General features: G+C 43.9%; 1 protein-coding gene across 1 annotated transcript; it reads right to left on the bottom strand.

Annotated features, from left to right (window-relative positions):
- Positions 1 to 91,415: 91,415 nt before the first annotated feature.
- Positions 91,416 to 206,709, bottom strand: IGFBP3 (insulin like growth factor binding protein 3). Its single transcript, XM_069730371.1, has 5 exons — positions 206,520 to 206,709; positions 206,051 to 206,441; positions 121,248 to 121,465; positions 108,316 to 108,435; positions 91,416 to 92,688 (listed from the first exon to the last, which is right to left on the bottom strand). The coding sequence occupies exons 2-5, from the start codon at positions 206,388 to 206,390 to the stop codon at positions 92,563 to 92,565; spliced, it is 804 nt and encodes a 267-aa protein (XP_069586472.1). The 5' UTR covers positions 206,391 to 206,441; positions 206,520 to 206,709; the 3' UTR covers positions 91,416 to 92,562.
- Between the last annotated feature and the right edge of the window lie 81,649 nt (positions 206,710 to 288,358).

Raw genomic sequence — 288,358 nt, 5'->3', positions numbered from 1 at the left:
TTCAGCATGTGGCCAGTATTTTACCTCAGTATTTATAAGCCAAAACCATGAGTGGGAGAAAAATACAGAAGTGGTGACGTATTTCTAATATACTTTTCCTCTGATTGTTTTACTCCAAGTTTTAGCTTACAAATACTGAGGTAAAAATACTGATCAAATAATGTGTGAATGAGGCCTAAAGGAGAAAAGTGTGGTGCTGCAAAAGCAGTAGGCTCTGTACACGATACGCTTTAGTGCAATTGGTGCAATTTCTCTCCGGATCAACTGTTTCCAATTGCATATGGAAGAGGATTCCGAGGTGCTGCCGGAGGAGGTGACTATGAGGGCAGAGACATACTTCCATATTTCTCATGTGAGAATCACATTGCACTGCATGGACCGGCCAGCACCTCTCCTGACCTGAGCATGACAGCATGATGGATTACTATGCAGCTGTCAAGCTCGGGTCAGGAGAGCCGACAGCCAGTACGAGTTTTACGATGCGATTCTCGCACAGTGTACCTCTGCCCTAAAGGTGAAAAGCTGTGCTGCAGAAAAATGCTGTGTATAAAGGAGGAGCGTGAGGTGCAGGAGGAATAAGGTCCCTTAACGGCCGCCGTTAAAAGTCATATCAGCAGTCATTAAGGGGTTAATATTGTGTTACAAAAAACTTTTGCTTCAACAAAATGGCACCGGTTGTGTTCAGTGTACCAGTGCCAGAGCGTTGCTATGTTCAACAGCGACAATTTCTTTTTCTTGTGCAGGTTCCCACACTGGTCTTCGGAACATAGTGGGCTGGGCATGTACAGATTGAGAGCACTGTTTGCCGATAGATGCTATTGCGCAGGTGCCAGCACCATTTTGTTGAAGCAAAATTTGTTTTTTTTGAAGACCACAATATTAAATGAGCAGGTGCAGTATTTCAAATAGGAAGCACGTCACTGAAGGTTCAATGACCTGTCATTTAAGCCCAGAATGATCATAATGAGGCCAGGTAGCCAAAAAGATATCATACCGGCATGCCCCGGAGCATCAGCATCTCATTAACTTCAAACTTCAAACACAGATTAAAAAACGAAACATACGTAAGACGGATTTCCCCAACCCAGGTATCATTTTAATCGGTGTAACAGCGGCAACCTAACAATGCCTGTAGTTTACTTAGCATTGACATGTATGCAAAAATTGAGAGTGAACGTCTTTTGTATATCTAACTAAATCAAAAGAAGCTCAGAGCCGATGAATACATTCACCTTAGAGATGCTGTTGCAAATGATACCGATCCAAACGACTTGGGTAATACTTCCATCAACTTTCATTGGAAGCCCATGATACATGCATGAATACACGCAGTATGCAATTACTTACGTAAGAAAGTTTGGCTGTCCAGATCTTCTGATTACCTTTACGTGCAATCCCAATTGGGAGGAAATTAGAAAGCACCTGTTACCAGGCCAGAAAACTGTCCATCGCCATTACATCATTGTACAAGTTTTCAAAAGAAAACTTTCAAAAATGGTTCATCTGATTACAAAAGCACACATTTTTGGTAAGAAACAGTGTTGGATGTATTCAGTTGAATTGCAAAAAGGAAGCCTTCCTCGTGCCCTTATCTTGATCTGGCTGAAACAAAAAATACAGCCCACTGAAATTGACTATCATCAGTGCAGAATTGCCAGACCCTGAGTGACCCATTTCTGTTTGACACCATCACAAAGAACATGATCCATGGTCCTTGTGGGAACCTCAACAAAAATTCTCCCTTCATGGTTGATGGCAGGTGTTCAAAGAATTACCCACGAAATCTGGTCCAAGAAACACAAACTGGATAAGATGGATATCAAGTCTACTGAAGAAGAAACAAAGGGATAGTTGGTTCATAGCAAAGCTCAAAATGCGATGTGGTGCGGTAACCCATGTTACAGCCAGGGGGCACTGTGTGTGTCCTTCAGGATGCGCTTGGAGGCATAATTATGGTGATGAGAGTCCAGCAGGATTGTAAATGGCCAGTATGTGTTGCAGAGGTGCTCTGGGCTGTAAGCCTGAAATTATATGGTTATTCTGGGACTTATAGTTCCACAAGAGTTTGTTGTGTTTAATTATAATGGTGGGCTTATAGGGCTAGCTGGTGAGCTGGGCAGGACTGGCTAACGACACACACTCCCATCTAAGGGAGTGGTTACAACCATATAATGTGACTGAGGTCTGGTCACATGGTCAGAGTGTATGGACGGTCGGTATTGGAAGCTCCTGTGAGTGAAGTCTTCCTGGAAGCACCTGAGAGACCATGGAACTGGACGGTCGGTGTTGGAGTCTCCTGTGAGTAGAGATGTCCTGGAAGCACCTAGAAAGACTGTGGACCTTAATGCTCAGGGTGTTGGATTGTCCTGGGATGGACTGGAGTCCTGCAAGCCCTTGGTGAGAGTGTGAGTCCTGAATGCTCAGGGTGTTGGATTGTCCTGGGATGGACTGGAGTCCTGCAAGCACCTGGTAAGAGTGTGAGTCCTAGAATGGTCAGGGTGTTGGATTGTCCTCGGATGGACTGGAGTCCTGCAAGCACCTGGTAAAACCATGGACTGATGGCCTGTGTGTTGGAAGTGCCTGTGATTGGACTTCCTGGAAGCGCATGGAGAGGCTGCATCTACAGAGCCTGAGATGGTTTCTGTGTTGGGGAAGCTATAGTTCCTACTGTTGATCTGGACTATTTGAGGTGCCCTGGTCACAAGGATGGTGATCCCAGTGAGGCAGGTTTCCCCTGTGAACCAGCACTGGCAGAAGTCAGTGGGTGGAGCTGGAGCTCCTGAAAGGTAACTCCAGGTAACAAGGGGTTACGGGCAGACACGGATCTGCCATTGGAACAGACTGTCGATGGTTAATATGTTCAGTTGATGTGTATAATGAACTGCTTATGTTATGGTTTATGATGTCTAATAAACCGAGTAAGACTGTTTACGTGGACAAACCGTGCCTGAGTGCTTAAATCCCATGCCAAGCAAGTGTTCCCCAACCCACTCAGGTAGCGTTTCACCACAGCGGGTTGGATCATCACCCCAAGAAATAGAAATTGACAACAAGTGGGTGGTGTCTTGCAATCCTCTGCTCTCTAAAGTTTTCCAGGCCTACATCAACGTCGGCTCTTGAAAGATCTGAAAATAAAATACTATAAATACATGGGCAATCATTCAGTTAATTTGTGTTGCAAATCTAAAGTGTTGAATATATGATGTGAAATGCTTTTAAGTGCAGTATAATCATTATAATTTATTATAACTAAGCACAGTTAGTTACTAGGGTTGAGCGAAATGGATCGGACAAATTAAAAAATCGCCGACTTTCAGCAAAGTCGGGTTTCATTAAACCCGACCTGATCCTAGTGTGGGATCGGCCATGAGGTCGTCGATCTTCGCGCCAAAGTCGCGTTTGGTATGACGCTTTCAGTGCCATTTTTCAGCCAATGAAGGAGGACGCAGAGTGTGGGCAGTGTGATGACATAGGTTTCAGTCCCCACCATCTTAGAGAAGGGCATGACAGTGATTGGCTTGCTTTCTGCGGCGTCACAGGGGCTCTAAAGGGGCATGCACGCCGACTGCCATCTTACTTCTGCCGATCGTAGCATAGGGAGAGTGTCACGGGGCTACCGCGATAGAGAGGTTCCAGAGAACCGCAGCGCTCTGGGCCTCGTTCACACACAGTGAACAGAAGCTCTTCACCTGTATTCTGACCTGGCTGCTTTGTGCCAGCAGTGCAGGAGTTAACCGTATTGCTGAGTTGTTGAGAGCTGAGTCTCAGCTGAAGTGGATTTTGTAATCTGATCCTCTATATAGAACCAGTCCTGACTTCAGCTATTGTCAGTTATCAGTTCTACTGCCTGGCTTGGAGGTTGAAGGAGCTTAGCGTTGGAGGTTTATTTACAGAGATTCTCATTTAGTTCGTCGGTCCCTACAATATCTGGTACACTGGAGAGGGTACGGTCCTGAGGAGAGGACATGGGTACCTGCTGCCGATGTCTATGTGGTTAGGTTGGTTCTGGCATTTCATACAGCTCATCCTGAGAAACCTGGTCCTGAGGTTCCAGATGTCCATCGTAGAAGGGGGGTACTGTCAAGGGGCTACCACGACAGAGAGGTTCCAGAGAACCGCAGCACTCTGGGCCTTGTTCACACACAGTGATTGCTGAGTTGTTGAGATCTGGGTCTCTCAGCTGAAGTGAATTTTGTAATCTGATCCTCTATGTAGACCCAGTCCTGACTTCAGCTATTGTCAGTGATCGGTTCTACTGCATGGATTGGAGGTTGAAGGAGCTTAGTGTTGGAGATTTATTTACAGAGATTGGTGTCTGCTGTTTTGGTTGCATGTTAAACCTGTTTTCCTTCCTAGTTTATTCCTTCTCTGCGCCATTCATTACAGTTGTCCTCCACTGAACAAAGCTATGTCGCCTGTTTAGTCCTGTTACCAATTTTAAACTGCATTTAGCCTACTTTATTATTTGGGCCTATATCTGTGTTTCCTGTGTTGCCCATTGCCCAGCCACTGCTAGATGTGTCTGCTGGTACATTGACCCAGACCACTACATTCCCTTTGCACTCTACACAGCCTGAATCTGACCCTGCTGAAAGTCAGGTTCCCCTTCCCGCATACTATACCACCTTACACGGGGACAAAGAGGAAGGTGCAGATGAAAGTGCAGGTTCCTTCATCAGGTGGGGGGCATACTCGTTGGCAACAACACTGGCACAGGGCACCTCATAGTACGCAAAAGTGTCTCTGGCAGTGGGAGGCACCACCCGCCGTCAAACACACCGCCATACTATGAGGGGCCCTGTGCCAGTGCCAAGTGCCAACAAGTGGGTCCCCCCTGCTTGCTCAGGATCACAGCACTTGCAAAGTTGAAATACTTACCTCTCCCTGCTCCACCGCCGTGACGTATTCCGCGTTTCCTGGGCCCACAAAAATCTTGAGCCAGCCCTACCCCCCCACAACTTTAGCCAAATGACCCCCTGTTTTCAATGCCTAACTATTATTATAAAGTAAATTAAGATTGACAAGCTTAAGAAATAAGAATTGATGTTTTTGGCATTAAAATGGGCACTGTAGGTGTTTTCCTGTCCTCCACTCACTGCCGACTTTGATTCCCCATTGACTTGCATTGGGTTTCGTGTTTCGGTCGGCCCCCGACTTTTTGAAATTATCGGCCGATTTCATCCGACCCGACTTTTGACAAAGTCGGGATTCGCGAAACCCGACTCGATCCTAAAAAAGTAAAAGTCGCTCAACTCTATTAGTTACTATGCCTGGGCAACAACGGGCTCTTCAGCTAGTTTACTATAAAAATTAATTTGAGAGATAAAATGAAAGTATCAAGTTGTTGTCAAAACCAATGTATCTATGTGCCTCTTGCTTTCCACTAGAGTATTGAAACATATGGACTTGAGTGTTTATGCCTTTGTGGACAGTGAGTGCTATAAAATTACAGAGGGCTTTTCAATGGTCCAGACTCTATAGCAATGAATCATTAAGACTGAAGTTTTAAAGAGGGGCGTGAAGGAAGAAGGTGCTCCGTATTCATTAAGAATTTACCAGAAAACAGATATAGAGAGTGACATGCCAGGTCATGCCATTTAAGGAGACTTAAACACCTTATATACTCCTCTGAAAATCAAATGTGCAAAATGTCTCTTCAGAGAGGAACAGGACTTGAACTCTAGTGCCACCTATTGGAAGTAGCAACGATGATTTGAGTTATTGAGGCTTGTCAGCGCAAGGTATGAGATCCGATTTAGCTAAATTTTTCAGATTGGGTCACTTGGATTATGCAGCAGGACAGTGATCCACAACAAAAAAGCAAGTCCACCTCTGAATGGCTTAAGAAAAACAAAATTTAAAGAATTAGAAACAAGTGATATTCTTGTATTATACTCTATTTTCTAAAATTGATTTTTGTTATCGTTAGCTCACTGAAGATGATTGTATAAACATGCTTTTCAATAAAAAGAACATTGAAAGAAAGAAGAACAAAATTAAGATTTTGGAGTGGCCTAGTGAAAATCCTGACATTAATCCGATTGAGATGCTGTGGTATGACCTTGAAAATGCGGTTCATGCTTGGAAACCCTGTAATACAGTTGATTTCGCACAATTCTGTGAAGATGAGTGGGATAAAATTCTTTCTGAGTATTGTAAAAGACTCATTACCAGTTACCGCAAGCACTGTATTGCAGTTGTTGCTGCTAATGGTGGCCCCACCAGTTGTTAGGTTTAGGGGCAATCACTTTTTCACGCAGGGCCCTGTAGGTTTGGATTTAATTTTCCTTTAATAAAAAGATCTTCATTTGAAAACGACATTTTATGTTTACTTGTGTTATCTTTGTTTAATAATTAAATATATTTGATGATCTTAAAAATGTACAGTACAGATCAAAAGTTTGGACACACCTCATTTAAAGATTTTTCTGTATTTTTATGACTATGAAAATTGTACATTCACACTGAAGGCATCAAAACTATGAATTAACACATGTGGAATTATATACTTAACAAAAAAGTGTGGAACAACTGAAATTATGTCTTATATTCTAGGCTCTTCGAAGTAGCCACCTTTTGCTTTGATGACTGCTTTGCACACTCTGAGCATTTTCTTGATGAGCTTCAAGAGGTAGTCACCATGAATGGTTTTCAATTCACAGGTGTGCCCTGTCTGATTTAATAAGTGGGATTTTGTTAAATTATAAATGGGGTCAGGACCATCAGTTGTGTTGTGCAGAAGTCTGGTGGATACACAGCTGATAGTCCTACTGAATAGACTGTTAGCTACTTTTTTCTTGCCATAAAACAATTTCTAAGTTAAGAAAAACGAGTGGCCATCATTACTTTAAGAAATGAAGGTCAGTCAGTCTGAAAAATTGGAAAAACTTTGAAAGTGTCCCCAAGGGCAGTGGCAAAAACCATCAAGCTCTACAAAGAAACAGGCTCACATGAGGACTGCCCCAGAAAAGGAAGACCAAGAGTTACCTCTGCTTCTGAGGATAAGTTTATACGAGTCACCAGCCTCAGAAATCGCAGGTTAGCAGCAGCTTAGATTAGAGACCAGGCCAATGCCACACAGAATTCTAGCAGCATACACATCTCTACAACAACTGTTAAGAGGAGACTTTGTGCAGCAGGCCTTCATGTTAAAATAGCTGCTAGGAAACCACTGCTAAGGACAGGCAATAAGCAGAAGAGACTTGTTTGGGCTAAAGAACACAAGGAATGGACATTAGAATAGTGAAAATCTGTGCTTTGGTCTGATGAGTCCAAATTTGAGATCTTTGGTTCCAACCACCGTGTCTTTGTGCGACACAGAAAAGGTGAACGGATGGACTCTACATGCCTGGTTCCCACCGTGAAGCATGGAGGAGGAGGTGTGATGGTGTGGGGGTGCTTTGCTGGTGACACTGTTTGGGATTTATTCAACATTGAAGGCATATTGAACCAGCATGGCTACCACAGCATCTTCCACCTGGTTTGTGTTCAGTTGGACCATCATTTATTTTTTAACAGGACAATGACACAAACACACCTCCAGGCTGTGTAAGGGCTATTTGACCAAAAAGAAGAGTGATGGGGTGCTACGCCAGATGACCTGGCCTCCACAGTCCCCAGACCTGAACCCTGACCGCAGAGTGAAGGCAAAAGGACCAACAAGTGCCAAGCATCTCTGGCAATTCCTTTAAGATTGCTGGAAGACCATTCCCGGTGACTACCTCTTGAAGCTCATCAAGAGAATGCCAAGAGTGTGCAAAGCAGTCATCAATGCAAAAGGTGGCTACTTTGAAGAACCTAGAATGTAAGGCCAGTCTCACACGTCCAGATAATTTCAGTACCGGAGAAAACGGTCCCAGAGTTATCCGTGTCCGTGTGCTCACGTAGGCCATCCGTGTGCTGTCTGTGTGCGGGCCGTGTGTCCGTTTTTGTCATCTGTGTGCTCTCCGTGTGCTGTCCGTGTGCTCATGTATCATACACAAAGCTTTTCAGGTCCATATGAGGGGTTAAGGCCTAATTAAAGGCTTTGAACTTGCAAAGGTGTGATCCATTAGTGTAGATGTTTGAAATTAGTTCCTATAAATGTTTGCACAATTACATATCAGCTTTGGGGTGTGTATTAGGACTCCTTAGGTGTCACAAACATGTCTACTGACAATGAGGCATTGGTGTGGTTGGCATGGATTGTTTCACGTCGCTTTGGTGTTCGCAACCATATGCTTGAAGAGGAATCACAGCTGAAAAAGAGGCTATGGGTTCACCCTCTACTGTTGCTACGTGGGGCATATGGTCATTTTACAAAATTATATCATGAACTTCGCAGATACCCGGTGAAGTTTGTGGCTTTTTGTCGGCTTTCCATTCCCGGGTTGAAGTGCCGTAGAGCACGAAACGATCGTTGTCCGTGGCTGACTCTATCCCTCCCTGCTATCCGTTTGTTTATATGTCCTAATAAAGTGATATTCACCGCAACAGGGTAAGTGTGCACCTACTTTTTCTATTTTGCCATTGGATTCTGTATACATTTTTTCTGGCAGCAGCACCCCGTTGATTCAGGTATAAAGGATTCATACAGCCAGTATCACTTTCTGTGGTGCTAGACCGATAATATAATACGGTCATTGAGTTTGACCTTTGAGCTGTGCGGATGTGTGTTTTCTCTGCTATTGGACTTCATAAAGGCAACTGTTGTTTTGTATAATTTCTGCAGACAACAAGTACCAGCCTTGGGTTGCGAGCTTACATTTGATGTGGGTAACTGATACATGTGTGTCTCTAAAAATCTGTGCTACCCATTACAAATAACTAATACCTCATTCTAATGTGTTTACTGTGGTTGTCCTAAATATCCCATGTCTGAAAGTATGGATTTGGTCACATAACTGTGGACTACAAACAAATACCTAAGACCCTCACTCATTGAGTGTGTTTTTGAAGAAGATTGTGTGACCGTTAGATCATGTTGTTCAGACATACTGAAATATAACTGGACATTTACAAAGCTAGTTTGCCATGGTAAATAGATCAACGCAGTTGAGTCTGTAAGAGGGCGCAGCTTGAAAAACCTCACTGATAGTCACTGTAGCTGCGTGCACCACCACCGTCTCAGCCTTTACCATTATTTTGAATCCTTGACGGATTAATTACACCATCCTTTTTGGAAATTGTGTATTTGCAATATATGGATGAGTTAGTGTGACCTAATGCTGAACATGTTTTTTCTTTTTAAAAAAAATGTGTTCTACATTATGATTATGCTCATATCAATAAAGTAGTGTTCAAATTACATATACATCCCCAATTAAACAAGACATATTAACACTTGAACAATGTGTTTTATTTTTCTGCAAACACATTTAGTCAGCCAATTGTGTCTGACAAATCAAGCTAACTTTCAAAGAAAAAATTTAACAAAACAGAGTTATGTTCCTTATAAATCAACAGTCACCATGACTGGAGAATGATTCATCTGTGGTATTTTCTGCGCTGCCACGTTCGGGGCTGGTTGAGGGTGTGGGCATTTGTCCTGTAGGCACTGTGGGCTGGCATGTGGTTGTTTGAGGTGGTTCAGCGTGCAAAACTGATGCTGTTCCTGATGTAGATGGGGTATAAGGTTGCGTTTTGTCTGACCCATTCAAAAATGTTTGATCAACACTTTGTGGGTGAGGTAAAGTCGGTTGTGAATGACCAATCTGGCTCACATATGATTGGGAACCACTATAGGTCTCACCTCTTGCCATACGGTTTGGCGGAACAAATTGTGTGACCATAGGTGTCTGTTGCCTTGATGGCAGATTGTAGGGCTGTGGAATAGCAAAATGAGCACCACTACTATCACCCACAGACATGCTGGAGGACATTGATTCTGAATGTTGGCTGTAGGTGTGGCTTGGATCAGACCTTTGCCAATATTGCTGAGTTGTGGCACGGGCATGAGGCACAGAGGTAGGAGCAGAAATTTGCCCATATTGCTGGCTACTGCCACGGGCATGAGGCACAGAAGTATCATCAGACATTTGCCAATATTGCTGGCTACTGCCACGGAAATGAGGCACTGAGGTAGGATCGGACATTTGCTCGTATTGCTGGCTACTGCCACGGGAATGGGGCACTGAGGTAGGATCGAACATTTGACCATAATCATGGGTGTAGCAATGGGCATTAGGCAACCAAACAGGAGCAGACCTTTGGGGATAATGAGGTCTTACAGCAGGAGGTGGAAGCATGGACGAGGGTGCAGGCCTTTCCTGTGTTTGTTGTGTACCTACATTTTGTGCATTTGTTATATTAGCAGATGGCATCTGTATTTGATGCTGGGCAGCTCGCCATTGTTCAATGGGCCCTAGCACCTGGTTTGGTTCCTGCTCTCCTTGGCTTGCAGCAATGAGGGTCAAGATTGCAGCACGTACTCGTTCCTGCCATACATCAGAAACTTTGCCAAGGCAAGGAGACAGGGAGCGACAAAACCTATCTACAGAATTTCCTGGTGTCATGGAATTGAGTATGGATAAAACTCTAGCATCAATGAGCTCGGGCAGCATACGTGGATGTTAATGTCACCTAGTTCGCCTATCTCGGAGAGTGTGTGTTAGATACTGAGGTAGATTGGCTGTTGATGCTGCCTGTGGTGCTGGGGCTGCTGTTTGTGAAGTGCTTGGGGCTGCTGTTTGTGAAGTACTTGGGGCTGTTGTTTGTGTGCTTCCAGGACCAGCATCAGTGGAGGTTTCCGCAGCATCAGACACCTGCTCATCAGGCTGTGTTGTGGGTGTCGGTTCTGCTGGGGCTTCGGTCTCCGATGCCAAGGTACATGGCAGTGATCTGGCTGTTGTTGGCGATTCATCCAAGTCATCAAGGTTGTCATCAGTCCTAGTATCAAAGAACATTAACAGTTTAGGTCACATTGCTAAACAAATCCTAACTAACATTCCCCCCAAAAAATGTTTTGCTACAATTAATGATTATTTTTGATCGTGTTTGTATTTCGTAATTGAACATATAAATAGGATGATTATTGAAAGCACAAATGTACTCCGGAAAGATAACTATGGCTAAAATCTGTCCCAGAATTTTTTACCATGGTGAAGCTTTGTAAATGTGTTCAAATACAGTGTAGTTATTGCAATATAAAGAGTTTAGTAATCCAGCTCCCTGAAAAAGGGAAAATTAGGATGTATTAAAATCCAAGAAACTTTATTGAAACAAATCCAGAAAATAGTCGATACCAAAAGTTGTTTAAGCATAGGATCACATATCAGCCCTCGCTGTACACGTTTCAAACACAAACGTGTTCTTAGTCTTCAGCTGAGCTGATATCTGATCCTATGCCTAAACAACTATAGGTATCGACTATTTTATGGATTTGTTTCAATAAAGTTTCTTGGATTTTAATACATCCGAATTTTCCCTTTTTCAGGGAGCTGGATTACTGAACTCTTTGTGCTTCTACCACATCCTGGGTTGGACGTTTTCCCTGCTTGGATGTTTGTATCAATTGTGGATCCCTGTTGTATGATCTGAAAAAAATGATATATTTTTTGTAAGTTAGTTTAATATGTTTGGTCAATCATACACAGTCACACTTACTGATTTAGCTCCAGGATTGGGCGAAGAAAGGATAAGTTTCTGTAAGAAAACATATTGCCGCTTTTTCGAAGCACCTGCTGTGGAGGGTAGGGGATTAAATTCCCACCTAAATTGGTCCCTGGCTGAGCGCCATCGCCGTTAAACCAAATCAACTTTTGGAAAAGTAGAGACACAACAAGTCACATTCCCACAAATAACAACATATTCATGAAACAACACAATGTGTTCAGCTATGTTAGAGTTTAAAAGTATTATGCTTGTGATCATCATGCCTTGCTGTAAAATAATTTTATGAAAAATAAAATATATAAAAAACATTTCAGACTAATAATTGTGTGACCATTTTGCACCATGTTGTAATGTTTAAAATTAAGATTTAACTAGCATGAGTACTGTTATAAACGCTTGGCCAAAACATAGGCTGCATGACTGTGTCTGGGTCTAACAACACAAACATTAACACAAGTAGCATTGGCCATTAACCATATGTAAAGGCTTGCCTTGTGTGAATAATTGTGGATGATGGCATTAATTAAGTAGAAACATTTGATTTCAATCAGTCACACACACAAACTGTGGTGTGGCCAGCAAGACATGTTAAAATCAAACACTCCAATGATTTTTTTTTCTTTCTGTATTTTGTTTGAAAAAAACAGTCAGCACATGTTGATCCTTACATGTTTAACATTATATTTTCTCTTACATTTAAAGTTCTAAAAAAGGAAATGAGACTTTAAGGGCAATACTTTTTGTATATAGGCCAACGGTCAATTTACAAATATAAAACAAAAAAAGATTATAAAAAATTACTGCGGCGCTGAGTATACAGGTCTCGTATTGCTGCGAATTTAGACAATAACCACTTATTTGTCAAAAAATGTAATATAAAAAATATATATAAATTTGCGCACAACGAGATCAAAGATAAAGTGGACGTAAGTTTAATAGAACAATAAATACATGAACCTGTACACAAACAATCTACAAATATAAGCTTGCACTCTTCCCAGAATAAATTCCAACTATAGTAAAGACTCCTAAGCAAAAGATCAATAGTTTGTATGGTAATTATACAACACCGTAAGTTAAACCGAATTGATGTCAGCAGCACCTTATTTGTATATAAAAGGACTATAATCACGCTGTATCTGTCTGTAGCAATGTATAACAGCTAGAAAGAGGACGAGGATACTGAATGCCACGCACTTATTTAAAAGTAATAGCACAAAAGGAGTATTTCTATGAACTTTGTTTAGCTGAAAACTAATCCCCCACTGTGAGAATACAGCAAAAAAAAAAAAAATGTATATTATAAAAATGAAAAACTGGTGATAACAGTCATGATGCAAGAAGCGGCCCCGGCCGGTGGCAAAGCTTCACTAAAAAATGAGGGTAATGAGGCGTACTGCAATTGGATTAAACCGGGTCGGAAATCCGATGCATGTACGCCACTGGTTACCTTAAGCAGAACACTGATAGTGGATAGACGAGAGGTATTCCTTACACGTTGCTCCTGTTGATGTAGATGTCCAGCGTCCTGTGTTGTCTGGAGAGTCCCGGCTGCCCGTAGTAGTGGCTGCACGCGGTGATAGCGATCTCCTCACAGTGTGTGATCACAGAGCAGGACCTGCCGTGACATCACCAGTCACGTGATGCAGTGAAAGAAGTTCCAATAGAGTAAATGTGCAGATAGCAGAAAGGACCAATAGTATCCAACGCGTTTCGGAAAGAAGCGCTTTCCTTCATCAGGGATCCCTGAATGGTGATGTCACGGCAGGTCCTGCTCTGTGATCACACACTGTGAGGAGATCGCTATCACCGCGTGCAGCCACTACTACGGGCAGCCGGGACTCTCCAGACAACACAGGACGCTGGACATCTACATCAGCAGGAGCAACGTGGAAGGAATACCTCTCGTCTATCCACTATCAGTGTTCTGCTTAAGGTAACCAGTGGCGTACATGCATCGGATTTCCGACCCGGTTTAATCCAATTGCAGTACGCCTCATTACCCTCATTTTTTAGTGAAGCTTTGCCACCGGCCGGGGCCGCTTCTTGCATCATGACTGTTATCACCAGTTTTTCATTTTTATAATATACTTTTTTTTTTTTTTTGCTGTATTCCCACAGTGGGGGATTAGTTTTCAGCTAAACAAAGTTCATAGAAATACTCCTTTTGTGCTATTACTTTTAAATAAGTGCGTGGCATTCAGTATCCTCGTCCTCTTTCTAGCTGTTATACATTGTTACAGATACAGCGTGATTATAGTCCTTTTATATACAAATAAGGTGCTACTGACATCAATTCGGTTTAACTTACGGTGTTGTATAATTACCATACAAACTATTGATCTTTTGCTTAGGAGTCTTTACTATAGTTGGAATTTATTCTGGGAAGAGTGCAAGCTTATATTTGTAGATTGTTTGTGTACAGGTTCATGTATTTATTGTTCTATTAAACTTACGTCCACTTTATCTTTGATCTCGTTATGTGCGAATTTATATATATTTTTTATAAAACAAAAAAACCTTGTTAAGCATAAGAGAAAATAATGTTAGACATCTATGGAAATATTAATATCATATGTCCATATGTAGAGCACACCTCAAACAATTCATATCAAAACCAATTTCCCATAACACGGTATAATAGGAATAAAGAGGCTATGGCTAGAATCATAGAATAAAATAACATTTATTAATAAAGATTAAAATAAAACAGCAGAAAAATTCTTCCCTAAAAATACGCTGGGAACAACACACAGCTACAGTCCAAATAACATAATGTGGAATACACTAGTACAGCCGTATAAGTAAGGAGCAAGAGCACAATAGAAAAAACACAATGATATACCAATGTATTACTGGCAAAAAAGAGGATATACTGGGGAGAAAATAAGATTAAAAATAACCAAACTCTAAATGAGGATAAAGCAAAAAGTGCTACAAATATCCCCACAGAGAATCTAAATTAATCCCCGTACATTCCAATGCCCGCAATACATATGCGTAATTGTAATAAAGACAGAGTTTAAATTTAACCCAATTTGAACACCAAAGCGGGCTAAAAAGCCTCTCAACGTCATATGGAACAAAGAGCAAAATACTCCTATCATATAGTGCAAATAGGTATATCAAACCAGCACCTCTGAGTGCTAACAAAGAACCATATTACAGTCTCTATAAAAAGCTCCTAATAAGCTCCTGGTACTAGATAGTATATAGTATAAACTTACATGGACAAGTGGTCCTAAAAAGGTGCGTCCCACAGCGACCTCAACAGCGCCGTTTCGCCTGACTGGCTTCCTCAACAAGGGGGTGTAAGTTGCATAGTTACATAGTTACATAGTTATTAAGGTTGAAGGAAGACTATAAGTCCATGTAGTTCAACCCATAGCCTAACCTAACATGCCCTAACATGTTGATCCAGAGGAAGGCAAAAAAAACCCATGTGGCAAGAGTAAGCTCCACATTGGGGAAAAAAAATTCCTTCCCGACTCCACATACGGCAATCAGACTAGTTCCCTGGATCAACGCCCTATCAAGGAATCTAGTGTATATACCCTGTAACATTATACTTTTCCAGAAAGGTATCCAGTCCCCTCTTAAATTTAAGTAATGAATCACTCATTACAACAGAGAGTTCCATAGTCTCACTGCTCTTACAGTAAAGAATCCGAGTCTGTGATTATGCTTAAACCTTTTTTCCTCCAAACGCACAGGATGCCCCCTTGTCCTGGTTTCAGGTCTATGATTAAAAAGATCATCAGAAAGGTCTTTGTACTGTCCCCTCATATATTTACACATTAACATAAGATCACCCCTTAGTCTTCGTTTTTCCAAACTAAATAGCCCCAAGTGTAATAACCTATCTTGGTATTGCAGATCCTCCAGTCCTCTAATAACCTTGGTCGCTCTTCTCGCACCCGCTATAGTTCAGCTATGTCTTTCTTATACACCGGAGACCAGAACTGTGCACAGTATTCTAAGTGTGGTCGAATGTTGTGAATTCAGCTTTTGGGCTCCCTCCGGTGGTTGTAGAGGGTAATGCAGTTGTGACTGGACTGCAGGATTGGACAGCTGTATCTACTAATTGCAAAACTGACTGGGGTATATAGCCTTGCTGGACTCTTTAGTCCCTGCCAGTTGTCCATTGTTTTTGAAGGATTCACTTCCCTGCTGGTCTCTCCAGTTTGCTGTGCTTTTCTACAAAGATAAGTCCTGGCTTTGTTTTTGCTGTCCACCTGCTGTGGACCTTATAGTGTTGTGCATATTCATGTTTTTGTCTTGTTCAGCTTTGTCTGTGAAGGATTTTTTGCAGCTAAGCTGTGTCTCTGGAGATGCAGATATACCCCCCATGTCTTTAGTCAGATGTGGTGATTCGCATTTTCTGAGGTGGATATTTTCTAGTGTTTTTATACTGACTGCATAGTACTCTGTTCTATTCTTTCTTTTTAGCTAGTATGGCCTCCTATGCTAAAATCTGATTTCATTTCTGCGTATGTTATTTCCCTCTCCTCTCACCGTCAATATTTGTGGGGGGCTATCTATTCTTTGGGGATTTTCTCTGAGGCAAGATAGGTTTCCTGTTTCTGTCTTTAGGGGAAGTTAGATCTTAGGCTGTGCCGAGGGGTCTAGGGAGTGTCAGGTACCCCCCACGGCTATTTCTAGTTGCGCTGCTAGGTTCAGGGTTTGCGGTCAGTACAGGGATCACCTTCTCCAGAGTCCATCTCATGCTGCTCCTAGGCCACCAGATCATAACAGTACAACTTGCCAACAATGAGTTAATTGCATCTCAGAAGAAGGGAGAGAAGCTTTTGAGCCATTTTTTTTTCCTTAGCCTGTTCCTCCCTCTTTACCTCTGGGTGGCTGCGGAACCTAGTAATAACATGAGTGTTCAGGAGTTTAGTTTCTCGTGTGGATCAGCTTGCTGTTAGGGTACAGGGTATTTCAGAATATATTGTTCAGACTCCTGCCTTAGAACCTAAGATTCCCACTCCTGATTTATTCTTTGGTGACAGATCCAAATTTTTGAGTTTCAAAAATAACTGTAAACTGTTTTTTGCATTAAGACCCCGGTCTTCTGGTGATCCTATTCAGCAGGTTAAAATCATATCTCTGCTGCGTGGTGACCCACAGGATTGGGCATTTTCCCTGGAAACTGGCAATCCTGCTTTGCTTAATGTTGATTCGTTCTTTCAGGCATTGGGGATGTTGTATGATGAGCCTAATTCTGTGGATCAGGCTGAGAAAATCTTGTTGGCCCTGTGTCAGGGTCAAGAAGCGGCAGAATCGTATTGCCAGAAATTTAGAAAATGGTCTGTCCTGACTAAATGGAATGAGGATGCCTTGGCAGCAATTTTCAGAAAGGGTCTTTCTGAATCCGTTAAAGATGTTATGGTGGGGTTCCCCATGCCTACTGGTCTGAGTGATTCTATGTCTCTGGCCATTCAGATTGATCGGCGCTTGCGTGAGCGCAGAGTTGTGCACTCTATGGCGTTTTCCTCTGAGTGGAGCCCTGAGCCTATGCAGTGTGATAGGACTTTGTCTAGAGCTGAACGTCAAACATTCAGGCGTCAGAATAGGTTGTGTTTTTACTGCGGCGATTCTGCTCATGTTGTTTCTGATTGCCCTAAGCGTATAAAGAGAATCACTAGTTCTGTAACCATCAGTACTATACAACCTAAATTTCTGTTATCTGTGACTTTGATCTGCTCATTGTCATCATTTTCTGTCATGGCATTTGTGGATTCAGGCGCCGCTCTGAACTTAATGGACTTAGAATTTGCCAGACGTTGTGGTTTTCCCTTGCAGCCTTTGCAGAACCCTATTCCTTTGAAGGGCATTGATGCTACACCGTTGGCTAAAAATAAACCTCAGTTTTGGACACAGCTGACCATGCGCATGGCACCAGCCCATCAGGAAGATTGTCGTTTTCTGGTGTTGCATAATTTGCATGATGATATTGTGCTGGGTTTTCCATGGTTGCAGCTACATAATCCGTTGTTAGATTGGAAATCCATGTCTGTGACTAGTTGGGGTTGTCGCGGGGTTCATGATCAGGTTCCTTTGATGTCAATTTCCTCTTCCCCCTCTTCTGAAATTCCTGAGTTTTTGTGAGACTTCCAGGATGTATTCGATGAGCCCAAATCCAGTTCCCTTCCACCGCATAGGGACTGTGATTGTGCTATTGACTTGATTCCAGGTTGTAAATTCCCTAAGGGCCGACTTTTCAACCTGTCTGTGTCTGAACATACTGCCATGCGGAGCTATATTAAGGAGTCTTTGGAGAAAGGGCATATTCGGCCATCTTCTTCACCGTTGGGAGCGGGGTTCTTTTTTGTTGCCAAGAAGGATGGCTCCTTGAGACCCTGTATTGATTATCGCCTCTTGAATAAGATCACGGTCAAATTTCAATATCCTTTGCCTTTGCTTACTGATTTGTTTGCTAGGATTAAGGAGGCTAGCTGGTTTACTAAGATTGACCTTCGAGGGGCATATAATCTTATTCGTATTAAGCAGGGTGACGAATGGAAAACTGCATTTAATACGCCCGAAGGCCATTTTGAATACCTTGTGATGCCATTCGGACTCTCTAATGCCCCATCTGTGTTCCAATCCTTCATGCATGATATCTTTCGGAGTTATCTTGATAAATTCATGGTTGTATATTTGGATGATATTTTGATTTTTTCCAATGATTGGGAGTCTCATGTGAAACAGGTCAGGATGGTATTTCAGATCCTCCGTAATAATGCTTTATTTGTGAAGGGGTCTAAGTGCCTCTTTGGAGTGCAGAAGGTTTCTTTTTTGGGTTTCATTTTTTCTCCCTCATCTATAGAAATGGATCTGGTTAAGGTTCAGGCCATTCATGATTGGATTCAGCCCACATCTGTGAAGAGCCTTCAGAAATTCTTAGGCTTTGCTAATTTTTATCGTCATTTCATTGCCAACTTCTCCAGTGTGGTTAAACCTTTGACCGATTTGACCAAGAAAGGCGCTGATGTGACGAATTGGTCCTCTGCGGCTGTCTCTGCCTTTCAGGAGCTTAAACGCCGATTTACTTCTGCCCCTGTGTTGCGTCAGCCAGATATTTCTCTTCCATTTCAGGTTGAGGTTGACTGACGCGTCTGAGATTGGGGCAGGGGCCGTTTTGTCTCAGAGGAATTCTGATGGTTCCTTGATGAAACCATGTGCCTTCTTTTCTCGTAAATTTTCGCCTGCGGAACGCAATTATGATGTCGGCAATCGGGAGTTGTTGGCTATGAAGTGGGCATTTGAGGAGTGGCGACATTGGCTTGAGGGGGCCAAGCACCGTATTGTGGTCCTGACTGATCATAAGAATCTGAGTTACCTCGAGTCTGCCAAACGGCTGAATCCTAGACAGGCTCGATGGTCCCTGTTTTTCTCCCGTTTTGATTTTGTGGTCTCGTACATTCCTGGTACTAAGAATGTTAAGGCGGATGCCCTCTCTAGGAGTATTTTTTCCTGATTCCCCTGGGGTTCTTGAGCCGGTCAGCATTCTGAAGGAAGGGGTGATTCTTTCTGCCATCTCCCCTGATTTACGACGGGTTCTTCAGGAATTTCAGGCTAATAAACCTGACCGCTGTCCAGTGGGGAAACTGTTTGTTCCTGATAGATGGACTAGTAAAGTGATTTCTGAGGTTCATTGTTCTGTGTTGGCTGGCCATCCTGGGATTTTTGGTACCAGAGATTTGGTTGGTACGTCCTTTTGGTGGCCTTCTTTGTCGCGGGATGTGCGTTCTTTTGTGCAGTGCTGTGAGATTTGTGCGTGGGCTAAGCCTTACTGTTCCCACGCTAGTGGGTTGCTTTGGCCATTACCAGTCCCCGAGAGGCCCTGGACACATATTTCTATGGATTTTATTTCCAATCTTCCGGTTTCCCAAAGAATGTTGGTTATCTGGGTTGTCTGTGACCGATTTTCTAAGATGGTTCATTTGGTGCCTTTGCCTAAATTGCCTTCTTCTTCTGATTTGGTTCCATTGTTTTTTCAGCATGTGGTCCGTTTGCATGGTATTCCGGAGAATATTGTGTCCGACAGAGGTTCCCAGTTTGTTTCTAGGTTTTGGCGGGCTTTTTGTGCCAAGCTGGGCATTGATTTGTCTTTTTCTTCTGCATTTCATCCTCAGACAAATGGCCAGACTGAGCGAACTAATCAGACCTTGGAGACCTATTTGAGATGCTTTGTGTCTGCTGATCAGGATGATTGGGTGGCTTTTTTGCCATTGGCCGAGTTTGCCCTTAATAATCGGGCTAGTTCGGCTACTTTGGTTTCGCCTTTTTTTTGTAATTTTGGTTTTCATCCTCGTTTTTCTTCTGGGCAGGTTGAGCCTTCTGACCTTCCTGGTGTGGATTCTGTGGTCGACAGGTTGCAGCAGATTTGGGCTCATGTGGTGGACAACTTGGTGTTGTCTCAGGAGGAGGCTCAATGTTTTGCTAACCGTCGTCGGTGTGTTGGTTCCCGGCTTCGGGTTGGGGATCTGGTTTGGTTATCTTCCAGTCATGTTCCTATGAAGGTTTCTTCCCCTAAGTTTAAACCTCGATTTATTGGTCCTTATAGGATTTCTGGGATTATCAATCCGGTGTCCTTTCGCCTGGCACTTCCAGCCTCTTTTGCTATTCATAATGTCTTCCATAGATCTTTGTTGCGGAAATATGTGAAGTCAGTTGTTCCCTCTGTTGATCCTCCGGCCCCTCTGTTGGTCGATGGGGAGTTGGAATATGTGGTTCAGAACATTTTGGATTCTCGTTTTTCGAGGCGGAAGCTTCAGTACCTTGTCAAATGGAAGGGTTATGGCCAGGAGGATAATTCTTGGGTTTCTGCCTCTGATGTCCATGCCGCTGATTTGGTTCATACCTTTCATCGGGCTCATCCTGATCGGCCTGGGGGCTCTGGTGAGGGTTCGGTGACCCCTCCTCAAGGGGGGGTACTGTTGTGAATTCAGCTTTTGGGCTCCCTCCAGTGGTTGTAGAGGGTAATGCAGTTGTGACTGGACTGCAGGATTGGACAGGTGTATCTACTAATTGCAAAACTGACTGGGGTATATAGCCTTGCTGGACTCTTTAGTCCCTGCCAGTTGTCCATTGTTTTTGAAGGATTCACTTCCCTGCTGGTCTCTCCAGTTTGCTGTGCTTTTCTACAAAGATAAGTCCTGGCTTTGTTTTTGCTGTCCACCTGCTGTGGACCTTATAGTGTTGTGCATATTCATGTTTTTGTCTTGTTCAGCTTTGTCTGTGAAGGATTTTTTGCAGCTAAGCTGTGTCTCTGGAGATGCAGATATACCCCCCATGTCTTTAGTCAGATGTGGTGATTCGTATTTTCTGTGGTGGATATTTTCTAGTGTTTTTATACTGACCGCATAGTACTCTGTTCTATTCTTTCTTTTTAGCTAGTATGGCCTCCTATGCTAAAATCTGATTTCATTTCTGCGTATGTTATTTCCCTCTCCTCTCACCGTCAATATTTGTGGGGGGCTATCTATCCTTTGGGGATTTTCTCTGAGGCAAGATAGGTTTCCTGTTTCTGTCTTTAGGTGAAGTTAGATCTTAGGCTGTGCTGAGGGGTCTAGGGAGTGTCAGGTACCCCCCACGGCTATTTCTAGTTGCGCTGCTAGGTTCAGGGTTTGCGGTCAGTACAGGGACCACCTTCTCCAGAGTCCGTCTCATGCTGCTCCTAGGCCACCAGATCATAACAGTCGAACTAGTGATTTGTATAGAGGTAAAATTATGTTCTCCTCATGAGCATCTATGCCTCTTTTAATGCATCCCATTATTTTATTTGCCTTTGTAGCAGCTGCCTGACACTGGCCACTGAATATGAGTTTGTCATCCACTCATACACCCAGGTCTTTTTCATTGACGGTTTTGCCCAGAGTTTTAGAATTTAGCACATAATTATACATCTTATTACTTCTACCCAAGTACATGACCTTACATTTATCCCCATTAAAGCTCATTTGCCATTTATCAGCCCAAGCTTCTAGTTTACATAAATCATCCTGTAATATAAAATTGTCCTCCTCTGTATTGATTACCCTGCAGAGTCTGACAGTTAACTATCCTAACTCTATATAGGCGCAACACAGCTGAAAAGCGGCGTCTGTGTAATGAATCCAAACCGGCGCATGCGTTGATCATAGGACGTCACAAGAAGGGTCACTTCCGGTACGCCGCACTTGGAAAGAGAGCGTGAGATGCTTCGCTCTCCTATGTGCACGGCGCCTGAAGTCACCATGACAACGCCCGACCAGCGCATGCGCATAACACACACAGAGGCAAGGACTTTCTCCGAGCGCAACATGGAAAGGTAATGCCGAAATGAGAGAGAAGGAAGCCCATTATAATGGTCCTATAAAAACTAAAGAAGGAGAAACAAAATATAACTAATAATAATGTGAACTTAAGTGACTATAAATAATACATAAATACAAAAAGAAAATTATAAAATGTGCTAATATTACATGTATCATAAAATTAAAATATGCTAATGCCCTAAATAGTACATAGTAAGGAATACAATAATACTGCCCACAATAATGCCCACCATATATAATAATGATAATAAATAACACCTAATGTATATACATATATAAAATCTATTACAACAGTCACAACTATAAAGTTATGATCCAGTGACTCGATACCAATATATAAAAAAGGGGGGAAAGAATTTTTCCCTATATATGAGAATAAATAGTGAACAAAAATAGAATAAATATATTATCAAAGCCTAAAATACAATCGTACCAAATTACATATATTAATAAAGACAATTTCATTATTCTTGTATAAATTCTTCTCTCCTTCTGTCTTCTTTCTTCATCCATAGAAAAAGGCTTCCAAAACTACGAAAACCACCAACGGACCGGAAATCATACCAGGTAAGTAGCTGCCAATTATGTAAAGCGAATAACTATTATAAATAGATAAAATACAAAAATTAATATCCAAAAAATACACCAAGACACATACGAACAAAATAAAACCAAGGACTACAGGATATATACAAGAATGTACTACTAGGGAGAATATGTCCAAAAAATAAAAACATGTGGACCAGTAAAAATAGAACTCAAAAAAGGCTAATAAGGAGTAATCAAAAAAAATATGGCAGAAAAATCCAACCCTCCAAATAGACACATTTATAAAAATGAGCTAAAACCCTGAGTCTCATTAAGGCCATATGGGGCCAATGTATCGAGTAAATAAATCCATTTGCTCTCTTTTTGAGCAAGTATTTTACCCAAATTTCCTCCTCTATTTCCCAATGGTCTATAGCTTGGATTTTAATCCCTCTAGGGTCAGATTGATGGTGTAATTTGAAGTGCCTAGACAGGGTTTTCAACATACTCGAATCAGTAACGGTAACAGATTTTTCTATATCCCTGTGTTTTTATTTAATAATGAGATTTTTATTCAAAAGCAAGGTACTGCCATGGGGGCCACATGTACCCCGGATTATGCCAATTTATTCATGGGGTATTGGGAGCGTCAAATTTTCCAGGATGATGAATGGGACAGTCACGCTATACAAGGGTGGAGTCGTTACATAGACGACATCCTGTTTATATGGGAAGATTCGGTAGATAAATTGCCCATAGCCATGACAAAATTAAATCAATGTAATATCAAGTTGACGTATAATTTTGGTAAAAAAGTGGAATTTTTGGATTTGGACATCAGGGTACTGGAAGATGGTAGAATAGTCACAAATGTATTTAGGAAACCAACAGCGACTAATACATTATTACACGCTTCCTCTGCCCATCATAGGTCTACTATTAAAGGCATACCAACGGGGCAATTTCTCCGAATCAAAAGAATTTGCACCACTGTGGATGATTATGAGAATCAAGCATCAGATTTGGCCAGAAGAATCTCTGATAGGGGATATAGCAATCGTCAAATTAAAAAAGGCCTTAGAAAAGCTGCTAATGTCTCGAGAGATTAATTGAATGAAGTGAAGAAGGTGAAAAATAAAGTACGATTCATTACGAGATTTAATAAACAGTGGCCTGAAATATCTAGAATTATGCATAAACACTGGAGCATTTTACAATCTGACCCCATTCTGAAGACAATACTGCCGGACCGCCCTTTGATGGTTCCAAGAAGGTCCAGGAACCTCAAAGATCTTCTCGTTCATAGTCACTATTCAGCAACTAGTTCGAAATCAGGTACAGTTGGGGGTAATGGCTTTTTTCCATGTAACATGTGTAAAAGTAAGACATTCAATAATCATGATGGATCTAGGGTTTTTGAAATTAGAAAGAGGCTTACTTGTACGTCCAAAGGCGTTATCTATCACGCACATTGCCTGTGTGGCAAAGTTTATATTGGTTTGACCACACGAGAACTGCGAGTCAGGACAAGAGAGCATGTAAGGGATATCGAAAAATCTGTTACCGTTACTGATCCGAGTATGTTGAAAACCCTGTCTAGGCACTTCAAATTACACCATCAATCTGACCCTAGAGGGCTTAAAATCCAAGCTATAGACCATATTCAATTGGGAAATAGAGGAGGAAATTTGGGTAAAATACTTGCTCAAAAAGAGAGCAAATGGATTTATTTACTCGGTACATTGGCCCCATATGGCCTTAATGAGAGGTTTTCGTAGTTTTGGAAGCCTTTTTCTATGGATGAAGAAAGAAGACAGAAGGAGAGAAGAATTTATACAAGAATAATGAAATTGTCTTTATTAATATATGTAATTTGGTACTATTGTATTTTAGGCTTTGATAATATATTTATTCTATTTTTGTTCACTATTTATTCTCATATATAGGGAAAAATTATTTCCCCCCTTTTTTATATATTGGTATCGAGTCACTGGATCATAACTTTATAGTTGTGACTGTTGTAATAGATTTTATATATGTATATACATTAGGTGTTATTTATTATCATTATTATATATCGTGGTCATTATTGTGGGTAGTATTATTGTATTCCTTACTATGTACTATTTAGGGCATTAGCATATTTTAATTTTATGATACATGTAATATTAGCACATTTTATAATTTTCTTTTTGTATTTATGTATTATTTATAGTCACTTAAGTTCACATTATTATTAGTTATATTCTGTTTCTCCATCTTTAGTTTCTATAGGACCATTATAATGGGCTTCCTTCTCTCTCATTTCGGCATTACCTTTCCATGTTGCGCTCGGAGAAAGTCCTTGCCTCTGTGTGTGTTATGCGCATGCGCTGGTCGGGCGTTGTCATGGTGACTTCAGGCGCCGTGCACATAGGAGATTGAAGCGTTTCACGCTCTCTTTCCAAGTGCGGCGTACCGGAAGTGACCCTTCTTGTGACGTCCTATGATCAGCGCATGCGCCGGTTTGGATTCATTACACAGACGCCGCTCTTCAGCTGTGTTGCGCCTATATAGAGTTAGGATAGTTAACTGTTAGACACTTACGCCCCCTTGTTGAGGAGGCCAGTCAGGCGAAACGGCGCTGTCGGGGTCGCTCTGGCACGCACCTTTTTAGGACCACTTGTCCATGTAAGTTTATACTATCTACTATCTAGTACCAGGAGCTTATTAGGAGCTTTTTTATAGAGACTGTAATATGGTTCTTTGTTAGCACTCAGAGGTGCTGGTTTGATATACCTATTTGCACTATATGTTAGGAGTATTTTGCACTTTGTTCCATATGACGTTGAGAGGCTTTTTAGCCCGCTTTGGTGTTCAAATTGGGTTAAATTTAAACTCTGTCTTTATTACAATTACGCATATGTATTGCGGGCATTGGAATGTACGGAGATTAATTTAGATTCTCTGTGGGGATATTTGTAGCACTTTTTGCTTTATCCTCATTTAGAGTTTGGTTATTTTTAATCTTATTTTCTCCCCAGTATATCCTCTTTTTTGCCAGTAATACATTGGTATATCATTGTGTTTTTTCTATTGTGCTCTTGCTCCTTACTTATACGGCTGTACTAGTGTATTCCACATTATGTGATTTGGACTGTAGTGGCCTAGCTGTGTGTTGTTCCCAGCGTATTTTTAGGGAAGAATTTTTCTGCTGTTTTATTTTAATCTTTATTAATACATGTTATTTTATTCTATGATTCTAGCGATAGCCTCTTTATTCCTATTATACCGTGTTATGGGAAATTGGTTTTGATATCTATGGAGATATGCTTTAATACAGTTCACTTTGCAAAATTTCATGTAACACGTTTTGTAACAGCAGGGAATTGTGTGGCAAAAATGCAGGTTGGGGAAAATGCCAGACAACTAGGCCTTGAGTTACCTAGGTATTCTTTAGTATTTTCAAACATGAAAAAAAAAACACTTTTAAAAATCTAAAGATACACACAATACATAAAATGCTGACACAAACACACACTGCATTTTTGAGCAATTATAAACAATCATGGTTCATGAGAAAATAAGAAATCAAACACAGGGAACATACTGGAATGTACTAAGAATATTGTAAAGTGTATATGATAAGGTCCATGTAAATATAAATCTTAAGAACACATAAGCCGAATGGTTATGATGGTAAGACATGGACCCTAACATATATAATGCACAATATGAATTTTGGTCATATGTTTCTCAGAATTCCATGTTTAATAATACAGGGAACACCTATGGGGTAACTTACCAAACTTTGCCTGCTTTGCGGGTGAATATGTGGACCAACCACGTCTGGGGTACAGCTGCTCAGCTACAGCAAACCAACCACGTTCAATCGCCAACCTGTCATGGTATCCTTCACATTGTGTGTCCCATAGTTCAGGATGTTGCTCCACCAAAGTAATTAGCCGCTCTGTGTCCACACGAGGGGACATAATATTAGCCAGTCAGCAGAGTATGAAGATGCCAGCACTCTGATAAGTTGCCAACTTCACCTCAGAGCCTAAAATGTCTAGACTTATGTTTAGCTTTGGCCAAAGCAATGTCTAGACACCTGTCTGTTATTGATACACGGAAACACCTGACCACCTCAGGATAAGAAGTCACCAGAGAGTACCAAAGCACTGGGATCAATAATATGCCTTTATTAAATATATTGGCAATTTGTACATAAAATATATTAAAAGATGAAATAAAACAAAAAAAAGCAGGAACAATATTATATGGTACCCAGAAATCCCTAGAGGAAATAATATAAATAACTCCCCAAAGAGGGTGATAATGCCTTTACTCGCTGTGTCAGAGAGAATAATAAAAACCAAAAATAGGATATATAAAAATTAGCAAAAAAATATATAAAAAAAGATCTATAATAGACCAAAAAAGTGTATGTAAAAGAGTAAGTTATATGTGATCCATATATGGTAATTGTGTGGAATGAAATTTCAACAATAGACTAGTGAAAAAAACTAACACAGCAAGATAAAATTATGTGCATACTAAAAATATTATTATTTAAAAAAATGTGAAGACAGTGTATAGCCCTATAAAGGGATATGAATAAAGTGTCCGTTAACAACAATGATGCTAACACAATAAGACAGATATTTAAAATAGGAGAGTTATAGCAGCATACTACATTCAAAGTGTCCGGGTGCAAATAACCATAACCATAGAGGTAGTAATACTAACACAGCGAGATAGATGTTTTAAATAAGGGGGTTATATCAGCTTGCTGCATAAGCAGGTGCCCAAGTGCAACAGTCAATTGCGGGTTAATAACCATGCGGGCAAATCATTACCGCAGATAAGCTTTTTATAACTACCTGAAGGGGGAGACTGGGTCCGGGACCTGCGTGCGCCCGACGCGCGTTTCGGATACCTTTCCTTTGTCAGGGGGTGGTAAGTGGAGATCCCAGGGGGGTTTTTATAGGACTTTCACCGAGCGCTGCGGCCCGGATATGTGCGGCGCATGCGCAGTTCGGAGGTCGGCAAGTTCCGGTCTCCGCGTCACATGATCTGTCAGCACGGGAACGGAGTACCCGGCGTGACCTAGCAACCATGGACGCAGAGCGCCGGGACTCACAGACACGGACCGCGCATGCGCACCACCAGGGACACAGTGTGGGCGAAGCGGTCCCCAGCTGTAAGTCTAGTGGAAGAATATATTGTACTAGATAATAAGGGCAATGTCTGAATATTAACATAGGCTGGATAAGCATGAAGGGGAATATATAATAACGCAGCAAAGATGTATATAAATATGCTGCACCAAAGATACAGGTATATATAGCTATACTGGACCCAATGTACCAAGTTGGTAACATATAATATCCAAGTATATGTAAATGCTAGTCCAAGAAAAAAATTTTTTTTTTTAAAACATATACTCATACTCAGTTAGGCCCTGTGTACCATATATGAAATGCCATAAATGCACACATATAATTCTGTATCCCATCTGGGTAGTAGATGTTATAGCCAGATATATATATATATATATATATATATATATATATATATATATATATATATGCTGCACCATGGAAGTGGATATATACAAAACCATTGGGCTCAATATGCCATATTGGTGACAGATGTCAATAGCAATCATGGATTAATCGTATAAATATACCTGTCTTTCACCATGGGCATGCATACAGAACAAATAGAAAATAATATAAAATAGCAAATATATGACAAATTATATATATATAAATGATACACCAAAGTGAAATTATTCTTTTTTTCTTTTCTTCTTCTTTCATAGATTGTAGATTTCAGCAATGCACCACAATCTGCTGTCCAGCCATCCGATACAGAGGCGAGAACACTCCGCACAGAGTCCCAATCCATAAATGGTAAGTATATAAAACTACAATTATAAATATAAAGGAATAATGATTAGGGATCATAGAACCACAATATAAGAATAATAAAATATTAAAATAAGGATATAAAATTATTAGAGCTAAAAGAATAAAAAAGACCGAAATTAAAAGGTTACAGAGTACAAATTATAAAAAAGATACAAAACTGAGGTTTTCATTTGACCCTTTCGGTGATACCGTACCTAGGGTCCATACCCATTTCGTTTCTTTCCTAGCCAGAGCCATACTTATTTCACCCCCTCTCTCATTTGTTTGAATCATATCTATGCCAGTTACTTTCAACAGGGAGGCATCACATCCATGGTGTAGTTTAACCCCTTCATGACCCAGCCTATTTTGACCTTAAAGACCTTGCAGTTTTTTGCAATTCTGACCAGTGTCCCTTTATGAGGTAATAACTCAGGAACGCTTCAACGGATCCTAGCGGTTGAGATTGTTTTTTCGTGACATATTGGGCTTCATGTTAGTGGTAAATTTAGGTCAATAAATTCTGCGTTTATTTGTGATAAAAACGGAAATTTGGCGAAAATTTTGAAAATCTCGCAATTTTCACATTTTGAATTTTTATTCTGTTAAACCAGAGAGTTTTGTGACACAAAATAGTTAATAAATAACATTTCCCACATGTATACTTTACATCAGCACAATTTTGGAAACAAAATTTTTTTTTGCTAGGAAGTTATAAGGGTTAAAATTTGACCAGCGATTTCTCATTTTTACAACGAAATTTACAAAACCATTTTTTTAGGGACCACCTCACATTTGAAGTCAGTTTGAGGGGTCTATATGGCTGAAAATACCCAAACGTGACACCATTCTAAAAAATGCACCCATCAAGGTACTCAAAGCCACATTCAAGAAGTTTATTAACCCTTCAGGTACTTCACAGCAGCAGAAGCAACATGGAAGGAAAAAATGAACATTTAACTTTTTAGTCACAAAAATTATCTTTTAGCAACAATTTTTTTATTTTCCCAATGGTAAAAGGAGAAACTGAACCACGAAAGTTGTTGTCCAATTTGTCCTGAGTACACGGATACCCCATATGTTGGGGTAAACCACTGTTTGGGCGCACGGCAGGGCTTGGAAGGGAAGGAGCGCCATTTGACTTTTTGAATGAAAAATTGGCTCCACTCTTTAGCGGACACCATGTCACGTTTGGAGAGCCCCCGTGTGCCTAAAAATTGGAGCTCCCCCACAAGTGACCCCATTTTGGAAACTAGACGCCCCAAGGAACTTATCTAGATGCATCGTGAGCACTTTGAACCCCCAGGTGCTTCACAAATTGATCTGTAAAAATGAAAAAGTACTTTTTTTTCACAAAAATTCTTTTAGCCTCAATTTTTTCATTTTCACATGGGCAACAGGATAAAATGGATCTTAAAATTTGTTTAGCAATTTCTCCTGAGTACATCGACACCTCACATGTGGGGGTAAATTACTGTTTGGGCACATGGTAAGGCTTGGAAGGGAAGGAGCGCCATTTGACTTTTTGAATGAAAAATTATCTCCATCGTTAGCGGACACCATGTCGCGTTTGTAGAGCCCCTGTGTGCCTAAACATTGGAGCTCCCCCACAATTGACCCCATTTTGGAAACTAGACCCCCCCCAAGGAACTTATCTAGATGCCTAGTGAGCACTTTAAACCCTCAGGTGCTTCACAAATTGATCTGTAAAAATGAAAAAGTACTTTTTTTTCACAATAAAATTCTTTTCGCCTCAATTTTTTCATTTTCACATGGGCAATAGGATAAAATGGATCATAAAATTTGTTGGGCAATTTCTCCCAAGTACGCCGATACCTCATATTTGGGGGTAAACCACTGTTTGGGCAAACGGCAGGGCTCGGAAGGGAAGGCGCACCATTTGACTTTTTGAATGGAAAATTAGCTCCAATTGTTAGCGGACACCATGTCGCGTTTGGAGAGCCCCTGTGTGCCTAAACATTGGAGCTCCCCCACAAGTGACCCCATTTTGGAAACTAGACCCCCAAAGGAACTTATCTAGATGCATATTGAGCACTTTAAACCCCCAGGTGCTTCACAGAAGTTTATAACGCAGAGCCATGAAAATAAAAAATAATTTTTCTTTCCTCAAAAATGATTTTTTAGCCTGGAATTTCCTATTTTGCCAAGGGTAATAGGAGAAATTGGACCCCAAATGTTCTTGTCCAGTTTGTCCTGAGTACGCTGATACCCCATGTGTGGGGGTGAACCACTGTTTGGGCGCACGGCAGGGCTCGGAAGGGAAGGCACACCATTTGGCTTTTTAAATGGAAAATTAGCTCCAATCATTAGCGGACACCATGTCACGTTTGGAGAGCCCCTGTATGCCTAAACATTGGAGATCCCCCACAAATGACCCCATTTTGGAAACAAGACCCCGAAAGGAACTTATCTAGATGTGTGGTGAGGATTTTGAACCCCCAAGTGCTTCACAGAAGTTTATAACGCAGAGCCATGAAAATAAAAAATAAAAATTATTTTCTCAAATATGATCTTTTAGCCTGCAATTTTTTATTTTCCCAAGGGTAACAGGAGAAATTTCACCGCAAAAGTTGTTGTCCAGTTTCTCCTGAGTACGCTGATACCCCATATGTGGGGGTAAACCACTGTTTGGGCACACGCCGGGGCTCGGAAGTGAAGTAGTGACGTTTTGAAATGCAGACTTTGATGGAATGCTCTGCGGGTGTCACGTTGCGTTTGCAGAGCCCCTGATGTGGCTAAACAGTAGAAACCCCCCACAAGTGACCCCATTTTGGAAACTAGACCCCAAAAGGAACTTATCTAGATGTGTGGTGAGCACTTTGAACCCCCAAGTGCTTCACAGAAGTTTATAATGCAGAGCCGTGAAAATAATAAATACGTTTTCTTTCCTCAAATATAATTATTTAGCCCAGAATTTTTTATTTTCCCAAGGGTTACAGGAGAAATTGGACCCCAAAAGTTATTGTCCAGTTTCTCCTGAGTACGCTGATACCCCATGTGTGGGGGTAAACCACTGTTTGGGCACACGTCGGGGCTCAGAAGGGAAGTAGTTACTTTTGAAATGCAGACTTTGATGGAATGGTCTGCGGGCGTCACGTTGCGTTTGCAGATCCCCTGGTGTGCCTAAACAGTAGAAACCCCCCACAAGTGACCCCATTTTAGAAACTAGACCCACCAAGGAACTTATCTAGATATGTGGTGAGCACTTTGAACCCCCAAGTGCTTCACAGACGTTTACAACGCAGAGCCGTGAAAATAAAAAATAATTTTTCTTTCCTCAAAAATGATGTTTTAGCAAGCATTTTTTTATTTTCCCAAGGGTAACAGGAGAAATTGGACCCCAGTAATTGTTGCGCAGTTTATCCTGAGTATACTGGTACCCCATATGTGGGGGTAAACCGCTGTTTGGGCACACGTCGGGGCTCGGAAGTGAGGGAGCACCATTTGACTTTTTGAATACAAGATTGTCTGGAATCAATGGTGGCGCCATGTTGCGTTTGGAGACCCCTGATGTGCCTAAACAGTGGAAACCCCTCAATTCTACCTCCAACACTAACCCCAACACACCCCTAACCCTAATCCCAACTGTAGCCGTAACCCTAATCACAACCCTAACCACAACCCTAACCCAAAGGCTATGTGCCCACGTTGCGGATTCGTGTGAGATTTTTCAGCATCATTTTTGAAAAATCCGCGGGTAAAAGGCACTGCGTTTTACCTGCGGATTTTCCGCGGATTTCCAGCGTTTTTTGTGCGGATTTCACCTGCGGATTCCTATTGAGGAACAGGTGTAAAACGCTGCGGAATCCGCACAAAGAATTGACATGCTGCGGAAAATACAACGCAGCGTTTCCGTGCGGTATTTTCCGCACCATGGGCACAGCGGATTTGGTTTTCCATAGGTTTACATGGTACTGTAAACCTGATGGAACACTGCTGCGAATCCGCAGCGGCCAATCCGCACCGTGTGCACATAGCCCAATTCTAAAGGTATGTGCACACGCTGCGGAAAACGCTGGGGATCCGCAGCAGTTTCCCATGAGTTTACAGTTCAATGTAAACCTATGGGAAACAAAAATCGCTGTACACATGCTGCAGAAAAACTGCACGGAAACGCAGCGGTTTACATTCCGCAGCATGTCGCTTCTTTCTGCGGATTCCGCAGCGGTTTTACAACTGCTCCAATAGAAAATCGCAGTTGTAAAACCGCAGTGAAAGGCGCAGAAAAAACGCGGTAAATCCGCGATAAATCTGCAGCGGTTTAGCACTGCGCATTTATCAAATCCGCAGCGGAAAAATCCGCAGAGGACCAGAAAACGTGTGCACATACCGAAACCCTAACCCTAGCCCTACCCCTAACCCTACCCCTAACCCTACCCCTAACCCTACCCCTAACCCTACCCCTACCCCTAACCCTACCCCTAAGCCTACCCCTACCCCTAACCCTACCCCTAACCCTATTCTAACATTAGTGGAAAAAAAAAATTCTTTATTTTTTATTGTCCCTACCTATGGGGGTGACAAAGGGGGGGGGGGGTCATTTATTATTTTTTTATTTTGATCACTGAGATATAATCTATCTCAGTAATCAAAATGCACTTTGAACGAATCTGCCGGCCGGCAGATTCGGCGGGCGCACTGCGCATGCGCCCGCCATTTTGGAAGATGGCGGCGCCCAGGGAGAAGACGGACGGACCCCGGCAGGACCGGTAAGTATGATGGGGTGGGGGGGGAGCACGGGGGGGGGGATCGGAGCACGGGGGTGGTGGATCGGAACGCGGGAGGTGTGGAACGGAGCACTGGGGGGGTGGAACGGAGCATGGGGGGGTGGAACGGAGCACGGGGGGGTGGAACGGAGCACGGGGGGTGGATCGGAGTGCAGGGGGAGTGATTGGAGCACGGGGGTGAGCGGACAAGAGCACGGGGGGGAGCGGAGCACAGGACGGAGGGGAGCGGGGCAGTGTACCCGGCAGATCGGAGGGCTGGGGGGGCGATCGGTGGGGTGGGGTGGGGGCACATTAGTATTTCCAGCCATGGCCGATGATATTGCAGCATCGGCCATGGCTGGATTGTAATATTTCACCCGTTATAATGGGTGAAATATTACAAATCGCTCTGATTGGCAGTTTCACTTTCAACAGCCAATCAGAGCGATCGTAGCCACGGGGGGGGGGTGAAGCCACCCCCCTGGGCTAAACTACCACTCCCCCCTGTCCCTGCAGATCGGGTGAAATGGGAGTTAACCCTTTCACCCGGCCTGCAGGGACGCGATCTTTCCATGACGCCACATAGGCGTCATGGGTCGGATTGGCACCGACTTTCATGACGCCTACGTGGCGTCATGGGTCGGGAAGGGGTTAAAATGTTTAGGGATTGTCTTTAAGGAAGATATATCCTCCACTTCTTTGGCAGCTAGAATTCCCAAAACATGTTCCCTGGTGCGCACTTTGAGTTGCCTAGTTGTCATCCCTATATATACCAGGGAACATGGGCACGTGGCATGATAAATTACGGCTTTGGAGGTGCAAGTAATGGTCTGTTTGATTTTGTACACAGTAGTGCCATTATGGTTGCAAAAAGTATTGGTTCTTTTAATGTTAGTGCAGGCTATACATTGACCACATGGCTTGCATCCCGGTACAGCTTTTGTGTTTGTAAGGAAAGATTGGATTTCCGCGTTATATGAGTAATGACTTCTGACCAATTGATCCTTTAGATTTTTTGATCTGCGATAAGTGATACTGCATGTTTCACCAATATATTGCGTCAAAATAGGGTCAGCTTTTAAAATGGCCCACGATTTATTTATATACGTCCTCATTAGTTCAGTTTGGCCATGGTATTGTGTAATGTACCTCCCTACCTTGTTTGATTTATGGGGTTTCGTTCCGTACAAAGCTTGATGTCGAGTTGTGTGTTTAGCACGGTTATACCCCTTTTTCACTGACCGCTTACTATATCCCCTTTCCAAGAACCTTTCTTTAAGGTCCATGGCTTGGTTTTCAAAATCTACTTCATTTGTACAAATCCTCCGTAGATGTAAAAATTGTCCTATTGGGATCGAATTAATCATGGTGGGAGGGTGTGACGAAGAGGCGTGTAGTAGTGCGTTCACCGCTGTGGATTTGCGAAAAATGTTGGTGTATAAGCATCCACTCTCATCCCTGTGTATACCCACATCCAGAAACTCCATAAATTCCAAATCACACTTGTATGTTAGATGGATATTCAGCTGATTCTGATTTAAATGTTCCATAAAAATATGGAGTGAGTCCATAGTACCCTGCCAGACAAAGAATATGTCATCAATGAACCGCACCCAAATGGGGATGCGGTCCATTGATGACTCTAGTCCGGCATGAAAAAGGTCCCTCTCCCACAGCCCCAGGAACAAATTTGCATAAGATGGCGCAAAAGATGCGCCCATTGCTGTCCCCTGGAGCTGTAGGTAGAGGGACCCCTTAAAAAAGAAGAAATTTTTTGAAAGAGAAAATTCAAGCATTTGAACTATAAATTGTCTCATGGATGTGGGCATCGATGAGGAGTTCAAAAAGTATTCCGTGGCGCGAACACCGTCACTGTGGCGAATGTTAGTGTATAAACTCTCGACGTCACAAGACACTAGAAGTGTGTCCTTCCCAATGAATAGGCCATCGATTTTTTTCAAGAATTCGTTTGTATCTTTTATAAATAAGGGTAAGTTCTCGACCAGGGGTTGTAGTTTCGAATCAATGAATTTATTAATTTTCTCAAGGTAATTACCACATCCATATATGATGGGTCTGCCAGGTGGTATTTTTTTATTTTTATGTACCTTAGGTAATAAATAAAAGGTCGGCACAATTGGTTCAGGTGCTTGAAGGGCTACATATAACTCCTTAGAAATGACCTCTGTTTCAAGGGCATCTTTTAAAATCACCGAAAGTTCAGTCCTAAATTTCCCCAGGGGGTTGAATGTCATTTTTTTATAATAAGTGCCATCTCTCAACTGGCGAAATACCTCAGATTCATACATCTGTCTAGGCCAGATCACGATATTGCCCCCCTTGTCAGCCGGTTTAATCACCACATCATTTAATTGACCCATTAACCATGGATGTGATGCCTCCCTGTTGAAAGTAACTGGCATAGATATGATTCAAACAAATGAGAGAGGGGGAGAAATAAGTATGGCTCTGGCTAGGAAAGAAACGAAATGGATATGGACCCTAGGTACGGTATCACCGAAAGGGTCAAATGAAAACCTCAGTTTTGTATCTTTTTTATAATTTGTACTCTGTAACCTTTTAATTTCAGTCTTTTTTATTCTTTTAGCTCTAATAATTTTATATCCTTATTTTAATATTTTATTATTCTTATATTGTGGTTCTATGATCCCTAATCATTATTCCTTTATATTTATAATTGTAGTTTTATATACTTACCATTTATGGATTGGGACTCTGTGCGGAGTGTTCTCGCCTCTGTATCGGATGGCTGGACAGCAGATTGTGGTGCATTGCTGAAATCTACAATCTATGAAAGAAGAAGAAAAGAAAAAAAGAATAATTTCACTTTGGTGTATCATTTATATATATAATTTGTCATATATTTGCTATTTTATATTATTTTCTATTTGTTCTGTATGCATGCCCATGGTGAAAGACAGGTATATTTATACGATTAATCCATGATTGCTATTGACATCTGTCACCAATATGGCATATTGAGCCCAATGGTTTTGTATATATCCACTTCCATGGTGCAGTATATATATATATATATATATATATATATATATATATATATATATATATATATATATATATATATATATATATGGCTATAACATCTACTACCCAGATGGGATACAGAATTATATGTATGTGTAAGTATGTGTTTTAAAAAAAAAATTTTTTCTTGGACTAGCATTTATATACAATAGAAAAAAATAAACGGCAATAAGCCGCAGCCAGCTCACCAACCAGACCATAGATAATTGAGCACGGAGATTCATCCAGACCAAGATGCCAAGCAATTGCAGTATACGAAAACGTGGAAACTCCAGCTCCAATAAAATGGCAAAATTCTTTATTAGTCCAACTTCATTAAAAAGGACATCTTTACAAAGTAACAAGGACGCAGGTGGTTACATGAATATAGGCAACGCGTTTCGATCACACGGGATCTTATTCATGCCCATATAAAACCCACATTTAGTCTTGCTTATATAGACAATATGGACCTATCACATACTCAATTGAGATCACATGACAAATAGAAAGGTCCTACAGATCACAACTGCATGCATTCTATCACAAGACAAAACAGGTTACAATAGTAATACATACAATGAATACTTATATAAAATATCAACATAGATGATATAAAATGTCATTCCTTTTGTTCCAACCCAAAAAAAGAAAAAAAGAAACAAATATCTAGCCAATGTGGCAGAGTCACATGATGAGACAAAAGGTATTACAGACCACAACTGCATACATTTTACCGCACAAAGCAGGCAGGAAAAATTCACCGAAAATGCATGTAGAGAATACAGTAAGGAAGATATTAACAATAATGATATAAGATTTCATTCCTTTTATTTAAACCTGCAGGGGAACGGGTGTTTAAATTGTACATCCAAAAGGCTTCTCTGGTTAGTAGCCGCCTTTTTGTGTCACCCCCACGCCTATCTGAGTAAACTTTCTCGATGCCCTGAACTTTTAAAGTTGTAACATCTCCCCTATGTACTGTATTGAAATGTTTGGAAACCATGGATACATTCCTAGTGGTAATGTTAGAAATATTGGCATCCCTGATATGTTCTGTAATGCGCGTTTTTAGTTTGCGTGTTGTACAGCCTATATATGATAGTTGACAGGCTGTACATTCTACTTTATATACTACATTTTTTGTGTGACAATTAATGAAATTATTTATTTTATAATTCTTGTTTTTTTCTGAGTTAGTGAATATATTCCCAGTTAGAGAGTGTGCACACGTACTGCATGCTGTCGTGCCACATTTAAAAAAAACCCTTGTACTCTAACCATGTATTCATTTTAGGTCTAATTGTGATTGTATTCGGAGCAATAATATCCCCAATGGTTTGGGCTCTTCTAGCAACCACGTGTTAGGTCTCGAGTTCCCGCTTCTGCACAGGGGGAATCTCGAGCCATCTCCGCTGCGGTCTCCCATTCTTATCCAGCCGCAGTGGAGTCTGCTCAGCAGGGATGTCGGTCCCAGCGTCTTGCTCAGTCTCACGCTGTACAGAGAGTTACTGCTGCTTCTTCAGCTTCTGCCATTAAAGTCAGTGCTGGTCAGCAGCGAGCGGACTTCTCTGGGACTAAGTCCTTGTCTGCACACACTGAGCATGCCCAGGGCAAGATCTCCCGTTGGAGATCGAGGGTCATGTGCTCAGGCTCTGCAGCACATTCCATTGGTCCTCTTGGCAGGTCTTGGAAGGGCAAAGTTTCTGTGGCCACTTCCTGTGCTGCAACTATATAAACTGCGCATGACCGCACGGCCATGCGCTAGTGTACTATTGTCAATGTGTGTATGTTGTGAGTGCAAGTCGTCCTTGGATACCCCTACCCTATTGAATGTCTGTTCGCGGAAGGTGTATGGCTGCTATCTAGTGCCCGACTTAGCCTACAGCACAAATCACACATTACAGCGTCCAGTTGCTGTGATCGCCAGTACGGCGAAGTGCACTTCCTCTGTGCTTTCCTTACCCAAGCCTGGGTGGTTAGTGGCATTCGTCAGTGCGGCACCGCATGCACTCTTGTGCCTTAAAATCGTTATTTAGTTTCTTTACACACCCAGTTGCGGTGTTTTGCCAGCAAGGGTCTAATCGGACTTCAATCCTAGTTGGGGTTGAGTTCGCTGACTACTTGCTCGCGCTCTATGTGCGGTACCGCGGTCCTGTGACGCAACAGGATCGCTTCCTTCACGTTGGGTGAAGTTTAACCCACGTGTGTATTCTTATGAGTACCGCCATATAGTCCGTCGTTACTTGGCAGCAGGTTCCATCTCTGCACGGTGGACCCCGGGCTGCGAACGCACCATATTCTATCTGTCTTAATATTTGGTGCGTTCCGCTAGCCCTAACATTACACTAGCGCCAGGGTCTGGCTAGTAATGACGGACGAACAGCAATCCTTGCGGTATTTCCAGCAGCTGGAGGGTAGGTTGGCGGCTCTTGAGAGCGCAACCTCAGCTGTGGATGTTACCGCGGTTGCTGTACAGGCTGCTAGCGTGGCTGCAGCAACCCTGTCCATTGCCACCCCTGCTCCGACATTTTCTCGCCTCCCGCTGCCAGAGAAATTTTCTGGTGATAGCAAGTTTTGTAGGGGATTTGTGAGTCAGTGCTCTATTCACCTCGAGCTCCTGGCTGCACGTTTTCCCACAGAGCGGGCTAAGGTGGGATTTATAGTGTCTCTTTTGTCGGACAGGGCGTTGGAATGGGCTACGCCACTGTGGGAGCGTGGCGATCATGTGGTGCAGAGTGCTCCGCTGTTTCTGAGCACTCTGAAACAGGTCTTTTTAGGACCTCAAGTCACCCATGATACGGCGCTCCAACTGCTGGCATTAACTCAGGGTGAGTCCTTGGTCAGTCAATTCGCAGTCCAATTCCGCACTCTAGCTTCTGAGCTGGATTGGTCGGATAAAGCTCTTATCCCCATATTTTGGAGGGGCCTGGCTGACCACGTTAAGGACGCTCTGGCCACTAGGGAGATTCCTGCCACACTGGAGGAGTTAATATCTGTCTCCACTCGAGTTGACCTCCGTTTTAACGAGCGGAGGTTAGAGCGAGCCCAGTGTAGGCAGAGGTTTCGGCTGGCTCCTACCTTCGCCAAACCTCTGGAATCTCCGGTCCTGGTTCCTGAGTCACATGAGGCCAGGGAAGTGTCACAAGCGGGATCTAAGTCCCGGACCGCTTGTGCACTCAAGGTCTGTCATGTTTGCCAGCAGTCAGGACATCTAGCCACCAGATGCTCTCAGCGATCGAGGAAACGTCAGCGTTTAGTGGTAGTAGGTGGAGGTACACTAAACACGGCGACGTTTGCCTCTAAATTGTCCTTTAAGGGGACAATTACTATAGGCTCATTCTCCCACTCGGTAGAGCTTTGCGTGGATTCTGGGGCGGAGGGCAATTTTATGTCTTCTGCCTTCGCCCAACGTCACGCAATACCCCTGGTTATGCTAGCTCAACCAGTAACGGTACGAGTGGTGAATGGGTCGGCACTGCCCTCACAGATAACACACCAGACCATCCCTATTACTCCGTCCATGTCGCCATCTCATCAGGAGATTATATCTCTGCTTGTCATTCCTGAGGGAATTGATGAGGTCCTGTTGGGAATGCCTTGGCTACGGTACCACTCTCCTCATATCGAGTGGTCCTCTGGCAGAATCCTGGGATGGGGTGAATCTTGTGGGGGTAGGTGTCAGAGGGAGTGAGTTCAGGTTGCTACTACAGAGGTACCCGCAGTTCTTTCCTCTCTCCCCAAGCAGTATTGGTCTTATGCAGACATGTTCTCCAAAAAGGCGGCGGAGGTCCTTCCGCCCCATCGCCCCTATGACTGTCCTATTGATCTCTTGCCTGGTGCTGAGCCTCCCCGGGGTCGAGTCTATCCGCTATCTCTCCCGGAGACGGAGGCAATGTCACAGTACAGGAATTCAGTGTCACCTGCTGGGGCAGGGTTCTTCTTCGTGCAGAAGAAGAATGGAGAATTGCGTCCATGCATAGACTACAGGGGTCTTAACGCCATCACCGTTAAGAACAAGTATCCATTGCCCTTGATATCTGAGCTCTTCGATAGGCTTCGGGGAGCAAGGGTATTTACTAAACTAGATCTGCGGGGTGCTTACAATCTGATTCGCATCCGTGAGGGGGACGAATGGAAGACGGCTTTTAACACCAGGGATGGGCACTATGAATATCTGGTGATGCCCTTCGGGCTCTGTAATGCCCCAGCCGTTTTCCAAGACTTTGTGAACGATATCTTCCGGGATATGCTTTCCACCTCGGTCGTAGTCTATCTGGATGATATTCTCATCTACTCTTCAGATATTGACTCCCACCGGAGAGATGTTTGCAAAGTCTTCGACCTCCTACGGGCAAACTCCCTCTATGCCAAGTTGGAGAAGTGTATGTTTGAGCAGGAGTCCCTACCTTTCCTTGGTTACATCATCTCTGCCCAGGGATTGGCTATGGATCCTGCCAAACTACAGGCTGTGATGGACTGGCAGGAACCCCATTCTCTTAAAGCGGTGCAGTGCTTTATGGGGTTCATTAATTATTATCGCCAGTTCATTCCGCACTTCTCAACTTTGGTAGCTCCCTTGGTAGCCCTCACCAAGAAGGGGGCGAATCCCAAATTGTGGTCTGAGGAGGTCTCCAAGGCCTTTAACTCTATAAAGTCACACTTCGCTAGCACTCCCATCCTACATCGCCCCGATGTTGATAAGCCATTTATTATGGAGGTGGATGCCTCTTCTGTTGGTGCTGGAGCAGTCCTCTTCCAAAAGGATGCTCAAGGTCGGAAGCATCCTTGCTTCTTTTTCTCCAAGACCTTCTCACCAGCAGAGAGGAATTATTCCATCGGGGACAGGGAGTTGCTAGCCATGAAGTTGGCTTTCTCGGAGTGGAGACATCTCTTGGAGGGTGCACGTTTTCCCTTCCAAGTCTTCACAGACCATAAAAATTTGGTGTACCTGCAGACAGCCCAGCGGTTGAATTCTCGCCAGGCCAGATGGTCCTTATTCTTCTCCCGGGTTCATTTCACCCTTCATTTTCTTTCTGGGGAGAAGAACATTCGGGCCGATGCTCTCTCTCGCTCCGTTGTGTCATCTGCGGAGGAGGAGGAGGAGCCTCGGCTTATTGTCCCCACCGAGAGCTTGAGAACTGTGGCCCCGGATTCGCTAGAGTCTGTGCCCCCGGGCAAGACTTTTGTTCCATCCAATTTGCGACCGGAGGTTCTCTCTTGGGCACACTCGTCCAGGGTGGGTGGACATTTTGGTACCAAAAGGACATCTGAGTTACTGGCGAGGACGTACTGGTGGCCGCATATGGCTCGTGATGTCGCAGAGTATGTTCGGGCGTGTGTCTCTTGCGCCAAGAACAAAACACCTCGGCAACGGCCAGCTGGTTTGCTTTATCCTCTGCCGGTGGCGGACAGGCCCTGGGAGATGGTCGGGATGGACTTTGTGGTGGGCCTACCCAAGTCTCGTAACTGCACCATTATCTGGGTGATCACCGACCATTTTTCCAAAATGGTGCACTTGGTGCCCTGCCACGGCTACCCTCTGCATGGGCGTTGGCTGTATTGTTCGTCAAGCATATCTTTCGCCTACACGGTATGCCAGACAAAATTGTTAGTGACCGGGGCCCCAAGTTTGCTTCTCGATTCTGGAGAGAGCTTTGTCGTCTACTCAGTATTGAGTTGAATCTCTCTTCGGCATATCATCCCGAGACGAATGGGTTGGTAGAGAGGGCCAACCAGACCTTGGTCACATATTTACGACATTTTGTTTCTGCCAGGCAGGATGACTGGGCATCCTTGCTACCGTGGGCAGAGTTTGCACTTAACAATGCCGTAGCCGACTATACCGGTCAGACTCCTTTCCTCCTAAATTACGGCCTGCATCCGCGTGTTCCTGTGCCCATGCCTGTGTCTTCAGCTGACTCCAGGGTGGCAGACTGGGCTGTGGAGGCACGGGACATTTGGGACCGCACGCAGGATGCCATTCGGGCCTCCAAGGAGAGAATGAGGTCCTCCGCCGATGTTCATCGGCGTCCCGCTCTGACCTTTGCTCCTGGCGACTTGGTGTGGCTCTCCGCCCGTAACATCAGGCTGCGAGTTGAGTCCACTAAGTTTACTCCTCGCTACTTGGGTCCCTTCAAGGTTCTCGAACAAGTTAATCCTGTGGTCTACCGTTTGGCTCTTCCTCCACGCTTGGGTATCACCGACACCTTTCATGTGTCCCTCTTGAAACCCGTATACATGTCCCGGTTTTCCGAGTCATCTGCCGGGACATCGGGTTCGTCTACGGACGATTACGAGGTGAACGCTATTTTGGGGTGCAAGGTGGTACACGGCAAAAAGTTTTATCTGGTGGATTGGAAGGGTTATGGCCCAGAGGACAGGTCATGGGAGCCTGCTGAAAACATTCGGGCCCCACAGCTCATTGCTGCATTCAAGCGTAGCGAGGCCCAAGGAGGGGGGGGCCCTAGGAGGGGGGGTAATGTTAGGTCTCGAGTTCCCGCTTCTGCACAGGGGGAATCTCGAGCCATCTCCGCTGCAGTCTCCCATTCTTATCCAGCCGCAGTGGAGTCTGCTCAGCAGGGACGTCGGTCCCAGCGTCTTGCTCAGTCTCACGCTGTACAGAGAGTTACTGCTGTTTCTTCAGCTTCTGCCATTAAAGTCAGTGCTGGTCAGCAGCGAGCGGACTTCTCTGGGACTAAGTCCTTGTCTGCACACACTGAGCATGCCCAGGGCAAGATCTCCCGTTGGAGATCGAGGGTCATGTGCTCAGGCTCTGCAGCACATTCCATTGGTCCTCTTGGCAGGTCTTGGAAGGGCAAAGTTTCTGTGGCCACTTCCTGTGCTGCAACTATATAAACTGCGCATGACCGCACGGCCATGCGCTAGTGTACTATTGTCAATGTGTGTATGTTGTGAGTGCAAGTCGTCCTTGGATACCCCTACCCTATTGAATGTCTGTTCGCGGAAGGTGTATGGCTGCTATCTAGCGCCCGACTTAGCCTACAGCACAAATCACACATTACAGCATCCAGTTGCTGTGATCGCCAGTACGGCGAAGTGCACTTCCTCTGTGCTTTCCTTACCCAAGCCTGGGTGGTTAGTGGCGTTCGTCAGTGCGGCACCGCATGCACTCTTGTGCCTTAAAATCGTTATTTAGTTTCTTTACACACCCAGTTGCGGTGTTTTGCCAGCAAGGGTCTAATCGGACTTCAATCCTAGTTGGGGTTGAGTTCGCTGACTACTTGCTCGCGCTCTATGTGCGGTACCGCGGTCCTGTGACGCAACAGGATCGCTTCCTTCACATTGGGTGAAGTTTAACCCACATGTGTATTCTTATGAGTACCGCCATATAGTCCGTCGTTACTTGGCAGCAGGTTCCATCTCTGCACGGTGGACCCCGGGCTGCGAACGCACCATATTCTATCTGTCTTAATATTTGGTGCTTCCGCTAGCCCTAACACCACGTTAACCCCATCCTTTAAGATATCCATAAGAATATGATCCTCGTACATGATGGGTAATCTATTTTTAATAATATTCTTAATTTGTCCAAACTGGGAGCTATACTGAAGACACACATGGGGCTTATTATTATAATTATGTCTCGCAGAGCGGTTATTTTTATTCGATGTCAGTAAGTCATCTCTACATTTCTTGTTCACTATTTCTGTGGCCCTATTCAGCGACCAATATGGATATTTGCGGGCACTAAATTTTATCTTCAATTCCCCAAATTCTTTAAGTCTGTCTTCTTCCCTGCTGCAATTGCGTTTAGATCTAATGAATTCGCCAACCGGTATGGCTTTTATTGTATGGGCTGGATGACTGCTAGCAGCATGCAAGATGGTGTTCCCACTTACCGGTTTAATGTGCGTTTTGCTTGTAATGAATTCATTCTTTATACCAAAAAGATCAAGATTCAAAAAAGAAATACTGTGTGGATCCCAAACATGTGTAAACTTTATACCAAAATCATTAGTATTGATATACTCTACAAATCCCGGTATGGCAGACACATCGCCCCCCCAAATAATGAGGGTCTCATCGATGTATCTGCCATACCAGGAGATGCAATCAACGAATGGGTTATTGGCCGAATAGATATACTCTTGTTCCCATGAGGCCATGGTTAAATTTGCCAAAGATGGGGAATATTTAGCCCCCATTGGAACTCCTGATGTTTGTACATACAGTGGGGCAAAAAAGTATTTAGTCAGTCAGCAATAGTGCAAGTTCCACCACTTAAAAAGATGAGAGGCGTCTGTAATTTACATCATAGGTAGACCTCAACTATGGGAGACAAACTGAGAAAAAAAAAATCCAGAAAATCACATTGTCTGTTTTTTTAACAATTTATTTGCATATTATGGTGGAAAATAAGTATTTGGTCAGAAACAAAGAATCAAGATTTCTGGCTCTCACAGACCTGTAACTTCTTCTTTAAGAGTCTCCTCTTTCCTCCACTCATTACCTGTAGTAATGGCACCTGTTTAAACTTGTTATCAGTATAAAAAGACACCTGTGCACACCCTCAAACAGTCTGACTCCAAACTCCACTATGGTGAAGACCAAAGAGCTGTCAAAGGACACCAGAAACAAAATTGTAGCCCTGCACCAGGCTGGGAAGACTGAATCTGCAATAGCCAACCAGCTTGAAGTGAAGAAATCAACAGTGGGAGCAATAATTAGAAAATGGAAGACATACAAGACCACTGATAATCTCCCTCGATCTGGGGCTCCACGCAAAATCCCACCCCGTGGGGTCAGAATGATCACAAGAACGGTGAGCAAAAATCCCAGAACCACGCGGGGGGACCTAGTGAATGAACTGCAGAGAGCTGGAACCAATGTAACAAGGCCTACCATAAGTAACACACTACGCCACCATGGACTCAGATCCTGCAGTGCCAGACGTGTCCCACTGCTTAAGCCAGTACATGTCCGGGCCCGTCTGAAGTTTGCTAGAGAGCATTTGGATGATCCAGAGGAGTTTTGGGAGAATGTCCTATGGTCTGATGAAACCAAACTGGAACTGTTTGGTAGAAACACAACTTGTCGTGTTTGGAGGAAAAAGAATACTGAGTTGCATCCATCAAACACCATACCTACTGTAAAGCATGGTGGTGGAAACATCATGCTTTGGGGCTGTTTCTCTGCAAAGGGGCCAGGACGACTGATCCGGGTACATGAAAGAATGAATGGGGCCATGTATCGTGAGATTTTGAGTGCAAACCTCCTTCCATCAGCAAGGGCATTGAAGATGAAACGTGGCTGGGTCTTTCAACATGACAATGATCCAAAGCACACCGCCAGGGCAACGAAGGAGTGGCTTCGTAAGAAGCATTTCAAGGTCCTGGAGTGGCCTAGCCAGTCTCCAGATCTCAACCCTATAGAAAACCTTTGGAGGGAGTTGAAAGTCCGTGTTGCCAAGCGAAAAGCCAAAAACATCACTGCTCTAGAGGAGATCTGCATGGAGGAATGGGCCAACGTACCAACAACAGTGTGTGGCAACCTTGTGAAGACTTACAGAAAACGTTTGACCTCTGTCATTGCCAACAAAGGATATATTACAAAGTATTAAGATGAAATATTGTTTCTGACCAAATACTTATTTTCCACCATAATATGCAAATAAATTGTTAAAAAAACAGACAATGTGATTTTCTGGATTTTTTTTTCTCAGTTTGTCTCCCATAGTTGAGGTCTACCTATGATGTAAATTACAGACGCCTCTCATCTTTTTAAGTGGTGGAACTTGCACTATTGCTGACTGACTAAATACTTTTTTGCCCCACTGTATATCTCATCCCCAAATGTGAAAACATTGTGTTTCATAAGAAAAGATATAACCTGTAAACAAAAATCAATTAAATTCTGAGAATATTCTCCACATTCAGTAAGGTGAAATTGTAAGGCTCTTATTGCCACCTCATGTGGTATGCTTGTGTACAGAGAGACAACATCACAACTAAGCCATGTGTAACTTTGTTCCCATTTCTTGTTTTTAAAGATTTTCAATACTTCTCTTGAGTCCTTAATGTACCCTGGCATTCTCAATACCAAGGGCTGAAGCAAAGAGTCCACCCATTCGCATAAGTGTTCCAGACCCGATCCGATACCCGAGACTATGGGACGCATGGATGGAAAGCCATCCCTTTTGTGCACCTTAGGGAGGCCATACATAATAGGCAACCTTGGGTATTGCACATAAATGTAATCTGCTTGTTTTTTGTCTAACACTGCCAAATTTAAACCTTCCGCAATTAAATTAGCTGTTTGTTCATTAATTTTCTTAGTTGGATCTTCTTTTAATTTTTTATAGGTTACAGTGTCAGACAAAAGTTCAGTCATTTTTTCTTTATATTCAACTGCATCCATAATTACAATAAGTCCCCCTTTGTCACTTTTTTTCATATCGCTCACATTTTTCTGGACTTCCTCCAGCCTAATTTCCTCATTTTTAATAATTAATTTAATGAAATAAATTAAATTAATTTAATGAAATTAATTATTAAAACCCTGGAAGAATATAAGACACAGCTGCAGTATGATTTGTCAATTAAACAAATGCAGGATAATGTGTGTGCCCTTGAAGATGAGATCACAGATCGCAAAAGACGCAAATTTGAAAGAGATCTGAACGATTACTCAACTGACAGTGTCTATGAATGGGGGAAATGGGAAAATCTATATAAATCACCCAAGTCCATCTTAAAAAATAGCCGAGCACGCCAGAGATCAACCAATAGACCCCAGGTTTATTTTTCCTCCACTGAGCCTGACTCATCGGATACTAATGCAAGTACATCGGATTTGGCTACAACAAGTAACACGTATGAAAAAAGAAAGGGAAATTTCAAGGCATCAAAAAACGGAAAAGACGTGGTGGAAGGAAACACAAAAGAACATCCAGGAGTAACAACACGCTACAGGAAGAAGTACAGACAATAAAAGGAAAAAATAATGTATTGAATTTATCGTCACATGAATTTACTCAGGATCATCTGGATATACTGGCTTTGGGTCTTAATTTTGTTCCTGATGCTGACTTTAACCTTTTCATGACAATTTTGGACATCAATAAATTCATTAGGAATTTGACTATAAAAAAACACTTCTTTTCGGATCATGAAGTAGTGACGGAACATGTGGCAAATCTAAACATCAATGAATTTGAGAGTCTGGATTTTAGGGAACAAGTTGCACTAAATTGTTTACTGAAATTATCGAAAGAACAACAAGAGACATCGGTAGAGGGATCTGAAAATCTTTCAAGAACATTTAAGACAAAAAACCCCTATTTTTACCCGATACAATCAAAAGCTGAATGTATGGACAGATTTCAAGAATTAATTGAGAAGGATCTGAAAATCTTACAAGACTCTAGTCCTATGAGAACCCATCGAAATAACCTGTCACGTAAACAACGCAAAGCATTGCATGAGTTAAAAAATATGAAGGACATTATTATAAAAAAAGTGACAAAGGGGGACTTATTGTAATTATGGATGCAGTTGAATATAAAGAAAAAATGACTGAACTTTTGTCTGACACTGTAACCTATAAAAAATTAAAAGAAGATCCAGCTAAGAAAATTAATGAACAAACAGCTAATTTAATTGCGGAAGGTTTAAATTTGGCAGTGTTAGACAAAAAACAAGCAGATTACATTTATGTGCAATATCCAAGGTTGCCTATTATGTATGGCCTCCCTAAGGTGCACAAAAGGGATGGCTTTCCATCCATGCGTCCCATAGTCTCGGGTATCGGATCGGGTCTGGAACACTTATGCGAATGGGTGGACTCTTCGCTTTAGCCCTTGGTATTGAGAATGCCAGGGTACATTAAGGACTCAAGAGAAGTATTGAAAATCTTTAAAAACAAGAAATGGGAACAGAGTTACACATGGCTTAGTTGTGATGTTGTATCTCTGTACACAAGCATACCACATGAGGTGGCAATAAGAGCCTTACAATTTCACCTTACTGAATGTGGAGAATATTCTCAGAATTTAATTGATTTTTGTTTACAGGTTATATCTTTTCTTATGAAACACAATGTTTTCACATTTGGGGATGAGATATATGTACAAACATCAGGAGTTCCAATGGGGGCTAAATATTCCCCATCTTTGGCAAATTTAACCATGGCCTTATGGGAACAAGAGTATATTTATTCGGCCAATAACCCATTCGTTGATTGCATCTCCTGGTATGGCAGATACATCGATGACACCCTCATTATTTGGGGGGGCGATGTGTCTGCCATACCGGGATTTGTAGAGTATATCAATACTAATGATTTTGGTATAAAGTTTACACATGTTTGGGATCCACACAGTATTTCTTTTTTGGATCTTGATCTTTTTGGTATAAAGAATGAATTCATTGCAAGCAAAACGCACATTAAACCGGTAAGTGGGAACACCATCTTGCATGCTGCTAGCAGTCATCCAGCCCATACAATAAAAGCCATACCGGTTGGCGAATTCATTAGATCTAAACGCAATTGCAGCAGGGAAAAAGACAGACTTAACCCCTTTCTGCCATTGGACGTAATATTCCGACCATGTGGGGTGGGCCTTAATTCCCAAGGACGGAATATTACGTCCAGCGCGATCGGCCGCGCTCATGGGGGGAGCGCCGCCGATCGCGGCCGGGTGTCAGCTGCTTATCGCAGCTGACATCCGGCACTATGTGCCAGGAGCGGTCACGGACCGCCCCCGACACATTAACCCCCGGCACACCGTGATCAAAGATGATCGCGGTGTGCCGGCGGTGCAGGGAAGCATCGCGCAGGGAGGGGGCTCCCTGCGTGCTTCCCTGAGACCCCCGCAGCAACGCGATGTGATCGCGTTGCTCCGGGGGTCTCCTACCTCCCTCCCTGCAGTAAGTCCCGGATCCAAGATGGCCGTGGATCCGGGTCCTGCAGGGAGGGAGGTGGCTTACCAAGTGCCTGCTCAGAGCAGGCACTTGGTAACGCTGCAGCACTCTGAGACAGATCGGTGATCTGTCAGAGTGCTGTGCAAACTGGCAGATCACCGATCTGTATTGTCCCCACCTGGGACAAAGTAAAAAAGTTAAAAAAAAAATTTCCAAGTGTGTAAAAAAAAAAAAAAAAACCTAAATAATGAAAAAAAAAAAATTATTCCCATAAATACATTTCTTTATCTAAATTAAAAAAAAAAACAATAAAAGTACACATATTTAGTATCGCCGCGTCCGTAACGACCCGACCTATAAAACTGGCCCACTAGTTAACCCCTTCAGTAAACACCGTAAGAAAAAAAAAAAACGAGGCAAAAAACAACGCTTTATTATCATACCGCCAAACAAAAAGTGGAATAACACGCGATCAAAAAGACGGATATAAATAATCATGGTACCGCTGAAAGCGTCATCTTGTCCCGCAAAAAATGAGCTGCCATATAGCAACATCAGCAAAAAAATAAAAAAGTTATAGTCCTCAGAATAAAGCGATGCAAAAATAATTATTTTTTTCTATAAAATAGTTTTTATCGTATAAAAGCGCCAAAACATAAAAAAAATGATATAAATGAGGTGTCGCTGTAATCGTACTGACCCAAAGAATAAAACTGATTTATCAATTTTACCAAACGCGGAACGGTATAAACGCCTCCCCCAAAAGAAATTCATGAATAGCTGGTTTTTGGTCATTCTGCCTCACAAAAATCGGAATAAAAAGCGATCAAAAAATGTCACGTGCCCGAAAATGTTACCAATAAAAACGTCAACTCGTCCCGCAAAAAACAAGACCTCACATGACTCTGTGGACCAAAATATGGAAAAATTATAGCTCTCAAAATGTGGTAACGCAAAAAATATTTTTTGCAATAAAAAGCGTCTTTCAGTGTGTGACGGCTGTCAATCATAAAAATCCGCTAAAAAACCCGCTATAAAAGTAAATGGAAAAAAATGTATTTATTTCCATTTTCCCATTAGGGTTAGGGCTAGGGTTGGGGCTAGGGTTAGGGCTAGGGCTAGGGTTAGGGCTAGGGTTAGGGTTAGGGCTAGGGCTAGGGTTAAGGTTAGGGCTAGGGTTAGGGCTAGGGTTAAGGTTAGGGCTAGGGCTAGGGTTAGGGCTAGGGTTGGGACTAGGGTTAGGGTTAGGGTTAGGGTTGGGGCTAGGGTTAGAGATAGGGTTAGGGTTAAGGCTACAGTTAGGGTTGGGGTTTGGATTACATTTACGGTTGGGAATAGGGTTGGGATTAGGGTTAGGGGTGTGTCTGGGTTAGAGGTGTGGTTAGGGTTACCGTTGGGATCAGGGTTAGGGGTGTGTTTGGATTAGGGTTTCAGTTATAATTGGGGGGTTTCCACTGTTTAGGCACATCAGGGGGATCTCCAAACGCGACATGGCAACCAATCTCAATTCCATCCAATTCTGCATTGAAAAAGTAAAACAGTGCTCCTTCCCTTCCGAGCTCTCCCGTTTGCCCAAACAGGAGTTTACCCCAACATATGGGGTATCAGCGTACTCAGGACAAATTGGGCAACAACTTTTGGGGTCCAATTTCTCCTGTTACCCTTGGGAAAATACAAAACTGGGGGCTAAAAAATAATTTTTGTGGGAAAAAAAGAGATTTTTTATTTTCACGGCTCTGCGTTCTAAACTGTAGTGAAATACTTGGGGGCTCAAAGTTCTCACAACACATCTAGATAAGTTCCTTGGGGGGTCTAGTTTCCAATATGGGGTCACTTGTGGGGGGTTTCTACTGTTTAGGTACATTAGGGGCTCTGCAAACACAATGTGACGCCTGCAGACCATTTCATCTAAGTCTGTATTCCAAATGGCGCTCCTTCCCTTCCGAGCTCTCCCATGCGCCCAAACAATGGTTTACCCCCACATATGGGGTATCAGAGTACTCAGGACAAATTGTGCCACAACTTTTGTGGTCCAATTTCTTCTCTTACCATTGGGAAAATAAAAAATTGGGGGCGAAAAGATAATTTTTGTGAAAAAAAAATGATTTTTTATTTTTACGGTTCTGCATTATAAACTTCTGTGAAGCACTTGGTGGGTCAAAGTGCTCACCACACCTCTAGATAAGTTCCTTAGGGGGTCTACTTTCCAAAATGTTGTCACTTGTGGGGGGTTTCAATGTTTAGGCACATCAGTGGCTCTCCAAACGCAACATGGCGTCCCATCTCAATTCCTGTCAATTTTGCATTGAAAGGTCAAACGGCGCTCCTTCCCTTCCGAGCTCTCCCATGCGCCCAAACAATGGTTTACCCCCACATATGGGGTATCAGCATACTCAGGACAAATTGTACAACAACGTTTGCCGTCCATTTTCTCCTGTAACCCTTGGTAAAATAAAACAAATTGGAGCTGAATTAAATTTTTTGTGAAAAAAAGTTAAATGTTAATTTTTATTTAAACATTCCAAAAATTCCTGTGAAGCACCTGAAGGGTTAATAAACTTCTTGAATGTGGTTTTGAGAACCTTGAGGGGTGCAGTTTTTAGAATGGTGTCACACTTGGGTATTTTCTATCATATAGACCTCTCAAAATGACTTCAAATGAGATGTGGTCCCTAAAATAAAATGGTGTTGTAAAAATGAGAAATTGCTGGTCAACTTTTAACCCTTATAACTCCCTAACAAAAAAAAATTTGGGTTCCAAAATTGTGCTGATGTAAATTAGACATGTGGGAAATGTTACTTATTAACCCCTTTCTGACATCGGACGTACTATCCCGTCCATGTGGGGTGGGCCCCTATGACCATGGACGGGATAGTACGTCCAGCGCGATCGGCGGCGCTCACGGGGGAGCGCCGCCGATCGCGGCCGGGTGTCAGCTGCCTATCGCAGCTGACATCCGGCACTATGTGCCAGGAGCGGTCACGGACCGCCCCTGGCACATTAACCCCTGGCACACCGCGATCAAAGATGATCGCGATGTGCCGGCGGTGCAGGGAAGCACCGCGCAGGGAGGGGGCTCCCTGCGGGCTTCCCTGAGCCCCCCGCAGCAACGCGATGTGATCGCGTTGCTGAGAGGGTCTTACCTCCCTCCCTCCCTGCTCGAGCCCCGGATCCAAGATGGCCGCGGATCCGGGTCCTGCAGGGAGGGAGGTGGCTTCACAGAAGCCTGCTCAGAGCAGGCACTGTGAAGCAGCCTGCACTGATATCAGATCGGTGATCTGACAGAGTGCTGTGCAAACTGTCAGATCACCGATCTGTGATGTCCCCCCCTGGGACAAAGTAAAAAAGTTAAAAAAAAATTTTCAAATGTGTAAAAAAAAATTAAAAAAAATATTCCAAAATAATGAAAAAAAAAAAAATATTATTCCCATAAATACATTTCTTTATCTAAATAAAAAAAACAAAACAATAAAAGTACACATATTTAGTATCGCCGCGTCCGTAACGGCCCGACCTATAAAACTGGCCCACTAGTTAACCACTTCAGTAAACACCGTAAGAAAAAAAAAGAAAACAACGAGGCAAAAAACAACGCTTTATTATCATACCGCCGAACAAAAAGTGGAATAACACGCGATCAAAAAGACAGATATAAATAACCATGGTACCGCTGAAAACGTCATCTTGTCCCGCAAAAAACGAGCCGCCATACAGCATCATCAACAAAAAAATAAAAAAGTTATAGTCCTGAGAATAAAGCGATGCCAAAATAATTATTTTTTCTATAAAATAGTTTTTATCGTATAAAAGCGCCAAAACATAAAAAAATGATATAAATGAGGTGTCGCTGTAATCATACTGACCCGAAGAATAAAACTGCTTTATCAATTTTACCAAACGCGGAACGGTATAAACGCCTCCCCCAAAAGAAATTCATGAATAGCTGGTTTTTGGTCATTCTGCCTCACAAAAATCGGAATAAAAAGCGATCAAAAAGTGTCACGTGCCCGAAAATGTTACCAATAAAAACGTCAACTCGTCCCGCAAAAAACAAGACCTCACATGACTCTGTGGACCAAAATATAGAAAAATTATAGCTCTCAAAATGTGGTAACGCAAAAAATATTTTTTGCAATAAAAAGCGTCTTTCAGTGTGTGACGGCTGCCAATCATAAAAATCCGCTAAAAACACCGCTATAAAAGTAAATCAAACCCCCCTTCATCACCCCCTTAGTTAGGGAAAAATTAAAAAAATGTATTTATTTCCATTTTCCCATTAGGGCTAGGGTTAGAGTTAGGGCTAGGGTTAGGGCTAGGGTTAGGGTTAGGGCTAGGGTTAGGGCTAGGGTTAGGGTTAGGGCTAGGGTTAGGGTTAGGGCTAGGGTTAGGGTTAGGGCTAGGGTTAGGGTTAGGGCTAGGGTTAGGGCTAGGGTTAGGGCTAGGGTTAGGGCTAGGGTTAGGGCCAGGGTTAGGGCTAGGGTTAGGGCTAGGGCTAGGGTTAGGGTTAGGGCTAGGGTTAGGGCTAGGGTTAGGATTAGGGCTAGGGCTACAGTTTGGGTTGGGGCTAAAGTTACAGTTAGGGTTTAGATTACATTTACGGTTGGGAATAGGGTTGGGATTAGGGTTAGGGGTGTGTCTGGGTTAGAGGTGTGGTTAGGGTTACTGTTGGGATTAGGGTTAGGGATGTGTTTGGATTAGGGTTTCAGTTATAATTGTGGGGTTTCCACTGTTTAGGCACATCAGGGGCTCTCCAAACGCGACATGGCGTCCGATCTCAATTCCAGCCAATTCTGCGTTGAAAAAGTAAAACAGTGCTTCTTCCCTTCCGAGCTCTCCCGTGTGCCCAAACAGGGGTTTACCCCAACATATGGGGTATTAGCGTACTCAGGACAAATAGGACAACAACTTTTGGGGTCCAATTTCTCTTGTTACCCTTGGGAAAATACAAAACTCGGGGCTAAAACATATTTTTTGTGGGAAAAAAAGATTTTTTATTTTCACAGCTCTGCGTTATAAACTGTAGTGAAACACTTGGGGGTTCAAAGTTCTCACAACACATCTAGATTAGTTCCCTGGGGGGTCTAGTTTCCAATATGGGGTCACTTGTGGGGGGTTTCTACTGTTTAGGTACATTAGGGGTTCTGCAAACGCAATGTGACGTCTGCAGACCATTCCATCTAAGTCTGCATTCCAAATGGCGCTCCTTCCCTTCCGAGCTCTGCCATGCGCTCAAACGGTGGTTTCCCCCAACATATGGGGTATCAGCGTACTCAAGACAAATTGGACAACAACTTTTGGGGTCGAATTTCTCCTCTTACCCTCGGGAAAATACAAAACTGGGGGCTAAAAAATAATTTTGGGGGGAAAGATTTTTTTTTTTTATTTTCACGGCTCTGCGTTACAAACTGTAGTGAAACACTTGGGGGTTCAAAGCTATCACAACACATCTAGATGAGTTCCTTAGGGGGTCTAGTTTCCAAAATGGTGTCATTTGTGGGAGGTTTCTACTGTTTAGGTACATTAGGGGCTCTGCAAATGCAATGTGACACCTGCAGACCATTCCATCTAAGTCCTCATTCCAAATGGAGCTCCTTCCCTTCCGAGCCCTCCCATGCGCCCAAACAGTGGTTCCCCCCCACATATGGGGTATCAGCACACTCAGGACAAATTGGACAACAAATTGTGGGGTCGAATTTCTCCTGTTACCCTCGGGAAAATACAAAACTGGGGGCTAAAAAATAATTTTTGTGGGAAAAAATTTTTGTTTTATTTTTACGGCTCTGCATTATAAACTTCTGTGAAGCACTTGGTGGGTCAAAGTGCTCACCACACCTCTAGATAAGTTCCTTAGGGGGTCTACATTCCAAAATGGTGTCATTTGTGGGGGTTTCTACTGTTTAGGTATATTAGGGGCTCTGCAAACGCAATGTGACGCCTGCAGACCATTCCATCTAAGTCTGCATTCCAAATGGCGCTCCTTCCCTTCCGAGCCCTCCCATGCGCCCAAACGCTGGTTCCCCCCCACATATGGGGTATCAACGCACTCAGGACAAATTGGACAACAACTTTTGGGGTCCAATTTCTCCTTTTACCCTCGAGAAAATACAAAACTGGGGGCTAAAAAATAATTTTGAGGGGAAATTTTTTTTTTTATTTTCACGGCTCTGCGTTATAAACTGTAGTGAAATACTTGGGGGCTCAAAGTTCTCACAACACATCTAGATAAGTTCCTTGGGGGGTCTAGTTTCCAATATGGGGTCACTTGTGGGGGGTTTCTACTGTTTAGGTACATTAGGGGCTCTGCAAACACAATGTGACGCCTGCAGACCATTTCATCTAAGTCTGTATTCCAAATGGCGCTCCTTCCCTTCCGAGCTCTCCCATGCGCCCAAACAATGGTTTACCCCCACATATGGGGTATCAGAGTACTCAGGACAAATTGTGCCACAACTTTTGTGGTCCAATTTCTTCTCTTACCATTGGGAAAATAAAAAATTGGGGGCGAAAAGATAATTTTTGTGAAAAAAAAATGATTTTTTATTTTTACGGTTCTGCATTATAAACTTCTGTGAAGCACTTGGTGGGTCAAAGTGCTCACCACACCTCTAGATAAGTTCCTTAGGGGGTCTACTTTCCAAAATGTTGTCACTTGTGGGGGGTTTCAATGTTTAGGCACATCAGTGGCTCTCCAAACGCAACATGGCGTCCCATCTCAATTCCTGTCAATTTTGCATTGAAAGGTCAAACGGCGCTCCTTCCCTTCCGAGCTCTCCCATGCGCCCAAACAATGGTTTACCCCCACATATGGGGTATCAGCATACTCAGGACAAATTGTACAACAACGTTTGCCGTCCATTTTCTCCTGTAACCCTTGGTAAAATAAAACAAATTGGAGCTGAATTAAATTTTTTGTGAAAAAAAGTTAAATGTTAATTTTTATTTAAACATTCCAAAAATTCCTGTGAAGCACCTGAAGGGTTAATAAACTTCTTGAATGTGGTTTTGAGAACCTTGAGGGGTGCAGTTTTTAGAATGGTGTCACACTTGGGTATTTTCTATCATATAGACCTCTCAAAATGACTTCAAATGAGATGTGGTCCCTAAAATAAAATGGTGTTGTAAAAATGAGAAATTGCTGGTCAACTTTTAACCCTTATAACTCCCTAACAAAAAAAAATTTGGGTTCCAAAATTGTGCTGATGTAAATTAGACATGTGGGAAATGTTACTTATTAACCCCTTTCTGACATCGGACGTACTATCCCGTCCATGTGGGGTGGGCCCCTATGACCATGGACGGGATAGTACGTCCAGCGCGATCGGCGGCGCTCACGGGGGAGCGCCGCCGATCGCGGCCGGGTGTCAGCTGCCTATCGCAGCTGACATCCGGCACTATGTGCCAGGAGCGGTCACGGACCGCCCCTGGCACATTAACCCCTGGCACACCGCGATCAAAGATGATCGCGATGTGCCGGCGGTGCAGGGAAGCACCGCGCAGGGAGGGGGCTCCCTGCGGGCTTCCCTGAGCCCCCCGCAGCAACGCGATGTGATCGCGTTGCTGAGAGGGTCTTACCTCCCTCCCTCCCTGCTCGAGCCCTGGATCCAAGATGGCCGCGGATCCGGGTCCTGCAGGGAGGGAGGTGGCTTCACAGAAGCCTGCTCAGAGCAGGCACTGTGAAGCAGCCTGCACTGATATCAGATCGGTGATCTGACAGAGTGCTGTGCAAACTGTCAGATCACCGATCTGTGATGTCCCCCCCTGGGACAAAGTAAAAAAGTTAAAAAAAAATTTTCAAATGTGTAAAAAAAAATTAAAAAAAATATTCCAAAATAATGAAAAAAAAAAAAAATATTATTCCCATAAATACATTTCTTTATCTAAATAAAAAAAAACAAAACAATAAAAGTACACATATTTAGTATCGCCGCGTCCGTAACGGCCCGACCTATAAAACTGGCCCACTAGTTAACCACTTCAGTAAACACCGTAAGAAAAAAAAAGAAAAAAACGAGGCAAAAAACAACGCTTTATTATCATACCGCCGAACAAAAAGTGGAATAACACGCGATCAAAAAGACAGATATAAATAACCATGGTACCGCTGAAAACGTCATCTTGTCCCGCAAAAAACGAGCCGCCATACAGCATCATCAACAAAAAAATAAAAAAGTTATAGTCCTGAGAATAAAGCGATGCCAAAATAATTATTTTTTCTATAAAATAGTTTTTATCGTATAAAAGCGCCAAAACATAAAAAAATGATATAAATGAGGTGTCGCTGTAATCATACTGACCCGAAGAATAAAACTGCTTTATCAATTTTACCAAACGCGGAATGGTATAAACGCCTCCCCCAAAAGAAATTCATGAATAGCTGGTTTTTGGTCATTCTGCCTCACAAAAATCGGAATAAAAAGCGATCAAAAAGTGTCACGTGCACGAAAATGTTACCAATAAAAACGTCAACTCGTCCCGCAAAAAACAAGACCTCACATGACTCTGTGGACCAAAATATAGAAAAATTATAGCTCTCAAAATGTGGTAACGCAAAAAATATTTTTTGCAATAAAAAGCGTCTTTCAGTGTGTGACGGCTGCCAATCATAAAAATCCGCTAAAAAAACCGCTATAAAAGTAAATCAAACCCCCCTTCATCACCCCCTTAGTTAGGGAAAAATTAAAAAAATGTATTTATTTCCATTTTCCCATTAGGGCTAGGGTTAGAGTTAGGGCTAGGGTTAGGACTAGGGTTAGGGTTAGGGCTAGGGTTAGGGCTAGGGTTAGGGTTAGGGCTAGGGTTAGGGTTAGGGTTAGGGCTAGGGTTAGGGTTAGGGCTAGGGTTAGGGCTAGGGTTAGGGCTAGGGTTAGGGCTAGGGTTAGGGCCAGGGTTAGGGCTAGGGTTAGGGCTAGGGTTAGGGTTAGGGCTAGGGTTAGGGCTAGGGTTAGGATTAGGGCTAGGGCTACAGTTTGGGTTGGGGCTAAAGTTACAGTTAGGGTTTAGATTACATTTACGGTTGGGAATAGGGTTGGGATTAGGGTTAGGGGTGTGTCTGGGTTAGAGGTGTGGTTAGGGTTACTGTTGGGATTAGGGTTAGGGATGTGTTTGGATTAGGGTTTCAGTTATAATTGTGGGGTTTCCACTGTTTAGGCACATCAGGGGCTCTCCAAACGCGACATGGCGTCCGATCTCAATTCCAGCCAATTCTGCGTTGAAAAAGTAAAACAGTGCTTCTTCCCTTCCGAGCTCTCCCGTGTGCCCAAACAGGGGTTTACCCCAACATATGGGGTATTAGCGTACTCAGGACAAATAGGACAACAACTTTTGGGGTCCAATTTCTCTTGTTACCCTTGGGAAAATACAAAACTCGGGGCTAAAACATATTTTTTGTGGGAAAAAAAGATTTTTTATTTTCACAGCTCTGCGTTATAAACTGTAGTGAAACACTTGGGGGTTCAAAGTTCTCACAACACATCTAGATTAGTTCCCTGGGGGGTCTAGTTTCCAATATGGGGTCACTTGGGGGGGGTTTCTACTGTTTAGGTACATTAGGGGTTCTGCAAACGCAATGTGACGTCTGCAGACCATTCCATCTAAGTCTGCATTCCAAATGGCGCTCCTTCCCTTCCGAGCTCTGCCATGCGCTCAAACGGTGGTTTCCCCCAACATATGGGGTATCAGCGTACTCAAGACAAATTGGACAACAACTTTTGGGGTCGAATTTCTCCTCTTACCCTCGGGAAAATACAAAACTGGGGGCTAAAAAATAATTTTGGGGGGAAAGATTTTTTTTTTTTATTTTCACGGCTCTGCGTTACAAACTGTAGTGAAACACTTGGGGGTTCAAAGCTATCACAACACATCTAGATGAGTTCCTTAGGGGGTCTAGTTTCCAAAATGGTGTCATTTGTGGGAGGTTTCTACTGTTTAGGTACATTAGGGGCTCTGCAAATGCAATGTGACACCTGCAGACCATTCCATCTAAGTCCTCATTCCAAATGGAGCTCCTTCCCTTCCGAGCCCTCCCATGCGCCCAAACAGTGGTTCCCCCCCACATATGGGGTATCAGCACACTCAGGACAAATTGGACAACAAATTGTGGGGTCGAATTTCTCCTGTTACCCTCGGGAAAATACAAAACTGGGGGCTAAAAAATAATTTTTGTGGGAAAAAATTTTTGTTTTATTTTTACGGCTCTGCATTATAAACTTCTGTGAAGCACTTGGTGGGTCAAAGTGCTCACCACACCTCTAGATAAGTTCCTTAGGGGGTCTACATTCCAAAATGGTGTCATTTGTGGGGGGTTTCAATGTTTAGGCACATCAGTGGCTCTTCAAACGCAACATGGCGTTCTCGCTCAATTCCTGTCAATTTTGCTTTGAAAAGTCAAATGGCGCTCCTTCCCTTCCGAGCTCTCCCATCCGCCCAAACAGTGGTTTACCCCCACATATGGGGTATCAGCGTACTCAGGACAAATTGTACAACAACTTTTGGGGTCCAATTTCTTCTCTTACCCTTGGGAAAATAAAAAATTGGGGGCGAAAAGATAATTTTTGTGAAAAAAATATGATTTTTTATTTTTACGGTTCTACATTATAAACTTCTGTGAAGCACTTGGTGGGTCAAAGTGCTCACCACACCTCTAGATAAGTTCCTTAGGGGGTCTACTTTCCAAAATGGTGTCACTTGTGGGGGGTTTCAATGTTTAGGCACATCAGTTGCTCTTCAAACGCAACATGGCGTCCCATCTCAATTCCTGTCAATTTTGCATTGAAAAGTCAAACGGCGCTCCTTCCCTTCCGAGCTCTCCCATCCGCCCAAACAGTGGTTTACCCCCACATATGGGCTATCAGCGTACTCAGGACAAATTGTACAACAACTTTTGGGGTCCAATTTCTTCTCTTACCCTTGGCAAAATAAAAAATTGGGGGCGAAAATATAATTTTTGTGAAAAAATATGATTTTTTATTTCTACGGTTCTACATTATAAACTTCTGTGAAGCACTTGGTGGGTCAAAGTGCTCACCACACCTCTAGATAAGTTCCTTAGGGGGTCTACTTTCCAAAATGGTGTCACTTGTGGGGGGTTTCAATGTTTAGCCACATCAGGGGCTCTCCAAACGAAACATGGCGTCCCATCTCAATTCCAGTCAATTTTGCATTGAAAAGTCAAATGGCACTCCTTCGCTTCCGAGCTCTGCCATGCGCCCAAACAGTGGTTTACCCCCACATGTGGGGTATTGGCATACTCAGGACAAATTGTACAACAATGTTTGGGGTCCATTTTCTCCTGTTACCCTTGGTAAAATAAAACAAATTGGAGCTGAAGTAAATTTTTTGTGAAAAAAAGTTAAATGTTCATTTTTATTTAAACATTCAAAAAATTCCTGTGAAGCACCAGAAGGGTTAATAAACTTCTTGAATATGGTTTTGAGCACCTTGAGGGGTGTAGTTTTTAGAATGGTGTCACACTTGGGTATTTTCTATCATATAGACCCCTCAAAATGACTTCAAATGAGATGTGGTCCCTAAAATAAAATGGTGTTGTAGAAATGAGAAATTGCTGGTCAACTTTTAACCCTTATAACTCCCTAACAAAAAAAAATTTTGGTTCCAAAATTGTGCTGATGTAAAGTAGACATGTGGGAAATGTTACTTATTAAGTATTTTGTGTGACATATCTCTGTGATTTAATTGCATAAAAATTCAAAGTTGGAAAATTGCGAAATTTTCATAATTTTCGCCAAATTTCTGTTTTTTTCACAAATAAACGCAGGTACTATCAAAGAATTTTTACCATTGTCATGAAGTACAATATGTCACGAGAAAACAATGTCAGAATCACCAGGATCCATTGAAGCGTTCCAGAGTTATAACCTCATAAAGGGACAGTGGTCAGAATTGTAAAAATTGGCCCGGTCATTAACGTGCAAACCACCCTTGGGGGTAAAGGGGTTAAGTATTTTGTGTGACATATCTCTGTGATTTAATTGCATAAAAATTAAAAGCTGGAAAATTGCGAAATTTTCAAAATTTTCGCCAAATTTCCGTTTTTTTCACAAATAAACGCAGGTAATATCAAAGAAATTTTACCACTATCATGAAGTACAATATGTCACGAGACAACAATGTCAGAATCACCGGGATCCGTTGAAGCGTTCCAGAGTTATAACCTCATAAAAGGACAGTGGTCAGAATTGTAAAAATTGGCCCGGTCCATAACGTGCAAACCACCCTTGGGGGTAAAGGGGTTAAAGAATTTGGGGAATTGAAGAAAAAATTTAGTGCCCGCAAATATCCATATTGGTCGCTGAATAGGGCCACAGAAATAGTGAACAAGAAATGTAGAGATGACTTACTGACATCGAATAAAAATAACCGCTCTGCGAGACATAATTATAATAATAAGCCCCATGTGTGTCTTCAGTATAGCTCCCAGTTTGGACAAATTAAGAATATTATTAAAAATAGATTACCCATCATGTACGAGGATCATATTCTTATGGATATCTTAAAGGATGGGGTTAACGTGGTTGCTAGAAAAGCCCAAACCATTGGGGATATTATTGCTCCGAATACAATCACAATTAGACCTAAAATGAATACATGGTTAGAGTACAAGGGTTTTTTTAAAATGTGGCACGACAGCATGCAGTACGTGTGCACACTCTCTAACTGGGAATATATTCACTAACTCAGAAAAAAACAAGAATTATAAAATAAATAATTTCATTAATTGTCACACAAAAAATGTAGTATATAAAGTAGAATGTACAGCCTGTCAACTATCATATATAGGCTGTACAACACGCAAACTAAAAACGCGCATTACAGAACATATCAGGGATGCCAATATTTCTAACTTTACCACTAGGAATGTATCCATGGTTTCCAAACATTTCAATACAGTACATAGGGGAGATGTTACAACTTTAAAAGTTCAGGGCATCGAGAAAGTTTACTCACATAGGTGTGGGGGTGACACAAAAAGGCGGCTACTAACCAGAGAAGCCTTTTGGATGTACAATTTAAACACCCGTTCCCCTGCAGGTTTAAATAAAAGGAATGAAATCTTATATCATTATTGTTAATATCTTCCTTACTGTATTCTCTACATGCATTTTCGGTGAATTTTTCCTGCCTGCTTTGTGCGGTAAAATGTATGCAGTTGTGGTCTGTAATACCTTTTGTCTCATCATGTGACTCTGCCACATTGGCTAGATATTTGTTTCTTTTTTTCTTTTTTTGGGTTGGAACAAAAGGAATGACATTTATATCATCTATGTTGATATTTCATATAAGTATTCATTGTATGTATTACTATTGTAACCTTCTGTTTTGTCTTGTGATAGAATGCATGCAGTTGTGATCTGCAGGACCTTTCTATTTGTCATGTGATCTCAATTGAGTATGTGATAAGTCCATATTGTCTATATAAGCAAGACTGAATGTGGGTTTTATATGGGCATGAATAAGATCCCGTGTGATCGAAACGCGTTGCCTATATTCATGTAACCACCTGCGTCCTTGTTACTTTGTAAGGATGTCCTTTTTAATGAAGTTGGACTAATAAAGAATTTTGCCATTTTATTGGAGCTGGAGTTTCCACGTTTTCGTATACTGCAAGCATTTATATATACTTGGATATTATATGTTACCACCTTGGTACATTGGGTCCAGTATATATACCTGTATCTTTGGTGCAGCATATTTATATACATCTTTGCTGCGTTATTATATATTCCCCTTCATGCTTATCCAGCCTATGTTAATATTCAGACATTGCCCTTATTATCTAGTACAATATATTCTTCCAGCGCTCCACTAGACTTACAGCTGGGGACCGCTTCGCCCACACTGTGTCCCTGGTGGTGCGCATGCGCGGTCCGTGTCTGTGAGTCCCGGCGCTCTGCGTCCATGGTTGCTAGGTCACGCCGGGTACTCCGTTCCCGTGCTGACAGATCATGTGACGCGGAGACCGGAACTTGCCGACCTCCGAACTGCGCATGCGCCGCACATATCCGGGCCGCAGCGCTCGGTGAAAGTCCTATAAAACCCCCCCTGGGATCTCCACTTACCACCCCCTGACGAAGGAAAGGTATCCGAAACGCGCGTCGGGCGCACGCAGGTACCGGACCCAGTCTCCCCCTTCAGGTAGTTATAAAAAGCTTATCTGCGGTAATGATTTGCCCGCATGGTTATTAACCCGCAATTGACTGTTGCACTTGGGCACCTGCTTATGCAGCAAGCTGATATAACCCCCTTATTTAAAACATCTATCTCGCTGTGTTAGTATTACTACCTCTATGGTTATGGTTATTTGCACCCGGACACTTTGAATGTAGTATGCTGCTATAACTCTCCTATTTTAAATATCTGTCTTATTGTGTTAGCATCATTGTTGTTAACGGACACTTTATTCATATCCCTTTATAGGGCTATACACTGTCTTCACATTTTTTTAAATAATAATATTTTTAGTATGCACATAATTTTATCTTGCTGTGTTAGTTTTTTCACTAGTCTATTGTTGAAATTTCATTCCACACAATTACCATATATGGATCACATATAACTTACTCTTTTACATACACTTTTTTGGCCTATTATAGATCTTTTTTTATATATTTTTTTGCTAATTTTTATATATCCTATTTTTTGTTTTTCTTATTCTCTCTGACACAGCGAGTAAAGGCATTATCACCCTCTTTGGGGAGTTATTTATATTATTTCCTCTAGGGATTTCTGGGTACCATATAATATTGTTCCTGCGTTTTTTTGTTTTATTTCATCTTTTAATATATTTTATGTACTAATTGCCAATATATTTAATAAAGGCATATTATTGATCCCAGTGCTTTGGTACTCTCTGGTGACTTCTTATCTTGTGGTGGTCAGGTGTTTCGGTCTTCTCTTTTCAGTGGTCATTCACTGAAGCTCTCACAGTGCACCCTAACCCCACGAGACATATTCTATACGAATTGGATTCCTGTATAAGTTAGAATTGTGGTTACAATAGGGGTTCACTGTGTTTTCTTTTAATTATATATTGCTGTGTTATTGATACAATTGCTTCAAATGTTAACCCTAAAATTTTGAAAACGCGCATGGACGGCACACGGACGTCATCCGTGTGCGGTATGTGTTTACACGCACCGATTGACTTTAATGGGTCTGTGTGATCCGTGTGCTACCACGAACACTGACATGTCTCCGTGTTTGGCACACGGACACAAAGTCCGCAAAAAATCAATGACATCTACACAGACGCATTGATTTTTATGTGTCTACGTGTGTCAGTGTCTCCGGTACGTGAGGAAACTGTCACCTCATGTACCAGAGCCACCGACGTGCGAAACCGGCCTAAGACATAATTTCAGTTGTTTCACGCTTTTTTTAAGTAGTTTTGATGCCTTCAGTGTGAATATACAATTTTCATAGTCATGAAAATACAGAAAAATCTTTAACCCCTTTACCCCCAAGGGTGGTTTGCACGTTAATGACCGGGCCAATTTTTACAATTCTGACCACTGACCCTTTATGAGGTTATAACTCTGGAACGCTTCAACGGATCCCAGTGAATCTGACATTGTTTTCTCGTGACATATTGTACTTCATGACAATGGTAAAAATTCTTTGATAGTACCTGCGTTTATTTGTGAAAAAAACGGAAATTTGGCGAAAATTATGAAAATTTCGCAATTTTCCAACTTTGAATTTTTATGCAATTAAATCACAGAGATATGTCACACAAAATACTTAATAAGTAACATTTCCCACATGTCTACTTTACATCAGCACAATTTTGGAACCAAAATTTTTTTTTGTTAGGGAGTTATAAGGGTGAAAAGTTGACCAGCAATTTCTCATTTCTACAACACCATTTTTTTTTAGGGACCACATCTCATTTGAAGTCATTTTGAGGGGTCTATATGATAGAAAATACCCAAGTGTGACACCATTCTAAAAACTACACCCCTCAAGGTGCTTAAAACCACATTCAAGAAGTTTATTAACCCTTCTGGTGCTTCACAGGAATTTTTTGAATGTTTAAATAAAAATGAACATTTAACTTTTTTTCACAAAAAATTTAATTCAGCTCCAATTTGTTTTATTTTACCAAGGGTAACAGGAGAAAATGGACCGCAATCATTGTTGTACAATTTGTCCTGAGTACGCCAATACCCCACATGTGGGGGTAAACCACTGTTTGGGCGCATGGCACAGCTCGGAAGCGAAGGAGCGCCATTTGACTTTTCAATGCAAAATTGACTGGAATTGAGATGGGACGCCATGTTTCGTTTGGAGAGCCCCTGATGTGCCTAAACATTGAAACCCCCCACAAGTGACACCATTTTGGAAAGTAGACCCCCTAAGGAACTTATCTAGAGGTGTGGTGAGCTCTTTCACCCACCAAGTGCTTCACAGAAGTTTATAATGTAGAACCGTAAAAATAAAAAATCATATTTTTTCACAAAAATTATATTTTCGCCCCCAATTTTTTATTTTTCCAAGGGTAAGAGAAGAAATTGGACCCCAATAGTTGTTGTACAATTTGTCCTAAGTAAGCTGATATCCCATATGTGGGGGTAAACCACTGTTTGGGCGGATGGGAGAGCTCGGAAGGGAAGGAGCGCCGTTTGACTTTTCAATGCAAAATTGACAGGAATTGAGATGGGATGCCATGTTGCGTTTGGAAAGCCACTGATGTGCCTAAACATTGAAACCCCCCACAAGTGACACCATTTTGGAAAGTAGACCCCCTAAGGAACTTATCTAGATGTGTGGTGAGCGCTTTGACCCACCAAGGGCTTCACAGAGGTTTATAATGGAGAGCCGTAAAAATAAAACAAAAATTTTTTCCCACAAAAATTATTTTTTAGCCCCCAGTTTTGTATTTTCCCGAGGGTAACAGGAGAAATTGGACCCAAAAATGTGTTGTCCAATTTGTCCTGAGTGCGCTGATACCCCATATGTGGGCGGAAACCACTGTTTGGGCGCATGGGAGGGCTCGGAAGGGAAGGAGTGCCATTAGAATGCAGACTTAGATGGAATGGTCTGCAGGCGTCACATTGCGTTTGCAGAGCCCCTAATGTACCTAAACAGTAGAAACCCCCCACAAGTGACCCCATATTGGAAACTAGACCCCCCCGGGAACTTATCTAGATGTGTTGTGAGAACTTTGAACCCCAAGTGTTTCACTACAGTTTATAACGCAGAGCCGTAAAAATAAAAAATCTTTTTTTTCCCACAAAAATTATTTTTTAGCCCCCAGTTTTGTATTTTCCCAAGGGTAACAGGAGAAATTGGACCCCAACAGTTGTTGTCCTATTTGTCCTGAGTACGCTGATACCCCATATGTTGGGGTAAACCCCTGTTTGGGCACACGGGTGAGCTCGGAAGGAAAGAAGCACTGTTTTACTTTTTCAACGCAGAATTGGCTGGAATTGAGATCGGACGCCATGTCGCTTTTGGAGAGCCCCTGATGTGCCTAAACAGTGGAAACCCCCCAATTATAACTGAAACCCTAATCCAAACACTCCCCTAACCCTAATTCCAACGGTAACCCTAACCACACCTCTAACCCTGACACACCCCTAACCCTAATCCCAACCCTATTCCCAACTGTAAATGTAATCTAAACCCTAACTGTAACTTTAGCCCCAACCCTAACTGTAGCCCTAACCCTAGCCCTAACCCTAGCCCTAACCCTAGCCCGAACCCTAGCCCCAACCCTAACCCTAGCCCTAGCCCTAACCCTAGCCCTAACCCTAGCCCTAACCCTAGCCCTAACCCTAGCCCTAGCCCTAACCCTAACCCTAGCCCTAACCCTAGCCCTAACCCTAGCCCTAGCCCTAGCCCTAACCCTAACCCTAGCCCTAACCCTAGCCCTAACCCTAACCCTAGCCCTAACCCTAGCCCTAACCCTAGCCCTAATGGGAAAATGGAAATAAATACATTTTTTTATTTTTCCCTAACTAAGGGGGTGATGAAGGGGGGTTTGATTTACTTTTATAGCGGGTTTTTTAGCGGATTTTTATGATTGGCAGCCGTCACACACTGAAAGACGCTTTTTATTGCAAAAAATATTTTTTGCGTTACCACATTTTGAGAGCTATAATTTTTCCATATTTTGGTCCACACAGTCATGTGAGGTCTTGTTTTTTGCGCGACGAGTTGACGTTTTTATTGGTAACATTTTCGGGCACGTGACATTTTTTGATCGCTTTTTATTCCGATTTTTGTGAGACAGAATGACCAAAAACCAGCTATTCATGAATTTCTTTTGGGGGAGGCGTTTATACCGTTCCGCGTTTGGTAAAATTGATAAAGCAGTTTTATTCTTCGGGTCAGTACGATTACAGCGACATCTCATTTATATCATTTTTTTATGTTTTGGCGCTTTTATACGATAAAAACTATTTTATAGAAAAAATAATTATTTTGGCATCGCTTTATTCTCAGGACTATAACTTTTTCATTTTTTTGCTGATGATGCTGTATGGTGGCTCGTTTTTTGCGGGACAAGATGACGCTTTCAGCGGTACCATGGTTATTTATATCTGTCTTTTTGATCACGTGTTATTCCACTTTTTGTTCGGCGGTATGATAATAAAGCGTCGTTTTTTGCCTCGTTTTTTTTTTTTTTTTCTTACGGTGTTTACTGAAGGGGTTAACTAGTGTGCCAGTTTTATAGGGCGAGTCGATACGGATGCGGCGATACTAAATATGTGTACTTTTATTGTTTTTTTTTTTTTTTTATTTAGATGAAGAAATGTATTTATGGGAATATTTTTTTTTTTTTTTCATTATTTAGGAATATTTTTTTTTTATTTTTTTTAAACATTTGGAAATTTTTTTTTTTACTTTTTTACTTTGTCCCAGGGGGGGACATCACAGATCAGTGATCTGACAGTTTGCACAGCACTCTGTCAGATCACTGATCTGACATGCAGCGCTGCAGCCTTCACAGTGCCTGCTCTAAGCAGGCTCTGTGAAGCCACCTCCCTCCCTGCAGGACCCGGATCCGCGGCCATCTTGGATCCGGGACCTGGAGCAGGGAGGGAGGGCGGCAAGACCCTCGCAGCAACGCGATTACATCGCGTTGCTGCGGGGGTCTCAGGGAAGCCCGCAGGGAGCCCCCTCCCTGCGCGGTGCTTCCCTGCACCGCCGGCACATCGCGATCATCTTTGATCGCGGTGTGCCGGGGGTTAATGTGCCGGGGGCGGTCCGTGACCGCTCCTGGCACATAGTGCCGGATGTCAGCTGCGATAGGCAGCTGACACCCGGCCGCGATCGGCGCCGCTCCCCCCGTGAGCGCTGCCGATCGCATATGACGTACTATTGCGTCCTTGGGAAGTAGGGCCCACCCCCCATGGACGCAATAGTACGTCTGATGGCAGAAAGGGGTTAAATGAGGTGTGTCCAAACTTTTGGTCTGTACTGTAAGTGTGACAAACATGCAAAAGAATAGTACATCAGGAAGGGGGCAAACATTTTTTCACACCATTGTATTTGACAGAGCAGTACAGAGCTCTTTCTTTTTATTAATATATATATATATATTTTTTTTATAAAAACCAGGAATTGGGAATAGAGGAGGGAAAATATAACAGTGAAGAATAGGGAGAGGGAATGGAATTAAACAGAATAGAGGCTGTTATTTTTGCAAAAGGAGGATCTACTAAATATTAATGTCACTTTTCTGGTGGGGTGCCCATACTTATGCACCTGACAAATTTAGTTTGAATGCAGATTGCACATTTTCTGTTAGTACAATAAACCTCATTTCAAGGCAGAAACATTACTGTGTCCAACAGTTATTAGATATATGAAACTGAAATAGCTGTTGCAAAAAAAACAATTTTATAAAACATTAAGCTTAATATTAATAGGGGTGCCCAAACTTTTTCATATAACTGTATATGAATGATAATGAATTTAACCTGAGGGTCAACTATTTCCATGTCCAGGGAAAAGAGAGCTCTTTGTGGTGTAAGCACAAAATTATCAGTGAGTGAATTAATATAATTAGAAACTTTTGACCATAGAAGTTTTACCTTCGGGCAACTCCATAAAAGATGATATAAATTACCTTGGTGGCCACATTTCCTACAGCAAGTAGGTGAATAATCCGGAATTATTTGTGCTAATCTAATTGGGGTATAATACCACCTAGTAATTACCTTAAAGTAGGACTCATGTAAAGCTAACGAAATGGTGGATTTGTAAGTGGTATTAATAGCATTGTCCCAGCTCTCAGCCTGAAAGGATTTATTGAGGTCAGATTCCCACCTCTTCAAGTAAACATTTTTGAAACCAACACCATCTTTATTGAAAATTCTATAGATGTTGTTTATGCGCCATATATTTTTATTTTTAATATTGCACAGTAGTAAAACGAAAATATCTAGGTTAAGAGGTTTGCTACCTAGTAGTTTCTGAACACTTTTTAAAATTATATAAGGTATTAATTCAGAAGTTGTAGATTACATTTTATTTTTAACTCACTAAAAGTGAGGAATTTAATTCCCTCATATATATTACCAATCTTTTTAATTTCTGACTTACTCCAGTAATCGGATAGTAAAAAATTATAAATCGTGGATAATAGTTGAATAGGAAACTTCAAGATTTGTTTGGTTCTGTTAAAGTTTTTCCTTGAAGGTTTGAGCAATAACCTCCAAACCTGAATAACAGCTCTAAAAATAGGATGAGAGGATTCCCTCTGCTGTCTGTGAAATAAAGGTACCTTCAGACATAACGATTTCGTGAATGATATCGTTGCAACGTCACGCTTTTTGTGACGTAGCAACGATCCCACTAACGATCTCGTTATATGTGACAGCGACCAATGATCAGGCCCCTGCTGGGAGATCGTTGGTCATTGGGGAATGATCAGGACCTTTTTTTGGTCGCTGATCACCCGTTGTCATCGCTGGATCGGCGTGTGTGACGCCGATCCAGCGATGTGTTCACTTGTAACCAGATTAAATATCGGGTTACTAAGCGCAGGGCCGCGCTTAGTAACCCGATATTTACCCTGGTTACTATTGTAAAAGTAAAAAAAAAAAACAGTACATACTCACATTCCGATGTCTGTCACGTCCCCTGCCGTCAGCTTCCCTGCACTGACTGTCAGCGCCAGCCGTAAAGCAGAGCATTGTGGTGACGTCACCGCTGTGCTCTGCTTTACGACCGGCGCTGACACAGTCAGTGCGGGAAGCTGACGGCGGGGGACGTGACAGACATCGGAATGTGAGCATGTAGTGTTTTTTTTTTTACTTTTACAATGGTAACCAGGGTAAATATCGGGTTACTAAGCGCGGCCCTGCACTTAGTAACCCGATGTTTACCCTGGTTACCCGGGTGCTGCAGGGGGACTTCAGCATCGTTGAAGACAGTTTCAATGATGCCGAAGTCTTTCCCCTGATCGTTGGTCGCTGGAGAGAGCTGTCTGTGTGACAGCTCCCCAGAGACCACACAACGACTTACCAACGATCACGGCCAGGTCGTGTCACTGGTCGTGATCGTTGGTAAGTCGTTTAGTGTAACGGTACCTTAAGAAGCTGAAAAAGATGTGTTGAATAGACTGGGGGATTTTCATTTCATTTTCAATTTGAAACCATGCTGGATAAGATCTGCCTTCAAACCAATACCAAGTTTGTTTAACTAATGAGGCTAAATAATAAGTATAGAAATTTGGTAACCCAGCCCCAACATTGCCTTTATGTTTACATAGGATATCTAGGGAGATCCTAGCCTTTTTCCTGCCCCATAAAAATGAATGTACCAAGTTTTGGAATTTATAAATTGATTGATATGAAAAGGTAAGAGGGAGGGTCTTCAAAAGATACAAAACCTTGGGCAAAACAAAAGTTTTAATGGTCATTATTCTCCCAAATTAGGACAGTTCAGAATGAGCAAAATGTGTAATGTCACTAGTGATCGATTTTAGAGTTAACTTTAATTATATTTTGTAGCTTATTAGAAATAGTTATTCCTAAATATTGTATTTCATAATTACCCCTAGCGAAGTTTGTCTGTTCTGTTAACTTCCTTATATCAGAGTCCTTCATAATGAAGGTAAAATATTTTGATTTCTGGGGATTAATCTTAAAGTAAGATATGTCAGCAAAAGCCTCAAGTTCCAAAGATAAAGCTTTAATCGAGGTTATAGGGTCCAGAAGCGTGAAAAATAAGTCGTTGGCAAATAACCCTATTTTAAAATGACTTCAGGTTTACTCCCAAAATATCCATATTTGATCTTATTTTTTCTGCAAGAGGCTCTATTGCGAGGACGAACAACAGAGGGGACAGAGGACACCCCTGTCTCGTACCATTGGAGATGGTAAATAGGTCAGACGAAAAATTATTAGAGTATATCCTGGCACTGGGTGCCGAGTATAGAGCAAATACAGTAGACACGAATCTGGAATCAAAGCCAAACTTTCAAGAGTTGCTTTCAGGTAAGACCAGTTTAGCCAATCAAAGGCTTTCTCAGCATCCAGTGCCAGAAAAACGGCTTGTGAGTTCGTACTGTTGATATTATTCATTAAGTTGATTACTCTTCTGGTCCCGTCCGAGGCCTGGTGACCCTCAGTGAACCCAATCTGATAGTCTACTAGTAAACGTGGGAGGATAGATTTTAACCTGTCAGCTAATATTTTAGAATATATTTTAGAGTCACTATTGATTAACCCCTTCATGACCTTGGGATTTTCCATTTTTCTGTGTTTGTTTTTCGCTCCCCTCCTTCCCAGAGCCATAACTTTTTTTTTTTTTCCGTCAATTTGGCCATGTGAGGGCTTATTTTTTGCGGGACGAGTTGTACTTTTGAACATCATCATTGGCTTTACCATGTCGTGTACTAGAAAACGGGAAAAAAATTCCAAGTGCGGTGAAATTGCAAAAAAAGTGCAATCCTACACTTGTGTTTTGCTTGGATTTTTTGCTAGGTTCACTAAATACTAAAACTGAGCTGCCATTATGATTCTCCAGATCATTACGAGTTCATAGACACCTAACATGTCTAGGTTATTTTTTATCTAAGTGGTGAAAAAAAATTCCAAACTTTGCACAAAAAAAATTGCGCCATTTTCCGATACTCGTAGCGTCTTCATTTTTCATGATCTGGGGTCGGGTGAAGGTTTATTTTTTGCGTACCGAGCTGGTGTTTTTATTGATAGCATTTTAGTGCAGATACGTTCTTTTGATCGCCCATTATTGCATTTTAATTCAATGTCGCGGCGACCAAAAAAACGTAATTCTGACGTTTAGAATTTAGCAATCAGGTTAATCCTTTTTTTTATTGATAGATCGGGCGATTCTGAACGCAGCGATACCAAATATATGTAGGTTCGATTTTTTTTTTTAATTGATTTATTTTGAAAGGAGGGTGATTTAAACTTTTATATATTTTTTATTTTTTTCACTTTTTTTTTTTTACTTTTTTTTTTTTACTTTTGCCATGCTTCAATAGCCTCCATGGGAAGCTAGAAGCAGGCACAACGCGATCGCCTCTGCTACATAGCAGCGTTCTGATGTTCGCTGCTAATGTATCAGAAATGCGAGTGTGCTGTGAGCGCCGAACACAGGGTGGCGCTCACAGCTACCGGCGATCAGTAACCATAGAGGTCTCAAGGACCTCTATGGTTACTATTCAGAAGCATCGCCGACCTCCGATCATGTGACGGGGGTTGGTGATGCGATCATTTCCGGCCGCCCGGCCGGAAGCGGTGGTTAAATTCCGCTGTCTGCGTTTGACAGCGGCATTTAACTAGTTAATATGCGCGTGCAGATCGCAATTCTGCCCACACCTATTACGGGCACATGTCAGCTGTTCAAAACAGCTGACATGTCCTGGCTTTGATGCGGGCTCACCGCCGGAGCCCGCATCAAAGCGGGGCTTCGGACCTCGGACGTACTATCCCGTCCGAGGTCAGAAAGGGGTTAAAGAAATTGGGCGATAATTCTGAATCCTTTCAGGATCCCCCCACTCTTAGGAATCATTATAATTACTGCTTCCTGCATTTCCTTAGGGAAGGAACCTTGGGCGGAGGCTAGATTAAAAATGGGGACTAAATGAGGGGCTAAAATTTTTGAGAAGGATTTATAATAATCATTAGAAAAGCCATCTGGGCCAGGAGTTTTGGGGGATTTTAGTTTATTGATAATATCGATAATTTATTTTTCTTTAAATGGGCAGTTGATGGACTCCAAATCAGAATGCGTAATCTTAGGTAAGCTAATACTAGATAGAAAAGAGTTCATAGAATCTGGATCAATGCAAGGGGAATTTGGATCATTTTTTAGGTTATACAGACTATTAAAAAAATCAGCAAATGATTTAACGATATCTTTTGGGTGAATCAAAACCTTACCCAAGGGAGCAATAATTTTAGTAATTCTATTGTTAATACGATCCTTTTTTATTTTTGTTAGCATGTACCTGTTAGGTTTATTCAAGGAGTTATACACCTTGAACTTTGAAGCTTTTATGACAGAGTCATATTCTTGTAGAAGTTCAGATTTTAGTTTTTGCCTTAACTCTAGAATTTCTTTTTGTATACTTGGGGTGGGAACTTGCAAATTATTTTGCTGTGATTCTTTAAAGTGTATTTGGTTCTGCAAATCTATTTTTTCCCTGTTTTTCTTTTTATACCTAGCTGCCAACTGAATAAGTCCGCCTCTTAGGACGGCCTTGTGAGCATTCCATAATGTGAAAGGGTCTATATTATTAGTTGCATTTTCTTTGAAGTAATTGGATAGAAGAGATTCTATTTCTTGTTTATATTCAGGTATCTTGAATAGGGTTGGGTTACACTTCCATAAATATCTGTTGCCAAGGGAAGGACCTAGTAAAAATTCCACTAAAGGTACCTTCACACATAACGATTTCGTTAACGATATCGTTGCAACGTCACGCTTTTTGTGACGTAGCAACGATCCCGCTAACGATCTCCTTATGTGTGACAGCGACCAACGATCTGGCCCCTGCTGGGAGATCGTTGGTCGTTGGGGAATGATCAGGACCTTTTTTTGGTCGCTGATCACCCACTGTCATCGCTGGATCGGCGTGTGTGACGCCGATCCAGCAATGTGTTCACTTGTAACCAGGGTAAATATCGGGTTACTAAGCACAGGGCCGCGCTTAGTAACCCGATATTTACCCTGGTTACCATTGTAAAAGTTAAAAAAGAAAAACAGTACATACTCACATTCCGATGTCTGTCACGTCCCCCAGCGTCAGCTTCCCTAGACTGACTGTCAGCGCCGGCTGTAAAGCAGAGCACAGCTCTGTGGTCCTGTTCATAGCCAAGTTTTAGAGCTTAAATATTCTTTGTGACCAGTTGTAAATACTAGATAATAGTAGAGAAAATGACTGAGGGTCCAGTATATAAGTTTTTGTTCAGATAAATAAGCGGTAAATATCCTGTCGCCAGCCTTTGTAAAGCCAAGGTTTACCTCAGCTGAGGCAAATGAATAAAATTTCTTGAATTAAAGTCTTATAATTACGTCCAATATGACCAGCCGTATTCAGGAGTGGGTCAAAACACTGGTTATTAATAAAATATCATCCTCTTGGATATTTAGGAGTCGCTTGTTGATGTCTTATTCAGGAGCTCCGAACTCTTGCCTCCTACATTGCAGAGCTCAAGCCATGCCCCCCAGTACAGGGCTCTTTCTAATCTTTTTACACCTAGGGCTACAACGGGGATAAGGGGGAATCCTGTATATCTAGATCAGGGGTCTCAAACAGTGATGGGTGAACCCATGCATGTTTGGGTCCTGTAGGTTCAGCCGAACATTTAAAAAGAAGTTTAGTTTGGGTACCAGAACCGTGCCCGAACCCAGACCGCTTTCACATGAATTGGGAGCCCAAACATCTGTTGTTTGCCACTCTGTTATCTGTACAACAGCATGGCAAACACGGGCTCTGGTCAGATGGCTGCTACTCCCACGCTGTCAGATGACCGCCTGAGCCAGCAGCTGTGACCGGCGGTAAAAAGTTTAACTGCAGTCACATGCAGAAAAGCCACGGAGACACCATAGGAAAACCACCTCGGGGTGAGGTGACCTCAGGGAGAGGTGAGAAACACGTGATGGTGTCTCCGCGGTGTTGGATGTTTTGATCTCCCCGAGGTCATTCATCCTTATGTTTATAATCCTTTTACTAGGCACTGCTCCTAATAGCCAGTTTCCTACTCCACACTGATGAGGGGCACATACCCCGAAACAGCTGTCTGTGAATGGATACCATGTTTTGGCATAGGTGGTTTTCCTTTTTGGATGCTGCCCTTCCCGTGGTTGTTCCTTCCCGGTGAAAGACCTGGCTATTTATTGCTTTCATTGAGAAACACGTGATGGTGTCTCCGTGGCTTTTTTACATGCATTTGCATATTTCCCATAAGGGATGGGAGCAGTGTTTTGGATCACTGCGCTGAGAAACACATGATGGTGTCTCCGCGGTGCTGGATGTTTTGATCTCCCTGAGGTCATTCATCCTTATGTTTATAACTGCAGTCACAGGCATCAGCTGATTAGAGAGTACTATTCCAATCATTCCTGCAGTCACTGAAAACAGCGAGAGCAAGTGGGCTGATGTGGGTATTCATCAGCCGATGCATCTGCTATATATAATTAAAAAAAGAAAATTACTTGGGGTCTCTTCTATTTTTGATAACCAAGTAAAACTGACAGCTTTGTGATGCAACCCTCAGCTGCTAGCTTTATCATGGCTTATTATTAGGAATAATTGGGTCCTACAATGTTTTTTTTTTAATTATTTAAATTAATAATTTAAAAAAGTGGTGTGGGATATTGGCCCCCTCAGCCTGCAGCCATCCCAGAAAAGTCGTATCTATGAGATGTGACAATTCTGGCGCTTTGCCTGGCTCTTCTCACTTGCCCTGGTAAGGTGGCAAATGGGTTAATGGTTCTGGGGTTGATGTCAGCTGTTTTATCGCAGCTGACATCAAGTCCACAGGTTCATAATGGAAGGAATCTAACCTCATAGCTAGATTGTAAAAAAGCAGACACAACCAGGGTAAGTCATTTAGTTCAAATAAAAATAAAAAAGAACAGTTCTACTCACCTTACGCCTAATCCACCAATGCCCATGTCACATGTAAGAAAAAAAGAAAAATATTAGACAACCATTTCGCTCACCTTTCCCATGTAAAGATAATCCATTTCAGTAGTAACGGAATCTAGATTGTGAACCTCAATGGGGACAGTGACAATAAAGTCTATAAAACACTGTGGAATTGATGGCACTATAAAGTGAGTAAAATAAATTAAATAATATACTGATCCCCTTCTTGTCCCATCCTGGTCCCGTTGTTATAGTAATTCCCCATCCTGGTCTTCATCTTTACACTTGTGCAGGAAAATAAAAACTTTAAATGTAAAAGATGTGTTGTGAATTAATTTCTTAAGTTCACACAATGGGGGAGATAATCAGAAACTTTCTAGTAGGAAAACTGGTTAAGTTGCCCATAGCAGCCAATCAAAGCTGTGTTTTCACTTCTCAAACTTCTCTGGTAAAACAAAATCTGCAAAATATTTTTTTTGCTGGCACTGTAGTAATGTCCTATCTTGGTCGTCTTCTTATAGTAATGCCCCATCCTGGTACTCATCTTATAGTAATGTCTCGTTCTCACCTCCTTCTTATGGTAATATCCTATCCTCGTCCCCTTCTTATAGTAATGCTCCATCCTGGTCCACTTCTTATAGTAATGATGTACTATCCTGTTCCCCTTCTTATAGTGATGCCTCTTCCTAGTTCTCATCTTATAGTAATGTCTCATTCTGACCCCATTTTTATAGTAATGTCCCATTCTGACCCCCTTCTTATAGTAATGTCCAATACTAGTCCCCTTCTTATAGTAAAGCCCCATCATGGTCCCCTTCTTATAGTAATGCCCCATCCTGGTCCTTATCTTATAATAATGTCCTATACTGGTACCCTTCTTATAGTAATATCCAATCCTTGTCCCCTTCATACAGAAATGCCACATTCTGGTCCCCTTCTTATAGTAATATACCATTCTGTTCCCCTTCTTATAGTAATACCCCATCCTGGTACCCGTCTTATAGTAATTTCTAATCCTAGTTCCATTTTTATAGAAATATCCCATCCTGGTCCCCTTCTTAATGTAACAGCTCATCCTGGTCTCCTTATAGTAATGTCCCATCCTGGTACTAGTAAAGCCTCATCCTGGTCCCTTTTTTATAGTAATTTCCCTCCTTTTCCCCTTCTCATAGTAATGCCCCTTCCTTGTTCTCCTCTTAAGGCTCATTCCCACTTGCGATGAAATTGCATGAATGCAATCTGATTAAAAACCAGATTGCATTTGGGCCAATGTTATTCTATCATTGTGTGTCCATCTGTGCTTTTCTCCAGTTTGGATCGGATCACAATAAGACTGGAAAAAACTTGCAGCATGCTGTGATTGTAATCAGAAATCGGATCGCATCCAGCAATAGAAGTCGTTGGGTGCGAGAAAAAAATCACACAGCACTTGGACCATGTGAGTGCAATCCGATTTTTACACACTGATCTTGTAAAATAACACTGACAGGTTAGAATAGAATAGATATATACAGTACAGACCAAAAGTTTGGACACACCTTCTCATTTAAAGATTTTTCTATATTTTCATGACTATGAAAATTGTACATTCACACTGAAGGCATCAAAACTATGAATCAACACATGTGGAATTATATACTTAACAAAAAAGTGTGAAACAACTGAAAATATGTCTTATATTCTAGGTTCTTCAAAGTAGCCACCCTTGCTTTGATGACTGCTTTGCACACTCTTGGCATTCTCTTGATGAGCTTCAAGAGGTAGTCACCGGGAATGGTCTTCCAACAATCTTGAAGGAGTTCCCAGAGATGCTTAGCACTTGTTGGCCCTTTTGCCTTCACTCTGCGGTCCAGCTCACCCTAAACCATCTCGATTGGGTTCAGGTTTGGTGACTGTGGAGGCCAGGTCATATATAGATGTCAGTGACACACACACACCTATATATATATACACTGCTCAAAAAAATAAAGGGAGCACTAAAATCCCACATCCTAGATATCATTGAATGAAATGTTCCAGTTGTAAATCTTTATTACATAGTGGAATGTGTTGAGAACAATATAACCTAAAAGTTGTCAACGTAAATCACAACTAATATCCCATGGAGGTCTGGAGTTGGAATGATGCTCAAAATCAAAGTGGAAAATTAAGTTACAGGCTGATCCGACTTCAGTGGAAATGCCTCAAGACAAGGAAATGATGCTCAGTAGTGTGTGTGGCCTGCACATGCCTGCATGACCTTCCTACAATGCCTGGGCATGCTCCTGATGAGGCGGTGAATGGTCTCCTGAGGGATCTCCTCCCAGACCTAGACTAAAACATCCGCCAACTGCTGGACAGTCTGTGGTGCAACGTGACGTTGGTGGATGGTGGGAGACATGATGTCCCAGATGTGTTCAATCGGATTCAGGTCTGGGGAATGGGCGGGCCAGTCCATAGCTTCAATGCCAATGTGGCACCCCAGGAGTTTGGGTACCACAGTAGTGCTGCCTTCCTCTCAGGAAGGGTAGTGCTATGTCTGGAGACGAGAGGGATCCCTTTGGCAGGCTATCCCACACACAACACATTCTAAATCCAGGCCAGGAGAGGGAGCTCAAAACCCTGTTTTAGGGGAGCTTCCCTGAGATATATAGATCCAGGTCCGGAGGAGGAGTCAAGTCAGTCTGAGAGTGAATGTAAAGAAGCTGCGGAGACACCATCACGTGTTTCTCGACGCAAGCAGTGAATAGCCAGGCCTTTTCCCAGGAAGGAACAACCACGGGAAGGGCAGCATCTTGTGAAGGAAAGCCACCTATGCCAAGCATGGAATCCATCCACAGACAGCTGTTTCGGGGTTTTTGCCCCTCATCAGTGTGGAGTAGGAATCTGGCTATTAGGAGCAGTGCCTAGTAAAAAGGCTATAAAGGCACAGATGATTGGCCTCGGGGAGACCAAAACATCCAACACCGCGGAGACACCATCACGTGTTTCTCAACGCAGTGATTCCAGAACACTGCCCCCATCCCTTATGGGAAATATGCAGATGCATGTAAAGAAGCTGCGGAGACACCATCACGTGTTTCTCGACGCAAGCAGTGAATAGCCAGGCCTTTCCCCGGGAAGGAACAACCACGGGAAGGGCAGCATCCTGTGAAGGAAAGCCACCTATGCCAAGCATGGTATCCATCCACAGACAGCTGTTTCGGGGTTTTTGCCCCTCATCAGTGTGGAGTAGGAATCTGGCTATTAGGAGCAGTGCCTAGTAAAAAGGCTATAAAGGCACAGATGATTGGCCTCGGGGAGACCAAAACATCCAACACCGCGGAGACACCATCACGTGTTTCTCAACACAGTGATTCCAGAACACTGCCCCCATCCCTTATGGGAAATATGCAGATGCATGTAAAGAAGCTGCGGAGACACCATCACGTGTTTCTCGACGCAAGCAGTGAATAGCCAGGCCTTTCCCCGGGAAGGAACAACCACGGGAAGGGCAGCATCCTGTGAAGGAAAGCCACCTATGCCAAGCATGGTATCCATCCACAGACAGCTGTTTCAGGGTTTTTGCCCCTCATCAGTGTGGAGTAGGAATCTGGCTATTAGGAGCAGTGCCTAGTAAAAAGGCTATAAAGGCACAGATGATTGGCCTCGGGGAGACCAAAACATCCAACACCGCGGAGACACCATCACGTGTTTCTCAACGCAGTGATTCCAGAACACTGCCCCCATCCCTTATGGGAAATATGCAGATGCATGTAAAGAAGCTGCGGAGACACCATCACGTGTTTCTCGACGCAAGCAGTGAATAGCCAGGCCTTTCCCCGGGAAGGAACAACCACGGGAAGGGCAGCATCCTGTGAAGGAAAGCCACCTATGCCAAGCATGGTATCCATCCACAGACAGCTGTTTCGGGGTTTTTGCCCCTCATCAGTGTGGAGTAGGAATCTGGCTATTAGGAGCAGTGCCTAGTAAAAAGGCTATAAAGGCACAGATGATGGGCCTCGGAGAGACCAAAACATCCAACACCGCGGAGACACCATCACGTGTTTCTCAACGCAGTGATTCCAGAACACTGCCCCCATCCCTTATGGGAAATATGCAGATGCATGTAAAGAAGCTGCGGAGACACCATCACGTGTTTCTCGACGCAAGCAGTGAATAGCCAGGCCTTTCCCCGGGAAGGAACAACCACGGGAAGGGCAGCATCTTGTGAAGGAAAGCCACCTATGCCAAGCATGGTATCCATCCACAGACAGCTGTTTCGGGGTTTTTGCCCCTCATCAGTGTGGAGTAGGAATCTGGCTATTAGGAGCAGTGCCTAGTAAAAAGGCTATAAAGGCACAGATGATTGGCCTCGGGGAGACCAAAACATCCAACACCGCGGAGACACCATCACGTGTTTCTCAACGCAGTGATTCCAGAACACTGCCCCCATCCCTTATGGGAAATATGCAGATGCATGTAAAGAAGCTGCTGAGACACCATCACGTGTTTCTCGACGCAAGCAGTGAATAGCCAGGCCTTTCCCCGGGAAGGAACAACCACGGGAAGGGCAGCATCCTGTGAAGGAAAGCCACCTATGCCAAGCATGGTATCCATCCACAGACAGCTGTTTCGGGGATTTTGCCCCTCATCAGTGTGGAGTAGGAATCTGGCTATTAGGAGCAGTGCCTAGTAAAAAGGCTCTGCAGCTTCTTTACATGCATCTGCATATTTCCCATAAGGGATGGGGGCAGTGTTCTGGAATCACTGCGTTGAGAAACACGTGATGGTGTCTCCGCGGTGTTGGATGTTTTGGTCTCCCCGAGGCCAATCATCTGTGCCTTTATAGCCTTTTTACTAGGCACTGCTCCTAATAGCCAGATTCCTACTCCACACTGATGAGGGGCAAAAACCCCGAAACAGCTGTCTGTGGATGGATACCATGCTTGGCATAGGTGGCTTTCCTTCACAGTATGCTGCCCTTCCCGTGGTTGTTCCTTCCCAGGGAAAGGCCTGGCTATTCACTGCTTGTGTCGAGAAACACGTGATGGTGTCTCCGCAGCTTCTTTACATGCATCTGCATATTTCCCATAAGGGATGGGGGCAGTGTTCTGGAATCACTGTGTTGAGAAACACGTGATGGTGTCTCCGCGGTGTTGGATGTTTTGGTCTCCCCGAGGCCAATCATCTGTGCCTTTATAGCCTTTTTACTAGGCACTGCTCCTAATAGCCAGATTCCTACTCCACACTGATGAGGGGCAAAAACCCCGAAACAGCTGTCTGTGGATGGATACCATGCTTGGCATAGGTGGCTTTCCTTCACAGGATGCTGCCCCTCCCGTGGTTGTTCCTTCCCGGGGAAAGGCCTGGCTATTCACTGCTTGCGTCGAGAAACACGTTATGGTGTCTCCGCAGCTTCTTTACATGCATCTGCATATTTCCCATAAGGGATGGGGGCAGTGTTCTGGAATCACTGCGTTGAGAAACACGTGATGGTGTCTCCGCGGTGTTGGATGTTTTGGTCTCCCCGAGGCCAATCATCTGTGCCTTTATAGCCTTTTTACTAGGCACTGCTCCTAATAGCCAGATTCCTACTCCACACTGATGAGGGGCAAAAACCCCGAAACAGCTGTCTGTGGATGGATACCATGCTTGGCATAGGTGGCGTTCCTTCACAGGATGCTTTCCTTCCCGGGGAAAGGCCTGGCTATTCACTGCTTGCGTTGAGAAACACGTGATGGTGTCTCCGCAGCTTCTTTACATGCATCTGCATATTTCCCATAAGGGATGGGGGCAGTGTTCTGGAATCACTTCGTTGAGAAACACGTGATGGTGTCTCCCCGAGGCCAATCAGCTGTGCCTTTATAGTCTGAGAGTGAAGTGATAAAGGGAAGGAGCAGAGGAGAGATTGAGGGCTTAAGGAGGCTACGATTGGGCCTCCTAGGAGCCAGAGCGTGGAAACCGGGCACCGGGAGCCTGAGGTTGTGGATAACTGCATGGTCTACAGCAGAACCAGAGGACATAGGACTATACGTAAACTGCCCGTACAATACCTGAAGTAGAGCAGCAGTTAGAGCCTGGAGTCACCCTGTCAGAGACCCCCCAGGAGAACAGCTCAAGCTGCCTACCGTGCAGGTACTGTCCCAGGACAGGAGAGAAAGGAGTACCTTGCCAGAAAACTACAGGGAACAATGGGCCAGAAAAGCAGCGCATAGTAGAAGGCTCCCAACCTGACCTACCAAGGGGATTTCCATTTGTTTCCGGGCTGCCTGGACTCCTTCTGTACCTGTTGCCGGTACCCTGGACTGTGGCCTGCTACCACCAGTAAACCAGGTAAAGACTGCAACCGTGTCTTGTTATTTACAAGCAACACATCATCCCTGCCATACTCCTTGGGAGCCCTGGGGCCTCGCTTCACCTGTCGAAAGCATCAACATCTTGCTGCCACAACATCACCTCAGAGGACCCCTTTAAGCAGCATCGGTCCCTACTGACCGAGAACCACAGGTGGCATCACAAAAATAGACTTTCACAATTCCATTAAAAGACCTTTCCCCTTTAATTGAGTCCCAGGGCCACAGACCGGGTCGCAGCCACCGTGATATCCCCTTTAAGTGCGGCCAGACCCGGTACCGAGTATCCCCATTACTCTGGTGGGCGACTCGACCTTGGCGTCATGAGCAGGACTTTGTGCCCTGGCATCACCAGGTACTGTGTGCCAGAGACTGAAACGGTTTGTTTGTGGGCCGCCATTGCCGCGCCGAGTTAAGCGCAAGAGGAAGAAAGAGACGTACCTTTGTGGGTGGAGCCGGCCAAAAAGAGTGCGAAGAAGGAAATGGGTGCCGCACTGCCAGAGGAACGCTGCAAGTGAGGACGCCGTGCAGCACAGCCGGAAGTGAAGTGGACGGAAGACCGGGAAAAACTCCCGACTGCACGCAGAGGAACTGCTGCAGAACGTGCACCCGAGGAACCGCTGCAGACTCCGGAGGAGAGATGCCGGCCCCTACAAGGTTAGCAATGGGGAAAAGCCATGTCTGACTCGGGAGGATTGGCGGTGGTCCCAGCCGCAGGCCCCATGGTACCCCAGGCCCTGCAGCAGATGTAGCCGCAGGCCCTATACTGCCACCAGGTCCAGCAGGGCCCACAGCTCCTACAAGCCGTTCGGACCCCGCCGCAGCTACAGCACCCATAATGCCGCTGTCCATGCCCTATATACCTGGAGCGGCCTGGCTTCCACAATATTCCGGGGAGTCCCATACCCTCAGTGACTTTAAGGAAAGGCCCTGCAGCCTATTTGAAGTATATCCCCTAACAGAGCATCAAAAAGTTAGTATTCTAACTGGCCAACTAATTGGCGCGGTCCTAAGTGAAGTAAAATCCTGGCCATATGTAGAAAAAGGGACTGTGAAGCAGATATTTGCCAGACTTAAAACCACCTTTGACACCCGCACTGCTGCAGAAATCAAAATGAAGTTTTTCGGGTGCAAGCAAAGAACACAGGATAGCATACAGGACTATGCCCTTTATCTGCAAGAGGCACTGTGGGCCATCAACAGGTTGACCCTAACAGCGTACAGGACAGGGATAAGCTCTTAAAGGAACAGTTCATTGAGGGACTCCTGTCCAGCACCCACAGGACACAGCTGCGAATCTTGGCCTTGCAAAAACCTGACCTGAACTTTGCATAATTTAAGGACAGCTGCACAGTGTCCCCTAGGCTTCCATGCCATCAGATCCCTGTTGAGGCCGACGCGCAAATCCTGGATGATGATCCTTCCACAGGACTACGCCTCTAGGTGCAGCAACTGACTAAAGGTGTAGCTGCACTAGCCCAGACCGTGCAGTCCCTGCAGGAATCCCCAAAGGAGAAGATCAAGCTGGCTTCCAGGCCGGAGAATGTCCCCTGGCGAAAACAGAAGAGGATCCCACCGACCAGAAGAAGAGACGACGACCGATATCATTAGGACGGACGACCCATCTGCTGCCACTGTAACCAGGCGGAGCACATCGCAAGGTACTGGCATTTAAATGAGCGACCCCTTTGGCAAAGAGCCAGCCCCCAGGAGTAGGATGACCAGGCCCACAAAACTGGCTAGCCAAATACGTCGGAGGACAACCGGTGATTGATGTCATCCTGATGAACTGGACGCTGAATCTCAGGTGACGACTATGCCTTACATTCTCTATAAAGGTTATTGGGCTGATATAGACATTACCCGTGGCCCAGATAGTGATAGTGATCGGCCTTTGCTACAGGTGGGGTACAAGGAGGTCACCATTAAAGTGGGGCGGGTAGAATTGAAGGCCCAAGGACTGGTGATTGTTGATATTGACAGACGTAAATGTAACCCCATGATGACCATTGGTACTAATGTCTTTGAAAATTGTCTTGCCGAGGTTGTTGTCTTGTTACAACAGGTGACCGAGACTGCTGGTTCCAGTGAGCAATGTGTCCTGCAAAAAGAAATCAGAGCCCTGATGCAGAGACAACAGGTAGAATTGTCTGGTGGAAAGATTGGTCGTGTCACAGTGAGCAATAGTTCATTCCCAACAAATGATCTCTTACTAAGCAACTGAGCTCCAAAGTGATTTTCTTTATTACTGAGCCTGACAATCTTCCAGATCTGCGGTTATACAAAGCTACAATATCTGTATAATTCCGGTATTTTTGCATTCCCTTCTCTGGCAGAGACACCGATGCTCTCACTGCCACAAAACTGCACCTCCAGCTCCGCCTCCTGCCTTATCTCCGGCGCCTCTACTCTCCGTTTCCCTCCCCCAGCAGAGGCATTTTTCTGCAGCTGTCTGGGTCTGCGCACTGCTAGTAGATTCCCGAGCACAGTGCTTAGGGCACGCGTGTGCGGTCCCGGCTTCTTAAAGTGAGCGCTGTCCTAAAGTGTCATCAGCCAATGACAGGCAAGCACTTATTATATAGGGCACCTCCATCAGATGGGAGGTGCCTGTGCAATGTTGTCAGTGTGTTCTTAACATCATTATCAGTTCTCTGTTCCCAGCATTTGCATTCTTAAATACCAGTCTATCAGCCTTGCCCGCCAGCCTGTCTAGCAGTAATTCCCACCAGCTTGCCAATCCACTGACCCAGCCTACACCTGGAAGTTCATATTTTCTCATCAGCTGCTCTCCTCTGCATCTGTGGTACTCATCGTAATACTCTGCCTGCCTGCATCTATTGGACATTCCCTTGGGTCGCCCCAGTTACCCGATCCTAGGGAGTCAGCTGCCATCTTTCCAAGGTCAGTCCTGAAGTAGCAAATGTACCACTTCCCTTGCTTCTCCTCGTATCTCGGTGTCATACGCTGCTGCGTATCTGTGGTCAGATTGGTTGAAACTCCAAGTCATGCCCCTCCAGGTCTTTCTTGGGCTCTGGCACAGTGGTTCCACCACCCAGCTCATTTAAATCAGTATCGCTGAAAGAAAGAATAAGACTCCCTCCCTTTGATGTGTGCTCCGATGCTGAGCCCACATCTTTCTGTTTTGAACAGCTGACATGTGCCTCTAACAGCCAGTCGCGATCCACCCCCATCTGTTAACCTGTTAAATGCCGCTGTCAATCTCTGGCATTAACTCGTTCTTCTAGCAAACACACCGGAAATTCCACCCATTGGTGACCCCATAAAGCAATTGTGGGTCACTGATGGGTTGGCATGACTGTGATATGCTATCTGGGTATCATTTTTGTGTATATTTCCATTTCACTTGTTTTCATGGTATTCTCTTGTAGGATGAGTTGTTTGCTAATTGATGAATGGCTGTTGCTGCCATCTGATATCAGCCCCACAGTATTGTTTGCTAATATGCTAATGACATGTAGACCTAGCTTGTTGAAACAATGAGCCCCTGTGACCTTCCCCCTCCTGACCTGTGAATGAGGAGAGGGACTTGTAAATATCAGGGAGGGGAGACACAGATCAGTCCTGTGTGGAATGATGATGTGTACACAGCATCTCAGAGAGAAAGAAGAGTATATGGACTATGCTATCCTCTGTCTGCTGGATTGTTGGACTTTTATCCTGTTACTGAACTGCATTCGTGTTCTGGACTATTTTATCCTCTGTGTGGTGGATCGTATGTGGACATTTTGTATTTTTGCCTAAATACAGGTCATGGAATTGTTTACTATACTCTAGCTCTGTTGATTATGTGGTACCGGAGAAGGACCCCATGACAATAACAACCAGAGGTCTCTAGCAGATCTCTATGGTTGTCATAGCCAGATTGCCATGAGCGCCACCCGGTGGTCATCGCTCATAGCAAGTGAGCATTTCTGTGATCATAACCTGTATGTAGCAGAGCCGATTAGACAACTGCAGTTTCTAGTCTCCCATGAATGCTACTGAAGCATGCAAAAAGTATAAAAAAGTTTTTACAAATATTAAAAGAAATTAAAAAAATATAAAAAGTTCAAATTACCCCCCATTTTGCCCCATTCAAAATAATAAAAAAAAATCAAACCCACACATATTTGGTATCGCCACGTTCAGAATAGCCCGGCCTATCAATATAAAAAAAAAAATTTTTTTGGTTACCGCTACATTGCAATAAAATGCAATAACGGGTTATCATAAGATCATATCTACACCAAAATGGTATCAATAAAAATGGCAGCTCGGCGTTCAATAAAATAAGCCCTCATCCAGCCCCAAATCACAAAAATTGAAGATGCTACAGGTCTCAGAAAATGGCGCTTTTTTTTTTTTTTAACCAAAGTTTGGATTTTTTTCACCATTTAAATAAAAAAGAACCTAGACATGTTTGGTGTCTATGATAAGTCAGTTTTATTGGCCAGGGGGTTAAGAGTTTTATTGCCTTGATTAAAGGACTTATAATTAGTGTTTATTGGAAGGCAGGAATTGACTTCTTTCCACGGAGGTTTAAATACTACACTAAAACCCCAGTGTCACAAATCACGGCTTCCACTCTTCTTCAAAATAGGTGCACAAGAAGAATGTGCCCAGTATTTAAATGTAAAATTACTTGTGAATAAAGTAATAAACCTGACACATCCGAAATGGCTTGAATTAGGTATGGAAATAAAAGATATTAAAATCAAACACCTATCGCCAGCAATATAAGTGACAAATGACTGCTGTATCAGAGATCACGGAGCTCCAATTCCTTACAAAAAAGTTGCATAAAAAAGAGATGTGCCAGGGATCAGAGAGAATAGGAAAATAAGTTAAGTAATAATTCACTTACAACAGATCTCAACTTCAGAGCTTGGAATTAGTTACAAATAAGCATTAGACCACGGTCACACTATCAGTATTTGGTCAGTATTTTACATCAGTATTTGTAAGCCAAAACCAGGAGTAGGTGAAAAATGCAGAAGTGGTGACGTGTTTCTATTAGGCTGACATCACACTAGCAGTATTTGGTCAGTATTTTACATCAGTATTTGTAAACCAAAACCAGGAATTGAACAAATAGAGGAAAAGTATAAGGCCGGCGTCACACTGGCGTATTGCATCCGATGCGAGATCATTGGATCCTTTCTCCATCTCCTCCATTACTGGGGTCCGCTTATAATGCACATCACTCGGATGATATCCGAGTGGTGTGCGCTGTCTCACTCGCACCCATAGGCTTATATGGGTGTGAGTGAGCCGAGAGTTTTCCTCGGTCCGAGACAATCACAGCATGCTGCAATTGTCTCGGACCGAGGAAAACGGCCGACAAAAAGTCGGCTGGTGGGAGCTGCCCCATAGCTTAACATTGGTCCGAGTGCAATGCTATTTTTATCGCATTGCACTCGGCCGTTTAAAACGCCAGTGTGACGCCGGCCTTATAGAAACATATGCACCACTTCTGCATTTATCACCCACTCCAGGTTTTGGCTTACAAATACTGATGTAAAATACTGACCAAATACTGCTAGTGTGACGGCAGCCTTATACTTTTCCTCTGACTGTTCCTCTCCTGGTTTTAGATTACAAATGCTGATGTAAAATTCTGACCAAATACTGAACGTGTGAACGTGGCCTTAACCATGCAATCACGTATCTGTAAAAGCGGGATTTCCTCCTAGCTGATGACATCACTCAGAGGAAATTCCCGATCTGTGTTGCTGCTCTGAACATAATAAAAATTAAATGATTCTCTTGGTTAAAGGATAAGTCTTTATTTAAAGCAACGCTTCTTTCTTTGAGTGCCTGTAGTTGAGTATCCTAGTAAAGAGCTCCTCAGTTTGTGTCCGAAAGGGTAATACATTCAGATGAACACAGGGGTGTTCCCTTGACAATGGTGTTGTTTTCTTATGAAGCAAATGGCATGCGAGGAAAGAGCTTTATGACAAGTGTGGGAACCAAACTAAAGTCACTACGCTCAGATGGAGTTAAAATATATCCTGCAGGATAACAGCCAGGATCAAGGAGGCTTCTGCTAATATAATTGACATCAGAGGAACTCCTTCAGTAGCTGTGTCACATAAAGATTTTCCAGTCTTTCATAAACATTTTACAGCTGAGCTTTTCTGATTATATCTCTAATATCAATTTTAATGATCCAGATGTCAAAATGATCTAATAAAGATCCTGTGTCCTGGTGTTACTTTCAAAACAATGATGCAGAGGTTACTGATACCTAACAGGTAACTCGTCATTGGATACAGGAGCCATTAGCCAGTAAATTTCCCGATACTTAGCGTTAATCTCCCACCAGCTTGTTTGGGATAAAACTTCTTTGAGAAGTCACCTACCATAACAAATTAGGCATCAATCTACTCCAGGAGAGTTCCTTCACCTTCTAGTGTAGAAATGATTAGGGAAATCCTTCTTTAAGTAGAGATGTACAGTACAGACCAAAAGTTTGGACACACCTTCTCATATAAAGATTTTTCTGTATTTTCATGACTATGAAAATTGTAAATTCACACTGAAGGCATCAAAATTATGAATTAACACATGTGGAATTATATACTTAACAAAAAAGTGTGAAACAACTAAAAATATGTCTTATATTCTAGGCTCTTCAAAGAAGCCACCTTTTGCTTTGATGACTGCCTTGCACACTCTTGGCATTCTCTTGATGAGCTTCAAGAGGTAGTCACCGGGAATGGTCTTCCAACAATCTTGAAGGAGTTCCCAGAGATGCTTAGTGCTTGTTGGACCTTTTGCCTTCACTCTGCGGTCCAGCTCACCCCAAACCATCTTGATTGGGTTCAGGTCTGGTGACTGTGGAGGCCAGGTCATCTGGCGTTCGCACCCCATCACTCTCCTTCTTGGTCAAATAGCCCTTACACAGCCTGGAGGTGTGTTTGGGGTCATTGTCCTGTTGAAAAATAAATGATGGTCCAACTAAACGCAAACCGGATGGAATAGCATGCCGCAAGATGCTGTGATAGCCATGCTGGTTCAGTATGCCTTCAATTTTTAATAAATCCACAACAGTATCACCAGCAAAGCACCCCCACACCATCACACCTCCTCCTCCATGCTTCACGGTGGGAACCAGGCATGTAGAGTCCATCCGTTCACCTTTTCTGCGTCTCACAAAGACACGGTGGTTGGAACCAAAGATCTCAAATTTGGACTCGTCAGACCAAAGCACAGATTTCCACTGGTCTCATGTCTATTCCTTGTGTTCTTTAGCCCAAACAAGTCTCTTCTGCTTGTTGCCTGTCCTTAGCAGTGGTTTCCTAGCAGCTATTTTACCATGAAGGTCTTCTGAATAAAGTCTCCAACAGTTGTTGTAGAGATGTGTCTGCTGCTAAAACTTTGTGGCATTGACCTGGTCTCTAATCTGAGCTGCTGCTAACCTGCGATTTCTGAGGCTGGTGACTCGGATAACCTTATCCTCAGAAGCAGAGGTGACTCTTGGTCTTCCTTTCCTGGGGCGGTCCTCATGTAAGCCAGTTTCTTTGTAGCGCTTGATGGTTTTTGCAACTGCACTTGGGGACACTCAAAGTTTTCCCAATTTTTCGGGCTGACTGACCTTCATTTCTTAAAGTAATGATGGCCACTCTTTTTCTTTACTTAGCTGCTTTTTTCTTGCCATAATACAAATTCTAACAGTCTATTCAGCAGGACTATCAGCTGTGTATTCACCAGACTTCTACTCAACACAACTAATGGTCCCAACCCCATTTATAATGCAAGAAATCTCACATATAAAACCTGACAGGGCACACCTGTGAAGTGAAAACCATTTCCGGTGACTACCTCTTGAAGCTCATCAAGAGAATGCCAAGTGTGTGCAAAGCAGTCATCAGAGCAAAAGGTGGCTACTTTGAAGAACCTAGAATATAAGACATATTTTCAGTTGTTTCACACTTTTTTGCTAAGTATATAATTCCACATGTGTTAATTCATAGTTTTGATGCCTTCAGTGCGAATGTACAATTTTCATAGTCATAAATATACAGAAAAATCTTTAAATGAGAAGGTGTGTCCAAACTTTTGGTCTGTACTGTATGTCAATATGAAAGATGTAGCTCTGGAGCACTGACCTTTGCTACGCACTCCATCAGCATCCAGGACATGCAACACAGAAATTAAGATCGTGAGAAACAAAAGTTTCTTATTTTCACTTGTACTATTGATTTATGAAACAAAAACTAAAATGACATTTACTCTTTAAAGTTGGAAAGTTGGAGGGGGGTTGGAACACTGCAGTTATTGAATGTTCAGAAGAAACTTGGCTCCCAAAAATTAAAAAAAAAAAGGGGTGTTCATTTATTATGCATCCAGACAATAAATTGTTGAACGTTTTCGGTCCACCACTGGACCTTCATCAGAATATTCTGGTTCAGTATTGTGGGTTTATTCTCCTCATACACTGGAGTTTCAGAGGAAGACTAATGGTGCCTGGTGGTCGGAGTCCAATGTACATATAAACTGCGCATCTGTGGCATGCGGCAGGTCGTCGCTGAGGGTATGCGCGGTCTGCTGGTTAAGTGATCCAGCGCTGCTGCAGTGTGCAAGCTCAGTTGCTGTGGGTATGCGCACACCCACAGCGACTGAGCTCGCACACTGCAGCAGCGCTGGATCACTTAACCAGCACACAGCGCATACCCTCAGCGATGACGCCACAGATGCACCTCCAGGCACCATTAGTCTTCCTCTGAAACACCAGTGTATGAGGAGAATAAACCCACACTACTGAACCAGAATGTTCTGATGAAGGTCCAGTGGTGTACCGAAAACGTTTAACAATTTATTTTCTGGATGCATAATAAATGGACACCTTGTTTTCAATTTTTGAGTGCCAAGTTTCCTCTGAACATTTGATACAGTGGGCTGGATACCCTACTTGAGCACCTGCAGCTGACTAGTACAGAGTGCCGTGTTTCTTCATATGATATCTGCAGTTATTGAGCCAGAGGGTTGGCAACTTTTTTTTTTTTTTTACAACTCAGCACTCGAAGACTGGCTCTGTAACTTTACGTTGTCTGCTACTTTGTGGCAACACAGCTGTAGTTACTAGTCAATTCCAACAACTAGTTTTCAATAATTCAGTTTATACTTGCGTAAATATTTCGGATGGATGATATTTCACAAATCGACTTGTATTTAATTGCAACAACACCATCCTTGAATTTAGTGAGCGCTTTAGAACAGCCCATTCTTTCACAAATGTTAGTAAAGGCAGACTACATAACCATGTGCTTTGATTTTATACACCTGTGGCAATGGGCCTGAATGAAAAGCATAAATTCAGTGATTGTGAGGTGCCTCAATACTTATATATATATGTAGTGTATACAAGGACTATTGCATGGTACACAGTGACATTGCAGAGCCCTGTGTCCAAATAAAGTTGCAGCAAACCCTCAAATCTTTGTTCACTCTTTCTGTATAGGGTTTTGTTCAATCCCATTTTACTGTAAATGAGTTACGCATTTTCAGTGCACATTGAGCATTACTCATAGTCAAAATATTATTTCAAGTAATATTTATATAGCGTTGCATCAGTTTAAGTTCACGATGACTATAAATAAAGAGGCTTAGTGGATCAATAAAGTATAATTTATGTTTAAATAAAGTTTATATAAAAATATATTAAATACAGACTAACAATATTCATAATATATTTAGAAAGAAAATAGCAAATCCTCAAAAGGGAAAAAAAAATACCCGTGCAGATAAATTTCACAAAAAGATCTGCTGAAAAGAGTGAACAAAAAAAAAACAAACAAGAAAAAAAACACAACAACTTAATCAAGGAGATGTAATGATTGCTTGAGCTGTTGCAAAACTGAATTGGTCACAGGGGTCTTTTCTCTAAATCCAATGTGAAGTGCTTTGCCCCACCTCCAAGGTCACTTTTTTAGGTTCAATAGTGCAGAATACATAGAAATTCAGAGATAAAGCTGCAAGATTATCAGTGGCAGGTTTCAGCTGTGATGTCCACAATATAGTAAAATATTCAACCTTGATGTTAAGTTTAGATTGCAGCTCCAGTTCAAGTAATATTTTGCGATGTTCTTCTATTCCTTCCAATAGCTTTTTTTTTTATTCAGTCCTTTTAGCCAACAATGGACCCATCGGTTAAACTCATTTGCTTTCCAGGTTAAAGCAGTTGGTGTCTCCCTTGTTATTCACATCATATCCTGGAAGAGGTTGTCCATATTTATCCACACACCAGCAATTTCCTCTTTTTCTGCCTTTTGATGGACGACACTGCAATACAAAATAAATACATAAAATAAGTTAAAACTTTGATTCTTATAAATGAATATTAAAAAAGAAAAAAGTTATCAAACTTCAACTTGAATGGTCTTTTTATATTGTTGTCCTCCCCTGTCTATTTTCCTATTATGTTAGATGGGAAAGTGTTTTGCATGTGGAATTTTTAAAGGCATTTTCTACCCACAACCTCAATTTCAAACCTCTTATATTTTTTCTGAGTTTGATTCAGAAGGTGGTACTGGAACTCACACACCTAAGCTAAATTTAAAGGGGTAGTATTCCCATGTTATTAAAACACTTTAATAAGTTTGATAGCATGAAAATAAATTTGAAATGGACTTGTTTTTTCTATCTGCTGTCATTCTCCTGCAATTATAGCTTTTATCTTACTAGTGTACAGCCGGTTTTCACGGAGTTTGGCAATTAATGCCTTACCAGACCCTTTTCAAAAGTACACAGGAGTTACATTCAATGGTGTAACTAAAGTTCAATGAGCCTCCATGCAAAATTTGGACATGGGCCACAACCTGCATGTTTGTCAGATAGTCATGGTCAAAACTGTTGGCATCCATGAAGATGTTCAAGAAAAGTATTGCAATTACTCATGTTTAATTCCTTTGTGTGCATTTGAACAATCACAAAAACGTGGAAAATTGGACATAAAATTTTACACTAAACCCTAAAAATGGGCTGGACAAAATTGTTAATCACCCTCAACTTAATATCTGGTTGCACAACCTTTGGAACAACTGCAATCAATTGCTTCCTAAAACAAATCAACAAGCTTCTTACATTTATCAACTGGAGTTTTGGACCACTCTTCCTTTACAAACTGCTCCAGGTCTCTCATATTTGAAGGTTGCATTTTCCCCAGGTATTCAATGAGATTTAGATCCAGACTCATTCCTGACCACTTCAGAACTATTCAGTGCTTTGTTTCCATCCGTTTCTGGGTGCTTCTTGCTTGGGGTCATTGTCCTGCTGGAAGACCCATTACCTGGGACACAAACCCAGCTTTCTAACACTGGGTACTACATTGCAACCAAAAATCCTTTGGTAATCTTCAGATTTCATGAAGCCTTGCACACAGTCAAGGCACCTAGTGCCAGAGGCAGCAAAAGCACCCCAAAACATCTTAGTACTTACAGTTAAATATAGTGGAAGTTCAGTGTTCTTCTCTTTGTAGGCCTCATTCTGTTTTCGGTAAACAGTAGAATGATGGGCTTTATTGTGCTTTATCAAAAAGCTCTATCTTGACGTTATCTGCCCACAAAATGCTTTTCTAGAAGGAATTTGGCTTACTCACATACATTTTAGCAAACTACAATCTAGCTTTTTATGTCTGTGTCGGCAGTGGGGTCCTTCTGGGTCTCTTCCCATAGTGTTTAATTTAATTCAAATGTTGACTTTTTGCGCTGACCGTGTTGCACCCTGATCTGGTAAGACAGCTTGCATTTCTTTGAAACGTGATTGGGGCTGCTTATTTACCATCCACACTATCCTGCGTTGAAACCCATCAATTTTTCTCTGCCGTACATATCCAAGGAGATTAGCTACATTACCATCTACTATATACTACTTCCGTCTGTCTGTCTGTCATGGATATTCATTGGTCGCGGCTTCTGTCTGTCATGGAAATACAAGTCGGTGATTGGTCGTGGCAAAACGCCCACGACCATTAAGGCACGGATGATTGACCTCGTGGAGACCAAAACATCCAACACCGCGGAGACACCATCACGACCATTGCCACGACCAATCAACGACGGGCACAGTCCGGCGGCAACATGGCCGCTCCTTCCTCCCCGCAGTCAGTGCCTGTTCCATACTCCCCTCCAGTCAGCGCTCACACAGGGTTATGGCAGCACTAATGGACCACGTTATGCCGCGGTGTAACGCACTCCATTAACGCCGCTATTAACCTTGTGTGACCAACTTTTTTACTATTGATTCTGCCTATGCAGCATCAATAGTAAAAGATCTAATGTTAAAAATAATAAAAAAAATAAAAAAGCATCATATACTCACCTTCCGGCGCCTTTCCCGCTCCTCGTGTCGCTCCTGTGACCGGTACATGCATTGCAATCTCGCGAGATGATGACGCAGCGGTCTCGAGAGACCGCTACGTCATCATCTTGCGAGACTGCAATGCACTCTTGAGACCGGAGCGCACGAGGAGCGTCGGTAAACGCTTCCTGGACCAAGGGGCCAACAGAAGGGGAGTATATACCTATTTTTTATTTTAATTCTTTTTTTTTAACAGGGATATGTGTTGTGAATTCTGCTCTTGGGCTCCCTCCGGTGGTTATGAGTGGTAGTGCTGCGGTAGTTGGATCGCAGCATTTATCAGGTGTATCCATTTTTTGCAATCTGGGCTGGGCTATTTAAGTCCTGCTTTATCCTTTAGTCAGTGCCAGTTGTCCATTGTTTTTGGAGGATTCACATCCATTCCTGGTCTCTCCTGGTCTGCTGTTCATTTCTTCAAAGATAAGTTCTGGCCTTGTTTTTGCTGTCCACCTGCTGTGGACCATATAGTTCTGTGCATTTTCATGTTTTGTTTTGTCCAGCTTTGTCTGTGAAGGATTTTTGCAGCCAAGCTGTGTCTCTGGAGATGCAGATATACCCCCCCATGTCTTTAGTCAGATGTGGTGATTTGTATTTTCTGTGGTGGACATTTTCTAGTGTTTTTATACTGACCGCATAGTACTCCGTTCTATTCTTTCTTTTTAGCTAGTATGGCCTCCTATGCTAAATTCTGATTTCATGTCTGCGTATGTTATTTCCCTCTCCTCTCACAGTCAATATTTGTGGGGGGCTATCTATCCTTTGGGGATTTTCTCTGAGGCAAGATAGGTTTCCTGTTTCTGTCTTTAGGGGAAGTTAGTTCTTAGGCTGTGTCGAGGGGTCTAGGGAGTGTTAGGTACCCCCCACGGCTACTTCTAGTTGCGCTGCTAGGTTCAGGGTTTGCGGTCAGTACAGGGACCACCTTCTCCAGAGTCCGTCTCAGGCTGCTCCTAGGCCACCAGATCATAACAGTACAACTGGCCAACAATGAGTTAAATGCATCTCAGAAGAAGGGAAGGAAGCTCTTGAGCCTTTTTTTTTCTCCAGTCTATTTTGTGTTCTCTTTCCTCTTAATCTCTGGGTGGCTACGGAGCCTAGTAATAACATGAATGTTCAGGAGTTAGTTTCTCGGGAGGATCAGCTTGCTGCTAGGGTACAGGGTATTTCAGATTTTATTATTCAGACTCCTGCCTTAGAACCCAAGATTCCCACTCCTGATTTGTTTTTTGGTGACAGATCCAAATTTTTGAGTTTCAAAAATAATTGTAAACTGTTTTTTGCATTGAGACCCCGTTCTTCTGCTGATCCCATTCAGCAGGTTAAAATCATCATATCCTTGCTGCGTGGTGACCCACAGGATTGGGCATTTTCCCTGGAATCTGGCAATCCTGCTTTGCTTAATGTTGATTCTTTCTTTCAAGCATTGGGGTTATTGTATGATGAGCCTAATTCTGTGGATCAAGCAGAGAAGATCTTGTTGGCCCTGGGTCAGGGTCAAGAAGCGGCAGAATCGTATTGCCAGAAATTTAGAAAATGGTCTGTACTGACTAAATGGAATGAGGATGCCTTGGCGGCAATTTTCAGAAAGGGTCTTTCTGAATCCATTAAAGATGTTATGGTGGGGTTCCCCACGCCTGCTGGTCTGAGTGATTCTAGGTCTCTGGCCATTCAGATTGATCGGCGCTTGCGCGAGCGCAGAGTTGTGCACACTGTGGCGTTGTCCTCTGAGAGGAGCCCTGAGCCTATGCAGTGTGATAGGATTTTGTCTAGAGCTGAACGACAAGGATTTCGGCGTCAGAATAGGTTGTGTTTTTACTGCGGCGATTCTGCTCATGTTATTTCTGATTGCCCTAAGCGTACTAAGAGAATCGCTAGTTCTGTTACCATCAGTACTGTACAACCAAAATTTCTGTTATCTGTGACCTTGATCTGCTCAATATCGTCGTTTTCTGTCATGGCATTTGTGGATTCAGGCGCCGCTCTGAATTTGATAGACTTGGAATTTGCCAGACGTTGTGGTTTCCCCTTGCAGCCTATTCCTTTAAGGGGGATTGATGCTACACCGTTGGCTAAAAATAAACCTCAGTTTTGGACACAGCTGACCATGCGCATGGCACCAGCCCATCAGGAAGATTGTCGTTTTCTTGTGTTGCATAACTTGCATGATGATAATTTGCTGGGTTTTCCATGTTTACAGCTACATAATCCGGTGTTAGATTGGAAATCCATGTCTGTGACTAGTTGGGGTTGTCAGGGGGTTCATGATCACGTTCCTTTGATGTCAATTTCCTCTTCCCCCTCTTCTGAAATTCCTGAGTTTTTGTCAGATTTCCAGGATGTATTCGATGAGCCTAAATCTAGTTCCCTTCCACCAAATAGGGACTATGATTGTGCTATTGACTTGATTCCAGGTTGTAAGTTCCCTAAGGGTCGACTTTTCAACCTGTCTGTGCCAGAACATGCCGCCATGCGGAGCTATATTAAGGAGTCTTTGGAGAAGGGGCATATTCGGCCATCTTCTTCACCATTGGGAGCAGGTTTTTTTTTGTTGCCAAGAAGGATGGCTCCTTGAGACCGTGTATTGATTATCGCCTCTTGAATAAGATCACGGTCAAATTTCAATACCCTTTGCCTTTGCTTACTGATTTGTTTGCTAGGATTAAGGGGGCTAGCTGGTTTACTAAGATTGACCTTCGAGGGGTATATAATCTTATTCGTATTAAACAGGGTGACGAATGGAAAACTGCATTTAATACGCCTGAAGGCCATTTTGAATACCTAGTGATGCCATTCGGACTCTCTAATGCCCCATCTGTGTTCCAGTCCTTCATGCATGATATCTTTCGGAGTTATCTTGATAAATTCATGGTTGTATATTTGGATGATATTTTGATTTTTTCCGATGATTGGGAGTCTCATGTGAAACAGGTCAGGATGGTATTTCAGATCCTCCGTGATAATGCTTTATTTGTGAAGGGGTCGAAGTGCCTCTTTGGAGTGCAGAAGGTTTCTTTTTTGGGCTTCATTTTTTCTCCCTCATCTATAGAAATGGATCCGGTTAAGGTTCAGGCCATTCATGATTGGATTCAGCCCACATCTGTGAAGAGCCTTCAGAAATTCTTGGGCTTTGCTAATTTTTATTGTCGTTTCATTGCCAACTTCTCCAGTGTGGTTAAACCTCTGACCGATTTGACGAAGAAAGGCGCTGATGTGATGAATTGGTCCTCTGCGGCTGTTTCTGCCTTTCAAGAGCTTAAACGCCAATTTACTTCTGCCCCTGTGTTGCGTCAGCCGGATGTTTCTCTTCCATTTCAGGTTGAGGTTGACGCGTCTGAGATTGGGGCAGGGGCTGTTTTGTCTCAGAGGAATTCTGATGGTTCCTTGATGAAACCGTGTGCCTTCTTTTCTCGGAAGATTTCGCCTGCGGAACGCAATTATGATGTCGGCAATCGGGAGTTGTTGGCTATGAAGTGGGCATTTGAGGAGTGGCGTCATTGGCTTGAGGGGGCCAAGCACCGTATTGTGGTCCTGACCGATCATAAGAATCTGATTTACCTCGAGTCTGCCAAACGGCTGAATCCTAGACAGGCTCGATGGTCCCTGTTTTTCTCCCGTTTTGATTTTGTGGTCTCATACATTCCTGGTACTAAGAATGTTAAGGCGGATGCCCTCTCTAGGAGTTTTTTTCCTGATTCCCCTGGGGTTCTTGAGCCGGTCGGCATTTTGAAGGAAGGTGTTATTCTTTCTGCCATCTCCCCTGATTTACGACGGGTTCTTCAGGAATTTCAGGCTAATAAACCTGACTGCTGTCCACTGGGGAAACTGTTTGTTCCTGATAGATGGACTAGTAAAGTGAATTCTGAGGTTCATTGTTCTGTGTTGGCTGGCCATCCTGGGATTTTTGGTACCAGAGATTTGGTTGGTAGGTCCTTTTGGTGGCCTTCTTTGTCGCGGGATGTGCGTTCTTTTGTGCAGTCCTGTGGGATTCGTGCGCGGGCTAAGCCTTGCTGTCCCCGCGCTAGTGGGTTGCTTCTGCCTTTGCCGGTCCCTGAGAGACCTTGGACGCATATTTCTATGGATTTTATTTCAGAGCTTCCGATTTCCCAGAGGATGTCTGTTATCTGGGTGGTTTGTGACCGGTTTTCTAAGATGGTTCATTTGGTACCTTTGCCTAAATTGCCTTCCTCTTCTGATTTGGTTCCGTTGTTTTGTCAGCATGTGGTTCATTTGCATGGCATTCCGGAGAATATTGTGTCTGATAGAGGTTCCCAGTTTGTTTCTAGGTTTTGGCGGGCCTTTTGAGCTAAGCTGGGCATTGATTTGTCTTTTTCTTCCGCATTTCATCCTCAGACAAATGGCCAAACCGAGCAAACTAATCAGACTTTGGAAACCTATTTGAGATGCTTTGTGTCTGCTGATCAGGATGATTGGGTGGCTTTCTTACCATTGGCTGAGTTTGCCCTTAATAATCGGGCTAGTTCTGCTACCTTGTTTTCGCCTTTTTTTGTAATTTTGGTTTTCATCCTCGTTTTTCTTCAGGGCAGGTTGAGCATTCTGATTGTCCTGGTGTGGATTCGGTGGTTGACAGGCTGCAGCAGATTTGGGCTCATGTGGTGGACAATTTGGTGTAGTCTCAGGAGGAGACTCAGCGTTTTGCTAACCGTCGTCGGTGTGTTGGTTCCCGGCTTCGGGTTGGGGATTTGGTCTGGTTGTCTTCCCGTCATGTTCCTATGAAGGTTTCTTCCCCTAAGTTCAAGCCTCGGTTTATTGGTCCTTATAAGATTTCTGAGATTATCAATCCAGTGTCTTTTCGTTTGGCCCTTCCAGCCTCTTTTTCCATACATAATGTTTTCCATAGATCTTTGTTGCGGAAGTATGTGGTGGCCGTTGTTCCCTCTGTTGATCCTCCGGCTCCGGTGTTGATTGATGGGGAGTTGGAGTATGTGGTTGAGAAGATTTTGGATTCTCGTTTTTCGAGGCGGAAGCTTCAGTATCTGGTCAAATGGAAGGGTTATGGCCAGGAGGATAATTCTTAGGTTGTTGCCTCCGATGTTCATGCTGACGATTTGGTTCGTGCCTTTCATTTGGCTCATCCTGATTGGCTCTGGTGAGGGTTTGGTGACCCCTCCTCAAGGGGGGGTACTGTTGTGAATTCTGCTCTTGGGCTCCCTCCGGTGGTTATGAGTGGTAGTGCTGCGGTAGTTGGATCGCAGCATTTATCAGGTGTATCCATTTTTTGCAATCTGGGCTGGGCTATTTAAGTCCTGCTTTATCCTTTAGTCAGTGCCAGTTGTCCATTGTTTTTGGAGGATTCACATCCATTCCTGGTCTCTCCTGGTCTGCTGTTCATTTCTTCAAAGATAAGTTCTGGCCTTGTTTTTGCTGTCCACCTGCTGTAGACCATATAGTTCTGTGCATTTTCATGTTTTGTTTTGTCCAGCTTTGTCTGTGAAGGATTTTTTGCAGCCAAGCTGTGTCTCTGGAGATGCAGATATACCCCCCCATGTCTTTAGTCAGATGTGGTGATTTGTATTTTCTGTGGTGGATATTTTCTAGTGTTTTTATACTGACCGCATAGTACTCCGTTCTATTCTTTCTTTTTAGCTAGTATGGCCTCCTATGCTAAATTCTGATTTCATGTCTGCGTATGTTATTTCCCTCTCCTCTCACAGTCAATATTTGTGGGGGGCTATCTATCCTTTGGGGATTTTCTCTGAGGCAAGATAGGTTTCCTGTTTCTGTCTTTAGGGGAAGTTAGTTCTTAGGCTGTGTCGAGGGGTCTAGGGAGTGTTAGGTACCCCCCACGGCTACTTCTAGTTGCGCTGCTAGGTTCAGGGTTTGCGGTCAGTACAGGGACCACCTTCTCCAGAGTCCGTCTCATGCTGCTCCTAGGCCACCAGATCATAACAGTACAACTGGCCAACAATGAGTTAAATGCATCTCAGAAGAAGGGAAGGCCCACATTGCTATATACTATGTGGGCTGGGCAATATGCTACACGGGCTGGACAATGTACTACGCGGGCTGGACAATGTACTACGCGGGCTGTGCAATATACTACGTGACTGGGCAATATACTACGTGGCTGGGCAATATACTATGTGGCTGGGCAATATAGTATGTGACTGGGCAATACAGTACAGAAAAAAGTCAAAACCGCACCCTTTTTTTTGCAAATAAAGGTCTCAGCGGACACAGGGGCGCACATCCAGAGCCAGGGAGCCCATCCCGGACAACGTACCAAGACTTCAAATAAAAAAGACAGCGCCACAATGGAAGGTGAAAAAATAAAAACTCACATTTATTCTGCCTTCTGTAGCGACGTTTCAGTCAACAGAAAAATAGACAAATATTGTTATTTGTGGTATGTCCTGATGAAGGTGTCACCTGAACCCTGAAACGCGTAGAATAAACCACGTTGAAACCTCTACAATTTTTGGAATTCTTCTTGCGGCAGAGCGGGGATAATGCTTTTTTCCTACCTAAGTGTGTGTTTCAATCAGGTCCTGCACTGACCTGTGGATCTGCAGCAGCCGCCATTAATATATGTCCTTCCTTCAATCTCACCAGGTGATTAGTTCTCTATGTGGGCAACTTTGTGTAATGTTTGATAAGACCCTATTTGTGCTTTTATGTCTCCCTCTTTTCTTTGACATGACTAAGGAGATGTAATATCACAAAATAAGTCAGATCTTTTTATATCATTCATTAAATAAATCAGATCCATTTTAAAAGGACAGAGATTATAGACAGAGTGTCAGCCTATTTCACAGTGGACTTAGTGCCTTTGCTCCAGGAACCAAGCACCAGACGATCAATACCTGCAGGTGTGGTGAGCTGTAACTTTTTTTTCGCACCCTTTAAAGCAGGGGTCCCCAACTCCAGTCCTCAAGGCCCACCAACATGTCATGTTTTCAGGATTTCCTTAGTCTTGCCCAGGTAATAATTGCATCACCTGTGCAATGCAAAGGAAATCCTGAAAACATGACCTGTTGGTGGGCCTTGAGGACTGGAGTTGGGGACCCCTGCTTTAAAGTTACAATGTTTTAGTACAGGTATACTACTGTAATTGTAAAATATGGATACTAGTGGATGCATACCAGATAGTTAAAATAGGAATGATTTCATGGTTCATGATTTATTGCCAACATTTTTTGTCAAGAGGAAAATAGCACATATTGTCCATGCTAAGTAAACTTATACCCAAGTTAGATGCCAAGCATGCAGCCAAAAAGGTCAGCATGTCACCAGGATTTAAAATGCAATGTCTGTTTAGTGCCAAAGAAAAAGAAAAATATTTAGCGCTTTTTTTGTAAGTAAATAAATGTTAAATTTAACTGTCTCAGTCACAAATTTCGCCTCAGGTATGGACAGTGCAATGGATCTTACTAAATAAATGCTACAGCGTTTCCACAACAAATAAGGCATGCTGCAGAAGTGAAAATCCACGGTATGCCTAGAATGCTTTGCCTGCAGTTAATTGGGTTTGCCAACACAGTATTCACTTACATTGTGCGGCAACAAATACGCAACGGGTGAACTCAGTCTAATAAGATTTGAAAAATGAAAAAAAAAACCCTGTAAAAACAACCCCTCACATGACTCAGCAGAAAAATAGCTCTCTTTTTTTTCTTTGACGAAAAAAAATATAAATACATTTTGACTAGCCATACTTTCAGGGTTAAAGTAGTAAAACCTTAAGAAAAAAAAGATATATAATGATAAAGATGGATGTGTTATATCTTTACCACACGCTAAGTGGCATAAAGGAAAATCAAAAATTTAAGGGAACCTGTCACCTGAATTTGGCGGGACCGGTTTTTGGTCATATGGGCGGGGTTTTCGGGGGTTTGATTCACCCTTTCCTTACCCGATGGCTGCATGCTGGCCGCAATATTGGATTGAAGTTCATTCTATGTCCTCCGTAGTACACGCCTGCGTAAGGCAAGATTGCCTTGGACTGAGCAGTCAGAGAGAAGGGAGGGAACTGTGATATGTCAGATTTTGACCGCACTTGGACTGTAGTGAGAAAAAAAAAATTGTGTTGTATTTCTCAGATGAAGAGAAAGCTGTCATGTGCACCATCTCTAAGAATCAGTTCTACCGTGGACTACACCGAGTCCAAGGCCCTGATTGATGAATGCGTTTTCACCAGAATTGTGGCGTGGAATAACAGGAAAAATCCTGTGATCTTTGGTATTTTAACCCCTGTCCTGGCTAATGTTGCAAAAATAGGCAGGTTGGGGCATAGCCAATCCTGCCTGTTTAACCCCTTAACGTCAAATGACAGATATATCCGACATTGGACGCCTCCCTCTGTTTGGGGTGGGCTCCATTGGTGAGCCTGCACCTTTTCCGGCCCATGAGAGCTGATCTGATCAGCTGTCACGTGCCTCTAACAGCCGCGGGTGGAATCGCAATCCACACACGGCTGTTAACATGTTAAATGCCGCTGTCAAACTCTGACAGCAGCATTTAACATGCACGGGCAGGAAGCGCGTCATTAACCCCGCTCATCGGCGCATGTGTCACATGACCACGAGTCACCGATGGGTTGTCGAGTCACCCCTGTGGTTGTCATTGTCAGATCACTATGAGTGCGGCCCAGCGGTCGATGCTCATATGTGACCCGTAGAAGCACAAGCACAGCGCGAAACGGCCATCGTTTGCTCCTGTTCACAAGAGCTCCTTTCCTCACTCCCCTGGCCATGAAGTTTTTATGAAGATGAAATAAAGTTGGGAATTTTAGACCGGTGAGTGCCTTCCTTTTTTCTTGCATGTACCAGTGGAATCGTCTGTTTTTTCTTTTGAAGAGCACCCGGTTTCTTTATGTGTGGCTGATAGCCTATTGGCTGTTGGGTGACACCTGGCTCAAGGATTGGAGTAGCCTCAGCTTTGTTCAGACAGTGCCGTTTTTGTTGCTTTGTGCCTGTGGAATACATATATATATATATAAATATATACCGTATATACTCGAGTATAAGCCGACCCCCCTAATTTTGCACAAAAAAAATTGGGAAAACTTATTGACTCGAGTATAAGCCTATGGTGGAAATCCAGCATTTACCGGTGAATTTCAAAAATAAAAATAGATCATTTTTGCCCCATAGCTGTGCCATATAGTGCTCTGCATGTTCATTATTGCCCCATAGCTGTGCCCCACATAGTGCTCTGCACCATTCATGATTGTCCCTATAGCTGTGCCCCATACAGTGCTCTGCACCGTTCATTGTTCCCTATAGCTGTGCCCCATATAGTGCTCTGCACCGTTCATCATTTCCCTATAGCTGTGCCCCATATAGTGCTCTGCACCGTTCATTGTTCCCTATAGCTGTGCCCCATACAGTGCTCTGCACCGTTCATTGTTCCCTATAGCTGTGCCCCATATAGTGCTCTGCACCGTTCATTGTTCCCTATAGCTGTGCCCCATATAGTGCTCTGCACCGTTCATTGTTCCCTATAGCTGTGCCCCATATAGTGCTCTGCACCGTTCATTGTTCCCTATAGCTGTGCCCCATATAGTGCTCTGCACCGTTCATTGTTCTCTATAGCTGTGCCCCATATAGTGCTCTGCACCATTCATTATTTCCCTATAGCTCTGCCATATAGTGCTCTGCACCGTTCATAGTTCCCTATATAAAGCTGTGCCATTGCCGCTGCTGCTGCAGTAAAAAAAAAAAAAAAAAAAGCCATACTCACCTCTCTTGATTGCAGCTCCCAGCGTCTCGTTCCGGTGTCCGATCCCGGCGTCTCTCTGCGCTGACTGATCAGGCAGAGGGCGCCGCGCACACTATATGCGTCATCGCGCCCTCTGACCTGAACAGTCAGAGCGCAGACGCCGGGAAGATGGAGGCGCCGGGAAGATGGAGCAGCGCCCGGCGGCTGGAACGCGGACAGGTGAATATTACATACTTACCTGGTCCCGACGTCCGGCTCCCCCTGCCTGTCACAGCTGTCTTCGGTGCCGCAGCTTCTTTCTCTAATCAGCGGTCACCGGCAGCGCTGATTAGAGAAATGAATAGGCGGCTCCACCCCTATGGGAGGTGGAGCCGCCTATTCATTTCTGTAATGAGCGGTCCCACGTGACCGCTGAAGAGGGGAAGAAGCTGCAGCACAGAAGACCGTGGGACGGCAGGGACAGCGCCAGGATCGCTGGGACTAGGTAAGTATGCCTCAGCGCCCTCACCCCCTCACCCGCCGACCCTGCCACCCACCTTGACTCGAGTATAAGCCGAGAGGGGCACTTTCAGCCCCAAAATTTGGGCTGAAAATCTCGGCTTATACTCGAGTATATACGGTATATATATCTATCACCGTGTCTGCGAATTGAGATATTAATTTGGCTTTTATCCTAAGTCATATTGCACGACTCGTTAAAGGGTTGATTGTGACTTGTAGGATCGCTACTTCCAACAGGTGGCGCTATAGAGTTTAAGTCCTCTTTTTCTCAGAAGAGGCAATTTGCATATTATATTTCCCAGAGGAGCATTGCATGGCGAATAAGCCTCCTTACCTTGACAAGCCAGAGATGGAATGTCACTCTCCATAAGGACAAATGATACCACTTAGACCCCAGTCCAGAGCCTCTCGCCTAGCCAAATTAGTTCTTATGCTTCGCACTGACGAGGGCCAACAGCCCGAAACACAGTGTCTGCGAATTGAGATATTGATTTGGCTTTTATCCTAAGGCCGGCTTCACACTCAGCGTATGAAAATACGGTCCGTATATTACAGCCGTAATACGCTGAAATGTCCCGAAAATAGTGGTCCGTAGCTCCTCCGTAGGCAGGGTGTGTCAGCGTTTTTTGCGCATGGCATCCTCCGTATGTAATCCGTATGGCATCCGTACTGCGTGGTTTTCTCGCAGGCTTGCAAAACCAACATACCGCTATAGAAATGATCCATGTGTCCCAAAAAGAAAAGAATATATATATACTGTCTATATATATATATATATATATATATATATATATATATATATATATATATATATACATATATATATATATATATGTCATTAGACACATATATGTATATATATTAATATTTTTTCCAGCGCTATACAGCTTGAAAGCCGGTAATTCAATTACCGGCTTTTTCTTTCTCCTTCCTAAAACCCGACATGATTTGAGACATGGTTTACATACAGTAAACCATGTCTTCTCTCCATTTTTTTTGCAGATTCCACACTACTAATGTCAGTAGTGTGTATCTCCCAGGCTTTCTAGGCAAGTTCCCACGATCTATGAACATCCAGGAGAGGGCGCCTCACCGCAAATGAAGCTAAATATAGCTCATTGATCTATATTTAGACTCATTCCCCGGGGTTTTGCAGCGAGGAGCAGCCTGCATTAGCAAAGCTCCTTGCTGCAAAATGTTTTAACCCCTTCAGAAGGATTTACATCGTTGGACGTTACAGATCTGCGGAGGGTAAGTATATTGTTGGTTTATTATGTTTTTTCTTTCACAGAACGAGGGTCTTCAGTGACTGGATTGGGCGTAGAATAAAATACTCCAACAACCATTGTTTTTATTTCATTAAAATAATTTTAAATAATGTGTTTGTGTTTTATTTAACCCTTTCATTCAATTGGATTAATAATGGATAGGTGTCATAATTGACGCCTCTCCATTATTAATTAGGCTTAATGTCACCTTACAATAGCAAGGTGGCATTAAACCTTCATTACCCCATATCCCACCGCTACACGGGAATGGGAAGAGAGTGGCCAAGTGCCAGAATAGGCGCATCTTCCAGATGTGCCTGTTCTGGGGTGGCTGGGGGCAGATATTTTTAGCCAGGGGGGGGGCAATAACCGTGGACCCTCTCCAGGCTATTAATATCTGCCCTCAGTCACTGGCTTTACTACTCTGGCGGAGAAAATTGCGCGGGAGCCCACGCCAATTTTTTCCGCCATTTAACCCTTTATTTTAAGAGCTAGAACGGCCAAATTTTGCAGATACACACTACTGACATTAGTAGTGTGGAATCTGCAAAAAAAATGGAGAGAAGACATGGTTTACTGTATGTAAACCATGTCTCAAATCATGTCGGGTTTTAGGAAGGAGAAAGAAAAAGCCGGTAATTGAATTACCGGCTTTCAAGCTGTATAGCGCTGGAATAAATATTAATATATATACATATATGTGTCTCACTGACATATATATATATATATATATATATATATATACCTATTCTATGTGTACACATTTATTCTACCTATTCTACTGGAAGCTGTCAGTGTGATTTTACTGTACACCGCACTGAATTACCGGCTTTTCTCTCTAACAGCGCTGCGTATTTCTCGCAAGTCACACTGCTTGTCCGTGTGAAATCCGTATTTTTCACGCTTCCATAGACTTTCATTGGCGTATTTCTTGCGCAGTACGGTGACAAACGCAGCATGCTGCGATTTTGTACGGCCGTAGAAAGCCGTATAATACTGATCAGTAAAATACGGCAGATAGGAGCAGGGGCATAGAGAATAATTGTGCCGTATTTTTTGCGAGTTTTACGGACGTAGTTTCTGCGCTCTTACGTCCGTAAAACTCGCAAGTGTGAAGCCGGCCTAAGTCATATTGCACGACTCGTTAAAGGGTTGATTGTGACTTGCAGGATCGCTACTTCCAACAGGTGGCGCTATAGAGTTTAAGTCCTCTTTCTCTCAGAAGAGGCAATTTGCATATAGATATATATGTTTATATGTGCCTCACATATATATATACCTATTCTATGTGTATATATCTATTCTATTCTAACCTGTCAGTGTGATTTTACTGTACACCACGCTTAATTACCAGCTTTTCAAAGAACACCGATGCGTAAAAGTCGGACAGCACTTGCATGGTGCGAGTGCTGTGCGATTTTTTTTTTTCGCACCCATTGACATGCATTGGCAAGTCTCGTCCGAGACTCGCAGCAAATCGCAGCATGCTGCGATTTTTTTCTCAGTCCGATTTCGGCTGAGAAAAAATAAAATCGCAAATGAGATGTCACCTATTGACTAACATTGGTCCGAGTGCAATCCGATTTTTTTATCGGATTGCACTCGTCCGTTTTGCTTGCAAGTGAGCCCTAACACTCTGATGCAAGTCTGATCAGACTGAGCATAGTGTGATCCGATTCTGTTGGATGAGAAGATTTAGGCTATGTGCACACGTCAGGATTTTCTGCAGAATTTTCCTGAACAAAACTGGACTTTTTCTGCAGGAAACCCGCATGCATGTGCACAAAAATTAAAAATTAAAAATGATGGGATGCTAATGTATTCGTTTTTTAAGCTTTTTTTTCCAAGGAAACCGGACGAAAAAACGCAAAAACTCCTGAACGTGTGCACATAGCTTTAGAGGAAAAGAAGCCCTGTGCAAACTCCCAGATTAACATTGGTCCTAAGCGTAAAGTTTTGTCAGATCGCACTCGGACTTGCGCTTGTCTCTGCCTCTCCCCTTAGCTCCACCATGAGTGATGAGGTATGGTGAGGCTATGCTTTATATAACAATCAGAATTCCAAAATATAAAAAGATCAGATTTGTCATTTCTCTTCTGTAACTTACTTGTTTTTTCTTGTAAAATCCTTTCTTATCACAGTTTGGAATATGAAATCCTCTAGGGCTCAAAATGTTCATTATCTTTAAGTGATTTAAAATGCTTTCCATTTCTCTTCGACATGGACCCTGTGAACACAACAATTTGGAGTATTCATTAATAAAATGGCTGTAACCATGGCTCAGTCGTACAAAAATTGGTAAACCCCAGAGAGCAGACGTGCCTAGAAAAGTTTTAGGGAGAGCTTTTTTTTTTAATTAAATGTTTTATTAATTACATCTCATTACTTGACTTACAAATAAAACAAACATACAAGCAGGCTTTTGGAGTGTTCTAACTAGTAATAGCAACCTGACCACCACTGAGTCACAATAAGGGTATGTGCACATGTTGCGGAATGTTGTGCGGATTTTTCCACACTGATTTTGGTAAATCCGCAGGAATTCCGCTCTGCGGATTTACCGTGGCTTTTGTGCGGATTCCACCTGCAGTTTTAGGCTAGGTTCACATTGTGTTAGGTCAATCCGTTTAGCGCATAGCGCTAGCGGATTGCGCTAACGCAAAGCCTTTATAGGGGTCGCGTTTGTAGTTCCCGCTAGCGCAGATCACTGATCTGCGCTAGCGAGGAACGGACCTCGGACGCACCTCGGACGCTGCAAGTGTCCGAGGTCCATCACAAAATAACGGCACATCGCTAGCGCGTGCCGAAAATGGCATGCGCTAGCGATGCGCTACAGAGAAAAATCACATTGCTGTCAATGGGTGCGCTAACGGACCCGTTGCACGGCGTTAATTGCGACAATTTCGCCGTGCAACGCAGTCCGTTAGCATTAACCCATTAACGCAATGTGAACCTAGCCTTACACCTGCGGATTCCTATTGAGGAGCAGGTGTAAACCTCTGCGGAATCCGCACAAAGAATTGACATGCTGCGGAATAAACAATACTGTGTTTCCGCGTGGTCTTTTCCGCAGCAAGTGTACTTCGGATTTTGTTTTCCATAAGTTTACATGGTACTGTAAACTCATGGAAAACAGCTGCGAATCTGCAGCGGCCAATTCCCCGAGGATCCGCAGCAAAATCCGCAACGTGTGCACATACCCTAAGTCAGCTTCTTGATGACAGACAACCATTGCTAGTGTTTCATGCTTACTTCTCACAATGATCCAGACGTTACAACATGTAATCTATTTTGATAAAGAACTGTGAGAGTAAAACAATGTATTGCTAAACTATTATACCTGAATAAATTGTTCATACATAAAAACTAGTGTTCTACTCTATTACAATAGTCATACTTTTTCCCCTCTCCAGTCTATCCTTAATGCAGCAGTCAGGGTCGCCCATCTGGCTAATCATTACTCGAACGCGTCCGCTTTTCGCCAGTCGTTACACTGGCTGCCCATTCATTACAGGATACAATTAAAAGTACTTGTTCTCATGCACAAAGCTCTCCACAGTGTGGCACCCCCTTACATCTCCTCCCTCATTTTTGTCTATCAGCCTAACAGACGACTGTGCTCTGCAAATGACTTTCGACTAACCTCTGCACTAATCCGCACCTCCCACTCCCGACTCCAAGACTTCTCCCGTGCTGCGCCAATCCTCTGGAATGCTCTACCCCAAGATATTAGGACCATCCACAATTTGCATAGTTTTAGGCGCTCACTCAAAACACATTTGTTCAGAGCAGCCTACCACGTTCACTAATCAAAGTCATTGTATGTTTGTGTGTGTAGCCCATTCACTATCTCCATCTATCCTCCACCCCTGAAGATGGCTGGACCATCACTGTAAATACACACCTGTACTTTGTATGTCCCCCACATTCTTGTGCATGCATGTATATGTGTATGCATGTGTGTGTGTATGCATGTATATGTATATGATTCTGTGTATTCACTTACTTTGTTGGTGTTAGACAGTTCAAGCACTGGATCTTGTTCTAGCATTGGTATCTTAGCTCTATATGTGCGTGGCAAGCGTTTACAATTGCAATGCTCCCCTCGGTGCAGCACTGTGCATCGCGCATGCGCCAGTGCTTTCTCCTGCGCTTGCGTAGCAGGGATTATACCGGCCAGCCATGGATTGCTGGCGCACGCTATGCTCGTAACTTTGCGCATGTGCAGTGGTCATTTAACATAACTTTATTGTACAACCTGGATTTTGGCACTCACAAGATGGCCGCGGCCGCATTGTGCCCCATGTGCGCGGTCCCTGGAGTTTCTTCATTGAGGTGAACACCCTTTACTATTATGAGAGACATGTGTATACATAGTTGTGAAGGACGCTCAACACACCATACTATTCTTTTCCCTGAGGAAGCCGCAATTTGAGCGGCGATACGCGTGGGAACCTATCCCACATCTTGTCTCCCCACTTCACATGACTTCATGCAGCAATTCTTTGGACTGTGGGTATGAGGGGGTTTTGGGTTAAGGTTGGGTTCTTACATTTTTCAGTTCCCCATCTCCCTGCCCCTCTCCACAGCACTAACAACAATATTTTTTTCATTTTTTGCCATGTGTCTGATGCCTTTAATTGTTAAATACTACTGCGCTAAAATTATGCACCTTACTGTTGGGTTTGTATGGCAATGTGATATTGATATTATCATGCATATTGCATAATGGGGCCCTGAGGATTTGCATTATTTGTATCTTGCAGTAATACCATTTTAACATCCTTGTGGTGGTGACACATGTTTTGTGGGTTGTCATTACCCCTATACTAGGGCATGACATATGTATAGGACTATTTGCATATTTGCAATTTTTAAGTGTTTTTAATTGCTGTGTGTATTTTTTTCTTCACTTGTATAACTTTTTTTGAGGTTTGCCAATAAAATACAAATTTTGATACTGTTATATGTGGAGGTGTTCCGATAAATGTGGGCATGATCTTTGTCTTGCTGCTTGTGTTGTATCTCCCCCACCTCATTGTAGATTGTAAGCTCTCACGAGCAGGGTCGTCTTATTTCGCTTTAATTATTGTATTGTTAACGTTGTTACTTATGACTGTTGTGTTTGAAACTGTTAAACTGTAAAGCGCTGCGGAATATGTTGGAGCTATATAAATAAAAATTATTATTAATATTTATTATTAACTTTTCCCTATATAATACATAACAATGCATTGTATTTATATCTATCCAAAATTAAAGCTAATTATGACAATAAAACTACTATACCTACAAGGACAAGGAATAATTTTGCCATGGTATAAAATACAGTTACCGTAATTAAAGGTTCATTCATTTATCAGTTTTTCATGTAAGAGAGCCCTCTGTTTTATTTCACGAATAGTACTTGTACCTCGGATGGTCTATGGGGCTGTTCACATGTTAGATTCTATTCTCAAACTAGGTTGTCGGTTCAAAAATCGATATTGATCCAAGTGTTTAATCAAGATCAGCAATGCAAGGCTATGGGTCAATGGAAAAAAATCTGACAGCATTTGGATGCCATCTGTGTGCTGTCTTGAATTTCCACTGACTAGGAACATTTTTCTTTCTCAGCGAAAAAAAAAAAAACTGATGAGAATTTAACCAAACTGCTGAAAAAAAATCACTGATTAAACTTGGTCTGCCTACCTCGCAGGTTAACAAATACTAACTCTGAACAAGGCCCAAGGCTGTGCTGCAACGCAAGATGGGGGCAGAGTTTAACGCCATCGCTAAGCTCAGGACAGTCGGTGTATGCATGCTTTTATTAAGACAATCACCACAGCTTTACCATTTCTACAGCCTTTAGTTTTTACTGTACTTCTGCTGTAGCATTACCCATCAGCTATACCATTCATTAGTTGCAGCTGAAACTATATTCCTTGTTGGTTTTGTATAGTTTACCTCATATCTTGAATTGCATCATATATTATAATTAGCCAGGCAATGTTTTCCGATTATTACTTCCGTGTCTATATACACTTGTTATGACATTTCGTAGGTCATTATTTCTGTGCTCATATTACATGCACTGACATTCTTAGCCGGCCATTGCTTCCGTTCCCGTAGCATAGGCATTTGCGATACTACATTCTATTTGATGTCCTGTTCTCTGCTGATTCCCTCAATTTTTTTTATTCTATGTGGAATTTTCGTTTTAGATTCTGGTATAATTTTATATGAATCAATAAGGCATTTATTTTATGTGATAACCAAGTCATTTATCACTCATTGTCCTTATAATTTTATTATAGAGCAATGTTTCCCAAACTCTGGTCCTCACAGACCGCTAGGAGGTCATGTCTTCTGGATTCCACAAGTATTGCACACGTGATGGAATGTTTATCACAAAATCAGAACTTGTCACAGGATCTCTCACCTGTGCAATACTAAGGAAATCCTGAGGGCATGATCTATTGGGGACTGTGAGGACTGGGGTTTGGTAACACTGATAGAGCATGCAGCCTATTCTGAAGGCCGGAGTCACACTAGACCGTAATACAGACGAGTGCAATGCGATAATCGCCAATGCAAGTCTATGGGTGCGAGAAAAAAACGGATTTTACACACGGACTATCAGTGTGACTTGCGAGAAATACGCACCGGTGTTCTATAGAAAAGCCGGCAATTCATTGCGGCGTACAGTAAAATCACACTGACAGGTTAGAATAGAACAGATAAAATTTCTACACACAGTAAACCATTTCATATCCCTTATTTTTTACATATTCCTCATACTAATGTTAGAAGTGTCTGTGTGCTAAATTTGGGGTCTCTAGCTGTTAAAATAAAGGGTTAAATCACAGAAAAAACTGGTGTGGGGTCCCGTGCAATTTTCTCCGCCAGAGTGGGAAAGCCAGTGACTGAGGGCAGATATTAATAGCCTAGAGAGGGACCATGGTTATTGTCCCCCTTCCCCCAGGCTAGAAACATCTGCCCCAGCCACCCCAGAAAAGGCGCCCTGTAGTGGTGGGATATGGGGTAATAAAGGGTTAAGGTCACCTTGCTATTGTAAGGTGACATTCAGCCAGGTTAATAATGGAGAGGTGTCAATAAGACGCCTATCCATTATTAATCCTATGTTCTTAACCCCTTCATGACCCAGCCTATTTTGACCTTAATGACCAGGCCGTTTTTTGTAATTCTGACCAGTGTCCCTTTATGAGGTAATAACTCAGGAACGCTTCAACGAATCCTAGCGGTTCTGAGATAGTTTTTTCGTGACATATTGGGCTTCACGCTAGTGGTAAATTTAGGTCGATAATTTTTGTGTTTATTTGTGAAAAAAATGGAAATTTGGCTAAAATTTCTCATTTTTACAGCAAAATTTACAAAACCATTTTTTTTAGGGACCACCTCACATTTGAAGTCAGTTTGAGGGGTCTATATGGCTGAAAATACCCAAAAGTGACACCATTCTAAAAAATGCACCCCTCAAGGTGCTCAAAACCACATTCAAGAAGTTTATTAACCCTTCAGGTGCTTCACAGCAGCAGAAGCAACATGGAAGGAAAAAATGAATATTTAACTTTTTAGTCACAAAAATGATGTTTTAGCAACAATTTTTTTATTTTCCCAAGGGTAAAAAGAGAAACTGGACACCGAAAGTTATTGTAAAATTTGTCCTGAGTACACCGATACCCCATATGTGGAGGGGAACCACTGTTTGGGCGCACGACAAGGCTTGGAAGGGAAGGAGCGCCATTTGACTTTTTCAATTAAAAATTGGCTCCAATCTTTAGCGGACACCATGTCGCATTTGGAGAGCCCCTGTGTGCCTAAACATTGGAGCTCCCCCCAAAAAAGTACTTTTTTTTCACAAAAAATTTCTTTTAGCCTCAATTTTTTCATTTTCACATGGGTATCAGGATGAAATGGATCTCAAAATGTGTTGGGCAATTTCTCCTGAGTACACCGATACCTCATATGTGGTCACAAACCACTGTTTGTGCACACGGCAAGGCTCGGAAGGGAAGGAGCGCCATTTGACTTTTGAATGAAAAATTAGCTCCAATCATTAGCGGACACCATGTCGCGTTTGGAGAGCCCCTGTGTGCCTAAACATTGGAGCTTCCCCACATGTGACCCCATTTTGGAAACTAGACCCCCCCAAGGAACTTATCTAGATGCATTGTGAGCACTTCGAACCCCCAGGTGCTTCACAAATTGATCCGTAAAAATGAAAAAGTACTTTTTTTTCACAAAAAATTTCTTTTAGCCTCAATTTTTTCATTTTCACATGGGTAACAGGATAAAATGGATCCTAAAATGTGTTAGGCAATTTCTCCTGAGTACACTGATACCTCACATGTGGGGGTAAACCACTGTTTTGGCACACAGTAGGGCTCAGAAGGGAAGGAGCGCCATTTGACTTTTTGAATGAAAAATTAGCTCAAATCGTTTGCTGATACCGGGGGCTCTCCAAACGCAACATGATGTGCCTAAACAGTAGAAACTCCCCACAAGTGACCACTCTTTGGAAACTAGACCCCCCAAGGAACTTATCTAGATATGTGGTGAGCACTTTGAACCCCCAAGTGCTTCACAGAAGTTTACAACACACAGCCATGAAAATAAAAAATCATGTTTCTTTTCTCAAAAATGTTTTAGCAAGCAATTTTTTATTTTCTCAAGGGTAACAGGAGAAATTGGACCCCAATAGTTGTTGCCGAGTTTGTCCTGAGTAGACTGATACACAATATGTGGGGGTAAACCACTGTTTGGGCACACGTCGTGGCTCGGAAGGGAAGTAGTGACTTTTGAAATGCAGACTTGATGGAATGGTTTGCGGGCGTCATGTTGCATTTGCAGAGCCCCTGATGTGCCTAAACAGTAGAAACCCCCCACAAGTGACCACATTTTGGAAACTAGACCCCCGAGGGAACTTATCTAGTTATGTGGTGAGCACTTTGAACCCCCAAGTGCTTCACAGAAGTTTACAACGCAGAGCCGTGAAAATAAAAAATCATTTTTCTTTCCTCAAAAATTGTTTTAGCAAGCAATTTTTTATTTTCACAAGTGTAACAGGAGAAATTGGCACCCATAATTGCTGCCCAATTTGTCCTGAGTATGCTGGTACCCCATGTGTGGGGGTAAACCACTGTTTGGGTGCACGTCGGGGCTCGGAAGGGAGGGAGCACCATTTGACTTTTTGAATGCAAGATTGACTGGAATCAATGGTGGCGCCATGTTGCGTTTGGAGACCCCTGATGTGCCTAAACAGTGGAAACCCCTCAATTCTAACTCCAACACTAACCCCAACACACTCCTAACCCTAATCCCAACTGTAGCCATAACCCTAATCACAACCCTAACCCCAACACACCCCTAACCACAACCCTAACCCCAACACACCCCTAACCCTAATCCCAACCCTAACCACAGCCTAATCTTAACACTATTTCCAACTCTAGCCCTAATTCCAACCCTAAAGGTACCGTCACACTAGACGATATCGCTAGCGATCCGTGACGTTGCAGCGTCCTCGCTAGCGATATCGTCCAGTGTGACAGGCAGCAGCGATCAGGCCCTTGCTGTGCTGTCGCTGGTCGGGGAAGAAAGTCCAGAACTTTATTTGGTCGCTGGACTTCCCCGTAGACATCGCTGAATCGGCGTGTGTGACACCGATTCAGCGATGTCTTCACTGGTAACCAGGGTAAACATCGGGTAACTAAGCGCAGGGCCGCACTTAGTAACCCGATGTTTACCCTGGTTACCATCCTAAAAGTAAAAAAAACAAACAGTACATACTTACCTACAGCTGTCTGTCCCCGGCGCTGTGCTCTGCTCTCCTCCTGTTCTGACTGTGAGCGTCGGTCAGCCAGGAAGCAGAGCGGTGACGTCACCGCTCTGCTTTCCGGCCGCTGTGCTCACACAGACAGTACAGGAGGAGTGCAGAGCACAGCGCTGGAGGACAGACGGCTGTAGGTAAGTATGTACTGTTTGTTTTTTTTACTTTTAGGATGGTAACCAGGGTAAACATCGGGTTACTAAGCGCGGCCCTGCGCTTAGTTACCCGATGTTTACCCTGGTTACCGGCATCGTTGGTCGCTGGAGAGCGGTCTGTGTGACAGCTCTCCAGCGACCAAACAGCGACGCTGCAGCGATCCGGATCGTTGTCGGTATCGCTGCAGCGTCGCTTAGTGTGACGGTACCTTTACCCTAAGGCTATGTGCCCACGTTGCGGATTCGTGTGAGATTTTTCCGCACCATTTTTGAAAAATCCGCAGGTAAAAGGCACTGCATTTTACCTGCGGATTTACCGGGGATTTCCAGTGTTTTTTGTGCGGATTTCACCTGTGGATTCCTATTGAGGAACAGGTGTAAAACGCTGCGGAACCCGCACAAAGAATTGACATGCTGCGGAAAATACATCACACGTTTCCGCACGGTATTTTCCGCACCATGGGCACAGCGGATTTGGTTTTCCATAGGTTTACATGGTACTGTAAACCTGATGGAAAACTGCTACGAATCCAAAGGCCAGGTTCACATTGCGCTAGCAGCAGCTCGTTCAGCACATACGCTAATGGGCTGCTGCTAGCGCAAGTGCCGACGTTTGCATCGCGCTAGTGCAGATAGAGCATCTGCTAGCTCTATCTGCGCTAGCAGTGACGGACCCGGAAACGCTGCAGCCCGCGTCTCCGGGTCCGTCACTCAATGACGGCACATCCCTAGCGTACGCCCATGGTGGGCGTGCGCTAGTGATGCGTCCGACATTGCTGCCAATGGCGGCCGTAACGGACTACGTTACACCGCGTTTATGCCGTGGTGTAACGTAGTCCGTATAACGGACTGCTTAGACGCAGTGTGAACTAACCCTAACCCTAGTGGGGCAAAGAAAAAAAAAAAATTTTATTTATTTTATTTTTGTCCCTACCTATGGGGGTGATAAAGGGGGGGTTTATTTATTATTTTTTTATTTTGATCGCTGTGATAGAACCTATTACAGCGATCAAAATGTACTTGTAACGAATCTGCCAACTGGCAGATTCCTCGGGCGCACTGCTGCATATGCCCCCCCATTTTCCAAGATGGCAGCGCCCATGCAGCAGCCGGATGGACACCGGGAGGCACACGGGAGGTCGGTAAGTATGATGGGGGGGATCGGACAGCGGGGGGGAGACCGGACAGCGGGGGGAGCAGACAGGAGGACGGAGGGGAGCGGGGGACACTATTTGACCGGACGGAGGACCGGAGGGGAGGTGATCGGTGGGGGGGGGGGCACATCACGATCTCCAGCCATGGCTGATGCTATTGCAGCATCGGCCATGGCTGGATTGTAATATTTCACCAATTTTCATTGGTGAAATATTACTATCGCTCTGATTGAAAGTGAAAGTGAAACGTCACTTTCAACAGCCAATCAGAGCGATCGTAGCCACGGGGGGGTGAAGCCACCCCCCCCCTGGGCTAAAGTACAACTCCTCCTGTCCCTGCAGGCTGGGTGAAATTACAGTTAACCCTTTCACCCGGCCTGCAGGAGCCCAATCTGGCCATGACGCATATGCTGCGTCACAGGTCGGAATGGCACAGGTTTTCATGACGCATACGCTGCGTCAAAGGTTGGGAAGGGGTTAAAGGGTTAAAAAAACACACACATTAGGAAAACAGTATTTTAATGAAATAAAGACACATGGTGTTGTAAGGGTATGTTTCCACGTTCAGGAAACGCTGTGTAGAGCGGTAGCATCAAACACGCAGCGTCCAGATGTTACAGCATAGTGGAGGGGATTTCATGAAATCCCGTCTCCACTATGCATTAAAAGACGCATGCGACGTACCCGCGGAAACGGACATGCGGCACGTCTTTTAAGAATGCAGCATGTCCTAACAATGCTGAAACAACACAAGAACAACGCAGGTGACCTGCCAGTGACCTCAGGTGCAGATTTGGCCAGGATTTTACCTGCGTAAAATCCTGACCAAATCCTGATGCAATCCTGAAAGTGGACACATACCCTTATAGTTTATTAAATGCTCAATCCAATTTAGGACCCTTGTCACCTGAAACAAAGTTAAAATAAAAAAACAACAATATCCCATACCTTTCCGGCGTTACAGTCATGTCCCACGATGTAAATCCATCAGAAGGGGATAAATAATTTTACAAGCAAAAGGCTGCTAATGCAGCTGTGCTCCTGCCTGTAAAACTGGGGAATGAATGGAAAGCAGGGGAATGTAGCTACCTAGACTTGCGGTGCTGTGCCCCCCGCTGGGGCGATAGACTCTGCGAGTTTCTTGCATTGCACTCGCAAGTGTGACCCCGGCCTTACACTCACTTCTATTAACTATATTTAACCCCTTAACAGAAAAACCCAGACATCTGTCACGGGTCGCATACAGGGGTCAGAAAATGAGTAAGCTAGATAGTGGGCAGATGCAGACTGTCTTTCACAGCCTGCATCAGTCTTTAACAGCAATGACTGAAGCTTGCTACAATCTCTGCTATTTAGTCACTTAAATGGCTTGGATGCCAATTTACCATGTTAAGCAGTTTACTATAATAGCTGAGGGCCTACTGAAGACCCCTATAGCTGCTGTAGTTATCTTCCTGTGAAGCACAGCTTTGGGCTAGATGTCAAAGGAGAATGTCAATTGCACTTTATGATGAAATAATGTGGTACTGCAATATATAGTATGAGTAATCTAACAATTCAAGTTTCAAGTCCCTTGAGGGGACTTAAAAAAAATTGAAGTAAAATTTAAATATATTGTATAAAAAAAATTGATATTATGTCTATGCAAGTCCGATCAAACTAAAACATGTAAATATACGATACATACCAAAACTAAAATTGAAACAACAGAACTGTAATTTTCTTTTAACCAACTAATACCTAAAGGAAATTTGTCAGAGCAATATGATGTAGGGGTACAGATCAAGAATGTAGCATTGTATCATTTACATTACTGAGTGGTGCAGTTTGAGTAAAAACAGATTTATCTGCTGCAGATCTGGCAGTGCTCTGAATACTAAGCTCTGTATACTAAGCTCTGTATAGCCCCACCCACACCACTCAATGGCTGCTTTATGCCTAAGAATAGGATTCACAGAAAGCAGCCAATCGGTGAATGGGATGTGATTGGACTAGCTGGCAGCAAACCAAGTACTCCTCTAATGACAATCTTGTGCTGAGAAAATGGTTTTATAAAAACTACACTAAGCATCACAGTATGGCTGGTTTCACACTAGCGTACGGGAGGGCTGCGGATGGCAGCGTACTTCCTCCCTTAAACCCCGCCTATGCTCCACCAACTACTCCTTACGTGCTGCGTTGCTCTGCGTACATATCTTTAACATTGGGTACGCAGTCCATGCGAATGTGTGCAGATGCCTCCGCATGTGCTATTTTGACGCTGCACCGACTGCAACAAAATGCAACATGTTGCGTTTGGAGCAGTTTAACGCAACGTCAAACCAGCGCATGTGGAGGCATCCGCATATATTTGCATGGCCTGCGTACCAATGTTAAAGATAGGGTACGCAGGGCAACGCAGGATGCAAGGAGTAGTAGGCGGAGAATAGGCGGGGTTTCAGGGAGGACGTACGCTGCCATCCGCAGCCCTCCCGTAAGCTAGTGTGAAACCAGCCTAATGCTGGTTTCACATTTGCGGTTGTGTCTGCAGCGTTTCTGACGCATACATCCACATGCGTCTTGATTTCCTATGTTTAAGGCTGCCGTCACACTATCAGTATTTGGTCAGTATTTTACATCAGTATTTGTAAGCCAAAACCAGGAGTGGAACAATTAGAGGAAAAGTATAATAGAAACATATGCACCACTTCTGTATTTATCACCTACTCCTGGTTTTGGCTTACAAATACTGATGTAAAATACTGACCAAATACTGCCAGTGTGACGGCAGCCTAACAATGTAGACGCAGGTGCATGTGTTTACTTATGTATACATATTTTCGGGGTGTGCGGCTGGGCGCGGCTGACGCACCATGTTAGAATTTTTTTGGCTTCAAATTTCCGCCGCCATACGCATGCGGACGCTTGCGGAAGGAGTGCATCAAAACAACGCAATACAGTCTATGGGAATTAAAAAGAAAGATATGCGGCACTCACCCCAATCTGGCAGTGTAAATCGTGATTTTATTGAAGAAACTGTAAGGAAAAGTCCGTCAGGACATCAGGTACAATAGAGGGTGCGGTATTGGAGTAAGGACGACGGCCGTTTCGCACTCGCAGGTGCTTCGACGGGTCCAGCTGCATATTGTACCTGATGTCCTGACGGACTTTTCCTTACAGTTTCTTCAATAAAATCACGATTTACACTGCCAGATTGGGGTGAGTGCCGCATATCTTTCTTTTTAGTTGCCTTGGACTGCTTGTTTCCTCTCATTATGCTGAGCACCGGAATCCATAGGCATTCGTGATTACCTGCTTTCATTTTGTCCGCCAACAGTCCTGCTTGTCAAATCCAGTATTCACTCTAGTGCCGTCCCCTTTGTTCCTTTGGTTTATGTCAGTCTATGGGAATACATAGGAACGCAAGGACATGTGTTTGCACAAGGGTCTATATACAGAAATCCAATGGGCGTGGCTTGTGTCAAGGAAATTCTCCTTGAATTTTTTTTTATAACAAACGCATGCGCATAAACAGCGCGAACGCATGCAAAAACGCATGCAACAGTGGCTTTTCTTATCCGTCAAGCGCAAGATGATGCGGATAAAAAAAGCAGCGTTGTCATGCCTTTTGCCATGCAGTTGCGTACAAAACACTGGGTACTCAACCGCAAATGTGAACCTAGTCTAAGTGATACATTGTTGGCATCAGGGTCTCTGCCCCAATATGGTGCATTCAGATAAGGTAGCAAAATCTGGTGACAGATTCCCTTAAAATATCATGAAATTTCTAATTATGTTGTACAATTTCCTACATAAATGTGACTAGTATTATAACACAACAGAATATTACCACCTCTTGTGAAATTGATCTAAGTGTCCTGTTCCAAAAGTCAGAAGAACACAGAAAACATATACTTACGTATTCCATATCCTGCTTGGATTCTGAAAAGTAATTTAAGGTGTCTGTGCTTTGTGGATCATAGTCTACTTTATATCGCTGAGTATTTTTGGCTTGCTCCTTCCTGATGATTTCTATTTTGGTCTGAGGATTACTATACAACATTCTCTGTGTGTTAGATGGTGCTTGAGTGTCGCTGCTGTCAGGAAGCATGTCCTCATCAGATCTGCTGAAATTGCCTATCAATAAAAAAATAAAACATATATAATAAATGATACAATGTACGTTACTCAGTATGTTTGAGTACAATTTAGTTACAGTCTGCATGAATCTTAAAAAAATATATATTTCAGCACTACCTTGACCGCAGACTTTTCACCAGTGCATGGGATATTTAAGGACACTTGAAATAACAATACCAGCAGAATATTATTTACAAGATGGTGGCCCGATTCTAACGCATCAGGTATTCTAGAATATGTATTTATGTATGTATATAGCAGCCACATAGTATATAGCACAGGCCACGTAGTAAATGGAGCCATGTAGTAAATAGCAGACAAATACTACGTGGCCTGTGCTATATATACTATGTGGCTGCTATATACATACATATTGTAAAATACCTGATGCGTTAATACAGGCCACGCAATATATAACAGTGGCCACGCAGTATATAACCCAGCCACGTACTATATAACACAGCCCATGCAGTATATAGCAGCCACGCAGTATATAACACAGGCGACGTAGTATATAAAATTGGCCACGTAATATATAGCACAGCCCACGCAGTATATAGCAGCCACGTAGTATATAACACTGCCCACGCAGTATATAGCAGCCATGTAGTATATAACACAGCCCACGCAGTATACAGCGGCCACGTAGTATATAACACTGCCCACGCAGTATATAACACTGCCCATGTAGTATATAACACAGCCCATGCAGTATATTGCCCATCCACGTAGTATATAGCAGCCACGTAGTATATAACACAGCCCACGCAGTATATAGCAGCCACGTAGTATATAACACTGCCCACGCAGTATATAACAGTGGCCACGTAATATATAGCACAGCCCACGGAGTATATAACACTGACTATGTAGTATATAGCAGCCACGCGGTATCTAACACAGGTCACGTAGTATACAGCAGTGTGGGCACCATATCTCTGTTAAAAAAATAATTAAAATAAAAAATAGTTAGATACTCACCCCCTAGGATCCACCGAAGCTCCAGCGATACGCGCGCAGCTGCCGCCATCTTCCGTTCCCAGGATGCATTGCGAAATTACCCAGATGACTTAGTGGTCTCGTGAGACCGCTAAGTCTTCTGGGTAATTTCGCAATGCATCTCCGGGAACGGAAGATGGTGGCCGGTGTGAGTGACTCGGCGGACTACGGAGGGTGAGAATAGCAGGTTTTTTGTTTTTTTATTATTTTTAACATTACATTTTTTTACTATTGATGCCGCTTAGGCAGCATCAATAGTAAAAAGTTGGGGACACACAGGGTTAATAGCAGGGGTTACGGAGTGCATTACCCGTGGCATAACACAGTCCGTTACCGCTGGCATTAACCCTGTGTGAGTGGGGAGAAAGGAGCGGACATTTTCTTCCGGACTGTGCCCGTCGCTGATTGGTCGTGGCTGTTTTGCCGCGACCAATCAGCGACTTGGATTTCCATGACAGAGGCCACGACCAATGAATATCCGCGACAGAAAGAAGGACAGACAGAAAGACGGAAGTGACCCTTCAACAATTATATAGCAGATTGGCCTTACTATTCTGAAGAGAATATAGACTACAATAAGGCTATGTGCACACGTTCTGGATTTTTCGCTGCAAAAACACTTAAAAAACGCTTAAAATAAGCATCCCATCATTTTTAATGCATTCCACAATTTTTGTGCACATGTTTGTGTTTTTCCGGGATAAAAACACATTGTGGAAAAAAACGCAGCGGATTTCCAGCTATATTATTGCCTTAGGAAGCTCTGGAAAAAAAACGTAAAAAATCCGCCAAAAAAAGCGAGAAAAACGCCAAAAATATGCGTGCGGATTTCCTGCGAAAGTAGTCCGGATTTGCTCAATAAAATTCTGCACACTTTCCTGAACGTGGGCACATAGCCTAAAACACACTTACTGATTCATATTATAGCTCAGGCTGTTATACAAAACCTATATAGAAAAGAAATACCAAAATAAAATATGTGACCAATTTAGTAAATATTACTCAGAAATATATAACCTAAAAAAATATTTACTGACAACCCAATCATAAATTTGATAAAATAATTTTATTTATATAAAAAAGGACATAAGCACAACAAATAACATTCTTTTAATTTTATTATTGTATGTGACAATATCCAAATAACAAAAAATTGGTTAAAATATAAAATACAACAAGTATGTGAGGGGGCCAAGGCACGCAGAGATTGATTGGCAACAATTCATAAAAATAATATCCAACATCAATTAAATGTACAAAGTAATACAAGAAATCTTGATAATTGATGAGAAAATAATAATGCTATGGCTGAACAGAAAACAAATAATAGAACCTTGTAAAATAAAATATGGTTATAATGAATAAATAATATTGAATAATTCATATAATAATATAACCAAAATACGGGCAGCACGGTGGCGCAGTGGATAGCACTGCAGCCTTGCAGCGCTGGGGTCCTGGGTTCTAATCCCACCCAGGACAACATCTGCAAAGAGTTTGTATGTTCTCTCCGTGTTTGCGTGGGTTTCCTCCGGGCACTCCGGTTTCCTCCCACATTCCAAAGACATACTGATAGGGATTCTAGATTGTGAGCCCCATCAGGGACAGTGATGATAATGTGTGCAAACTGTAAAGCGCTGCGGAATATGTTAGCGCTATATAAAAAATAAAGATTATTATTAATATTTAAATTAATCCACACACCTGATCATCACCAATACATATATGTAATTAATACAATCGGTAATGAAGGAAATTGAATGGGAATTAAAAAATAATAAATAAAAAAATGAAAGATGTGAAGTGAAAAAACAAATATATATAGTGTATATGTGTTATAAAAAAAATATAAAAATATATATATATGTGTAAAAAGAAAAATTAATAAAACTAAGTGTAAATCAATACTAAAAACTAAAATAAGTGCAAATAATTAATAAATGTGTCTTTAAATGTGAAACCATAAATAAATAAAGAAATATGTATAAATGTTGACCGGAAGCGCGTCAGCGAGTGCGTCCGAAGGTCGCAGTCAATGACGCGCCGAGCCCCCGGCACCAGGACCAGGCGCGCGCACGCGCTGCTCGGCGCACAACGTCCCGGCAGCCATGACGCTTAAGGGAAAACAGAAGGGCAGAGAATGCAATACTAAACAGGAGACGTATATACCAGTATACGAGAATCAGACATATTAGGGGCACAATATATATGAATACTCCTCAAATAATACATATTCATAAGAAATCATCATAATACTATAATTAATTATAAATAAATAATTATAAGTATTCATGCACACAACAGTCCCCGGCTGACGCGCTTCCGGTCCCCGGCTCTGTGGACGGAGCTGCGCGCTCGCTCTGCATCGGCGCCATGTAATTATGACGCCCCTTGCTTTATTCTTTGCAGCTGTGGGGATGGTATGTATATGTGGTCGCGCCCTACACACACCACTCCCTGACGAAGCGGTTGCGAAACGTGCGTTGGAGTGGTGTGTGCGGGGGCTGCGGCACGCTTATTTGGTTGGTAACGGCTGAGTTTACTTTTTGCATTATATGCACATTTTTATTTCTGTATAAATATATCCACACACTTGTTCATTACACTGTTGTGCTATCAACATCCTCTTATATTTTGGGACTGGTATACAATCGGCTAGTGCTTATATTCCCATATATTCCCATCATTGCACAGTGTTTTGTACAGGAATTCTTAGTATATGAATTAACACTCCTCACAATCTTATTCATTTTTTATGCACTATCAGTCAACATATATACATATTTCTTTATTTATGGTTTCACATTTATTAATTATTTGCACATATTTTAGTTTTTAGTATTGATTTACACTTAGTTTTATTAATTTTTCTTTTTACACATATATATATATATATATTTTTATATATTTTTTTATAACACATATACACTATATATATTTGTTTTTTCACTTCACATCTTTCATTTTTTTATTTATTATTTTTTAATTCCCATTCAATTTCCTTCATTACCGATTGTATTAATTACATATATGTATTGGTGATGATCAGGTGTGTGGATTAATTTAAATATTGGTTATATTATTATATGAATTATTCAATATTATTTATTCATTATAACCATATTTTATTTTACAAGGTTCTATTTATTTGTTTTCTGTTCAGCCATAGCATTATTATTTTCTCATCAATTATCAAGATTTCTTGTATTACTTTGTACATTTAATTGATGTTGGATATTATTTTTATGAATTGTTGCCAATCAATATCTGCGTGCCTTGGCCCCCTCACATACTTGTTGTATTTTATATTTTATATTTTAACCAATTTTTTGTTATTTGGATATTGTCACATACAATAATAAAATTAAAAGAATGTTATTTGTTGTGCTTATGTCCTTTGTTATATAAATAAAATTATTTTATCAAATTTATGATTGGGTTGTCAGTAAATATTTTTTTAGGTTATATGTTATACAAAACCTACCTTTTGTGAATTGATTTAAAAACCCATTGTAAACCTTCACTTGATTGCTCTAAGGATCTGTGTAAGAACAAGTTGGTAAGTGTTGTCCATGATATCAAAAATATGGCAACCACCGACTGAAAAAAAAAATTGAGCCTTCTGTGGTCAAGACACAAAGGCATTTGGACGTTAATCTTACAGCATCAACCTAGCTTTCTCCTTCTTGCAAATTAAATTCTTGAAAAAGATAAAAGAAACTGGCTCCTGCTCCCTCCTCCTGCATAACAGATTATACAAGTACGATGCATACTAGACAGGACAGTCCTGGATTTGTGTGCTGCCTAGTGAAGTGTGTTGTCAAGTAAAGATACAGCTTTGCGGAGTTAAGGTACCGTCAGACTGAACGATATCGCTAGCGATCCGTGACGTTGCAGCGTCCTGGATAGCGATATCGTTCAGTTTGGCAGGCAGCAGTGATCAGGATCCTGCTGTGCCATCGTTGGTCGGCGCAGAAAGTCCAGAACTTTATTTAGTCACTGGACCTCCCGCAGACATCGCTGAATCGACGTGTGTGACGCCGATTCAGCGATGTCTTCACTGGTAACCAGGGTAAACATCGGGTTACTAAGCGCAGGGCCGCGCTTAGTAACCCGATGTTTACCCTGGTTACAAGCGTAAATGTAAAAAAAAAAAAAAACAGTACATACTTACATTCCGGTGTCTGTTCTCCGGCGCTGTGCTTCTCTGCACTGTGTAAGCGCAGCGGCCGGAAAGCACAGCGGCTTTCCGGCCGGCGCTTAGTGCATAGAAGCACAGCGCCGGGGGACAGACACCGGAATGTAAGTATGTACTGTTTTTTTTTTTTACATTTACGCCAGTAACCAGGGTAAACATCGGGTTACTAAGCGCGGCCCTGCGCTTAGTAACCCGATGTTTACCCTGGTTACCAGGGGACCGGCATCATTAGTCGCTGGAGAGCTGTCTGTGTGACAGCTCTCCAGCGACCACACAGCGACGCTGCAGCGATCGGGATCGTTGTCTAGATCGCTGCAGCGTCGCTTAATGTGACGGTACCTTTACCTGCCAGGACTGTGTGGTGCCACAGTTAAGAAGGCCACATAGGGAGTGATGCTACTAAGGCCGAAGTCACACTAGTGTATAATACGGACGAGTGCTATGCGAGAAAACATCGCATAGCACTCGGACGAATGTTAATCTATTGGGAAGCTCACATCAACATTTTTTTTCTCAGCTTTGTTCGCACTGGTGTCCCTTGAAAAGCTGGTAATTCATGTGCGATGTACAGTAAAACCACACTGACAGCTTAGAATATACTAGATAAAATAGAAATATAAAAATAGAATACATAGAGGTATAGATGTCAGCAACACACAGATTATATATATATATATATACTAGCTGAAGAGCCCGGCGTTGCCTGGGCAGAGTAAATATCTGTGGTAAGTTATAGCACCTCACTTCTCTTATTTTCCCATCACGCCTCTTATTTTCCCAATCACATCTTTCATTTTCCCCCTCACATCTCTCATTTTCTCCCTCACTCCTCTCATTCCCCCCTAACACTTGTCATTTCGACCTCACATCTGTCATTTTCCGATCACTCCACTATTTTCCCTCACTCTTCTCATTTTGCACTCACACCTTTTCATTTTCACCTCACACCTCTCATTTTCACCTCAGTATATACATGTTTGTCATCTCCCTTATATATAGTATATACCTGTATGTCATCTCACCTGTATATAGTATATACCTGCTGTGTGTCATCTCCCCTGTATATAGTATAAACCTGTATGTCATCATCTCCTATATATAGTATATACCTGTATGTCATCTCCTTCTATATATAGTATATACCTGTATGTCATCTCCTCCTGTCTATAGTATATACCTGTGTGTCATCTCCCCTGTACATAGTATATACCTGTGTGTAATCTCCTCCTGTATATAGTATATACCTGTATGTCATCTTCTATACATAACATATACCTGTATGTCATCTCCTCCTGTATATAGTATATACCTGTGTGTCATCTCTCCTGTATATAGTATATATCTGTGTGTCATCTCCCCTGTATATAGTATATACCGGTGTGTCATCTCCTCCTGTATTAGACCTCGTTCACACGTTATTTGCTCAGTATTTTTACCTCAGTATTTGTAAGCTAAATTGGCAGCCTGATAAATCCCCAGCCAACAGGAAGCCCTCCCCCTGGCTGTATATATTGGCTCACACATACACATAATAGACAGGTCATGTGACTGACAGCTGCCGTATTTCCTATATGGTACATTTGTTGCTCTTGTAGTTTGTCTGCTTATTAATCAGATTTTTATTTTTGAAGGATAATACCAGACTTGTGTGTGTTTTAGGGCGAGTTTCGTTTGTCAAGTTGTGTGTGTTGAGTTGTGTGTGGCGACATGCATGTAGCGACTTTTGTGAGATGAGTTTTGTGTGGGGACATGCGTGTAGCAACTTTTTGTGTGCGAGTTGCATGTGACAGGTTAGTGTAGCAAGTTGTGTGCAGCAAGTTTTATGCATGCCAAGTTTTGCGTGTGGCGAGTTTTATGTGTGGTGCCTTTTGAGTATGTGCAAAGTTTTGTGTGAGGCAACTTTTGCATGTGTTGCAACTTTTGTGCATGTGGCAATTTTTCCGCGTGTGCAAGTTTTGCGTGTGGCGAGTTTTCCATGAGGTGAGTTTTGCACTTGTGGCGAGTTTTGCGTGAGCCTAGTTTTTGCATGTGGCGAGTTTTGCGCGTGGTGAGTTTTGAGCGGCGACTTTTGTGTTTCAACTTTTATGTGGCGAGGTTGGTGTATGTGTGGTGAAATGTGTGCTGAGGGTAATATGTGTTCAAGCACGTGGTAGTGTGTGGCGCATTTTGTGTGTGTGTTCATATCCCCATGTGTGGTGAGTATCCCATGTCGGGGTCCCACCTTAGCAACTGTACGGTATATATGCTTTGGCGCCATCGCTCTCATTCTTTAAGTCCCCCTTGTTCACATCTGGCAGCTGTCAATTTGCCTCCAACACTTTTCCTTTCACTTTTCCCCATTATGTACATAGGGGCAAAATTGTTTGAATTGGAAAGCGCGGGGTTAAAATTTCACCTAACAACATAGCCTATGATGCTCTCGGGGTCCAGACGTGTGACTGTGTAAAATTTTGTGGATGTAGCTGCGACGCCTCCAACACTTTTCCTTTCACTTTTTCCCCATTATGTAGATAGGGGCAAAATTGTTTGGTGAATTGGAAAGCACGGGGTTAAAATTTCACCTCACAACATAACCTATGACGCTCTCAGGGTCCAGACGTGTGACTGTGAAAAATTTTGTGGCTGTAGCTGCGACGCCTCCAACACTTTTCCTTTCACTTTTTTCCCCATTATGTAGATAGGGGCAAAATTGTTTGGTGAATTGGAATGCGCGGGGTTAAAATTTTGCCTCACAACATAGCCTATGACGATCTCGGGGTCCAGACGTGCGACTGTGCAAAATTTTGTGGCTGTAGCTGCGACGGTGCAGATACCAATCCCGGACATACATACATACACACACACATTCAGCTTTATATATTAGATATATATATATATATATATATTGCACAGAAAGATGGAAGATAATCCGGTAATTCATCTGCTGGCTTCTGTAAAATCACTGCAGGAGCTGACAGGATAGAAGTAAATACATATAGAATAGGTAGATATAGAGATGTCCGTGACAAATACAATTAGTACAGTGTGTGTGCAAATTACTGGTCATGTATTTAATTAATAAAAGATTATTTTACGGAAAAAAAGAACGTGGGCTCCCACGCAATTTTCGCAACCAGCAGAAGAAAAGCCAGAGACTGGGGGCAGATGTTTATAGCCTGGGAAGGGGGTAATACCCATGGAGATTCCCAGGCTATTAATATCAGCTCACAGCTGTATACTTAGCCTTTACTGGCTATTAAAATAGAAGAGCCCTCCCCCCCAAAAAAAAAAGACAAGGGGTCCCCCTAGAATTCATAACCAGCAAAGGCTATGCAGACATCTGCAGGCTGATATTAATAGCCTGGGAACGGGCCATGGATATTGCCCCCCCCCCCCCACAGCTAAAAACATCAGCATTCGCCGCCCCAGAAAAGGCGCATCTCTAAGATGCGCAAATTCTGGCACTTGGCCTCGCTCTTCCCACTTGCCCTGTAGTGGTGGCAAGTGGGGTAATAGTTGTGGGAGTTGATGTCCCCATCAGGGGACATCAAGCCCCGAGGTTAGTAATAGAGAAGCATCAATAAGACACCCCCATTACTAACTCCATAGTCAAATTGTTAAGAAAACACAGACACCCATTAAAAAGTGCTTTAATTGAAATAAAGACACAGACTCCTTTAATTTTTTCAATTAAACCATACTTACTGCTACACCTAATTTCCCAATGCCCTCGATCACCTGTAATAAAAGTAAAATAATAAACCAACAATATACCCATACCTGCCCGCTGCTGTGTCCCACGCAGTAATCCATATCTGGGGGATATACAGTTTTCAATCTGGATGGTGCCAAGATGCGATTGTCCCGGCTGAAAACTACTGGTGAATGAATGAGCGGTGACGTCACTGAAGCTGCACTCGCGGGACCCGCTAAGTCTTCTGGGTAATTTCACAATGCATCTCTGGGAATGGAAGCTGGCGGAGGCCGTGCGCGGCTCGGCGGACTGTTATGAACAGGTGATTCAGAACCACAATGGACCTAGTGGTTAAAGGGACACTGTCACCTGAATTTGGAGGGAACAATCTTCAGCCATGGAGGCGGGGTTTTTGGGTGTTTGATTCACCCTTTCCTTACCCGCTGGCTGCATGCTGGCTGCAATATTGGATTGAACTTCATTCTCTGTCCTCCGTAGTACATGCCTGCACAAGGCAATCTTGCCTTGCACAGGCGTGTACTATGGAGAACAAAGAATGAATTTCAATCCAATATTGCAGCCAGCATGCAGCCAGCGGGTAAGGAAAGGGTGAATCAAACACCCAAAAACCCCGCCTCCATGGCTGAAGACTGTTCCCTCCAAATTCAGGTGACAGTGTCCCTTTAAGAGCACACAAAGTGACCTGATAGTTACTAACATAGGACGAACTCTGAGACGTGGGAACTCTGCTGACCGCAATCCCTAATCCTATCATACCACACTAGAGGTAGCCGTGGATTGCGCCTAACGCTCCCTGTGCAACTCGGCACAGCCTGAGAAACTAGCTAGCCCTGAAGACAGAAAAATAAGCCTACCTTGCCTCAGAGAAATTCCCCAAAGGAAAAGGCAGCCCCCCACATATAATGACTGTGAGTTAAGATGAAAATACAAACACAGAGATGAAATAGATTTTAGCAAAGTGAGGCCCGACTTACTGAATAGACCGAGGATAGGAAAGATAGCTTTGCGGTCAGCAAAAAAAACCTACAAACAACCACGCAGAGGGGGCAAAAAGACCCTCCGCACCGACTAACGGTACGGAGGTGCTCCCTCTGCGTCTCAGAGCTTCCAGCAAGCAAGAAAAACCAATATAGCAAGCTGGACAGAAAATATAGCAAACAAAAGTAACACAAGCAAAACTTAGCTTATGCAGGGCAGACAGGCCACAAGAACGATCCAGGAGAAAGCAAGACCAATACTGGAACATTGACTGGAGGCCAGGAACAAAGAACTAGGTGGAGTTAAATAGAGCAGCACCTAACGACTTAACCTCGTCACCCGAGGAAGGAAACTCAGAAGCCGCAGCCCCACTCACATCCACCAGAGGAAGCACATAGACAGAACCAGCCGAAGTACCACTCATGACCACAGGAGGGAGCTTGACCACAGAATTCACAACAGCGGACTACGGAAGGTGAGAATAGCAGGTTTTTTTTAATTATTATTTTTAACATTACATCTTTTTACTATTGATGCTGCATAGGCAGCATTAATAGTAAAAAGTTGAGGACACACAGGGTTAATAGCAGCAGTAACGGAGTGCGTTACCCGTGGCATAACGCGGTCTGTTACCGCTGGCATTAACCCTGTGTGAGCGGTGACTGGAGGGGAGTATGCGGGCACCGGGCACTGACTGCAGGGGAGTAGGGAGGGACTAATCGGACTGTGCCCGTCACTGATTGGTCGCAGCAGCCATGACAGGCAGCTGGCGAGACCAATCGGCAACGCGGGATTTCCGTTACGGAAGTTGCAGACAGAAAGACAGACAGACGGACGGAAGTACCCCTTAGACAATTATATATATTGTGATGCAGTGACCCCTGTGGCAGCAAGGGGGCGCTGTGTGTGCTCCTTGGGTTGTGCATGGAGGCATATCTGTTGTTATAATGGTGGCGAAACAGTGACTGGCAGAACTGTGAGTGGCCGATATGTGTCGCAGTGGGAGTCTGCGTGGTAAGTCTGATGTAATGTTGTTGTTCTGGGACCTGTAGTCCCTCAAGAGTTGGTGTAGTTGTAAGGGAGACTTACTTGGCTAGTTATGTGAGATGGGCGGGACAACCTAGCCACACATGCACACTCCCACCCAGGGGAGGGGTTAAGGGTATATAATGTGACCAGGGTGTGGGTCACATGTTCCTGTGTGTTTCCAGTATGTGGATCTGGATGGTGCCAGGTCCTGGAAGCCTGTTTTGGATTTCCTGGGAGTAGGATTCCTGAAGAGCACATGGTGGGGCTTTGGACTTGCTGGTGGCCTGGGATGTTGGACTAACGTCCTGAATAGCACCCGGACAGGTCACATGCCTGGGGTGTTGGACGAAGTCCTGAATAGCACCTGGACAGGTCACATGTGTGATTCCTGTGTTGGAAGACCTGGGAGGATGCTTCCTGAAGAGCACAATATGTGTTGGATTTCCTGGGAGTAGGAGTCCTGAAGAGCACATGTTAGTGTGTTGGGAGGTCCTGGGAGTAGGACCGGATTCCCGAATAGCGCCCAGTAAGACTATGGTTCTGGATGGTCTGTGTTTGGGAAGCTACCGTCCTTCGGTGGGTCTGGACTGACTAAGGTATGCCGCCCAGGCAAGTTGGTGATCCATGTGAGGCAGCTTTCCCGGAAGAGAGGACTGACAAGGAGTCAGCAGGTAGAGCAGGAGTCCCCGTTAGGTACCTATACAGACTGTTGGTGCTTGTGATGTTCTATGAACTGTGTGGTCTCCCATAGTGACTGAACGGAGTGAGGTTCGGCGTGTTTAGAGACCACGACCCAGTGTCATGTGCGCTGTATGTGACTTGGGATACTGATGAACTGTACGGCGTACGGACCCCCATGGTAACTGGGCGAAGTGAGAGGTCCAGCATGTTTAGTGTCTGTGAGACAAAGCCGTATGTGAAGTGTTTAAGATAAAGCTGCAAGTTAAAATCACCAGTTGGTGCCTGTTGTGTTTTGAGATGTATAATATGAACTGTGCACTACCCGGTTTATGACACTTTAATAAACCATATGTAACGTTTTTGTGTGACAAATCATGCCTGACTACGTTAATCCCGTGCTAAGGCTACGTTCACATTAGCGTTACGCTAATGTGCGTCGCTGTTGCGTCGGCGACGCAGCGGCGACGCGCCCCTATGTTTAACATAGGGGACGCGTGCGTTTTTTTGTTAGCGTTTTTCAACATGTGCGTCGTTTTCGACGCTAGCGTCGGACGCACGAAAATGCAACAAGTTGCATTTTTCGTGCGTCCGATTTTCGTCAAAAAACGACGCACGCGTCGCAAAACGCAGCGTTTTTGCGCGCGTTTTTGGTGCGTCGCGCGTTGCGTCGCCGACGCACCGGCGCGCAACGCTATTGTGAACGTAGCCTAAGTGAATGTCCCTCAATACACTCAGTAAGAGCAATCTTACAATATAGATTATATATATAGATGCGACAGATCATTTGCCGGCTTTTAATCTATCTATATGTGTGTGTGTGTTTTGAAGAGTATATCGTTTTAAAGCGATGTGTAAATTACAAAGAACTGCTGTATGTAAAAGCTCATGTTAAAATCGCATTGCATACGGATGTCATACAGATACATAGATGCGAGGAAATCGCATTGCAAACGGATTACACACAGATGACCATACAGAGAACACTCGTGCGACTCTCGCCCGAGAGAAGAATCGGACCGATTTTTAATACGTTAAGCGTGATGCCAGCCTAAGACAGATAAGGGCTTTTAAGTTCCTCACATGTTCCTCGTTATCAGTATCTCTTTCGCAGGTAGGCCCTGAGTATCAATACAATGAAGACAAGAAAGCAGGCCTCAGCCTTTTGTTCTACTTTTGCCTCATAAAAGTTATGACATTGTTTATGAACTGTACATGGATATTTTTGTTTCCTTCTCAATGTGGAGTTTATAACTGTGTGGCAATATTTTACGTTTTAGCATGTGAACTCATTCTGAGATGTGACGAACAGCGATAGAATGCTATGGTTGCTTTGTCTCTCTATCCTTTAGAAGTTGGGAGACATAAGCAGAATATAAAACATCAAAGGCCCAATTTGTCATTGCATCGTACTTACACCAGCTATTTTGGTGCATTTTTTGCAAAGCAGGTGACTTTTCCCACTAAAAAGCTGCAAAACCAGTTAGAACCCCCCAAATTAATAAAAAATAATAAAATACCCCACAACTTTGAGCTTTGCATAAAATGAATGAATCGCGTGCGGAACACAATATTGACCAGTACAAGCTTGCGCATAAAGGTACCTTCACACATAACGATATCGTTAACGATATCGTTGCTTTTTGTGACGTAGCAACGATATCGTTAAGGAAATCGTTATGTGTGACAGCGACCAACGATCAGGCCCCTGCAGAACTTTATTTCGTCGCTGGATCTCCCGTGGACATCGCTGGATCGGCGTGTGTGACACCGATCCAGCGATGTCTTCACTAGGCTAGGAACTAACAAGCAGGTTGCTAATCTCCACTGCCTCATGGCAATCATGAACCACTCGTTCTGGCGATTCCGTTGATGGCACGTCGACAGAACATCTTATCTGCCACTCAACTCTGTTGACAATGCCTTTTGTCATGCAGATTGAAAATCAACCTCCAGCTACCTGACTTCGGCAAAGATCCCCATTTACAGAGCAGACCAAACGAGAAGGTGCTGCTCTGTTGAATAGAACTGATATTTAGAAGGCGGGTCATTGGCTGAGCCAGCAGGGATCATCCCCATGCAGAACATTCTGGTAGTTAACAACTATCTGCCTGTTAGTTCTTAGCCCCATACACAAAAATAATAAAAAAGTCCTGGATAATCCCATGAAAGTGAAAACAAAAAATGGGCCAAAATGTATCAATATGCACCACAGTTGCTCAATTTTTCTTAAAAGTTGAATTTGAGAAGGGACCCAAAGCTAAGTGCCTGCATTAGAAAAGTAGAAATGGCACAAATCTATATTTTTGTGTCTGCTATGAGCAGACGTAGACAATTAAGAGGATTTTAATAAACTCGGTGCAAATGTTGCCATCTAAATTCTTCTTGGTTAGCATAAAATATGCAGTTCCTAGCAAATGTAAGCCATTAAGTCAAGGATGCTCGCCTTACAGGTTGAGTTGCCAGTTACAGACATGGCTTTTACTATGCAAGAACACACCAGGGGATGACTAGACATAGTAAGGTGGACCAAATAAGTCAGGATTAGGGGATAATATGGACGACATTATCATTGCAGTGCGTAAAGCTGTGGGTTTGTAAGACTGCCAAGTGGCATCTTAGATGCAATATTATCAAGAACTAATTCAGCTTTTACCAAGTACATACGTGATATTTACATCCACTTTATTTAGCACACATTTGTACACATGCATTAAAACTTCTATAAAGAGATTCTGCTGGTGGCTTAAGGGGATGGATGCAGCCTAGATGTTTTGCATTGATTACAATCGAAGGTAAAATTATTTGCTGATATTACTGAACCATGGTCACTTTCAGACGACATCACTTACAATGGGGTGTACTTGCTGACGAGTCTGTTAGGGGATCTTCTGGTAATGTTATGTGATATGATCAGAATCTATCCTGGGATGACCTTGTTGGCAAACCAAATCATAATTATTTTCTTACCAAGATGCATAGTAAATAGGACGATGGTAAACTCCACTAATAAATTACAGCACATGTAGTACAGTTAAAAGTTGGTCACCATAATTGAGGAACAATGATTCTATAAAATGATGTAGATTACACACATATCATTCAGAACTGTACCCATAATCCTTCAATTACTCACTAATGCCTGGGCATTATGGTTAGTATGCAGATGCTAGCTTTACCCAGAGTCTGGCATTACCCATGACATATACAAGAGTTCCAAGTTAATATCCTATAAAAACTGGGGATGACTTTACCTTAAAATACCTTTAGTAAAACTCATGACTCAAGGCTTAATAGCAGCATCTTATACGGGAGGCTCAAAGTAAATAGCAGTAACATAATCTCAGCACAGCACATTGTCACATAAAATAGCGTTCCACAATATTGTAAAATGCAACTATTTAAACTTGAGGTAACCCTTAGCATTTTTCTCCATTCATGCTGGCTAAATTTTCCAGAATGACAGACAAACAGTATACATATTCTGCAGTGACTAGCAATGTACCCTTTATACTTTCCTTGCTTTGCAGCCTTCTCATTTATTAGGTTTGTTAAACAGAATTGGCACGATTTATGAATTTGGGTTAGCCACTATTTGCTGACCTTAGCCGCCTTTCTGCTAAATACAAATACAAACATTCATAAAACTAAGCCAGAGCAAAGTTACATTAAATATCTTCTATTGATCACATGTAACACATACGGTAATTAATACCTGTATTTATTAAGTGCATAAGTGTAAAATAATACATGTGCAAACAAACAGGTCTATTCTGTGACACTTGTGTGTAAGTGGTCAATAGTTTAAGGAAGAACTCATTTCTCTTTATCATGTGAATATCATTTCCATTATATAAGGACTTTGTTGTAACTTCAATGTCCTCCTATTAGAGACATTTTTGCAAGTATTCTTGTGACCATTAGAAAAAAATTCAATCTTACATTATTTGATGCTGTAGCTGCAAGGTCTTTTGAAACTTTGAAGTAAAGCAGTATCGACCTCAGTTTGAGTTTCGTCGTTGCGATGGTTTACAACAGAGTTTAACTTAGGACTGCACAGATGAAGACACCACCCACATTGCATTGTTATGAAATACAAATACGGTATGTGTTCTTATCTTACTTGGTCCACTTCTGTCTTTCCTGTGTTACTTGGAACCACTAAAATTTTTGATATGGACAAAATCTGGCTGTGTTTGGCGATACTTACAATTGAATGAACCCTTAGCTTTGTAACAGATGAGGCATGGCGCTAGACTTGGCGATACCGGACAAATTCCCTCAATGTGTGCAGATGCCTGATGCTGCACACATATAGCCCCTAATGGGTCTCCAGCACCTCTCCTGGGAGTTTGCCCTCTTTCCATTTTCTTTACTATGAGTAAGGTTTGAAAAAGACCCAGCGGGTCGAACCGTTACCTTACAATACTGCGGTGAATTATTTTGGTGTTTTGAAAATAAAAAAACACTTGTTTTGAAAAAACTTTAAAGGGACACTGTCACCTGAATTTGGAGGGAACAATCTTCAGCCATGGAGGCGGGGTTTTGGGGTTTTTGATTCACCCTTTCCTTACCTGCTGGCTGCAATATTGGATTGAAGTTCATTCTCTGTCCTCTGTAGTACACACCTGCGCAAGGCAAGATTGCCTTGTGCAGGCATGTACTACGGAGGACAGAGAATGAACTTCAATCCAATATTGCAGCCAGCATGCAGCCAGCGGGTAAGGAAAGGGTGAATCAAAAACCCAAAAACCCCGCCTCCATGGCTTTAGATTGTTCCCTCCAAATTCAGGTGACAGTGTCCCTTTAAAGATATTTTGAGTGCTTGAGACTATACCTTGGTGGAATACCTCCACGTCCAGTCTGCACCACCATAAGCTAGAGTGCACGCCTTTGTTTTCTCTATCAAGGTAAAGTAACATTTTGTTTTTGAAATGAAGAAATTAACCCTAGCAAAATAGGGATTACAAACTCCATGCAAATGTTTTTTTCATATTCCAACCCAGGATTGGAATGCAACAGTGCCCTCTATTGCGCCACCATGCTGCCCAGTGCAATATGTAGTAGTATTTTGTCAAATATCACATGGTTGTAAGTCTGAGTTTACATGTCCAGTAAATGCAGCGCTCCAGAGACCTGGTCGTTGCAGTAGTGTCGCTCTGCCACTAAGGGGAGTGATGGTACGTCTGATGGCACTAAAGGAGTTCATCTGACCAGGTATCACAAGCACACATTACACTTCACACTCCGGCCACTAGGGGGAGCAAAAGGTTTTATTTATTAGGCCACTCCTCACACTGGTAAAACTAGGGGTTGGATAGGAAGTTAGGGAGAAGCTGACTGGGTTTTACCCAGGCAACATCCCGTGACAGGGGGTGTTGCGGGGGAGACTTCAGGGGAGTCCCTGTCAGGCGTGGGAACCTGGCAGACACTTAGCGACAAGAACAGAATGAAACGGAACCGTGCCTGCACTGCCTTGCGGCGGTATCCTTAGAAAGGACACAAAGCGAAGGATATTGTGGACAGTGAGAAACGAGATCAAGCACCAAGGGCGCCTTTTCCCCGGACACTTTCGCACATGCAGAGCGCACGGCCCCGGATCTAATCACTGGACTTCTAATGAGAATGGTCCTCCCTCACTCTTAGAGACCAACAAGAAAGTGCACATGTTTGAGCACGTTTGATATTTTCCTGTCTGACGAAGGTCAATGTTATGACTGAAACGTTACAATGATATTCTGGAATTTGCATCTTCAATAAAAGAAATTCTTCTTCAAGCATACACATTTTGAGTGCCGTAACATTTTTTTACAAGCACAAAGGAGAGCCAGTAGGAGTCGTGCCCCGAGAACGGCAACATCCTACTGAGGCGCGCAGCCGGTGACCGGAACACTGAGGAAGTAACTGACTTTATGCCTTACTTCAAATACCGCAGGACAGTTAATTATAGGTTGGCTGTCTACCATACTTCACCTAAGCAGACACAGGGGGCAAACGTGGAGAGGGGCATCTTTAGGGTCCCAGAATAGCTCCGAGCCTTCCCGTCAAACGGGTGCGTCCTAGCCATAATAAACTTGGGGGACGGAGAGAGAAAGAACTAGAAAGAACGAGAACAGAAGTTGTGAGGACTATCCCGAATGCTCAGCAGGGAAGCACTACAACACACAGGCGCTAGTGGTAGGCAACGATTTCCACCTGCAAAGGGAACTCTGGATGTGCCTTCGGACCGGCCGGTCTCAGACAGCCCTGTTAACAGTGCTCTGGATTGAAGATCCTGAAGTCACCAGTAAAGAGGTAAAGAGACTGCAACCCTGTGTCCTGGTTATTGACTGCACCTCACACCATCGCCACCTACACCACTGGGAAGCCCTGGGGATATACTTCACTTGTGGGAAGGTATACCATCTAGCTGCCATCACATCACCCCAGTGGACCCCGAGCAGCGTCGGTCAGCCTGACCGAATACCACAGGTGGCGTCACGAAACATTGACAGACTTGTATCATCTTTTATTGGACGTCCCTTAGCAGGGTCACGGACCGGGTCCAGCCACTATGACATCCCCAGAACTGAGCCAGAGAGGACCGGTACCGAGTAACCCGCGGCCCTGCGTCTGGGGGCGCTCTATAAACATCCATTTGAAACAGATCTAAACTAATGGAATACTGATGTACTTTAGAACTGATCTGTTCATTTTGACTTCAATAATAAAACAAATGGATCCAGCAGCAATCAAATTATTTTAGTAGGTTGAAAAAGTTGCGGACACAGTTTGTTTAAACAATCTGTTTCAGACGGATGATTACTTTATATGAGAACTAAGCCTAAAAACAAGAAAAAAAGCATATGCTGCATAATAAAAGATATATTCAAACCTCAAAAAACATGCAATATACATTTTCCCCACAGGTCACTGTGTGTAGGGAGCAGGCTCTAAAGCTGAACCTGCTTCATAAGTGGTAAACGCTGAGTTTGTGGCTCCATAAGTGTAGCTCTTTAAGTGTGCAGCAGAAGTATGCCAGAAACGGAGCAGAAGTGAACAGAAGGTATGAGTAACCACTGTGTTTAGTTTTTCTTTTTCCCCACACTTAGTCTCACCATGCTTACCTATGCTCTTACAGTTTTTGTTCCACTAATCCTCACTCTCCTTCACTATCTCCAAACCCCAGCACTCTCTCACCAAATAATCATCTCATCCTCCCTCTTACCTCTCTACCTGACCTCCTCTGCCTACCTGCTCCTAAAAATCAGATCTTTCCTACTAAAACATGAAACAGGCTGGCCACTCTTCTCCCACCTGCTGTCCCTCTCTTTGACTCTCCTCACTGGCTGGCAACATATCTCCCAATTCTTCTATTGCTCCCTACCTAAAATACACTACCAAAATCTTTCATACGTAAAACCCTTGCCCTTGAAGCCCACCCCCCTGCCACCTCTCTCTGGATCACTCCAGAATGCCCTCTCTGTCTTCAATAAGCTCCATGTGATTCACAAACTCTTTGCTTCTCGCAATTTTTCCTTCCTGGGTCTCACTGAAACATGGCTGTCACCCTCCGACACGACCTCCCTTGCTGCGCTATGTTATGGTGTCCTCCACTTCTCCCATATTCCTTGTCCTGGCAACAGACATGGTGGAGGAGTGGGCCTTCTCCTTTCTACCATCTGCACCTTCAACTCAATCCCACCTCTACCCTCCCCTCTTTTGAAGTTCACTCTGTCTGCATCTACTCATCTTCCAACCTTCAAGTGGCCCTCATATACTGACCTCCGGGCCCAACCACTGCCTTTATTGACTAGTTCTCCACCTGGCTTCTTCAATTTCTCTCTGCTGACATTTCCCTAATCTCTGCAGAGGACTTTGCCATGCACTACCATGCACCTCCTCTGTGGCCTACCTAACACTCTTGCACCTCTGCAGTCCATCCTTAACTCTGCTGTCCAACTAATTAATCTCTCGCCACGCTACTCTCCTGCTTTCCCCCATTGCAAATCCCTTCACTGGATCCCAATTTCCCAGAGTATCCAGTTCAAATTACAAACTGACCTACAAAGCCATCCATAACCTTTCTCCTCTGTATATCTCAAAACTAATATCCTGATATCTTCCCTCATGTAATCTCCGGTCCTCCTTCTCTCCTCCACACTTATTCATTCCTTATCCAATTGTCTCCAAGACTTCTACAGAGACTTCTACAGAGTATCCCCAATTCTTTGGAATTCTGTGCCTGCCAACATGTCTGATTATTCACCACATTCGGATCTTCAGACGGAACCTGAAAACCCATCTTTTCAAGAAGGCTTACAATCTGCAATGACCATGCTGCCATCTCAACACTGTAACGCTCGTGCCCATACTGGTTGGCGCAAGCGTGCAGAGGTGTGGCCCCACTGGACCACAGACCAGACTTCCCTGGAAGGGGTGTAACTAAGTAGCTTCCTAGGTGTTCGCTGGAGCCTCCAATGGTGAGGTCAGACTTGTGCAGTAGGTAGCTACCAGGTACCACTCCAGGGTGGAGTCTGACCGGGGGACAAGACACAGGCAGGCAGGCACGGCTGTGACACAGGCTGACGGATGGGTATGGCAGAGAACCTGACGTGCAGACTGGCTTGACAAGGATACAGGCAGGCAGATGGGCACTCTGGCAGACAGGCGGACAGGGCTGATACTCTAGTAGGAACTGGTATACAGGTGGGTGTATGGAAACAAGCAAGAACCTGTTCAGACTGGAGGGTATATGGAAACAGGTAGGAACCTGTTCAGACTGGTGAATATAAAGAAACAGGTAGAGACCTGTAGGGCAAGTTGCTGAACAGAGGTAGAGCAAGAGCGGATGCAAAGCAGAACCGCAGGAGGTGGAGCAAGAGCAGGAAGGAGAAGGCAGAGCTAAGAGAAGAGAAGGAGAAGCCAGAGTTAAGAGCAGAGAAGAAGGCAGAGGAGGCAGAGCCAAGGCAGAGGAGGAGGCAGAGCCAAGGACGGAGACGCTGGAGGCGGAGCTAAGAGCGGAGATGCTGGAGGCGGAGCCAAGAGCTGAGATGCTGGAGGCAGAGCCAAGAGCAAACCGCAGGAGGCAAAGCCAAGAGCCAGAGGGTGCAGAGCCACAGGTTGTGGCGAGCAAAGCTAAGAGGCACAGAACCACAGGTTGTAGCAGAACTGAGCAGATAAGCACAGAGCCACAGGTAGTGGCGAACAGAGCAGAGAGATGCAGAGCCACTGATAGTGGCAAGCAGAGCAGAGAGGTAATGCAGAGGTAAACACAGCAGAGTGAGAATGGTAAACAAACAAAGAAGGAACAGGAACGGACATAGACCAGAGTTCAGACACAAAAGTAATGGAACACAGATTCAGACCAGGGTACAACGCCCCACTGGGTGGCATACACAGAGACACAAAAAGAACACTAATAAAGGCCTGCATATTGCAGTCCTCAGAGACAGGAAACAGACACAACCTGGCAGCTCAGTAGCAAATGCTAACTGAGGGAAATAGTTTGCTCAGGCATCCTCCAATGGGTGAGGATGCCTTAAGTATCAGAGGCCTCTAGGCTATTGGCCAGGGACACCTTAGGGAGGTGCACACAGTCTCAATAAGAATTCGGAGTTGCTGGCGCTGCCCCCTATGCACACAGCCAGGAAGTGTACACAGAGTAAGCGGCCATGGAGCACACGGCATGGAGCCGGCAGCAGACAGATCTCACAGCATGGCACTGGGTGAGTGAGTTGATGTAACAGGCAGGTGGGGGTTAGAAGGCCAAGCAGTGATGCTGGCAGGGTTGTTACAAACCCAATTGGAGCTATTGCAACCTACCCTCTCCTTCCCCATCATCCTGTAGAATGTAAGCCCAGAAGAGCAGGGTCCTCTTCCCTCTGTACCAATCTACCATTGTTAGTTTGTCTACTGTAATTGATATCTGTATTTTGGATGTAACCCCCTTTTTAAGTACAGCACTACGGATTCAATGGTGCTATATAAATAAATAATAATGCTCGCTGTGTTACATAGCCGGCATTTGCAGTGACTGGAGCTTGCGCTCATCGCTGCCATTAACCATTTAATCACTGACAGCAATATCTAAATGGCGTGACTGTGGAAAGTCAATGGGTTACTCTGGCAACTAGTGATGAGTGAGTATACTTGTTGCTCGGGTTTTCAAGAGCATGCTCGGGTGGTCTCCGAGTATTTCAGTGTGCTCGGGGATTTAGTTTATGTTGACGCAGCTGCATGATTTGCGGATGTTAGACAGCTTGAATATATGTGGGGATTGCCTGTTTTTTAGGGAATCCCCACATGTATTCAAGCTGTCTAGCAGCCGCAAATCATGCAGCTGCGTCGACAAACTAAATCTCCAAGCACGCATCTTGTGAAGCTCCCTAAGAATCCTGACTTGATGAAACAGCAATTAGACTATGTACTACAATACATTATTACTGCACTCAATAGTATAAGTGATCAAATGATTGCAGGTTTAAGTCCCCTAGGTAGATTACAAAATAAAGTAAAAATTATGAGATTTTTAAAAAAATTTTTTAAAAAAAGTAAAATTAAAATGTGCCTACTTTTTCCACAATTCAAAATAAAATAAAAAAATTAGTATGAAAATATCTGCACAAATACAAAGAAAAAGAAAATTACTGTACACTAAATGTGGAGAAGAAAAAAAAATAAGTACAAGATAATCAAAATGTTGAATGTGCTACAACTTGTCCAGCCAAAAAATATCTCTCAAGTGGCTATGTTGAGGAAAAAGTAAAATTATGTCTCTTGGAGTAAGGGGAAGAAAAAACTTTAGAGCTATAAGTAAAAGTGTTTGGGTCCTTAAAGGGGTTATCCAATTTTGGGTTGAAAGTCTGAAGTCACTATATAGGCCTGAATATTTGTGAATCATCATTCACAGCACACTGTCAGGATTCTCTGGTGCTGCCAGCGAAAGCGTGTGGTCACGTGAATATGATTTGCATACTTAAGGCCATATTCTGTGTAGACATGTGTGGCCTCACCCAATATAAGTGAATGGAGCAAGGCCGAACTAATCCAGTCTGCACGTGAATATGTATGCAAATCGCATATATATATATATATATATATATACATATATATATACACAGTTAGGTCCATATATATATTTGGACAGAGACAACATTTTTCTAATTTTGGTTATAGACATTACCACAATGAATTTTAAGCAAAACAATTCAGATGCAGTTGAAGTTCAGACTTTCAGCTTTCATTTGAGGGTATCCACATTAAAATTGGATGAAGGGTTTAAGAGTTTCAGCACCTTAACATGTGCCACCATATTTTTAAAGGGACCAAAAGTATTTGGACAGATTCAATAATTTTAACCCCTTCATGACCCAGCCTATTTTGACCTTAAAGACCTTGCCGTTTTTTGCAATTCTGACCAGTGTCCCTTTATGAGGTAATAACTCAGGAACGCTTCAACGGATCCTAGCGGTTCTGAGATTGTTTTTTTCGTGACATATTGGGCTTCATGTTAGTGGTAAATTTAGGTCAATAAATTCTGCGTTTATTTGTGATAAAAACGGAAATTTGGCGAAAATTTAGAAAATTTCGTTATTTTCACATTTTGAATTTTTATTCTGTTAAACCAGAGAGTTATGTGACACAAAATAGTTAATAAATAAAATTTCCCACATGTATACTTTACATCAGCACAATTTTGGAAACAAAATTTTTTTTTGCTAGGAAGTTATAAGGGTTAAAATTTGACCAGCGATTTCTCATTTTTACAACGAAATTTACAAAACCATTTTTTTTAGGGACCACCTCACATTTGAAGTCAGTTTGAGGGGTCTATATGGCTGAAAATACCCAAAAGTGACACCATTCTAAAAACTGCACCCCTCAAGGTACTCAAAACCACATTCAAGAAGTTTATTAACCCTTCAGGTGCTTCACAGCAGCAGAAGCAACATGGAAGGAAAAAATGAACATTTAACTTTTTAGTCACAAAAATTATCTTTTAGCAACAATTTTTTTATTTTCCCAATGGTAAAAGGAGAAACTGAACCACGAAAGTTGTTGTCAAATTTGTCCTGAGTACCCTGATACCTCATATGTGGGGGTAAACCACTGTTTGGGCGCACGGCAGGGCTTGGAAGGGAAGGAGCGCCATTTGACTTTTTGAATGAAAAATTGGCTCCACTCTTTAGCGGACACCATGTCACGTTTGGAGAGCCCCCGTGTGCCTAAAAATTGGAGCTCCCCCACAAGTGACCCCATTTTGGAAACTAGACGCCCCAAGGAACTTATCTAGATGCATAGTGAGCACAAATTGATCCGTAAAAATGAAAAAGTACTTTTTTTCACAAAAAAAATCTTTTAGCCTCAATTTTTTCATTTTCACATGGGCAACAGGATAAAATGGATCCTAAAATTTGTTGGGCAATTTCTCCTGAGTACACCAATACCTCACATGTGGGGGTAAACCACTGTTTGGGCACATGGTAAGGCTCGGAAGGGAAGGAGCGCCATTTGACTTTTTGAAAGAAAAATTATCTCCATCGTTAGCGGACACCATGTCGCGTTTGGCGAGCCCCTGTGTGCCTAAACATTGGCGCTCCCCCACAAGTGACCCCATTTTGGAAACTAGACCCCCCAAAGAACTTATCTAGATGCCTAGTGAGCACTTTAAACCCTCAGGTGCTTCAGAAATTGATCTGTAAAAATGAAAAAGTACTTTTTTTTCACAAAAAAATTATTTTTGCCTCATTTTTTTCATTTTCACATGGGCAATAGGATAAAATGGATCATAAAATTTGTTGGGCAATTTCTCCCGAGTACGCCGATACCTCATATGTGGGAATAAACCACTGTTTGGGCACTCGGCAGGGCTCGGAAGGGAAGGCGCGTTATTTGACTTTTTGAATGGAAAATTAGCTCCAATTGTTAGCGGACACCATGTCGCGTTTGGAGAGCCCCTGTGTGCCTAAACATTGGAGCTCCCCCACAAGTGACCCCATTTTGGAAACTAGACCCCCCAAGGAACTTATCTAGATGCATATTGAGCACTTTAAACCCCCAGGTGCTTCACAGAAGTTTATAACGCAGAGCCATGAAAATAAAAAATAATTTTTCTTTCCTCAAAAATGATTTTTTAGCCTGGAATTTCCTATTTTGCCAAGGGTAATAGGAGAAATTGGACCCCAAATGTTGTTGTCCAGTTTGTCCTGAGTACGCTGATACCCCATATGTGGGGGTAAACCACTGTTTGGGCGCACGGCAGGGCTTGGAAGGGAAGGCACGCCATTTGGCTTTTTAAATGGAAAATTAGCTCCAATCATTAGCGGACACCATGTCACGTTTGGAGAGCCCCTGTGTGCCTAAACATTGGAGATCCTCCAGAAATGACCCCATTTTGGAAACTAGACCCCCAAAGGAACTAATCTAGATGTGTGGTGAGGACTTTGAACCCCCAAGTGCGTCACAGAAGTTTATAACGCAGAGCCATGAAAATAGAAAAAAATTATTTTCTCAAAAATGATCTTTTAGCCTGCAATTTTTTATTTTCCCAAGGGTAACAGGAGAAATTTGACCCCAAAAGTTGTTGTCCAGTTTCTCCTGAGTACGCTGATACCCCATATGTGGGGGTAAACTACTGTTTGGGCACATGCCGGGGCTCGGAAGTGAAGTAGTGACATTTTGAAATGCAGACTTTGATGGAATGCTCTGTGGGCGTCACGTTGCGTTTGCAGAGCCCCTGATGTGGCTTAACAGTAGAAACCCCCCACAAGTGACCCCATTTTGGAAACTAGACCCCGAAAGGAACTTATCTAGATGTTTGGTGAGCACTTTGAACCCCCAAGTGCTTCACAGACGTTTACAATGCAGAGCCGTGAAAATAAAAAATCATTTTTCTTTCCTCAAAAATGATGATTTAGCAAGCATTTTTTTATTTTCACAAGGGTAACAGGAGAAATTGGACCCCAGTAATTGTTGCGCAGTTTATCCTGAGTATGCTGGTACCCCATACGTTTGGGCACACGTCGGGGCTCGGAATTGAGGGAGCACCATTTGACTTTTTGAATACGAGATTGGCTGGAATCAATGGTGGCGCCATGTTGCGTTTGGAGACCCCTGATGTGCCTAAACAGTGGTAACCCCTCAATTCTACCTCCAACACTAACCCCAACACACCCCTAACCCTAATCCCAACTGTAGCCATAACCCTAATCGCAACACACCCCTAACCACAACCCTAACCCCAACACACCCCTAACCCTAACCACAACCCTAATTCCAACCCTAACCCTATGGCTATGTGCCCACGTTGCGGATTTGTGTGCGGATCCGCAGCGTGTGCACATAGCCTAATTCTAAAGGTATGAGCACACGCTGCGGAAAACGCTGCGGATCCGCAGCAGTTTCCCATGAGTTCACAGTTCAATGTAAACCTATGGTAAACAAAAATCGCTGTACACATGCTGCGGAAAAACTGCACGGAAACGCAGCGGTTTACATTCCGCAGCATGTCACTTCTTTGTGCGGATTCCGCAGCGGTTTTACAACTGCTCCAATAGAAAATCGCAGTTGTAAAACCGCAGTGAAATGCGCAGAAAAAATGCGGTAAATCCGCCATAAATCCGCTGCGGTTTAGCACTGCGGATTTATCAAATCCGCAGCGGAAAAAAACACAGAGGACCAGAATACGTGTGCACATTCCTAACCCTACCCCTAACCCTACCCCTAACCCTACCCCTACCCCTACCCCTAGCCCTACCCCTAACCCTACCCCTAACCCTACCCCTAACCCTAACCCTATTCTAACATTAGTGGGAAAAAAAAAATCTTTATTGTCCCTACCTATGGGGGTGACAAAGGGGGGGGGGTCATTTATTATTTTTTATTTTGATCACTGAGATATAATCTATCTCAGTGATCAAAATGTACTTTGGAACGAATCTGCCGGCTGGCAGATTCGGCGGGCGCACTGCGTATGCGCCCGCCATTTTGGAAGATGGCGGCGCCCAGGGAGAAGACGGACAGGCCCCGGCAGGATAGGTAAGTATGATGGGGTGGGGGGGAGCACGGGGGGGGGATCGGAGCATGGGGGGGGGTGAATCGGAGCGCGGGAGGGGTGGAACGGAGCACGGGGGGTGGAACGGAGCATGGGGGGGTGGAACGGAGCACGGAGGGGTGGATCGGAGTGCAGGGGGGGTGATTGGAGCACGGGGGGGGTGATTGGACCACGGGGGGAGCGGACAAGAGCACGGGGGGAGCGGAGCACAGGATGGAGGGGAGCCGGAGCAGTGTAACGGACAGATCGGTGGCTTGGGGGGGCGATCGGTGGGGTGGGGGCACATTAGTGTTTCCAGCCATGGCCGATGATATTGCAGCATCGGCCATGGCTGGATTGTAATATTTCACCAGTTATAATAGGTGAAATATTACAAATCGCTCTGATTGGCAGTTTCACTTTCAACAGCCAATCAGAGCGATAGTAGCCACGGGGGGGTGAAGCCACCCCCCCTGGGCTAAACTACCACTCCCCCTGTCCCTGCAGATTGGGTGAAATGGGAGTTAACCCTTTCACCCGATCTGCAGGGACGCGATCTTTCCATGACGCCACATAGGCGTCATGGGTCGGATTGGCACAGACTTTCATGACGCCTACGTGGCGTCATGGGTTGGGAAGGGGTTAAATAAAATGTTCATTTTTAGTACTTGCTTGAAAACCCTTTGTTGGCAATGACTGCCTGAAGTCTTGAACTCATGGACATCACCAGACGCTGTGTTTCCTCCTTTTTGATGCTCTGCCAGTCTTTCACTGCGGTGGTTTTCAGTTGCTGTTTGATTGTGGGCCTTTCTGTCTGAAGTTTAGTCTTTTTTTTTTATGTAAATAGATTTTTATTAAGAATAAACATAAACATTACATTTTCATCCATCTTCCAATTTGTTACATACAAAGTTTCCCCATTTTCAAACAATCCCAACAAACTCCCCGCCCCCCCCCCCCCCCCCCAGTGACAGCTCCTCTCCATTGGGACTTCTATATCTGACATTGATGACTCTATCAACCACTTAACTCCCTTATGACTGCTTATTCGTCTAACAGTTTCCACCATTCAAAGGCCCTCAGTCTCCCATTCCTTTTACCTACTCATCCCAGCTCGAGCCACGAAGACCACATTTTATCAAACGTTTCTATTTTCCCTCGTCTCTTTTAAACCCCCTTTTCCAGTTTGAGACCATGTTTTACATATTGCAGGAATTCATCCCTTGCAGGCGGTTCCTCCTTAATCCAGTTCCGTGCTATCACTTTTCCGAGCCATATATATTAGCCTAGCAATTGCTATCTTCCAGGTGTTATCCACTTCAATTTCATCCACATATCCCAATAAGCACACTATCGGATCTCTCGGAACCCTACATCTATATGTGCCTTCCACACGACTCAGAACCACCAACCAAAAAGCAGCCAGTCTTGGACATGTCCACATCATATGATATATTCCTGCATTCTCAGTCCTACATCTCGGGCACTCAGAGTCGGCACGCAACCCTGCTTTATGCAAGACTTCCGGAGACTTATAGACTCTGTGCAAGATGTAAAGCTGCGACAGCCTATACGGCTCACTTAATGATACTCGTGGAACCCACTCCAATACCGACTCCCAGGTTTCATTCTCCATTGGGCCTAAATCTCTCTCCCACTTAGCTCTCGCTTTTATAGGAAAATCCAACAAATGTGTATGCAATAGATCTTTATACAGGGTGGAAATAACTCCCCTTGTAGTCCCGTCACCACATACATATTCCAAAACTATGTCTTCTTGAATCCTAATGCCAGCGCCCCTGTTTTTTTGAGCATTAAAGGCATGCCTCATCTGAGCATATTGATACTCCCCAGAAGGTCTCAGCCCAAACTCCCCCTGTAACTGGGAAAAGGATTTTAACACTCGTTGTTGAACTATCTGGCTAATATTATTATTATTATTATTATTATTATTTATTTATATAGCACCATTGATTCCATGGTGCTGTACATGAGAAGGGGTTACATACAAGTTACAAATATCACATACAGTAAACAAACTAACAATGACGGACTGATACAGAGGGGCGAGGACCCTGCCCTTGCAGGCTTACATTCTACAGGGTTATGGGGAAGGAGACAGTAGGTTGAGGGTTGCAGGAGCTCCGGTGTTGGTGAGGCGGTAGCTCCGGTGTTGGTGAGGTGGTAGCTCCGGTGTTGGTGAGGCGGTAGCTTCGATAGTGATAGTAATCTAATATAACAGATTCCCTTAGCCTACCACTCTGTCAGCACCCCCAGAGCCGCAAATTCCACTAAACTATTATTAAACCATATTGGTGTGAATTTAGTCAATCCCGTAATCCCCCGAATCTGCCTCAATCTTTTCCACAACTTACATATCAGAAACATAGTTGGATATAATTTCCCCAAAGCTCCCAAGGAGCCATCCTCCAAACACTGCACCACCGGACGTCGGCCTGTCACCCCCTCCATTAAGCGTTGTACCGCACTGGAGGACGCCTCCCGCGCCCAGCCCTTCAAATGCTGACTCTGGGCTGCAAGAAAGTATAATTCAGGGTTGGGCAAAGCCAAACCACCCCCTTCCTTGGGTCGCTGAAGCATCTCGAGGCTAATACGTGGGTATTGCCTCCCCCATATCAAGCTTCTAAAAAGGGCATTAATCTGACGAAATTTCCCACATGGGATCCAAACTGGTGCGTTATGAAAGACGTAAAGTATTTTGGGCATCAGCACCATTTTAATTAGATTAACCCTACCTACCACCGATAAGTGTAACTTATTCCACGCATCCACTTTTGCCTTAAGCACACCCATGACAGGAGTCAAATTCCTATGTAAGAACTCCGTAACTGGTTCCCGAAATCCACATCCCAAGGTATTTAAAATGAGATGCCACCTTAAGCCGCCCCTCTCCCAATGGCTCACTCACACTCTCTCCCACACCATCTACCTTAAACAGAACCGATTTATCCCAATTTATCGTCAGCCCTGACAAGGAACCAAATCGCTCAATGATCTCAATGGCCCCTCTCAAGGAGTCATCCGGGTCAGCCAGAAACAACAAAATGTCGTCCGCATACAGCGCTATCTTTTCCTCCACCCAGACTGTCGAATCCTGGCGGCCAGGGGCTCCACAGCCAGAGCAAACAAAAGAGGTGAGAGTGGACATCCCTGTCTCGTGCCTCTAGCCAACTTTATAGGCTGTGATAGTTCCCCATTTACTCTGATTCTAGCCGTCGGCAATGAATATAGCAGTTGAATCCAAGACACAAACTGCGATCCAATACCCATACACTTCAACACCTGCCAGAGATATCCCCGCTCCACACTGTCAAATGCCTTATGGGCATCCAAGGATGCAATAACTCTCTGGCCACAGTTGTCAGACTTCAACTGCAGATTCATATACAGCCTCCGCAGATTAACCGCTGTAGATCTCTCAGGCATAAAGCCAGACTGATCCGGATGCACAAGGTTAGTAATAACACTAGACAGACGGGAAGCTAACACCCTGGCCAAAAGCTTGACATCTATGGTTAACAGAGAGATTGGGCGATATGACTCAGGTTTCCCCAAATCCTTATCCTCCTTCGGAATAACCACTATAATGGCCTCTCTCATAGAGACTGGGAGGCACCCCTGACACCTAGCTTCCTCCAGCAGCGACTTTAATCTGGGAATCAACACCTCTCCCAAGCTTTTATAAATTTCGGCGGGCAACCCATCTACCCCAGGCGCCTTCCCATTGGCCATGGACTTCAGCGCCCGACTCAGTTCCTCCTCCGTGATAGGGGCTTCCAAGCTCTCCCTATCCACTTCACTCAATTTCGGCAGCCCTAGACTCTCCAAGAATGTCTCTGTATCTCCGGCCGTCCCATCAACCCGGGAGGAATATAAGTCCGCGTAAAAGTCCGCAAAAACCTTTATAATCTCAGATGTTTCAGATATCCTGCTTCCACCAACCGATGCTAACGAGTGGACATATGAGGTACTTCGCTGAGCAGAGGCCACCAGCGACAACATGTGACCCACTGTTTCTCCCTCCTGATAATAAGTCACCCTTTGAAACTCTCGCTTCCTTTCAGCTTTTCCTAACAGAATCCTCTCCATACAATTTTGCACTGTTCTCAACCTTTTCCCAGCCTCGGAAGTTCCCAATACTACCATCTCGTCTTCTGCAGCCCTCAACTCATCCACCGCCGCCTTCTCTGCCTCCCTCGTTTTACGCTTACACCTACTAATATCTCTAAATAGTAGCCCTCTTAGATACGCCTTCATTGCATCCCAAACAGTAAGAGCATCTGTACTCCCATCATTTAAAACAAAGAATTCCGCCACCTTCTTTCCTATACATTCCAAATCAATACTATGTAACCAATTAGGATGGATCTTCCATTCTCTCCTGTTTACGGCCTGTGTCCCCAACAATTTAAACTCCACCTCAATTGGACTGTGATCTGAAAGGGCCCTCGGCAGGTAACTCACTCTCCCCACCATTGTGTCCAACAACCGATTACCCAGCGCCATGTCAATTCTGGACAGCGTAGCATGGGCCGGTGAATAACATGAATACCCTCTTTCCCCAACATGTCTAACTCTCCATAGGTCAATCATACCTATTTCACGGACATAGGTACCAAATGTTGTAGTGTGTCCCCCCGACCTATTCAGGGTGTTTTTATTCTTATCCCAAAAATCATCACAAATATTATTCAAGTCCCCAATAATTAATAGTGGTATCGGTCCCCATCGTTCCACCCTCTCCAACTCCTCTCTAATTTTCCTGCTTGAATAGGGAGGTGGAATATACATTGCCGCAATGCACACCCTCACTCCATATAATATACATTGTATCACTACATACTGGCCATCCACATCCACACATACCTTCACCTCTTCATACTGCACTCCCACCGTTACCAAGACTGACACACCCCTTGAGTACGTCGAAAAGGTAGAGTGATATCCCTTCTGAATCCATCGTCTATTTAGTACGTCCACCTTCTCCCGTACCAAATGCGTCTCCAGCAGACATATCATAGAAGCCCGTTGGTCCCTTGCATACTGCAAACTCGCAGCTCGCCTAGACTTATCCGCCAGACCTCTCACATTCCAACTCAGTATCTTAAAGCGGCCCCCCATCATGTGACTCATCATCTTTAGTTGTGTCGTTACTCCCGGTCATGAGCTGTCTAACTTCCCTCACCCTCCCTGCCCAAACCCCACCCCCCACCCTATCCCCCCCAATACTATACATTCTGCCTCTTTTCAAGAGTGGGGCACCATCGCCCATTGCAAACACTCTTGTTAACATAACCCTCTCCTTCCGCCTCCCGCTACCGTTTGTAACAAAACTCGGTGCAATTCTTAAAAAAAATAAGAGATTCCAACTTGTATTAAATTGCAAATGCAAAGAAACTAAATAAGCTTATAGAACGCCACAAACCCTTCCTCCCCCGTATCCAGCAGCCATTTTAGCACTCCCAGGCCATTTACTTAGTAATGCCCGTCTCTCCCCTCCAACTTTCACATCCCCATATCAAATATACTGTCAGTCCCAAATCTCTTTTCCTTTGACAGTGAAATATCCCCTGTCCAGACCACCCCATAATTTCAATCTCCTTTTCCTTTAAGCCTTTTGGCATTGAGGTCAATCCACTGGGTAGCGTCCTCCGGCGTCTGGAAAAAGTGAATTTTGTCAAACGTGACCACTCTTAATCATGCTGGAAACATCATGGAGTATTGCACTCCCAGTTCCCTCAGCCGTCTCTTGATATCCGTGAACATCATCCGTTGTTTCTGGACCAGGGCGGAATAGTCGGGGTAGATAGCAATTCTTTGACCTCCAATTATCAAGTCCGTCATATCTCTAGCCTTCCTCAGGATAATGTCTCTGTCATTTAAAATTTTGGCAAGCATGGTACGGGGATTCGCTCCAGGGACAGGTGGTTTCGGTGGGACCCTATGAGCTCTCTCAACCACAAACACTTTTGTCAGCGCTGCATCACCAAAGGTCTCCAACAGCCAGCTTTCAATATACTCAGTGGGATTCCTCCCCTCAGTTTTTTCAGGGATACCCACTTTATGTATGTTATTTCTTCTGGACCTATTCTCCAGATCCTCATTTTTTGCAGCTAGCTCTGATATTGCTTGAGCAAACTTCTTTTCAGCTTTTTGCAGCTGCACTATATGATCTTCCGCAGTGCTCACTCTCTCCTCTACAACCCCTACACGTTTGTCAATCTTCTGCAGGGCTGCATTTATCTGGGCTGTGTCACCCTTGACCTCCTGTATCTGTCGGATCAGGGACTGTTTGCATGAGGACACCAACACGAAAACGTCTCTCAGGGTGGGCTCTGCTCCTGGCCCCATGTCTTCAGATCCCCCTACTACCACCGCCATGCTGCTATCCCTGCTCCCTGCTGTACCTCTTGTTCTTCTCCTGGGCTCTCCTCCTCCTCAGTGTCTGCTCCAGCTTCCTACTCTGCCTCCACTGCGTCCTCCACTCTATCGAACTGCTGGAGCTTTGCCGCTACAGCCATACGCTTCTGGCATGCAGCGTTCTCCTTATCCGCCTTCTCTCTTGCATCGGCGCCATCTTGGCCGGTCCCTGCCTCCCCGACTCCGGCATCCTTCTGCCACCTCCTGGTCATAATTATTGACCCCGGGGCTACCGCTGAACACCGCCGCGCTCCCGGGACTCTCCAGCTGCCGGTAAGCACCGCAAAACGCCGCTCAGCGCGACTTTTCAGGATTCTTATAATATCAGCAGCGGGAGCGCTCTGCCGCGCGTCCGCTCACATGGACATTCAGGCCACGCCTTCCTAAAGATTAGTCTTTAACAAGTGAAATGCATGTTGAATAGGATTGAGGTCAGGTGACTGACTTGGCCATTCCAGAATATTCCACTTCTTTGCTTTAATAAACTCCTGGGTTGCTTTGGCTTTGTTTTAGGTCATTGTCCATCTGTAGTATGAAACGACGACCAATCAGTTTTGCTGCATTTGGCTAGATCGGAGCATACAGTATGGCTCTGAATACCTCAGAATTCATTCGGCTGCTTCTGTCCTGTGTCACATCATCAATAAACACTAGTGACCCAGTGCCACTGGCAGCCATGCATGCCCAAGCCATCACACTGCCTCCGCCGTATTTTACAGATGATGTGGTATGCTTTGGATCATGAGCTGGACCACGCCTTCACCATACTTTTCTCTTTCCATCATTCTGGTAGAGGTTGATCGTGGTTTCATCTGTCCAAAGAATGTTCTTCCAGAACTGTGCTGGCTTTTTTAGATGTTTTTTAGCAAAGTCCAGTCTAGCCTTTTTATTCTTGATGCTTATGAGTGGCTTGCACCGTGCAGTGAACCCTCTGTATTTACTTTCATGCAGTCTTCTCTTTATGGTAGATTTGGATATTGATACGCCGACCTCCTGGAGAGTGTTGTTCACTTGGTTGGCTGTTGTGAAGGGGTTTCTCTTCACCATGGAGATTATTCTGCGATCATCCACCACTGTTGTCACTGTGGGGCACCCAGGTCTTTTTGCATTGATGAGTTCACCAGTGCTTTCTTTCTTCTTTTCTTTCTCAGGATGTACCAAACTGTAGATTTTGCCACTTCTAATATTGTAGCAATTTCTGTTTTCACAGCTTAAGGATGGCTTGTTTCAGGTGCATGGAGAGCTCCTTCGACCGCACATTTACTTCACAGCAAAACCTTCCAAAAGCAAGCACCACACCTCAAACAACTCCAGGCCTCTTATCTGCTTAATTGAGAATGTCATAACGAAGGGATTGCCCACACCTGTCCATGAAATAGCCTTGGAGTCAATTGTCCAATTACTTTTGGTCCCTTTAAAAACAGGGTGGCACATGTTAAGGAGCTGAAACTCCTAATCCCTCCATCCAATTTTATTGTGGATACCCTCAAATGAAAGCTGAAAGTCTACACTTCAACTGCATTTGAATTGTTTTGTTTAAAATTCATTGTGGTAATGGCTATAACCAAAATTAGAAAAATGTTGTCTCTGTCCAAATATATATGGACCTAACTGTATATATATATAAATACATACATATATATATATATATATATATATACATATATATATGTTAGGAGTCAAGTTTCCTCTGCTGCACAGGGGGAATCTCGATCCGTCTCCGCTGCGGTCTCTCATTCTCCTCCAGCCGCAGTGGAGTCTGCTCAGCAGGGACGTCGCTCCCAGTGTCTTGCTCGCTCTCACTCTGTACAGAGAGTTACTGCTGCTTCTTCAGCTCCTGCCATTAAAGTCAGTGCTGGTCAGCGGCGAGCGGCCTTCCCTGGGACTAAGTCCTTGTTTGCGCACACTGAGCATGCCCAGAGCAAGATCTCCCGTTGGAGATCGAGGGTCATGTGCTCTGGCTCTGCAGCGCATTCCATTGGTCCTCTTGGCAGGTCTTGGAAGGGCAAAGTTTCTGTGGCCACTTCCTGTCCTGCAATTATATAAACTGTGCATGACCGCACGGCCATGCGCTAGTGTACAATTGAATACGTGTGTTTGTTGTGAGTGCAAGTCGTTCATTAAATACCCCTACCCTATTGTATGACTGTTCGCGTATGGAGTATGGCTGCTATCTAGCGCCCGACAAATCACTCAACGTGTCACACACGTATCAGCGTCTATTGCTGTGACTGCCAGTGCGGAGCCACGCGCCAGTAGTGCGCTTCCTGTCCCACGTCTGGGTGCTTAGTGGTGCCTGCCAGCACGGCACAGTTCGCACTTCGGTGCTCTAATTATAAGAGTTGCCTAACACACCCTGTTGCGGTGTTGTGCCAGCAAGGGTCTAATCGGACTTCAATCCTACTTGGGGTTAAGTTCGCTGACTGCTTGCTCGCCTTCTATGTGCGGTACCGCGACCCTGTGACGCAACAGGATCGCTTCCTTCACGTTGGGTGAAGTTTAACCCACGCGAGTATACTTATGAGTACCGCCATATAGTCCGTCATTACTCAGCAGCAGGTTCCATCTCTGCACGGTGGACCCCGGGCTACGAACGCACCGTACACTATCAGTCTTATTATTTGGTGCGTTCCGCTAGCCCTAACATATATATATATCTACTATATAAAGCTGAATGTGTGTGTGTGTGTGTGTGTATGTATGTATGTATGTCCGGGATTGGCATCTGCATCGTCGCAGCTACAGCCACAAAATTTTGCACAGTCACACGTCTGGACCCCGAGAGCGTCATAGGCTATGTTGTGAGGCGAAATTTTAACCCCGTGCTTTCCAATTCACCAAACAATTTTGCTGCTATCTACATAATGGGGAAAAAAGTGAAAGGAAAAGTGTTGGAGGCGTCGTAGCTACAGCCACAAAATTTTGCACAGTCACACGTCTGGACCCTGAGAGCGTCATAGGCTATGTTGTGAGGTGAAATTTTAACTCCGCGCTTTCCAATTCACAAAATAATTTTGCCCCTATCTACATAATGGGGAAAAAAGTGAAAGGAAAAGTGTTGGAGGCGTCGCAGCCACAGCCACAAAATTTTGCACAGTCACACGTCTGGTCCCTGAGAGCATCATAGGCTATGTTGTGAGGCGAAATTTTAACCCCGCGCTTTCCAATTCACCAAACAATTTTGCCCCTATCTACATAATGGGGAAAAAGTGAAAGGAAAAGTGTTGGAGGCAAATTGACAGCTGCCAGATGTGAACAAGGGGGACTTAAAGAGTGAGAGCGATGGCACCAAAGAGTATATACCGTACAGTTGCTAAGGTGGGGCCCCGACATGGGATACTCACCACACACGGGGATATGGACACACACAAAATGCGCCACAAACTACCACGTGCTTGAACACATATACCACCCTCAGCACACATTTCACCACACATACACCAACCTCGCCACATAAAAGTCGAAACACAAAAGTCGCCGCTCAAAACTCGCCACGCGCAAAACTCGCCACATGCAAAAACTAGGCTCACGCAAAACTCGCCACAAGTGCAAAACTCACCTCATGGAAAACTCGCCACACGCAAAACTTGCACACGCGGAAAAATTGTCACATGTACAAAAGTTGTAGCACATGCAAAAGTTGCCTCACACACAACTTGCACATACTCAAAAGGCACCACACATAAAACTCGGCCTTGCGCAAAACTCGCCATGCGCAAAACTTGCTGCACACAACTTGCTACACTAACCTGTCACATGCAACTCGACACACAAAAAGTTGCTACATGCATGTTGCCACACAAAACTCATCTCACAAAAGTCGCTACATGCATGTCGCCACACGCAACTCAACACACACAACTTGACAAACGAAACTCGCCCTAAAACACACACAAGTCTGGTATTATCCTTCAAAAATAAAAATTAGATTAATAAGCAGACAAACTACAAGAGCAACAAATGTACCATATAGGAAATACGGCAGCTGTCAGTCACATGACCTGTCTATTATGTGTATGTGTGAGCTAATATATACTGCCAGGGGGAGGGCTTCCTGTTGGCTGGGGATTTATCAGGCTGCCAATTTAGCTTACAAATACTGAGGTAAAAATACTGAGCAAATAATGTGTGAACGAGGTCTAATACAGGAGGAGATGACACACAGGTATATACTATATACAGGGGAGATGACACACAGATATATACTATATACAGGAGAGATGACACACAGGTATATACTATATAGAGGAGATGACATACAGGTACATACTATAAACAGGAGGAGATGACACACAGGTATATACTATATACAGGAGCAGATGACCTACAGGTATATACTATATACAGGAGGAGATGACATACAGGTATATACTATATACAGGAGATGACATACAGGTGTATACTATATATAAGGGAGATGACAAACATGTATATACTGAGGTGAAAATGAAAAGGTGTGAGTGCAAAATGAGAGGAGTGAGGGAAAATAGTGGAGTGATCGGAAAATGACAGATGTGGGGTCGAAAGAGGAGTGAGGGAAAATAGTGGAGTGATCGGAAAATTCCAGATGTGAGGTCGAAATGACAAGTGTTAGGGGGGAATGAGAGGAGTGAGGGAGAAAATGAGAGGTGTAAGGGAGAAAATTAGAGATATGAGGGGGAAAATGAAAGATGTGATTGGGAAAATGAGAGGCGTGATGGGAAAATAAGAGAAGTGAGGTGCTATAACTAACCACAGATATTTACTATGCCCAGGCAACGCCGGGCTCTTCAGCTAGTATATATATATATATGATGACTGAGGGACTCTTTCTGCTGTGTATATATATGTATATATGATGATTGAGGGACTCTTTCTGCTGTATATAGGATGACTGAGGGACTCTTTCTGCAGTATATAGGATGACTAAGGGACTCTTTCTGCTGTATATACGACTAGATGGCAGCCCGATTCTAACGCATCGGGTACTCTAGAATATGTATGTAGTTTATTGATGAAGATTTTAGAATAATACACTGAATACACAGGATTTGGCCGGGCACGACCAATTAGTGAAACGTGGTTCAACTCCCGCACCAATTCGCGGCCGGACTGCGCTCATCGCTGATTGTTTGTGGCCAGCCACGTAGTATATAGCACAGCCACGTAGTATATAACAGCCCACGTAGTAAATAGCACAGCCACGTAGTATATTGCACAGCCACGTAGTATATAGCAGAGCCACGTAGTATATGGCACAGTCACGTAGTATATAGCACAGCTCACAGAGTATATAGCACAGCCCACGGAGTATATAGCAGAGCCACGTAGTATAGAGCACAGCCCACGGAGTGTATCACAGCACACATAGCATATAACACAGCTCATGTAGTATATAACAGCCCACGCACGCAGTATATAACACAGCCCACGTAGTGTATAACACAGGCCACGTAGTGTATAACACAGGCCACATAGTGTATAACACAGCCCACATAGTGTATAGCACAGCCCACGTAGTGTATAGAACAGCCAACGTAGTACATTGCACAGCCCATGTAGTACATTGCACAGCCCACGAAGTATATTGCACAGCCCACGCAGTATATAGCACAGCCCACGCAGTATATAGCACAGCCCACGCAGTATATAGCACAGCCCACGCAGTAGATTGCACAACCCACGCAGTAGATTGCACAGCTCGCGTAGTATATTGCACAGCCCGCGTTGAATATTGCACAGCCTGCGTGGTATATTGTACAGCCCGCGTAATATATTGCCCAGCCCGTGTAATATATTGCACAGCCCGCGTAGTACATTGCACAGTCCACGTAGTATATAGCAATGTGTGCATCATATCCCTGTTAAAAAATAATTAAATAAACAATAGTTATATACTCACCTTCCATTGGCCCCCGGATCCAGGAAGCGTTTACCGACGCTCCTCGCGCGCTCTGGTCTCAAGAGTGCATTGTGGTCTCGCGAGATGATGACGTAGCGGTCTCGCGAGACCGATACGTCATCATCTCGCCAGACCGCAATGCACTCTTGAGACCGGAGCGCGCGAGGAACGTCGTTAAATGCTTCCAATACGTCCGATACGGACCGATACGTCATCATCTCGCGAGATCGCAATGCATGAGCGGTCAACGGAGCGTCGCGAGGAGTGGGAAAGGCCTGTTGTGGATCCGAGGGGCCGACGGACGGTGAGTATATAACGATTTTTTATTTTTTTAATTATTTTTAGCATTAGATCTTTTTACTATTGATGCTGCATTATATAGTAGATGATTGAGGGACTCTTTCTGCTGTATATATAGGATGACTGAGGGACTCTTTCTGCTGTATATATAGGATGACTGAGGGACTCTTTCTGCTATATAAAGGATGACTGAGGGACTCTTTCTGCTGTATACAGGATGACTGAGGGACTCTTTCTGCTATATATATATATATATATATGATGTATATGATGACTGAGGGACTCTTTCTGCTATATATATAGGATGACTGAGGGACTCTTTCTGCTATATATATATATAGGATGACTGAGACTCTTTCTGCTATATATAGGATGACTGATGGACTCTTTCTGCTATATATATATATAAGATGACTGAGGGAATCTTTCTGCTGTATATTGGATTACTGAGGGACGCTTTCTGCTGTATATACAGTACAAACCAAAAGTTTGGACACACCTTCTTATTTAAAATTTTTTCTGTATTTTCACGACTATGAACATTGTACAGTACAGACCAAAAGTTTGGACACACCTTCACATTTAAAGATTTTTCTGTATTTTCATGACTATGAAAATTGTACATTCACACTGAAGTAATCAAAACTATGAATTAACACATGTGGAATTATATACTTAACAAAAAAGTGTGAAACAACTGAAATTATGTCTTATATTCTAGGTTCTTCAAAGTAGCCATCTTTTGCGTTGATGACTGCTTTGCACACTCTTGGCATTCTCTTGATGAGCTTCAAGAGGTAGTCACCGGGAATGGTTTTCACTTCACAGGTGTGCCCTGTCAGGTTTAATAAGTGGGATTTCTTGCCTTCTAAATGGTGTTGGGACCATCAGTTGTGTTGTGTAGAAGTCTGGTGGATACACAGCTGATAGTCCTACTGAATAGACTGTAATCTAGATTGTGAGCCCCATCGGGGACAGTGATGATAATGTGTGCAAAACTGTAAAGCGCTGCGGAATATGTTAGCGCTATATAAAAATAAAGATTATTATTATTATTAGAATTTGTATTATGGCAAGAAAAAGCAGCTAAGTCAAGAAAGGCCATCATTACTTTAAGAAATGAAGGTCAGTCAGTCCGAAAAATTGGCAAAACTTTGAAAGTGTCCCCAAGTGCAGTGACAAAAACCATCAAGCGTTGCAAACAAACTGGCTCACATGAGGACCGCCCCAGGAAAGGAAGACCAAGAGTCACCTCTGCTTCTGAGGATAAGTTTATCCTAGTCACCAGCCTCAGAAATCGCAGGTTAACAGCAGCTCAGATTAGAGACCAGGTCAATGCCACACAGAGTTCTAACAGCAGACACATCTCTACAACAACTGTTAAGAGGATACTTTGTGCAGCAGGCCTTCATGGTAAAATAGCTGCTAGGAAACCACTGCTAAGGACAGGCAACAAGCAGAAGAGACTTGTTTGGGCTAAAGAACACAAGGAATGGTCATTAGACCAGTGGAAATCTGTGCTTAGGTGTGATGAGACCAAACTTGAGATCTTTGGTTACAACCACCGTGTCTTTGTGCGACGCAGAAAAGGTGAACGGATGGACTCTACATGCCTGGTTCCCGCCGTGAAGCATGGAGGAGGAGGTGTGATGGTGTGGGGGTGCTTTGCTGGTGACACTGTTGGGGATTTATTCAAAATTGAAGGCATACTGAACCAGCATGGCTACGACAGCATCTTGCAGTGGCATGCTTTTCCATCCGGTTTGCGTTTAGTTGGACCATCATTTATTTTTCAACAGGACAATGACCCCAAATACACCTCCAGGCTGTGTAAGGGCTATTTGACCAAGAAGGAGAGAAGAGTGATGGCCAGATGACCTGGCCTGCACAGTCACCAGACCTGAACCCAATCGAGATGGTTTGGGGTGAGCTGAACCGCAGAGTGAAGGCAAAAGGGCCAACAAGTGCTAAGCATCTCTGGGAACTCCTTCAAGATTGATGGAAGACCATTTCCGGCGACTACCTCTTGAAGCTCATCAAGAGAATGCCAAGTGTGTGCAAAGCAGTCATCAAAGCAAAAGGTGGCTACTTTAAAGAACCTAGAATATAAGACATATTTTTAGTTGTTTCACACTATTTTGTTAAGTATATAATTCCACATGTGTTAATTCATAGTTTTGATGCCTTCAGTGTGAATGTACAATTTTCATAGTCATGAAAATACAGAAAAATCTTTAAATGAGAAAGTGTGTCCAAACTTTTGGTCTGTACTGTACATTCACATTGAAGGCATCAAAACTATGAATTAACACATGTGGAATTATATACTTAACAAAAAAGTGTGAAACAACTGAAATTATGTCTTATATTCTAGGTTCTTCAAAGTAGCCACCTTTTGCGTTGATGACTGCTTTGCACACTCTTGGCATTCTCTTGATGAGCTTCAAGAGGTAGTCACCGGGAATGGTTTTCACTTCACAGATGTGCCCTGTCAGGTTTAATAAGTGGGATTTCCTGCCTTAGAAATGGGGTTGGGACCATCAGATGTGTTGTGCAGAAGTCTGGTTGATACACAGCTGATAGTCCTACTGAATAGACTGTTAAAATTTGCATTATAGCAAGAAAAAAGCAGCTAAGAAAAACGATTGGCCATCATTACTTTAAGAAATGAAGGTCAGTCAGTCCGAAAAACTGGGAAAACTTTGAAAGTGTCCCCAAGTGCAGTGCCAAAAACCATCAAGCGCTACAAAGAAACTGGCTCACATGAGGACCACCCCAGGAAAGGAAGACCAAGAGTCACCTCTGCTTCTGAGGATAAGTTTATCCGAGTCACCAGCCTCAGAAATCACAGGTTAACAGCAGCTCAGATTAGAGACCAGGTCAATGCCACACAGAATTCTAGCAGCAGACACACCTCTACAACAAATGTTAAGAGGAGACTTTGTGCAGCAGGCCTTCATGGTAAAATAGCTGCTAGGAAACCATTACTAAGGACAGGCAACAAGCACAAGAGACATGTTTGGGCTAAAGAACACAAGGAATGGACATTAGACCAGTAGAAATCTGTGCTTTAGTCTGATGAGTCCAAATTTGAGATCTTTGGTTCCAACCACCGTGTCTTTGTGCAACGCAGAAAAGGTGAACGGATGGACTGTACATGCCTGGTTCCCACCGTAAAGCACGGAGGAGGCGGTGTGTTGGTGTGGGGGTGCTTTGCATATGACATTGTTGTGGATTTATTCAAAATTGAAGGCATACTGAACCACATGGCTACAATAGCATCTTGCAGCGGCATACTATTCCATCTGGTTTGCGTTTAGGTGGACCATCATTTTTCAACAGGCCAATGACACCTCCAGGCTGTGTAAGCGCTATTTGACCAAGAAGGAAAGTGATGGGGTGCTATGCTATGCCAGATGACGTGGCCTCCACAGTCACCAGACCTGAACGCCATCGATATGGTTTGGGGTGAGCTGGACCGCAGAGTGAAGGCGAAAGGGTCAAAAAGTGCTAAGCATCTCTGGGAACTCTTTCAAGATTGTTGGAAGACCATTCCCGGTGACTACCTCTTGAAGCTCATCAAGAGAATGCCAAGAGTGTGCAAAGCAGTTATCAAAGCAAAAGGAGGTTACTTTGCAGAACCTAGAATATGAGACATAATTTCAGCCGTTTCACACTTTTTTGTTAAGTATATAATTCCATATGTGTTAATTCATAGTTTTGATGCCTTCAGTGTGAATGTACAATTTTCATCGTCTTGAAAATACAGAAAAATCTTTAAATGAGAAGGTGTGTCCAAATTTTTGGTCTGTACTGTAGGATGACTAAGGGACTCTTTCTGATGACTGATTGACTCTTTCTGCTATATTTAGGATGACTGAGGGACTCTTTGATAACTGAGCGACTCTTTCTGCTAAATAAAGGATTACTGAGGGACTCTTTCTGGTGTATATAGGATGACTCAGGGACTCCTTCTGCTGTATATAGGATTACTGAGGGACTCTTTCTGGTGTATATAGGATGACTCAGGGACTCCTTCTGCTGTATATAGGAAGACTGAGGGACTCTTTCTGTTGTATTTAGGATGACTGAGGGACTCTTTCTGCTATATATAAGGATGACTGAGGGACTCTTTCTGCTGTATATAGAATGACTGTGGGACTCTTTCTGCTGTATATATAGGATGACTGAGGGACTCTTTCTGCTATACATAGGATGGCAGGGAGACTCTGCTGTATATATAGGATGACTGAGGGACTCTCTGCTTTATATATAGGATGAATGAGGGACTCCTGCTATATATAGGATGACAGGGAGACTCTTTCTGCTATATATAGGATGACTGAGGGACTCTTTCTGCTGTACATATAGGATGACTGAGGGACTCCTGCTATATATAGGATGACAGGGAGACTCTTTCTGCTATATATAGGATGACTGAGGGACTCTTTCTGCTGTACATATATAATGACTGAGGGACTCTTTCTGCTGTATATAAAATGACTGTGGGACTCTTTCTGCTATATACAGGATGACTGAGGGACTCTTTCTGCAGTATATATAGGATGACTGAGGGACTCTTTCTGCTGTACATATAGGATGACTGAGGGACTCTTTCCACTGTATACAGTTAGGTCCATATATATTTGGACAGAGACAACATTTTTTTAATTTTGGTTATAGACATTACCACAACGAATTTTAGACAAAACAATTCAGATACAGTTGAAGTTCAGACTTTCAGCTTTCATTTGAGGGTATCCACATTAAAATTGGATGAAGGGTTTAGGATTTTCAGCTCCTTAACATGTGCCACCCTGTTTTTAAAGGGACCATAAGTAATTGGACAATTGACTCCAAGGCTATTTCATGGACAGGTGTGGGCAATCCCTTCATTATGTCATTCTCAATTAAGCAGATGATAGGCCTGGAGTTGATTTGAGGTGTGGTGCTTGCATTTGGAAGGTTTTGCTGTGAAGTAAACATGCGGTCAAAGGAGCTCTCCATACAGGTGAAACAAGCCATCCTTAAGCTGCAAAAACAGAAAAAAAAAAACATCTGAGAAATTGCTACAATATTAGGAGTGGCAAAATCTACAGTTTGGTACATCCTGAGAAAGAAAGAAAGCACTGGTGAACTCATCAATGCAAAAAGACCTGGCGCCCACAGAAGACAACAGTGGTGGATGATCACAGAATAATCTCCATAGTGAAGAGAAACCCCTTCACTACAGCCAACCAAGTGAACAACACTCTCCAGGAGGTAGGCGTATCAAAATCCAAATCTACCATAAAGAGAAGACTGCATGAAAGTAAATACAGAGGGTTCACTGCACGGTGCAAGCCACTCATAAGCATCAAGAATAAGAAGGCTAGACTGGACTTTGCTAAAAAAACATCTAAAAAAGCCAGCACAGTTCTGAAAGAACATTCTTTGGACAGATGAAACTAAGATCAACCTCTACCAGAATGATGGAAAGCGAAAAGTATGGCTAAGGCGTGGTACAGCTCATGATCCAAAGCATACCACATCATCTGTAAAACACGGCGGAGGCAGTGTGATGGCTTGGGCATGCATGGCTGCCAGTGGCACTGGGTCACTAGTGTTTATTGATGATGTGACACAGGACAGAAGCAGCTGAATGAATTCTGAGGTATTCAGAGCCATACTGTGTGCTCAGATCCAGCCAAATGCAGCCAAACTGATTGGTGGTCGTTTCATACTACAGATGGACAATGACCCAAAACATAAAGCCAAAGCAACCCAGGAGTTTGTTAAAGCAAGGAAGTGGAATGTTCTTGAATGGCCAAGTAAGTCACCTGATCTCAACCCAATTGAGCATGCATTTCACTTGTTAAAGACTAAACTTCAGACAGAAAGGCCCACAAACAAACAGCAACTGAAAACCACAGCAGTGAAGGCCTGGCAGAGCATAAAAAAAGAAGGAAACACAGCGTCTGGTGATGTCCATGAGTTCAAGACTTCAGGCAGTCATTGCCAACAAAGGGTTTTTAACCAAGTACTAAAAATGGACATTTTAGTTAAAATTATTGAATCTGTCCAATTACATTTGGTCCCTTTAAAAACAGGGTGGCACATGTTAAGGAGCTGACACTCCTAAACCCTTCATCCAATTTTAATGTGGATACCCTCAAATGAAAGCTGAAAGTCTGAACTTCAACTGTATCTGAATTGTTTTGTCTAAAATTCGTTGTGGTAATGTTTATAACCAAAATTAGAAAAATGTTGTCTCTGTCCAAATATATATGGACCTAACTGTATATAGGATGACTGAGGGACTCTTTCTGCTATATATAGGATGACTGAGGGACTCTTTCTGCTATATATAGGATGACAGGGAGACTCTTTCTGCTATATATAGGATGACAGGGAGACTCTGCTGTATACAGAATGACTGAGGGACTTTCTGCTGTATATAGGATGACTGAGGGACTCTTTCTGCTGTATATAGGATGACTGAGGGACTCTTTCTGTTGTATATAGCATGACTGGGGGACTCTTTCTGCTGTATATATAGGATGACTGAGGGACTCTTTCTGCTGTATATATAGGATGACTGAGGGACTCTTTCTGCTGTATATATAGGATGACTAAGGGACTCTCTGCTGTATACAGGATGACTGAGGGACACTTTTTGCTGTATACAAGATGAATGAGGGACTCTTTAAGATATATATATAATGGCTGAGGGAATCTCTCTGCTGTATATAGGATGACTGAGGGACTCTTTCTGATATGTATAGCCCCCTTAGTGACGGAGCCAAATTTTTGAAATCTGACCAGTGTCACTTTATGTGGTAATAACTCTGGGGCTCTTCAACAAATCCCAGTGATTTTGAGATTGTTTTTTCGTGACACATCATACTTTATGATAATGGTAAATTTAGGTGTTTTGTGTTTATTTATAAAAAATATCAAAAATTTGAGAAGAATGTAAGAAAATTAGCAATTTTCAAAGTTTGAATGATTATCCCTTTAATCCAGATGGTCATACCACAGCAAACCATTAATAAATAACATTTCCCTCATGTCGGCTTTACATCAGGACCATTTGTAAAATGTTCTTTTATTTTGTTAGCACTTTAGGAGGTTTAAAAATGTAGCAGTAATTTTTCATTTTTTTCAAGGAAATGTACAACATTTATTTTTTTAGGGATCTATCTAAGTTTGAAGTGACTTTAGGGGTCTCATATATTGGGAAACTCCCAAACGTGATACCATTTTAAAAACCGCACCCCCTGACATATTGAAAACTGCTTTCAGGTAGTTTATTAACCATTCAGGTGCTTTACAGGAATTAATGCAAAGTGGTATGACAGAAATGAAAATGTGTATTTTTACCACCTAAATGTCGGTAACTTCTGAACAGGTTACAACAGCCGACAGGCTCCAAGGTCGCTATTTGGTCGTGAATTGCCATTGCAAACATCAGGACCACACAATCATCTGAGGGCACCAATTGGGATGAAGAGGAAGCCCCACACTCTGTTAACCATTTATAATGATGTAGCCACTATTGACAGCAGCATCTAAGGGGTTAAACAGATAAGAACGGTGCCAACACTGATCATGGCTGATGCAGCAAGTTGTCAGCTATAGTGTACAGCTGACAGCTGCTGGATTGTCACCTGTGTGGGGAGGATATTCTCTTATATCTCAGGTCAGTTAAAAGACGTATTGGTGGTCATTAAGGGGATAGGATGACTGAGGGACTCTTTCTGCTATATATAGGATGACCAAGGGACTCTTTCTGCTGTATATATACAGTACAGACCAAAAGTTTAGACACACCTTCTCATTTAAAGATTTTTCTGTATTTGCATGACTATGAAAATTGTACATTCACATTGAAGGCATCAAAACTATGAATTAACACATGTGGAATTATATACGTAACAAAAAAGTGTGAAACAACTGAAAATATGTCTTATATTCTAGGTTCTTCAAAGTAGCCACCTTTTTCTTTGATGACTCCTTTGCACATTCTTGGCATTCTCTTGATTCATAGTTTTGATGCCTTCAGTGTGAATGCACAATTTTCATCATGGTCATGAAAATACAGAAAAATCTTTAAATGCATACTCCCCTCCAGCCACCGCTAACACAGGGTTAATGCCGGCGGTAACGGACCGCATTATGCCACGGGTAACGCACTCCGTTACCGCCACTATTAACCCTGTGTGTCCCCAACTTTTTACTATTGATGCTAAAAAAACAAAAAACCTGCTATACTCACCCTCCGTTGTCCACAGAGCCGGGGCCGCCATCTTCTGTTCCCGGCGATGCATTGCGAAATTACCCAGAAGACTTAGCGGCCTCGCGAGACCGCTAAGTCATCTGGGTAATTTCGCAATGAATTCTGGGAACGGAAGATGGCGGCAACCACGCGCTACAAGGAGCCCACGGATCCGAAGTCGAGTATGTTTATTTTTTATTTTTTAACCTGTGACATACGTGGCTGGGCAATATACTACGTAGTTGGGCAATATACTACGTGACTGGGCAATATACTACGTAGTTGGGCAATATACTACGTGACTGAGCAATATACTACATCGCTGTGTAATATACTACGTCGCTGGGCAATATACTACGTCACTGGGCAATATAATACGTCACTGGGCAATATACTACGTTACTGGGCAATATACTACGTGAATGGGCAATATACTACGTCACTGTGCAATATACTATGTGGCTCGGCCATATACTTCGTGGCTGTGCAATATACTACATCACTGGGCAATATATTACGTGGTTGTGCAATATACTACGTGGCTCTGTGCTGTATACTATGTCGCTGTGCAATATACTACGTCACTGGGCAATATACTACGTAGCTGGGCAATTTACTATGTCACTGGGCAATATACTACGTCACTGGGCAATATACTACGTGGCTGGGCAATATACTACGTCACTGGGCAATATACTACGTGGCTGGGCAATATACTACGTGGCTCTGTGCTGTATACTACGTCGCTGTGCAATATACTACGTAGCTGGGCAATTTACTATGTCACTGGGCAATATACTACGTGGCTGGGCAATATACTACGTGGCTGGGCAGTATACTACGTGGACATGCATATTCTAGAATACCGGATGCGTTAGAATCGGGCCACCATCTAATATATATATATATATACATATATATATATATATATATGTATATATATATATATATATATATATATATATATATATATATATATATATATATAATATATTAAGCTGAGTGTGTGTGTGTGTGTGTATGTGTGTATGTGTATATCCGGGATTGGCATTTGCACCGTCGCAGCTACAGCCACAAAATTTTGCACAGTCACACGTCTGGACCCCGACAGCATCATAGGCTATGTTGTGAGGCGAAATTTTAACCCCGCGCGGTCCAATTCACCAAACAATTTTGCCTCTATCTACATAATGGGGAAAAAGTGAAAGGAAAAGTGTTGGAGGCAAATTGACAGCTGCCAGATGTGAACCAGGGGGACTTAAAGAGTGAGAGCGATGGCGCCAAAGAGTATATATCGTACAGTTGCTAAGGTGGGGCCCCGACATGGGATACTCACCACACACGGGTATATGAACACACACACAAAATGCGCCACACACTATCACGTGCTTGAACACATATACCACCCTCAGCACACATTTCACCACACATACACCAACCTCGCCACATAAAAGTCGAAACACAAAAGTCGCCGCTCAAAACTCGCCACGCCCAAAACTCGCCACATGCAAAACTAGGCTCAGGCAAAACTCGCCACACGTTCAAAACTCACCTCATGGAAAACTCGCCACACGCAAAACTTGCACACGCGGAAAAATTGCCACATGCACAAAAGTTGCAACACATGCAATAGTTGCCTCACACAAATCTTGCACATACTCAAAACGCACCACACATAAAACTCACCACAATCAAAACTCGCCATGCGCAAAACTTGCTGCACACAACTTGCTACGCTAACCTGTCACATGCAAATGACACACAAAGTTGCTACACGCATGTCGCCACACAAAACTCATCTCACAAAAGTCACTACATGCATGTCGCCACATGCAACTCAACACACACAACTTGACACATGAAACTCGCCCTAAAACACACACAAGTCTGGTATTATCCTTAAAAAATAAAAATCTGATTAATAAGCAGACAAACTACAAGAGCAACAAATGTACCATATAGGAAATACGGCAGCTGTCAGTCACATGACATGTCTATTATGTGTATGTGTGAGCTAATATATACTGCCAGGGGGGAGGGCATCCTGTTGGCTGGGGATTTAACAGGCTGCCAATTTAGTTTACAAATACTGAGGTAAAAATACTGACATACAGGTATATACTATATACAGGAGGAGATGACATACAGGTATATAGTATATACAGAAGCGATGACATGCAGGTATATACTATATACAGGAGGAGATGACATACAGCAGGAATATACTATTTACAGGGGAGATGACATACAGGTATATACTATATACAGGAGATGACATACAGGTGTATACTATATATAAGGGAGATGACACACATGTATATACTGAGGGGAAAATGAGAGGTGTGAGGTGAAAATGAATAGGTGCGAGTGCAAAATGAGAGGAGTGAGGGAAAATAGTGGAGTGATCGGAAAATGACAGATGTGAGGTCGAAATGACAAGTGTTAGGGGGGAATGAGAGGAGTGAGGGGGAAAATAAGAGGAGTGAGGGGGAAAATGAGAGGTGTGATGGGAAAATAAGAGAAGTAAGGTGCTATAACTAACTACAGATATTTACTATGCACAGGCAACGCCGGGCTCTTCAGTTATGTTTTTGACAAAGCCAGCTTACCGCTTTGAAAAAACAGGAATACATCCAACCAGTGGCGTAACTACAAAGTTATGGGCCCCGGTGCGAACTTTCAAATGGGGCCCCCCACCATGCCAAAATATTTTCCACCCAAATTCACATTTTCCCTATTAATGTTGCACACTATAGCTTTATTGCAAAGTTGTATAGTGTGACCTCAGTTGCATAACTATCCAGTGCCGCATCCTGGCATATATTTGTCCCCTGTACTGCCATTGTTATGTAATGTATAAAAGAAAATAAACCATTATACTCATCAGGGGCTAACATAGAAGTCATGGGGATCCATATAAGAAGTATAATGCACCCCCATAGTACTCCTTATAGTATAATACACTCCCCATAGTCCTCCATATAGTATTGTACACTCCTCAGTCCTCCATATAGTATAATACACTCCTCCGTATATTAAAATACACTCCTCATAGTGCTCAATATAGCATAATACACTGCTCAGTCCTCCATATAGTATAATACACTCCTCCGTATATTAAAATACACTCCTCATAGTGCTCCATATAGCATAATACAATCTTCGTAGTGCTCCGTATAGTATAATACACTGCTCATAGTGCTCCATATAGTATAATGCACCGCCATCGTCATCCATGTTGTACAATTCACTTCCCATAGTATGATGCACCATAGTTCTTCATATAGTATAATATATTCCCCATAGTCCTCGATTCAGTATAATGCAGCCCACATATAGTATAATACATCCACCCCACAGAGTATACTGCAGCCCTGCTATACAATACAATGTAACCCCCATAGAATATAATGCAGCCCTCCTCATAGTGTAATGCAGCCCCTCCATACAGGGGCAGTGAGAAAGACATGAGCAAATGGTGACTAGGGGGCAGGGGACAAGGACACAAGGGGGGTAGTGGAGACAGGCACAAGGTGTAACATAGGGGGGCTAGGGAGCAAGGAAGACAGACACATGGGGGCTAGGAGGCAGGGGAGAAGGTTACAAGGGGACTAGTGGGCAAGGGAGACTGACACAAGGGGACAAAGGAGACTGGCACAAGGGGACACACAGGGACTAGTTGGCCAGGGAGACTGACAAGGGGACACACGGGGACTAGTGGACAAGGCAGATTGACACAAGGGGCACATGGGGACTAGATGGCCAGGGAGACTGACAAGGGGACACACAGGGACTAATGGTCAAGGGAAACTGGCACACGGGGACAAGGGACACAAGCATAAGGGGACAAGGGAGACAGGCGCAAGGGGACACACAGGGACTAGTGGGCAAGGGACACTGACAAGGCTACACACGGGGACAAGGGATAGAAGCACAAGGGGACTCATAGGGACTAGGAGGAAGGGGAGAAGGGCACAATGGGACACACGGGAACTAGGGTGCAAGGGAGACAGGCACAAGAGGACACAAGGGGACTCAGAGGGCAGAGTAGATAGGGACGCAAGGGCTGCAAGGGGACAGAGGAAGACGGGGGGACTGGGGAGGAGGGAAGAAGGGGGCACAGGGATTACAAGGACAGGGTAGATGGAGAACACATGGTGAGAAAGGGGACAGGGGAGACTTGAGAGCAGGGCAGACGAGTCACACAGGGACAATGGGCAGGGAATGCTTGGGAGATGAGGAGCATTGGGAGACCAGGGGAGGAGGAACAAGGTGTGTACGGGGGGCCCGGAGGAGCACAATGACCTGAACCTGGGGACCTACTAGGACATGGGGCATCATAAACGCCGGTATAGTTCACTGCGGCGGGGGGAGTTGGGTGCGTCTGACCTGTTGGGCCCCTGACTTGCCAGACTGTGGTAGTTACGCCCCTGCCTCACACACACTACAGATATCATACACACACACACACGCACTTCAGATATCACACACACACTATAGATATCACACACGTTATATTAAAAATACCACTATTGATGTGTATATTCGTTATATAGGCCATACTGGTGTGTGTGTATATATACACACACACGTACATATATACACAGCAGTATCACCTATATATAACGTATATACACATCAGTAGTAGTATTGCCTATAGAACGTATATAGACTGCTGTATATACATTATATAGGTGATACTATCATTATATACAGAAGCAGCCAGTATCACTTATACAGTGGGGCAAAAAAGTATTTAGTCAGTCAGCAATAGTGCAAGTTCCACCACTTAAAAAGATGAGAGGCGTCTGTAATTTACATCATAGGTAGACCTCAACTATGGGAGACAAACTGAGCAAAAAAAATCCAGAAAATCACATTGTCTGTTTTTTTAACATTTTATTTGCATATTATGGTGGAAAATAAGTATTTGGTCAGAAACAAACAATCAAGATTTCTGGCTCTCACAGACCTATAACTTCTTCTTTAAGAGTCTCCTCTTTCCTCCACTCATTACCTGTAGTAATGGCACCTGTTTAAACTTGTTATCAGTATAAAAAGACACCTGTGCACACCCTCAAACAGTCTGACTCCAAACTCCACTATGGTGAAGACCAAAGTGCTGTTAATAGGACACCAGAAACAAAATTGTAGCCCTGCACCAGGCTGGGAAGACTGAATCTGCAATAGCCAACCAGCTTGGAGTGAAGAAATCAACAGTGGGAGCAATAATTAGAAAATTGAAGACATACAAGACCACTGATAATCTCCCTTGATCTGGGGCTCCACGCAAAATCCCACCCCGTGGGGTCAGAATGATCACAAGAACGGTGAGCAAAAATCCCAGAACCACGCGGGGGGACCTAGTGAATGAACTGCAGAGAGCTGGGACCAATGTAACAAGGCCTACCATAAGTAACACAGTACGCCACCATGGACTCAGATCCTGCAGTGCCAGACGTGTCCCACTGCTTAAGCCAGTACATGTCCGGGCCCGTCTGAAGTTTGCTAGAGAGCATTTGGATGATCCAGAGGAGTTTTGGGAGAATGTCCTATGGTCTGATGAAACCAAACTGGAACTGTTTGGTAGAAACACAACTTGTCGTGTTTGGAGGAAAAAGAATACTGGGTTGCATCCATCAAACACCATGCCTACTGTAAAGCATGGTGGTGGAAACATCATGCTTTGGGGCTGTTTCTCTGCAAAGGGGCCAGGACGACTGATCCGGGTACATGAAAGAATGAATGGGGCCATGTATCGTGAGATTTTGAGTGCAAACCTCCTTCCATCAGCAAGGGCATTGAAGATGAAACGTGGCTGGGTCTTTCAACATGAAGGCACACCGCCAGGGCAACGAAGGAGTGGCTTCGTAAGAAGCATTTCAAAGTCCTGGAGTGGCCTAGCCAGTCTCCAGATCTCAACCCTATAGAAAACCTTTGGAGGGAGTTGAAAGTCCGTGTTGCCAAGCGAAAAGCCAAAAACATCACTGCTCTAGAGGAGATCTGCATGGAGGAATGGGCCAACATACCAACAACAGTGTGTGGCAACCTTGTGAAGACTTACAGAAAACGTTTGACCACAGTCATTGCCAACAAAGGATATATTACAAAGTATTGAGATGAAATTTTGTTTCTGACCAAATACTTATTTTCCACCATAATATGCAAATAAAATGTTAAAAAAACAGACAATGTGATTTTCTGGATTTTTTTTTCTCAGTTTGCCTCCCATAGTTGAGGTCTACCTATGATGTAAATTACAGACGCCTCTCATCTTTTTAAGTGGTGGAACTTGCACTATTGCTGACTGACTAAATACTTTTTTGCCCCACTGTATATTGTATATACAGCAGTATATATACATTCTATAGGCAATACTACTACTGATGTGTATATACGTTATATATAGGTGACACTGCTGTGTATATATGTACATGTGTGTGTATATATACACACACACCAGTATGGCCTATATAACGAATATACACATCAATAGTGGTATTTTCAATATAATGTATATAGACTGATATATATACACATTATATAGGTGATACTGCTGTATATAATCACTGTATCACCTATATAATGTATGTATAGCAGTCTATATACAGTGGGGCAAAAAAGTATTTAGTCAGTCAGCAATAGTGCAAGTTCCACCACTTAAAAAGATGAGAGGCGTCTGTAATTTACATCATAGGTAGACCTCAACTATGGGAGACAAACTGAGAAAAAAAAATCCAGAAAATCACATTGTCTGTTTTTTTAACATTTTATTTGCATATTATGGTGGAAAATAAGTATTTGGTCAGAAACAAAATTTCATCTCAATACTTTGTAATATATCCTTTGTTGGCAATGACAGAGGTCAAACGTTTTCTGTAAGTCTTCACAAGGTTGCCACACACTGTTGTTGGTATGTTGGCCCATTCCTCCATGCAGATCTCCTCTAGAGCAGTGATGTTTTTGGCTTTTCACTTGGCAACACGGACTTTCAACTCCCTCCAAAGGTTTTCTATAGGGTTGAGATCTGGAGACTGGCTAGGCCACTCCAGGACCTTGAAATGCTTCTTACGAAGCCACTCCTTCGTTGCCCTGGCGGTGTGCTTTGGATCATTGTCATGTTGAAAGACCCAGCCACGTTTCATCTTCAATGCCCTTGGTGATGGAAGGAGGTTTGCACTGAAAATCTCACGATACATGGCCCCATTCATTCTTTCATGTACCTGGATCAGTCGTCCTGGCCCCTTTGCAGAGAAACAGCCCCAAAGCATGATGTTTCCACCACCATGCTTTACAGTAGGTATGGTGTTTGATGGATGCAACTCAGTATTCTTTTTCCTCCAAACACGACAAGTTGTGTTTCTACCAAACAGTTCCAGTTTGGTTTCATCAGACCATAGGACATTCTCCCAAAACTCCTCTGGATCATCCAAATGCTCTCTAGCAAACTTCATACGGGCCCGGACATGTACTGGCTTAAGCAGTGGGACACGTCTGGCACTGCAGGATCTGAGTCCACGGTGGCGTAGTGTGTTACTTATGGTAGGCCTTGTTACATTGGTCCCAGCTCTCTGCAGTTCATTCACTAGGTCCCCCCGCGTGGTTCTGGAATTTTTGCTCACCGTTCTTGTGATCATTCTGACCCCACGGGGTGGGATTTTGCGTGGAGCCCCACATCGAGGGAGATTATCAGTGGTCTTGTATGTCTTCCATTTTCTAATTATTGCTCCCACTGTTGATTTCTTCACTCCAAGCTGGTTGGCTATTGCAGATTCAGTCTTCCCAGCCTGGTGCAGGGCTACAATTTTGTTTCTGGTGTCCTTTGACAGCTCTTTGGTCTTCACCATAGTGGAGTTTGGAGTCAGACTGTTTGAGGGTGTGCACAGGTGTCTTTTTATACTGATAACAAGTTTAAACAGGTGCCATTACTACAGGTAATGAGTGGAGGAAAGAGGAGACTCTTAAAGAAGAAGTTACAGGTCTGTGAGAGCCAGAAATCTTGATTGTTTGTTTCTGACCAAATACTTATTTTCCACCATATTATGCAAATAAAATGTTAAAAAAACAGACAATGTGATTTTCTGGATTTTTTTTTCTCAGTTTGTCTCCCATAGTTGAGGTCTACCTATGATGTAAATTACAGACGCCTCTCATCTTTTTAAGTGGTGGAACTTGCACTATTGCTGAGTGACTAAATACTTTTTTGCCCCACTGTACATTATATAGTGAATACTGCTACTGATGTGTATATACATTATATAGGTGATACTGCTGTGTATATATGTACGTGTGTGTGTGTGTGTATATATATATATATATATATACACATATACACACACACACCGCAGTGTCACCTATACAATCTATATACATCAGTAGCAGCATTCCCTATATAATGTATATAAACTGCTATACATACATTATATAGGTGATACAGTGATTATATACAGCAGTATCACCTATATAATGTATATATAGCAGACTTTACACATTATATAGGTGCAACTGCTGTATATACACATTTAAAAAAAATCATCTTGGGACTTACCCAGGTCCCTGAGATGGGGGGAGGTCGGTAGGATAAAGGGCTGAGGTGGGTCGGGTCCCAGCATCGGCAGTAGAGGATCCCAGGCAGGCTGGCAGCATTGGTGAGAGGCAGAGCAGTCTTCTCTGACGCTGGTTCAGGCCGGCTGACGCTGGTTCAGGCCGGCCAGCCAGCGTCAGACACAGGTGGAGGTCCCAGCGTCGGCGGTACAGGATCCAGGCCGCAGCCAGGCAGCATTGGTGTACACCAGTCTTCTCTGACGCTGGTTCAGGCCAGCCAGCGTCAGACACAGGTGGAGGACCGTCCCAGCGTCGGTGGTAGAGGATCCCGGACCCGCAGGCAGCATTGGCGTGGCGAGCAGTCTTCTCTGACGCTGGTTCGGGCCGGCCAGCGTCAGACACAGGCGGAGGCGCGCGCCCTATTGCACGCAAGCTTTTTCAAATCACGGGGTCTCCTGCTTGCTCGCGCTTGCAAGGGCAGCAGCAGACGAGCACACGCAGGCGGCAGGATCAAGGACCGCGACCATGCTCATTGCTCCCGCGACCCGCACTGACGCCGGCCGCCGTGGGCGGCCCTTGTCAGTGCGGGCAACTTAACACAGGAACATTTAAAGGGCCGGCTGGAGGCCGGCCGGCGCTATGTAGTAAAATCGCTGCCGGTCTGACCTGCCGGGCGGCGGGCCCCTGACCTGCCGGGCCCCGTCGCAGTGGCGACCGCTGCGACCGCGGTAGTTACGCCACTGCATCCAACCTAAAGTTACACTTCGCACGGAAAACGGATTGGGACAAATCCACACATGTAAAGAAAAAACTTTTTGTTTCTCCAGCGATCAGTCCAATGCTAGAGTAAAATATACCCTTTATTTATCCATTAGAAAGATCCAGATTTCTTCAGTTACAATATTACATACATTCAATCCCTTATGGACGACATGTTTCTTTTCCAATATTTTTATTTTGGTTTCATTTTAGTAACATAACATGATTCATGTTTATAGGCATTGTTTGCCATTAAGTAACATATAACATATAATACAATATTTGATATTTGACATATAATCATTTTCTAAAATGCTTTGTTTTGTTATCAATTTTCAATTTTAAGCGTTTCAAACGCTTTATAACGCTTTAAAGTTATAATAGAAATACAATAAAAAAATAATATACTAAAATATAATAAACATTTTTAAGGTACGCATGTTAGATTTATATCTTTGAGGACAGAAGCTAGGGAAAGGTATTGTCCCAGTGAGACCATTTATTTGTAAATTTGTGGATGACATGTTTCAACATCATATGTGTCTTCATCCTGGTCCAAATAAGTACTGAATCATGACCGCAAATGTAGTATAGGGAAGGAGAAAAAAAAAAGGCCCATATGGGTTACTGGGCGTCACAGGTGTGTATAGAAAATTCCAATAGATTTGATTGAACCCAGTTAACCCCATAGCCAACAGTAACCCCTTGCGGTATTGATCCTTCCCTAAGGATTTCAACAACATGAAAAAAACGAATATTTAAAATCCACATTAAATACAAATTAAAATCAACTATATCTATGGGATACAAAAAAGATTCATATTAAATATTCAGATATTCACAGCACAAAACAGGAAAAAAGGGGGGTAATAGTGGAATTATTTCATATTAAATAAATTACTGTGACTATAGAGCTTCTATTTTAACATCTCAATTTATTTTTAATATTGCGTTATCAAGTCCATGTGGCTATTTAAACCACACGGCACTCTAGTTTCCAGTAAAAAAAAATCCACTTACTTTCCCTTGCTAGGATTTTTTCATGTAAGTTGCCCCCCCCTAACGGGCTTAGACATTTTCTCTATTCCTTTGAAGGAAAAAGATTTTAGATCCCCATTATGCTTATTGGCGAAATGTCGTGAAACCGCAGAGAAACCTGCTGGACGCAAATTAACCGCATCGGACAAATGTTTACGGAGCGTTTTTTCAGAGGGTTCATGGTACAACCCACATATTGAAGTTGACAAATATTGCTCAGTAAATTGGAGATTATAATCATTGTTGTTAAAATATTCGAGAAAACACTGGGCATCATCCTCCATATTTTTCAGCACAAAGACCAGATCATCTATATATCTTCCCATCCACACCAGAATGGATTTGAAGATATATAAATAAAATTCTCTTCCCAGGTTGCCATTACAATATTATAGCGAGTGAAGGGGAGAATGTTGCTCCCATACTTACACCACTAGTCTGCAAAACATACCTATTGTCAAACATGCAATAATTATGACTCAAGAGGAATTTAGTTGCTTCAAGTAAAAAAAAAAAAAAAAAAATCACATAAAACCTCTGAATAGCTGCTAAATTTCCTGAGATAAAAGGATAAACATTTGAGAGCTACATTGTGGGGAATAAACTTGAAAACACAATAACTGAAACGAAGCGAAGAAAGTTTAACCCCTTAGTGACAGAGCCAATTTGTGTGCAAATATTTGATAATTTGAATAATTTGACAATGTGTGCAAAACTGTAAAGCGCTGCGGAATATGTTAGCGCTATATAAAAATAAAGATTATTATTATTATTATTAATTTGGTACTTAATGACCGAGCCAATTTTTACAATTCTGACCACTGTCACTTTATGAGGTTATAACTCTGGAACGCTTCAACGGATCCCGCTGATTCTGAGACTGTTTTTTCGTGACATATTGTACTTCATGTTAGTGGTAACATTTCTTCGATATTACTTGCGATTATTTATGAAAAAAAAGGAAATATGGCGAAAATGTGTTAAATTTTGCAATTTTCAAACATTGTATTTTTATGCCCTTAAATCAGAGAGATATGTCACGAAAAATAGTCAATAAATAACATTTCCCACATGTCTACTTTACATCAGCACAATTTTGGAAACAAAATTTTTTTTTGTTAGGGAGGGTTAAAAGTTGACCAGCAATTTCTCATTTTTACAACACCATTATTTTTTAGGGACCACATCACATTTGAAGTCATTTTGAGGGGTCTATATCATAGAAAATAACGAAGTGTGACACCATTCTAAAAACTACACCCCTCAAGGTTCTCAAAACCACATTCAAGAAGTTTATTAACCCTTTACGTGCTTCACAGGAACTGAAACAATGTGGAAGGAAAAAATGAACATTTAACTTTTTTTTGCAAACATTTTAATTCAGAACCATTTTTTTTTATTTTCACATGTGTAAAAACAGAAATGTAACCATAAATTGTGTTATTCAATTTCTCCTACACACGCCAATACCCCATATGTGGGGGTAAACCACTTTTTGGGCGCACCACAGAACTTGGAAGTGAAGGAGCGCCGTTTTACTTTTTCAATGTAGAATTGGCTGGAATTGAGATCGGACGCCATGTCGCGTTTGGAGAGCCCCTGATGTGCCTAATCAGTAGAAACCCTCCACAAGTGACCCCATTTTGGAAACTAGACCCCCCAAGGAACTTATCTAGATGTGTGGTGAGAACTTTGAATGCCCAAGTGCTTCACAGAAGTTTAAAAAATATTTTTTTTTCCACAAAAAAAGATTTTGTAGCCCCCAAGTTTTTATTTTCACAAGGGTAACAGGAGAAACTGGACTGCAAAAGTTGTTGTCCAATTTATCCCAATTTATCCTGATGCGCCATATGTGGGGGTAAACCATTGTTTGGGCGCACGGCAGAGCTCAGATGGGAAGGAGCGCCGTTTTGGAATGCAGACTTAGATATAATGGTCTGTGGGCGTTATGTTGCGATTGCAGAGCCCCTGATGTACCTAAACAGTAGCAACCCCCCACAAGTGACCCCATTTTGGAAACTAGACCCCCCCAAGGAACTTATCTAGATGTGTGGTGAGAACTTTGAATGCCCAAGTGCTTCACAGAAGTTTAGAATGCAGAGTCGTGAAAATAAAAAATATTTTTTTTCCACAAAAAAAGATTTTGTAGCCCCCAAGTTTTTATTTTCACAAGGGTAACAGGAGAAATTGGACCCTAAAATTTGTTGTCCAATTTATCCCGAGTACGCTGATGCCCGAAAAGTGGGAGTAACCCACTGTTTGGGCGCACGGCAGAGCTCAGAATGTTGGGAGCACCATTTGACTTTTTGAGCGCAAAATTGGCTGTCGTGTTTGGAGACCCCCTGATGTACCTAAACAGTGGAAACCCCCCAATTCTAGCTCCAACCCTAACTCCAACACACTCCTAACCCTAATCCCAACCCGATCCATAATCCTAATCACAATCCTAATGATAATCACAACCCTTACCCCAAAACAACCCTAATGTCAACCCTAATCAAAACCCTAAATCCAACACACCCCTAATCCTAATCTCAACCCTAACCTCAAACCTAACCCTAATCCCAATACACCCCTAATCCCAACCCTAACCTTAACCCTAATCCCAAACCTATCCCTAATCCCAAGCGTAACCCTAATGCCAACCCTAACCCTAATACCAACCCTAATCCAAACCCTAACCCCAAACCTAACCCTAATCCCAAGCGTAACCCTAATGCCAACCCTAACCCTAATACCAACCCTAATCCAAACCCTAATCCCAACTCTAACCCTAACGTTAGCCACAACCCTAGCCCTAACTTTGGCCCCAACCCTAGCCCTAACCCTAACTTTAGCTCCAACCCTAACCCTAGCCCTAACTTTAGCCCCAACCCTAAGGCTACTTTCACAATTGCGTCGTTTGGCATCCGTCGCAATCCGTCGTTTTGGACAAAAAACGGATCCTGCAAATGTGCCCGCAGGATGTGTTTTGTGCCCATAGACTTGTATTGCCGACAGATCGCGACGGATGGCCACATGTCGCGTCCGTTGTGCACTGGATCAGTTGTGTTTTGGCGGACCGTCGGCACAAAAAAACGTTCAATGTAACGTTTTTTTGTACGTCGCGTCCGCCATTTCCGACCGCGCATGCGTGGCCGTAACTCCGCCCCCTCCTCCCCAGGACATAGATTGGGCAGCGGATGGGTTGAAAAACTACATCCGCTGCCCACGTTGTGCACAATTTTCACAACTGCGTCGGTATGTCGGGCCGACACATTGCGACAGCCCCGTACCGACGTAAGTGTGAAAGAAGCCTAACCCTAAATTTAGCCCCAACCCTAACCCTATATTTAGCCCCAACCCTAACCCTAAATTTAGCCCCAACCCTAACCCTAAATTTAGCCCCAAACCTAACCCTAAATTTAGCCCTAACCCTAAATTTAGCCCCAACCCTAACCCTAAATTTAGCCCCAACCCTAACCTTAATTTTAGCTCCAACTGCTCTTCTCCTGCAGGCCGGCAGATGACGACAGATGGCGGGCGCACTGCGCATGCGCCCGCCATTTTGTTTCTCAAAGAAGACGCCGGCGGCCAGGAGAGGACGCAGGAGGACACAGAGACACCGGTAAGTATAATAGGGTCCCCGAATCCCCCTATTTCTCTGTCCTCTGATGTGCGATCACATCAGAGGACAGAGAATTACACATCGCTTTTTTTTTTTTTTTGCGGTTGCCGGTAAACAGTTAATTACATGTTCTTTAGGGTCTCGGCTACCCCCGGCAGCCGAGACCCCAAAGATCCTCCCGGTGCCGGCCGGCGGGCGCACTGCGCATGCGCCCGCTATTTTTTGGCCGGAAAAAGATGGCGGCGCCCATCGGGAGCCACGAGGAGCACCGGGGGATACAGGTGAGTATCGGTGGGCTATCTGGGACCCCCTTTCTCTGTCCTCTGATGTGCGATCACATCGGAGGACAGAGAAATTAAAAGGGAAATCGCGTTTCTTGGGGGTTTTTTTGCGATCGCCGGTAAACGGTTAATTACCGGCGATCGCAAAAGCGGGGTCGGTAAAAACCGACCCGAATCATGTTCTCTGGGGTCTTGGCTACCCCCGGCAACCGAGACCCCAGAGAAAATCCGACTCTGGGGGGCGCTATTTACTTTTTCCACAGCGCCGTTAATTAACGGCGCTGTGGTTTAAGTACCGTTAACTGCCGCCGTTAAAAGGCGTATCGGCGGTCATTAAGGGGCTAAAAGGGATTTGGAGGACTATAAAAACAACATGGTTTATGAGTGGAACAAAACCCCTCGTCCCATTCTTAGAAAGCCGAGAAAGCGTAAAAACAATAAGAAATATCCTTTTTTTGCTCAACCAAAAGTGACGTTCTCAACTTCAGCGCGAGTTCGTCAGATGAAGCTTCAGATACCTCAGTGAGCACAGGTGCTGAAACACGTAATCCTAATACCATCATTCGATTGTCAGGAATATTAGCAGAGATTCTTTACTTAAACATAAACGTAAGAAAAATAAAACAGATAACAAAATTATTACATTCACCACGGGGTACAGTCCACAATTTAACCAGATCACTGACATCATACGGAAGTACATACCTATTTTACGACAAGATACAATTCTCAGACGCTCATAAGGCGTTCGATAGTGTGGAGTGGGGATATCTCTGGCAGGTGCTCCGGAGTATGGGGTTTGGACCGCAGTTCATATCCTGGATTCGACTGATGTACTCGATGCCGATGGCTAGGTATCACGAACCATACAACTGGCTAGAGGGATGAGACAGGGGTGTCCACTCTCTCCTCTTTTGTTTGCTCTGGCTGTGGAACCACTGGCTGCTAAGCTTCGACGGTCTGATGAGGTGACTGGGTTTATATATGGGATGATTGAAGAAAGGGTGGCGTTGTATGCGGATGACATTCTGCTCTTTCTGGCTGACCCGGGTACGTCCTTGGAGGGAGCCATTGGGATTATTGAGCGTTTCGGATCGGTGTCGGGACTTAGGATAAACTGAAGTAAGTCTGTCTTGTTTAAGGTGGATGATGATGGTAGGGAGCCACTGGAGGATGGGCGACTGGAGGTGACTAGCCAATTTAAGTACCTTGGAATATGGGTATCTATGCCTGTTACTGACTATATACATAGAAATCTGAATCCAATCTTAGGTGTTCTTAAAGCGAAAGCGGATGCTTGGCTTAAACTGCATTTATCTGTGGTAGGTAGGGTGAATCTTATTAAAATGATTTTGATGCCAAAAATACTGTATATTTTTCATAATGCGCCAGTTTGGATACCACGCGGGATATTTAGACAGATTAACTCTCTGTTCAGGAATTTGATATGGGGGAGACAGCATCCGCGTATCAAACTGGAGACAATTCAGCGACCCAAGGAAGATGGGGGACTGGCATTGCCTAACCCTGAAATATATTTCCTTGCAGCCCAGAGTCAGCATTTAAAAGGCTGGGCGCATGAAATGTCATCTGGGGCGGTACAGCGGCTGATGGAAGTGGTGACAAAAAGAAGGCCAGTAGTACAATGTTTGGAGGATGGATCCCTGGGGGCTCTGGGGAAATTATACCCGACTGTGTTGTTGATACGCAGGCTGTGGGGTAGGCTGAGACATATACGGGGGGTCACGGATTTGACTAGCTTCTCACCGCTATGGCATAACAGCAACTTACAGGAGTTTGAGGCACTGGGGGTACTGACAGAATGGCAAGTCAAAGGGATTCAATACGTGTATCAAATAATTGAGCGAGGTGAATTGAAATCATTTTCCCAATTACAGGCGGAATTTGGTCTTGGGACTGTGGGGGAATTTCAGTATTTGCGGATGAGGCATGCTTTTGGAGCTCAGAGTAGAAACGGAGGTATTGGAATTCAGAGGGATATAGTACTGGAGTATGTGTGTAATGAAGGGACTACTGGGGGAGTCAAATCTACTTTGTATAAAGATCTGTTGCATACTTTCCTATTGGGGTTTCCAATAATGGCGAGAGCTAAGTGGGAGAGGGATCTGGGTCCAATGGAGAATGAGACTTGGGAGTCGGTGCTAGAATGGGTCCCACGATTGTCACTGAGCTAACCGTATAGACTGTCACAGCTCTATGTGATACACAGGGTTTATAAGTCACCGATGGTGCTATATAAGGCTGGTTTGCGTGATGATTCTGAATGCCCGAGGTGTAAAAATGCAGATGCTGATAAACTCCATATGATGTGGACGTGTCCGAGACTGGCTGCTTTTTGGGTGGTAGTTTTGAGTCGTATGGAAGGTGCGTATGGATGCACAGTGCCAAGGGATCCTATAGTGTGCTTGTTGGGATGTGTGGATGAGATTGGAGTGGATAAACACCTAAAGATAGCTATTGCCAGATTGTTATACATGGCTAGGAAGGTAATAGCTCGAAATTAGATTAGGGAAGAACTGCCCTCAAGAGGAGAGTTCCTCCAGTATGTGAAGCAGGGCCTGACACTGGAAAAGGGGTTTTATAAAAAAAAGAGGGAAAATCGAAATGTTCAATAAAATGTGGTCTCCGTGGATTGCTATGGGATAGGAGTATTATAGAGGGAGAGTTAATTAAGGTTCCTAATTAATGGTAATGTTAAATGTGGCTTATATTATTGGCCGAGGGATTAGATAGTATATTGGTCTAATGATGGAAGTGCTAAGCAAGGTGAGCTGCTTTGTTGGGTGGGGTTGGGGGGTGGTGGGATTGAAGGGGAATGTTTGAAGGGGGGGGGAAAGCTTTGTATTGAAAATGAGAATGTAACATGTCATTTATCTTGTTATTCTTAATAAAAATGTATTTGAATTAAAAAAAAGATACAATTCTCAGAAACATCTTGGACAATCACATGGTCCGATTTGTGCCAAAAAGAGCAACTACATTAAAAAACCTTTTGTCTCCTAGCTTATTTGCGGATGTAGAACGAGATCAAAGGAAAAACTTGCTTAGTGCTGTTGGTTTCCACAAATGTGGAGCTAACGTGTACAAATGTTGCCAGCACGCTACAAAGGATAAAAAATTTGTCTCTTTTACAAATAAAAAAGAGTTACCAATATGCAGTTTTATAAATTGCAATACAGACAATGTTATTTATCTAATTCAGTGCAATATTTGTCAACTTCAATATGTGGGTTGTACCATGAACCCTCTGAAAAAAACGCATCCATAAACATTTGTCCGATGCGGTTAATTTGCCTCCAGCAGGTTTCTCTGCAGTTTCACGACATTTCGCCAATAAGCATAATGGGGATCTAAAATCTTTTTCCTTCAAAAGAATAGAGAAAGTGTCTAAGCCTCCGGGCAACTTACACGAAAAAATCCTGGCAAGGGAAAGTAAGTGGATTTCTTCACTGGAAACTAGAGCGGCACAGTGGCGCAGTGGTTAGCACTGCAGCATTGCAGCGCTGGAGTCCTGGGTTCAAACCCCGCCAAGGACAACATCTGCAAAGAGTTTGTATGTTCTCTCCGTGATTGCGTGGGTTTCCTCCGGGCACTCCGGCTTCCTCCCACATTCCAAAGATTTCATAGGGAATTTAGATTGTGAGCCCCATCGGGGACAGTGATGATAATGTGTGCAAAAATGTAAAGCTCTGCGGAATATGTTAGCGCTATATAAAAAAATAAAGATTATTATTATTATTGTTTAAATAGCCACATGGACTTGATAACGCAATATTAAAAATAAATTGAGATGTTATAATAGAAGCTCTATAGTCACAGTAATTTATTTAATATGAAATAATTCCACTATTACCCCCCTTTTATTTCCTGTTTTGTGCTGTGAATATCTGAATATTTAATATGAATCGTTTTTGTATCCTATAGATATAGTTGATTTTAATTTGTATTTAATGTGGATTTTAAATATTCGTTTTTTTCATGTTGGTGAAATCCTTAGGGAAGGATCAATACCGCAAGGGGTTACTGTTGGCCATGGGGTTAACTGGGTTAAATCAAATCTATTGGAATTTTCTATACACACCTGTGACGCCCAGTAACCCATATGGGCCTTTTTTTTCTCCTTCCCTATACTACATTTGCGGTCTTGATTCAGTACTCATTTGGACCTAGAGGAAGACACATGTGGTGTCGAAACATGTCGTCCATAAGAGATTGAATGTATGCAATGTTGTAACTGAAGAAATCTGAAACTTTTAAATGGATAAATAAAAGGTATATTTTACCATACCATTGGACTGATCGCTGGAGAAACAAAAAGTATATATACCGGTGTGTGTGTATATATATATATATATATATATATATATATATATATATACAGTGGGGCAAAAAAGTATTTAGTCAGTCAGCAATAGTGCAAGTTCCACCACTTAAAAAGATGAGAGGCGTCTGTAATTTACATCATAGGTAGACCTCAACTATGGGAGACAAACTGAGAAAAAAAAATCCAGAAAATCACATTGTCTGTTTTTTTAACATTTAATTTGCATATTATGGTGGAAAATAAGTATTTGGTCAGAAACAAAATTTCATCTCAATACTTTGTAATATATCCTTTGTTGGCAATGACAGAGGTCAAACGTTTTCTGTAAGTCTTCACAAGGTTGCCACACACTGTTGTTGGTATGTTGGCCCATTCCTCCATGCAGATCTCCTCTAGAGCAGTGATGTTTTTGGCTTTTCGCTTGGCAACACGGACTTTCAACTCCCTCCAAAGGTTTTCTATAGGGTTGAGATCTGGAGACTGGTTAGGCCACTCCAGGACCTTGAAATGCTTCTTACGGAGCCACTCCTTCGTTGCCCTGGCGGTGTGCTTTGGATCATTGTCATGTTGAAAGACCCAGCCACGTTTCATCTTCAATGCCCTTGCTGATGGAAGGAGGTTTACACTCAAAATCTCATGATACATGGCCCCATTCATTCTTTCATGTACCCGGATCAGTCGTCCTGGCCCCTTTGCAGAGAAACAGCCCCAAAGCATGATGTTTCCACCACCATGCTTTACAGTAGGTATGGTGTTTGATGGATGCAACTCAGTATTCTTTTTCCTCCAAACACGGCAAGTTGTGTTTCTACCAAACAGTTCCAGTTTGGTTTCATCAGACCATAGGACATTCTCCCAAAACTCCTCTGGATCATCCAAATGCTCTCTAGCAAACTTCAGACGGGCCCGGACATGTACTGGCTTAAGCAGTGGGACACGTCTGGCACTGCAGGATCTGAGTCCATGGTGGCGCAGTGTGTTACTTATGGTAGGCCTTGCTACATTGGTCCCAGCTCTCTGCAGTTCATTCACTAGGTCCTCCCGCGTGGTTCTGGGATTTTTGCTCACCGTTCTTGTGATCATTCTGACCCCACGGGGTGGGATTTTGTGTGGAGCCCCAGATCGAGGGAGATTATCAGTGGTCTTGTATGTCTTCCATTTTCTAATTATTGCTCCCACTGTTGATTTCTTCACTCCAAGCTGGTTGGCTATTGCAGATTCAGTCTTCCCAGCCTGGTGCAGGGCTATAATTTTGTTTCTGGTGTCCTTTGACAGCTCTTTGGTCTTCACCATAGTGGAGTTTGGAGTCAGACTGTTTGAGGGTGTGCACAGGTGTCTTTTTATACTGATAACAAGTTTAAACAGGTGCCATTACTACAGGTAATGAGTGGAGGAAAGAGGAGACTCTTAAAGAAGAAGTTACAGGTCTGTGAGAGCCAGAAATCTTGATTGTTTGTTTCTGACCAAATACTTATTTTCCACCATAATATGCAAAAAAAATGATAAAAAAACAGACAATGTGATTTTCTGGATTTGTTTTTCTCAGTTTGTCTCCCATAGTTGAGGTCTACCTAAGATGTAAATTACAGACACCTCTCATCTTTTTAAGTGGTGGAACTTGCACTATTGCTGACTGACTAAATACTTTTTTGCCCCACTGTATATATATATATAATGACTGAGGGACTCTTTCTGCTGTATATAGGATTACTGAGGGACTCTTTCGGCTATCTATATATATATATATATATATATATATATATATATATATATATATATAGGATGACTGAGGGATTCTTTCTGCTGTATATAGGATGACTGGGGGACTCTGCTATATATATATGGGATGACTGAGGGATTCTTTCTGCTATATATAGGATGACTAAAGGACTCTCTGCTATATATATATATGGGATGACTGAGGGACTCTCTGCTATATATATAGGATGACTGAGGGATTCTTTCTGCTGTATATAGGATGACTGAGGGACTCTTTCCGCTGTATATAGGATGACTGATGGATTCTTTCTGCTGTATATAGGATGACTGAGGGACTCTTTCTGCTGTATATATAGGATGACTGAGGGACTCTTTCCACTGTATATAGGATGACTGAGGGATTCTTTCTGCTGTATATAGGATGACTGAGGGACTCTTTCTGCTATATATAGGATGACTGAGGGTCTCTCTGCTATATATATGGGATGACTGAGGGTCTCTCTGCTATATATATGGGATGACTGAGGAACTCTTTCCACTGTATATATAGGATGACTGAGGGACTCCTTCTGCTATGTATAGGATGACTGAGGGACTCTTTCCACTGTATATATAGGATGACTGAGAAGCTCTTTCCACTGTATATATAGGATGACTGAGGGACTCTTTCCACTGTATATAGGATGACTGAGGGACTCTTTCCACTGTATATATAGGATGACTGAGGGACTCTTTCCACTATATATATAGGATGACTGAGGGACTCTTTCCACTGTATATATAGGATCACTGAGGGACTCTTTCTGCTGTATATAGGATCACTGAGGGACTCTTTCTGCTGTATATAGGATCACTGAGGGACTCTTTCTGCTGTATATAGGATCACTGAGGGACTCTTTCTGCTATATATAGGATGACTGAGGGACTCTTTCTGCTGTATATAGGATGACTGAGGAACTCTTTCTGCTATATATAGGATGACTGAGGGACTCTTTCCACTGTATATATATATATATTCACTGTGTATATATATATATATATATATATATATATATATATATATATATATTCTTTCCAATATATATATATATATACATATATATATATATATGTAATGACTGAAGGACTCTTTCTGCTGTATATATAGGATGACTGAGGGTCTCTCTGCTATATATATATGGGATGACTGAGGGTCTCTCTGCTATATATATGGGATGACTGAGGGTCTCTCTGCTATATATATGGCATGACTGAGGGACTTTTTCCGCTGTATATAGGATGCCTGAGGAACTCTTTCTGCTATATATAGGATGGCTGAGGGACTCTTTCCACTGTATATAGGATGCCTGAGGAACTCTTTCTGCTATATATAGGATGGCTGAGGGACTCTTTCCACTGTATATATAGGATGACTGAGGGACTCTTTCTGCTATATATAGGATGACTGAGGGACTCTTTCTGCTATATATAGGATGACTGAGGGACTCTTTCCACTGTATATATAGGATGACTGAGGGACTCCTTCTGCTGTATATATAGGATGACTGAGGGACGGTTTCCGCTGTATATAGGTTGACTGAGGGACTCTTTCTGCTATATGTTGGATGACTGAGGGACTGTTTCCACTGCATATATAGGATGACTGAGGGACTCTTTCCACTGCATATATAGGATGACTGAGGGACTCTTTCTGCTATATATAGCATGACTGAGGGACTCTTTCCACTGTATATATAGCATGACTGAGGGACTCTTTCCACTGTATATATAGGATGACTGAGGGACTCTTTCCACTGTATATAGGATGACGGAGGGACTCTTTCCGCTGTATATATGGGATGACTGAGGGACTCTTTCTGCTATATATAGGATGACTGAGGGACTCTTTCCACTGTATATATAGGATGACTGAGGGACTCTTTCTGCTGTATATAGGATGACTGAGGGACTCTTTCTGCTATATATATAGGATGACTGAGGGACTCCTTCTGCTATATATATGGGATGACTGAGGGACTCTCTCTGCCGCACAGCCAGCTCTTCCCTCTCCTAGTGTATCCTCACCCACCCCCTGCAGACTGTGAGCCCTCGCTGGCAGGGTCCTCCCTCCTTATGTACTCGTGTGCCCTGTTATCTGCTCATGTTTAATGTATTTGTCTATATTTGCCCCGTATTCACATGTAAAGCGCCATGGAATAAATGGCGCTATAAAAATGTATAATAATAATAATAATATATATGGGATGACTGAGAGACTCTTTCCGCTGTAAATATAATGACTGAGCGACTCCTTCCACTGTATATATATATGGGATGACTGAGGGACTCTTTTCCTTCCGCTGTATATATTGTGATGCAGTGACCCCTGTAACAGGTAGGGGGCGCTGCATGGTCTCCCCAGTATGCGCACGTTGGCGTATTGAGGCCGTGAGAGTGCATGGCAATTGTGTGCATGGATGTGATGGTGAGACAGTGTCTGGCGTTGTGGTTAATGGGAGGTATGTGTCACAGGGATGGATGCTCCCTGCGATGCAACCCGGAGTATCTTGTCTTTAGAGCACGTGAGCACTGAAGATGTCATTAAGGCTACGTTCACATTAGCGTTGCGCGCCGGTGCGTCGGCGACACAACGCACGACGCACAAAAAACGCGCGCAAAAACGCTGCGTTTTGCGACGCGTGCGTCGTTTTTTGACGAAAATCGGATGCACGAAAAATGCAACTTGTTGCATTTTCTTGCGTCCGACGCTAGCGTCGGAAACGACGCACGTGTCGAAAAACGCAACCAAAAAAACGCACGCGTCCCCTATGTTAAACATAGGGGCGCGTCGCCGCTGCGACGCCGACGCAACAGCGACGCACATTAGCGGAACGCTAATGTGAACGTAGCCTTAGTGCACCTGGGTCTGGGTTGCGGGTAGCTATGAGAGATGGGAGGGTCTGGCTACCCACATACCTCACTCTGAGTGAGGGTGCTCATTGTATCTTTTTCCCTGCAGGTGTTTGAGGACCTGCAGTGATGTCATGATCATGTGACCAGTGCATGGGATGTTACCTCACCTGTGGGTGTGGTTACAGACTACCTAAAGGAGGTGTGTTAGCACATGGGAGTGAGTCTTGGGAGTATGCAAGTGTGGACAGACTTCCATGTTTCCTGGCTGGACACTGCAGAGGGGTCCTGTGTGGTCTGAGTGTGCAGACCTGGATGGTACAGGTGCAAGGTCCTGAGAGAAACCTCGGTGTTGGATGTGCTAGCCCTGAAGAGCACGAGGTGAGGACAGGGATCTGCAGAGCCAGAAACAGGTCACGTGTGGTACTGCCAGTGGAAAACCTGCAGCACTGACGAGCAGGTAAAACCAGACTGTGTGTTTGGCTCCAGAGCGAGCCGGAATATTGGACTCGACCAAGAGTGTATGGTCAGTCCTGATGGAACAGAGTCACGCTGTGAACATTATTACTTTGTTTTGCCGTGATATGAAGATTGTTGTTTTGTGTTTTATGGAGCAATAAACCCAGTTGAGTTTTTGAGGAGAAAACGTATTGCTGTGTCTTTTGTCGCTGCCAAGCGAGTATTCCCCAACCCGCAAGTAAGTGCAATCTTACATATGGTGCTTCGAATGCGGGCAACGTTCCAGGTGGCACGTTCAGAGTTAATTGCTGTGGTATGGCGTCTAGCCTGTAACTCGGCGGGGTTACGAAGGTGACAAGCGTCTTGCGGTGGATCGGCGGGTCCACGAAGGTGACAAGCGGCTTGCTGTGGATCTGCGGGTCCACGAAGTTTGCGGTGGAGCCGTGCAGAGCCCTGTGGAGCATAGCTGCAGTTGCAGCAAGAGGTTCCGCAGCAGCTGGAGCTGCTGTGGTGTGTCATCGGCAGCCGGAGGTGCCGGTTATGTGACTGCAGCGGGAGCTGCGGCAGCACCAGCACCAGCAGGAGCTGGTGAAGGGACATATAAAGCGGAAAAAAAAAAATTAGATTTTTTTTTTTTTTCTCAAGTCGTGCAGACTCTTAAAGGGCCAGTACAAGCCCAGAGACGTGCGAACTGGGGCCTGAGTGCCGTGGGGAAGTCCACGGGGTGTACCCCAGGGAAGAGAGTGTCCCTAAAAGTGGGCGGGGACCCAAACGGGGATGGTTGCCCAAAAGGGGGTGGAGTCCCAAAAAGGGGCGGTAACCCGAGCAGGGGTAGTAGCCCAAAAAGGGGTGGAATCCCAAAAGGGGGCTGTAAACCGAACAGGGGTGGTGTCAAAAACGGAGCCTTTGCCCAAAAGGGGTGGAGCCAAAAAAAGGGGCGGCGATCAGTGACGAGTCACGACTGTGTCCTTTTTGGCTGGATGGAGAGCGTGTGCAGGGGTTGTTAGACCCGGGGAGAGAAACGTCTTTGCTGAGGACCCTTCCAGGAAGTTCTGTGTCACCTGGGACAAAGGCGAAAGTAAGTGGCATAGTTGGGGACTCTAAAGGTCTTCAGGTAGCCACTCTCTATATTGTCGCAGCTGATGTTTCCACATACCATGAGGTGGATGTAGTCCCAAACTTGTCGTGTCCTATGGTAATAGGACAAGATTTGGAAGCACTGTGGGACTGGTGGGAAAAAGGTGAAGTGTTTGTGGAAATTATGTGTATGGGAGGTAGTAATGTTGAGAATGCACCCCCTAGAGTCGACAGACCTATGCTGGGCGTGACCAAAGAAAACGGTGAACGGGCCCAACTTGGTGAGACGACATTGGCAGAAACACCTCCCAACACTGATGGGTCAGGTATAAGGGTGACCAGAGGAAAACGTGCGTCTGCCGAACTTACTGACCTGATGTCACCTGAAGTGTGCCACAGTGTGACTGGTAATGAACTGGTAGATAAGGATGTGGTGGTAAAACAGAGTGGAGCTGATACCCGGTTAGAAAGCAACTGGAATGTTCACCATGTTGGGGGGTGTGACACAGACTCCAAGGGTGACTGTGACATGACATGGCCAGTAACAAGCGCTACAGCTGAGTACGGTGTAATGTTATCAGAAATACTGACACAGGGGAACGACAGGGCTCCACAGGCTGAAGACAGGATGGCGGTGACAGCCATGCCAGAAATTGTGACCTGTTTAAGTGGGGACTGTCAGTTCCAGGAAGACCGAATGGGTGGTGGTGACTCCCATTCAGATGATGACACCAGTGGAAAGGAGTGCAGTAAGGCTGACTCAGGTACAGCTGGCAAGTCTTCCTCCCGTCGCCGGAGACGTAAAAAAGGCAAAGGGGCTGAACCAGTTGCACCTTGTGAAGATGTGACGGAAGAGGGTGAAGGCTCCAGAAAATCTGGTGCTGAGGACTTGAAGTGTCTGGAGTACTTTAAAGTCCCAGGGGAACGGGACGAACCTAAGGATGTCACCGCTGAGACCCCAGAGAGGGTTGACGCTGACAGTGCAAAGTCTGAGGGTGCAGAAGTGGAGGAGGCCACCAAAGAAGTGGTGCCTGAATTAGATACCTCCTCAAGTGATGCATGCTCCACCAATCTGGAGGATGGGAGAAGCGAGATAGAGCTGCTCAAAGAGTCTCTCGAACAAGAAAAGGCCTTGAGACAAATGGCGGAGCACAGGTTGGATGAGCTGGAGAAGGAGGTCTCTGAGCTCAGAGGTCACCTGACAGTGTGGCACAGTGAAAATAAGGCCTTATGCGAAAATGTGGTAGTGCTCCGAGAAGCAGTAAGAAGTCTTCTGTCAGAGGAGAAGTTAAGGGTCCGAGACATACAGCAGTCATCCCCGAGTGATAACAAGGCGGAGCTGCCGATAACCATCTTGGCAAAGGTTGTTGAGAAGGGTAAAACTGAGGAAGAGCTCGCGGTAAAGGCAGAACAAGACAGTCGCCCGGTCGTGACCGATGTCTTGATGGAAGTTCCGGAGGCAAACCAGGAGCCATCTGTTCAGGAAGAAAATGAGACCTCGTTCTTCAAGTGTGTGGTGGAGATACCCGAGGACGTGCGGGGTGCATGTGCCAGTGAGGGTGCGCATGAGGCTTTTAAAAAGGCAGTGGAAGCATGTAGTGTGCACTGGGCACCAGAAACAGAACAGTTGGTGATTTTGTCGACTAAAGAAGTCACAATGAAGCGGGTGGCTATCCTGAGGGATATGCACCTACAATGTCTCCACACGAAACGGATGATCCTGTTGAGAAATGAGGAAGCTGCTCGACGTCTGGAGCTTGCGAAAGAAGCTCAAAAACGGCTAGGCTTTGTGGAAGAAGTCATCCTGGTACCCGGAAGTTTGGTGGGGAAAATCGTCGGAAGACTTGGGAGAGTGATGCAGGATATAGTGAATAAATCCGGTGTGAAGAGACTGAGGATTCCGGCTGATGACGAGGCCCAGGATGTGGGTGAAGATGGGATGGTTCCATTCCTTGTTCTCGGGTCCGTAGAAAGTCTTGAGAATATCCGGATGCTCCTTGGGTATCGCGTGGCGTACCTAAAAGAAAATCGAGCAGCTAAGACGTGAGGGGGAGCAGATCAATAAAGAGCTGCAGAAAATGCAAAACAGATGGCTGCCAGCATCATCTCATGAGTTAGAGAGGTGAAGAGGTTCGCTAAGGGCTGAAGGTCCTCAAGATGAAGCGAACAGAGGACATAAAGACAATAGAAGAAATGGCCAGCAGAGAGGTTACAGAAAGAGGCCTGATGAAAGAGACAAAAGTAGTGTCGTCTCAGTTAGCTCAGGGCTGAGTGACTTAGGTGGGAGACCCGGTAGCGGACGTGTTGACAAACAGTCAGTCCAGACAGGCGGTATGGGTGCAAGGGGATTGCGACGCCAGATTGACCATGATGCCCAAACCCGACTGAGAGGGCCCTCTCGACTGGTAGGGCAAGGTGACTTGGGTACCCGGTCTCGAGGCGCCTGGGTTAAGACAAATGTTCAACCCCACAAGTTTGAACAGAGGGGAGGGGTATGTGATGCAGTGACCCCTGTAACAGGTAGGGGGCGATGCATGGTCTCCCCAGTATGCGCACGGAGACGTATTGTGGCCCTGAGAGTGCATGGCAATTGTGTGCATGGATGTGATGGTGAGACAGTGTCTGGCGTTGTGGTTAATGGGAGGTATGTGTCACAGGGATGGATGCTCCCTGCGATGCAACCCGGAGTATCTTGTCTTTAGAGCACGTGAGCACTGGAGATGTCATTTAGTGCACCTGGGTCTGGGTTGCGGGTAGCTATGAGAGATGGGAGGGTCTGGCTACCCACATACCTCACTCTGAGTGGGGGTGCTCACTGTATCTTTTTCCCTGCAGGTGTTAGAGGACCTGCAGTGATGTCATGATCATGTGACCAGTGCATGGGATGTTACCTCACCTGTGGGTGTGGTTACAGACTACCTAAAGGAGGTGTGTTAGCACATGGGAGTGAGTCTTGGGAGTCTGCAAGTGTGGACAGACTTCCATGTGTCCTGGCTGGACACTGCAGAGGGGTCCTGTGTGGTCTGAGTGTGCAGACCTGGATGGTACAGGTGCAAGGTCCTGAGAGAAACCTCGGTGTTGGATGTGCTAGCCCTGAAGAGCACGAGGTGAGGACAGGGATCTGCAGAGCCAGAAACAGGTCACGTGTGGTACTGCCAGTGGAAAACCTGCAGCACTGACGAGCAGGTAATACCAGACTGTGTGTTTGGCTCCAGAGCGAGCCGGAATATTGGACTCGACCAAGAGTGTATGGTCAGTCCTGATGGAACAGAGTCACGCTGTGAACATTATTACTTTGTTTTGCCGTGATATGAAGATTGTTGTTTTGTGTTTTCTGCCACTGGGGTTTATGGAGCAATAAACCCAGTTGAGTTTTTGAGGAGAAAACGTATTGCTGTGTCTTTTGTCGCTGCCAAGCGAGTATTCCCCAACCCGCAAGTAAGTGCAATCTTACAATATATATATATATATATATAACTGAGAGACTCTTTCCGCTATAATATATATATATATATATATATATATATATATATATATATATATATATATATATATATATATATATATAATGACTGAGGGACTCTTTCCGCTGTGTGTATGTATGTGTGTGTGTGTATATTAGATATATATATATATATATATATATATATATATATATATATATCTATCTCTGAAGAGCCCGGCGTTGCCTGGGCATAGTAAATATCTGTGGTTAGTTATAGCATGTCACTTCTCTTATTTTCCCATCACGCCTCTCATTTTCCCAATCACATCTTTCATTTTCTCCCTCACTCCTCTCATTCCCCCCTAACACTTGTCATTTCGACCTCACATCTGTCATTTTCCGATCACTACACTATTTTCCCTCACTCCTCTCATTTTGCACTCACACCTTTTCATTTTCACCTCACACCTTCATTTTCACCTCAGTATATACATGTTTGTCATCTCCCTTTTATATAGTATACACCTGTATGTCATCTCCTGTATATAGTATATGCCTGTGTGTCATCTCCTCCTGTATATAGTATATATCTGTGTCATCTCCCCTGTATATAGTATATACCTGTGATCTCCTGTATTAGACCTCGTTAACACGTTATTTGCTCAGTATTTTTACCTCAGTATTTGTAAGATAAATTGGCAGCCTGATAAATCCCCAGCCAAAAGGAAGCCCTCCCCCTGGGAGTATATATTAGCTCACACATACACATAATAGACAGGTCATGTGCCTGACAGCTGCTGTATTTCCTATATGGTACATTTGTTGCTCTTGTAGTTTGTCTGCTTATTAATCAGATTTTTATTTTTGAAGGCTAATACCAGACTTGTGTGTGTTTTAGGGCGAGTTTCGTTTGTCAAGTTGTGTGTGTTGTTTTGTGTGGCAACATGCGTGTAGCAACTTTTTGTGTGTCAAGTTGCATGTAACAGGTTAGTGTAGCAAGTTGTGTGCAGCAAGTTTTGCGCGTGGTGAGTTTTATGTGTGGTGCCTTTTGAGTATGTGCAAGTTGTGTGAGGCAACTTTTGCATGTGTTGCAAATTTTGTGCATGTGGCAATTTTTCCGCGTGTGCAAGTTTTGTGTGTGGCGAGTTTTCCATGAGGTGAGTTTTGCACTTGTGGCGAGTTTTGCGTGAGCCTAGTTTTTGCACGTGAGTTTTGAGCGGCGACTTTTGTGTTTCGACTTTTATGTGGCGAGGTTGGTGTATGTGTGGTGAAATGTGTGCTGAGGGTGGTATATGTGTTCAAGCACGTGGTAGTGTGTGTTCATATCCCCATGTGTGGTGAGTATCTCATGTCGGGGCCCCACCTTAGCAACTGATCGGTATATACTCTTTTGCGCCATCGCTCTCATTCTTTAAGTCCCCCTTGTTCACATCTGGCAGCTGTCAATTTGCCTCCAACACTTTTCCTTTCACTTTTCCCCATTATGTAGATAGGGGAAAAATAGTTTGGTGAATTGGAAAGCGCGGAGTTAAAATTTCACCTCACAACACAGCCTATGACGCTCTCAGGGTCCAGACGTGACTGTGCAAAATTTTGTGGCTGTAGCTGCGACGGTGCAGATGCCAATCCCGGACACACACACACACACACACACACACACACACACACACACACACACACACACACACACACACACACACACACACACACACACACCCCTTTTATATTATACTAGCTGAAGAGCCCGGCGTTGCCTGGGCATAGTAAATATCTGTGGTTAGTTATAGCACGTCAATTCTCTTATTTTCTCAATCACATCTTTAATTTTCCCCCTCACATCTCTCATTCCCGCCTAACACTTGTCATTTCGACCTCACACCTCTCATTTTCACCTCAGTATATACATGTTTCTCATCTCATATATATATATATTGTATAGTATACACCTGTATGTCATCTCCTGTATATAGTATATACCTGTATGTCATCTCCCCTGTATATAGTATATACCTGTATGTCATCTCCTCCTGTATATACCTGTGTCATCTCCTCCTGTATGTACATGTATGTCATCTCCTCCTTTATATAGTATATACCTGTGTGTCATCTCTCCTGTATATAGTATATATCTGTGTCATCTCCCCTGTATATAGTATATACCTGTGTGATCTCCTGTATTAGACCTCGTTAACACGTTATTTGCTCAGTATTTTTACCTCAGTATTTGTAAGCTAAATTGGCAGCCTGATAAATCCCCAGCCAACAGGAAGCCCTCCCCCTGGCAGTATATATTAGCTCACACATACACATAATAGACAGGTCATGTGACTGACAGCTGCCGTATTTCCTATATGGTACATTTGTTGCTCTTGTAGTTTGCCTGCTTATTAATCAGATTTTTATGTTTGAAGGCTAATACCAGACTTGTGTGTGTTTTAGGGCGAGTTTCGTTTGTCAAGTTGTGTGTGTTGAGTTTTGTGTGGCAACATGCGTGTAGCAACTCTTTGTGTGTCGAGTTGCATGTGACAGGTTAGTGTAGCAAGTTGTGTGCAGCAAGTTTTGCGCATGGCGAGTTTTGCGCGTGGTGAGTTTTGAGCGGCGACTTTTGTGTTTCGACTATTATGTGGCGATGTTGGTGTATGTGTGGTGAAATGTGTGCTGAGGGTAATATGTGTGCAAGCACGTGGTAGTGTGTGGCACATTTTGTGTGTGTTCATATCCCCGTGTGTGGTGAGTATCCCATGTCGGGGCCCCACCTTAGCAACTGTACGGTATATACTCTTTTGCGCCATCGCTCTCACTCTTTACGTCCCCCTTGTTCACATCTGGCAGCTGTCAATTTGCCTCCAACACTTTTCCTTTCATTTTTTCCCATTATGTAGATAGGGGCAAAATTGTTTGGTGAATTGGAAAGCGCGGGGTTAAAATTTCACCTCACAACGTAGCCTATGACGCTCTCAGGGTCCAGACGTGTGACTGTGCAAAATTTTGTGGCTGTAGCTGCGACGGTGCAGATGCCAATCCCGGACACACACACACACACACACACACACACACACACACACACACACACACACACACACACACACACACACACACACACACACACACACACACACACACACACACACACACACACACACCTTTATATAGTAGACTAGCTGAAGAGCCCGGCGTTGCCTGGGCATAGTAAATATCTGTGGTTAGTTATAGCACCTCACTTCTCTTATTTTCCCATCACGCCTCTCATTTTCTCCCTCACTCCTCTCATTCCCCCCTAACACTTGTCATTTCAACCTCACATCTGTCATTTTCTGATCACTCCACTATTTTTCCTCACTTCTCTCATTTTGCACTCATACCTTTTCATTTTCACCTCACACCTCTCATTTTCACCTCATCACCTCAGTATGTACATGTTTGTCATCTCCCTTATATATAGTATACATTTGTATGTCATCTCCTGTATATAGTATATACCTGCTGTGTGTCATCTCCCCTGTATATAGTATATACCTGCTGTGTCATCTCCCCTATATATAGTATATACCTGTGTGTCATCTCCTCCTGTATTAGACCTCGTTCACACGTTATTTGCTCAGTATTTTTACCTCAGTATTTGTAAGCTAAATTGGCAGCCTGATAAATCCCCAGCCAACAGGAAGCCCTCCCCCTGGCAGTATTTAATTTATATATTAGCTCACACATACACATAATAGACAGGTCATGTGACTGACAGCTGCCGTATTTCCTATATGGTGCAATTGTTGTAGTTTGTCTGCTTATTAATCAGATTTTTATTTTTGAAGGATAATACCAGACTTGTGTGTGTTTTAGGGCGAGTTTCGTTTGTCAAGTTGTGTGTGTTGAGTTGCGTGTGGCGACATGCATGTAGCGACTTTTGTGAGATGAGTTTTGTGTAGCAACATGCGTGTAGCAACTTTTTGTGTGTCGAGTTGCATGTGACAGGTTACAGGAACACATGGGCTACCTGCACAGAGAACAAGTCTGTAAGAACATGTTCACACACCACCAAGAAACCTGAAGACACAAAAGAGAATGGTAAAACCAAAAACACTCAGTTTGAAAAAATGTTTGCAGTAATCCGCAAGTGCTAGTAAAAGATGTAAATAACAGGGTATTTGGTTGATACGTTTTTTGCAAAAAATGTATACTAAGCTGCTCTACCAATCTTCACGGTATACCCTTATCAGAGCAGTCCTAACTAATGTATGCAATCCCTATCTGATGTATTTAAAAACCTGATCATCTGTACATTACCTGTGTGAACAGTGTTCAGAAAGGAAAAATCCATGTGTGCATACAGGGTAGAACAGCTTTTGTGCAGCTAGCCCAAGAGGAGTGGTGGAACTCCCCAGTCTTGTAGACACAAGAGAACACAAGAGAACAATTATGGAAACAGGAACACATGGGCTACCTGCACAGAGAACAAGTCTGTAAGAACATGTTCACACACCACCAAGAAACCTGAAGACACAAAAAAGCTGTTCTACCCTGTATGCACACATGGATTTTTCCTTTCTGAACACTGTTCACACAGGTAATGTACAGATGATCAGGTTTTTAAATACATCAGATAGGGATTGCATACATTAGTTAGGACTGCTCTGATAAGGGTATACCGTGAAGATTGGTAGAGCAGCTTAGTATACATTTTTTGCAAAAAACGTATCAACCAAATACCCTGTTATTTACATCTTTTACTAGCACTTGCGGATTACTGCAAACATTTTTTCAAACTGAGTGTTTTTGGTTTTACCATTCTCTTTTGTGTCTTCATGTGACAGGTTAGTGTAGCAAGTTGTGTGCAGCAAGTTTTGCGCATGGCGAGTTTTGCGCGTTGCGAGTATTGTGTGGTGCCTTTTGAGTATGTGCAAGTTGTGTGTGAGGCAACTTTTGCATGTGTTGCAACTTTTGCATGTGTTGCAACTTTTGTGCATGTGGCAATTTTTCCGCGTGTGCAAGTTTTGCGTGTGGCGAGTTTTTCATGAGGAGAATTTTGCACTTGTGGCGAGTTTTGCAAGAGCCTAGTTTTTGCATGTGGCGAGTTCTGCGCGTGGCGAGTTTTGAGTGGCGACTTTTGTGTTTTGACTTATGTGGCGAGGTTGGTGTATTTGTGGTGAAATGTGTGCTGAGGGTAATATGTGTTCAAGCACGTGGTAGTGTGTGGCGCATTTTGTGTGTGTTCATATCCCCGTGTGTGGTGAGTATCCCGTGTCGAGGCCCCACCTTAGCAACTGTACGGTATATACTCTTTGGCGCCATCGCTCTCACTCTTTAAGTCTCCCTTGTTCACATCTGGCAGCTGTCAATTTGCCTCCTACACTTTTCCTTTCATTTTTTCCCATTATGTAGATGGGGGCAAAATTGTTTGGAGAATTGGAACGCGCGGGGTTAAAATTTCACCTCACAACGTAGCTTATGACGCTCTCGGGGTCCAGACGTGTGACTGTGCAAAATTTTGTGGCTGTAGCTGCGACGGTGCAGATGCCAATCCCGGACACACACTCCCGGACACACACTCCCGGACACACACTCCCGGACACACACTCCCGGACACACACTCCCGGACACACACTCCCGGACACACACTCCCGGACACACACTCCCGGACACACACTCCCGGACACACACTCCCGGACACACACTCCCGGACACACACTCCCGGACACACACACACGTCCTTCAGTCATCCCATATATATATAGCAGAGAGACCCTCAGTCATTATATATATATATATATCTGAGGGACTCTTTCCGACCTCAACCCAATTGAGCATGCATTTCACTTGTTAACCGCTTCATGACCTTGGGATTTTTCGTTTTTCCGTGTTCGTTTTTCACTCCCCTCCTTCCTAGAGCCATAACTTTTTTATTTTTCCGTCAATTTTGCCATATGAGGGCTTATTTTTTGCGGGACGAGTTGTACTTTTGAACGACATCATTGGTTTTAGCATGTCGTGTACTAGAAAACGGGAAAAAAATTCCAAGTGCGGTGAAATTGCAAAAAAAGTGCAATCCCACACTTGTTTTTTGTTTGGCTTTTTGCTAGGTTCACTAAATGGTAAAACTGACCTGCCATTATGATTCTCCTGGTCAGTACGAGTTCATAGACACCTAACATGACTAGGTTATTTTTTATGTAAGTGGTGAAAAAAAATTCCAAACTTTGTTAAAAAAAAAAAAAAAAATTGCGCCATTTTCCGATACTCTTAGCGTCTCCATTTTTCGTGATCTGGGGTCGGTTGAGGGCTTATTTTTTGCGTGCCGAGCTGGCGTTTTTATTGATAGCATTTTGGTGCAGATACGTTCTTTTGATCGCCCGTTATTGCATTTTAATGCAATGTCGCGGCGACCTAAAAAACGTAATTCTGGCATTTCGATTTTTTTTTTTTCTCGCTACGCCGTTTAGCGATCAGGTTAATGCTTTTTTTTAATTGATAGATCGGGCGATTCTGAGCGCGGTGATACCAAATATGTGTAGATTTGATTTTTTTTTTTTTTTTTTTTTTTATTGATTTATTTTGATTGGGGCGAAAGGGGGGTGATTTAAACTTTTATATTTTTTTTTTTTTTTTTTTTTTTTTTTCACTTTTGCCATGCTTCAATAGCCTCCATGGGAGGCTAGAAGCAGGCACAACTCGATCGTCTCTGCTACATAGCAGCGATCTGCTGATCGCTGCTATGTAGCAGAAATGGAGGTGTGCTGTGAGCGCCGACCACAGAGTGGCGCTCACAGCCACCGGTGATCAGTAACCATAGAGGTCTCTAGTGCTGATGGAGTGCTGCCTGTTTTTCATTTGAATATATACATACATACATACATACATACATACATACATACATACATACATACATACATACATTCTCTCTGCTATATATATGGGATGACTGAGGGTCTCTCTGCTATATATATGGGATGACTGAGGGTCTCTCTGCTATATATATGGGATGACTGAGGGTCTCTCTGCTATATATATGGGATGACTGAGGGTCTCTCTGCTATATATATGGGATGACTGAGGGTCTCTCTGCTATATATATGGGATGACTGAGGGTCTCTCTGCTATATATATGGGATGACTGAGGGTCTCTCTGCTATATATATGGGATGACTGAGGGTCTCTCTGCTATATATATGGGATGACTGGGGGACTCTTTCCGCTGTGTGTGTGTATATATATATATATGGGATGACTGAGGGTCTCTCTGCTATATATATATATGGGATGACTGAGGGTCTCTCTGCTATATATATATGGGATGACTGAGGGTCTCTCTGCTATATATATATGATGACTGAGGGTCTCTCTGCTATATATATATGATGACTGAGGGTCTCTCTGCTATATATATATGATGACTGAGGGTCTCTCTGCTATATATATGGGATAGGTAAAGGAATTGTAGTACACATATTACACACATAGGTCACATACAAAAGTAAATACCAATAACTAATAATAACAGCAAAATGTGATGTGCTATGTGTGTATATAAGGACTAATTTCGCAGGGACAACTGTATAACAGGAATCCTACACAACCACAGAAAGAACACAGTCAATATGTCCCATAAAGTATAAAATATAAGGAATATATATGGAAATAAATTGCTAGTGCAGATTGGCACAAACGCCCCATATGTCCACAGTTGTCCCCATACAAATATCCATCCACAAACAGGACATGGCCTCATGTACTCACAAAGATTACCTGGTAGTGTCACAGCAAGGGGGGAACCAGAGCCTATATATATATATATATATATATATATATATATATATATATATGGGATGACCGAGGGTCTCTCTGCTATATATATGGGATGACTGGGGGCTCTTTCCGCTGTGTGTATATATATATATATATATATATATATATATATATATATATATATATATATATATATATATATATATATATATATATATATATATATGGGATGACTGAGGGTCTCTCTGCTATATATATGGGATGACTGGGGGACTCTTTCCGCTGTGTATATATATATATATATATATATATATATATATATATATATATATATATATATATATATATATATATATATATATATATATATATATATATATGGGATGACTGAGGGTCTCTCTGCTATATATATGGGATGACTGGGGGCTCTTTCCGCTGTGTGTATATATATATATATATATATATATATATATATATGGGATGACTGAGGGTCTCTCTGCTATATATATATGGGATGACTGGGGGCTCTTTCCGCTGTGTATATATATATATATATATGGGATGACTGAGGGTCTCTCTGCTATATATATGGGATGACTGGGGGACTCTTTCCGCTGTGTATATATATATATATATATATATATATATGGGATGACTGAGGGTCTCTCTGCTATATATATGGGATACTGAGGGTCTCTCTGCTATATATATATATATATGGGATGACTGAGGGTCTCTCTGCTATATATATGGGATGACTGGGGGACTCTTTCCGCTGTGTGTATATATATATATATGGGATGACTGAGGGTCTCTCTGCTATATATATGGGATGACTGGGGGACTCTTTCCGCTGTGTATATATATATATATATGGGATGACTGAGGGTCTCTCTGCTATATATATGGGATGACTGGGGGACTCTTTCCGCTGTGTATATATATATATATATATATATATATATATATATATATATATATATATATATATATATATATATATATATGACTGAGGGTCTCTCTGCTATATATATATAGGATGACTGAGGGTCTCTTTCCGCTGTGGGCTGAGGGACCAGTGATGGAGGTCTCTCTCTCTATACATTGGTTCTGTCCCCCAGTGGTGTGTGGAGGAGCTCTGCCACAGATGTGGAGCCGGCCGATGTCGCAGGCACGGGCACAGTTGTCGCACTTTCCCTGCCGGCATCACTTACCTCCCAGCGGGTGAGGGTGGTCTCTGGCAGCGGTGACATTGGCGCAGACCCCCCGGCCCATCAGCAGGGCGTGCAGAGGTTTGGGCTCCTCGGGTCCCGGTCTGCACTGGAGCCCGGAGCCGCACTTGTGGCTGTACACCCCGCACTGGCTGCCCTCGGGCAGGGCACAGGTCCAGCAGCAGCCGCACAGGGGCTCTTGGACGAATTCTGCACAGTCGGGACTCAGGGGCTTGCACTGTTCCAGGGCTTGGGAGTCGCAGGGTTCGCACTGGACCACCGGCCCCACCGCCCCCGCCGGCTGACACAGCACTAGCACGGCTACACACAGCACGGGCAGCATAGTGGCCAAAGTGGCGGCGACTACTGTAGCGAGATGTTCGGCTTCCAGGAGCTGCGGGGACAGAGAAGACGCCGGTTAGAGCGACACACGCCGCGCTCCACAGGTCCGGCGCCGGCGGCAGGTACTCACCTGGCTGCAGGCTCCCTCACAGGCACATGTTGCGGCTCCACAGAAAAAAGTCCCGGGAGTCACGTGATCCGTCCGGTGTGTCCGCCCCAGTGCACTCCGTTACCCCCTAGGCCTTCTGCTACTTGCCCCTCACCGGGTTCTATGCCCCATCTCATTCAAGTTCTGCCTATATAGAGAGGGAGCTGCAGACACGCCCCGACACATGAATAGTCAATAACGTCCGGCCGTGGGAGCAGGCGGCCAGGCGCAATCCAGGCTTCGGTGTAACGGGAGGAGGAGGAGAAGGGGAGTCTCGGAATCTGATTTGTGTTCCTGTGCACCTCAGAGAACACCCATTAATGCGGCGCAGCACAGGGCACTGGCTCCTTTTGTCTCACACATATGTGCTGGGAAAGTGCAGGCAGTCAGCGAATGTGTCACATTGGCACCGTGTACGGGCAGGAGCCCTCAGTGTGCCACACATGCCCATAGTGCCTGCACCCTATGCCAACGCTCCTACTGCACCCTGTGTATAGTGCCAAATCCAGGGCAAGTTATGGGGCACTGCCCATGTAATTCCTGTATGCTGGGCACCATGATGGGACGCTGCCCATGTAATTCCACTATGCTGGGCACCATGATGGGGCAATGCCCATGTAATTCCAGTATCCTGGGCACCATGATGGGGCACTGCCCATGTAATTCCAGTATGCTGGGCACCATGATGGGGCAATGCCCATGTAATTCCAGTGTGCTGTGACACTGCTGGACATCATGATGGGGCACTGCCCATGTAATTCCTGTATGCTAGGCACCATGATGAGGCAATGCCCATGTAATTCCAGTGTGCTGGGCACCATGATAAGGCAATGCCCATGTAATTCCAGTGTGCTGGGACACTGCTGGGCACCATGATGGGGCACTTCACATGTAATTCCAGTGTGCTGGGACACTGCTGGGCACCATGATGGGGCACTTCACATGTAATTCCAGTGTGCTGGGACACTGCAGGGCATCATGTTGGGCATTGCCGATGTAATTCCAGTGTGCTGGGCACCATAATGGGGCAATGTCAATGTAATTCCAGTGTGCAGGGCACCATGATGCGGCAATGTCAATGTAATTCCAGTGTGCTGGGACACTGCTGGGCACCATGATGGGTCACTGCCCATGTAATTCCAGTGTGCTGGGACACTGCTGGGCACCATGATGGGGCTCTACCGATGTAATTCCAATGTGCTGGGCACCATGATGCGGCAATGTCAATGTAATTCCAGTGTGCTGGGACACTGTTGGGCACCATGATGGGGCACTGCACATGTATATACAGAAAAAACCGAGAAACAGCAAAGGCCATAACATGGAGATCACCAGGCAGCAAAGATTTGTTCAGCAAACACAGCTTTTATTAGGTATAACACGAGACAAAACATATTAAAAACATTTAAAAGACCAACATAAGAAACAGTAGCCTGAGGTAAGGCATATGCCTGTATACCCATTAAACAGGGGGATGAGAAAAATATAGATACTCCTCAAGGTCCTATATGAACAGCATAAGTATTGGAATATACATAAATAAATATAGACACCAAAAAATCATATACAGCATACAGAGGACCGAGGTACATAGATGTATACACGGAGGAAACTCATATGAGGGCCCAAACAAGGTCTTGGGTCCACTGAGGACCAAAAAGTACAATATGCAGGATAATAGCTCTAAGTAAAAGCCAACAGGCTATATATGCTTATTACCATACTCTATAAAAGGTGCACTGAAAAAGGCTCCATTCAAGTATCCAAAGTGCGTAATCGAGTAAATAAAATAGCCCTAGAGATCAAAATACAAAGGCCTGCCAATCATGCACATATACACCTGCCCAAAAAATAAACAACGACCTGCTTACAAAGCCTCCCCCCCAGTCATATCTCAAACAGAGAAACCCCATGGGTATGATAACCTAAAATAGGTAACAGGCATACAAAAAGAGCGAGTACCCTACGCGTGTCGCCACTACGGTGGCTTCATCAGGGGTGATGAGTTTTGTGTGGCGACATGTGTGTAGCAATTTTTTGTGTGTCGAGTTGCATGTAACAGGTTAGCGTAGCAAGTTGTGTGCAGCAAGTTTTGCACATGGCGAGTTTTGCGCGTGGCGAGTTTTGTGTGGTGCGTTTTGAGTATGTGCAAGTATTGTGTGAGGCAACTTTTGCATGTGTTGCAACTTTTTGTGCATGTGGCAATTTATCCGCGTGTGCAATTTTGCGTTTGGCGAGTTTTCCATGAGGTGAGTTTTGCAAGTGTGGCGAGTTTTGCGTGAGCTTAGTTTTGCATGTGGCGAGTTTTGCGCATGGCAAGTTTTGAGCGTTGACTTTTGTGTTTCGACTTTTATGTGGCGAGGTTGGTGTGTGTGGTGTGCTGAGGGTGATGTGTTCAAGCACGTGGTAGTGTATGGCGCATTTTGTGTGTGTGTTCATATCCTCGTGTGTGGTGAGTATCCAATGTCGGGGCCCCACCTTATCAACTGTACGGTATATACTCTTTGGCGCCATCTCTCTCACTCTTTAAGTCTCCCTTGTTCAAATCTGGCAGCTGTCAATTTGCCTCCAATACTTTTCCTTTCACTTTTTCCCCATTATGTAGATAGGGGCAAAATTGTTTGGTGAATTGGACCGCGCGGGGTTAAAATATTGCCAAGTTACGTAGTATATTGCTCAATGACGTAGTATATCGCACAGCAACGTAGTATACAGCACAGAGCCATGTAGTATATTGCACAGCGAAGTAGTATACAGCACAGAGCCACGTAGTATATTGGCCAGTCACGTAGTATATTGCCCAGCCAGGTTTGTCACAGGTGAAAAATTAAAAAAGAAACATATACTCACCTTTCCGAAGGCCCCTTGTAGTCCACGGCAGCTTCCGATCCCAGCATTGGTATGGGCGCAGAACCTGTGATGACGTCGCGGTCACATGACCGTGACGTGATGGCAGGTCTTTCTAGCGCAGGCGCGCAGGGCCTGTGATGACGTTGCGGTCACATGACCGTGACGTCATGGCAGGTCCTTGTCACGCAGGGCCTGTGATGACGTCGCGGTCACATGACCGTGACGTCATGGCAGTTCCTTCTGCCACACCATCTTTGCCACCTGAAAGTGCAGCAGAAGATGGCGGCCGGCGGGAGCGGCTCAGCGGACTACAGAGGGTGAATAAAGCAGGTTTATTTTATTTTTTTATTATTTTTAACATTACATTTTTTACTATTGATGCCGCATAGGCAGCGTCAATAGTAAAAAGTTGGGGACACACAGGGTTAATAGCAGCGGTAACGGAGTGCGTTATCCGCGGCATAACGCGGTCCGTTACTGCCGGCATTAACCCTGTTAGCGGTGACCGGAGGGGACTATGCGGGCGACAGGCATTGACTGCGGGGAGTAAGGGCCCCTTTCCACTTGTGTGAGAAAAAAACGGTCCGATTTACAGACCGAAAAAACGGATGTAACATGTGCGAGTGTAATGCGATTTTTTTTTTTTTTTTTTTTTTTTTTTTTTTTTAAATCGCATCCGTTTTTACATCCGTATGCAATCCGTTTTTTTTCTCTGCAACTATTTTTATACAGTCATTTACAGGACTATTTATAGTGTTCTGTGCCACAGAATGGTAAGGTATCCGTAAAAAACGGATGGAATACGGATGGTCCGTATTCCATGCGTTTTTTTTCTCGCACCCATTGACTTGCATTGGCGAGTCTCGTCCGAGAATCTCAGCAATACGCAGCATGCTGCGTATTTTTTTTTTTTTTTGTTTTCTCAGCCGACACAGATTTTTCTCAGTCCGATTTCGCCTGGGAAAAAAATCGCAAATGGAATGTCACCTATTGAAAAACATTGGTCCGAGTGCAATCTGATTTTTTTTTTTTTTTTTTTAATCGGATTGCACTCGTCCGTTTTTCTCACAAGTGGAAAGGGGCCCTAAGGAGCGGCCATTTTCTTCCGGACTGTGCCCGTCGCTGATTGGTCCCGGCAGCCATGACAGGCAGCTGCCGAGACCAATCAGCGAATGAATAACCGTGACAGGACAGACAGAAAGACGGAAGTGACCCTTAGACAATTATATAGTAGTTACCTGTATGTCATCTCCCCTGTATATAGTATATATCTGTGTGTCATCTCCTCCTGTATATAATATATAGCTGTATGTCGTCTCCTCCTGTTTATAGTATATACGTGTATGTCATCTCCCCTGTATATATATAGTATGTACCTGTATGTCATCTCCTCCTGTATATAATATGTAGCTGTATATCATCTCCCCTGTTTACTGTATAGTACAGGTCCTTCTCAAAAAATTAGCATATTGTGTTAAATTTCATTATTTACCATAATGTAATGATTACAATTAAACTTTCATATATTATAGATTCATTATCCACCAACTGAAATTTGTCAGGTCTTTTATTGTTTTAATACTGATGATTTTGGCATACAACTCCTGATAACCCAAAAAACCTGTCTCAATAAATTAGCATATCAAGAAAAGGTTCTCTAAACGACCTATTACCCTAATCTTCTGAATCAACTAATTAACTCTAAACACATGCAAAAGATTCCTGAGGCTTTTATAAACTCCCTGCCTGGTTCATTACTCAAAACCCCCATCATGGGTAAGACTAGCGACCTGACAGATGTCAAGAAGGCCATCATTGACACCCTCAAGCAAGAGGGTAAGACCCAGAAAGAAATTTCTCAACAAATAGGCTGTTCCCAGAGTGCTGTATCAAGGCACCTCAATGGTAAGTCTGTTGGAAGGAAACAATGTGGCAGAAAACGCTGTACAACGAGAAGAGGAGACCGGACCCTGAGGAAGATTGTGGAGAAGGACTGATTCCAGACCTTGGGGAACCTGAGGAAGCAGTGGACTGAGTCTGGTGTGGAAACATCCAGAGCCACCGTGCACAGGCGTGTGCAGGAAATGGGCTACAGGTGCCGCATTCCCCAGGTAAAGCCACTTTTGAGCTACAGAGAAGCAGCACTGGACTGTTGCTAAGTGGTCCCAAGTACTTTTTTCTGATGAAAGCAAATTTTGCATGTCATTCGGAAATCAAGGTGCCAGAGTCTGGAGGAAGACTGGGGAGAAGGAAATGCCAAAATGCCTGAAGTCCAGTGTCAAGTACCCACAGTCAGTGATGGTGTGGGGTGCCATGTCAGCTGCTGGTGTTGGTCCACTGTGTTTCATCAAGGGCAGGGTCAATGCAGCTAGCTATCAGGAGATTTTGTAGCACTTCATGCTTCCATCGGCTGAAATGCTTTATGGAGATGAAGATTTCATTTTTCAGCACGACCTGGCACCTGCTCACAGTGCCAAAACCACTGGTAAATGGTTTACTGACCATGGTATTACTGTGCTCAATTGGCCTGCCAACTCTCCTGACCTGAACCCCATAGAGAATCTGTGGGATATTGTGAAGAGAAAGTTGAGAGACGCAAGACCCAACACTCTGGATGAGCTTAAGGCCGCTATTGAAGCATCCTGGGCCTCCATAACATCTCAGCAGTGTCACAGGCTGATTGCCTCCATGCCACGCCGCATTGAAGCAGTCATTTCTGCCAAAGAATTCCCGACCAAGTATTGAGTGCATAACTGAACATTATTATTTGTTGGTTTTTTTGTTTGTTATTAAAAAACACTTTTATTTGATTGGATGGGTGAAATATGCTAATTTATTGAGACAGGTTTTTTGGGTTATCAGGAGTTGTATGCCAAAATCATCAGTATTAAAACAATAAAAGACCTGACAAATTTCAGTTGGTGGATAATGAATCTATAATATATGAAAGTTTAATTGTAATCATTACATTATGGTAAATAATGAAATTTAACACTATATGCTAATTTTTTGAGAAGGACCTGTATATACAGTGGGGCAAAAAAGTATTTAGTCAGTCAGCAATAGTGCAAGTTCCACAACTTAAAAAGATGAGAGGCGTCTGTAATTTACATCATAGGTAGACCTCAACTATGGGAGACAAACTGAGAAAAAAAAATCCAGAAAATCACATTGTCTGTTTTTTTAACAATTTATTTGCATATTATGGTGGGAAATAAGTATTTGGTCAGAAACAAACAATCAAGATTTCTGGCTCTCACAGACCTGTAACTTCTTCTTTAAGAGTCTCCTCTTTCCTCCACTCATTACCTGTAGTAATGGCACCTGTTTAAACTTGTTATCAGTATAAAAAGACACCTGTGCACACCCTCAAACAGTCTGACTCCAAACTCCACTATGGTGAAGACCAAAGAGCTGTGGAAGGACACCAGAAACAAAATTGTAGCCCTGCACCAGGCTGGGAAGACTGAATCTGCAATAGCCAACCAGCTTGGAGTGAAGAAATCAACAGTGGGAGCAATAATTAGAAAATGGAAGACATACAAGACCACTGATAATCTCCCTCGATCTGGGGCTCCACGCAAAATCCCACCCTGTGGGGTCAGAATGATCACAAGAACGGTGAACAAAAATCCCAGAACCACGCGGGGGGACCTAGTGAATGAACTGCAGAGAGCTGGGACCAATGTAACAAGGCCTACAATAAGTAACACACTACGCCACCATGGACTCAGATCCTGCAGTGCCAGACGTGTCCCACTGCTTAAGCCAGTACATGTCCGGGCCCGTCTGAAGTTTGCTAGAGAGCATTTGGATGATCCAGAGGAGTTTTGGGAGAATGTCCTATGGTCTGATGAAACCAAACTGGAACTGTTTGGTAGAAACACAACTTGTCGTGTTTGATGGATGCAACTCAGTATTCTTTTTCCTCCAAACACCATACCTACTCTAAAGCATGGTGGTGGAAACATCATGCTTTGGGGCTGTTTCTCTGCAAAGGGGCCAGGACGACTGATCCGGGTACATGAAAGAATGAATGGGGCCATGTATCGTGAGATTTTGAGTGCAAACCTCCTTCCATCAGCAAGGGCATTGAAGATGAAACGTGGCTGGGTCTTTCAACATGACAATGATCCAAAGCACACCGCCAGGGCAACGAAGGAGTGGCTTCGTAAGAAGCATTTGAAGGTCCTGGAGTGGCCTAGCCAGTCTCCAGATCTCAACCCTATAGAAAACCTTTGGAGGGAGTTGAAAGTCCGTGTTGCCAAGCGAAAAGCCAAAAACATCACTGCTCTAGAGGAGATCTGCATGGAGGAATGGGCCAACATACCAACAACAGTGTGTGGCAACCTTGTGAAGACTTACAGAAAACGTCTGACCTCTGTCATTGCCAACAAAGGATATATTACAAAGTATTGAGATGAAATTTTGTTTCTGACCAAATACTTATTTTCCACCATAATATGCAAATAAAATGTTAAAAAAACAGACAATGTGATTTTCTGGTTTTTTTTTTTTTCTCCGCTTGTCTCCCATAGTTGAGGTCTACCTATGATGTAAATTACAGATGCCTCTCATCTTTAAGTGGTGGAACTTGCACTATTGCTGACTGACTAAATACTTTTTTGTGTATATATATATATATATATATAATTATAGCTCACTGGCATATATATCTACTATATAATTGGCTAAGGGGTACTTCCATCTGTCTGTCCCGGAAATCCCGCGTCGCTGATTGTTCTCGCCAGCTGCCTGTCCTGGCTGCCGCTACCAGACAGCGATGGGCACAGTCCGATTAGTCCCTCCCTACTTCCATCCAGTCAGTCCCCGGCGCCTGCTCCATACTCATCCTACTCATACTCATCAAGCCTATGCAGCATCAATAGTAAAAAGATGTAATGTTAAAAATAATAAAAAAACAAAAAACCTGCTATTCTCACCGTCCGTAGTCCGCCGAGACTCGCGCGGCCTCTGCCAACTACCGTTCCCAGAGATGCATTGCGAAATTACCCAGAAGACTTAGCAGTCTCGCGAGACCCGGCGGGTGAGTATATAACTATTTTTTATTTTAAATATTTTTTTTTTACATGGATATGGTGCCCACACTGCTATATACTACGTGGGCTGTGTTATATACCGCGTGGCTGCTGTATACTACATGACCAGTGTTATATATTGCGTGGGCTGTGCTATATATTATGTGGGCTGTGTTATATACTGTTTGGGCTGTGCTATATATTACGTTGCCAGTGTTATATACTACGTCGCCTGTGTTATATACTACGTCGCCTGTTATATACTGTGTGGCTGCTATATACTGCGTGGGCTGTGATATATAGTATGTGGGCTGTTTTATATACTGTGTGGGCTGTGTTATATAATGCGTGGCCACAGTTATATACTGCGTGGCCTGTATTAACGCATCAGGTATTCTACAATATGTATGTACCGTATGTATATAGCAGCCACATAGTATATAGCACAGGCCACGTAGTATTTGTCTGCTATATACTACATGGCCTGTGCTTTATACTATGTGGCTGCTATATACGTGCATACATAGTTAGGGCCAGAAATATTTGGACAGTGACACAAGTTTTGTTATTTTAGCTGTTTACAAAAACATGTTCAGAAATTCAGCCCATATTATATATATAATTGTAAGTGCACACTCCCAGCTGCAATATGATAGTTTCCACATCCAAATCGGAGAAAGGGTTTAGGAATCATAGCTCTGTAATGCATAGCATCCTCTTTTTCAAGGGACCAAAAGTAATTGGACAATGGACTCTAAGGGCTGCAATTAACTCTGAAGGCGTCTCCCTCGTTAACCTGTAATCAATGAAGTAGTTAAAAGGTCAGGGGTGGATTCCAGGTGTGTGGTTTTGCATTTGGAAGCTGTTGCTGTGAGCAGACAACATGCGGTCAAAGGAACTCTCAATTGAGGTGAAGCAGAACATCCTGAGGCTGAAAAAAAAGAAAAAATCCATCAGAGAGATAGCAGACATGCTTGGAGTAGCAAAATCAACAGTTGTGTACATTCTGAGAAAAAAGGAATTGACTGGTGAGCTTGGAAACTCAAAAAGGCCTGGGCGTCCACGGATGACAACAGTGGTGGATGATCGCCGCATACTTAATTTGGTGAAGAAGAACCCGTTCACAACATCAACTGAAGTCCAGAACACTCTCAGTGAAGTAGGTGTATCTGTCTCTAAGTCAACAGTAAAGAGAAGACTCCATGACAGTAAATACAAAGGGTTCACCTCTAGATGCAAACCATTCATCAATACCAAAAATAGACAGGCCAGAGTTAAATTTGCAGAAAAACACCTCAAGAAGCCAGCTCAGTTCTGGAAAAGTATTCTATGGACAGATGAGACAAAGATCAACCTGTACCAGAATGATGGGAAGAAAAAAGTTTGGAGAAGAAAGGGAACGGCACATGATCCAAGGCACACCACATCCTCTGTAAAACATGGTGGAGGCTACGTGATGGCATGGGCATGCATGGCTTTCAATGGCACTGGGTCACTTGTGTTTATTGATGACATAAGAGCAGACAAGAGTAGCCGGATGAATTCTGAAGTGTACCGGGATATACTTTCAGCCCAGATTCAGCCAAATGCTGCAAAGTTGATTGGACGGCGCTTCATAGTACAGATGGACAATGACCCCAAGCATACATCCAAAGCTACCCAGGAGTTCATGAGTGCCAAAAAGTGGAACATTCTGCAATGGCCAAGTCAATCTCCAGATCTAAACCCAATTGAGCATGCATTTCACTTGCTCAAATCCAGACTTAAGACGGAAAGACCCACAAACAAGCAAGACCTGAAGGCTGCAGCTGTAAAGGCCTGGCAAAGCATTAAGAAGGAGGAAACCCAGCGTTTGGTGATGTCCATGGGTTCCAGACTTAAGGCAGTGATTGCCTCCAAAGGATTTGCAACAAAATATTGAAAATAAAAATATTTTGTTTGGGTTATGTTTATTTGTCCAATTACTTTTGACCTCCTAAAATGTGGAGTGTTTGTAAAGAAATGTGTACAATTCCTACATTTTCTATCAGATATTTTTGTTCAACCCTTCAAATTAAACGTTACAATCTGCACTTGAATTCTGTTGTAGAGGTTTCATTTCAAATCCAATGTGGTGGCATGCAGAGCCCAACTCGCGAAAATTGTGTCACTGTCCAAATATTTCTGGCCCTAACTGTAGATATTCTAGAATACCCGATGCATTAGAATCGGGCCACCATCTAGTATATACAGTATATATCTCCCTATACTATGTGTAGACATTTATTTGATCTATTCTAAACTGTCAGTGTGATTTTACTGTACACCGCACTGAATTACCGGCTTTTCTATAGAACACCGGTGCGTATTTCTCGCAAGTCACACTGGTCCGTGTGTAGTCCGTATTTTTCTCGCCCCCATAGACTTTCATTGGCGGAATTTTTGCGCAATACATCACATCATGACAAACACATCATGCTGCGATTTTCTACGCCCGTAAAATACGGCTGAGAAATATACGGCAGATAGGAGCTGCCACATAGAGAATCATTGGTCCATGTGCAATGCATAGTTTTTGCGCCTCTCATATGTCCTTAAAACTCTCTAGTGTGACGTCGGCCTAATTCTCTGCCCTGTTGAGGGCACTGCAAAGTACTGCAGTGCGCAGGTGCTGGGAAAGGTCAGAGAGGCCCGGCGCCTGGGCACTGCAGTACTTTACGCTGCCCTCAACAGGGCAAATCAGTACGCCTGCGCAGGAGCCGCAACAGAAGCAAGGAGGATGACGATATCGTATGAAGATGGGAGGACCTGGACCTGCGACGCCCATCGGACCCAAAGTTGGACCGCTCCAGGGTGAGTATAATCTAACTTGTTTTTCTTATCTTTCAGGTTACATCGGGGGAGTATCTACAGCATTACAGAATGCTGTAGATGAGCCTCTAATGGCGATGGCTGCAGTTTATCGGGCCAAAATGCAGTGGCAGATTCCCTTTAAAGACAGCTGTCTTACATAGTCACAGGCCCGGATTAAGGGGGGGGGGCCCCGGCCACCCACCAAGCGGGGGCCTCCCACCAATATAAGGATAAATATCTCAAAACATGTAAAAGACATGTCTCTTTGCTGTGAACCGTTTCTAATGATAATAAACATTTAACAAAAGAGAAACTATTGAAAGTGTAGGGACCTGGCTACGGTCCTACATCTCAGTGGCTGGCGCAGAGTGGCAGAATCATGGCACCTGACTTGCGTCAGCATCCACTGACCTGGCTAGCCTAGCCAGACTTCTTTAGTACCCTCCCTGTACCTAATGCTTAGCTTATGGCATGCGGAAGCCTTCTCCGATCCTAACAGAAGCTTCTAGGCGCTACCTATTCAGCTATATGATCGCTCCCTCGGATTAGATCAGATGAGAGTTTGTTCAGCTACCTACGAGGAAGGAGGTGGAGCCACGATGTCGGCACGAGAAGAGGATTCTCCACCGTGGAGCGCGGCAGGACTTCACTCTGGATCTTCAGTCACTGAAGATCCAGACGTGAAGAGGTTCAGTCTTCACAGTGTCGCGTATTGGGTGAGTATGATCGATGTCTGTCTGTGTGTGTCTGTCTATTTGTGTATCTTTCTTGCAGCTCCTGTCCTACACAGTACCATACTGTATATATAGATCCACAATATATCCTGCATTACAGTCTGTGTATACTGTATGTACAGTGCCTTGCGAAAGTATTCGGCCCCCTGGAACTTTTCAACCTTTTCTCACATATCCTGCTTCAAACATAAAGATACCAAATGTAAATTTTTGGTGAAGAATCAACAAGTGGAACACAATTGTGAAGTTGAATGAAATTTATTGGTTATTTTACATTTTTGTGGAAATTCAAAAACTGAAAAGTGCAATATTATTCGAAAACCGATTAAGGACATCCATGAAGCAGGAACGACTTGTAAATTTGACTATCATGAGCATCGAGTCAGATCTACTGCGTGAATTGAACTTTAGTGACGTCATTAGTGATTTTGCAGCACAAAAAATCAAGGAAAGTGCCTGGATTTTAAAAAATGAATCATTTTACCTGAATTACTCTGCGTAAATGTTTTTTGTAAATAAACTTGCTTTCGTTTCATTTTGTGCTTTTACATTACATATTGCAACACCTTGAAAAATGGGCCTCCCTCCAAAATGGGCCCCAAGCCACCCACCTCTTAAATCCGGACCTGCATAGTCACCTGTATAAAAGACTCCTGTCCACAGCCTTAATTAATCAGTCAGACCCTAACCTCTACAACATAGGCAAGACAAAAGAGCTTTATAAGGATGTCAGGGACAAGATCATAGACCTGCACAAAGCTGGAAAGGGCTACAAAACCATAAGACGCTGGATGTGAAGGAGACAAGTGTTGGTGCAATAGTAAGAAAATGGAAGAAATACAAAAATGACTGTCAATCGACATCGATCTGGGGCACCAGGCAAAATCTCACCTTGTGGGGTATTCCTGATCTGGAGGAAGGTAAGAGATATGCCTAAAACTACAGAGGGAGAACTTATTAATGATCTCAAGGCAGTTGGGACCACAGTCACCCAGAAAACCATTGGTAATCCATTACGCTGTAAAGGTTTAAAATCCTGCAGTGCCTGCAAGATCTCCTGCTCAAGAAGGCACACAAGCAGGCCCGTCTGGAGTTGCCAATGAACACCAGGATGATTCTGTGAGTGATTGTGAGAAGGTGCTGTAGTCAGATGAGACAAAAATGTAGGTCTTTGGCATTAACTCAACTCGCCGTGTTTGGAGGAAGAGAAATGCTGCTTATGACCCAAAGAACATCGTCCCGACTATCCATCATGGAGGTGGAAACATTTATGTTTTTAGAGTGTTTCACTGCTAAGGGCACAGGAATCTTTCACCGCATCAATGGGAAAATAGATGAAGCCATGTACCCTAAAATCCTGAGTGACAACCTCCTTTCCTCTGTCAGGACATTAAAAATGGGTCATGGCTGGATATTACAGCAAGAAAATGACCCAAAACATACAGCCAGCAATGGAGTGTCTGAAAAAGAAGCACATTGAGGTCATGGAGTGGCCTAGCTAGTCTCCAGACCTTAATCTCATAGAAAACCTTTGGAGGGAGTTGAAGCTCCAAGTTGTCAAGCGTCAGCCTCAAATTCTTAAAGGGAACCTGTCACCCCGTTTTTTGAGATTGAGCTATAAATACTGTTAAATAGGGCCTGCGCTGTGCGTTACTATAGTGTATGTAGTGTACCCCGATTCCCCATGTATGCTGAGAAATACATTACCAAAGTCGCCGTTTTCGCCTGTCAATCAGGCTGGTCTGGTCAGGTGGGCGTGTTCACAGCGCTCTTTTCTTCCCCAGCTTTCCGTTGGTGGCGTAGTGGTGTGCGCATGTCCAGAGTTCCGATTTCCCTGCGCCCACGTGAAGACACAGCGCGCGATCTGCGCTGTAATCCCTTGCATCGGTGGGGGCGGCCATCTTCCTGGGGCCGCGCGTGCGCAGATGGAGTGCTCTGCTGCACGGGGCTTCAGGAAAATGGCCGCGGGCAGCCGCGCGTGCGCATTAGAGATCGCGGCCGCCATTTTCCCAAAGCCGAGATGCAAACTCGGCTTTGGGAAAATGGCCGCCGCGATCTCTAATGCGCACGCGCGGCTGCCCGCGGCCATTTTCCTGAAGCCCCGTGCAGCAGAGTACTCCATCTGCGCACGCGCGGCCACAGGAAGATGGCCGCCCCCACCGATGCAAGGGATTACAGCGCAGATCGCGCGCTGTGTCTTCACGTGGGCGCAGGGAAGTCGGAACTCTGGACATGCGCACACCACTACGCCACCAACGGAAAGCTGGGGAAGAAAAGAGCGCTGTGAACACGCCCACCTGACCAGACCAGCCTGATTGACAGGCGAAAACGGCGACTTTGGTAATGTATTTCTCAGCATACATGGGGAATCGGGGTACACTACATACACTATAGTAACACACAGCGCAGGCCCTATTTAACAGTATTTATAGCTCAATCTCAAAAAACGGGGTGACAGGTTCCCTTTAATGATTTAGAGATGATCTGCAAAGAGGAGTGAACCAAAATTCCTCCTGACATGTGCGCAAACCTCATCATCAACTACAGAAAAAGTCTGACTGCTGTGCTTGCCAACAAAGGTTTTGTCATCAATTATTAAGTCTTGTTTGCCAGAGGGATCAAATACTTATTTCTCACTGCAGAATGCAAATAAATGTATATAATTTATACAATGTGATTTTTCTGGATTTTATTTTTGATATTCTATCTCTCAATGTTAAAATTAACCTACCCTTAAAATTATAGACTGTTCATGTCTTTGTCAGTGGGCAAACTTATAAAATCAGCAAGGGATCAAATACTTATTTCCCCCACTGTATCTGCAACAGTAGAAACACATGTGCTTATTTATAGTCTTGTCCTGCAATCTGCAACCTATGGCTCTGCAGCTGCTTCACAATGATCAGTAATGCTCTTAGCCATTATTACAACAGGTTTCAGATAGCACAGATCTAATCTTCCTGTCTATGCAGGCTGCAAAAGGATAACATTTTTTCATAAGCTAAAAAAATTGAAATTGTAAATAAAACCATTCTGGGAGCAATATTATTTTCCCCTTGCATTGTAATAGAGTCAGCTGTGAAGACAACAAAACACTGTTGGTGTATATGTAAGAACAATATTTTGTAATGCGTCACCTTTGATAGCACAATGTTCGTATGTTCATATTTAGGTATAAAGTAGTGTTCACAATGTGTAGTCACAGACTAGAACACGGGTTTCAGCGCATGCAGGATAAATGATGCCTATAGGGGTCGCTTTTTCGCTACAGTTCACCTTGATAATGCTGGATCTACAAAGAAGGTATTGATTAACTGCTTCAGACTGAGTGTATTTTGTTAGCTCATTACAGTAAAATTCTGCAAAGAAGGGGATCATTCAGGTACACTGTGGAGCTCAGTATTTAAGTGTCTAGCAAAACCACCTACATTATTGCTTATAAATTCTTGTACTACAAAAGACTTGCAGTTAGATTACAATGGAATTCATTGTATTCATATTAAAGTTCTATAGTCACACCACATTAATACATACAAACATATACATGTAGACGGTGTGCTAATTGGATTTATATTTATCAACTCTAATGTGTATTTATGATGTTTGTGCATTACTAGTTACTTAAAGACGATCCTATGCTTTTTTAAATCTAAGTTGTACACACGAAAACGTCAAAAGACAGACTTCTAAATGCTTTTTGATGGAGTTTTACCTTTTTCTATTTAGTTTTGCTATCTTTATTGTTCATTTCAGGTAATGAAACTATATTGGAATACATAAATGAATAAGCAAAATCAGATTGACAATAAAAAATCAGCCTTATCTCCCCCCCCCCTGCTACGTAAAGTAAATATAGAGGATAGTGACAGTGATCTGAAATGCATCCTGCAACAAATGTTTGCTTTGTTGCAGGAGCCATTTCCCCTCATCATTCTCCTTAGGCCGGTTTCACACGTCAATGGCTCCGGTACGTGTGGTGACAGTTTCTTCACGTACCGGAGACACTGACTCACGTAGACACATTAAAATAAATGTGTCTCTGCACATGTCAGCGTGTTTTCACGGACCGTGTGTCCGTTTGCAAAACACGAAGACATGTCAGTGTTCGTAGGAGCGCACGGATTACACGGACCCATTAAAGTCAATGGGTCCGTGTAAACACGTACCGCACACGGATGCTGTCCATGTGCCATCCGTGTGCTGTTCGTGTGCGTTTTTCCTGTCATAGGGTAAAAATTGTTGCAATTGTGACGCCCAGGAGACCGGGATACCCAGCACCGGACCAATGGAGTCTGTCTCTTGAGGGGGATGTCACGAGTGGCTTGACCCGGTGCTGTGGCCTCAGGCAATGCACAGTGTAAGGGGTATCGTGAGGGGACAGGCACTTACTTGATCAGCAGCAGGTTCTCCCAGCGGTGACGATCTCGATCCTGGATAGATGGCTATTGTCCAAATGAAAGACTGAGGCACTGAAACGTTTAACCAGTTTACTTTAACATAAAAGGATTTACAACCAGTCCTGTCACCGGAGTCTGTATGGGAACTCTGAGTTACTTTGACCCTGCTGGGGTCTTCGCCTCTTATTGTGCGCAATTTCTGTGTGGCCCTGCTGCTGTATGTGAACTGGCTGCCGGCCCAATCTGTCCCCTCCGGGTCCTGGTTCGACGGGCAACCCGAGTCCTTTTATCGGTTTACCCCCTCTGGGAGTACCGCTGAACTCTGTGTCTGTTGCTGCATCCGACCCTAGTGAAGCTGATATCACCTCACGTTTTTCCGGTTGCTGTATTATATATAATGAATACAGCCACGGATCCGGTATCCGTCTTTGCGCCTGTTCTGGGTAGTGATTAATGCTACCCGGTTCTCACAATGTCCTTTTTCTCTATCCCTCTTCTCCTCAGGCCGGTGATTTAGGCCTGGTAACAGTCACAGGGCTGTTAGAGATTCAACTGTATGACCTCTCACTATCAGCTCCTTGGCCCAACTGCCATTTCTTCTCTCAGACCAGAATGGATCAAGGGGAGTCTCTGGAGCTCCCCCTTCTGGCCGGAGGTGGTAGTGCAGTCTTGCTATTTTAGTATTTGTACTTACTGTCAGTAACTATTTTTGTGGCAAATACCCCTAGGGGTGCCACATTCCCCCTTAGTTAAGAACAGTACTCCGGGACTGTGGGACAATAACATTTTGAAATAACAATTAATATGTACAGAGTCTTAAAAATGAAAAGTTACAAAAACCACTCAAGGAAACAAAAATAGAGTTCTGTAAAAAGTCACTTCAAATAGCGTCCATTAATACAGTTCTATCCTTGAAGGTATTAGGAACGGCACTGTACTTAGTGTCCAGGAATTTAGTTCCATTTTTCCAATGGAGTTATCAATATAAAGTCTAAAGAAAGTTCAAAAAGAGCAAAAAGCAAAGTTCAAAAAGCAGTCTTTCCGGAGCTTTGATTTAGTGCCTCTGGGCTGATAAAAAGTTCAAGAATATGGAATAAGTTCATACAGACAAGTCTCTGTAGGCACTGGGCTTAAACGTTGCAGACTGATAGCAATGACTATACTACATTTTCTGTTTAACTATATACGGCATAACATATATACAATTCACATTATGAGCTTTATAGTTGGTAATCTGCATACCTGGCCGGTAATTGACCCTGGGTACTACGCTGTGATCTACGTAATAGCGGTGTCTCTTCATGTGGTGTACTACTGTCTACTGCGGATGTAGTATCTGCCCGCTCTGCTAAAGATAATTCCACGACTATGGAGTTGGCAAGTCCACCGTGAATGGGATTACTCTGACCAGGAATCTGTTCTTCCTGGCCTGGAACCTCCTGTAGTACGGGGTCAGCCTCTTCCTGTCTTGGGACTTCTGGTATTGGGTTCGGTGTTGGGTAAAAGGCCACCATGGGAACCACTACTGCACCATGGTATGTTAGTAGGGTTTTGGGAAAGTCTCCTATACAGGTGTGATACACTTCCTCTTCTTTTTCCTTTACTGGTTGAACCTGTATGGGTTGAATAACTTCTGGTTTTGGCTGGACAACGTCTGGCTCTTTCAATGCTTCCGGACATAATTTAAGATTGTCTCTTGACACTAGTACAGATGTTAAGCCTCCGTTTTTGCTAATGAGACACATTTTAGGATTATCCACTCTTGTTGGTAAAACTGTGTAGGGTACGGCTTCCCACTGATTGTCCAGTTTATTGGTTCGACGATTTCTCTTGAGCACTTGGTCACCCGGTCTTAATGGGGTCGCTAGAGCACTCTGGTTGAAAGTTCGCTCTTGTCTTTCTCTAGTTTGCTGAAGGCTTCTTTCCACACTCTCTTGCACTTGGCGATACTGCTTTTGCCGTATGATATCCCAATTGGAGTCTTGAACTTCTGCGTCTGGTTTCAGAATTCCCATTTCTAGATCGATTGGTAATTGGCCGGGTCTTGCACGCATAAGGTAAGCTGGGGTGCAGTTGGTGGAGCTCACCGGGACATGATTATACAGATCCACCAAGTCAGGCAATTTCTCTGGCCATTGATTCCTTTCTGTCTCAGGTAAAGTCTTTAGTAGGTCTATTACAATATGGTTCATCTTCTCGCATAAGCCGTTTGTTTGTGGATGATAGGCCGTCGTCCGGATCTTTTTGCAACCATACATATTACAGAATTCTCTGAAGATCTCTGATTCAAAGGCTGTACCTTGGTCGGTGAGAACCTGTTCCGGATATCCATGGGGTCTACAAAAGTACGTTTGGAACGCTTTGGCTGCTGTTTTTGCTGTCAGATCTTTTACGGGTACTACTACCAAGAAACGTGAATAATGGTCCACGATGGTCAAGGCATAAACATAGCTGCACCGGCTTGGTGTCAACTTCACGTGGTCCATGGCTACAAGTTCAAGTGGTTGTTTGGTGATTATGGGCTGCAGTGGTGCTCTTTGGTTCTTTTGATCGTTTCTTCTGAGGTTGCACGGGCTTCTGCACCACTGTTCGATTGATTTTCTCATCCCGACCCAATAAAATCTTTCTCTTAGAAGTACTTCTAACTTTTTCCAACCAAAGTGACCAGCACCATTATGGTAAGCTTCGAGGACCATCTTCACATCTTGTTTAGGCACAATAATCTGCCAAACCAATTCATGTGTTTTCGGATTGGTGTATCTTCTACAGAGCTTCCCTTGATACAGGAACATTTTGCCTCTCTCTTTCCAGAGTTGATGCGTCTCTTCTGGGGCATCCTCATAGGGATATGCACTTTGCTCAGTCAACAGTTCCTTCACCAACTTCACAGCCGGATTGCTGTCTTGGGTGTCAGCCCATCTATGGTGTGCTAACGGATTAAAATTCACCTCTTGTTGTTTCTGATAGGTACTTGACTGATGATGTTTTGCCTTGGGACGATGGAAGGCTGGTAGTTCAATTTCTTCAAGCTCCCCCGTTTCCTCTTCTACATCTCTCAAGTGTGGCATCCGGGATAGGGCATCGGCATTTCCATTCTTGCGACCTGCTCGATACTTGATTATGAAGTTGTAATTAGATAACCGGGCTATCCATCGCTGTTCTAACGCACCTAATTTGGCTGTGTCCAGGTGGGTCAACGGATTGTTGTCAGTATAGACAATAAATTCTGCAGCGGCCAGATAGTGTTTGAAACGCTCCGTCACAGCCCAAACTACTGCCAGTAGTTCCAATTTGAAGGAGCTGTAATTTTCTGAATTTCTTTCAGTAGGCCGGAGCTTTCTACTTGCAAAGGCGATGACTTTCTCCCGACCTTCTTGCTTTTGTGACAGCACCGCTCCTAGTCCCACATTACTGGCATCGGCGTAGAGGATGAAAGGTTTATGGTAATCTGGGTATGCCAGAACCTCTTCTCCGGTTAGTGCCTTCTTTAGTTGTTCAAAGGAGTCTTCCCTTTCGTCGTTCCACTGAAAAGGAGGGTTTCGGTTTGAAGGTTTCTTCGTCTGCCCTACCAAGGTGTCTTGCAAGGGTGCTGCCAACTTGGTAAATCCTTTTATAAATCTGCGATAGTAACCCACCAATCCCAGGAATTGTCTCGCTTCTTTTGCGCTGGTAGGTCTTGGCCAATCCCTTATGGCGCTTATTTTCTCGGGATCTGGTGCTACTCCCTCCGAACTCACGATGTGTCCCAGGTACTGTACCTTTGGCTTGAGAAGGTGACATTTGGATGGCTTGACTTTCATGCCATACCTGGATAAGGCTTCGAACACTTCTGCCAGGTCTATTAAGTGTTGTTCGTAAGTCTTTGAGTAGACGATCACATCATCTAGGTACAGGAGGACGGTCTCGAAGTTCTTGTGTCCGAGGCAGCATTCCATCAGCCGCTGGAAGGTACCGGATGCGTTGCAGAGTCCGAACGGCATGCGATTAAATTCACATAGACCCATTGGTGTGGTGAATGCTGTCTTTTCCTTATCTCTCTCAGCCACAGGGACTTGCCAATACCCACTTGTTAAGTCTAAGGTGGAAAAATAATTAGCAGATTTCAAAGCAGTTAAGGACTCTTCTATCCTAGGCAAGGGGTAGGCGTCTTTATGGGTGATGTTATTAATCTTCCGGTAGTCTACGCACATTCTCATGGTTCCGTCCTTTTTTTTGACAATCACTAGAGGGGTCGCCCAGGGGCTACAGCTGTCTCTTATTACCCCGGCCTGTTTCATTTCCCTCAGCATATCTTTTGCACATTGATAGTGAGCGGGCGGTATGGGTCTATATCTTTCTTTTATTGGGGGATGGTCACCTGTGGGGATTGTGTGTTCTACCCCTTCTATCCGTCCGAAGTCCAATGGGTGTTTACTGAAGACTTGTTCATATTCCGTCACTAGCCTATACACCCCTTGTTTTTGATGGGTAGGTGTTGAATTTATGCCCACGTGTAGCTGTTGGCACCAATCCTCCATTTCTCCATCTGAGCCATTGCCTTCCACCTGACAGGTTGGTTCTAAGAGCTCAATGGTTGTGATGGCATTGTTGTCAACAGTATATAGCTTTGCCATTGTAGCATACCTTGGCAAAGTGACCTCTTCCTCTCCACAGTTCAAAAGTCGTACCGGCACTCGTCCCCGGTGTACCTCGACTATCCCTCGTGCTGTGAGTATAGTGGGCCTGCTGTCGGTGTACACTGGTTCTATTAAGGCTTGATAATCTCGTCCCTTAGTACCAATGGCTGCTCTACACCATACCAGCATTTCTGTTTTTGGTGGGATTACAATAGACGTTGGATCACTTACCCTCACACTGCCGATTTCTCCACCTGCAACTTCTACCTGTTGCCTTAACATCAATACTTTTATTTCCCTCCGGAGAACTCTCTGCTGGCAGGATTGGGCAGTTTCAGCAATTTGCTGTAAGACAGAAATGACTTCGGAAAAGCAGTTCTCTAACACATTCATTCCTATCAATACAGTTGGTTCACAGTTCCGCCGGTCAACATCAACAACAATTATACCCTGTTTCTTCAGTTCTACTTTACCAATCTTTATGGTCATCTCCCTGAATCCTAGTTTCGGTACCAACTTACCATTACTGGCCCATATATCTAGTTCAACATCAGAGGGCCCTTTATCAATATCTGCATCAGCCCAGTACCTCTTATAAAGGATATACGGTATAGATGAAATCTGGGAACCTGTGTCCAGCAAAGCGTTGAGGGGAATTCCGTCCAGCACGATAGGGATAATGGGTCGTCCTCCGATGTACCTGTCGTGCCAGGGTGTTGGGCCTTGAAAGTTCATTCCTGCGAAGCGGCCCGCATTCCCAGGGGATTCCCGTTTAAATCACAATCTCGTGCAAAGTGGCCCGGCTGCTGGCAACGGCGGCAAATGGGCTGTCCATCCGGTTGGTAGCGGTCGCGGGGTCGTCCTCTCCATGTCGGGTATCTCCTGGGTCTCATCCATGGAACATCCTCTCTACAGTTTGCCAACTCCATCTTGTGTCCTCTCATCTCCTGCATGGTTTTAGCCATTGAAGCAACAACATCAGCTAAAGAGTCAAGCTTTTGTTGAAGAGCCTCATTAGTACTGGGCCCCAGGGGCTTAGCAATGGCCCCAGACATAGCTGATGTCACTGGCACTCCCTGTTGTTGAGGTGCCTCTGCCATGGGTTGCGCAGGATCCTGATCCCGAGGTGCCTCTGCCAGCTGGAGACGTATAGCGCTCTCCTTTAATTGGGCAAATGTCAATTCAGGGTTTTTAAAAACAAGCATGCTCACATGCCCCCGGTGAGAAGGGGTGTAGAGTCCCTCAATAAATTGATCTCTTAGCAGTTTATCCGCTCCGGTGTTAAAAATGGGTTCAGCCAGTGTAAGTGATTTAAGGGCTTCCTGCAGGTTTAAGGCAAAGTCTCTCACGCCCTCATTAGCTTTTTGTTTGCAACTAAAGAATCGTATTTTAGCTTTGCTGCTGGCCGTGGTTTCAAATGTAGCTTTTAATCCAGCAAATATGCGTTCAACAGTGCCTTTTAGATCAGCTGCCCATGCTGTGACTTCTCGCTTAGCATGGCCACTTAACTGCATCATCAGGAGACTAACACGCTGAACTTCACCCACAGGGAACATGTCAAAATGGGCCAGCATCTTTTCTCTGAAATCGTCAAGGGTATTAGGCTCACCTTCATACATTGGAAGCCATGGGCCACCCGGGGTATATGGCATCAGCACCGGCATGATGGGCGCCACTCCTTGCACCGCTGCGCTGCCGGACTCTCTATTGACACTGTCTTTCAGCTGCATTAGCGTTGCCGAGTGCTGCGGCGTCTCCGTGCTGCGACATACTGTGCCCCCTTAGTTAATCCGGACCCTTCCGGTCCTCCGCTTCCGTCGGGATAGTGTAGATTCGTTCCGCTGTGCAGCAGGATCGATTTTCCCCTTGCTCTGATGTCAGAGCGCTCAGCTTGGTGCCGCCCACAATGACACGCCCCCTGCTGCTCCCACCCACCGCGCTCTGTAATGGCGGATTCTGAAGTTTTTCAGTTAGACTGGGGCTCAGGTGATGGCGTAGCTCAATTAACAGTCTCGTGCCTAACGGTTATGAAGTGATTACCTCAGGGGATGGCGGCCATCTTTACTCCATTATAACCAATGGGGAAAAGTCACTTTCAATAGTTTTCAATGGGGAATGGATTTTTCTTTAATAAAGTCAATTTTCAAGATTTTTCATCCCAGTTTTCACAGTTTTGGGCTCCAATCACGGCACACAATACCCGGTATACGGGCTGGCTAGATCCTGTTCGTGACGCCAATTGTGACGCCCAGGAGACCGGGATGCCCAGCACCGGACCAATGGAGTCTGTCTCTTGAGGGGGATGTCACGGGTGGCTTGACCCGGTGCTGTGGCCTCAGGCAATGCACAGTGTAAGGGGTATCGTGAGGGGACAGGCACTTACTTGATCAGCAGCAGGTTCTCCCAGCGGTGACGATCTCGATCCTGGATAGATGGCTATTGTCCAAATGAAAGACTGAGGCACTGAAACGTTTAACCAGTTTACTTTAACATAAAAGGATTTACAACCAGTCCTGTCACCGGAGTCTGTATGGGAACTCTGAGTTACTTTGACCCTGCCGGGGTCTTCGCCTCTTATTGTGCACAATTTCTGTGTGGCCCTGCTGCTGTATGTGAACTGGCTGCCGGCCCAATCTGTCCCCTCCGGGTCCTGGTTCGACGGGCAACCCGAGTCCTTTTATCGGTTTACCCCCTCTGGGAGTACCGCTGAACTCTGTGTCTGTTGCTGCATCCGACCCTAGTGAAGCTGATATCACCTCACGTTTTTCCGGTTGCTGTATTATATATAATGAATACAGCCACGGATCCGGTATCCGTCTTTGCGCCTGTTCTGGGTAGTGATTAATGCTACCCGGTTCTCACAATGTCCTTTTTCTCTATCCCTCTTCTCCTCAGGCCGGTGATTTAGGCCTGGTAACAGTCACAGGGCTGATAGTGAGAGGTCATACAGTTGAATCTCTATCAGCTCCTTGGCCCAACTGCCATTTCTTCTCTCAGACCAGAATGGATCAAGGGGAGTCTCTGGAGCTCCCCCTTCTGGCCGGAGGTGGTAGTGCAGTCTTGCTATTTTAGTATTTGTACTTACTGTCAGTAACTATTTTTGTGGCAAATACCCCTAGGGGTGCCACACAATACACGGACATGGACACACGGACCCTAAAAACGTACTCACGGACATCACATGGATCCCACATGGATGGCCTACGTGAGCACACGGACATGGATAACTCCGGTACCGTTTTCTCTGGTACCGGAATTATCTGGACGTGTGAGACTGGCCTAAGTATAAAAACACACCATCAACACAAAAATAAAAGTGGAATTGAAATACCTTGTCTTATAATGAAAATACAAACTATCACACCACAAACTGTGTAGGACAATACTGTATTGATCAGACGCAGTCATAACCAAAATATATAAAGTTAGCAAGAATCTGTACTGATCTATCTGTAGAGTGACAGCTAGGGTTGAGCGAAACGGATCGGACATTTTCAAAAGTCGCCGACTTTCGACAAAGTCGGGTTTCGTGAAACCCGACCCGATCCTAGTGTGGTATCGGCCATGAGGTCGGCGATCTTCACGCTAAAGTTGCGTTTCTTATGACGCTTTCAGCGCCATTTCTCATCCAATGAAGGAGGACGCAGAGTGTGGGCAGCGTGATGACATAGGTCTCAGTCCCCACCATCTTAGAGAAGGGCATGACAGTGATTGGCTTGCTTTCTGTGGTGTCACAGGGGCTATAAAGGGGCATGCACATCGGCCACCATCTTACTTCTGCCGATCTTAGCATAGGGAGAGGTTGCTGCAGCTTCATCAGAAGAAGCGATAGCGTTAGGGAGGGAAGATTAACCCCGAAACTGCTTGTGCTGTAGCGATTTCCACTGTCCAACACCACCATTTGTTTGCAGGGACAGTGGAGGCTATATTTTTGTGCATCAGCTCTATAGCTTATTAGGCTGCCCTATAAGGCTCCCTGATAGCTGCATTGCTGTGTGTATGCCGCTGTGCAAACCAACTGCTTTTTTAAAAGCAAAAATCCTGTTGCTCCTTTCTGCACAGTTCTCTTGTTTCTTTGTCCACACTTTTGTGTGCAGCAGTCCTTTTTATTGCTGCCATACTTGTCCTTTGATCATTGTAGGGAGATTGAAATTGTACTAGAGCCCTTGTATTTTTTTATATATCTGCCAGCCACGTTCTGCCACTTACATTGTGTAGTGTAATACACGGCCTGTTTTTTGCTGCAGTCTCCCCCCCCCCCCCCCAAAAAGGGGAGATCTAAATTGCCAACAAGTTTCTATACGTCAGTTCTGTTTGTCGTATATCTTCCAGCCACGTTCTGCCACTTACATTGTGTAGTGTAATACACAGGGCCTCTTTTTTGCTGCAGTCTCCCCCCAAAAAAGGAGATTTAAATTGCCAAGTTTCTATACGTCAGTTCTGTTTGTCGTATATCTGCCAGCCACGATGTGCCACTTACATTGTGTAGTGTAATACACAGGGCCTCTTTTTTGCTGCAGTCTCCCCCCAAAAAAGGGAGATTTAAATTGGCACTAAGTGGATCTACGTCACAGTTCTGTTAGTTTGTCGTACATCTTCCAGCCACGTTCTGCCACTTACATTGTGTACACTACGCCTGAGTTTTGTTGCAGTCTCCCCCCCCCCCCCCAAAAAAAAAAGGGAGATTAAAATTCTACACAAGATTATATACACCTTCTACCTTGTTTCACAGTACCATATAACTGGTTAGATTTTTCCAAAAATGAGGAAGTCTGGTGGAAGAGTGTCATGATTCCAATGGCAGGGAATCACAAAAGGACAAGCACCAACGAGCTCTAGGGTGATGGAACCTGAGCTGACCGCGACCCTAAACCTGAACACACAAATAACAATAGCCGGGGAACGTGCTTACGTTGATCCTAGACGTCTCGCACCAGCCGAAGATCTGACTTCCCCTATTAGAAGAAACACAGACCTCTCTTGCCTCCAGAGAAATACCCCACAGAAATAGCAGCCCCCCACATATAATGACGGTGAAATGAGAGGAAGGCACATACACAGTATGAAATCAGATTCTGCAAAATGATGCCCGCTAAAACTAGATAGCAGAGGATACAAAAGTAAACTGCGCGGTCAGCAAAAAACCCTTCAAAAAACCATCCTGTAATTACTTGAACTCATGTTCCAACTCATGGAACATGAGGAGCAATTACAGCCCGCTAGAGCAACCAGCAGCAAAGAAACAATTATATGCAAGCTGGACAAGACAAAAATAAATCAAAACGTGGAACAAGAAAATCAAAAACTTAGCTTGTCCTGAAGATTACTGAAGCCAGAAGCTGAGGTAACAAAACACTCTGATAACCTTGATAGCCGGCGGGGAAATGACAAGAAAGCCCGGTTAAATAGGAAACTCCCAAATCCTAATAGAACAGGTGGACACCAGAGACAGCAGAACACAAATCACCCAGTACCATCAGTAACCACCAGAGGGAGCCCAAAAACAGAACTCACAACAGAAGAGGCCGTGGGCAGGCGTTGCCAGCTGGTACTGATGGTGGTGTTGGTGGTGGTGAAGCATCTGGTGGTAGTGGGAAAAGCAAAATAGCACCAAAGGCTCGAGGTGTTGAGCCAACTTTATCGTCTGGCTACACAAGGCCTCGAAGGCTCCCTTATCTGGGAGTAGGAAAAAAGCTTTTAAAGCCGGAGCAGCAGGAAAAAGTTTAGGTTTTCCTTGCTGACTCAGCCTTTAGCTCTTTCACCTCCTCTTCAGAAGGTTCGAAATTTAAAAGCAGTGAGTTGTCGGTGGATGCTCCCGGTCAGGAACAAGTCACTTCCTTGTGTCCTTCACCCAAACCAAAAGTGAAGGATGCGGCAGGCGACACTACAGTTTACCCCATGGAGCTCTTTACACATACTGTGCCTGGGTTAGAGAGGGAAATTGTTAAAAGCCCATTACAAGATGAATCGGACATGGAGTGCACAGATGCACAGCCACAGCTGGACTATTATGCTGTTCCATTGACTTAGATCACTACATTGCCCTCACAGTGTACTGAGCCAGAATCTGACCCTGATGAGACTATGGTGCCCCGTCACGAACGCTATAGCACCTTACACGGTGACACAGAGGAAGGTGCACATGACATTGAAGAGGAGGTGATAGATGACCCAGTTGTTGACCCAGATTGGAAGCCATTGGGGGAAGAGGGTGCCGCTGCCAGTAGCTCCAAAGCGGAGGAGGATGATCCGCAGCAGCCATCTACATCGCAACAGCTTTCATCTGGCAGGCCCGTATCTGGCCAAAAATGTTTGTCAAATCCAAAAACAGTTTTAGGACACCGTGGCCATCCGGTGAAAGTAGCACAGCGTGCAATGCCTGAAAAGGTAATCCATAGTAGGAAGAGTGCAATGTGGGCATTTTTGAACCAAGATCCGAATGATCAGTGCAAAGTTATCTGTAAAAACAGAAGTGCTCAAAGACCTTTAGCAGAGGGAAGAATCTCCAAAGTTGAAACACAACGTGCATGCGTAGACATTTAACCAGCATGCACTTGCAAGCCTGGACTAACTACCAAACGTCCAGTACCGTTGGTGCACCTGCTCAGAATGAAGGTAGTCAGCAACGCTACATTGCTTCCCTCACAGTAAGCCCACCGGTTAGGACACCACCAGCAGCAAATGTGGAGGTATCGTCGCAAGGCCAAAGCAGTCAGGGAATCACAAGGTTCTTGGTAGGAAACACTGTAGGTAGGCCAACATAAAGAATACCATCACCAACCCTCTCTCAATCTACCATGTCTACCACCCCCAGCGCTAGTTCCACCATATGCAGCTCTCCAGTCCAGCTCACCCTACAAGAGACTCTCGCTAGGAAAAGAAAGTACTCATCCTGTCATCCGCGTATACAGGGTTTGAAGGCCCACATTCCTAGACTAATCTCGTTAGAGATGATGCCCTACTGTTTGGTTGAAAGCGAAGCTTACGCAGTACCACGCTATGACCTACCCAGTCGACACTTCTTTGCGAGAAAAGCCATCCCAGCCCTCCACCAGCATGTCAAAGACTGCATTGTCCATGCATCAGTCAGTGGAAAGGTGCACCTCACAACAGATGCATGGACCAGTAGGCAGGTCCAGGGACGTTACGTGTCTATCACGGCGCACTGGGTTAATGTGGTGGATGCAGGGTACACAGGGGACAGCCATAGTGGGACAGTTCTGCCTAGCCCACGGTCTAGGAAACAGTTGGCTGTAGGTGTTCGCCACCCCTTCTCCTCCTCCTCCTCCTCCTCCAGAAGTGAAAGCTCATCCACAGAGCGCTGTCGCACGACCACTCCATCGGCAGCTGCCAGTGTTGCACACGAGGTGTCCCATTATGGAACAGCCAGTGGTAAGCGTCAGCAGGCTGTGCTACAAATGAAGTGTTTGGGCACCAACAGACACTCCGCGGAAGTACCGGCCGAGTACTTGCAGCAAGAAACTCAGTCATGGCTGGGCAGTGTACATCTTGAGGCAGGCAAGGTAGTCAGTGATAACGGTTGGAATTTTATGGCTGCCATAGCCCTTTCAGAACTGAAACACATTCCTTGCCTGGCTCACACCTTGAACCTGGTAGTGCAGTGCTTCCTGAAAAATTATCCGGAGTTACCAGCCCTGCTCCTGAAGGTGCGAAGACTTTGCTCGCACATCCGCCGGTCACCCGTACACTCCAGCCATATGCAGAACCATCAGCGATCGCTGAATCTTCCCCAGCACCGCCTAATAATCGACGTTGCAACAAGGTGGAACTCCACACTGCACATGCTTCAGAGGCTGTGCGAAGAGAGGCATGCTGTCATTTATTTTTGGGAGGATACACATACACGGGCAGGCAGTTGGATGGCAGACATGGAGTTGTCTGGTGTGCAGTGGTCGAAGCTCCAAGACCTGTCAAATCCTTCAGTATTTTAAGGAATGCACACGGCTGGTAAGTGCAGACGACGCCATTATAAGCATGAGCATCCCACTAATGCATCTGCTGATGCAAAGTTTGACGCACATCAAGGAGCAGGCGTCTGCAACGGAGGAGGAGGGAAGCCTTGATGACAGCCATTGTCTGGTCAGGGAACTCTCCTGGACGAGGTGGCGGACGAAGAGGAGGAGGAGGAAGAGGATGATGGGGATGAATATTTATGGGAGGAGGATGCTTCTCAGGGGGCAATAGAAACTGGTGGCGTTGCAAGGTCAGGTACAGGGTTTTTGCGGGCCACAAGTGAAGTTGATTTGCAAGAAAGTGTTCCTCAACCCAGCACAAGCAGTGAATTGACACCTGGAACATTGGCCCACATGGCAGAGTATGCTTTGCGTATCCTAAAAAGGCCCACCCGCATTATTAAAATGATGACCGATGACGATTACTGGTTGGCCTGCCTCCTGGATCCACGATACAAAGGAAAATTACAAAATATCATGCCACATGAGAACCTGGAGCAAATATTGGCTACCAAACAAGCAACTCTTGTAGACCGTTTGGTTCAGGCATTCCCAGCACACAGAGGCGGTGATGGTTCTCACACGAGCCGTTATGGGGCAACATGGCAGAGGTGGTAGAGGTGCACAAATCCGAAGTGGCGTTGGACAGAGGGGTTTTATGACCAGGTTGTGTAGTGATTTCGCAATAACCGCAGACACGACAGGTACTGCTGCATCGATTCAAAGTGACAGGAGATAGCATTTGTCCAGTATGGTTACCAACTATTTTTCCTCCCTTATCGATGTTCTCCCTCAACCGTCATTCCCCTTTGATTACTGGGCATCTAAAACAGACACCTGGCCTGAATTGGCAGAATATGCATTACAGGAGCTTGCTTGCCCAGCTGCTAGTGTGCTACCAGAAAGATTCTTCAGTGCTGCTGGTTCAATACTGACTGAAAAAAGGACACGTCTGGCTACCCAAAATGTTGATGATCTAACCTTCATTAAAATGAACCAATCATGGATTTCAAATTATTTCGCCCCACCTTCCCCTGCTGACACGTAGCTAGCCTGAAAAATGTCTTGCTTTTGGCCTCCTCTTACTGACTGCTCCAGTTCCTCCATTTGCAGCTGCTGAATGTCCACCATAGGCCATTTTTATACCTCCCTAAATGGGCTGACTCCCCCCACAGGGCCGTGGTCACCACTTGGCGCAAGCACCCGTGCGAGTGCCGTTTGCCTGGACAGGTGGGTGTGCCCACTCTTGGGTGACGGCACTGGCACAGGGTCCCTCATAGTACAATGAAGTTTCTCTGGTGGTGGTGCACAACCAACGTCAGACACACCGTTGTAATATGAGGGGCCCTGTGCCTGTACCGCTGACCACGAGAGAGTGTTCACCCCCAGCTCGAACAGTGCTCTACCACTTGCAAAACTTACCTCTCCCTGCTCCACCACTGTGTAGTCTGTGCTGTTAAATCCTTCAATGGCACTGCTAATACAAATTTGTTGAAATGATAGATCATAGTAAAAATATACAGGGGCCCTGGCCTCCATTTAGACCAGTTAATACTTTGCGCCAACTACCACTGTCTGCTACTCAGCAGAGGAGCACACCCCTGTGCCTAGCTATGCCACCAGTTTATTTATGAACATTTTTTTGGCTGACATTTAGCCCACTTTATTATTTTGGCCTACTAACTGTCAGCCACTTATTACAGTTGTCCTCCATTGAACAAAGCAATGCTGCCTGTGTACTCCTGTTACCAATTGTGAACTGCATTTAGCCTACTTACTTACTTGGGCCTAGTAACTGTGTGAGCCTCTCATATCAGTTGTCCTCCACTGAAAAAAGCTATGCCTCCTGTGTACTCCTCTTGCCAATTGTGAACTACATTTAGCCTACTTTTTTATTTTAGGCCTACTAAGTCTGTCTGAGCCACTTATTACAGTTGTCCTCCACTGAACAAAGCAATGCCGCCTGTGTACTCCTGTTACCAATTTTGAACTGCATTTAGCCTACTTACTTGGGCCTAATAACTGTGTGAGCCTCTCATAAGTTATTCTCCTCCGCTGAACAAAGCTATGCCGCCTGTTTAGTCCTGTTACCAATTTTGAACTGCATTTAGCCTACTTTCTTATTTGGGCCTACTAACTGTGTCTGCCCCTAATTACAGTTGTCCTCCGCTGAACAAAGCAATGCCGCCAGTTTAGTTCTGTTAGCAATTTTGAACTGCATGTAGCCTACTTTCTTATTTGGGCCTACTATCTGTCTGCCCCTCATTACAGTTGTCTTCCACTGAACAAAGCAATGCCACCTGTGTACTCCTGTTGCCAATTTTGAACTGCATTCAGCCTACTTACTTATTTGGGCCTAGTAACTGTGTCAGCCTCTCATTCCATTGTCCTCCACTGAACAAAGCTATGCCGCCTGTGTACTCCTGTTACCAATTTTGAACTGCATTTAGCCTACTTTTTATTTTAGAAAGTTATAGAAGGCTAGCACTCGACAGTTCTGAAGGTGACGGTGCAAATGAACGGAACCCGTGGTCCTCTCAATCATAGAACGTAAAATCACTGCACTCGTACGATGAAAAGATTCAATTCATGTGGATGCTTTTATTAGATAAATGTTCAGGTGAAGCGATAAGTACAAAATACGTTTCGGCCAGCCCGTGGCCTTGATCACTAAATCGCCTTAGGTAGTAGATTCTTCCCTTGCATGCGTAAATGTTGCTGCTGGGGTGTCAGCCAAGAGAAAAAAAAGGGTAAACAACCTTAGTATTAATGATGTCGTAGTCGCCGTGGTGGAGGGCAGACTGGTGTATATCAATGGCTCTGCGCTTTAAGGGACCAGCCTGAGTACAAGTAGGATACCTTGGGAGAGTACAACCAATCATGTGGGGAGATTCATATGGCTTAGTGGTACTGGTGCCGTAGTCGCTACCCCACACAGTGACACTGTTAGTGTCTACCTTTCCCACTTGCCCACCAACGCTGGTCCTGGCCACCTGTCTCCACGGACTTCTGAGGACGGATTGACATTGGTTCCCCTATTCCGGTGGTTTAGCTCATTATACATTGGCTTTGACTGGCTCCACAACCCAGCAGCTACACAAATCTTCCCACAGTACTGGCTGTACTCCTCAAAGGTATTCAAGTGTTGCTCTGGCTGGTCTCCTATAGCGCACAGTAAATGGTACATAGACCTGTCTGCCCTGCACCACGGCGACTACGGCACCAGTACCACTAAGCCATACGAATCTCCCCACATGATTGGTTGTACTCTCCCAAGGTATCCTACTTGTACTCAGGCTGGTCCCTTAAAGCGCAGTGCCATTGATATACACCAGTCTGCCCTCCACCACGGCGACTACGACATCATTAATACTAAGGTTGTTTACCCTTTTTTTTCTCTTGGCTGACACCCCAGCAGCAACATTTATGCATGCAAGGGAAGAATCTACTACCTAAGGCGATTTAGTGATCAAGGCCACGGGCTGGCCGAAACGTATTTTGTACTTATCGCTTCACCTGAACATTTATCTAATAAAAGAATCCACATGAATTGAATCTTTTCATCGTACGAGTGCAGTGATTTTACATTCTACTTTTTATTTTAGGCCTACTAAGTCTGTCTGAGCCACTTATTACAGTTGTCCTCCACTGAACAAAGCAATATCGCCTGTGTACTCCTGTTGCCAATTTTGAACTGCATTTAGCCTACTTACTTATTTGGGCCTAGTAACTGTGTCAGCCTCTCATTACAGTTGTCCTCCGCTGAACAAAGCTATGCTGCCTGTGTACTCCTGTTACCAATTTTGAACTGCATTTAGCCTACTTTTTTATTTTAGGCCTACTAAGTCTGTCTGAGCCACTTATTACAGTTGTCCTCCACTGAACAATGCTGAGCCTCAATTTTCATCCTGTTTTGGATATTAAACTGCATTTGGCCTACTTGTTTGGTTGGGCCTACTAACGGTGTCTGCTGCTCCTTGCTTTTCTCCTCCACTGAACAAAGCTGAGCCTCAATTTTTATCCTGTTTTGGATATTAAACTGCATTTGGCCTACTTGTTTGGTTGGGCCTACTAACGGTGTCTGCCGCTCCTTGCTTTTTTCCTCCACTGAACAAAGCTGAGCCTCAATTTTCATCCTTTTTCGGATATTAAACTGCATTTGGCCTACTTGCTTGGTTGGGCCTACTAACGGTGTCTGCCGCTCCTTGCTTTTCTCCTCCACTGAACAAAGCTGAGCCTCAATTTTTATCCTGTTTTGGATATTAAACTGCATTTGGCCTACTTGTTTGGTTGGGCCTACTAACGGTGTCTGCTGCTGCTTGTTGTTCTCCTCCACTGAACAAAGCAGTGCCGTCTGTTTACTCCTGTTACCAATTTTGAACTGCATTTGGCCCACTTTATTCATTACAGTTGTCCTCCTGTGAACAAAGCAATGCCGCCTGTTTAGTCCTGTTACCACTTTTGAACTGCATTTAGCCTACTTTTTTATTTGGGCTTACTAACTGTGTTTCTTTCTCATCCTGCCCATTGCCCAGCCACTGCTAGATGAGTCTGCTGGTACATTGACCCAGACCACTACATTCTCCTTGCACTCTACACAGCCAGAATCTGACCCTGCTGAAAGTCAGGTTCCCCTTCCCGCATATTATACCACCTTGCACGGAGACAAAGAGGAAGGTGCAGATGAAAGTGCAGGTTCCTTCATCAGGTAGGGGGGCATACTCATTGGCGATGTCACTGGCACAGGGCCCCTCATAGTACGCAATAGTGTCTCTGCCGGTGGGAGGCGCCCCCGCCATCAAACACACCGCCGTTCTTTGAGCGGCCCTTTGCCAGTGTCAATGCGAATTAGTGAGCCCCCCTGCTTGCTCAGGATCACAGTACTTGCAAATTTTAAATACTTACCTCACCCTGCTCCACCATCGTGACGTAGTCCGAGTTTCCTGGGCCCACGAAAAACTTGAACCAGCCCTACCCCCCCACAACTTTAGCCAAATGACCCCCAATTTTCAATGACTAACTATTATTATAAGGTAAATTAAGATTGACAAGCTTAAGTAACAAGAATTGATGGTTTTTGGCATTAAAATGGGCACTGTAGGTGTTTTCCTATACTCCACTCACTGCCGACTTTGATTCCACATTGACTTGCATTGGGTTTCGTGTTTCGGCCAATCCCCAACTTTTCGCAATAATCGTCCGATTTCACCCTACCCGACTTTTGACAAAGTCGGGTTTTGCGAAACCCGACTCGATCCTAAAATAGTAAAAGTCTCTCAACTCTAGTGACAGCTACACAAAAATCTGTTTCTATTGCAAAATATGTGCTTGTAAAGCTAAGTTCACATTAGCGTTTCTGTGCGCAGCTTATCATCTGCACTCGCAAACAGATGCCAAAACACATGCAAAAGCATGCTTATGCCTGCGCATCATCTTGTGCATGACGCAAACAAAACTCTGCATGTGCATGCGTTTAAATGCATTTTGCTATGCGTTTGCATTTTTATGCGCATGGTGGAGGTGGTGACATCATTTTCTAGACATGCGCAGTCTAAAGTACGCATGCTTATCGAACGTATTCGTACACATGTCATTGTGTACCAATGCATTCCCATAGACACAAATGCGTTTTTTTTACACAATCGTCCCCATGCAGACAATTGCGCAATATTTGACGCCTCAAAAAATGCAACATGTTGTGTTTGCCGGACCCCTCCGCACACCTCAAAACGACGCATCAGTACGCATCCGCAAGTGAATGCATGCAAAAAACATGTCCCTGCATACACAATGTTAAATATATGTACGCATGATGCATGTGGATCGTACGCTGCGCACACAGACGCAAATGTGAACCCGGTCAGGCCTTATTTATATATTTCCAGGAGGTGTAATAGAGGATTGTCACAACACAGGTAACACAAGGACACACTATAAGGCCGGCGTCACACTCAGCGTATGAAAATACGGTCCGTTATTTACGGCCGTAATACGCAGAAAAGTCCCCAAAATAGTGATCCGTATGTCATCTGTAGGCAGGGTGTGTCAGCGTATTTTGCGCATGGCATCCTCCGTATGTAATCCTTATGGCATCCATACTGCGAGATTTTCTCGCAGGCTTGCAATACGGACATACAATGGATCCATGGGCTCAAATAATCATAAAAACATATATATATATTGTCAGTGAGAGATAGAGATATAGATATATATATATATATATATATATATATATATATATATATATATATATATATATATATATATATATATATATATATATATATATAACAGCGCTAGATAGCAGAAAAGCCGGTAATTCAATTGCCGGCTTTTCCTATCTCCTTCTGAAACCCGACATGATATGAGACATGGTTTACATACAGTAAACCATCTCATCCCTTCTTTTATTACATATTTCTCTTTAGTAATGGAGGAAGCGTTTGTATGTTAAATTTGGTGGCTCTAGCTATTAAAATAAAGGGTTAAATCACGGAAAAAATTGGCGTGGGCTCCTGCGCAATTTTCTCTGCCAGAGTGGGAAAGCCAGTGACTGAGGGCAGATATTAATAGCCTGGAGAGGGTCCACGGTTATTGGCCCCCCCTGGCTAAAAACATCTGCTCCCAGCCACCCCAGAAAAGGCACATCTGGAAGATGCGCCTATTCTGGCACTTAGCCTCTCTCTTCCCACTCCCATGTAGCAGTTGGATATGGGGTAATGAAGGGGTAATGTCACCTTGCTATTGTAAGGTGACATTAAGCCAGATTAATAATGGAGAGGCATCAATTATGACACCTATCCATTATTAATCCAATAGTATGAAATGGTATTTTAATGAAATAAATACACAGGTTGTTGTAATATTTTATTTTACTGGTAATCCATCTGAAGACCCTTGTCACCTGAAACAAATGTAAACAAAACAAACAACAATATTCCATACCTTCTGACGATCAGTCTCGTCCCACACTGTAAATCCATCTGAAAGGGTTAACTAATTTTACAAGCAGAAGCCTGCTAATGCAGCCGCCCCTGCCTGTAAAAACCGGAATGAATGGAATGTAGGTGAATGACCTCTAGTTACCTCTAGTTGCGGTGATGCGCCCTTTGCTGGATGTCCTCATATGAACTCGAGCCTGGGAAAATATTCTGAAAAGTTCCCAGGTGCTCAAGTTCATATATATATATACTAGCTGAAGAGCCCGGCGTTGCCTGGGCATAGTAAATATCTGTTCCCCCTAACACTTGTCATTTCGACCTCACATCTGTCATTTTCCAATCACTCCACTATTTTCCCTCACTCCTCTCATTTTGCACTCACACCTTTTTCATTTTCACCTCACATCTCTTATTTTCACCTCAGTATATACATGGTTGTCATCTCCCTTATATATAGTATACACCTGTATGTCATCTCCTGTATATAGTATATACCTGTATGTAATCTCCCCTGTATATAGTATATACCTGCTGTGTGTCATCTCCCCTGTATATAATATATACCTGTATGTCATCTCCTCCTGTATATAGTACATACCTGTGTCGTCTCCCCTGTATATAGTATATATCTGTGTGTAATCTCCTCCTGTATATAGTATATACCTGTATGTCATCTTCTATATATAGCATATACCTGTATGTCATCTCCTCCTGTATATAGTATATGCCTGTAGGTCATCTGCTCCTGTATATAGTATATACCTGTGTGTCATCTCCTCCTGTATATAGTATATACCTGTATGTCATCTCCTCCTGTATATAGTATGTACCTGTATGTCATCTCCTCCTCTATATAGTATATACTTGTGTGTCATCTCCCCTGTATATAGTATATACCTGTGTGTCATCTCCTCCTGTATTAGACCTCATTCACATGTTATTTGCTCAGTATTTTTACCTCAGTATTTGTAAGCTAAATTGGCAGCCTGATAAATCCCCAGCCAACAGGAAGCCCTCCCCCTGGCAGTATATATTAGCTCACACATAGACATAATAGACAGGTCATGTGACTGACAGCTGCCGTATTTCCTATATGGTACATTTGTTGCTCTTGTAGTTTGTCTGCTTATTAATCAGATTTTTATTTTTGAAGGATAATACCAGACTTGTGTGTGTTTTAGGGCGAGTTTCGTTTGTCAAGTTGTGTGTGTTGAGTTGCGTGTGGCGACATGCATGTAGCGACTTTTGTGAGATGAGTTTTGTGTGGCAACATGCGTGTAGCAACCTTTTGTGTGTCAAGTTGCATGTGACAGGTTAGTGTAGCAAGTTGTGTGCAGCAAGTTTTGCGCATGGCGAGTTTTGCGCGTGGTGAGTTTTGTGTGGTGCCTTTTGAGTATGTGCAAGTTGTGTGTGAGGCAACTTTTGCATGTGCTGCAACTTTTGTACATGTGGCAATTTTTCCGCATGTGCAAGTTTTGCGTGTGGCGAGTTTTCCATGAGGTGAGTTTTGCACTTGTGGCGAGTTTTGCGTGAGCCTAGTTTTTGCATGTGGCGAGTTTTGCGCGTGGCGAGTTTTGAGCGGCGACTTTTGTGTTTCGACTTTTATGTGGCGAGGTTGGTGTATGTGTGGTGAAATGTGTGCTGAGGGTGGTATATGTGTTCAAGCACGTGGTAGTGTGTGGCGCATTTTGTGTGTGTCCATATCCCCGTGTGTGGTGAGTATCCCATGTCGGGGCCCCACCTTAGCAACTGTACGGTATATACTCTTTGGCGCCATCGCTCTCACTCTTTACGTCCCCCTTGTTCACATCTGGCAGCTGTCAATTTGCCTCCAACACTTTTCCTTTCACTTTTTCCCCATTATGTAGATAGGGGCAAAATTGTTTGGTGAATTGGAAAGCGCGGGGTTAAAATTTCGCCTCACAACATAGCCTATGATGCTCTCAGGGACCAGACGTGTGACTGTGCAAAATTTTGTGGCTGTGGCTGCGACGCCTCCAACACTTTTCCTTTCACTTTTTTCCCCATTATGTAGATAGGGGCAAAATTGTTTGGTGAATTGGAAAGCGTGGGGTTAAAATTTCACCTCACAACATAGCCTATGATGCTCTCGGGGTCCAGACGTGTGACTGTGCAAAATTTTGTGACACACACACACACACACACACACACACACACACACACACACACACACACACACACACACACTCACACACTCACATTCAGCTTTATATAGTAGACTAGCTGAAGAGCCCGGCGTTGCCTGGGCATAGTAAATATCTGTGGTTAGTTATAGCACCTCACTTCTCTTATTTTCCCATCACGCCTCTCATTTTCCCAATCACATATTTCATTTTCCCCCTCACATCTCTCATTTTCTCCCTCACACCTCTGTTTCTCCCTCACTCCTCTCATTCCCCCCTAACACTTGTCATTTCAACCTCACATCTGTCATTTTCTGATCACTCCACTATTTTTCCTCACACCTCTCATTTTCACCTCATCACCTCAGTATATACATGTTTGTCATCTCCCTTATATATAGTATACATCTGTATGTCATCTCCTGTATATAGTATATACCTGTATGTCATCTCCCCTATATATAGTATATACCTGAATGTCATCTCCTTCTATATACAGTATATACCTGTTTGTCATCTCCTCCTGTATATATATGTACCTGTGTCATCTCCTCCTCTATACAGTATATACCTGTGTGTCATCTCTCCTGTATATAGTATATATCTGTGTGTCATCTCCTCCTGTATATAGTATATACCTGTGTGTCATCTCCTCCTGTATTAGACCTCATTCACACGTTATTTGCTCAGTATTTTTACCTCAGTATTTGTAAGCTAAATTGGCAGCCTGATAAATCCCCAGCCAACAGGAAGCCCTCCCCCTGGCAGTATATATTAGCTCACACATACACATAATAGACAGGTCATGTGACTGACAGCTGCCGTATTTCCTATATGGTACATTTGTTGCTCTTGTAGTTTGTCTGCTTATTAATCAGATTTTTATTTTTGAAGGATAATACCAGACTTGTGTGTGTTTTAGGGCGAGTTTCGTTTGTCAAGTTGTGTGTGTTGAGTTGTGTGTATTAATCAGATTTTTATTTTTGAAGGATAATACCAGACTTGTGTGTGTTTTAGGGCGAGTTTCGTTTGTCAAGTTGTGTGTGTTGAGTTGTGTGTGGCGACATGCATGTAGCGACTTTTGTGGTGCCTTTTGAGTATGTGCAAGTTTTGTGTGAGGCAACTTTTGCATGTGTTGCAACTTTTGTGCATGTGGCAATTTTCCATGAGGTGAGTTTTGCACTTGTGGCGAGTTTTGCAAGAGCCTAGTTTTTGCATGTGGCGAGTTCTGCGCGTGGCGAGTTTTGAGCGGCGACTTTTGTGTTTCGACTTTTATGTTGCGAGGTTGGTGTATTTGTGGTGAAATGTGTGCTGAGGGTAATATGTGTTCAAGCACGTGGTAGTGTGTGGCGCATTTTGTGTGTGTCCATATCCCCGTGTGTGGTGAGTATCCCATGTCGGGGCCCCACCTTAGCAACTGTACGGTATATACTCTTTGGCGCCATCGCTCTCATTCTTTAAGTCCCCCTTGTTCACATCTGGCAGCTGTCCATTTGCCTCCTACACTTTTCCTTTCATTTTTTCCCATTATGTAGATGGGGGCAAAATTGTTTGGTGAATTGGAAAGCGCGGGGTTAAAATTTCACCTCATAACATAGCCTATGACGCTCTCGGAGTACAGACGTGTGACTGTGCAAAATTTTGTGGCTGTAGCTGCGACGGTGCAGATGCCAATCCCGGACACACACACACACACACACACACACACACACACACACACACACACACACACACACACACACACACACACACACACACACACACACACACACACACACACACAGCTTTATATATTAGATATATATCTCCAGCAGAGGGCGCATCACCGCAACTTGAGGTAACTACAGGCAAACCTCTCCACCATGGCCAAGACTAAAGTCTAAGCACACAAGGAGCAAAATTGTAGACCTGCACAAGGCTGTGATGGGCTACAGGATAATAGGAAGCAGCTTGGTCACATGGCAACAACTGTTGGTGCAATTATTAGAGAATGGAAGAAAAACAAGATTACCATTAATCTTCCTTAGGCCGGGATCACACACAGCGAGATACGGCCGAGTCTCGCTGTTTGAAAACAAGCTCTGGCACCGGCACTCCAGAGCGGAGCGTGTGGCCGCATAGCAATACATGGAGCCGCACGCTCCGCTCCGGAGTGCCAGAGCTTGTTTTTAACCTGCGAGACACGGACGTATCTCGCTGTAGTGTGGCTCCGGCCTGAGTCTGAGGCTTCATGCAAGATTTCACCTTGCGTGGTTAAGGATGATTCTGTTAAAGGTCAGTAATCAGGAGGTAGAGGTAACAGGAGAATTGTCTCTACATTCCTGATGCACATGTTGGCAAGATGGCACTGACCAAAATAAAGGATAAAAAAAAAAAACCGGTATACAGGCATAGATGCTTACCTGTTCAAGGCCTCCAACAATTGCACTAACCAGGGTGCAGCGGACCCAAGTTAAGATGGCAAATGCACAGGTGCAATAATACCGATAATGCAGCCACCCTACAATGAGGAATTGGCCGCTTGGTGCACCTGTGCAAACAAATAGTCTGTATGTGGCGTGTTCACACATTATCGGTATTATTGCACCTGTGCATTTGCCATCTTAACTTGGGTCCGCTGCACCCTGGTTAGTGCAATTGTTGGAGGCCTTGAACAGGTAAGCATCTTTGCCTGTATACTGGTGTTTTTTTTGTTTAGAATAGTGGAGGTCTTTCCTCTTATGGTGTTTTTTCCAAAATAAAGGATGTAAGGAAACAAGATAGGAGAAGTTGCAAAGAGAGAGGCGTTGTGGCAATTACAGCTTCAGAACATGACAACATATAATAACAATAGCAGAAAAGTACAATAAACACTATAACCATAATATCAATATATAACAGATAACGAATTAAGACATAACATTAGGCAAATGTTCCTGTAATAGCTGAACACCTTTGCAGACTATTAGCTGAACAGCACATTCCACATATGAATCCTTGGATTTCACTAAATTAACAGTCTTGAAGTGGAGGTGTTTTCCTGATGTTCGCTGAAGGATACCTCAACCTGAGGCCGGTTTCACACGTCAGTGGCTCCGGTACGTGAGGTGACAGTTTCCTCACGTACCGGAGACACTGACTCACGTAGACACATTGAAATCAATGTGTCTCTGCACATGTCAGCGTGTTTTCACGGACCGTGTGTCCGTGTGCAAAACACGGAGACATGTCAGTGTTCGTGGGAGCGCACGGATTACGCAGACCCAAGTCAATGGGTCCATGTAAAACACGTACCGCCCACGGACGTTGTCCGTGTGCAGTCCGTGTGCCGTGCAGGAGACAGCGCTACAGTAAGCGCTGTCCCCCCCCCACATGGTGCTGAAGCCGCGATTCATATCTTTCCAGCAGCATTCACTGGAGAGAAGATATGAATAATCCTTTTTTTTTGTTTTTCTCATGTTTAAAATAAAGATCCCTGTCCCCACCCCCCTCCCACACCCTGTGCGCCCAGCGAATGCTGCTGGAAAGAAGATATGAATCGCGGCTTCAGCACCAGATGCAGGGGACAGCGCTTATCTCTAGCGCTGTCTCCTGCACGCTCCGTGTGGTACCCAGTCGGCACATGGGCGGCACACGTGTGCCACACTGATGTGCCACATAAACGCACGGGCACACAGACACAGATAATTCCGGTACTGATTTTCCGGTCCCGAAATTATCTGGACGTGTGAGACTGCCCTGAAAGACAAAAGAAAGCATGCAATACATCAATAACATTACAAATGAATGAGATAGACGAACATCTATAACAAGTTCCTGGAATAATCCAATGGATAGCCCATCTTTGGATTGGAGAAGCCGCACTAGGCTAAACTGTCTACAACCCCAATGTAATCTAATGGTTCATGTTTCTGATTGCAATCAGATGAGAGTCTAAGGGTATGTGCACACGTTGCGAATTTTTCCCCACAGAATCTGCAAAATCCGCAGTTAAAATGACCTGCGTTTTACCTGCGGTTTCCCTGCAGGTTTTCTGCGAATTTCAACTGCATTTTTACACCTGCGGATTTGCAGCGCCCCAGAGACCTGGTCGTTGCAGTATGGCACTCTGCCGCTAAGGAGAGTGGCAGTACGTCTGATGGCACTAAGGAGTTCTCCTGACCAGGTATCACCAGAACACATTACACTTCACACTCCGGCCACTAGGGGGAGAAAAAGGCTTTATTTATTGGGCCACTCCTCACATTGGTAAAACTAGGGGCTGGGGCGGAAGTTAGTCAGAAGCTGACTGGGTTGGAACCAGGCAACATCCCGTGGCAGGGGGTGTTGCAGGGAGAAGGCACAGGGGGGTCCCTGTCAGGCGTGGGAACCTGGCAGGTGCCTAGCGAACAGAACAGAACGTAACGGAACCGCGCCTGCACACCCTACGGCGGTATCCAGGACAGAGACACGAAGGGAAGGATATGGAACAGTCTAAACGAGATCAAGCACAAAGGAGAGCCAGTAAGAGTCGTGCCGAGAGAGAGGCAACATCTTACTGAGGCGCGTAGTCGGTGGCCGGAACACCGCAGGAGTAACTGACTTCAAGCCTTACTTCAAACTCCGCCGGACAGTTAATTATAGGTTGTCTGTCTACCTTAAATTTCCTAAGAAGACATAGGGGGCAACATTGGGAGAGGGGTGTCTCTAGGGTCCCGGAACACCTCCAAGCCTTCCCGCCATACGGGTGCGTCCTAGCCAAAACATACTGGGGGACGAGAAACTAGTAACATCTGGAACTGAAGAGAGAGAGAGAGAGCTGTAGAGAACGAACGAACGAGAACAGCAGTTGTGAGGACTATTCCGAATGCTCAGCAGGGTAGGACTACAACGCACAGGCGCTAGTGGTAGGCAATGATTTCCATCTGCGAAGGAAACTCTGGATGTGCCCATCGGACCGGCCGGACTCTGATAGCCCTGTTAAACGTGCTCTGGATTGAGGATCCTGAAGTCTACAGTAAAGAGGTAAAGAGACTGCAACCCTGTGTCCTCGTTATTGCCTGCACCTCACACCATCACCATCCACCTTACTGGGAAGCCCTGGGGACACACTTCACCTGTGGGAAGTTACACCATGCAGCTGCCATTCCATCACCCCAGTGGACCCCACAGCAGCGTCGGTCACCCTGACCGAACACCACAGGTGGCGTCACGAACCCCTGACAGACTGTACCACAACCTCCATTGGACGCCCCTTAGCAGGGTCGCGGACCGGGCCTAGCCACCGTGACAGCCTCAGCACCGAACCAGAGAGGCCCGGTACCGAGAACCCGTGGCCCTGTGTCTGGGGGCGATCCAGATTCATATAATAGAATAGGTCTAAAGCGCTGCGGATTCCGCACAAATAATTGACATGCTGCGGAAAATAAACTGCGTTTCTGCGTGGAATTTTCTGCAGCATGGGCATAGCGGATTTGGTTTTCCATAGGTTTAGATGGCACTGTACACCACATGGAAAACTGCTGCTTATCCCCAGGGCCATATCTGCCTGTGGATCTGCAGCCAAATCCACAACGTGTGCAGTGCACATACCCTAAGAGGCCTGAAAGTTTCTGGAAACTTCATTATGGCTGGATGGAGAATTCATTCTCAATTGATATGAGTAAAATAACCTCTGATATGGATCTAATGAAAGATTTGGGGTCACCCTGCGTTAGGGTTGGCCGATTGAGCTAAATAAAATAAATAATAAAGCGCAGAGATCGAAAACTGCTACTAGTAAACAATGTGCACACTGGGTTAACGTCACTCAGTGTGCACAGGACACTGAGTTCCAAACTTTGTTACTCCACAGAGAGGAACAGTACAGAAATTAAAGAGCTGCTCTGCAACTGAGCGGTGCCACTCGCACACAGCAACGGAACAGATAAAGTGCGGCAACTGAGCTGTGTCACTCGCTCACAGAAACGGAACAAATGCTCTGAACTTAATACCCTGACTAGGGTTGTGCTTGCTCTGGAACTCTGCTGTGCTAACCGCACACATGTAGGAACCAGATGCTAAGCCGGCGGTCAATTGTCCCCACTGACGCTAGCTGCCTACCTACGTGTACAGTCCCAAGCTTAGACAGACTCACGACACTTGCAGACAGAGTGATAGACTCTCACATAGCCATACATAAAATGATACTAGCGCCGAGTCAAATCACACAAAATAGTTAGTAAATAACATTTCACACATGGCTACTTTACATCAGCACAATTTTGGAATCAATTTTTTTTTGATAGGACGTTATAAGGGTTAAAAGTTGACCAGCGATTTTTCATTTTTTCAACAAATTTTACAAATCCATTTTTTTAAGGAACACCTCATATTTGGAGTCACTTTGAGGGGTCTATATGAAAGAAAATACCCAAAAGTGATACCATTCTAAAAACTGCACCCCTCAAGGTTCACATTCAAGAAGTTTATTAACCCTTCAGGTGCTTCACAGGAATTAATGGAATGTGGAAGGAAAAAATAAACATTTACTTTTCTTTTTCTTTCCTTTCCTTTAGACCTAATGTTTTTTACTTTCGCAAGGGTAACAGGTAAAAATGGACTATACATTTTGTTTTGCAGTTACTCCTGAGCATGCCGATACCTCATATGTGGGTGAAATCTACTGTTTGAGCACACGGCAGGGCTCGGAAGGGAATGAGCGCCATTTGACTTTTTGAATGTAAAATATGTTGGGATAATTAGCGGTTGCCATGTCACGTTTGGAGAGCCCCTGATGTGCCTAAACAGTGAAAACCCCCAACAAGTGACACTATTTTGGAAACTAGACCCCTCAGAGAACTTATCTAGATGTCTGGTGAGCACCTTGAACCTCCAGGGGTTTCACTGAATTTTATAATATTGAGCCGTCAAAAAAAAAAAAAAAACATTTTACCTCAAAAGACAAAATGGACCCAAAAGTGTGTTGTGCAATTTCTGCTGAGTATGCCAATACTCAGTATGTGGCGGAAAACTACTGTCTGCGAGCACGGCAGGGCATGAAAGGGAAGGAGCGCCATATTACGGTGCAGGTTTTGCTGCATTGGTTTGAGGGGGTCATGTCACATTGGCAGAGACCCTGAGGTGCCAGAACACACAGCAGAAACCCCTGTAAGTGACCCCATTTTACAAACTATACCTCTGAATGAGTTCATCTAGGGGTGCAGTGATCATACTGACACCACAAGTGTGTCACAGAATTTGATACCATTGGGCAGTGAAGAAAAAATAATTACATTTTTACCACAAAAAAATGTTTTAACCCTAGATTTTACATTGTAACACTGGGAAATGGGTAAAAATCGTGCCAAAATGTGTTGCACAATTTCTTCTGACCTTGGCAATACCCCATATGTGACTGTACAGTACTGCTTAGCCACACAGTAAGACTCTGGAGGGACGGAGTGCTATTTGACTTTTGGAGAGCAAATTATTATAGAATAGTTTCTAGTCTCTATATAAAGAGCCCCTAAATGCCAGAAAAGCAGAATCCCCTCTCAAGTGACTCCAGTATGGAAATGATACCCCTTTAGGAATTTATCTACAAGTGTAGTGATGATTTTGATTCCATGTTTTTTTTCCAGAAACAGGCAGCAGTGGATGTTGCTGAGTGAAAAATGCAAACTGCAGTTGTAGTGACCAGTGCTTGCAGTCACCAGTACATTACACCCAGCTTGTGCTTCTAAATACATGCACCGATAAATTAGGCGGGCTCTCATCACTACAGAAATGCCAAAAATGTGGATGATATATGTGGTTTAGGTACACTGTGAGGCTCAAAAGGGAGGGGGGCATTTGAATTTGGGAGCGCAGAATTTCTTTTAGAGGGGTGAGTAGCCATAACGCTTTTCCAGAGCCTTTGTACTAGCAGTAACGTGGAAGCCCCCTATTATTTTTGTTAACAGATGACAGATTTGAGTGGGGACTTGCTTTTTTGTGGATTGAGTGGAAGCTTTTATTGGGAACATTTTACATAATATTTGGGATCACAGTTATCCAGCGCTCTACACTGAGAACTTACTTTGGAGTTTGTATCTAAATCTCTGAGTGATGTGACAGATGAAACCCCCGATCAATTCACTATAATGTGGCAGCAGAGTTACTCTGGACTCCATCTGGTCTCTGTTCAGCGGTGTGCTCTTTTTCAGAGGTGCACAAAACTGGCTGACTGTGCTTTTTTGTACAGCATGACTAAAAAGATGGACACCGCCGGATCACAGGTCTTATGGCGTCCACAGTATCTCCATCTGCCTCATTATAGGGAATCTTCCCCCAGAGGTTCTTTCTGCATCACGTATTTCAGAGATTTGCACGGAAACCCCCGGTGTAAGCGGCTCAGCGCAGTGCGCGGGATAAATGTGCGCCGAGCCTTACTGCGATCTTTGGGAGGCAGAATGAAAATATCAACAGCATGTGAAGAATTGGTTTTATTTATTTTTTACAACATTTGTCATGCGATAAGTGATTAGGTGACTTTATTCTTCAGGTCGGTGTGATTACAGCGATACCAGATTTATATTGGGGTTTTATGATTGGCTGCTGTCACTCACTAAAAGACGCTTTTTATTGCAAAAACAAGTTTTTGCATCACCAAATTTTGAGAGCTATAATTTTCCCATATATTGGTCGATAGAGTCATATGATGGCTTGTTTTTTGCAGGATGAGCTGACGTTTTTACTGGTACCATTTTTGGGCACATAAAAGTTTTAGATCGCTTTCTATCCTAATTTTTGGGAGACAGAACGATCAAACACCAGGAATTCAGGAATTGTTTTTTTTAAATGACGTTTCGTGTGTAGTAAAATTAATAAAGCAGCTTTATTCTTCAGGTCAGTACGATCACAGCGATACCACATTTATATTTTGTTACGTTTTACCGCTTTTTCACAATAAAAACTGTTTTATAGAAAAAATAATTGTTTTTGCATCGCTTTATCTTGAAAGCTTTAACTTTTTATTTTTCTGCTGTTGGAGCTGTGTAGCAACTTGTTTTTTGCGGGACAATGACGTTTTCAGCGGTACCATTTTTATTTTGATATGACTTTTTGATCTCGTTTTATTCTACTTTTTTTTTGGCGGCATGAAGAAAAAGCAAACGTTTTTGCACTTTTTTTATTTTACAATGTGCACTGAAAGAGTGAACAAGTGTGATTGTTTTATAGGTTGACTATTTCCGGATGCACCGATACCAAATATGTGTACTTTTTCTGTTTGTACATATATACAGTACAGACCAAAAGTTTGGACACCTTCTCATTTAAAGATTTTTCTGTATTTTCATGACTATGAAAATTGTAAATTCACACTGAAGGCATCAAAACTATCAATTAACACATGTGGAATTATATACTTAACAAAAAAGTGTGAAACAACTGAAAATATGTCTTATATTCTAGGTTCTTCAAAGTAGCCACCTTTTGCTTTGATGACTGCTTTGCACACTCTTGGCATTCTCTTCATGAGCTTCAAGAGGTAGTCCCCAGAAATGTTCTTCCAACAATCTTGAAGGAGTTCCCAGAGATGCTTAGCACTTGTTGGCCTTTTTGCCTTCACTCCACGGTCCAGCTCGACCCAAACCATCTCGATTGGGTTCAGTTTTGGTGACTGTGGAGGGCGTAGCACCCCATCACTCTCCTTCTTTGTCAAATAGCCCTTACACAGCCTGGAGGTGTGTTTGGGGTCATTATCCTGTTGAAAAATAAATGATGGTCCAACTAAGCGCAAACCGGATGGAATAGCATGCCGCTACAAGATGCTGTGGTAGCCATGCTGGTTCAGTATGCCTTCAATTTTGAATAAATCCCCAACTGTGTCACCAGTAAAGCACCCCCACACCATCACACCATCACACCTCCTCCTCCATGCTTCACGGTGGGAACCAGGCATGTAGAGTCCATCCGTTCAACTTATCTGCGTCGCACAAAGACACCGTGGTTGGAACCAAAGATCTCAAATTTGGACTCATCAGACCAAAGCACAGATTTCCACTGGTCTAATGTCCATTCCTTGTGTTCTTTAACCCAAACAAGTCTCTTCTGCTTGTTGCCTGTCCTTAGCAGTGATTTTCTTTGCAGCTATTTTACCATGAAGGCCTGCTGCACAATGTCTCCTCTTAACAGTTGTTGTAGAGATGTGTCTGCTGCTAGAACTCTGTGTGGCATTGCCCTGGTCTCTAATCTGAGCTGCTGTTAACTAGTAGTGTTGAGCGATACCGTCCGATACTTGAAAGTATCGGTATCGGATAGTATCGGCCGATACCCGAAAAATATCGGATATCGCCGATACCGATATCCGATACCAATACAAGTCAATGGGACATCAAGTATCGGAAGGTATTCTCATGGTTCCCAGGGTCTGAAGGAGAGGAAACTCTCCTTCAGGCCCTGGGATCCATAGGGATGTGGAAAATAAAGAATTAAAATAAAAAATATTGATATGCTCACCTCTCCGGCGGCCCCTGGACTTCACACTAACCGGGAGGCTTCTTTGTTTAAAAAGCGCGCCTTTCGGACCTGTGAATGACGTCCCGGCTTCTGATTGGTCGCGTGCCGCCCATGTGACCGGCACGCGACCAATCAGAGGCCGCGACGTCATTCGCAGGTCCTCAATTCCTATAATTAGCAGTTTTGTGAATGACAATGACGTTGCGGCTTCTGATTGGCCGCGTGCCGGTCACATGGGCGGCACGCGACCAATCAGAAGCCGGGACGTCATTCACAGGTCTGAAAGGCGCGCTTTTTAAACAAAGAAGCCTCCCGGTTAGTGTGAAGTCCAGGGGCCGCCGGAGAGGTGAGCATATCAATATTTTTTATTTTAATTCTTTATTTTCCACATCCCTATTGATTCAATACCGATACCCGATATCACAAAAATATCGGATCTCGGTATCGGAATTCCGATACCGCAAATATCGTCCGATACCCGATACTTGCGGTATCGGAATGCTCAACACTATTAACTAGGGTTGAGTGACTTTTAGTTTTTTAGGGTCGAGTCGGGTTTCGCGAAACCTGACTATGTCAAAAGTTGAGTCGAGTGAAATCGGACGATTATCGCAAAAAGTCAGGGATCGACCGAAACACGAAACCCAATGCAAGTCAATGGGGAAGCATATTCGGCAGTGAGTGGAGGCCAGGAAAACACCTACAGTGCCCATTTTAATGGCCAAAACATCCATTCTGGGTACTGAAGCTTGTCAATCTTAATTTACCTTATAATAATAGTCCGGCATTGGACTTTGGGGGTAATTTAGCAAAATTTGTGGGGGGTATGGCTGGGTCAAGTATTTAGTGGGCCCAGGAAACGTGGACCACATCACGGCAGTGGAGCAGGGAGAGGTTAGTATTTCAACTTTGCAAGTGCTGTGATCCAGAGCAAGCATGGGGGGGCCCACTCGTTCGCATTGCCACTGGCACAGGGCCCCTCAAAGTATGGCGGTGTGTTTGCACGGCGGGGGCGCCTCCCACCGGCAGCGACACTTTTGCGTACTATGAGGGGCCCTGTGCCAGTGGCAATGCGAACGAGTGGGCCCCCCCACCTGATGAAGGAACCTGCACTTTCATCTGCACCTTCCTATTTGTCCCCGTGTAAGGTGGTATAGTAAGCGGGAAGGGGAACCTCACTTTCAGCAGGGTCAGAATCTGGCTGTGTAGCGTGCAAGGGGAATGTAGCGGTCTGGGTCAATGTACCAGCAGTGTCATCTAGCACTGGCTGGGCAATGGGCAGGATGAGGAGGAAACACAGATCTAGGCCCAAATAATAAAGTGGGCTAAATGCATTTCAAAATTGGTAACAGGACTAACCAGGTGGCATTGCTTTGTTCAGTGGAGGACAACTGTAATGAGAGGCTGACACAGAGAGTAGGCCCAAATCAGTAAGTAGTCTAAATGCAGTTCAAAACTGGCAACAGTAGTAAACAGGCGGCACAGCTTTGTTCAGTGGAGGAGAACAGCAAGGAGCGGCAGACACCGTTAGTAGGCCCCAACCACACTAATAGGCCAAATGCAGTGTAATATTAACAACTACTTAACGAGAGTCTGAAAATGGAAGTTAAGGACAGGAAACCAGGAGAACAGCAAGGAGCGGCAGACACCGTTAGTAGGCCCCAACCCAACTAGTAGGCCAAATGCAGTTGTTCCATTTAACAACTATTTAACAAGAGCCTGAAGATAGAAGCTCAGGAAAGGCAACCAGGAGAATACCTTGGAGCGGCAGACACTGTTAGTAGGCCCCAACCAAACTAGTAGCCCCACTGCAGTTTTAAAATTCCGATAGGCTGAAAACCTGATAATTGCAGGTCATTTTTTTAAAGCGGACAGCTGTATTGAGTGGCGCAGCCAGACACTGCTAGTAGGCCTTACACCACAATGTTGGCTCGAAACAGGTTTAAAAAAGGTTACATGGGTACACGGTCTGCATTGGTGTGCTCAGTGGAGGACAATTGGAAGGAGGAACCGCAGAAAGACTTAGTAGGCTTAAAATAAAAAAAAGTAGGCTCTATGCACTTTTAAATAGGTTCCAGGGGTACACAGGCAGCATTGGTGTGCTCAGTCGAGGACTATTGGAAGGAGGGACCGCAGACAGACTTAGTAGGCCTAAAATATCAAAATAGGCTCTATGCACTTTTAATTAGGTTCCAGGGGTACACACGCAGCATTGGTGTGGTCAGTGGAGGACTATTGGAAGGAGGGACCACAGACAGACTTAGTAGGCCTAAAATAACAAAATAGCCTCTATGCAGCTTCGATTATGTGGCAACCTGTAGAACACCTTGGAGCGGGAGACACCGTCTCTACAATCCAGACCCAACTTGTGGGCCAAATGCAGTGTTGTTTCAACACCTACTTAACAAGAGCTACAAGATGGAAGCTATCGATGGTCAACCTGGAGAACACCTTGGAGCGGCAGACACCGTCTCTACAACCAAGACCCAACTTGTAGGCCAAATGCAGTATTGTTTCAACACCTACTTAACAAGAGCTTCAAGATAGAAGCTAGGGAGAGGCAACCAGGAGAACACCTTGGAGCGGCAGACACCATCTCTACAACCCAGACCCAACTTGTAGGCCAAATGCAGTGTTGTTTCAACAACTACTTAACAAGAGCTTCAAGATAGAAGCAAGGGAGAGCCAACATAGAGAACACCTTGGAGTGGAAGACTCAGTTTGTAGACCACAACGAAACTTGTGGCCCCAATGCAGTTTTATATTTCCGACAGGCTGAAAACCAGACAATTGTGTTTTTTTTTTTTTGTTTTTTTTTAGAGGAGGACAGCTGTATTAAGTGGCGCAGACAGACACTGCTAGTAGGCCTTACACCACAAAGTTGGCTCACTGCAGGCTGAAAAAAGGTTACATGGGTACACGGTCGGCATTGGTGTGCTCAGCGGAGGACAATTGGAAGTAGGGACCGCAGACAGACTTAGTAGGCCTAAAATTTAAAAAAATAGGCTCAAAGCAGTTTGAATTATCTTGCAGGGGTACAGGACTGGCACTGAGGCAGAAATGCCAATCTTAATCTCCCACTTGTATTACTTTATTGTGGGAGAATTGTCAAGAAATCAGGCCCAGTGTTACACACTAGGTTTTCTGTGGCACAAAATGAGAGACAGATGCCATACACAGGACTGGCACAGAGGCAGAATGGCCAATCTTAATCTCCCACTATTTTTTTTTTTCTGGGAGAATTGTCAAAAAATCTGGCCCAGTATTACACACTAGGTTTTATGTGGCACAAAATGAGAGACAGATGGCACACACAGGACTGGCACAGAGGCAGAATGGCCAATCTTAATCTCCCACTATTTTTTTTTTTCTGGGAGAATTGTCAAAAAATCTGGCCCAGTGTTACACACTAGGTTTTCTGTGGCACAAAATGAGAGACAGATGCCACAGACAGCACTGGCACTGAGGCAGAATTGCCAATCTTAATCTCCCAATATTTTTTTTTTTATTTATGGGAGAATTGGCAAGAAATCAGGCCCACTGTTAGACTGTATGTTTTCTGTGCCAGAAAATGAGACACAGATGCCACAAATAGGACTGCCATTGATGCAGATTTGCCAATTTTAATCTGCACCCTTTTTTTTTTTTCTTCTTCAGGGAGACTAGTGAATAAATCTGGGCCACTGTATTAGAGTATATTTTCTGTGGCAGAAAGTGGCTTGAAGAGATATAACGGGAAAAAAAAGGGACTGTACTACAATTACTATCTCCCTGCAGTAATCTCAGCAAAGTATGGCAGGCAGCAATAAGGAGTGGACTGCTGCACAAAAAAGTCAAAAGTGTGGACAAACAAACAATATAGCTGTGCAGAAAGAAAGGAGCAACAGGATTTGTGCTTTGAAAAAGCAGTTGGTTTGCACAGCGGAGTACAAACAGCAATGCAGCTATCAGGGAGCATTCTAGGGCAGCCCAATGAGCTACAGCGCTGAGGAAAAAAAAAGTAGCCTCCACTGTCCCTGCAAACAAAAGGTGGTGTTGGACAGTGGAAATCGCTACAGCACAAGCGGTTTGGGGGTTAATGTACCCTGCGCAACGCTATCCCTGCTTCTGACGAAGCGGCAGCAACCTCTCCCTATGCTCAGATCAGCAGCAGTAAGATGGCGGTCGGCGGGAACGCCCCTTTATAGCCCCTGTGACGCTGCAGAAATCAAGCCAATCACTGCCATGCCCTTCTCTAAGATGGTGGGGACCAGGAACTATGTCATCAAGCTGCCCACACTCTGCGTCCACCTTCATTGGCTTAGAAATGGCGCTGAACGCGTCATCGAAACAAGACTTTGGCGCGAAGGTCGCGTACTGTGTGGCCGACCCCACACAGGGATCGGGTCGGGTTTCATGATACCCGACTTTGCCAAAAGTCGGCGACTTATGAAAATGACCGACCCCACACAGGGATCGGGTCGGGTTTCATGATACCCGACTTTGCCAAAAGTCGGCGACTTATGAAAATGACCGATCCGTTTCGCTCAACCCTACTGTTAACCTGTGATTTCTGAGGCTGGTGACTCGGATAAACTTATCCTCAGAAGCAGAGGTGACTCTTGGTCTTCCTTTCCTGGGGCGGTCCTCATATGAGCCAATTTCTTTATAGCGCTTGATGGTTTTTGCCACTGCACTTGGGGACACTTTCAAAGTTTTCCCAATTTTTTGGACTGACTGACCTTCATTTCTTAAAGTAATGATGGCCATTCGTTTTTCTTTATTAGCTGCTTTTTTCTTGACATAATACAAATTCTAACAGTCTGTATTCAGTAGGACTATCAGCTGTGTATCCACCAGACTTCTGCTCAACACAACTGATGGTCCCAACCCTATTTATAAAGCAAGAAATCCCACTTATTAAACCTGACAGGGCACAACTGTGAAGTGAAAACCAATTACGGTGAGTGCCTCTTAAGCTCATCAAGAAAAAGCCTAGAGTGTGCAAAGCAGTCATCAAAGCAAAAGGTGGCTACTTTGAAGAACCTAGAATATAAGACATATTTTCAGTTGTTTCACACTTTTTTGTTTAGTATATAATTCCACATGTGTTAATTGATAGTTTTGATGCCTTCAGTGTGAATTTACAATTTTCATAGTCATGAAAATACAGAAAAATCTTTAAATGAGAAGGTGTGTCCAAACTTTTGGTCTGTACTGTATATATGTATTTATTGGTTTAATATTTTTTCTTTTATTTATTTATGCAGGGTACAATGAAATCTCAAAACTATCAAGGGATTCTATAGAGAAATGTCCTGCCCAGTGTCAGAAAGCTTGGTCTCCATCACAGGTCAAGGGTCTTGCAACAGGATAATGACCTAAAACACACAGCTAAAAACACCCAAGAATTGCTAAGAGGAAAACATTGGACTATTCTGAAGAGGCCTTCTTTGAGCCCTGACCTAAATCCTATTGAGCATCTTTGGAAAGAGCTGAAACATGCCGTCTGGAAAAGGCAACCTTCAAACACGACACAACTGAAACAGTTTGCTCTTGAGGAGTAAGCCAAAATGCCTGTTGAGAGGTGCAGAAGGCTCATTGACAGTTACAGGAATCATTTCATTGCAATGATTGCCTCAAAAGGTTGTGCAACAAAATATTAAGTTAAGGGTACCATCATTTCTGTCCAGGCCTATTTCATGAGTTTAATGTTTTTAAAAAATCTGTGGATGCATGGTTGAAAAGCAATGTCTGACTTTCATTTGTTCGTTTTCATAGATCTTTTATTATTACTTTTGTCAGATTCAAGATATTTCTTTTACCATTGTTGTTTTTTTTTTTTGTCAGGGGTACGAGGGGTACCAACAATTTTGACGATGTGTGTATTTGTAACCCAGAACAACCTTGCAGTCTATATAGAATTTTATGTCATCCACATGAATAATAGTTAGCTCTGCATGAAGTCTGCAAATTTTATGGCTATTACAGCCTCTCAGAATTCAAGTCTTGGTATGGTTTGCTCAGGTTTAGTAGCCAAATTAGCTTTCCCAAATAGAAATCCAACATGTGCTTCATTGTTAGATTCTATAACCTTCAAGTAGGCTACCTCTGCAATAGCTTCAGCAGAAGCATCAGAGAATAAGGCACAAAGATTCCCTCCAGGACCTCCACTTTAGTTGTTTGTCTGCAGGCAGTGGTGCATCCAAGTGTGGCACCCCAGGGTCCTGGTCGTCACAGTAGCATTGCTTTCCTCACGGGGAGAGTGATGTTACGCTTGAAGGCAAGAAGGGATAACTGTAACCAGGTACCACAAACATGCAACACATTCACACTTCAGGCCACCAGGGGGAGCTTTTGATCCTATTCACTGGGTGACTCTCTCTCTCTCTCTATATCTATCTATATATATATATATATATATATATATATATATATATATATATATATATATATATATACACACAGTGGGGCAAAAAAGTATTTAGTCAGTCAGCAATAGTGCAAGTTCCACCACTTAAAAAGATGAGAGGCGTCTGTAATTTACATCATAGGTAGACCTCAACTATGGGAGACAAACTGAGAAAAAAAAATCCAGAAAATCACATTGTCTGTTTTTTTAACATTTTATTTGCATATTATGGTGGAAAATAAGTATTTGGTCAGAAACAAAATTTAATCTCAATACTTTGTAATATATCCTTTGTTGGCAATGACAGAGGTCAAACGTTTTCTGTAAGTCTTCACAAGGTTGCCACACACTGTTGTTGGTATGTTGGCCCATTCCTCCATGCAGATCTCCTCTAGAGCAGTGATGTTTTTGGCTTTTCGCTTGGCAACACGGACTTTCAACTCCCTCCAAAGGTTTTCTATAGGGTTGAGATCTGGAGACTGGCTAGGCCACTCCAGGACTTTGAAATGCTTCTTACGAAGCCACTCCTTCGTTGCCCTGGCGGTGTGCCTTCATGTTGAAAGACCCAGCCACGTTTCATCTTCAATACCCTTGCTGATGGAAGGAGGTTTGCACTCAAAATCTCACGATACATGGCCCCATTCATTCTTTCATGTACCCGGATCAGTCGTCCTGGCCCCTTTGCAGAGAAACAGCCCCAAAGCATGATGTTTCCACCACCATGCTTTACAGTAGGTAGGGTGTTTGATGGATGCAACTCAGTATTCTTTTTCCTCCAAACACGACAAGTTGTGTTTCTACCAAACAGTTCCAGTTTGGTTTCATGAGATCATAGGACATTCTCCCAAAACTCCTCTGGATCATCCAAATGCTCTCTAGCAAACTTCAGACGGGCCCGGACATGTACTGGCTTAAGCAGTGGGACACGTCTGGCACTGCAGGATCTGAGTCCATGGTGGCGTAGTGTGTTACTTATGGTAGGCCTTGTTACATTGGTCCCAGCTCTCTGCAGTTCATTCACTAGGTCCCCCCGCGTGGTTCTGGGATTTTTGCTCACCGTTCTTGTGATCATTCTGACCCCTCGGGGTGGGATTTTGCGTGGAGCCCCAGATCGAGGGAGATTATCAGTGGTCTTGTATGTCTTCCATTTTCTAATGATTGCTCCCACTGTTGATTTCTTCACTCCAAGCTGGTTGGCTATTGCAGATTCAGTCTTCCCAGCCTGGTGCAGGGCTACAATTTTGTTTCTGGTGTCCTTTGACAGCTCTTTGGTCTTCACCATAGTGGAGTTTGGAGTCAGACTGTTTGAGGGTGTGCACAGGTGTCTTTTTATACTGATAACAAGTTTAAACAGGTGCCATTACTACAGGTAATGAGTGGAGGAAAGAGGAGACTCTTAAAGAAGAAGTTACAGGTCTGTGAGAGCCAGAAATTTTGATTGTTTGTTTCTGACCAAATACTTATTTTCCACCATAATATGCAAATAAAATGTTAAAAAAACAGACAATGTGATTTTCTGGATTTTTTTTTCTGTTTGTCTCCCATAGTTGAGGTCTACCTATGATGTAAATTACAGATGCCTCTCATCTTTTCAAGTGGTGGAACTTGCACTATTGCTGACTGATTAAATACTTTTTTGCCCCACTATATATATATATATATATATATATATATATATATATATTATACTGGTAGTCTGTAGGGAAAGTCAGTCAGTTCCAGCAAGGTCCAGTCAGTGCTTGTCAGGGGACAGACTGGATCAGTCTGAAGGGAGAAGAAGGTTTTACGGAGCTGTGTAGCCGCAGCGCAGCAGCTCCTGGAAAGAGACATTGAGAAAGCTGAACACATTGCAGAGAGCATGCAGGAGAGTAAAGCACAGGAGAGAATACCAGGGGGAGACCAGCCACGAGCAGGCTGCCTCCTGAGGCGCAGAGACCGGTAGCCGGAACACCAAGGTTGTAAGGACCTCTATGATTTATATCAGAGACTGGCAGGGCAGTTGAACTCCAAGTTACCTGTCCGACCTAACACCCAGGAGGCATGGTTTTACCCCTTAGATGCCGTGGGGTTCTAGAGTCCCTATAAACAGCCTCAAGCCACCAGTCATATGGGTTATGTCCTATCCTATCTGGGGGACAGAGAGAGAAAGATTACATCTGTGAGGACCTTATGTGAAGCCCTAGGCAGTAAGGGACTACAACACCACGGCGCTAAAGGAAGACTTTTGATTTCCACCTGGATAAGGGAACTCCTAACTTGCCTTCAAGCCGGCCGGACCCTATCTGCCCTGTGATCTGGTGCCCTGGACTGTGGCTGCCTGAAGACTTCAGGAAACAAGGTTAAGAGACTGCAAACCTGTGTCCTCATTCTGTACTGTGCCATTCACCATCTTCCATTAACACACCGGGAGCCCTGGGGACATATTTCACCTGTGGGAAATTATACCATCTAGCTGCCATAACATCACCCCAGAGGACCCCTTAAAGCAGCGTCGGTCCCCACTGACCGAATACCACTGGTGGCATCACGAACATAAACTTTATTCCCTTTAAAGACCTAACCCCTTTTACATGGGCGCCCAGGGCCATGGACCAGGTCGACACCGTGACATCCCCCTGTGAACACCACCAGACCCAGTACCGAGTACCCCACGGCTCAGGCGGGGCAACTCACCAGTCCTTAATAGACATTGAGAGGTGTCTTAGTAGAAACTTGATTTTTATAGTCAGGGGTGCAACAAATTGGAGAGGATCATATAGACTGTTCACTAGAGATGAACGAATATTTCAATACTTGCTTCTAATTGCGATTGCAGTATTTGCAATATTCACTGAACATAGCTGAACACCATTGTAGTCAATGGGAGTACAGATGGGCTATTATGTTTTGAAACAACAACAAATATAAATTTGTCATGATTATGGTACAAATATAGCATGAATATGGCACATTTGGATTTGGCGATTGTTTTCCAAACATATTCGCTCATCTCTGTTGTTCACCACTGACAGAACCCCAAGTTTAGTAAATGGTTTTTCTGTGCAACTAACCTGTAATGCTCACGCCCAGACTGGTTGGCTTGAGCAAGGATTGTGGCCCCACTGTGCCACAAACCAGACTTAAGGTACCGTCACACTAGACGATATCGCTAGCGATCCGTGAAGTTGCAGCGTCCTCGCTAGCGATATCGTCCAGTGTGACAGGCAGCAGCGATCAGGCCCCTGCTGTGCTGTCGCTGGTCGGGGAAGAAAGTCCAGAACTTTATTTGGTCGCTGGACTCCCCGTAGACATCGCTGAATCGGCGTGTGTGACACTGATTCAGCGATGTCTTCGCTGGTAACCAGGGTAAACATCGGGTAACTAAGCGCAGGGCCGCGCTTAGTAACCCGATGTTTACCCTGGTTACCATCGTTAAAGTAAAAAAAAACAACCGCTACATACTTACCTACCGCTGTCTGTCCCCGGCGCTCTGCTTCTCTGGTCTGGCTGTGAGCACAGCGGCCGGAAAGCAGAGCGGTGACGTCACCGCTCTGCTTTCCGGCTGCCCGGCGCTCACAGCCAGACCAGAGAAGCAGAGCGCCGAGGACAGACAGCGGTAGGTAAGTATGTAGCGTTTGTTTTTTTACTTTTTAGGATGGTAACCAGGGTAAACATCGGGTTACTAAGCGCGGCCCTGCGCTTAGTAACCCGATGTTTACCCTGGTTACCGGGGACCTCGGGATCGTTGGTCGCTGGAGAGCTGTCTGTGTGACAGCTCTCCAGCGACCAAACAGCGACGCTGCAGCGATCCGGATCGTTGTCGGTATCGCTGCAGCGTCGCTTAGTGTGACGGTACCTTTATCCCAGAGTGGCGTGACTAAGCAGCTCCCTTTGTGTTCGTTGGAGCCTCAAGTGGTGAGGTCAGGCTTGTGTGGCAGGTAGCTGCCAGGTACCACTCCAGGGCGGCATCTGGCAGTAGCACCTGACCCCCGAGAGGACAGGACACTGTAACACAAGGTGCAGGCAAGTACTGCAGATATAACTGTCTGGCTCAGGTGATACATAGACAGACAAATACTGGCAGCCACGGCAGGAATGCAGGCAGATCAGGGCATGTGGGCACTGCTGGCACTCAGGCAGGCAGGCATGGCTGACACTCTGGCAGGCATGGCTGACGCTCTGTATATAATCCTATAAAATGTCCACATGGCCAAATGGGACAACCCTAAAGCCAAAACAATCAAGACTGAAAAGAAGTGCATCTACAGATGTAAGGCTCTAAATAAATTCAAACAACCAATAGTCATATCGAATATAGAAATGGTATAGCCCAAGATCTAATAAAATACGGGGATATTAAGGTGAGTCAATATACATTTTATTGCACATATATAATAAAAAAAAAAGACAAAAAATAAGTAATCAGGCGAGGTAAAGTACAAAAGAGCAGCAAAAATAACCGGTGCTGACAAGGCTAAAATGGAAGTAATGATGCAGAGAAACATGTGTCTCTCTACAAGCACCCTCAGAGGGCGGAGTAAATAGAAAATAAAGGTCCACAAGGAATAAATCAAGAGGTAGACAAATATCTCCAGCTGCTGACAACACACCAACACTTGCCCCAGTATGGAGAAACAGAGTCCTTAACTATATGTTGGCTTTAAAGTGTAGGCTAAGGCTACTTTCACACTTCCGTCGGTAAGGGGCCGTCGCAAACCGTCGGCCCGAAGTACTGACGGACGTTGTGCAAAATAGTGCACAACGTGGGCAGCGGATGCAGTTTTCAGATGCATCCGCTGCCCATTATGAGTTCCGGGGAGGAAGGGGCGGAGTTTCGGCCACGCATGTGCGGTGGAAAATGGCGGACGCGTTGCACAAAAAAAGTTACATTGAACTTTTTTTGTGACGACGGTCCGCCAATTACCGACGCATCCAGTGAACGACGTATGGAACGTGTGTCCATACGTCATGATTAGATTTGAGCGACTTTTACTTTTTTCGGATCGAGTCGGGTTTCTCGAAACCCGACTTTGTCAAAAGTCGGGTCGGGTGAAATCGGCCGATTATTGCGAAAAGTCGGGGGCTGACTGAAACACGAAACCCAATGCAAGTCAATGGGTAATCAAAGTCGGCAGTGAGTGGAGGACAGGAAAACACCTTCAGTGCCCATTTTAATGCCAAAAACATCAATTCTGATTACTTGAGCTTGTCAATCTTAATTTACTTTATAATAATAGTTAGGCATTGAAAACTGGGGCTCATTTGGCTAAAGTTGTGGGGGGTAGGGCTGGCTCAAGATTTTCGTGGGCCTAGGAAACGTGGAATACGTCATAGCGGTGGAGCAGGGAGAGGTACATATTTCAACTTTGTAAGTGCTGTGATCCTGAGCAAGCAGGGGGGGCCCACTCATTGGCACTGGCACAAGGCCACTCATAGTATGGTGGTGTGTTTGACGGCGGGTGGCGCCTCCCACTGCCAGAGACACTTTTGCTTACTATAAGGGGCCACCAACGAGTATGTCCCCTCACCTGATGAACGAACCTGCACTTTCATTTGCACCTTCCTCTTTGCCCCCGTGTAAGATGGTATAGTATGTGGGAAGGGGAACCTGACTTTCAGCAGGATCAGATTCTGGCTGTGTAGAGTGCAAGGGAAATGTAGTGGTCTGGGTCAATGTACCAGCAGACTCCTCTAGCAGTGGCTGGGCAATGGGCAGGATGAGGAGGAAACACAGATATAGGCCCCCCAAAAAAGCATGCTAAATGCAGTTCAAAATTGGTAACATGACTAAACAGGCAGCACTGCTTTGTTCAGTGGAGGACAACTGTAATGAGCGGCAGACACAGTTAGTAGGCCCAAATAATAAAGTAGGCTAAATGCAGTTCAAAATTGGTAACAGGACTAAACAGGCGGCATTGCTTTGTTCAGTGGAGGACAACTGTAATGAGTGGCAGACACAGTTAGTAGCCCCAAATAATAAAGTAGGCTAAATGCAGTTCAAAATTGGTAGCAGGACTAAACAGGCAGCATTGCTTTGTTCAGTGGAGGACAACTGTAATGAGTGGCAGACACAGTTAGTAGCCCCAAATAATAAAGTAGGCTAAATGCAGCTCAAAATTGGTAACAGGACAAAACAGGCGGCATTGCTTTGTTCAGTGGAGGACAACTGTAATGAGTGGCAGACACAGTTAGTAGGCCCAAATATTAAAGTAGGCTAAATGCAGTTCAAAATTGGTAACAGGACTAAACGGGCGGCATTGCTTTGTTCAGTGGAGGACAACTGTAATGAGTGGCAGACTCAGTTAGTAGGCCCAAATACTAAAGTAGGCTAAATGCAGTACAAAATTGGTAAAAGGACTAAACAGGCGGCATTGCTTTGTTCAGTGGAGGACAACTGTAATGAGTGGCAGACACAGTTAGTAGGCCCAAATAATAAAGTAGGCTAAATGCAGTTCAAATTTGGTAACAGGACTAAACAGGTGGCATAGCTAGGTACAGGTGTGGGCTCCTCTGCTGAGTAGCAGACAGTGGTAGTAGGCGCAAAGTATTAACTGGTCTAAATGGAGGCCAGGGCCCCTGAATATTTTAGCTATCATCTATCATTTCAACAAATTTGTATTGGTAGTGCCATTGAAGGATTTAACAGCACAGACTACACAGTGGTGGAGCAGGGAGAGGTAAGTATTGCAAGTGGTAGAGCACTGTTCGAGCTGGGGGGAACACTCTCGTGGGCGGCGGTACTGGCACAGGGCCCCTCATATTACGACGGTGTGTCTGACGTTGGTTGTGCAACACCACCGTCAGAGACACTTTAGTGTACTATGAGGGACCCTGTGCCAGTGCCGTCGCCCAAGAGTGGGCCCACCCACCTGTCCAGGCAAACGGCACTCGCACGGGTGCTTGCGCCAGGTGGTGACCACAGCCCTGTGGGGGGAGTCAGCCCATTTAGGGAGGTATAAAAATGGCCTATGGTGGACATTCAGCAGCTGCAAATGGAGGAATTGGAGAAGTCAGTAAGAGGAGGCCAAAAGCAAGACATTTTTCAGGCAAGCTACGTGTCAGCAGGGGAAGGTGGGGCAAAATAATTTGAGATCCATGATTAGTTCATTTTAATGAAGGTTAGATCATCAACATTCTGGGTAGCCAGACGTGTCCTTTTTTCGGTCAGTATTGAAACAGCAGCACTGAAGACTCTTTCTGATAGCACACTAGCAGCAGGGCAAGCGAGCTCCTGTAATGCAACACAATGTAAGTGGCAGAAAGTGGCTGGCTGACATACGACAAACTATTCGGACTGCAGTATATCCACTTTGTGAGAATTTGAATCTCACTTTTTTGGGGGGGAGACTGAACCAAAACTCAGGCCCAGTGCATAAAACAACACAATGTAAGTGTCAGAAAGTGGCTGGAAGATATATGAAAAAATACAAGGACTGTAGTACAATTTCAATCTCCCTACAATGATGTCGGGAAAAGTATGGCAGCAATACAAAGGACTGTTGGTTTGCACAGCAGCGTGCAAACAGCAATGCAGCTATCAGGGAGCCTTATAAGGCAGCCTAATAAGCTACAGAGCTGATGCACAAAAATATAGCCTCCACTGTCCCTGCAAAAGGTGGTGTTGGACAGTGGAAATCGCTACAGCACAAGCGGTTTGGGGGTTAATCTTCCCTCCCTAACTATATCCCTTCTTCTGATGAAGCTGCAGCAACCTCTCCCTGTGCTAAGATCGGCAGAATTAAGATGGCGGCCGGCGTGCACGCCCCTTTATAGCCCCTGTGACGCCGCAGAAAGCAAGCCAATCACTGTCATGCCCTTCTCTAAGATGGTGGGGACCGAGACCTATGTCATCACACTGCGCACACTCTGCGTCGTCTTTCATTGGCTGAAAAATGGCGCTGAAAGCGTCTTATACGAAACGCGACTTTTGCACGCAGATCGGCGACCTCATGGCCGATTCCATACTAGGATCGGGTCGGGTTTCATGAAACCCGACTTTGCCAAAAGTCGGCGATTTTTTTTAATTTGTCCGATCCGTTTCGCTCAACCCTAGTCGCGATGCGTCAGTAATACAAGTCTATGTGCAAAAAACGCATCCTGCGGGCAACTTTGCAGGATGCATTTTTTGCACAGAATGATGCATTGCAACGTCTTTATAAAGACGGAAGTGTGAAAGTAGCCTAAGAGGTCAAATGCCACCACATGCAAGCATCAAAGTGTACGCTAGAAAATGCAAGTCAAAGAGTAGATGCAAGTCATGAAGTAGTGACAGCAGCAAACACAGTGATCCCAAATATATAAATGTTTAAATAGAGGGAAAATGCAATGCAGCATTACCTTGGGACATGTTTAAAGCCTCATGAAGGGGGTGCCAGTGAGGCGTTTTTTTTTTACCGGTGCATCATTACTTCCAGTATACCCTCGTCAGCAGGGGTTATTTTAACTGCACTTTTGTACTTTACCTCACCTGATTACTTATTTTTTGTCTTTTTTTGCTCATTATATATGTACAATAAAGTTTATAATGGCTGACACTCTGGCAGGCAGGCGGACACTCTGGTATTCAGGCCCCACTTCAGACTGGAGTGACAGGAACAGTTTCGGGAAGGACTGGGACACAGGCAGGTATGAATGGGATACAGGGACTGGCAGGACCCAGTTCAGACTGGATGGACAGGAAAGGAAGGACCGAGACACAGGCAGATACAACTGGGAAGGGATACAGGGATGGGTCGGATCCAGTTCAGACTAGGAGCATTTTCAGTAAGGACTGGGACACAGACAATTACGACTTAAATATGAACAAATAGGACCAAGTTTAGACTGGGCAGACAAGGAGCCGCATGTGTGGCACAGATGTAGAGCTGCAGGTGCGCAACAGCTGCAGAGCCACAGGTGCAGACAAGCGAGGAAACCACAGATGTGGTCAAGCAGGACAATAACAAGGACAAGTATACACAGGAAAGACAGGATAGGGTACACACTAGACCAAAACCAGGACAGGTAGGAGCTCTGTACACTGTGGCCTCTGTTCGCACAGGATGCATTATGATGAGCCCGCTATGTGGCATCATTAATAGGCTTTGAGCCATATACTTTGCATTGCTGTGTGAACACGCCACATACAGACTATTTGTTTGCACAGGTGCACCAAGCAGCCAATTCCCCATTGTAGGGTGGCTGCATTATCGGTATTATTGCACCTGTGTATTTGCCATCTTAACTTGGGTCCGCTGCACCCTGGTTAGTGCAATTGTTGGAGGCCTTGAACAGGTAAGCATCTTTGCCTGTATACTGGTGTTTTTTTGTTTAGAATAGTGGAGGTCTTTCCTCTTATGGTGTTTTTTTTAGATTAGGACTGCCAAGATGTAAGGACCCTTGACGTGGGTTGGCAGCTTAAATATTGTGGCCATAATATCGACCAATACCTTGCATACATTGTTATGTTTTTGGTGCACTGTATATTTTTTCCAGGGTGCGGCTGGGCCCTAGATGGCTCTGTACACTGTGGCCTCTGTTCGCACAGGATGCATTATGGTAAGCCCGCTATGTGGCGTCATTAATAGGCTTTGAGCCATATACTTTGCATTGCTGTGTGAACACGCCACATACAGACTATTTGTTTGCACAGGTGCACCAAGCAGCCAATTCCCCATTGTAGGGTGGCTGCATTATCGGTATTATTGCACCTGTGTATTTGCCATCTTAACTTGGGTCCGCTGCACCCTGGTTAGTGCAATTGTTGGAGGCCTTGAACAGGTAAGCATCTTTGCCTGTATACTGGTGTTTTTTTGTTTAGAATAGTGGAGGTCTTTCCTCTTATGGTGTTTTTTCAGGTAGGAGCAGGACAGGCAGGACCAGATTCACACAGGTACTTACAACGAAGTAGCAAGTGTACACAAAGATCACTAACGTTGTGCAGAGACAACAGAATAGAGATAGGTACTGGTTTGGATACTGCAGGTTTTTTGCAATAAGTGTCAGTACAGACACTGCAGGTCTTTAGAGATAGAAGCAGGTTCAGACACTGTGCAAGTTTAAGGAGAAGAGACAGACACAGCTGGGTGAGGAAAGATCAAGACTTGGATGCTAACAGAGATATGTAGTAATTTACACACGGACAGAATCAGGGTTCAGGCCTCAGCATGCAAACCCCAGGGTGGCATAAATGAAAACAGGCTAGATCAAAAACGGCAAAGGACCTGGCACCTCAGTAGTTGCACACAGACTGAAAGACAATGTTGCTTAGGCACCTTCTCATTGGTAAAGGTGCCTTAACTGCCAAATGCCTCTTAACAATTGTCTAGGGACACATTAGGAATGCACGCACTGTCTCTTTTTAAAAATCAGGAATGGCTTGTGCGGCCGCCCTAAGTATACAGCCAGGAAGTATGCACACAGCAAGCAAAGGACACAGGGCTTATAGCATACAGCAAGCAGAGGACAACTCACTGCATGGACAACTCACCGCAGTGGTGATTAAGTCAGTGTACCTACATGGTGGGGAATGGGAAGCCATGCAGTGATGCCGACAGGTATGTTACATAACCTGAAAGCCGAAGGAGTCCTTCAACAAGTTTCATCTCTGTACTGGTAATATTGTCTGAGCCTGGATTCAAGTCTCTGAACTCTGCACCATGATCATTAGGGTGAAAGGCCTTCATGGTGACAGGACTGTTGCAGAACCAGTAGCCAGAATCTTTGAAAAATCCAGGAAAACAGGAGAAGTCCCAGAACATTGGAGAAGGGCAAATGTTTTCCATATCTTCAAAAAATGAAAGAATAAGGAGCCAGGAAATTATGGACCAGTGAGCCTTACTTCTATACCAGGAAATATATTTGAAAAAATTATTAAACAGCAAGTGTGTAAGTTCTTGGATGAGAATACAATAATTAAGCAGAGACAGCATGGGTTTATAGCAAACAAGTCATGCCAAACTAATCTAATTTCCTTCTATGATAGAATTATTGTTGTGAATTCTGTTATCGAACTCCCTCCTGTGGTCATGAATGGTACTTTGGCGAGTTCTGTCCATGGACTCCCTCTGGTGGCTGTGAGTGGAGCTGCTGCTTCTGAGGTTCCTTCCACAGGTGACGTAGGTTATTCTTTGGCTGGCTTCTCTATTTAACTCCACTCAGATCGTTACTCCATGCCAGCTGTCAATGTTCTTGTACTGGTTCAGTTCGCTCTTGGATCTTTCTGGTGACCTGTCTACTCCAGCAGAAGCTAAGTCCCTGCTAGTTAATTATTTGTTCATTGTTTCCTTGTCCAGCTGGCTATCATGATTTTTCCTTGCTAGCTGGAAGCTCTGGGATGCAGAGTGGCACCTCCGCACCGTGAGTCGGTGCGGAGGTCTTTTTGCACACTCTGCGTGGTCTTTTTGTAGTTTTTTGTGCTGACCGCAAAGATACCTTTCCTATCCTCAGTCTGTTTAGTAAGTCTGGCCTCCCTTTGCTGAAACCTGTTTCATTTCTGTGTTTGTGACTTTCATCTTAACTCACAGTCAATATATGTGGGGGGCTGCCTTTTCCTTTGGGGAATTTCTCTGAGGCAAGGTAGGCTTTATTTTCTATCTTTAGGGCTAGTTAGCTCTTAGGCTGTGAAGAGGCGTCTGGGTCGTGTTTGGTACGCTCCACGGCTATTTCTAGTTGTGTAATAGGATTAGGGGTTGCGGTCAGCAGAGCTCCCACTTCCCAGAGCTTGTCCTGTATGAGTTTAACCATCAGGTCATTCCGGGTGCTCCTAACCACCAGGTCATAACAATTACTGACTGGGTCGATCAGGGAAATGCAGTAGATCTAATATGTCTCGACTTTAGCAAAGCATTTTATAAATTCTCTCATACTATCCTTATTGAAAAAGTGACCATGTATGGGATTGACAAGGCTATGTTAGGTTGATTCATAACTGGCTCAGTGATCGTACTCAAAGAGTGGTAATAATTTAAATGGTTGTACATGTAATTGGAAAAGTGTTTCAAGTGGGGTACCACAAAGCTCTGTCCTGGCCCCAATGTTTTTCAACATTTTTATAAATGATCTAGATAAGAGAACTGAAGATAAACTAATAAAATTTTCCAGACAATGCAAAGTTAGGAGGGATAGCTAACACTAGGAAAGACAGAGAAAGGATTCATAAGGATCTAGATAAGGTTGACCAATGAGCAGAGACTAATAGAATGGTATTTAGCAGGGAGAAATGCAAGATTCTACATCTGGGCAAGAAAAATGTAATCTATAGAACAGCAATAGAACTAAGCAACAGCATGTGTGAAAAAGATTTGGGTATACTAATAAATCACAGACTGCACATGAGTCAACAGTGCAATGGAGCAGTGAAAAAGGCAAACAGTTCTAGGATGCATTAAGAGAAGCATAAAGTCTTGATCACGTGAAGTAATTATCCCCCTCTATTCCTCCTTGGTCAGGCCTCATCTAGAATACTGTATCCAGTTCAGGGCACCACATTTTAAAAAGACATTGAAAAACTGGGGCAACTTGAATCAAACATCACTCTGATTTGTTTGGGCTTTCTTGGAAGATACACTCCAAAGAAGGTAGATACCAGCATTCTTCGTTCTATTGCAAGGGTGGAGCTGGCTCTGCGTGGTCATTGTGAAATATGTTATCTAGGGTTGAGCGACCTTTACTTTTATAGGATCGGGTCGGGTTTCACGAAACCCGACTTTTTCAAAAGTCGGGTCGAGTGAAATCGGCCGATCCTATAAAAAAGTCGGGGTCGGCCGAAACTCGAAACCCAATGCAGTGCATTGGGTTTCCAATGGTTCCCAGGGTCTGAAGGAGCGGAAACTCTCCTTCAGGCCCTGCGATCCATATTTAAGTGTATAATAAAGAATTAAAATAAAAAATACCAATCACAAGCCGCGACGTCACCGCGACGTCACCGCAAGGTCCTGCAAGCGCTGATTCGAAGGAAGGAAGGTTCCCGGTTAGTACCAGGGCACGTCAGAGGGTAAGTATAGCGATATTTTTTATTTTAAGTCTTTATTTTACATTAAATATGGATTCCGATACCGATTTCCGATATTGCAAACATATCGGAAACCGGGATCGGAATTCCGATACACATTCAGAAGATTGCCGACATCATGGCCCACCCCACACAGGGGTCGGGTCGGGTTTCATGATACCCGACTTTGCCAAAAGTCGGCGACTTCTGAAAGTGACCGACCCGTTTCGCTCAACCCTAATGTTATCCATAATGGCTAAAAAATGGTTCTTCATTTCAGACTTGTTTCTTATAGTTGTCTGCAGTGAGATGTTAGAAAGCTTGGCTCTTTCAGCCTTGTAGGGTAAGGGAGCAACCCAGCAGTCAGATAAGTTCTTGAAGAATCAACTGTCCATTATTTTAATAAACTACTTATCCTCTATGGATAAGCGATTTTGTTGTGAACTTGTGTTGGCGAAACACTTTTCTCACTAAATCATCACCATAGGGAGTAGGAATGGTGTCAGGCTCTTGGATGAGATCGGAGAACCTTTCTTTCACTTCGTAGTAATGAGGACATGGCTTAAAGTGAGTTGTGTGACCATTTTGAAGCACATAAGTAATAAAGGCAGGGTCGGACTGGCCCACCGGGATACCGGTGAAATGCATGGTGGGCCCTGACCCAGAGAGGAGGAGGAGGAGGAAGGAAAAAAAAAAGAGACGCGGGCCCATTAAATCTTTGGACGGCGCCGACCACCGCCACGACCAGGGCTCCCCCCCTGCGCACCCCCCCGATGCCATCGCTGGCATTGGGCCCCCCTTCTAATACTCACCTCTCCTGGTTCCTGCAGCAGCTGCAGCGTCTTCAGCGCCCTCTGACTCTGCGACGTCTCAGGGCAGAGGGTGCGATAATGTCATCACTGCGCGCTCAGCCTCTCTGTCCTGAGCGTTGCAGAGCCAGAGAGATGCTGAGTGCATCGGACCTGCGCTGGGAACGGGAGAAGTGAGGATTTTTTTTTTTCTTTATGTCTGACTCTGTCTGTCTGGGGGCAATGCTGGACACACTGGGGCAATGCTGGACACCCTGGGGCAGATTGCTGGACACACTGGGGCAATGCTGGACACTGGGGCAGATTGCTGGACACACTGGGGCAATGCTGGACACTGGGGCAGATTGCTGGACACACTGGGGGCAATGCTGGATACACTGGGGCAGATTGCTGGAGACCCTGGGGCAGATTGCTGGACACACTGGGGCAATGCTGGACACTGGGGCAGATTGCTGGACACACTGGGGGCAGTGCTGGACATACTGGGGCAGATTGCTGGACACACTGGGGGTAATATGCTGGACACACTGGGGGTAACATGCTGGACACACTGGGGCAGATTGCTAGACACATTGGGGGCAATGCTGGACACTCTGGGGCAATATGCTGGACATACTGGGGCAGATTGTTGAACACACTGGGGGCAAATCTGGACACACTGTGGCAATATGCTTGACATACTGGGGAAGATTGCTGGACACACTGGGGGAAATGCTGGACACACTGGGGCAATATGCTTGACATACTGGGGAAGATTGGTGGACACACTGTCGGGGCAATGCTGGACACACTGGGGCAATATGCTGGACATACTGTGGCAGATTGCTGGACACTCTGGGGGTAATATGCTGGCCACACTGGGGGTAATATGCTGGACACCCTGGGGCAGATTGCTGGACACACTGGGGCAGATTGCTGGACACACTGTCCGGGGGCAATACTGGACACACTGGGGCAATATGCTTGACATACTGGGGCAGATTGCTGGACACACTGTCTGGGGGCAATGCTGGACATACTGGGGCAGGTTGCTGGACACACTGGGGCAGATTGCTGGACACACTGGGGGCAGGACTGGAGGCATGGGCAGAATGTAGATACGGGGCATGATTGGAGACACGGGGAAGAATGAAAGACATGGGGCAGGATTGGATCATGGGGCAGGATGGATACGATGGAGACAGATGGGGCAGGATAAGGAGATCATATGGGGTAGAATGGATACTCATGAGGGCAGGATGCGAGAACATATGGCTGGAGCCAGGAATGAGATAAACGGGGCCAGGATGGGGAATATTTTTACCATAGGGGCTAATTAAGGGATATTATTACTGCAGTGATGTATTTTTATTTTTTGAGTATACTGTTTTAAATGGGGGGACGGTCCTGTTACTGTGCAGAGTGACACTATATCGCCTTTTTTTCTTCATGTGGTGTAATATAGAAGTTGTGAAAAATTAAGTAATGTGTTCTGCAAGCGGAGTTTGAGATAACTGTGTTATTTCCTGCAGAATCGATTCCTGGCTGGAAGAAATGATGGCTGTCTGTGCTGGATGAAAGATTAAGGACTTCACCTAGAGACGTCACTGGTGAGTCAGTGTTACCTATACACTGACACTATACACTGTATACTATATATAGCGGTCCTGTGTACAATGAGAAAATATAGTATGGGGCACCACAGAACAGAAAAAGCTGGGATCCAGCCCTGACCTAAGAATATAAACATGTACAAGAAAAAAGAAGCAGCAAAGGCCATATAAAGTGGGGATCACCAGGCAGCAAGGATTTGTGCAAAAAACACAACTTTATTAAGGTGAAACACAGGACAAAAACATTAAAAACATCTAAAAAACAGATTAGAACAATGCCTGAAATAAGGCAAATGCCTGTATACAATTCAGGAAGGGAAAATAGACATGGTTGTATATACATATTCCTCAGACTCCTATATGGACAGCATATTTACAAAATGCATGTGTATAATAACAGAGCAAACCATGTAAATAGACAAATAATTGCCATAAAAGTCACACATAAAAAACTAGGAGTACTGAGGTACACAAACCAATGATGCATGCAGTGTAACAACTTTGAAAAAACCAAAAGGACCTGTGATCAGGCCAACAGGGCAGACAGAGAAGCGCACATAAGATGGTAGCACTATGTAAATACAAACAAGTAGAGCATGGGGCTACATACCAATACTGATCTTAGTCACACAAAATTGTGAAATAAGCCAGGCATAATGGCCCTGGATGCCCCAGTGCTAAGATATAGTCAAGTAGTGCACAGAGTTATAATGTTGCACTCTAAATAAACAAGCTACCTATGTGCAAGGCATGCAGGCTGGCCATTTCCCCTGAGGAGAATTGGGTATAGTGACCCAATCTTAGTGAAAGCAGGCACAAAAGAAGAGCAAATACCCTACGCGTGTCGCCACAGCGGTGGCTTCATCAGGGGTATAGTTTTCGCCACAGATGCCCATGTATAAATACCTTAAATCATGATGTAAGTTGATGCAGCTGTGTAGCCTCACATTGATCCTGCATGGACTTTTTATAGCCTTCATCTGGGAGTTTCCTTTGTCAGTGATACTTCCGCCCTTGGCTAAGTGTATTGACCCCTGAGTGTGTTTTGTGCTGTGTGCTGGTTTGCTTGATTCCTTGGCTTTTTGACTCTGTCTGTTCTCTGGATACTGTTTGTTGGATTCTGTCTCTGTACTTTCTCTGTCCGTTGATATTGACCTCTACTTGGCCCCTACTGTCCTTTCTGTCTAGTCCCTTGGTACCGTTATGCTATCCCGTGCTCTGACCCCGGCCTGATCTGTTTATGTCTCTGTCTGTGCCCCTTGGTAGCTCTGTTCTTTAGTTACCTTTCTAGGAGTTTTCCTTCAGCTTCTACCTCCCTGAAGCTTAGGCCACGCCCTCCAGCAGTCAGGTGATTCAGGTCTTCTCAGGCCTGAAGCAATCTCTCTCCAGTCTTGCTTGCCTCGCATTCCTGGAAGTCTGTGGCTATCTCCGGGTTCTGTCTTCCCAGGAGATAGCATCGGTGATTGTCACTTATAACTTCCTTCGTGATAGTGCCCCTCTCGGCTTATACTCGAGTCATTGTCCCTGGGGGTTGGTGGGGGAGGGGGAGCGGCAGCTGTCACATCATACTCACCTGCTCCCAGGGCATCTCTGTAGGACCCTGCTTCTCCGGCGCCCGCAGCTCTTCCTGTGTTCAGCGGTCATGTGGTACCGCTCATTAAAGTAATGAATATAGACGCGACTCAACTCCCATAGGGGTAGAGCACATATTCATTACTTTAATGAGTGGTACCAGTGACTGCTGAACACAGAAACAAGATGCTGGTGTCAGAGACCATTGCATCGGAGAAGCGGGGACTGCGCTGGGAGAGTGAGTATAATGGGGGAGGGTGATCCATGCGATATTCACCTGTCCCCATTCCACCACCGAGCGCCGCTGTGTCTTCTGCATCCTCTGGCTGTGACGTTCAGATCAGAGGGCGCCATGATGTGTTTAGTGTGCACACTGAACAGTCACTGCAGAGAGATGGAAGACAGAGACGTGTGCGGCGGTGGAACGGGGACAGGTGAATATCGCAAGTGCCGTGTCCCTGCCTGCTCAGGACAAGAGGTGAGTATGTCATTTTTTTTTAATCGCAGCAGCAGCATGTGGGGCAAATGCTTCTATCGAGCATTTTATGGGGCCATAATCAACCTTTACGCAGCATTATATGGGGAACATTTTCTATGCAGCATCTTATGGGGCCATAATCAATCTTTATGCAGCATTATATGGGGCAAATGTTTCTATGGAGCATCTTATGGGGCCATAATCAACCTTTATGCAGCATTATATGGGGAACATTTTCTATGGAGCAACTTATGGGGCCATAATCAACCTTTATGCAGCATTATATGGGGCAAATGTTTCTATGGAGCATCTTATGGGGCCATAATCAACCTTTACGCAGCATTATATGGGGTAAATGTTTCTATGGAGTATCTTATGGGGCCATAATCAACCTTTATGCAGCATTGTATGGGCATAATATTCTATGGAGCATCTTATAGGGCCATAATCAATCTTTATGCAGCATTATATGGGGCAAATGTTTCTATGGAGCATCTTATGGGGCCGTAATCAACCTTTATGCAGCATTATATGGGGAACATTTTCTATGGAGCATCTTATGGGGCCATAATCAACCTTTATGCAGCATTGTATGGGGCATAATATTCTATGGCGCTTCTTATAGGGCCATAATCAACCTTTCTGCAGCATTATATGGGGAAAATGTTTCTATGGAGCATATTATGGGGCCATAATCAACCTTTGTGCAGCATTATATAGGGCACATTTTCTGTGGAACATCTTATGGGGCCATAATTAACCTTTATGCAGCATTTTATGGGGCAAATGTTACTATGAAGCATCTTATGGGGCCATATTCAACCTTTGTGCAGCATTACATGGGGCAAATGTTTCTATGGAGAATCTTATGGGGCCATAATCAACCTTTATGCAGCATTATATGGGGCATATTTTCATCTTATGGGGCCATAATCAACCTTTATGCAGCATTATATGGGGCACATTTTCTATGGAGCATCTTATGGGGCCATAGTCAACTTTATGCAGCATTTTATGGAGCAAATGTTTCTATGGAACATCTTATGGGGCCATAATCAACCTTTTTGCAGCATTATATGGGGCAAATGTTTCTATGGAGCATCTTATGGGGCCATAATCAACCTTTGTGCATCATTACATGGGGTAAATGTTTCTATGGAGCATCTTATGGGGCCATAATCAACCTTTACGCAGCATTATGTGAGGCATATTTTCATCTTATGGGGCCATAATCAATCTTTGTGCAACATCATATGGGGCATATTTTTGTATGAAATATCTTATGGGGCCCATCATAAACTTTATGGAGCATTATATGGGGCATATTTCATTATGGAGCATCTTATGGGGCCCATCATGAACTTTATGGAGCATTATATGGGGCTCCAGATTCAATATTGATATTCAAAAACACTTAACCATAGCATGCGTGACATCAGACATCTTCATATTAACGTATTGGGGGCCTTTTAGGAAATGCAAATCATATGGAAAAACACACTTATATGACTTTTACAAGTTAATTTTAAAACTGCTAAATAAAATATGGTTAGTAGACAAAATTTTAATTATGATTTTTCACCGAAAACACCCCCCAAATTTTTTTTTTTAAATTTCACACAAACATTTGAAAAAATGCACAAAAAGGCATAGAAATCTATACCAAACTAGCTGCAGCTACATTTATATTATGTTTCTTTTCTGTTATATTAGTCATCCAAACAATTTCGACAAGTTATTTTTTTGGAAGAATATTCTTTGCAGACATTTTCCTTCCAAATTGAACAAAATCTCTCAGTTTTCCCTTCTATGTTTCTTGGACACATGAAACAGCGTTTTTTTTTTTTCTTTCTCCTGGCCCTGGAATCATCTGAAACTGTACTCCACACTGTTTCATTGCTTCTTTAGTTTGATTTAGCAAGCCTTTAGCATCGCTTCGCTGTATCATGTGAGGCATTACAAGTTCATGACAAAGGCCCTTCAAAAATAGGCGTCTCCTGTTCTTCCTCTGTGCATGGAATTCTGGATGAGTTTCTGTATAAATGATGAATGAATTTAGGATTGCTACATCAAGCATATTTGAAAAAAGTACTACAGGCCATCGTTTTGTTTGCCTCTTGTATGAATATTCTCCCACCATCTCATACATTTTGTCTACATCTCCTTTTGTTTTATTCTAATGCAGGATGATTTCTGGTTTTAATTTTCTGTCAATACTACAATTGTGATGCATGGTACTGAGTAAAATCACTGATTTCTCCTTCTTCGCTTTGTAAGATACCAAAGTCGCTTTGTTATTGAATCCAAAGACACTCTCATAAAGTGCCTGCTGACTATTGTATTTCAGTGATTCTGGAAATTCTCATCGGTTTGGCTTGATAGTACCAACAAGTGTAATAGCTTTTTGATGCAGAAAATTGCCTTGTTCAACATTGGTGAAAAATTGTCCATGGTAATGATTCTACCTAAATTGAATATTGGAACAGCAAGAGTTTTGACAATTTCAGACCCCAGATCCATCTGTACTCATGCACAAATCTCTTTGCCACAGTAGATTATGCCATATATGCCATAATAATTTGCAGAATCACACATCCAGAAGATTTTGATTCCATATTTGGCTGGATACCGGGCATGTATTGTATGAACTTGCAGCGTCCTCTGAACGGTACAAGTTGCTCATCTATTGTAACATTAGTACTAGGATTGTAAAGTTTGGTGCAATTTTTGATAAATATGTTCCAGATATAACTGATAGGGGCTAATTTTGTCTGTTTCAAACCTCAATGCACGTGTTCGCTTATCATCAAATCGAATGTGTCTTCTAATTTCCTCATATCTGTCCACTGACATTGTCGCCTTATAGTGTGGATCAGAAAGTGGGTCCAGAAATAATTCTCGTATCATACGATCATCATATGATTTTTGACTCCCTGCCAGCAGTAAAAGTCCAATGTATGCATAAAGTTCCTCTTTTGAGATATTTTTCCAGGACTTCTTTTTTGCAGAAGCGATACGTCTTCCTTCTACGTTTGAACATAAAAGGACCTCTTCTTATTTTTATTGGTATCTATTTTTATTTTTGAAATTTACCAGTAGCTGCTGCATTTGCTGACCTAGGCTTATACTCGAGTCATTAATTTTTTCCAGTTCTTTGTGGCAAAATTAGGGGGGTCGGCTTATACTCGGGTGGGCTTATACTTGAGTATATACGGTATTACAAAGTGATCTACAATGATCCATCAAAAGAATTTGAAAAAGAGTGGTCTTTGCTCATCAATGAAACATATAGAGCCAAAATAATAATTAAAAAAGAGAAGCGTGTTCTCACCAATACTTGCACTAATCAAGCCATATTCTATCATCCTCCTAAAATTCACAAAAAGCACAAAAAATCGTCCAGGATGTCCTATCATCTCATTGATATGGTCGCGTATGAGTACATTGTCTCATTTTATTGATCCTAAAAAACAGAGATCTCACCTGGGACAATGACTATCTCTTTTTAACCCTTGATGTATCAGCCCTGTACTCTAATATTGAGCACAAGCTGGGTCTGGAAGCAGCTGATTTTTATCTTTCCTGGGACCCCTCTATTTCCTTTAAACAAAAGACCTTTCTTAAAATTCATTCTGGAACATAATCTATTAATGTTCCAGAGCACATTACATTTACAGCAGTTCAAGACTGCAATGGAGACTCGGGCAGCCCCAAATTTTGTAAACATGTTTAAGGGGAAGTTCTAGTCCCTATCGCCGATCAGATCCCAAAAATACAGTGATAATAACAAATATTAACGACTTTATATATATGATCTGTTTGTCATCTCGTGTGGTACAGAAAGGAGGCATCCCTCTTTAGTGAAGAACTCAACACTAACAATTGGGGACTCTCGTTCACTGCAAACATTTCTAAGGAAAGTATTATTTTCCTGGATTTAGAACTATACCAGCCAAACTCATTTAAAACCAGTCGACACTGATGGCTATTCGGATTTTTTTTGGTTCACACTACTCCAAATGGAAGACAAATATTCCTTCTAGTCAATTCCGTCGTATTAGATGTGACTGTACGTCCAATACGGACTATGTGTAACAATCACAGGTTTTACTTTCCAGGTTTAAAGAAAAAAGGTATCCAAGGTATCTAAAATCATTAGTACATGCAGTGTATCAATGCAATCTTACTCTCACAGAGGATTATTGCCTGAAAAAACAATCTTCAAAACACTGAGTTATTGATAGCACAACAAAGGGGAATTATAGCTTCATTACCACCTACGATAGAGGCTGTATTCTCGAAAAATATTGGTAGTTACGGAGTAAAGACCCAATACTCAAAGATCAGAGGAGGTAGAACTATTAAAACTTATAAAGTACTTAGGTATTTATGTACTCCCCCTTCAAAAAACAACACCAATAAATATGACATCTGTCAAAAAAATGAGAAAAATGAATTTTTAAAGTTTGAAGGAAACATTGTGACAGTTGTAAAATTATAGATCATGTTAAGAAAAATATAAATATAAAAAACAGCAATGCCACATACAATTTTACCAAAGAATTAACCTGTGGTTCTGATTTTTTTTGTGTATGTGGTGACATGTGTGTGTGGACTTTTATATGTCGGATGCACCACACAGTCACTTCGAAATCATATGAATGGTCATAAACATAATGTGAAAATACCAAAAAATACCGCACACACAGACTCGATGTGATGCAAAAGTGTTCAACAAATTTATTGTCATAACAAAAAGGGTTGCCATAGGGTAATAAGCAGGGCCGTATTTGCCACTAGGCACTTGAGGGCACGTGCCTAGGGCGGGGCGATGTGAGGTGGCGGCACCTGAGCAAGTTTAAAAAAAAAAAATTTTTTTAGGTCCGGGGTCACCCCATTCACCCACCTACCTCAGCCCCGGCTGCTGCGGGGGGAGGGGGTCTCGGGCGCATGGCTGCCCACTATCAGGGCATTACTTGTTAGTGTGCATCTGGCGTCCAGAAATGGGTGCTGTACCTTTAAGCAGCAGCAGGCAGGCCCAAGTGCATCATGGTCCTGACGCCGGTCATGTGACATGCTGCGCGCTCTTTTTAATGTAGGAGCAGAGCTGAGCAGCATGTCATGTTTGTTGGAGAAGATACTGAAGTCCGCGGTGAGCAGGGAAATGAGGCGGGCAGTGTGAGAGGAAGCTGCCGAGAGGAGTGAGGTGAGAGAGGAGATGGGAGTCTGCTGATGTGAGTGAAGACAGGGGAGGTTGCTAAGAGGAGAATATGAGAGGCTGGAGAGGAGATGAGAGGGTAGGCTGCTAAGGGGTGAGGGGAGGCTGCTAAGGGGAGGATATGAGAGGCTGGAGAGGAGATGAGAGGGGAGGCTGCTAAGGGGTGAGGAGAGGCTGGTGAGGGAAGGCTGCTAGGGGGAGGATATGAGAGGCTGGAGAAGAGATGAGAGGGGAGGCTGCTAAGAGGAGAGGCTGGTGAGGGGAGGCTGCTAAGGGGAGGATATGAGAGGCTGGAGAGGAGATGAGAGGGGAGGCTGCTAAGGGGAGAGGAGAGGCTGGTGAGGGGAGGCTGCTAAGGGGAGGATATGAGAGGCTGGAGAGGAGATGAGAGGGGAGGCTGCTAAGGGGAGGGGAGAGGAGAGGCTGGTGAGGGGAGGCTGCTAAGGGGAGAGGAGAGGCTGGTGAGGGGAGGCTGCTAGGGGGAGGATATGAGAGGCTGGAGAGGAGATGAGAGGGGAGGCTGCTAAGGGGAGAGGAGAGGCTGGTGAGGGGAGGCTGCTAAGGGGAGGATATGAGAGGCTGGAGAGGAGATGAGAGGGGAGGCTGGTGAGGGGAGGCTGCTGAGGAGAGGAGATGAGAGGGGAGGCTGCTGAGGAGATGAGAGGCTGGTGAGGAGAGGATATGAGAGGCTGGTGAGGGGAGGCTGGTTGACGAGAGGGGAGGCTGCTGGTGAGGAGAGGGGAGGCTGGTGAGGAGAGGGGAGGCTGCTGAGGAGAGGAGATGAGAGGCTGCTGATGAGAGGCTGGTGAGGAGATGGGAGGCTGGTGAGATGAGAGGCTGAGGAGAGGGGAGGCTGGTGAGGAGAGGGGAGACTGGTGAGGAGAGGGGAGGCTAGTGAGGAGAGGAGATGAGAGGCTGCTGAGGAGATGGGAGGCTGGTGAGGAGATGGAAGGCTGCTGAGGAGAGGGGAGGCTGTTGAGGGGAGGCTGCTGAGGAGATGGGAGGCTGCTGAGGAGATGGGAGGCTGGTGAGGAGATGGGAGGCTGCTGAGGAGATGGGAGGCTGGTGAGGAGATGGAAGGCTGCTGAGGAGAGGGGAGGCTGTTGAGGGAAGGCTGCTGAGGAGATGGGAGGCTGGTGAGGAGATGGGAGGCTGGTGAGGAGATGGGAGGCTGGTGAGGAGATGGGAGGCTGGTGAGGAGATGGGAGGCTGCTGAGGAAAGGAGATGAGAGGCTGCTGAGGAGAGGGGAGGCTGTTGAGGAGAGGGGAGGCTGCTGAGGAGACGAGAGGCTGGGAGGAGAGGAGATGAGAGGCTGGTGAGGGGAGGCTGGAGAGGAGATGAGAGGCTGGTGAGGGGAGGCTGGAGAGGAGATGAGAGGCTGGTAAGGGGAGGCTGCTGAGGAGAGGTGAGGCTGGTGATGGGAGGCTGGTGAGGAGATGAGAGGCTGGTGAGATGAGAGGCTGCTTAGGTGGCTGCATCTGGCAGGGGAGGCTGCATTTGGCAGGTGGAGGCTGCATCTGGCAGGTGAAGGCTGCTTACGGGAGTGAGGAGAGGCTGTTGAGGGAAGTCTGCGTCCTGCATCCAACAGGGTGAGGCTGAAGAGGGGGTTCACTTTAGAAATCTGTCAAACCTTGCAATCATGGCAGAATCAACTGACCATGTAATGTGTATGAGATTCACCAGATTCTCACATGACAACTGGAAAGATTTGCTAAGGCTACTTTCACATCAGCGATTTTCTCCGTTCACGGCAGATACTGTAGTTTTTCCGCATCTGTCACGTAGCGTATCAGTTACGGGCCGGCAAATCTGCGTTTGGCCTCATTCATTCCCTATGGGACTTGCGGACATGTGCGGCACTTGAGGTTTTGCACTTGAGGCAAGACAAAAAAACACTGCTAGCAGCATTTTTTTTCCTGTTGCTGCAAGTACCGTATTTGCAGGATTGCGGCAAAACCGCAAGTGCCGCACATGTCCGCAAGTCCCATAGGGAATGAATGAGGCCGAACGCACTGTTGCCGTAAGTGATCTGTTACGGATGCGAATAAACTGCTGCAAATGTCAAAAATCGCTGATGTTAAAGTAGCCCAAGTCACTGCCGATAGTGTCATACTCACCAATGGGGGAGGCAGCACGAAAAGTGCCTAGGGCAGCATAAACTCTAAATACGGCCCTGGTAATAAGAGCAATACGTGTGCATTGAGACCAAACCCAACGTTTCGACCCACCAGGGTCTTATTCATGGGGTTACTGAGGAGATAAAGAAACAGTATAAATAGCTAGTCATAGTATCGCAACAATATCACCAAAAGACAAATATATAGTGAGAGAGGGTCAAAAGACTAAATATACAATCACCAAAGTATATGTACAAATAAAACAAATACAAAGACATTAAACCAAACATACATAATAAAAAGTGAAGGTAGTCGCTAATTAATTTCAAGAATAATGCATATTTACTCATATGATATCTCTGAGAGGAGAGGTACAAGAAAGGTAGGGGAATGTAGGAAGCGACAGATGTAGTGTAGTATGGTTAACTTGGTTTCCTGAAGTGCGTACACACATGGCAAAAAAGCAGAGCAGGAGGGCAATTTCTCTAATGTTAATCCTGTCACTGTGATAAATAGAGTGTCATTATTATAGAGAATAAAGAATAAGGCGGTCAGTGCCTAAGGGTCCCGGGTATAGGCAACTAAAATAAGATGTCTGATGGGAGGGAGGGTATGACAGATAAAAAATATATAAACATATATCACTACTCTACAGGGAGGAGGAGAGGGTGGGGGTACCCTAGTAGATGGTATTAGTTGTATACCTTGGTATATGGTGTTGGAAAAATGTAGGAATCCTATTTTATAATAGACTTATAGGGGAATGGCCATCACATTCATGATGGGCCTATAAGGTTATACATGCATAAGGGAAGCAGTAATAGTGTAGTGTAGGTGAATGGCTGAGGTACCTGCAGTCTCCTGGGAAGGCGCTAAAGTGCCCAAAATGATATAATGTATAATGTTGAAGGTAGATGGCGAATAAATGAGTTGCCAGGGGTAAAGTTGTATCAAAGATATTGGGCCTGTAAATAAAGAAGCCATATATGATTGCGGGGATAGAATAAATGCAATCGTGGCGCAGTGGGAACAGAAGAGTGGGATACCTGTGGTGTCCTGGATCAGTGGTACATCGTGTCCTGTCCGATAAGGTGCACTAGGAAAGAGGGAGGTGGCGGGTCCACTAACCCTCAATAGTATAGCTGGACTAAACGTGCTGGACCTGTAGGTTAGACCATATCATATAAGGGAAGGAAAGCCTGTATAGGTGGCTGAGATAAACCTAAAACGCTGTATATAGTCAGGAAGGTGCAACATAGAGTACCTAATCCCAGACACCCTGATTACAGACACACCAGAGTCAGCACCATACAAGGAATAGTAATTAAAAATTTGCCTTTATTACATAATTCAAAGATGGCAACAAATATTGATAAAAATATATATCATAAAAAATCACAATTTAGTACGTACCATAGGACAATGAGAGAGTGTTAAAATAACCGCGTACCCAATATTGCATCAATAGGTCTCCACCAAAATAAACACTGTGCAATATACAGGTCCTTCTCAAAAAATTAGCATATAGTGTTAAATTTCATTATTTACCATAATGTAATGATTACAATTAAACTTTCATATATTATAGATTCATTATCTACCAACTGAAATTTGTCAGGTCTTTTATTGTTTTAATACTGATGATTTTGGCATACAACTCCTGATAACCCAAAAAACCTGTCTCAATAAATTAGCATATCAAGAAAAGGTTCTCTAAACGACCTATTACCCTAATCTTCTGAATCAACTAATTAACTCTAAACACATGCAATAGATACCTGAGGCTTTTATAAACTCCCTGCCTGGTTCATTACTCAAAACCCCCATCATGGGTAAGACTAGCGACCTGACAGATGTCAAGAAGGCCATCATTGACACCCTCAAGCAAAATAGGCTGTTCCCAGAGTGCTGTATCAAGGCACCTCAATGGTAAGTCTGTTGGAAGGAAACAATGTGGCAGAAAACGCTGTACAACGAGAAGAGGAGACCGGACCCTGAGGAAGATTGTGGAGAAGGACCGATTCCAGACCTTGGGGAACCTGAGGAAGCAGTGGACTGAGTCTGGTGTGGAAACATCCAGAGCCACCGTGCACAGGCGTGTGCAGGAAATGGGCTACAGGTGCCGCATTCCCCAGGTAAAGCCACTTTTGAACCATAAACAGTGGCAGAGGCGCCTGACCTGGGCTACAGAGAAGCAGCACTGGACTGTTGCTAAGTGGTCCCAAGTACTTTTTTCTGATGAAAGCAAATTTTGCATGTCATTCGGAAATCAAGGTGCCAGAGTCTGGAGGAAGACTGGGGAGAAGGAAATGCCAAAATGCCTGAAGTCCAGTGTCAAGTACCCACAGTCAGTGATGGTGTGGGGTGCCATGTCAGCTGCTGGTGTTGGTCCACTGTGTTTCATCAAGGGCAGGGTCAATGCAGCTAGCTATCAGGAGATTTTGGAGCACTTCATGCTTCCATCGGCTGAAATGCTTTATGGAGATGAAGATTTCATTTTTCAGCACGACCTGGCACCTGCTCACAGTGCCAAAACCACTGGTAAATGGTTTACTGACCATGGTATTACTGTGCTCAATTGGCCTGCCAACTCTCCTGACCTGAACCCCATAGAGAATCTGTGGGATATTGTGAAGAGAAAGTTGAGAGACGCAAGACCCAACACTCTGGATGAGCTTAAGGCCGCTATTGAAGCATCCTGGGCCTCCATAACATCTCAGCAGTGTCA

Source organism: Ranitomeya imitator, chromosome 6 (genome assembly GCF_032444005.1).
Source record: "Ranitomeya imitator isolate aRanImi1 chromosome 6, aRanImi1.pri, whole genome shotgun sequence".
In the NCBI taxonomy this organism is placed as follows: Eukaryota; Metazoa; Chordata; class Amphibia; order Anura; family Dendrobatidae; genus Ranitomeya; species Ranitomeya imitator.
This window is presented reverse-complemented; position numbering and strand designations above follow the sequence as displayed.

Coding starts and splice junctions, on each gene's coding strand:
- IGFBP3 (XM_069730371.1), bottom strand. CDS start 206,390: ATGCTGCCCGTGCTGTGTGTAGCCGTGCTAGTGCTGTGTCAGCCGGCG. Junction 121,466..206,050: donor CCACCCTCACCCGCTGGGAG/GTAAGTGATGCC, acceptor TTTTATTGATAG/GCAATTTCAGCAGATCTGAT. Junction 108,436..121,247: donor CCAAGCAGGATATGGAATAC/GTAAGTATATGT, acceptor TTGTGTTCACAG/GGTCCATGTCGAAGAGAAAT.